Source organism: Pan troglodytes, chromosome 12 (assembly GCF_028858775.2).
Source record: "Pan troglodytes isolate AG18354 chromosome 12, NHGRI_mPanTro3-v2.0_pri, whole genome shotgun sequence".
In the NCBI taxonomy this organism is placed as follows: Eukaryota; Metazoa; Chordata; class Mammalia; order Primates; family Hominidae; genus Pan; species Pan troglodytes.
Window position 1 is genome coordinate 100,892,160 of NC_072410.2, and position 288,358 is coordinate 101,180,517.

Genomic DNA, 288,358 nt, shown 5'->3' on the forward strand with positions numbered 1-288,358 from the left:
AAATGAGTTAAAGTTAACTCAATTCTGGAAATAGCCTGCCTGCTACATTTTAATCCTAGTGCCACTGCTTTCCTAAATGAAAGCCCCAAATTGCCCATCATTTCTATATAATTTCATATTGAAAGTTGGGAAATAGCTAGGCTGAGTTAGCTTGATCTGATAACTCACTCGGTTTTCTCTCCAAGGCGCTAAAGCCTTTTTTGAGATCTCATTCCTCTTGATAAAGACATTCTGAAGTGATGCTTTTTCTGTCCTCTATTATGCAACAGACCGTTTGTTCACAAAGAGTGAGAATTGGAAAGAAAGAGTTTAGAAATCTCGCCGTTGTGGAAACTAAGACCTACTGTTACTCTTCATTTTCCTCTACTTGACATGCCCACAAAGTGCTATTAGTGCTGTTTCTCAGAGAAGTAAGAAATCCTGCTTGGTTGGTGTATCAGCAAAGGCTTCATGAAATGATTGGAATTTGAAAAGAAGTCTCAAAGCAGATTAATATTTTGATGGCGGTGACAGTGGAGACAGGACATTCCACTTGAAGTGGAGAATATGAGTGCAGGTACAAATATAAAACAGTGTGGGACACGACAATGGCAGTGCATAGTTATAATCTGTGAGAACTTATCACACATTGATGTAAAAGTACTAGGTAAATTCTGGAATGTAGGTGTCAATGACATTTTGGAAAGTGTTAAATGCTAAGATGTATGTTTCCAGTACACAGTGAGAGAGTCATGGAATGTTTGATTGGAATGTGGTTGAAATTAATCTCAGCAAAATGTATATGGCTGTCCATCTGTGAAATTATTTGGAATAAGGCAAGCAAATAATGGGCTATGAAAATAGTCAAGGCAAAATATCTGAGTCTGAATTAGTTAAATGGCAATTGCCGTGGAGAAGCATGAGCACATAAGACCAATATTGTGAAGGGAAAATTCTGATTGACTCACATATATGAGTTGGAATATAGTGAGTGGCTCTGATGATTGTGAGGAGAAATGGGAAGGTGAATGAAGATGACTCCAAGGGTAGGTGTCTGGTTGATCAGGAACATGAGGGTAACATTGCTGGCAACTGGATGATCAGAACGAGAAGTGGGTTGTTCCAGATGAGGGATGCATAGCCACTGGAGGTTTAGATGTTTCAGATGCAGGTGTGTATACATTTGCAAAGCTATATTTTAGAATGATGAATCTGCTGGGAGTAAGAGGGTATCTTGAAGGGGATAAATCCTTTGAACATCAGGTTGGTCATTGTTAAAAGCTTCACAAGGGCTAGGCACGGTGGCTCATCCCTGTAATCCCAGCACTTTGGGAGGGTGAGGCAGGTGGATCACCTGAGGTCAGGCATTCGAGACCAGCCTGGCCAACATGGTGAAACCTTGTCTCTACTAAAGGTGGATCACCCGAGGTCAGGAGTTCGAGACCAGCCTGGCCAACATGGTGAAACCCTGTCTCTACTAAAAATACAAAAATTAGCCAGGTGGGGTGGCATGTGCCTGTAATTCCAGCTATTTGGGAGGCTGAGGCAGGAGAATCGCTTGAATTTGGGAGGTGGGTGTTGCAGTGAGCTGAGATCGCACCATTGAACTCTAGGCTGGATAACAAAGCAACACTTCATCTCAAAAAAAAAAAAAAAAAAAAAGCTTCAAAACGCTCATTCCCAAATGGCAGGATACATAGTTAGGAAATAGTGAGGCATCATGGTGAATAATGCTGACTTGTGATTGTATAACTACAAGGGCTTGTGTCTAGCAAATGGTCATGCATATAGATTTTTAAGAACAATTTTTGGGAGCATGGAACCTAAAGAATTTAAATACAGAAGTCAGTTTTAGAATTTAAATACAGAAGTCAGTTTTTACCAAAAAAAAGAAAAAAAAAACGGTCCTTACTACTTCTTCAGGAAGGCATGCACCCATCCACAGGCAAGGAGGGGAGAACTCCATGTATTTCCATTGAGGGCCCCCCATAGTCAAAGGATTAAGACAAGAAAGACACATATTGATAAAGAAATTTTAATAACTGGAAGGAAAGGATAACACTTTTCAGCTTACAGAACTTGAGTACAATTACCTGACATCTATTTTTAAGAAAGAGAAGGAAATTTAATTGAATGCACAGTTAGACATCTATCAAAATGAATTTTCTTTAAAAACGTCATATAACAATATCCCATTTCTCTCTCAGCATAATGATTTCTTACCAACAAAGCCTGTCAGTGTTTCCTAGAAGCAATATTGAAGTGACTTCTTGCTGGAAATTCAGCAAATGAACTTTTTTTGCTCCCAGAATCTCTCTCCTCATTAGGCTAGTTAGAAATTCGCCCGGGGCTCCCAGCCTGTCTTCTCTCTGATGGATGCTAAGTGTAGAGAAGCTAATGGACACTTTAACCATTAGGGGGCTTTCGATTCAATCCCTTGTAGCCTGGCAGCTCACTCCCAAGTCCCTTCAGCAGAGCTGCAATCATATGCACAAATATGATGGTTAAATATGGGCTAGAAGGAAAATCACATTTTTTTTTCTCATGATAAGGGAGATACTTGTTAAAAATGGGAAATAATCTGTGAAGGTATTCAACAGGCTGGGACTTTCACCCCTTCAAGAGGCCCCTCCCACTGGACTGTCCCTACAGCAATTTGCTCCTTGCAAGGAACAAATGGGAAAGGAATCCCTTTTACCATTTCCAGGTGTGCTGATAACAGCCTCCTCCTATGGACCATCATATAATTGTTCTTTAAGTTACCATCTAATAGCAATTACTAATAGAATATAACAGGCTTACAATAGTTTGAATTTCAAATGAAAAAAACCTGGTGAGTAGCCTCTAAATGTGAAACATGTTTTATGTAAATATGTGTTATCTGTGAATAGGTTTAATTAGCCCTATTCCAATTACATTAACTTTCTTAGACTTTCCCTTTCCCTCCTTTGTACTCTTCCTGCCCTAATATCAGCATCAATAAATTGGTCAGTGATTGTTCTCTGATTGTCTATGGCCCGTTTTTTTTTTTTTTTCTCCATCATGTCAGAAGGTTTTTAAGTGATCATTTATTTTGTTTCTACTTCTCAGTTCTCCTCCGACAAGCCTGGCCCCGAAGCTCTGACTTTACAATTCATAATTGTGTTCTTAATCTACAAGTTAAATTTGGTTGGGGAAAACATGGGCCTGGTGTTTTAGACGGTTTAGATTCAATAATCCACAAATGTCTAGACATTCAAATAAGGTCAGAAAAAAAATCTATTCTTTGAAATTTATTTAGCAATTCCAGACATTGATTTGGAGAAATGTGTCTTCCACAGACAACTGAAAGACAAATCCGTTCTGATTCTAAATATGAATCAAAGTGGCGAGACCCAGACCATCTTATCTATTTAAATGGAAGATCGTTTTGAAAGGTATAAAGATGCTCCTTCAAATCTGTCTGGTGCCACAGCATCAAGGCACAATTTATCCCAAATGACTGCCATTGCTGTGAGGCAAGAGCTGAATGTAAAGAGGCACTGGAGCTCAGAATTCAACACTGATGGGGTTGTTTTCCCCAGGATACTAGCCTCATGATTTCTTCAAGTCTATTGACTTTTTTTTTTTTTTTTTGGAAAAAATAAGATGCACATTTTGTTCGGTGGCGCAGGACTTTCTGCTACAAGATCCAGCTCATGTGTCTCTGGTGACTATATAAGAACCAGGGCTTTCTGAATCTATGGCAACAATGTGTTGCTGTTCTAGTAATAGCATGTCTTATTGTTATCTCTGATGGCATGACCTAACATAATATGACACATACTAGAAGAAGTAGTATGACAAAGTGGATCAGGCAGGCAATGCTGCACATGACAAATATGACATCTCACCTGAAACCAGTCCTGCTTTTAGCAGATACTAACTCAAAGGGCGTATCACTCTTGTCCATATCCTTCAAGCTTTTTGGTGATAAGAAGGCCACGTAAAGTCTACATCTGTTATAGGCATAGAAGTAAGCAGTATCAGGGTCGTAACAAAAGCAATGTTTGAGAGGTTATGTGCCCAAGAAATCAGTTGAAGGAGGTGTAATTAGGTGGTGAGAGTGAAGATAAGCTATCTATCCCCTCTACCACTTGGTCTCTAGGACTGACAGCTACAACAAAGCAGTTAAGTTGTGCTTCAAGAAGATCAAGTGGAATGGACTCTGCTGAGAAAGCTTTGATCTGTACCTTTAATATTTCACTGCAGAGACCTTCACAATTTGGTTCAAGTTCATTTCCTTGTTCAACTAGTATAGTTCATGCCTTCATTATATCCATCAGCCAGGATCTGGTCAAAAACATAGAAACCACTTTAAGTATTTCAAACAGAAGAAAATTTGGTACAGAAATATATCTAAAAATTGTTAGAAAGGGTTACAGGAAACACTAGGAAATGGTACAATCCAGAGATCAGAAAGTGGGGCAAGTATCTGAAACCCTTCTTCTAGGACTAGAGAAGCAAAAGAGAGAAAATAGAACTAGTGCATCAACCCTACCTACAAATGCTTTTTGAGCCCCAATTTTTCCATCCTTTTTCTGCTGCTTCTGCTGATGGGGACTAATCAGAATCTGACTGGAAAAGGAGTCCAAAGAATGTCATTTTTATTTTTCCAACCTCCTCAATACAGAACAGAGAACAAGGGGTAGAAATGGAGTTTAGTACAGACAGACACTATTTGGCCTGTTATGCTTACTTTAATGAAAGGTGAACAAGGCAAGGATACATTTACATGTGTATAATGTATATATACATATACATGCATATACATGTACACAAGTAACTACAATATGTAGTGACAATGTGCTAAGCTTAAGTGTCAGGTAAGGGTGTGCTTATTCCTAGTTGTCTTTATATATCTGGGACCGAACAATAACACCTGCTATGTGCTTTCATTATTGGGAGGCAGAGGATGCAACATTTTCTATAGATATGGTATATTTAGCTACAGTACACATCAAATGCTTTAATATGGTTTACACTTTAATCTTATTTGGCAAAGGTTTTGCAAATAATATTAGCACTGTAGTTCTTCTCACTTTGGAATGGATGTAAAATACTGTATGAGAACTGATATTTTGCTACTTACTGTCTCTTCAATTGTGGCACAATAAATGCTTCATATTTAAATTAAAGGTTGACCCTCATACCCAGGGAAGAGAGTCACACACAGTTACTATGTTATTAGAAATGTTTTTTTTTTTTTAACCCACAGTTCAGTTCCTTTTTAAGAGTAGCATAGAGTAGGAGAAAAACAAATTGTAAAAAATTAAATAATTTACAATGTGAGTCTCAAAAGGAATTTTCTACAAGTTGTTGTTTTTTCATGGCACAGAAATGCCTCATTATATTGATCATCACTGAGAAGTGAGCTGTTCTACTTAGCTGTTTTTTTTTAACATGACTACCTTCTTAATTTATTTTTAATTATTGCTATATTTTAGGAGTAACATTTATTGTTTTCTTGCATATAAAACTAACATACAACAGAGGAGTTGGATCAAGACTGTAAACTGAGCCCTTTTTTTTTTTTTTTTAACTTTTCTCTGCACTAAAAGTTAACTGAAATTGCAGAAATAATACTTTTATATAAATAATAGAAAGTAAGAAAGGGTACAAAGCAGAAACTTTTAGGGAATTCTGGAAGAGAGAGAGTGGTTGGGATAAATTTTCAGAGGGATCAAAACATAGAAAATTGCCAAATACCAACAAGAACACTCTTTTTTATATAAAGTTGAGAAAATCCAAGCTTTATAACAACTTCAAACCCAGTAGAGGCCTATAGTACAGTCAAATTACTGAATTTGGATAAACTGGGCAATATGGATGCTTTCAGCTCTCCTACTTATATGATTTTGTTTATCGTGTATGTGCGTGCATGTATGTGTGTGTGCGTGTGTGTGTATATGTGTATGTAAGCGTATGTGTGTGTGCGTATGTGTGTTTACACAGGTACATGTTTTAGTTTTATTGAGAAACTAACATGATGCTAAGATTCCTTTGCTTCCTTGAGTAAAGATTTTTAAGGCCAGATTATCCTTTAGAATCTCAGTATAATTTTATGTTGTCAAATATTTTCTTAGGTACTTATTTTTAAATTTAGTCATTTAATTGAAAGAGGTAAATCTGTGGTTAATATTTGGCGGTACATGGTTAAGTAGGGGCATGGATTTGACTCAGTCTTTTTATCTTGTCCAGCTTCTAAGATCATTGTCTGGAGGGTCAGTGGATAGGTATAACAGTTTAGCAAATTTGCAGTGTCTTGTAATCCTGATGGAAACCGTTCTCACTATCTGGTTTTGTTTGTATGCTTAAAAAAAATTAGTGTACATAAGTAAACCTAAAGAATATGTATTTAGAAGTCCTTTTCTAGAAGTAACATGTCAAAATCTAAAACCAATAGAATTCATCACTTTTTACAAATCATTTAAGGGCCGCCACCTAGCCATTTTAGCCATTTGCCATGATTTTAACTTGGAATTTCAGTTCCAGACTAAATGTATAAGTTGACGTTCATGTTAGAGGGTAGGAGGAAGAGGTTTTCGGGAATGAAATGGCCCTGGAAACTTCGGAAATTACTCCCATGTAGTAAGGGATCTCTGGGGGTAAAAATAGAGAGTTTTATGACCTGCCAACTTGTTTACGAACGTATCAAGTCATGGTGAAAATGTCTACTTCTTTTCTGTCTAGATGAATTATTCTTTCCCAGGATCACAACTGTGCTGTGAATGTTTAAATTTCATCCTAAATTTTTAACAATAATTTCCTAAATTCCAAGATAGTTGAAACCCAGCATCCCTTGTGTATCTTCACATTTATTTCAATCAAGTAGTGCTATATAATCACCTTCTTAACTCAAGTTCAAGGTAGATATTGCCCTCATTTTGAATATAAGGAATTTGTTCCCCACAGAGCAATATCACAATTTTAAGCAATTTCTCAGTAATCACATGGCATGAAAAGTGGTAGATCTAAAATTTAATCCAAGTCTCAATGTTTCTAAAAACCATGCTCTTTATTTCCCTTTTAAAATTTATTTTTCACCATAGTATATAATCCTTAATAGTATGTGATTTAAAGTAGGGCCTAAAAGGTGGAAAGGTGGAAATTTTAATACCCAGAATGATAGTGGTAAGCACACTGAAGGAGGAGAATAGGTAAAGATAAAATCAGAAGCAAGAACTCACATAGCAATCAGGAAGACCTCTACTTTCTCTGGAATGTAGAACGTATGTATAGCAGTAGTGTAAATAAGACAAAGATGGTAAAGGTATTGCACCCCAAGCTATTGTACCCCACACTGAGGGATCTACAAGAGCTTCTGTAGGAGTGGAGTGTCATTACAGTTGACTCATCTTTGTAATCTAGCCATATATGCTGTACATCTTGCAGTGGAAGAGATTATAACAATGATAAAGCAAGTTAAGAGCACTTTGTGGTTGGTGTAAGTCACATGTGAAATAAAATTGTTTTACTTAAGTAGATTTTTGAAGAAATATTTAAAAACAACATGATTTGTACACTGCTTGCTTAAATAATGTTCATCGCCTTCACCTAAGAAGTTGATAGGCCCTTATTTTTAAAGTGAAAGGATAAATTTAATTGTAGAAGTGCTGAGAATGGGGATATGACAAGTCACCCAGGAGATGATGTTCAATAAACAATTGTGGATTAGATCCATCACAGAGCAGAGGACTGAATTTTAGAGCATTCCAAATAGAGGTGGTGACTGTATCCAGTACATAGCAATTGTTCAAATATTTATTAATTAAACTGGATTGAATTGCATTGAACTGAATGCAGTTGAACGGGAGCATCAAATACAACAGAGAAAAAGTAAACAATTAGAAAGGCACAAAGATAGCTAAATTGTAGTTTGTAGAAGTACAGGAGGAGCAAGAAGTAATCACACAGGACAAGGCAGAGCAATGCCTGAAAGGAAGACTCTGGAAATGGTCACACAATGGTCAGTATGAGATCCAGAGGTCAAGGAATTCTGAAATATGTGAGTGGTGAAAAAGTAGAACCAATTAATTATAGAAATATGAGAAAGACATGAAATAACAATCTTGCATTAATGTTTATTGAATATATACTCTAAGAAATACAAAAAATATATAATTAATAGTCAAATGTCTTTAATGGGTGCAGGTGTTTGCGGCTTGCAAGGCAGGGATCTGGGCCAGGAGCTAAGATAATAATGAAATGGATCCAATATAGCAGGGGTACCCAACCCCAGGGCCACAGATTGGTACTGGTTTGTGGCCTGTTAGGAACCGGGCCGTACTGCAGGAGGTGAGCAAGCATTACTGCCTGCCTGAGCTCTGCCTCCTGTCAGAGCAGCTGCAGCATTAGAATCTCACAGGAGCATGAACCCTATTGTGAACTGCGCATGTGAGGGATCTAGGTTGCATGCTCCTTAGGACAATCTAATGCCTGGGGATCTAAGGTGCGACAGTTTCATCCTGAAACCATCCACCCCCACCTCCCTGCCATGCTACCAGCCAGTCCATGGAAAACTTGTCTTCCATGAGATTGTTCCCTGGTGCCAAAAAGGTTGGGGACTTCTGCAATGCAGAACCTATTCTTGAGGAGCTCCCATTTTTTTCTATGAAAGATAAAACAAGTACACAAGTAGAAAAATGAAAGTGCCCTCAGAGAAGCCAACAATTTTGCCTTTTCCCCAAAGACATTCCCATTCTAGTGACATCTGGTGCTTCCTTATTAATTCCTGGGGAATGAGACGACCGGATACATTCTTTCTTTATTCGCTGGACACTATGAGCTCAGGGACTTTATCTGCCTTGTTCCTGCTGCTTGCTCAGTTCCTAAAACAAAGGTTGGTTAATAAAACACTTAAAAAAATGAAGTAATGGATGGATTAGTAAAAGAATGGATCCCTAACCATTGTTCAGATGAAATGCTGTTTTACTTGACCTTCTTTCTCCAGTTGCATTTACCAGTCTATGTATTTCTCCTACTATGTCAACCCTTGGGGGAAAAAAAAAAAAAAAGTAACACTGTACTCAGCTGTCCTGTTTGAAATCTGCCACATTGTATCTCTCAACCTTGTGTTCTTAATTTGTTCCTTTAACATCATAGCAGCACGGCCCAGATAACTTACAAATACAATAAATGATACTGTTAGATTCTTTTGAAAGATAGAAAAATGCGATTTTCTTCACTTTCTCAAAATGATACAGCTTTTGAAAATATTAGACTTTTTACCAACTTCTGAATTCAGAGCTAAAGAGTTACCTTTCAATTACTTTCCACATGAACATAATGTGATTTGATATTGTCACCAGGTTCAGATAAATGGAAAATTATTTGTAGTTAGTCTGAGAGGTACTGAAGAACTCTGTAAAGCTGATCAGGTTTTGCTAGACTTTGACATTCTTGGGGCCTCCGCAACCACCAGATACATCCAATTATTTGAAAGGGTGATGAAAAAAGTTGGTCTGATTAAACTGAGACCATTCTCTGACTTCCTAAGCTCTCAGACAACTTAGGAACAAATACACACTGCACATGTCTCTTTCTGAAATGTTCTCCGCCTTAGTTTTTATGAGAGAGTGAAAGCACAGTTCTGTAATATATGAAGAAATCTGTGGATTCTGTAGAGACAGGAACAGTGTGACATAAATCTCAGGAAGGCATCTTATTTTACAAATTTCCCATTTGATTCCTGCTATTGCGTGAGGCTGGGCTCTTCATCTCTATCAAAATCAGTCTGGAAGCCTTCTGAGATTGCCTCTAGAAAAGCCAATACTCCCGCGGATTGGACCACAGATGCTATAAGTCTGAATGTACATTTAAGTATTGGTGTGCTTTAAATTTAAATGCATGGCTAATTTTGTATCTATCATATCTTTGTAGAGTACTAAGAGGATTCCTGAGAGAAGCAGCATTAAATCCACTCTTGGGGACTTTTTTGGGGGAGTAGGGGAATCAGATAGTCATATCTCTAAGGAAAATATGTTGTAAAGACCAGGGGATGTGGCATAGAATTTAATGTCGGACTTGACTTAAAAAAAAATCTCATGAGCTGGAGAGGGGAGAGAAATATTTATACAAAAAGCATGACTTATGAGTGTTAAAGGCCAGGTGTAGAACAGATAAGGCAAGGAAGGACATAGGTAGTCTAGTGATAAGAACAGCTTTGGGCACAGATCCAAGAAAGACAAGGGAGTGGAGGATCCATGTCTAGCAGGACTGCCTGGGAGAGGTGCCACAGGAGAGCCAGAAGCATCTGAATGTGTCCATACACAAGGAATTTTCTGTTTACTCTTTACAATAGGGTGGGTTTTCTGCTTAGTGGAAGCATTTAGGTTCAATATCTATACGTTTAGAAGCCACTCTATGTCCTTGATATAGAAGAAGGTTATGATAAAAAATGTTTTAAATTAGATCTACAATATTTATTGATAACATCAAATATTGTAAGGACTTAGTGCATATGGGACACTGTTCCTCTATATCTATGAACTAGTTTATCCCTCAAAACAATTTAATGAGACTGCTACCATTATTTCTGTTTCAGATAACCAAACTGAGAATCAGAAACGCTAAGTAACTTGCCCAAGAATGCATAATAATAAAAGGTAGGATTGGGAAAAAAAACTTAGGCATTTGGGCTCCAGAGCCTGCTAAATCCTAAGCTAAAAGCTATGCTAAGCTTTTTGTTTGCTATATAGTTTTAGATAATAAAGTTTTTACAATAAAATAACTTTTAATAGTTTTATATTATTGGTTAGTAGGGATATATCAGAAGGTACTCAGTTCTCTTTTGGGTAAACAGTTTGTTTTCATTTTTTTAATGCTATGATAAGCAAAGCTTCATGAATTTTTATCTTTGCAAACACACCTCCAGGAAAAATCAGTTCTTAGCAGTGAAATGACTGGATCAAAGGATATGCATATTTTTAAGGATTTTGACATAGGCTGTCCTAAATCACTTTCCAGAAAAATTTTTCCCAATTTGCATTGCCCCATCAGATACTGAGATGGTAACTTTCTCTAAATTCTCACCAGAAATGATTATCTTTTTTTATTTTTGACAGTTTAACAATTTCCATGTTAATCATTATAGATTCAATTGGAATTTTTGATTATAAAAGTTAAACAATTTCATATGTTTAATTCTAATTTATATCTCTTCTGTGATTAAGTGATCTTAATAGTGTTTTGTAAGAGTACAGTTAACACTCCCATTGTTATAGCAAATATTTTCCTTAGATATTTAATTTTAGAGGTTTTAGTTGTAAAAATGCTTTTAAATTAATAGTCCAATATATCAATATTTTTCTCTAGCACATTGACATTCAGTTTGATGCTCAGAAATACTTTGTGTAGTCTCAAGATTATATAATTATTTGCTCTTATTTTGTAGTATGATTTTAATTTTTTAAAATTGATTTATTTGGATGAATTATCTAAAGTAGAGGGATTGCTTTTGTTTTTTCTCAAATAATTAGCTGCTTGTCCCAAATTAATCAAGTGACTTTTCAGCCACTAGTGTCAGTATGACCATCATTTTTTTCTTTAAGCCGTTAACATAAAGCATAACAGTAATTCATGGTATTGAGTAATGTTGAATTAATAATTACTTTATATCCTAATATGTTAGCTCTTTCCCCTGAGACCTTTATCTTAATCATCAGAATGTTTTTTTGTTTTCTTATTGGTAAATAACTTGAATTTAATTACAAAAATACTACAAACTTATTGCAGAAACAAATCAAACAGTAGGAAAAACAGAAGAAAGGTAATAATCAGTATTTGGTTTTAAAGTTCTATCCTTCCATCTCTGTTGGTTGCTGCTTGTAACACGCATTTTTCAAGATAGTGTACATATTGCTTTGTAATTGATAATTTATTTTATTTAATATATTTTTAGAGTTACTTTAGGTTTATAGCAAAATGTAAATTACAAGGAAGACAAATTTAAATTAGAAGGAACATTTGTTACAACTGATGAACCTACATTGATGCATCATAACACAATGCACACAATTTATATTAGGGTTCATTTCTGGTGTTGTACAGTCTATGAGTTTCAACAAATGTTTAATGATATGTATCAACAATTACAGTCTCATACAGAGTATTTTCCCTGCTAAAAAAATCCTCTGTGCTCTGCCCGTTCATTCCTTCACATTCCACTCCGGATCCCATGGCCACCACTGATCTTTGTACTATCTATCTCCGTAGTTTTGCCTTTTCCAGACCCTCATATGATTGGAATCATATAGTAAGTCACCTTTTAGGATTGGCTTCTTCCACTTAGCAATAAGCATTTAATTTTTCTCCATCTCTTTTAATGGCTTGATAATTTCTTTCTAGTGCTGAATAAGACTCCATTGCCTGGATGTACCGCAGTTTATCCATTCACCTACTGCCATACATCTTGGTTGCCTCCAAGTTTTGGCAATTATGACTAAAGCTGCTATAAATATCCACGTGCAGGATTTTGTGTGGGCATAAGTTTCTAATTGTTTTGGGTAAATACTAAACAACATGATTGCTGGATCATATGGTAGGAGTATGTTCGTAATAAATATTTAAACCAACAATATAGATTTTTTATAGCTAAATATACATCCATAGCATCAAGTGTAATAACTGTATAGTTTGGCACCAGGAAACGTGTCACAATTTATTCAACTAATCACATATTGTTTCATTTTCCGGCGTTTTTCAAATGTTGGGTCTATTAAAATAATATAACATTCTTATATACACATCTTTGGGGAAAGACGTTGTATTGCAAGATATTGAAGCATACGTTTTCTGGGGAGTGTTCATGCTCTTCCCCTTCATTCTGCAAAAAATACCCATACCAAAGTCCTCTTCCTACAAGTATTGTTTTACAGTAAGGAATAACTTGAGTGCAATGAGATGTATGAATCTTAAGTGTACAGCTTTTAAGATTTTATTTAACTATAACCCCGTGTCATAACTACCGCAAAGGAGGCACCTTCCTATCTACCCAGCAGGTTTGTCCCTCAGCTTCCATGATCTGTCCTAATGTTTTTTTTTAGCCAAAAGCCTGAAATGCCAGGTTGGGAATGTTTCTAGGTCTTTCTGCCCCATCTTTGGCCTGGAAGCCCAGAGGGCTCATGTTGAGTTCCTCTTAGCTTCCTTAATCTGTCCCTCACCCCCGTTACTGGGGAAGGAGAATCCCTCTCAGTACTCTTGTTTTAACTGCCTTCAAACTCTGGCCTGCTCTCCAGATGCCCTTTGAAGGGACCCGAGAATGAGTTGGAAAGGTGTTTCCAGAGTCTTGCCATGTCAGCTCACACGTGGTCAATTGACAGCCTGAGGGATGTTCCATTGGGTTACCTCTTCCTCTTCTGCATTTCTTCTGCATTGCCAAGGATGACAGCAGCAGTCTCTTCCTTTTTATGAAAGGCTCCTCAGTTTCTGTCATGTAGTTGATTTCAATTTCTTTGTGTCCTCAATCCTCTAATCGGTTTTCAAAAACTATATTATAGTTTCCCAGTTTCCTTTTGGTGTTTGGGATGAATGTTACAGTCTATTGAAACTTTCTACAACAGAAGCAAGTGCAGGACTCCTAGGGTTTTTGATTTTGTGCCCCCCATCTATTTATATCTCTTTATAGATATAGATAGAATCTATGTCATAGTTAAAGAGACAACTATCATCTATCTATCTTATTTATAATTCTAGAAACAGTATATTTTCCCTCTTATTTCACTGATGATGCTCTGTGTGGATCTTTTAAAAATTTTACTTATTGAGTAGTCACTTACACTACAATTACTTCCGCTAATTTTATTAATCATAATTCTACCTTTCTTAAGCTCATTTTTCCAGATTCATAAGATTTACCATGTTGTTCTTTTATGATCTTACTTAAGCTTCCATATTTTTATAATGAACTTTGGGGACTCATGGGGAAAGGTTGGGAGGGGGGTAACAGATAAAAGACTACATATTGGGTACAGTGTACACTGCTCAGGTGATAGGTGTGCTGCAATCTCAGAAATCAACACTAAAGAACTTATCTGGATAATCAAAAGCAGCTATACCCCAAAAACTATTGAAATAAAAAAAGAGCAAAAGAATCTTAATGGAAAATAAAAGCATGTAAGGCTACAAAATTTCCCCAGTTATACTTTTGTTCTCATGTAAAACATTTTAAAATAAAATTTTTCATAGTTCTTATCGATAGTATTGCAATAACTGTTTTAATTACTTTCCATGAAATTATTATTTAGCAAAACAATTTTTTGTCATTTCCTACTGACATATTCCTAGTACTGGAATATCCACTAGTACATACTAGTATTTCGTTGTGTATAAAATATTTACTGTGTATAGTTTAAGAGTTCTTTCTTGAGTAGAATATAGTATTATTCCTAAATCCTCTAGAAGCATTCAAAAAGCATGTTGATGCTTTGTTTGTTTATAGAACACAGAGTTCAATATCTACCAATTAAGTCTAGTAATTGATTCAAATTTTCCATATCTTTACTCTTTCTCCAATTTTGTTGAGGCATAGTTGGCAAGTAAAAATAGTATGTACTCTAAGTTGTACAACTTGATTCAATATATGTATCCCTTGTGAAATATTCACCACAATCAAGCCAATGAACATATCCATCACCTCACATGGTTACTTTGTAATTTTGTATTTTTGTATGTATGTAGTGAGAACAGTTAAGACCTATCTTCTTAGAAAACTAAATTTCTAAAAAATGGAAATTCTGATAAATATTAACCTGTGTGAATTACAGACTACTGATAATGCAGGTAGAGGTAGCACTTAGATCTCTGCCGCAAAATATGATAGAATTTATTTCTATAAGAGAGTAGTGGCAATGGAAACGTGGCTCAATCAATCATCACACTCAAAAATATAACATGAATCTTCTATTGATATGGTGCTTTACCTTTTCAAACGTATTTTGTATGCATTCTCTCCTTTATTTGAAACAACTAAATGTTTGGGTAATGTTCCTAATTCATAGATGTAGCGACTTACAGAAATTAAGTAGTTTCCCTAGTATCACACAACTTTTTTTTTTATACTTTAAGTTTTAGGGTACATGTGCACATTGTGCAGGTTAGTTACATATGTATACATGTGCCATGCTGGTGCGCTGCACCCACTAACTCGTCATCTAGCATTAGGTATCTCTCCCAATGCTATCCCTCCCCCCACCCCCCACCCCACAACAGTCCCCAGAGTGTGATATTCCCCTTCCTGTGTCCACGTGATCTCATTGTTCAATTCCCACCTATGAGTGAGAATATGCGGTGTTTGGTTTTTTGTTCTTGAGATAGTTTACTGAGAATGATGATTTCCAATTTCATCCATGTCCCTACAAAGGACATGAACTCATCATTTTTTTATGGCTGCATAGTATTCCATGGTGTATATGTGCCACATTTTCTTAATCCGGTCTATCATTGTTGGACATTTGGGTTGGTTCCAAGTCTTTGCTATCGTGAATAATGCCGCAAGAAACATACGTGTGCATGTGTCTTTATAGCAGCATGATTTATAGTCCTTTGGGTATATACCCAGTAATGGGATGGCTGGGTCAAATGGTATTTCCAGTTCTAGATCCCTGAGGAATCGCCACACTGACTTCCGCAATGGTTGAACTAGTTTACAGTCCCACCAACAGTGTAAAAGTGTTCCTATTTCTCTACATCCTCTCCAGCACCTGTTGTTTCCTGACTTTTTAATGATTGCCATTCTAACTGGTGTGAGATGGTATCTCATTGTGGTTTTGATTTGCATTTCTCTGATGGCCAGTGATGGTGAGCATTTTTTCATGTGTTTTTTGGCTGCATAAATCTCTTCTTTTGAGAAGTGTCTTTCTTTTCATGTCCTTCACCCACTTTTTGATGGGGTTGTTTGTTTTTTTCTTGTAAATTTGTTTGAGTTCATTGTAGATTCTGGATATTAGCCCTTTGTCAGATGAGTAGGTTGCGAAAATTTTCTCCCATTTTGTAGGTTGCCTGTTCACTCTGATGGTGGTTTCTTTTGCTGTGCAGAAGCTCTTTAGTTTAATTAGATCCCATTTGTCAATTTTGTCTTTTGTTGCCATTGCTTTTGGTGTTTTAGACATGAAGTCCGTGCCCATGCCTATGTCCTGAATGGTAATGCCTAGGTTTTCTTCTAGGGTTTTTATGGTGTTAGGTCTAACGTTTAAGTCTTTAATCCATCTTGAATTGATTTTTGTGTAAGGTGTAAGGAAGGGATCCAGTTTCAGCTTTCTACATATGGCTAGCCAGTTTTCCCAGCACCTTTTATTAAATAGGGAATCCTTTCCCCATTGCTTGCTTTTCTCAGGTTTGTCAAAGATCAGATAGTTGTAGATATGCGGCCTTATTTCTGAGGGCTCTGTTCTGTTCCATTGATCTATATCTCTGTTTTGGTACCAGTACCATGCTGTTTTGGTTACTGTAGCCTTGTAGTATAGTTTGAAGTCAGGTAGTGTGATGCCTCCAGCTTTGTTCTTTTGGCTTAGGATTGACTTGGCGATGCAGGCTCTTTTTTGGTTCCATATGAACTTTAAAGTAGTTTTTTCCAATTCTGTGAAGAAAGGCATTGGTAGCTTGATGGGGATGGCATTGAATCTGTAAATCACCTTGGGCAGTATGGCCATTTTCACAATATTGATTCTTCCTACCCATGAGCATGGAATGTTCTTCCATTTGTTTGTATCCTCTTTTATTTCCTTGAGCAGTGGTTTGTAGTTCTCCTTGAAGAGGTCCTTCACATCCCTTGTAAGTTGGATTCCTAGGTATTTTATTCTCTTTGAAGCAATTGTGAATGGGAGTTCACTCATGATTTGGCTCTCTGTTTGTCTGTTGTTGGTGTATAAGAATGCTTGTGATTTTTGTACATTGATTTCGTATCCTGAGACTTTGCTGAAGTTGCTTATCAGCTTAAGGAGATTTGGGGCTGAGACGATGGGGTTTTCTAGATATACAATCATGTCATCTGCAAACAGGGACAATTTGACTTCCTCTTTTCCTAATTGAATACCCTTTATTTCCTTCTCCTGCCTAATTGCCCTGGCCAGAACTTCCAACACTATGTTGAATAGGAGCGGTGAGAGAGGGGCATCCCTGTCTTGTGCCAGTTTTCAAAGGGAATGCTTCCAGTTTTTGCCCATTCAGTATGATATTGGCTGTGGGTTTGTCATAGATAGCTCTTATTATTTTGAAATACATCCCATCAATACCTAATTTATTGAGAGTTTTTAGCATGAAGGGTTGTTGAATTTTGTCAAAGGCTTTTTCTGCATCTATTGAGATAATCATGTGGTTTTTGACTTTGGCTCTGTTTATATGCTGGATTACATTTTTTGATTTGTGTATATTGAACCAGCCTTGCATCCCAGGGATGAAGCCCACTTCATCATGGTGGATAAGCTTTTTGATGTGCTGCTGGATTCGGTTTGCCAGTATTTTATTGAGGACTTTTGCATCAATGTTCATCAAGGATATTGGTCTAAAATTCTCTTTTTTGTTGTGTCTCTGCCTGGCTTTGGTATCAGAATGATGCTGGCCTCATAAAATGAGTTAGGGAGGATTCCCTCTTTTTCTATTGATTGGAATAGTTTCAGAAGGAATGGTACCAGTTCCTGCTTGTACCTCTGGTAGAATTCGGCTGTGAATCCATCTGGTCCTGGACTCTTGACTCTTTTTGGTTGGTAAGCTATTGATTATTGCCACAATTTCAGATCCTGTTATTGGTCTATTCAGAGATTCAACTTCATCCTGGTTTAGTCTTGGGAGAGTGTATGTGTCAAGGAATTTATCCATTTCTTCTAGATTTTCTAGTTTATTTGCATAGAGGTGTTTGTAGTACTCTCTGATGGTAGTTTGTATTTCTGTGGGATCAGTGATGATATCCCCTTTATCATTTTTTATTGCGTCTATTTGATTCTTCTCTCTTTTTTTCTTTATTAGTCTTGCTAGCAGTCTATCAATTTTGTTGATCCTTTCAAAAAACCAGCTCCTGGATTCATTAATTTTTTGAAGGGTTTTTGTGTCTCTATTTCCTTCAGTTCTGCTCTGATCTTAGTTATTTCTTGTCTTCTGCTAGCTTTTGAATGTGTTTGTTTGCTCTTGCTTCTCTAGATCTTTTAATTGTGATGTTAGGGTGTCAGTTTTGGATCTTTCCTGCTTTCTCTTGTGGGCATTTAGTGCTATAAATTTCCCTCTACACACTGCTTTGAATGCGTCCCAGAGATTCTGGTATGTTGTGTCTTTGTTCTCGTTGGTTTCAAAGAACATCTTTATTTCTGCCTTCATTTCGTTATGTACCCAGTAGTCATTCAGGAGCAGGTTGTTCAGTTTCCATGTAGTTGAGCAGTTTTGAGTGAGATTCTTAAACCTGAGTTCTAGTTTGATTGCACTGTGGTCTGAGAGATAGTTTGTTATAATTTCTGTTCTTTTACATTTGCTGAGGAGAGCTTTACTTCCAAGTATGTGGTCAATTTTGGAATAGGTGTGGTGTGGTGCTGAAAAAAATGTATATTCTGTTGACTTGGGGTGGAGAGTTCTATAGATGTCTATTAGGTCCACTTGGTGCAGAGCTGAGTTCAATTCCTTGGTATCCTTGTTGACTGTCTCGTTGATCTGTCTAATGTTGACAGTGGGGTGTTAAAGTCTCCCATTATTAATGTGTGGGAGTCTAAGTCTCTTTGTAGGTCACTCAGGACTTGCTTTATGAATCGTGGTGCTCCTGTATTGGGTGCATATATATTTAGGATAGTTAGCTTTTCTTGTTGAATTGATCCCTTTACCATTATGTAATGGCCTTCTTTGTCTCTTTTGATCTTTGTTGGTTTAAAGTCTGTTTTATCAGAGACTAGGATTGCAACCCCTGCCTTCTTTTGCTTTCCATTTGCTTGGTAGATCTTCCTCCATCCTTTTATTTTGAGCCTATATGTGTCTCTGCATGTGAGATGGGTTTCCTGAATACAGCACACTGATGGGTCTTGACTCTTTATCCAATTTGCCAGTCTGTGTCTTTTCATTGGAGCATTTAGTCCATTTACATTTAAAGTTAATATTGTTATGGTATCACACAACTTTTAAGTGGCCAAGCCAAGGCTTGAACTAAATTTTTATGACTAGTAATTGTCTTCCCACAGCATTGAAATTGTCTACATAGCAGTTAAAGGTCTTTCTACTCAATTAATTTAAAAACCCAGATCAAAAAGGTATAGAAGTCCATGGCTTAGGTTAATTCAGCAGCTGATCCAGAGCCCTGGTTATTTTTATTTTTCTCCTTATGATGCTCAGCAAGTTCACTCTTGTCTTCAGGCTTATCCTCTTATAGTCTCAAGATGGGTGTGGTGGCTACAAGCATCACATCCTTACACTAAAGTATGTGGGGTGTGATGGTGCCTATCATCCCAACTCCTTGGAAGAATGAAGCAAGAGGACTGCTAGATTCCAGGAATTCAAGACTGCAGTGAACTGTGATCATGCCATTGCACTCCAACCTGGACAACAAAGAGAGACCCCCGTTTCCAAAATACATACACACACACGTATATATATGTATGTGCATACACACCCACACACACAAAGAGACATTCCTTTTTTGGTGGAGGGGAAGTGCTATATATGTATGTTTGTGTGTGTGTGTGATACATATAAATATATATACACATATACCTATAAAGCATATGTATATAAATGTGTATATATATATACACACACACATATATAGTACATCCCCTTCACCCAAAAAAAAAAAAAGTCCCTTCCTTATGTCACTTTTTAAGAATGAAGAAAATTTTCCTAGAAGACTCCTCAGCAGAGATCCTTCAGAACTCAGTGGCCAAATTATACAGCATGTTCAACCCTAATCAATCATGGGCAAGAAAAGTAAAATTACTGTTACTATGTTATAATTATCAAGATTTAGACCTCGAGACTGACACACTGGCCTCCGATAATGAAAAAAATAAAACCACAAATTTTTATTGTCAAGAAGCAAATTTCTATTGTCAAGAATAAGGCAGGGAAGTGGCTCTGGGTAGGCAACAAACAGTGTCTGTGATACAGATACGGAGATTGAAGATAAGAGCAAGAGAAGATGAGTCAAAAACTATTACAGACCATGCATCCTGGGAAATGGGGAAATAGATTATTATAGAGAGAAATAGGAAAAGAACAAAGAGGTGTCAGTCATGATGGAAAGATGATAGCTTTGGTTTGGCACAAGTTGGTCTGGGAGATGATGGGATTTTCAAAAGGAATTGCAGGCACATAGTTACAAAGTTTGAAGCACGCAAGAGCAGCCAGAGTACAGATTGAGTCTTAAAAACTTCTTCATAGAAGAAGCAATGTCAGTGTCATGGAAGCAAGTAAGATTACTGAGAGAGACACTGGAAAAGAACAAAAACCGAGTATTAAGAATCATTCCTAATTAAGACTACAGAGTTAGCTAGAAATATGAATAAATGAAGAAGGCACAAATGGAAACAGAGTAGATATCATTAAAAAAAGGGATATGTCATTCCATTGCAAATGTAGACTATTAGACTCAACATTGAATAATTAACATCTCCATCTTTTTTCTTCTTTATAAGCAAACACTTAAAAATCTTTAAATATTTCACCAAGTGGTTGTACCACAATTTATTTAATCTTTCTTCAGTTTTCAGATATTTTCTTACTTCCAGTTATTTTAAAAATTCATCTCCTTAATCCAGTCTCAGCCTTCCACCTCAGAATCTGAGTCAAGCAGTATATAGACCCAGAAGAGGAGAATAAAGATGTTTTTAGCAAGAAAATTGGTTTAAAAACAATGTTTACTATAGAAAGAAACTGCTTGAAATTATTTTGGTGTAATATGTAATAAGCTTAGCCAGCAATATATTTTTTTCGTTTAGTTCAGAGATGATATTTACCCTCACAAAGGCTTAACCACAAGGCTGGATTCAGGAAGGGGAAGAAGAATGTGAAGTAGAGAAGATAAACTTACTTACACTTGTGTTGGATGACTGTGGAAAGAGAAGAAAGGAAGGCAATGGAAAGAGAAGTAGTCAGATGGGTGTCTGAACAGTTATTTTTTTAGACTTTAACCCAAATAGGTCAAAATGTGTCATGATTGAAAACAAACAAAAGAACATTTTGAGTTCAGGAGTCAGCTCTTCTTCATCTGGTTCTTTACAGACATTTAGGAGCCCTGCATAATTAATGGATGACATTGTGCAGTTAGAGAGAATTCTAGTTTGCTTTTCTTAGCTTTCCTGAATTCTTCTGTGGCCTGGATCCTGCATGGCAGGGGCAAGGTGATCCTACAACAAAGCTGGAAGACTGATTTGGTAGGTTGCCTGATGGAGATGACAGAGTCAGAAAGATCTAGAATTTGAACTAGAACTTAGCATCAGTTGAGTAAGTGGGGGAGAGATCATTAAGCTTCATTAGAAATCAGAGGAATTTATTTATATTTTATAAAACTGAAGATATCAATGCCAGCAGAATGACAATTAATAATGTGGTAGCTTGTTTCCAAAGTGGCCACCATCTTTATCTCTTTTTCCTTTAACACAAGGCATTCTTCTATCAAGAGATAGAGGCTGTGCCTCTACTCTGCTTGAATCTGGGCTTCCCTTTGGAATTCACTTTACCAGTGGAATTTGGTAAAAGTCATGTTCCGGGATTTCTCGAGGTTAAGTCATTAGAAGTCTTCAAGCTTCTACGCAGGTGTCTGAGAATACCAGTCACCACGTTATGAGAAACCCAAAACATGGAGAGGTCATGAGTGGGCTCTCCATTTGACAACTTAAAGCAAGTTTTTATCCATGGACAGCATCCGTTATCAGCCATGTGACTGAGAGATCTCGGACATTAAGCTTCGTCAAGTCAAGATGATTCTAGCACTATAGCTGCAATCCCGAAAGATGTGAGGCTGGAACCACTCAGCTGAGCCCAATGCACCCAGAGAACTGTGAAAGTTTCGACTTTGTTTTAATGTAGCAAAAGATGAGATTAGTCCAAACATATCCCAATAGATGACTCTGCATCCAAGCCCAAAGTGGATCTGAGGGCATCTTGGTCTGAGGACTCTTTCACCATATAGGCAAGAGGTCATGTAAACCACGTTCCCAAATGCATCTTAGAGCAGAGCAGGAGTAAGAAATAGGCATAATAAAGACTGAACATTTTTTGCCTAAATACTAATCATTACCTGAAATAATTTAAAAATTATTATACTAAGCTAAATGTTAAAACAATGAATATAGTAAGTGGAGGCTTATGAGGAAGACTATTATTTTCTACAGAAAGATAAATTTCATTTTTATATAGGTTACATTGTAATTAAACAGAGCACAGACCAGTTCATCACAGGCTGCTTTTGTAAATAAAATACTGTTGGTATTGGAACACGGCAACACCCATTTGTTTCTCATTATCTGTAGCTGTTTTTGTGCTACCACATTTGCCACAGACATTGTGTGGCCTAAACTGTTTTCTATCTGGCACCTTAAAGCAAAAGTTTGCTGATCTCTACATAAAGTAAAATTTGGAACCATGACTCATTAATCATAAAAAAATTGCAATTATATTTTCAGGGTAAATTTCTAGAAGTGGAATTGCCAGCTACAGAGTCTGTGCAACATTAAAGACTTTCATACACTTTGGTCCTAATTTATCTTCAAACTGTATCAGTTTACATACGATCATATCCAACATGAGATGGCTAAATTCCCTATATTCTAGGCAATCCAAGATTCAACTGGTTAGTCTATATTCTGTTGTTTATAAAAAAGGACATTTTGTACACAATTTTAAATCTTTATTTATGATCATTATCTAGAATACTTTTAAGAAGCAGAATTAGAGGATCAAAGGACAGTGTATTAAAATGATATCCCTTGCTATATATTGCCAAATTAATTGCCAGAAAAGTTGTACCAAAATACTTCCCCTTACATATGAAATTGATATATTTCACTTAATAAATGTCAAAGAAATTGACATACATATTTTATTTAGTAGTCTCAAGTTGTTGACATGTTAGACCAAAATTATATTCCATCCAAAATTATATTCCATTTTTGTTTTAATTCACTTTTTATTCCTCAGGAAATTCAAATATTACCTATAAACTTATTAACTATTTTTATCAATATAAAAGGCATCTCACAGCTTTTATTTTTGCCAATTATTTTTGTCTTCCTACTTGTGTTTATATTATGTGAATTCAATAATACATTTAAAAAAATGTGCTTATGAGTGAGTCTGCTATTGGACTGTCAGTCCCATTTCTGCATTGATCTACTGCTATACTAGTGCTTTTCAGAAATAATTATTTTAGATAATAATACCTTTTGGCATCTGATAGGGATCAGATATATTTATTGTTCTTTAACTTTTGTTTATTCGTATGCATTTTCTCCCTAAGTTTGTTTCAGAAACAGCCTGTCAAAAGCCACAAAAGTCCTTTTGAAATTTGCATTGAGATTGACTTGGTATGCTTGAAATGCCATTTAATTTTCTTCTAAGATGTTTGTCACTAAAAATTTTTCTGAGTTGATTATAAATTAAATGGTTTTAATGTCAGGACTGTAACTATCTGTTCATTTTAATAATAGTTTTGGCACATATTTTCGTTTTTATTGTTTCATTATATTGATCTTTCTCGTTGTGGTTTAATTCCTTCACTGACTATTTTAAATGACATTCTTTATTGTGTAAATAGTTAAGTAAAAATTTTGCCATGAGAGGAGAAAAAAATGGTAATTTTTTAATAATGTGAATACAAACTATAAATACAAACTATAATGTAGTTTAGAAGCTCTTGATATTTTTAAATAATAATAGTTTGGGTATAAATGGGGCCTTTAATTGGAGGATTCAAAGAGTGCACATAAATCATTTTAATGTTTAAGATATAGTTGTTTCAGGCTTAAACTTTATGGCACTCAGGGCTCATTGATACTTGGCACTGGGGATAGGATGGGTTCATGGTGTTTCTGACTTATTTACATATCAACCCAATAGTATTCTTAGAATGAAAATAGGTTCAGTTCCTTGGTCCTACTAAGTTTTTGATATCTATGCTATGGCTAAATATTCCAGTCTTTTCTATATATCAGCTGCCGTATTTTTATCTTTACTGTATATGATGTTTCTATGATGTCTTCAGCTGAAATGATTATATCAAAATTATTTTGATTTTAGCTCTGTCTTCTGTTGCTTCTTCCATAGTCTGATCAAAAATTTATTTCACTTCAGTAGCCTGGAGACATGGGCTAGTCTAGAGGTCTCTCTCGTGACCAGGAGAATAGGATGCTGCAAAACTCTGAGTAACATCTGATTCTCAGAGTAACAGCCAATCTGAGAACTGCTAATGGAAATATGACAGCAATAATGGGGCCCTCAGTAGGCATTCTAGGGACTGGGCCATCAACCAGAAGTGCTCATCATAATTCTTAATTCCTTTTAAGATGGGACAACCAATAAAGATGATATCAGGATCCTTAAAGAGGTTCTTTGGAGAGAACCCAAAAGTAAGCACGACTTAATACTAGATGTTATATTAACCAAAACACAACAGACTAGATTCATAGGATGTGCATCTTGGGATGCAGGGATCTATGCCCACCAACCCAGGGGCTGCTGCTTGACTGCTTTTTTCTTACTGGCATCCCCTCTCCTACCCCTACCATGGATGGAAGGCAGTCATCTTTGAGGACAGATTTGGTACCATATTATAGGTCCCAAGTATAAAACATGTTTTTACCCACGATGCCAGGATAATTTGCCTCTCCACCATAATTTTTATATCCCAATATACTTAGTCCCTGAGCATTGAAAAAGCCTATTGAAGAAAAGTAGAACATCACTAGTTCTTCCAATTTTAGATAAAAATTAGTGCCCTATCCTGACTCCAAAATAGGTGCCTTACAGTCTTTGTTTTTGAAGCGTCAGAGCGTGTGTAGACTGTCAGACAGGCCCTGGCCTACACTCAGGAGCATTCAAGCGGCCATGTCCTTCCCTCTGACATCTCTCTCCACAGCTTTCTTCTCTTGACTTCTTGCATTGTCTTTCTAACTTGTTTTTCAGTTTGGCTATAGTCTCATTCCCTCAGCTTTTTCTCAGCTTCTGATTCCCAGTTATTTGGCTCTAGTTTTGCTTCTCCCCAGGCATAGCACATCTACCATGACGACCATCTTCTTTAGTGAGCTCATCAGCTCAATAGTGGAGGTACAGGCATGAAACCGTCTTATTTTTCTCCAATAGCTGTTCCCAACTATGCTGTGGAAGTCTCTCCTTCCTAATGGGAAATACATATTCTAATAATACTTTCAGCAGATTCCATAACTATCTTGTCACTTAAGAGTCATTAAAAGTCAATACAATCCAGCTTAAAACTAAAATTGCATGTCTACATCAAAACTGTCCCTCGTCCATGGTTTGACAGATCTGAAGTGAGGAAGGAGTGGAGTGTGGTGTGACTCTGGTTTACATTCATTCAATAATATTTATTGAATACCTACTGGATGAAAGGTTCATATCTAGGCAATTAAAATCTAGGCAATTAAAATCCATCCGTTACTGTCAGAGTAGGACCTGCTATATAATTGGTGGGGCTCAGTGAAAAACAAAATTGCAGGACTTTGGCCAGAATCTTCCTCTTTCAGGAACCCACTGAGCTCATTTCCCACAGACAGCCAGACCATGGACTTTAAATGCCTGTGCAGGAACATTACTGCTCAGCACCTACATTGGGGATGGGTAAGAAATCCCCACTTAGCCACCTAAAGAACATATGTCAATTGCCAACCCAAGGCAAGAGACACTGCTGCATTACCACCTTGAGACTTCTCTGAACTTGCATCCACATTCTCCTGCTACCCAGGTCCCTGTAGGGATGGAGGGCATTGGTGAAATATAGACTCAGTGTCACCACAACTTCAAGGGGAAAGAAAGATGAAGCATTCCCAGCACAGCGGGAGACTGAAACAGGAATATTCCTAGAGGCCAGGAGTTTGAGACCAGCCTGGGCAGTGTAACAAGACCTTATCTTTACAGAAAATTTAAAAAAAATTATCTAGACATGATGATGCTTACTTGTAGTCTCAGCTACTCCGGAGGCTGAGGTGGAAGGATCAGGTCGCTTGAATCTAGGAGTTTGATGTTGCAGTGAGCTATGATCGCACCACTGCACTCCAGCGTGAAGTGCGAGTGACAAAGACAGACAGACCCTGTCTCTAAAAAACAAAAAAAAAAAAAAAAAAGAAAGGTCAGGCAGGACCCAGGAAGCCAGGAATTTTGAAGTATGCAGCCAAAAAATTATCCCAGAGAGGTAGCAAAAGTCAGGACAGAGTATGAAATAAGGCATAGAGGCCCCTCCCAGCTCATGTTACACTGTCCTGACAGACTTCACTGACAAAACACATAAATGTACTAAGGATTCCAAGACATAAACCACAGAGTGTTAAGCTTCAAATGTATGTAGGGCCCTTATAAGCTCAGGGCCCTATGCCAGTGCCCTAGCATATGTGGATGGAGCTGGCCCTGTTTCCTGGTCAAGGACATTTGTCCTATGGGCTTTTCACTTCTGCCATAGGGAACAGAAAATAACTGACAGACATAGTGAAAAAGGAAGAATATTGCATATTACAAGGTGAGAAGTTGTAAGAAAAAAGGCAGCAGCATAACTGGGTGACAGTGATAAGGAGTTTTGGGAAAGGAAGCATTAACTTGGATAGGTGAGCCAGGCCTCCTTGAAGTAAGAGCTGAACCCAGGCTTGTGGGACATGACACCAGTGTTTGATCAAGCTAAGGGAGAAACAGAGCTAAAGACCCTAAAGTGCCTAATGTGCTTGACGAATGGTAAGGAGGCCAGTGTGACTGCAGCAGGATAAGAGGGGGCCAGGATGGTGGCACATGAAGTCACTGAAATAACAGAACCTAAATCACGTAGCATCTTCTAAGTTACATAAGAACACTGATTTGCATCACTGCAAAATGTTGAACAGATGAGTGAAATGTTCTGATTGAGGTTTTATATGCATTGCTTCTAGCTATATATTGAAAGGGGACCTTGAAAACTCGACCCTCTATTCAGATCAGGGAGGTATCACTGGGGAGTCAGAAGTGGTAGGACTAAAGGTATATATTGATGGAAAAGCCAAGAATGTTTTCCTGTTAAATAGGATATGGGTTATGAGAGAAGGGGAAGTGTTAAAGACGATTCCCAAGTTAATTTTCTGAATAACTGGAAGAATGAACTTACCAGTAACTGAGATAGGGAGGCTTCAGATAGAACAGATTTGGGGTCACGGAAAAATCAGGACTTGGTTTTGTACATGTTGAGAAATCGTCCAAATGGAGAATGAAGTTGGCAGTTTGACTTAAATGTTTGGAACTCAGGTGAGGGCTCTGGGCTGCAATGAGATAATTGTTCATTCACCATTACTAAGGATCCCTTACCTCTTTCCCCCTCGTGCATGTCAATTTCTTCACAGCAATAAACGGTCTCTTACTCCATATGCCCAAATTTAACCCATCCATTTTTATTTACCTCATTGTCCACTTCCTCCTTCCTTCCTTCCATCCTTTCTTTCTCTCTTCATCACCTCCTTCCTGCAATAAATGTATAGTGATCATTTACTGAAGGCGTCAGTATAATCTAGAGGTTAAGAACATGAACTCCAAATGCAAACAACTTGGAGTTTGAATGTGAAACCTCATGTACCAGGTGAGTGGCTATGGGCAAGTCACACAGCCCCTCTTCGTGTTACATGAGGATGAAAATAATACTATGATCACATTAGGAGCATTAAGGAGCTGTTGTACAAATGAAGTGAGCTTACATAATAAGGGGTTAATACAGCACCTGGAGTAGAATAAGCACTATACAAATGTTATCACCCTATTATAATTACCTTTATTATTACTAGTCACCTGTTATATATTTCCTAATGTCGTAGTGATTTATCAAGGTTTGATTACCTTAAACTTCTTGAAGGAAAACATCATGTCTCACATTTGAATAATTACAACAATCCATTTATGCAATAAATGTTTACTTGGGAGTGTATTAGGCTCTGCAGAAGCAATGATGAGCAAGATAGACTTTATCTCTACTTCATGGAGCATACAGTCCCTGAGAAGGATGTTTAAATAAGTAATTACAACGAGTACTGAGAAATCTAATGGGAAACACAGCATACTATAAAGGCACATAGCAATGGTCATCCAGAGGAAGGGGAGGGGGGGTGGTAATTCAAGAATGCTTCTCATGGAAAGTAATATTTAAACTTAAATAAGTAAGAAGGTGGAAGTTCATTACAAGGCACTCATTTTTCTTCAGTTAATAATGTAAAAAAGACTGCAATTACAGGGTTAAATTGCCAGGACCCTCAGTTCCTTATTGATGGGCCAAATGGCTGGTATCATTGCTTCCAAAAGTGAATTGAACTTGATGGAGCTCATGATGAGAAATAAAGTTTGTGTTTTTATTTTTATCTTTTAATTCCCTTTATTCAGGAACGTTTTGAAGTCCTCTCATATGTAGGATGGATAAATCCAGAGATCTAATTAATACACAGTGTGAGGACTATAGTTAACAATATTGTACTGTGTGCTGGAAATTTGTTAAGAGAGTAGGTTTCAAGGGTTTTTACCACACAAAAAAGAAAGAAAAGAGAAAAAAGCAATTACATGAATAAATGGATTGTTAATTTTCTTGAATGTTGTAATCATTTCAATTTCACTATGCATATGTATACCGAAACATCACGTTGCATAACTCAAATATATACAATAAAAATAAATAAATAACACTGGTTTCTACGAAAGTACAAAGAGAGGAAACAAAGAGTTAGTTATACAGAAAGAGATAAAGAAAAGGAGGAGGCTGGGCACGGTGGCTCACACCTGTAATCCCAGCACTTTGGGAGGCTGAGGTGGGCGGATCACGAGGTCAAGAGATCGAGACCATCCTAGCCAACATGGTGATACCCCATCTCTATGAAAAATACAAAAATTTAGCTGGGCATGGTGGTGCGCGCCTGTAGTCCCAGCTACTCAGGAGACTGAGGCAGGAGAATCACTCGAATCCCGGAGGCAGAGGTTGCAGTGAGCCGAGATCACGCCTCTGCACTCCAGCCTGGAGACAGAGCAAGACTACGTCTCAAAAAAATAAAAAAGGAAGGGAAAAGAAAGAGAAGGAGACAGGAAAGACCCTTAATCCCTTATTTCCTGTCCAGGACTCTTGATCCTGCAACTCTTAATCTTTCAGTCCGTGCTACATAAGAGCTTGAAGAATGGATAAGTTTTAATTATTTATTTGTATAGAATTCAATGGACTAGTTTACCATATATATTGCACAAGGTTATTTGGAGCTATTGAAGGATGAAGTGAGCAGACCATAAAAAAAATTATAGAGGACCTGAAAATAAAACTTCTACATCATTGAAAAGGCACCTCCATCATTTAGTTTTAAGTACATTTTATTCTTTGAGAATGGGTGTCAGTGCAATAAGATCTAAAATTGCATTTTTATGCTGTAGATGGAATGCTGCTTTAAAAAGTGCTGATTGCAAATTAATCAACATTATTTACAAGTAATTCCTGGGGGTAGGCAAAGAGGTGCAGAAATAATATTTTCTGAATTATTGGCCTACTATCATCACAGAAATGACATCCCATATAAAGTTATCACAAAGAGCACATTTCCAAAATAAATTATAAAGAAGACTAAATGAAATGGCAGAAAGGAAAATAGGGGTGGGGTGTCTATGGCATAAGAGACAGAAAAATGAAAAATTATAAATGATTGCACATAACAATTGTAGGTTCGAACTGAGAAACTATTTGAATTTAGAGAAACAAGATTGGAAAATGGATGAGAAATAAATCCCAGGCAGAGACAGAAGAAAGCTGTAGTATTAAATGTGCAGTCTGACTTCCTTCTGAAAAAAGTTGGGTCCTCCATGACCCAACAGACGCATTTCACTGCAGAGGATATTTACAGTCCTTAGCCTACAATCTATCTGGATTAATCCAAGACCCAATGACTAGAATATAAATGTGTGACTTAGATGGAGAAGTAACAACCATTGGCTGAATTTTTATGATGAGCTTTGAAAATAGCTCCTTGATAATTTCTCCTACTTTTCAGAGAGCTAAGAAAGCCGCTCAGTCTTATAACTGGCAGCCGCTGCCTCTAGCTAATCACAGCAACCCCCAAAATTGGCATCATTGTCCTCTCTAAGGAAAGGCACAAGGTGCTCTACAAAACCTGAGAATGTTTCCCACAGAACCCATTCAGAGCCCTGGTAACAAGTCACTTTTTTTTTTTTTTTTTTTTTTTTTTAAGCTCTAGATATAGTGGAGGGACATCAAAGTCCAGGGAATAGATAACAAAAGATGTGTCTATTTGTGGCTGCAAAATTCTGACTCTAAGGAGCTCTTTGATTTCACATTGATAGAACACGCAATGACCTGTATATGCAGTGCAAATACAAAGAACATGAGTGCAGACTCCTCAATTCTCAACACTTTAGTGTGGTTCTCAAACTTCAGTGAGCATCAGAATCACATGGAGAATTTATTCGTTCAAACATTTTTCCGGGCCCCACCCCAGCATGCTTAATTGGTAGGTTTAGGGTTTTTTGTTTTGTTTTGTTTTTTTAAATTAGTATTTCTAACACAATTTCCGGTGATGCTAATGCTGCTGGTTCAGAACCACCCTTTGAGAGCCACTGCTCTGTACTGCACAGTGATGAATGACAGTGCCAGAACTAAAGCTGGGACAACCTCTCAGACAGCACAGAGGTCTCTCCACCACAGTGTTCCCCTTCCTCTACATGCTACATTGCCCAGTGAATGCCCAGTGAAATATCTACGTGTTTATTTGTTCCAGCATATCCTACTTTGGCTTAATTAAGCAATTATTCAACAAGACAGAGGAGGCCCTGTGACCTCTTGCCAATTCTATTTGTCTGATATTCAGCATCACAGTGTTCAAATAAACCACACACATCCACACACACACACACACACACACACACACACACCATTTAAGCTGATTAAAGTTTCACAAGTAGATTACTCTTAAATTGCCTGACCTGTGAGGTCAGAGAGGTTCAAAGGTGCAGACTAAGGTCTACCCTTTTACATACTCTTGATCTATCCCCCACCACCCATACCTAGGAACAAGGCAGCATCAAACTGTCATTGCATGCCGTCATTTCCACAATGCATCCAGGAAGTTTTCACTCCATCTGCCTTGTTACTCCTGGATCTCATCTTTTTATATTTTATTTGCCTTTACTCTGCATTTTGACCTCATGTATGCTCTTGTTTCTTGTACTTGCCCAGTTCAGAAAGTTTTTGAGTTGACTTTCTCTTCCAACAGGGTTTTAGGATTCTTGAGCCACCCACTGACACAGGGGTAACAAAAGTAACAACAGGCAGGGTGCAGTGCTGGTCATCCACTGCTGCACCTGTCCTCCAAGAGATGGGTGCAGGTTATGGGGAGGGGCAGAGAGAAACAGCAGTTCATTACCCCCAGAGCTAAAGACAAGATTCCCTTGAGAATCTAGCTCCTTACTGCTGTTACCATTTTTAAAACGTCAAAATATGCAGGTACATCTTGGTTCCTGACGCTGCTCTCTATTTGCCATTTGCAGGAATCTTCCCCAAAGCACCATAACTCAGAGATGTTTCATCTGAACTCCTAATAAAATTTGTAATAGCTGCCAATGGTTGACCACTTGCTAAGCCCTAGGTGAAGCACTTTACTTGTGTTATGCCATTTAATAATTGCAATGTCTCTGTCACAAAAGTGCTGTGTGCTCCACATGTCACGTGTGAGGAAATTAAAGCTTAGGGATTTTAAGTAACCTGTCCAAAGTTACTTCTAATCTGTGTCGGAGCTAGTATTTCAACCCTGTCAGTCGGTTGCCAGACTTGGCACTTGTGCTGGTGTGATTTCTGCTTTCCTATGGCACAGACAGCCTCAGCCAATCACACAGCACTTTCACAGTTTTTGTTTGACAGATTTGAGATGAATATCTTGTGAGCAAATGAACCTCAATTCAACACAGACATGTGGAGCACCAATTGGGTTTTCAGCCGGCTGTGTGCAAGGATCCACCACGATGGGGTGGGAGGTGGGAAAAGGAAAGCATTCAATTTGGTCCCTACCTAGGGAGAATTTAGATATGCATGTAAGCTGTGGAGAATTGGACAGGAGAACATATGGGGAAGTGGCCAAATGTGTGAGAGGCAAGCTATAAAATATGTGTTTTAGCTAAAACCGAGAACTAAAAGAAGAGGCTAAATAGGCTAAATAGTATAAAGGAACATCTTCCAAAATCAGTGGCAGAGCTACCCTCAGCTCAGATGGTGACAGACTGGCTGCCTAACGTCCTAAAAACTCAGGCATGTAACCGTTGCACTGGGGGTATTTACAGTGCCCTCTCATTTTAATATTTATTTAGAAGTTCATTACCGTCACTGTCAACTCTTTTATCTCAACAACATTTCAGAGAATGTATTCAGGCATTATGTGACTTGTAAGTAAGATTATCAAGGAAGTTCACAGAAGTGCCATAATCAAGGGATTTGGCTGTTAATAAAGAACTTACTGAAAAACAAATGAGTTAACACTACACAGAATTTGAATTTGGCTAAAGCAAATTCTAGAATTGCATATAGTATAACACTTTTCTTTCTTTCGAGATGGAGTTTCACTCTTGTTGCCTGGACTGGAGTGCAATGGCGTGATCTCGGCTCACGGCCCACGGAATTACTGGGTTCAAGTGATTCTCCTGCCTCAGCCTCCCGAGTAACTGGGATTACAGGAATGCACCACCACCCCCAGCTAATTTTGTATTTTTAGTAGAGATGGGATTTCTCCATGTTGGTCAGGCTGGTCTCAAACTCCTGACCTCAGGTGATCCACCTGCTTCGGCCTCCCAAAGTGCTGGGATTAAGCATATGTCATCATAAAGCTAGAATAAAAATTAAAGACCAATGACCACAGTTATGTGCAAAATGGGCAATGAGACTATCTAGCTTTGAGAGTTAGACTAGACTCAAAAGCCACACTTTTGCCCTGTATTATTTAAATCTTTAAATAAACACAAATATGCTTTCGGGTGGGCTTCATTGGATGTAATATCTGCATTATGCTGGTGCACTCACACAAAGACACACATAACTGATGAGCTGATAGAGTGTATTACCCCTGCTTTACAGATGGCTAAATGGATTAAGCAAATATCATTGCTGCAGCATGAAGCTGAGCCTTTGTATTCACTTATAAAGTTAGGAAAATCACTGAAGAAAAAGAGAAATCGTGCAACTGGAATGGAGAAGAAAAGCTCCAATTATAGTTCCAGAATTGGCTGCCACCTTTAGTGTTAACAGAGTGTGCACGTTTCTCAGAAGTGACACCTGCATTGTCTATTGGGAAACATTTAATCCCTGGCGCTGCATTAAGGAGGCTGGTGAACATACAACTGAATAGAAATGATGTCAGTTCCTTCTGAGATAGAAGAAGCTTCACTAATTGAAGTAGGAGCATATCAGAGGGTTCTGTGGACCTCTCTTAATTTGATTCCACTTGCAGTGTACCGTTCTGCCCCTGCAGAATACCTGGAAATTGAATAAACATATGACTATTTGAATGTAGATGTGGTTCTGATGTTCCCACTGCCCTCTGCATAAGCTTTATCTAGGATTTGATTAGCTGTGTCTCTCCTGCTAAAAGGAAAGGCATTTTGTTTCATTTAATGTAGGATTACCAGTGACTAAAGTGTGCTATGCATGTGGTTGGCTCCTAAGGAATGATCATGGCAGTGTATTTACAAAAACAACTCTTTTATCTTGGGGTCACTTCTCCAACAGCCTAACCTATCAGCACCAGAGCCAAGAATCAGAGAGAAAAGATAAAGCTCTTTGGAACAGTCGGAATGGTTGTTAACACTGAGGTCTGTGAATTAACATCTGTGCTTTATCCAAAGGAAATACTCTTGAGTGTTCACATAACATCTATTTTTTTTAATCTTTATTTTTGTCTTCAGTAGTTGTCATTGGAACACAGTTAGTGCTCAGTGAACAAGTGCTGCATCAAGAAAGCATTTTGTGCGTATTGAGGTTTTTGATCTGAAAAATGTGAATGTGCTTAATGCTCGGGTACTTAAAAGCATAAGTTTTAGTTATCTGACAAAGATGCTCATGGTGGGAATTGATTCTCTTGTGATTCCAGAATAATAAAGTGTTGTATTGACTATTTCCAGGTGACATCACTGACTTGTCCTGATCTGGAGAGGCTCTGGCTTGCTCAGCCTGCTGTTGAGTTTGCAATGAGAGTGTAAAGTCAAGACAGCTACAGATGCTAACAGGACATGGACACCTTTTCAGATAACTGACTTCATCTGTCTGCCTGTTTATGTGGAGAGCTGATTATCAGCCATGTGCAAATACTGGGGAACCGATCTGATCTCTGTGATGTTTTACACTACAGGCGGAGCAGAGCCATCTTTCTATCCAACATTCACTCAGCGAGGCAGGAAATATAATTAAGCTTTCATGCATATTCCCATGGTACCCTGCACAGTCAATCATTAAAAAAAAGTCAGTGCCACAAGAGCTTGTTTGTTTGAAGACATCACCTAAGAACTTAAGAGCTCTGAGAGGCAGGAGAAGGGATGTAAGCCATGTGAGGCATGGGTAGGAGTGGTGGGTTCCTTAGAGGCGTGAAAGCTGGGCTCAAGGTGATTGTGGGCAATTATTCTGCAATGCACATAAAGTATATTTAGTCCAATAAGCACAATCCAGAGAGTTTTTCATGGGAAAATTTCACTCCAACATTGCAGTGCCTAAAAGAATGAAAATTACTTGAAAATGGTCAGTATTGCTAGAGTATAATAATTGCTTGTTAGGCCAAATCTATTGTGCAGAGGACTTTACAGAAAATATTTATAGACACTTTTAATACAAAGAAATGTTATAGGACCAAGAATTATAATATCTAATTTGAATTCCAGCTTTGTCAATTATTGTGTAAACTTGAGCAAATTACTGAACCACTAAAACATCAATTTCTTCATCCATAAAATAGGTATGGTAAGATATAATCATACTATTGTTCTGTGGCTCAAACTAAACAATGTAATATATTTAAAGTAACTCATAGACTACCTAGACCTCAATAAGCTGTGATTGGTTTTATTAATCTTTTTGTTGTTATTCATGAAACACTAGTTCAAATACATATAGTGAATGCATTTAGAAAGCTATACATACTAGACTCTCTTTTTGATAGTTACAGTGCATGTACGAATTTTAAAGGCTCTGAAATGGTCTAAGTTAAAAACAATAACAAAATAGCAATAGGAAAAAAAAAAAAAAGGCACCTGTGTGGTTAACCCAGTATTTTGCAAATGTATTTGAAAATAAGCCCTGTTTTTTTTCTTTTCTTTTTTTTTGCAGAGTCTCACTCTGTTGCTCAGGCTGGAGTGCAGTGTCATGATCTTGGCTCGCTGCAACCTCCACCTTCCAGGATCAAGTGATTCTCATGCCTCAGCCTCCCAAGTAGCTGGGATTACAGGTGTGTGTCACCACGCCCAGCTAATTTTTGTATTTTTAGTAGGGACAGCATTCGACAATGTTGGCCAGGCTGGTCTCAAACTCCTGACCTCAAATGATTCTCCCAATGCGGCCTTCCAAAGTGCTGGGATTATAGGCATGAGCCATTGTGCCCAGCTAGGCCCTATTTTTTTCTATATTTAATTCTTACTACTATGTCATAGAACTAGGATTTCACATACTTTGGTAAAAGTCAACTTTGTCCAAATTCTTTAGTTTTCAGATCCCCAAACAAGTCTCTACCCAATATGAGGTTATAGCCCTTACCACAGGACACTCCATACCATGCGCTATGGTGAAAGACAGAGATCTATTACAATCTCAAAGTTGGTTCCATATTGGAATCACCTAGAGTACTTTAAAAATTACTGGTGTTTGGGTCCCACCGAGATTTCTATATAATTGGAATAGATTAAGGCCTGGTCTCAAAATCTGTTTGAAACAGCCTAGATAATTCCAAAAGGCAGCCAAGTTTAAGAACTAGTGGAAATGATAACCCTAGGGCTACTTTTTTTTTTAACACCATTGCCATATTTTTCATTCAGATTTGAGGGTAAGCCTGCAATGTTTTTTACAAAGCTCAAGAATTTGGTAAATACCCAATGATCATGATCAGGTATCTCTCTGTAATCATTCTTTTATTAACTCATTTAATAATCATATACTGATCACAAACGAAACAGCTATGTTCAATAGGTTCTGTTGAACCCTCCTAACTCCTTGCCCACCCACTTCCCAAAGCCCTCCCGTGTTTCTCAGTACTACTCACTTGGATTATTTTACCATGCAGAATACCACATGGGGTGTTCTGCCCAGCTAATAATTACCTTTTTCTTTGTGCCTAATTCATGAAGCATCCCTCCCCCTGCCCTCCAGCTGAACCATAAGGTCCTAAACTCGTATATCAGCAATGGAGATAGGAAGGCAGAGAGAGCCTCATACAGAATAAAGGACAAAAGCTTTAGAGTAAAATATACATGAGTGTAAACACTGATTCTACCTCTTATAATCTGCATGGTCTTAGAAATTTTAATTTCTCTGAGCTCAGTTTTCTTATTTATAAAATAGGGGTGATAATATTAACCTCACATAGTGTGAAGATTCAATGAGATAAACCACGTGAAATTTATAGATCCAGGCATAACATACTAGAGATGATCAAACAAGAAAGTGCTTATTTATCCATGTTGACCATTTTGAGACCTTAGCTTATTGCACCACACTTGTACTGAGCAGGATGTAGACTCCTCAAAGGGTAATCTTGGAAAATAGACATTTCAAGAGCCAGGAGAAAGAAAGACTTATGGTACTTTAAGCAAAGTTAGTTTTCTTGAACTCATTGTTTTTCTGCTATAAATAAAAAATTGAAGAAAAAATAATATGGTCATATTGATACATGAATGTAGAGAGGGAATATATTACTATTCTGGATAACTAATATCCTTAAATAGAAATAAATCTGATGAAATTCTATTATTTCGGTTGGACTTGAAGATATTTTCACTAAATACCTTTTGAGACCAAGTCAGAGAAAACATGAAACAGACTGCATAAAGGATATAAGAAACACATGAGTGAGTTATTATCCATGCTAATAAAAACTACAAAGAAACCAGGGATGCCCCAGAGCATGTGGGGAACGGTATGTGGTTTCAGGATGGCCTGCTAGGTTTGGGGCTCTGGCTGTGTGTCTGTACCAGACCAAAGAACATAGTCATTTGTTATGCTGTATCAATTAATACATTCTTTTCTGTTGGTGGCCACTCAACATCAACAAACATGATCCATTTCTGTTTTCTTTATGCCCTGTCGATTCACCCTGGGACTATCTGTATGGCACTTGCTCCCTGGAATGCAAATGAAGTTTCATGGAAACTGTTGCCATTATGGTCTTAGCTTCCCCTGTTCTTTGTGTAGTCACAGGAACTCAGAGCAAAGGTCATCAAACAGAGAAGCAGAATGGGGGAGGAAGACAGGCAGATACCACATAAGTCTGAGGCCATGGGTGTTTCACAGCATTCCTGTGTCCTTTATTGCCTGATAAGTTAGTCCCTATTTCTCCAAGGACTTTATTGGGGGTCTCTTCCATCTACCCAATGCCATCCTGCAAGGAGTAAGATCAGAGCCTCAGTATCAGCAGGCAGGGTTTGGGATCAGCGGTACCTGTGTTAGTCTAACTTGAAATCCGTTCGCTATGAAGAAATACCTGAGACTAAGTAATTTATAAAGAAAAGGAGGTTTCATAGACTCACAGTTCCACATGGCTGGCGAGGCCTCACAATCATGGCAGAAGGTGAAGGAGTCAAGGCATGTCTTACATGGCAACAGGCAAGAGGATGTGTGCAGGGGAACAACTGCCCTTTATAAAACCATCAGATCTCATGAGACTTTTATTCACTGTCATGAGAACAGCACAGGAAAGACCTGCCCCCATGATTCAATTACCTCTCACTGGTTTCCTCCCACCACACACTGGGGTTATGGGAGCTACAGTTCAAGATGACATCTGGGTGGGGACACAGACAAACCATCTCAGTACTCTTTAACAGGATCTCTGGGAAACTGAGGGGGTCCCCAGGTACACAAAGCCCCATATGGACTCTTCACTGAACTCCCACCATAGAATATACGTGCCCTAGCCTGTTGACCAAGAAATTTGACAAATTTGCATTTCTGAACAAAAAGAGGAGTGTTAATGCATATTTAGTAGCATACTTCCTGGTAAATGTTTAATAATAATATTAGCTATAATTCTATTATTATGATTATCATAAATCAAAAAGAGGAAGGCATAGTATCAAGTGGTACAAGAAGGTCCAGTAAGATAAGGAATGTTAAAAGTTTATTGGCTTTAGCAATATGAAGATCATCTGTAACCTTGCAAGGTACATTGAGCAGTGAGTGGAAGGAGGGGAAACTGGAAAGAGGGTAGAAGACCTTTCAAGAAATTAGCATGGGAAGAATTGGCAAGAGACTAGCTGCAGTTAGAGAGAGAACCTGGGTCAGTCACACTGTTTTTTATGATTCATTCTTCACCTAGAAAGGGGAGCATATGGTAGTGCTGAAGTGTGAGTGATTCCCAACCCTCCTGCATCTCCCACCTTCATGGTCCTTGCCTGCTCTAGATCCTTGCACCATTCATGGATTCCCTGGTGTCTTTTGCACCCTCCAGGAGTATGACCTTACAAGACAATTGAAAATTCTTAAATTGCTAAGCCTCAGGAAGGATGTAAGAAATCAATAGAATAATAGAATTCTGCCCCCCATACTTTACACATGGTTATGACTTCAAGCTGAAATATTGGCACTCATTTTAAAATTAAAATGACTCATTTAGTGATTCCTCTATGGATCCAGAGGGAGTGGAGGACTCTTTTAGCAGGAGCCAATGGCCACTGCATGAATAAAGTTCCAGAGCTGTTTATAGAGCCTCTGATGCAAGGGGTGACTCAACAGAGAATTGCCTGACTCTAGAGAGATCAAATTCTTTTTCCTGGAGAATGACTCAATTCTACAGTCTTCCATTTATAATTGGCCATTTCTGAGGCTGCCTGGTCTTCAGTCTTCTAAAAATAAAATTCCAAGAACTTTAAATCTCTGATACCGAAGGCACTGAGTCACCAAATGATTTCTACTCTGTGTTGTAGATTTGATTTTGTCTATTATTTAGAGTATTACAAATTGACAATAAGTCAGTAAAACCAATCCTTGAGAATCCCTAATTCCTAAAATTTTTTCAACACTTTCATGTTTGGCATTTCCTTCATTTCCTAAAAATTCTCTCCTTAATTGTGTTACTGATTATTTTCCCTCTCATTGGTCATATTTGCACTATTTTCTTATTGACAAAATAACTGTCGAGGGAAATTCAGCAGTTGGGCTCAAAGTCATATATGTGAATCCTTGCATTCTTCGATTATTCAGGCCCGGATGGTTGAGACGACTGACAGTGTTCATTGTGTTAAATTATCTGTCTCTGTTTCCAGAAGATGACATGACCTAGACTTGAGAAACTGCAGACATGTTGACAAAAGAATGAACTCTATGGAAAGCTTATTTGCTTTTAAGTAAAATGCGTGTTGTTTTAAGCCCTACTAGCTCCCTGTTGCCTATAGGATAACTACAAAACTCTCTTGCATAGCAAGAAAATATCTTACAACCAAATCCTAACATGCTTTTCTAGAATCACCTTTTGAGGTTTTTAAGTCTTTGCTCTAAGCTATGGCTATACGTATTTTCCATGCATTGGTATATGCTATTTCTTCTACCTAGAGGTTCCCAGTTCCACATCTACATCTAATTTGAAAATACTTCTGATAATTTTATATCTAATTCAAGCATTATCTCTTTTTCTAAAATTTCTGGCAAGTCCTTACAGAGAAATCTCAAAGCACTTTATGCATACCTGTACCACGGATCTTATTCATTACTTTCATTGTTGAATCTCACTCACTGTGGGTCTCTTACAGTAATATATGATTTTAAATGTCTTGCTCAAATTCTTATAATTAGTAACTCAGTATATAAATAAAATGTTTACATTGTGTATTGCCTCCCCAAAATAAATTGCTCATATGATTTCCAAATTTCCAGGGTAATTTAAAATATAACATTCACTAATTAATCCCTGATGAGCTGCAAGTACCTGACATCCTCCCCTAGAAATTGCATCTCCTGAATTTTAGTCTTTGATTCCTGTTACAACATACCCACTGCCTTCAGATAAATCAGAGTGTGAAAGGATTGATTTCAGTTTCTGGGTATGATATATGTTCCTAAATGCAAATTTGAAAGAAAAATCAAACGAGGTACTCGTCTACTTCAGACTATTCTTGTTCAAGATGGAAAGAATCATAGACTGGGTAAGTGATTAGTCCAAAGCCAGGGAGTGATCTAGAATCAGATCCAGAACTAGAATGTAAGTCTCCTAATCATCATTTCTGGGATTACTGAGAATAACATTAGATTAAGAATCGAAATATCTGAGTCTCATTTTTGGCTTTGTCATCAATAAGCTGAGTTATTTAAAGCATATCCCCTACACTTTGAGTTTTACTTGCTTTACCTGCAAAATAAGTAAAACTATACTTATAAGGTGCTGTAAGGATTAAGTATGATAAGAAAAGCAAGGAACACTTTGAAAATTACTACACAATGTGTTCATAATAATTTTTATTACAAAATTAATTCTAGTTTGTGGCAGATAAGGAACCCTGCAGGTCACAGCTCTGACTGAACTCATCCTGGTCTTTGTTGCCTCTGTAAAGAGAAATTTTTTCATAGAGTAACTTGGTAGCTTGTTAAGAATATGCCTTATTGTTCCTCTTGTTGCACAATGTACCACTCAAAGAAAGCTATTTTAATGATCGAATTTCAGGCATTTGGGGGAAAGAGAAGGAAAGAACCTGGGTGCAAGGGCGAAGGTCTTCTCAGGGACTTTATCATTCACTAGGATCTCACTTCATCTCAGAAAGCCGTCATCCTTTCTAATGTGTGTGTAGTCTAGGTTATGCCCCACATACCCAATTAAGCCTCCATTCTAACTACAAGGAAGGTTAAACTTTACCTTCAGCTAATCTGTGGCTGATAGATACTTGTGCAAAGATAGCACCAAGGGTAGGCCGCAGATGGCTTTACAACTTCCTGTGTTCTACAGGAATGGTGGCGGTGGGATGCTTGATAGGGGAGGACTAAAAAATATGTCCATCAGGGAGGGGAACATCACACACTGGGGACTGTCGGGGGTGAGGGGCTAGGGGACGGATAGCATTAAGAGAAATACCTAATGTAGATGACGGGTTGATGGGTGCAGCCAATAACCATGGCACGTGTATACCTATGTAACAAACCTGCATGTTCTACACATGTATCCCAGAACTTAAAGTATAATAATAATAATAATGTGTCCATGCACAAAACCTAGCATTTGAACCTACCTGCAAAACCCATGCCTCTTCTTCCTCTTCACAGTAAGTATCGCGTGTACTGTATATAGAGTGTGTCTGTGTGTATGGGGCATGTGTGTGTATTTGTGTATATGTGTATCAGGGTAGAGGAAAGTTGGTCTCCTACAAGGGCAACGTTGTATTTGCCTTAGCACTCTCTAGGCCAAGTTGGACAACACCTGTATACTCTGGAGACTGCAGCCTTTAATCACTCCTTCACCAGATTGCTAATATTCCAAATTATATGTTCTATGGGAGTGTGCATGTATTAGTAAAGCCTCCAGAGACATTGCCTTGCCTGATAAATAGATAAAGTTGCTTGGTGGATACCTTCTTATCTTCTTATTAATGATATGCCCAAAGCTCAGATTAACTCCCTACGACTTTGAAGATTGCCTCAATAGGCTTTTCTGAAAAATCAGAGCATTATAATCACTGCTTACCCTTTAGCCACCCATTTTGAAATTTGGATAGAAAAATGATCCCATTTTCTTGCCCTGCTTTTTCCCCCCCCCCCGTGGCTCTATTATCACCAAGGGACACCCAGATTTATCTGCCTTAATAGTATATTTCATTGTTTTCCATAGGACTAAAAATAATAGACTTTTAAAGAGAAATAGAATTGAATTTTTCTCCTTCTTTAGATAACTTAGTAGGAATTCCAAAATTATTACTTGGGAGATTTTCCTCACTGCAAATAGATTATTGTCTGTGCTACATTTTAATTTCTCTTGCCTATATCTTTTTTTTAAAAATATATATATATTACTATTTAAGGGTACATTGTTCACTCTCTTTAAATCTGAAGAAAAAAAAGGCAGACTAGCTTCTGGTAATTAAAAGTGTGTGCTGGAGGGCGTGAGATACCTGTGGGTCACTCTTTTGGTTGTTAATTTTGTGGTTAAGTAAGCTGTGCCCTGTAGCACTTTGTGTCTGATTCACTATCACTTTGGACATTTAAATGTTAATTATCTTGGTTTTCTAAATTATTGTATCTGACTTTTCCATGCCTAGTGCCCTGGATATTACAAGCCATCACTAAGCTGGTGTTTGTGAAGATATCACAGCTTCTATCTCTTGCCTGATGGTAGAATGCATACTTCATGCTGAATTATGAAGACCCAATTAAGAGTGCATTTCAATCTGCTGGCTTATTATAAAAAGAGGATATAGAACAAAGAGATGGGGGGATTTGGAGCCTTTATGTGACCAGGCAGGGGAATTGTGGTCAGAAATGGGCATGGAGAGGCCGTAATGGAGTCCAATAAAGGTTGGCATGTTAGATTCCATCTAAGATGGCTGGGCACACAAGGGCAAGAAATTAGCTGGAAAGCTAGCTGGCAAAGCAAATTGTTCACACAAAATTACCTTCTTAATAATGAATCTTAGCAGACTTTCCCTGTGTGGGGGTGTGTGTGTGTCTGCACGCGTGCATGTGCGTATGTGTTTCATGATTTATTAAATAGATTAACTACATTGATTTTTACTTTGAGATTTCCAGGCAATCACACAATACTTGAATTTTTCAATCTTGTTGCTACATTATATGTTAATAAAAGCCAATAGCAAACATTTAAAAAGTTTTCCTAGATTAGGGCCCTTTCAGGAATCGATAATCTCATTGTCACGGTTCAAAAAGCTATCAATTCTATGAGGACCACTAATGGCTGCAGAAAGAATGCATGTAAACACCACCAGAAAAAAATCAATGTCCTCTCTAAGTCATCGATAATTCTTGATGGCAATTGGAATTATGAAAAACATTACATGTACCTCGTGTCTTAAGCATTTGGAAGGGATCCACATCAGGTAGCTGGAATCCTGGTATCCAGGACAACGCAGCTATCATTTAGGCTTTGTTGATCTGTCAACTGGTGCTTGGATAATACCTTATGGTTCCTAAGATAGAGTGTCATACACTTGACTCATTTGGCAGCCACAGCAACCCTGTGAAATGAACACTGAAGTAAAACTAGCCTCCTTGTTGTAGATGAAGTGCCAGTGAAGAGGGGGCACATTGGCCAAGCCAATCACAGGAGAGTTGAGAATGACGTGTAGCTCTTTTGACTCCTGTTCTTCCCCCTTGGTGGTGATGGGTGCCTCCACCAATATAACTGTGGATGCAATGTTTACTTATTCAGCAATTCTCAATAGGCTATAATTAAGCAGTTTAGTGAGAAATCTGGATATTAGTAAATAATCCAGAGGTTCAACTGCATAGTACATCTCATCTAGGTTTACAGAGTTACTACAAATGAGTATTCACTCAAGGATAAGGGCTATCCTTTTTTCATGCTCTTCAATTTTCTCAGGGGTTGCTGGAGTATCTCTACTCTCTCAAGTATGGTATTTGACATTTATTCCCATACTTCCCCATTTTAAAGGGACATGATAACAAATAGAGCTGTGCCTACTGAGGTCACTCAGCTCTTAGCCTTAGCACTGCATAGCAATGAACACATTTTTTATCCTCTAACATCGTAATTTTTTTAGGTAGCTGTCTCTGCCTTTGGTTAAGGCTTATTTTAAAATACAAATTTATGTTAAAATTTAAAAAATGTTTACAGATTTTGTTTTTAGTTTGAGGCTTAACCTCAAAGAAACAGAATTAATAGAAGAAGGAAATGATCCTGGGAGATCCTCAATGCAGTAATGAATTCAACATTCTTCAATCAAATTTAAAATTTAATTATAGGTAATTTTTCCTTTTTTAATGAAGTACTTTTAACATAATGCTCCATTATTCACATTCCAACTTATTTTTCTCCATGTTTTCTCTAAATATTTATATACTGTGACCACTTTTACAGCCACTATGCTCACTGTAATCAGAAGTGTAAGTCAGGGTAGACAGAAGATCTTGGTGAAGAAAATTCAGTGTTGTTTCTCCACGTGTGCCTCCCATGCTCCTTGATTTAGCAGAAAATTGTTTTCAATGTATCTTTCACATTTTCAAATCTATAAAAGGCATTCAACATTTTATCTGCCATTTTCTGACCGCTTAATATGCCCCACTCAGACACTTTGCTAGGCCTGGATTCGGTGGAAAGGGAAGGCGAAAGATGACTAGGCATATTCTTTGATCTAAAGGAGCTCATAATTTAATGATGAAAAATGTATGAAGGATGCTCATGGCTCCTTCTCTTAAAGAGCTCATAGTGCAAAATAAGAAGTCAAGTGCAAGACCTGTCACAGATATGAGACACTACTAGATTTAGTGCACCAGTGATGGTGGAGGGGCGTGGGGTAGGTGAGTCTGGCTGCATTCAGTCTTTTTCTGGTGACCTTGACTTGGTCATATTTTACATGTTGAATTAAATTTGCACCACACATGAGTCCTTGCAAGTCTGTATTAAATAGCTCATGTCCTAGCTCATATTCTTAATTCTCACTTGATATAGCAGGAAATGATATTCTTTTCCATGTTTGCACATAACCAAATAATTATTTTCAAACTGTATTTATTTAGCCCAGGGACAGATATCTAACCTAGCTCTGTAGTCTTACATGTATTCCACTGTGTATTCTTGGGCAAGTACTCAACCTTGCCGTGTCTGTTTCCTTACTTATAAAATGGAATATATATTACATACAAAATTTTTAAAGTTAGTAAATATAAATCACTCAGAATCATTCTTAGCACCCAGTAAAAATACAAAGTGATAGATAGTACTTCTATAATTCTATTTTACTTTGATTTTTCTGTTTTTATTAGCTAGAGATGCAGTGAAAACTGACTCTACCAATGCCCTCTTTCTTGTCCAAAACTTCTATGTGAATATCCATGAATGATTTCCATGAGAGTGGTTGAAGTTTGTGTATATTATAAACTTTTTTATTTTTAGAAAGAAAAGGAAACCCATTTTCAATGACTGTTGTCTTACAGTACCTTCTCTATTATTTTGATGTTCTAATGGTTACTTTCAATGGGTATTGCACTAATGGACATTATCAAGGCTAAAGCAGCAGTCTTAAAAGACTTTAATAAGCAGAAAAGAAAAATGAAAAGGAAGAGCTAGAAAACAGGAAAGTAATCTTCCTTTATCACTGATTTTACTGATTCCTTCACATTATTATGCGTTTCAGCCTACTTACCTGTGGTGACCCTGGATTCTGTACAACTGATTTGTTGATACAGAAGAGAGTCATGCAAACTACAGAAATCCACCCAAAACCGAGAGAAGGAGAGTATCTGTTTTCAGAGAAGCTGTCTGCTTTGGGAGGAAGTTCCAGAAGTGAGCCTCAGGAATTACAACATTAATTGAGAAACTGAATGATTAAAATTGTAGTAACAAATAGCTTTCCTTGGAACTGTCCCAGAATCTATTATTTTTTTTCCCTTTTCTGTCATTAACAAAAACACCAACAAAAAACATCATGTGTGAAAGAGGTACTATAATAAAAACCCTAGCAGTGTCTACTGCGTGCTTCGTTGCAAGGTATCCATGATGGTCTTAACTCACCACAGAAGAACTTGGGGGAGTGTGGTCAATGCCAGGGGTTCACGGGGAAAAATGAAGTTGTCCACAGGTTGACCTCCTTTTTGCACCACTGGGAATTACTCTTTGCATAAGAAAATACAGCCTATTGGAAATGGGAGGTGAAATTACATATTGGACAAATGGGGCAGAAATTGACCCAAAGGTTTTTATTTTTCTGTGTTGCTCCTTGTCCCTAAATACACTGAAAATTCTTGACATTCATACAGTATTTTCTCTTTCCTCCAAGCACCCAGTTCACTGGTGATGCACAGGAAAGAATTGTTGATGTTCATTGGGCTTGTGTGGGAACTAAGGTGATAGATACTTGTATTTAATGAATGATGAGTCTGTGGCAAACGCCTTGGAAAGTGCTACATATACATCACCTATTTAATCCTCAGAACCATTCTCTGGGGCCAAAATTATTGGTCCCAATTTACAGCTGGGAATGCCGAGGCTCTGGTGTGCTAAATAAATTTGCCATAATCAAAATTATGTAAGCCAGTTTGTTACTTCTTCCCTAGTTAATCACTACTATTAGAACATGAACCCTTGGTTAAATTATCTATCTGAAAATTAACTTCAGGAATATAGGTTATTTTCAATATCTTTCCTTTGTGTTTGTCACCTGTTAGTAGGAATTCTCTTTACTTGATTTTGGAACTGATGGGTCTTAAGCAGAATATCTTTTGCATACAATTATTCACGAAGGTAGCAGGATTTTTTGAGAGGTTTTAATAAAAGATGAAGGGCTAAAATTTGACTTGAGAGTCAAAAGCCTAAGAAAATATCCAGAGACAAAAACATACACACAGTAATCTGGATATATTCTTCCAGCAGAGAGCTTAACCAAAAATGAATTCACCATGAAGTCTAGGTGTGGGAAATGCTCAATGATGTTAAATTAACTCCACTGGTAACAACAGGTATTCAAGTACATCCACTGATGCTTTTTTCTTTTTTTTTTTTTTTGTTATAGTTCAAGTTATAGGGTACATGTGCACAACTTGCAGGCTTGTTACATAGGTATACATGTGCCATGTTGGTTTGCTGCACCCATCAACTCATCATTTACATTAGGTATTTCTCCTAATGCTATCCTAGCCCCCCACCCCTCGACAGGCCCTGGTGTGTGATGTTCCCTGCCCTATGTCCAAGTGTTCTAATTGTTCAATTCCCAACTATGAGTGAGAACATGCAGTGTTTGGTTTTCTGGGGCCAATATTCAACATTCTTAAAGAAAAGAATTTTCAACCCAGAATTTCATATCCAGCCAAACTAAGCTTCATAAGTGAAGAAGAAATAACATCCTTTACAGACAAGCAAATTCTGAGAGATTTTTGCCACCACCAGGCCTGCCTTACAAGAGCTCATGACGGAAGCACTAAACATGGAAAGGAACAACTGGTAACAGACACTGCAAAAACATGCCAAATGGTAAAGACCATCGACACTATGAAGAAATTGCATCAACTAACGCATAAAACAACCAGCTAGCATCATAACGACGGGATCAAATTCACACATAACAATATTAACCTTAAATGTAAATGGGCTAAATGCTCCAATTAAAAGAGACACATACACTGATGCTCTTCAAATGGCATGATGACCCAAGGGACTTCTTGGTAGATGGGGAAAAATGTGAGTGGTCATTAAAAATATTTATAACTCAGGCAGGTGATTGAATGCAGTCCTTGAATTGACTGAATAAGATAAACAGAAGCTACAGAAAATAGATACCTCCGCTTTATAGGCAATTATAATCTAACCAAACACTCCTAAGACTCAACTCCTAAGACTCAGAAGCAAAACTAATCTCTCTGAACCTCAGTTTCAAAACCTGTAAAATAGGAAAGCAAACACTCCTCTCCCTCTTATCAAAAGAAGAAAGTGTGTGTGGCAGTCCCAGGTTCTAGCTTCTCTAGCTTTCATCTTCACTTTTGCAGCCTCAGAGCATCCAGTCCTCTTCTTTCCCCCTCTGGATTTCATTCCCTGTCCCCTGGTTGAGTTGCTATATGCAAGGCAATGCTGATTGTTTAAGATGTTCGCTCTGTCAAACAACCTATTTCCTCTTTGTACTCTATGAAAGAGCAAAGCAAGGCTTTTTAAATCCAAAGCACCGATGATGTTTAAAAAGCAGCATTCACAAATGGCCCACCCAGGGGGTCTCTTAGCAAGGTGCTTGAGCCTCAGATGCAGGGGAGGCTCAGTGGACCAGGACTGTTTAGGCAAACCCTTCAGGAGTCTGGGGATTTGTGAAGCTCTACCTGGTATTTAATAAGGAAGTCTAAATGTCTTTCGGGTAGTCCTGTCCTGGCTGTGTTGGTGCATACCAGGGGGGACAGTTCTATCATACCAGTCAGTTGATGAGAAGGAGAAAGTTAGTGATGGCAAAGGCCATTCTCCCTGCATGAGATGGATTCAAGTGCACAGAAAATACCAGGTCAAAAGTTCAAAGTGGTGCTTGTTCATTCTTGTGGCAGAAGTAGGATCACAAGGGAGAAGTTATACTTTGCAAGAACTGAAGAGAGGGAGGATTTTGAAGACATATGAACCAGCTTCAGTCAAAAGGCAGCTGCACTACACTAGACTCCTAAGACTACAAAAAGTTTCAGGCTGACAGTGTGTCTTCATTCTGATGGGGAAAAATAAAAGTGTTTCCTCTAGTTCTGGCAGCTCTGCAAGGAAAAAGAGGTATTAGCAGAAGTCTGAGCCTTCAGGGGTCTGGCCCACATCCCAGCCATATCCTGAGATAATGGCAGGACTTCCAAAAATTCTTGTGGCAGGGATCCGCATTTCCTGTCCTAAATGGTTAGGCCATCTGGAATGTCTATTATGGAAGCATTAAACTTATGGAACTGTCCTCGCAGGCTCTCAAAACTACTTCAAGTATTCTACAGAATAAAAATAAGTTGAATAGAAACAAACTGTGCAGATTACCAACTCTTCTAGTGGAAGAGGCACAAATGTACCAGAGTCATATGGGAAATACCAAAATATAAAAACTAAGAATTTAAAAAGTACATTTCACAGACTGATTGCAAGAAGAAATTTAGGATATAAATTTGAATCTAAAGTCAGGGCATTTTGGCCATGGACTTCTGGAATTTTTATAGCTACCTCCATTATGTACATTAATTACAGTTTCCATAGAAGCAAGACAAAGAGAGGCAGGTGGATTGTGCAGTAACTCCCACCTCCCAAAATGCAGTCAATGTGCTTTGATGGGGAGGCAGGAGTATCATCTATCCATACACAAGACAGAACTGCTCTTCTTTAGACATAGTTGTAATTTTGGAATACACATGTAAAGAAACTGACAAGCAAAAATATATAATAAGAAAGCTAGTCATAGTGAAAACATGCTCACGCCTAAAATATTAGTTTTCTATTGCTGCATAATGTGTTACCACAAACTCAGTAACTTTAAACAATAACCATTTATTATCTCCCAGTTATGTAAGTATGTATTGGGTTTTCTACTTTGGCTATCACATGGCCAAAAACAAGGTGTCTGCCAGGCTGTGCTCTAACCTAAGACTCTGGTGAAGAATCCACTTCCAAGCTTGCTCTGGTTGTAATCCTTTATAATTAACGAGTAAGTGTAAGTAAGTGTTTCCCTGAGTTTTGTGAGCCATTCTTGCAAATGATCAAACCCAAAGAGGAGGTAATGAAAACTCCTGATTTATAGCTGGTAGATCAAAAGCACAGGTGACAATTTGAGACTTGCAATTGGCATCTGAGGTGAGGGGGTTCATGTGGGACTGAGTCCGTAACATGTGGGGTCTGCACTAACTACAGCTTGTGTCAAAATTTAACTGAAGGTTAGAACACCCGGTTGCTGTCTGCTGGAGAATTGATGTGTGGGAAACAAAACAAAGCAAAATGCACATCTGGTGTCAGAAGTGCTCTGGGTTGTGTTGAGTGAGAGAATATTAGGAAAAGAAACAGTTTGTTTTTACTACTGTATACACTGGAGCAGCCAACTGAGAGAGGGAGTGGGGTAAAACTGTTAGGACATTGAATCCTAAATGATCTGTCAATGAAAGATCTCTGTGATAGGCTACCTAGCCCCTAAGTAGACTGCACCTTTGCACTTCCAATAGATTAAGTATTGGACAGATGTTCCAAGGAATCAAAGACAAGGACCAGATCTGGATTCTCAGAAAATATTATCCCCCCTCTCAATGGCCTTACTGACACCTCAGGTAGGTCATTGATGGCAATGTTAGTATTTTAACACTCTCATGGAATATACCCTGTCTATACACTGGTTAAGCACCTGAGTACACTAGGATAGAATGTAAAGAAAATAAATGAGCTATATATAAACTGGGGCTCTAAGGAAAAATTAGAATATGTACATGACTATAAAGATGATGTCTTTGTTTACCATATATTGTAAGTTACATTATATTATAAGATAATTTTTAAACAATAATCTCCCCTGTCCTTATGCTTAAAAGTTACAAACTAAATCACTGGTCTTCTTGATACTTCAGCATAAGGCCCTCTACATACAGTTAAAAAACTGTTCAGAATATATTGCAAGTATGCTTTTCAATGAATAAATAGATCAGTGAAGTTGTTCTAAACATACTAAGATTTATTTAACAGACTAAGATATTTTGGTTGAGATTTTTTTTTTCAGGGGAGCCCTCTTGTGGGTGATAGGCATATTACCAAAACGTAGATTTCCATTGACTTGGTTGGGGATAGGCTGAGAAGAAGACTTCATATTTTAATAATAATAAAGTTGAATATGTATGCACTTTGTGCCTCCACATAGTTTCTTCCTTTTTAACTTCTCTAATTCAAGTATAGAACTCTAGACTCCAAAGCTTTCAGAGGACATAAAAGGTCATCTAGTCCAGCAGTTCCCAAACTGGCTAGTCACCAACGTCATCCAGGGAGCATTTTAAAAGTGCATATTCTTGGGCAATACTCTGAGATATCTGAGGTTGGTAAGTGTATTAGTCATATGGCTATAAAGATACTACCTGAGACTGGGTAATTTATAAAGGAAGGAGGTTTAATTGACTCACAGTTCTGCATGGCTGGGAAGGCCTCAGGAAACTTACAATCATGGTGGAAAGGGAAGTAGGCACATCTTACATGGTGGCAGGAGAGAGAGGAGAAAGCAAAGGGGAAAGCATCCCTTATAAAACCAACAGATCTTGTGATAACTCCCTCACAGTAATGAGAACAGTATGGGGGAACCACTCCCATGATTCAATCACCTCCCTCCCTTGACAGGTGGTGATTACAATTCGTGATGAGATTTGGGTGGCGACACAAAGCCAAACCATATCAGTAAGTCTAAAGCAGAGTCAGCAATCTCTATTGTGTTAAACCTCCCCAAGTGATTCTGAATATGAATTGGACTCACCACTGTGGTTTTCTGAATTCCCTTTAGGTTATATTTGCTGCAACCCAAGGGATATTAATATTTTAAGGTTATTCATTCAATCTCTAACTCAACTGTGAACTTGACAGGGACAGGGCCCTGTTGCCTTTCTATGCCTCTAGCACCTACTGCAGTGACGAGTAAAGAGTGGGTACTCAATAAATGCATATCAGATTGATTTAGGTATTTCTAATATACTAACCTATATTGTTAATAATATGTAAATTATAGGCTCAATGGATTTACATTCTGGAAAACTTTAAACTAGGAGATTACAGTGTAAAACTTCACAATAGTCAATCAATACAAATGACCTTAAACAATCCAGGAGCATTCAAACAAGTACCGTATATATCTGTAAGGCTTACATTGAATAGTGGAATAAAGTTGATATTTATCTTCCCCCACTTGCATTTAGAGAGAATGTGCTGTTATATTTAAGTTACAGTTAATAAAGTTTTTCAGCCTTTCTCACCATTCAATGTAATGTACTTGGTATGAGAGCAGTAATGGAAAAAAACAATCTGCAAGAAATTGTGTAAGAGGGATACTCTCATTTATATGCACAATTTTGAATTCCAAGAAAATAAGAAGCACGTTACCATGCATTTACCTTTACAAATGCTGGGCCAAGGCAAGATTGGATGGATATAAGCAATCGGATCTGACGATAATATATTCCATTTGCAATTGTTAGAGATTTATGCAAGATAGCAGGTAACACCTTTCTTTTGAATTTCAAATGCTGTGTAACCTTTTGAAGATAACAAGGGATATTCATCTGAAATAATGGTGGGAAATTTATAACGGAGACCACATAATTAGTTGTTATATTTTGCAAGTACCACACACTCTGATAGGAACATGGCTAGAAAAAAAAAAATTCCTCAGTAAGAAGTCAGTTTCTTTTTTTTTTCCTTTTCTTTCTTGCAGTTGAACAGCTTTGTACATACGATACTTAGAAGAATATAAATAAAATGTAAGACAGCATCCTGAAAGGCTTATGTGCTCTATTGGATTTTCAAGTTTATTTCTAATGTGTATCCTTATCAAAACAGCAAATTATGTGAGTCTGGGTTAAATTATTTACCACAACAGGGATCCTTCAGTCCAGAACCTAGCAATTCAATGTAGGAAGGAAAAAAAAAAACAACATAGATTAAATGTTCTTAGGGTGGTCCTTTTTACACGTTATTTTCCAGCAGAATTCAATACTCCAACTTCAGTTCTGAGTAAAAATACATCTAAATTTCCTGGCATGATGCCTTACAGCATATTTGGATGTACATTAACAATAGTCATAAGAAGCTCAACATAACTGAGCATCAAATTTAGTACTACCTATTTGCTTTCTCCTAAGGGGTTGGGGGAACACATGTAGATATTATTCACATTTGTTTTCAAACCCTTTCAATTGTGGGGATGATGGCCAGATTCCTGGTTTGACTTGCCAAAGTCAGCGTCTACTGAAGCCCTTATTCTTAAAATACTGTGGTTGTGCATTTTGACCTGTCTGGTCATTCCCTGAGGGACTGACACAGAGGCTGACTTTTGTTTTGCACTCCCCTACATCAACTTGCACCCTGGGCTAAAGCGGCATTCTGGGTGGCAAAAAGACTTAAAGACATACATACTTTGTGCTCACCTGGGGCAAGAGATATGAATGGGATGAGAGGCAGACAGAACCCAGGATCCCAGGAAGAAATAATTCAAGGAAGAAGATTACTGGGGGGAAATAATGACTTAGAAGGGCCATGCCATATACTGGAAAGGCAAAGTGCAATGTGTACAACTAAGACCAGATTCATGCCCAGAAAAACACTTGAAAGTACTAGAGGCTTCTACCTTTGATAGGTCTACGGGCTTCACATATTAGGGCAAGGTCACACATGGTCTGGATTAGCAATGGAGTCCCTAGCCCAGAGCCAAGTCCCTAGCTCAGAGCAAAGAGGCAAAAACTAGCCTATTTTTATTTTTTTACTTGACTCCACACATTTAAGGAAATCTCTGTCAGGTCACTGACTGACCACTGAAATAACAGAACAGAGACATTACTGACCACACACAACAAGGAATATAGTCCTTGATAAAATAGCTTGAACACATCACTAAACAAATGGACCATTGCATCCATCAAACATCAAAAACAAACCCTGGAGAAAAGAGAACCTGATTTCTAAAGTTACAATGCTAAAATATTCAAAATGCTCAGTTTTCAACAAACTACAAAGCACATGTTTACCTCTGTAACAAACCTGCACATCCTGTACATGTACTCCAGAACTAAAAAATAAAAAAAGTACAGGGCAGACAAAGAATCAGAAAAGTGTGGCCTATTTATGGGGTGGGGGATGGGGGTGGGGAATCAATAGAACCTATCCTTGAGAAAGCCCAGACATTGGTCTTACTAGACGAACACTTTAAATTAGCTGTCTTCAGTAAATCAAAAGAGCTAAGAGAAGCCATGGACAAAGTATTTAAAGAAAACCAGGAAAATGGTGTAGGAGCAAAATGAGGTATCAATAAATAGAAATTATGAAAACTAAAAATAAAACAATTAAAATTCTGGAGCTGAAAAGCACAACTGAAGAGAAAAATATCCAGTCTCAGGATCAAAAAGTTTTATCTCTTTTCTTTTGTATAAAGAAAAGGGAAGTGAGCCTAAGAGACCTGTGGGACAGCATCAAGTACATAAACATATGCATTATGGGAGTCCCAGAGAAGAAGGGAAAGAGAGTAAGGGACAGAAACAATATTTAAAGAAATAATGGTCCCAAATCTGACATACTTGAGGAAATACATGAATCTACACATACAAGAAGCTTCACAAACTTCAGAAAAGATAACTTTAAGAGAACTACACTGAGACACACTATAATCAAACTGAAACTACAAAGAGAAGATCTTGAAAACAGCAAGAAAGAAATGACTCATCATGCACAAACGATTCTCAAGATTAGCAGCTGGTTTCTCTTTGGGAACCAACTACTGTAGGAAAAAGTGAATGGAATGATATAAAGTTCTGAAAGAAAATTTTTAAAAGGATGTCAACCAAGAATTCTATATTCAGTAGTATTATTTTTCAGTGCGTATCTGATAAGAAACTTGCATCTGGAATATGTAAAGAACACTTACAACCCAACGACAAAAAGCAACCAAACTGATTAAAAATCAGAAAAGAACTTGAATAGACATTTCTCCAGAAAAGTTATGCAAATAGCACATAATCAATGTTCCAAATCATTAGTCATTAGAAAAGTGTAAATCAGAACCACAATCAGGTACCACTTCATACTCACAGGAGTAGCTATAATATTTTTAAATGGAAAATAAGTAGTGTTAATGAGAATGTGGAGAAATTAGAACCTTCCTATATTGTTGGTAGAAATGCAAAATTATTTACCCAGTATAAAAAAAATTTGGCAATTCCTCAAAAGTTAAAATATGGAATTACTCTATTGCCCCACAATTCTACATCTAAGTATATATCCATGTAATTGAAAACTGTTACTCAAATGAATATGTGTACACTCATATTCATAGCCACACCATTCATAGCAACCAAAAGGAGAAACAACCTAAATGTCCATCAACAGATGCATAAATATAAAAATATAGTATACACAGTGAACTATTATCCAGCAATGAACAGGAATGAAATATTGAAAAATACTACAATATGGATGAACCACAAAACCCCTGTGCTAAGTAAAAGAAACCAGGTATCTTGTATGACTCCATTAGATAGACTATCCAGAACAGATAAATCTACAGAGATAAAGCACAGATTGGAGGATTCTATGGGCTGGGGGCAAGGAGAAATGGGGAACAACTATTTAATTGGCATAGAGTTTCCTTTCGGGATGATGAAAACGTTTTCAAAAAGTGGATAAATATAGTGGGAACACAATTTTTTGAGCTTACTAATTGCCATTAAACAGCTCACTTTAAAATGGTTAATTTGATGTTGTGTGAACATTGTCTCATTAAAAAAAATCTCACAGGGAAAACATTGCAAGGTAAAACATATGTCATTACATGTCTACCACCTTCTCCAGAAACTTTAAAGGTTGGAGTTCAAAGGAGAGGAGTATCATTCTAGCCTATTAGCTTGGGACAGCTTTTACAGACCACAGACACTAAAGCTAGTGGTTGGGATAACTCAATAGGTGTTCTCCTAGAAGCCTGCTCTGATAATTCCATTCATCTAGGCTGATAATTTAAAGCCTGCATTTCCAGGTATGACCATTAATTCCCTGAGAGGTTGAAACGGCCTACTGTAGAATCAGTTATTAAATTACTCTTCACAAATATAAAGAAAATTCTCCAATGTGTAACAGCAGCTGCTACTAAGTGATACACAATTAAGTACTGTGTTCATCTTTGCCCTTTTAACTCTGGTCTGGTAGTCCAAAGAGAGAACCATTCTATTAATACTTCTTAAAAAAAAATGTTTTACAGGATATCACTATGTTGCCCCAGTCTCGAGTGCAGTGGCTATTCCCAGACACCATCCCACTACTGATCAGCATGGGAGTTCAGACCTGCTTCACTGCTGACCTGGGCCAGTTCACGCTTCCTTATGCAATCCAGCAGTCCCCTGCTTCCAGGAGGTCACATATTGATGCTGAACTTAGTGAGGACACATGATGAGCATAGCACACTACAATCCTGGACCCCTGGACCCAAGGGATCCACCCTGCCTCAGCCTCCTGAGTAGCTGGAACTGCAAGCACGTACCACCATGTCCGGCTCTACCTCTTCCTACAGAACTCTTGATCTCTCCCTTGTGCTCCTTAGGTGACTCATTCAGTTCCATGTGCTGAACTGAGACAGTAGTTTTTATAGGCACTTTTTGTTTGCACTAGACTCACCACACAATTTCAGAGGCCAACTCTGACTCCTCATCTATTCGTCTATCACCTGTCTCCCACTTATATTCAGCCAGAGAAAACACTTTGCTACACATCATGCCATTTTCTTCTCTTTCCGTTCATCCAGTGACTTCTTATCCATCCCTTATTTTAAGCTTTCTTCTCTGCTAAACATTAAATAAGGCATGCCCTCCTCCATCCAAAATAAAACAAATAACTTGCCTTCTCTGAGAAGACCAGTAATAATAGTAAGAAGAAGAAGAATGTGTTAATAAAATAACCAAAAAGTAATGTAACTAATAGTACTTATGGCAATTCTGTACATAAAATGATAACATGGTTCACAATAGCTTAGGAAGGCTTCAGGGAGAAAATGGGATGTGTGTCAGAACTTGGATAAGTAGATTTTGATAACAGGAAGGAGGAGGGCTTGGAGGGGGAGCATTTGTATACTCTGTGTCCGTGGAAAATGTTGCCTTTTCAAGCAAGAGAGGGCCCAATCTACATGACTCTTTTTAAAGGTACTGATTTCTGGGCTGCTCAATATTGGAATATACATTGTAATTACAGTTTTCTGTTGGGCACGCTTGGTCTTATGTCTCTCCTTAAATTAGAACCTAAATACCAATATTAAGATGGCAAAGTTTTAGTTGAAAATGGGTAAGCACACACTACTGAATGTGATGTAAATCATACACGGTTTGCCAAATACATAACTTGAGAGTATACAGGCATTTTCAAAGTCAAGTGACATCCAGAAATAATTGCATTGTGAATCTTGTATTAACTATATGAAGTAGTTTATACTTGGATTTTTACTCCTGTTTCCCAGTCCTGATTCTGTAATTCTCCTTTTATCACTACTCCACTCAGAAGATCACTTATTTTTATAAAAGATCTTTTTTGTTTTGTTACAGAGTATTTTGTTACCAAACCCAGGATTTAAAGTACAGAGAATTTTAGTTTTCATAAGAGAACTCATTGGTACTATTTCCATTGTTTGGGCCACTTCTGGCATCATCACTTCTGTTTGGAAGAAAAAAATCAGTGAGGGCCTCACTTGTCCAGTGCGAGCATTCTGCTAATGCCCTCTGCAAATTGCATGTGCATAGGTTTATACAAAATGTTTTATGTTGCAATAGTACGAAAGGTATTGAAAGGTGGCACAAAATAATACGTCTAGACTGAGTACCCAAGGGAAAATTTATTTTTCTCTTTGTAATAATTAGGCTCTTGAAATTTGCAAGGACAAAATACTCCTGAGTTACACTAGTAAAGAGATTATTTTATAGATACAATGGAATAGTTTATGTCAGGAGAATGTATATCCTCAGTAAAAAAAATAAAATAGAGGTATCAACTAAGAAATAGTATGATATTGAGTGTTCTGTCATGAGTCACCTAATATTCAGACCTTCAAAGAAAGGATCTTTTGGGATCCATTTGTCACTTTTCAGTATTGATCACCCTATTGATAAGAATTTTTCACACGAAGTGGTTTTTTTTTCTGTAATAATTCAACAACCTATCATGTGTGAAACACTGTCCTCAATTCTGAGTTTACTTTGTTTTTTGAACTACACTGTACCTTCTTTTAGCTTACATTATAGTAATCTTTCATTTAAAAGAAATTTAGCCTTTTTGTAGCCAGCCCAAACACAACTGGCTTTGGTTCAGGAAATAATAGCTAGGATAGGGCAATTGCTTTCACTTGACCCAAGTAGCAGTAGCTACTGCAATGTTATACAGACAAGGCCTCCTAGAGATTCTTTATTGGAAGGGGTTTTAACTTTATGAGCTCTATGAAAGTAGCCGCAGGACACATTGCACCTTGGAACGATTTCCTCTGTGGTCTATCTTGCCCTCAGCCTTAAATGACAATCTAAGTGGAGTTGGGAGTGCATACAGCCCTTTTCTTAAAAATAATTGTGTCATTTCTTTTATGCCTTGTTCTGACTTTTGTATTGATCACAAACATCAGGTAACCTAAAAATACACAGTAAAAGTATAAAATAAGCAGATTTAGTAATGGCAATCATGATTCATATTATTTTGCTGAAAAGAAAGGAAGACACACATTTTTTTAAAAATTAGAAAGTAAACTTGTATGCATTTAATTTCACCTTAACAGTTCTGTGTGATGGTTTCTGGAGGCATTACTGCTCCCATTTTACAGATGAATAAACAAGGTCACATATTTTGAAAGTGAGAGAGTAGAATTTAAACTCCAATTGTCTGGCTAGAAGCCCAGCTTTATTTCCATGTTACCTTCCGTCTCTCCTGAAACTGCCAATTTGATTCAGCAAATATTTATTAAATGCATGACTGAGTTTTATTTTCCCCATGCTACTTGATTGACTAGTGGTTGGAATTGATTGACATTAGTGGCAAATTCTACCAGGCAGCTTTCACAATAGAGAGGGCATAATTGTAAGTGATGCTGTTTAAGCAACAACAGGCTTGCCAACCTTGCTCAAAACCCAGGGATAAGCACCCCTTTATAAAATCACACTCTAAATTATTTGAATAAATGACTTAATTATTACAGACATAATTTCTCTTCTCTTTTTAAATTTTATGGATACATAATAGTTTTATGGGCTATATATTTTGATACAAGCATACAATGTGTCATGACCAAGTCTGAGTAATTGAGATATCCATCACCTCAAACATTTATCATTACTTTGTTTTGGAAAAATTTCAATGCTTGAAACAACCGGAGGTAGCATAGATTAAAATATCCAGGAGGCTGGAGATAGCACTAATACAGTATGTCTCTGAAACCTCTAATCTTCACTTCTTCACTTTCCACTAAGATCCTGAATTCTGTTGTATTCACTATTTGCCCCAGTGAAATTTCTTATTATCTATATCGTACATTTTAATTCACTCATTATTCTTTTAAATCACACTGCATTTAAATGATTTTTGAATATGCAATATATCTTACACACAGCATGACTTATGATGGAGTGCTTTTCTACACCTCAAAGGCAACCCCCTTAGTTTTTCGCACAGTACTAGGACTCACTACATTTTAATAATAAAATTAAAACATCTCCAAGCAACAGAAATGCCCATTTTTGAAGTAATATAAAAAGGCCAAAATCTTAGTTCTCAATTCCCTTCTTTGCCACCGGAGTCTATTAATTTGGCTGATTAGATTCTAAACATGCGCACCCATGTTTCTAAGGAAAAAAAACATGGAAAGAATTTGTAACCCTTTTAAAGAAAACATTCTACTTATTGATTCACTAAAATACTCCTTTTCCCAGAACACTTTCCCATGTTTGTTCTAAAGGAGAAACGCGGTACAAAGTCTTCAGGCAGAAATTAGAGAAAAATATGCTTCCACTGGGATCCATTGACTATACATTTGAATAATTCTGAAATGGGAAGAAAAGTGTTCATTATTATCCTAATGCTCAAGCGTTATGTTTCTTTCCTTCAGGGTTATAATAAGAGCTGTATCTTATGGGTCATGAAACAGTAGCCTGGGTCTCAGAAATAGGCTTTCACAGGCTCGAGGCTGCATGTCCTTGAGGTAGAATTAGAGAAATTTTACACTTGACATAAAGAGAAAAATCTGGGAAAGCCAGTGGGTGTGGGTATTAAATGGGCACTATCCATCCAGCATTTTCTATGTCAGGCACAATCCCAATTGCTGAATATCCACTATATTATACAACCTACAAAAACCCTTGTGAGTTAGTTATTGTGCTCCTATTTTACGACTGAAGAAAATGTATCTTGATAGTTTCAGTTATTGGGACATGAATATGGTCGCTCATTATAAGCTGTGTTCTACAAACTGTCTTAACACAAACTTTCCTCTCTGCCTGACCCACTGACCAAAGTTTATTCATCCCTTAGTTCACTTTCCTATTTGCATCTCTTCTCAGAAGTGCTGTAACTCATCCACATATTTGAAGTATTTAATCTCTTACTGTAATGGAACTGACTCAGAAACACAATGTACCTAATTTTTCTAATTTTTAATTTTGATATAATTTCAAACTTACAGAAAAGTTGCAAGTTGTTACCATCAGGGAAAACTGGGTGAAGAATATGCAAGATCTGGCTGTATTATTTCTTAAAATTGCATACGCATCTACAACGCTTTCAAAATTAAAAGATTTTTAAAGTCATACATATATCCTCTGTATGTACATCTAACCCACAATCTACATTCAAATATTATCAATTTCACATATATTCTATGTATGGCTTTAAAATGTGTATATTTAATATGTATATATTATACATATATATGTATGACATTTAAAACTTTTAATATATACATATATTTTAATATATGTAATAACTTTTAACAATACATATATAATATATACATGATATATACATATAAACTTAATATGTACATATATACGTATTCTGATAAAAAATTGTATAAGGAGCTCATGTATAGATTTTGATCAGATTGACCAGTCATTTATATTCTGACCCACTGGTTTTATTCCCTATCCTTGTCTCACATATGTATATTATTTCTAATCTGTTTGACAGTAAGTTCAAAACATAATGTCTATTTACTTCTAAATACTTCAGTATCTGCAAACAATAAAAAGATACTCTTAAATAATCATGGTACAGTTATCAAACTCAGAAAACTAAGAATTGATGCAATACTCTTATCTAACCCACAGTCTACATTTAAATATCATCAATTTCACTATGGATCTTTATTGATCTTCTTAATTATGTTTCTCTGGTCACAGCCTAATCCAGGATTATACATGACTTTTACTTGGTTTTCTTTAATCTGGGACAGTTACGTAGCTTTTTTTTTTTTTTTTCTGACCTGGGCTATTTTGACAAACACATGTCAATTATTTAGTAGAATTGCCCTTGGTTTTGGTCTGATATTTACTTGTAATGAGATTTGGATTATACATTTTGACAGAAGTATGACATAAGTGAATTTGTGTCTAACTCAATGTGACATAGTAGTAGGTACATGATGTTCATTTATCCCTATATTGGTATATTGGTGATATTAGTTTTAATCACTTGGTTAATTGGTGTCCTTCACTATAAGACCACTATTTTCCCTTTGTAATTAATGTAATGTATGAAGAGATATTAATTTGTGGTTGAGATGATGTAAATACATCTGTCTCTCCTCAAACTCATACGCTAATTTTAGCATCAATGACTAATTTTCTAATTCCATCCTTTCTTCTATAACTATTAGATTGATAGCACTCCACTGTAAGAGAACATTTTTCCTTCTTCATTTATTTATTATTCAGTTATTTATTTATATTTTTATGGACTCAGGAATTGTTGTTTTATTCATTAGATTATAATCCTTTACTAGCATTATTTTGAGGGCCCAATTGTCTCAGATTTAATCAATGCAAGTGCCTACAAGCTGGCTCCTGTTTCCTCTCAACATGCCCAGGATTCTTCAAGTGTCTGTCACTTTCTGGTTCAAGAAGCTAAAGTGCACTGTCTTTTAATGGGCTCTGTCAGACTTCCTCTAGTTACCCTGGAAATACCATCTCTCTATTGCCCTCTTGTCTCATTTTGCTACTTAATGGACACTTTGGAAAAGCACCCACCCCCTGGACTCGTCTCTCTCTCAGTATTTGAATTTAAATATACTCCCAGGTGACTAAATCATGTGAAATGGCAGACTAGTTACCGAATCAAATCTTCTCTGTTCTGTGTGCACTCTAAAAATGGGAATGTCAGCATTTGGACAGTTCCTCAAATGTCTAATGTGCGTGCTTGCTTCCATAGCCTCCCCTGGTGACAGATGTGGTGCTGTTTGGCTGAGAAATGAGTTATAAAACGAGAAATGAGTGGAGTAGAGCCTGCACACCTCCAGCAACATACAGGTAGAAGGAAACTTGAGCAGCTTCAGACGACAACATCGTAAAGCCAAAGTGTTAAGAAGGTCCTAAGGACTCCCACACAACCAGTCACTGATTTAAGGGCAGTAAGAAAAGTGTATCCTTATATCTGACATTTGTCTCTTAATCACTATGACTTTAGGAAAGTCATTCAACATCTCTGATTTTCAGGTTTTTTAATTTTATTATTATTATTATCATTATTATTTGTTGAGATAGAGTCTCACTCAGTATCCCAAGCTGGAGTTCAGTGGCGTGATCTTGGTTCACTGCAACCTCTGCCTCCTGGGCTCAATTGATTCTCATGCCTCAGCCTACCGAGTAGCTGGGACTACAGGCACACACCACCACGCCCAGCTAATTTTTTGTATTTTAGTGGACACGGGGTTTCACCATGTTGCCCACGTTGGTCTCAAACTCCTGAGATCAGGTGATCCACCCACCTCGGCCTCCCAAAGTGCTGAGATTACAGGCGTGAGCCAACACGCCCGGCTGATTTTCAGTTTTTTCATCTGCAAAAAAATGGCGAATGTGACACTGCCCTGTCCAATTTAAAGAGGTTTTAATGGGAATGTGATTCTAAAGATAAATAGTATCTTGCTAAAACACATGTTCAATTATTTGAGTTTCTGTTAATATTCACTTTGCTGAGTTAAATGTACAACATACACATTGTGTAGGCTTGTCTAGAAAAATGTGCAACAAAATGGCATAGCTATCAACTGTACGTAACTTGCAAAAATGTATCAATTTCTTTATATGACAGAGGAGATCACCACAATGATATGCAGAATAAAACTATGTCAGCATCTCTTCCAGCACCCAGAACCCAGTGTTTTAAGACTGCAGCCAGAAGAGGAACTCAGTACTGCTATGCTTCATGATTATTGTTCTGCCTCCTGGCTGTTTATCTACAACTGTTTTCATCAAGAGAAGAGTTGACTGGAATTGGATTCTCACAGGCCAATATAAAGGAAGCTTATTGAGTAGAATTCAGTCCCTGATGCCTCAGACATTCATGCTGTCTACCTTGTCCAGGATACATCATACACATGGTGACCAGGATGGAAGCGGTGGTTTTACTCAGTCATTGTAGCAGGGGCCATATAACCTATGCAGTAACAACTTTTTGGATTCACTTTTCTCATAGGGAAACAGAGCACAAATGGAGCATTATGGTGTGTGAAAAACATCAGGGTGTCATTCTATGTTGGTTCATCAGCATAGAAAAATGTTTCCCAGAAGACAACAGATAGAATCCACTATCCTGCCAAGCTCCTTGGCTCTGATTTGTGCCTTATTTTAATTATCTCCTCTCTCACAACTCTCTTCTTGAAACTGAAATAACTTTACTGCTGGATATTGCACCATCAGGTTAGTTGATTATGAATTGTTAATAACACAGCAACGGGAGGACCAATAACAAGTGCATTTACCGTGCCTACTAAATATTTACTGTTGGATGTAACCAGCTATCTCAACTCATGCCATATAGCAGGTGCTCAATAGATACAGGATTATTTTATCTCTTTAATACATCTAGTTTTACATATGTGCCTTAACTAAGATGATGTTTTCTAGAATCTGAAAAAAGTCAAGTCAGCAGAAATAATTTGATTCTGATACAGTATGGGTTTCCTGAATTGATCTTGTGATGTGAATTAAGAAAGCCAGAATTCTGAAAATTATTTTCTACAGCCAACTACTTACTGCAAAATGTTGTTGACAATCTCATTAAATGATACAAAGATTCCCTAAAGGTGCACTGAAGGATTCCTGCTATCTGACCTCAATTGTGAGCAGCAGAAGTAAAACATAGCTGTAATTCATTTGCTACGTATTCCAAGCTAATGAGAATAATGACCAAAAGGAAGTATTTAAGTCAAGCAGCATGCCAATGGCCAAGTTCCAGGGCAACATGCATCCCCATCACTAGATTAGTCTCGAATCATGAAGAGCCATACATAAACTCTGGAAGCTAATAAGCTACCCACCTTTCACCTCAAACATCATTAATCCCTCGGTTTTATCCACTTTTAAGAACAGCATTTGAAATAGAATGCCTGCAGTAAGAAAGCACATGTTTGTCTACGTAAGGTAGAAAATAATATGTTGATACAAATTTTTATTAAATTATTAAGATTAATTATAACATGTGAATGATATAAAGTAATAACATTCATATTTTTGAAATGTCAAGCGAAGTTTTGTCCATAAATGAACCTGCTACTCAAGGATATAATCTTCACATTTATGATCTTCTTTCATTAGTAAAAATAAATATATGTATAAAGTGTTAACATTCTTATACATAGTTACATATGAGGGAATGTGACATATCATATAATGAATGATTTGTCAACATTAGATTTAAATCTCCCTACTAATGGTGATATGGTAAGCTAAATCTTTTTCATGGTACATAGGTCAAAGCCCATAATGTCTAAAGTCAAAGCAATGTATCAAAGTAAAATTGAAGAAACTAAGTTTAGTCGTTTATTACCAATACATTGAAGACTTATAGAAAATAACATCTTTGTGAAAGCAGAATAATATCACTTTTGCTTTATTACATTTCTGTTTAAGATTTCTAAGCTTACAGCTAATTCATTGCAACTGATTTTTACGCAAATGATATCTATTTTTAGATATTTCCATCAAGCTGCAATGAGACTTTATATTGGGGAAGTGATGATTAAAACAGTATATATATACACACATACATATATATACATTATATATATGTGTACGCATATGTATACGTACATATATGTATATATGTGTACGTATAAGTACATATACGTATATATGTGTACGTATAAGTACATATATATAATTTTCAAATATAACCTAAATTTGCTAATTTTTATGCAAGTGCTAACAGTAACTAATGTGTTTTGTCTGTTTTTACCATTCTGCCATTTAAATGAAGAAGGCATATGCTTGCTCTCCATAAGAAAATGGGCATGAATGTAGTTTTTATGTCCTTACCCAAGGCTTTTTAGTTGGAAAGGGTAAATGTCTTCAGGCATTCTCTTAATTAAAACAAAAAATCGGCTTTCCACAAATGCCAAAAAGCTGTATCAGTGGCAAGGTTGTCTTGATGATCCTTGGAAAAGCTGAGATTTAACTCTTGGCAACGGGAGGAAGGTCATGCTAGAGTTACCCTTTTCATGTAGAAATACAAACAACAAGTGTAGAGCAACCAATGCAGTTTCCAGTAAGCACTGCAAGATTCAATCATTGAAGGCTCAACACTATCAAATTGAAGTGTTCGTGTTCCCAAAACAAAATATTGTCATTGAGCTTTAAGGCTTAACATTGAGATAACATACATGGAACATATGCATTCCTGAGAATGGATTATAGTGCATAGATAAGAAAAATGCATTCTACTTAAGTGCCAAGATGCTAATGAACATTCGGGACTTAGAATAGCTTTGAATCAGAGAGCTAAAGATGCATTGTCTCCTAATGGTGCCTTTGCTTCTGTCTTGCTTTTCCGCACTAGTGCATTATTCACACAGAAGCCAGATAAACCATTTTAAGACAAGAATCAGTGCATGTCATTACATTTGCTTTGGAATTTTTTTATGAGTGATTTCTTCTGCATGGGACCCTCTTCCCAAGTCACTCATGGAGTTTACCCTCTCATGCCATTCTAGTCTCTGCTCTGATGTCACCTCCTTTAAAAGGCTGTCCCAGAACACCTTAAGAGCAAATATACCTGTTTACTCTATTCTTCTTAGCACTTTTCAGTCCCAGATACTTTAGTATTTGTTTGCTTATTTGCATGAAAATAAGCACTTTGTCCATCTTGGTCACTGCATTCCCGAACACAGAACAGGAGCTAGCACATCCTGGATAATTAATAAAAAATTGTTGAATAAATGAATAAATAGATGGTCACAATAGACTGATCTGAAAACATAAAACTCGCTAATGGCTTAAGTCAGTCTAAAGTTGAAACAGTTCATGAATGCTTGGATTTGACAGATAATTGGAAAATACTTCCAATTTGTTAGACCAGTTCATGCTACTAAGGAAACAAAAATCTCTGCAAACTTTTCTTTTCCCTAGTCATCCTTTTCAGTGTATTTTTTAAAAGAAAACAAAGAACATAAATATGTGAAGACCAGAACTATCTCATGAAAAATAACTAACTTTTCAAGGGTTTTTTTCCCCTGTTGTTGCTGTTTATTGTTTGTTTTTCTGTTTTCATGGTTTCCTTCTCATTCCTGAGCCAGAATGCCTTTATAACAGAAGTAAATTTATGAACATTGAGTTTCCTTTCCTAAGGATTGCTTGCATTTTGAACATGATCTCTTACTGCAGAAAAGAAAGGTTTTCTCCCTTGTCAAAGAATTCCTTGTCATAATTAGACAGCAATCTTCTTGTATATTTCATTCCTCCCTGTATATCCCCTTGTTGGAGCACACTGCCTCATACAGAATCCTTGCTCAAGAAATACGAGCTTTTGATGTTGTTGAATGAATTATTCAAGACTTAGGTGCAAGGCATATATGCTAGCAGTTTCTGGGATGAGAAGAGGAGAAGGAGGGAGAACCTGGAAAAACACCTTGCCACCAACACAATGTAGGGCCATGAAAACTCATTAGGTCAAAAAATTTTGACACCAGAAGTGTAACGGGAGGGGAGTTTCAGGGTTCAAGGGAATTCTTAAAGTAAGGTACTTTCTAGGCATCAACATAAATGCTTGCAAAATTGGAGGTTTCAGTATTGAGATTCAGCCTCATTGGAAAAGATATTCTTTGAAGGAAGCCAGAAGAAACAGCTTCATATTAAGAATATAAACTGTACAGAATGAGGGAAGACAAAGTTAGAACAAGAAACTTTATTCATGAGTATCAGGTCCAAAGATAAGGCAATTCCATGTTTGGAAGAAATGAGAGTTTCAGATTAGGCTTGGCCATGGCAGTGAGATAATGGATGGTGGAAAGATGATGGGTTTCCTAGAAAGTGGCACTAGAGATCTGAAGAAGGGAGAGGCCAGAATGTTTTAAAGGCCTGTGCATGGCAGACTTAGCCACAGTTCGGTAATTAGTACCTGTTTGACCCACAAGTTGGGAAGAACATATGTAAAATATGGACCGTGTGAGTCTCAGAACCCTAGGCACTCCATCAGTGGCCATGGAAAGTATTCCATTAACAAGCAGAAGACTGGGGATATCTGGAGAAGAGTCTAGATCTGAAAAAGAAGGCCTAGACAAGCAGATCTGGAAACATAGGTTGGGAGTTAAGAAAGTTTATATTAAATACAAATACGTGGGCATCGTGGCTCACACCTGTAATCCCAGAACTTTGGGAGGCCGAGGTGGGTGGATAACTTGAGGTCAGGAGTTCGAGACCAGCCTGACCAACATGGTGAAACATCAGCTCTACTACAAATACAAAAATCAGCCAGGTGTGGTAGCGCATGCCTATAATCCCAGCTTCTTGGGAGGCTGAGGCATGAGAATCACTTGAACCCGGGAGGCAGAGGTTGCAATGAGCCAAGATCGCACCACAGCACTCCAGCCCATGCAACAGAGCAAGATCCTGTCTCAGTAATAAGGATCCCAATAAAACTATGGAGCAGAGATGCCCAATATACCTTTTCCAATGAAGCAAATATTCTATATCTGTATTCACCACATGTGACTGGTGTAACAGCCACACGTGGTTAGTGGCTACCACATGGAACATCACGGCTATGGTGACTTTAGGTCCATGAGCTGATTAGACAGACCACATCTGGGGTATGAATGGGGCAAAGCATTGTAGGATTGGTTAGGAGAATGCTTTAATTTTCAGCAATACATATGTGTTTACTCATATTAGTATTATTTTATGTCTAGGTTAATCTGGGAACTTGAAAGGAGCTAAGCCTTTAGGGACACCACTGCATAAGTGTTTTGGAGATCTGGGGTGGAGTCAGAAGGGGGAAATGGTAACCAACAACACACTAGACTATGAGCTCTCTGAAATCAGAAACTTTGTTTTGATTTTGTTTTTGTTTTTCACTGCTATATTTGCAGCATCTACAAGCTAGGCACTTAATCGATCTTTATTTAAATAATGAACGAAAAGGCATCGTGTCTGATATCCAGCATCAATGACCTGGTGGAGATGGAGTGTTGGAATCTGTGATGACTTTCTGTTGGCCCTACAAAAACTTGGACCACCAATGGGGGCATCCGTTTCCTCTTTGCATAAACTTGATTCTGGTTACTCTGGTATTTTATTATTACTAAGGAAAAATAACAATAATTGCTATTGCATGGGGAAGATTTGACAGTCTTGACAAGATTGATAAAGGAGGGCTTGCTTTCAAAGGAATAATATGCTTCCTTACCTACTTTACAGAGGTGTGGTGGGAATTTATAAATATTTGGTCCTTAAAGGCTCACAAAATTCCTTGTTAAATGCCACTAGACTCTGTCACAGAAGATGATTCTTTGACTGTTTAGTGGATGTAGTTCTGTCAGCAAAGAGGCAGATACTCACTGTGGAAAGGTCATTTGTACTTTTTGTGTCTTTTTAATGCTCGTTTCCTTTTTTCTGACTACAAAAAACGTGGATGTTAATTAAAAGAAATCTTTTAAAGCAGAAAAGTTTCATGGGAAAATAAACAGAAACTTCAAATCAATTCCATATAATTATATATATGGATATGTATCTATAATCTGTATCTTCCTATCTCCAGGTCTCCACAGACTCATACACACATTCACATGAATTTTTAACATTTTTTTCTATTTTCTATGAGTATTTTTGAGCGTTTTGTGTGCATTCAACAAAATAAAAATGTTTTAACAGTTTTGTATCCCACTTTTTTGCCTGTTATCATAATGGTGGATAATCTTCTAAAACATGAGAATTAGTTGGTGCACATCAATTCCTTATAGGAATATTCTATATTTTGGGTTGTCTTTATTTTTCACACTATGATAAATTTTGATGCAATAATCATCATTTTACACCAGTATTTGTCCGTCTCTCTTCTTTTTCAAATTTAAGATAAATTTCTAAAAAGTGAAACTGTTGGAGCAAAGGGTAAATTTCTATCAAGGTTTTTGGTAAATTTTGCAAACCATTATATAGTAAGCTTACCCCATTCACACTCTCATTAAAAATGTATAAAACTGTTATAAAAGTCATTCCTTCTAGTATTGAATTATATTTTTAAAATCTATTGCAATGTGATAAGTGAAAACTCGATATTGCTTTAATTTGCATTACTGATTACTTGTAATGCTGATCTTTTCAACACATTTTCTGGCCTCTGTAAATTGTTCATATTGAATGCTCACTTCTATATTGAGGCATTTTTGCAAAATTCTTAAGAACTTTTTACAAGGTGAAAATATATACTACAAAAATGTCTTAGTTTACTCTTTGCTTCATATATTTATTTTTGTTTTAGTCAATACATTTTGTATCATATATCTAATACAGTGATCTTTGTATGCTTACCATTGGTTTATTTTAATTTTTGTCCTTAAATTTTTCTTGTACAAAAAAATTATTTCTATCACTGTAAAATACTGAAAAACAAAAAAAAGCAGAAATCCACCTTGACCTTCACTTAATTCTTCTTACCATAGCCACCTTCAAAAAATATATTTTTGTTAGCTCTTAAGGTATCATTGCAGATATGATCTACCTATTTAAAAATTTATGGGGGAGGAGCCAAGATGGCCGAATAGGAACAGCTCCGGTCTACAGCTCCCAGCATGAGCGACGCAGAAGACGGGTGATTTCTGCATTTCCATCTGAGGTACCGGGTTCATCTCACTAGGGAGTGCCAGACAGTGGGCGCAGGTCAGTGGGTGCGCGCACCGTGCGCAAGCCGAAGCAGGGCGAGGCATTGCCTCACTCGGGAAGCGCAAGGGGTCAGGGAGTTCCCTTTCCTAGTCAAAGAAAGGGGTGATGGACGCACCTGGGAAATTGGGACACCACCACCTGAATACTGCGCTATTCCGACGGGCTTAAAAAACGGTGCACCACGAGATTATATCCCGCACCTGGCTCAGAGGGTACTACGCCCACGGAGTCTTGCTGATTGCTAGCACAGCAGTCTGAGATCAAACTGCAAGGCGGCAGCGAGGCTGGGGGAGGGGCGCCCACCATTGCCCAGGCTTGCTTAGGTAAACAAAGCAGCTTGGAAGCTCAAACTGGGTGGAGCCCACCACAGCTCAAGGAGGCCTACCTGCCTCTGTAGGCTCCACCTCTGGGGGCAGGGCACAAACAAACAAAAAGACAGCAGTAACCTCTGCAGACTTAAATGTCCCTGTCTGACAGCGTTGAAGAGAGCAGTGGTTCTCCTAGCGCGCAGCTGGAGATCTGAGAACGGGCAGACTGCCTCCTCAAGTGGGTCCCAGACCCCTGACCCCCGAGCAGCCTAACTGGGAGGCACCCCCCAGCAGGGGCACACTGACACCTCACACGGCAGGGTATTCCCACAGACCTGCAGCTGAGGGTCCTGTCTGTTAGAAGGAAAACTAACAAACAGAAAGGACATCCACACCAAAAACCCATCTGTACATCACCATCATCAAAGACCAAAATTAGATAAAACCACAAAGATGGGAAAAAAACAGAACAGAAAAACTGGAAACTCTAAAAAGCAGAGCGCCTCTCCTCCTCCAAAGGAACGCAGTTCCTCACCAGCAACGGAACAAAGCTGGATGGAGAATGACTTTGACGAGCTGAGAGAAGAAGGCTTCAGACGATCAAATTACTCTGAGCTACGGGAGGACATTCAAACCAAAGGCAAAGAAGTTGAAAACTTTGAAAAAAATTTAGAAGAATGTATAACTAGAATAACCAATACAGAGAAGTGCTTAAAGGAGCTGATGGAGCTGAAAACCAAGGCTCGAGAACTACGTGAAGAATACAGAAGCCTCAGGAGCCGATGCGATCAACTGGAAGAAAGGGTATCAGCAATGGAAGATGAAATGAATGAAATGAAGCGAGAAGGGAAGTTTAGAGAAAAAAGAATAAAAAGAAATGAGCAAAGCCTCCAAGAAATATGGGACTATGTGAAAAGACCAAATCTACGTCTGATTGGTGTACCTGAAAGTGATGGGGAGAATGGAACCAAGTTGGAAGACACTCTTCAGGATATTATCCAGGAGAACTTCCCCAATCTAGCAAGGCACGCCAACGTTCAGATTCAGGAAATACAGAGAACACCGCAAAGATACTCCTCGAGAAGAGCAACTCCAAGACACATAATTGTCAGATTCACCAAAGTTGAAATGAGGAAAAAATGTTAAGGGCAGCCAGAGAGAAAGGTCGGGTTACCCACAAAGGGAAGCCCATCAGACTAACAGCGGATCCCTCGGCAGAAACCCTACAAGCCAGAAGAGAGTGGGGGCCAATATTCAGCATTCTTAAAGAAAAGAATTTTCAACCCAGAATTTCATATCCAGCCAAACTAAGCTTCATAAGCGAAGGAGAAATAAAATACTTTACAGACAAGCAAATGCTGAGAGATTTTATCACCACCAGGCCTGCCCTAAAAGAGCTCCTGAAGGAAGTGCTAAACATGGAAAGGAACAACTGGTACCAGCCACTGCAAAATCATGCCAAAATGTAAACACCATTGAGACTAGGAAGAAACTGCATCAACTAACGAGCAAAATAACCAGCTAACATCGTAATGACAGGATCAAATTCACACATAACAATATTAACTTTAAATGGAAATGGACTAAATGCTCCAATTAAAAGACACAGACTGGCAAATTGGATAAAGAGTCAAGACCCATCAGTGTGCTGTATTCAGGAAACCCATCCCACATGCAGAGACACACATAGGCTCAAAATAAAGGGATGGAGGAAGATCTACCAAGCAAATGGAAAACAAAAAAAGGCAGGGGTTGCAATCCTAGTCTCTGATAAAACAGACTTTAAACCAACAAAGATCAAAAGAGACAAAGAAGGCCATTACATAATGGTAAAGGGATCAATTCAACAAGAAGAGCGAACTATCCTAAATATATATGCACCCAATACAGGAGCACCACGATTCATAAAGCAAGTCCTGAGTGACCTACAAAGAGACTTAGACTCCCACACATTAATAATGGGAGACTTTAACACCCCACTGTCAACATTAGACAGATCAACGAGACAGAAAGTCAACAAGGGTACCCAGGAATTGAACTCAGCTGTGCACCAAGCAGACCTAATAGACATCTACAGAACTCTCCACCCCAAATCAACAGAATATACATTTTTTTTGGCACCACACCACACCTATTCCAAAACTGACCACATACTTGGAAGTAAAGCTCTCCTCAGCAAATGTAAAAGAACAGAAATTATAACAAACTATCTCTCAGACCACAGTGCAATCAAACTAGAACTCAGGATTAAGAATCTCACTCAAAACCACTCAACTACATGAAAACTGAACAACCTGCTCCTGAATGACTACTGAGTACATAACAAAATGAAGGCAGAAATAAAGATGTTCTTTGAAACCAACGAGAACAAAGACACAACATACCAGAATCTCTGGGACACATTCAAAGCAGTGTGTAGAGGGAAATTTATAGCACTAAATGCCCACAAGAGAAAGCAGGAAAGATCTAAAATTGACACCCTAACATCACAATTAAAAGAACTAGAAAAGCAAGAGCAAACACATTCAAAAGCTAGCAGAAGGCAAGAAATAACTAAAATCAGAGCAGAACTGAAGGAAATAGAGACACAAAAAACCCTTCAAAAAGTTAATGAATCCAGGAGCTGGTTTTTTGAAAGGATCAACAAAATTGATAGACCACTAGCAAGACTAATAAAGAAAAAAAGAGAGAAGAATCAAATAGACGCAATAAAAAATGATGAAGGGGATATCACCACCGATCCCACAGAAATACAAACTACCATCAGAGAATACTACAAACACCTCTATGCAAATAAACTAGAAAAACTAGAAGAAATGGATAAATTCCTTGACACATACACTCTCCCAAGACTAAACCAGGAAGAAGTTGAATCTCTGAATAGACCAATAACAGGATCTGAAATTGGGGCAATAATCAATAGCTTACCAACCAAAAAGAGTCCAGGACAAGATGGATTCACAGCCGAATTCTACCAGAGGTACAAGCAGGAACTGGTACCATTCCTTCTGAAACTATTCCAATCAACAGAAAAAGAGGGAATCCTCCCTAACTCATTTTATGAGGCCAGCATCATTCTGATACCAAAGCCGCGCAGAGACGCACAAAAAAAGAGAATTTTAGACCAATATCCTTGATGAACATTGATGCAAAAATCCTCAATAAAATACTGGCAAAACGAATCCAGCAGCACATCGAAAAGCTTATCCACCATGATCAAGTGGGCTTCATCCCTGGGATGCAAGGCTGGTTCAATATACGCAAATCAATAAATGTAATCCAGCATATAAACAGAGCCAAAAACAAAAACCACATGATTATCTCAATAGACGCAGAAAAAGCCTTTGACAAAATTCAACAACCCTTCATGCTAAAAACTCTCAATAAATTAAATATTGATGGGATGTATTTCAAAATAATAAGAGTTATCTATGACAAACCCACAGCCAATATCATACTGAATGGGCAAAAACTGGAAGCATTCCCTTTGAAAACTGGCACAAGATAGGGATGCCCTCTCTCACCACTCCTATTCAACATAGTGTTGGAAGTTCGGGCCAGGGCAATTAGGCAGGAGAAGGAAATAAAGGGTATTCAATTAGGAAAAGACGAAGTCAAATTGTCCCTGTTTGCAGATAACATGATTGTATATCTAGAAAACCCCATTGTCTCAGCCCAAAATCTCCTTAAGCTGATAAGCAACTTCAGCAAAGTCTCAGGATACAAAGTCAATGTACAAAAATCACAAGCATTCTTGTACACCAAAAACAGACAAATAGAGAGCCAAACCATGAGTGAACTCCCATTCACAATTGCTTCAAAAAGAATAAAATACCTAGCAATCCAACTTACAAGGGATGTGAAGGACCGCTTCAAGGAGAACTACAAACCACTGCTCAAGGAAATAAAAGAGGATACAAACAAATGGAAGAATATTCCATGCTCATGGGTAGGAAGAATCAATATCGTGAAAATGGCCATACTGCCCAAGGTAATTTATAGATTCAATGCCATCCCCATCAAGCTACCAATGCCTTTCTTCACAGAATTGGAAAAAACTTTAAAGTTCATATGGAACCAAAAAAGAGCCCGCATCGCCAAGTCAATCCTAAGCCAAAAGAACAAAGCTGGAGGCATCACACTACCTGACTTCAAATTATACTACAAGGCTACAGTAACCAAAACAGCATGGTACTGGTACCAAAACAGAGATATAGATCAATGGAACAGAACAGAGCCCTCAGAAATAATGTCGCATATCTACAACTATCTGATCTTTGACAAACCTGAGAAAAACAAGCAATGGGGAAAGGATTCCCTATTTAATAAATGGTGCTGGGAAAACTGGCTAGCCATATGTAGAAAGCTGAAACTGGATCCCTTCCTTACACATTATACAAAAATTAATTCAAGATGGATTAAAGACTTAAACGTTAGACCTAAAACCATAAAAACCCTACAAGAAAACCTAGGCATTACCATTCAGGACATAGGCATGGGCAAGGACTTCATGTCTAAAACACCAAAAGCAATGGCAACAAAAGCCAAAATTGACAAATGGGATCTAATTAAACTAAAGAGCTTCTGCACAGCAAAAGAAACCACCATCAGAGTGAACAGGCAATCTACAAAATGGGAGAAAATTTTCACAACCTACTCATCTGAAAAAGGACTAATATCCAGAATCTACAGTGAACTCAAACAAATTTACAAGAAAAAAACAACCCCATCAAAAAGTGGGTGAAGGACATGAACAGACACTTCTCAAAAGAAGACATTTATGCAGCCAAAAAACACATGAAAAAATGCTCATCATCACTGGTCATCAGAGAAATGCAAATCAAAACCACAATGAGATATCATCTCACACCAGTTAGAATGGCAATCATTAAAAAGTCAGGAAACAACAGGTGCTGGAGAGGATGTGGAGAAATAGGAACACTTTTACACTGTTGGTGGGACTGTAAACTAGTTCAACCATTGTGGAAGTCAGTGTGGCGATTCCTCAGGGATCTAGAACTGGAAATACCATTTGACCCAGCCATCCCATTACTGGGTATATACCCAAAGGACTATAAATCATGCTGCTATAAAGACACATGCACACGTATGTTTATTGCGGCATTATTCACAATAGCAAAGACTTGGAACCAACCCAAATGTCCAACAATCATAGACTGGATTAAGAAAATGTGGCACATATACACCATGGAATACTATGCAGCCATAAAAAAGGATGAGTTCATGTCCTTTGTAGGGACATGGATGAAATTGGAAATCATCATTCTCAGTAAACTATCGCAAGAAGAAAAAACCAAACACCGCATATTCTCACTCATAGGTGGGAATTGAACAATGAGATCACATGGACACAGGAAGGGGAATATCACACTCTGGGGATTGTTGTGGGGTGGGGGGAGGGGGGAGGGATAGCATTGGGAGATATACCTAATGCTAGATGATGAGTTAGTGGGTGCAGTGCACCAGCATGGCACATGTATACATATGTAACTAACCTGCACAATGTGCACATGTACCCTAAAACTTAAAGTATAATAATAAAAAAATAAATAAATAAAAATAAAAATTTATATATACAATGCGTATTTCCTTTTTTTACATTTTAAAATAATTTTAATCATATATCTACTTTGCAACTTATATTTTACCAAACTCATGTCTTGGATATCTTTTGGCTGACTTATATTTTGAAAACCTATGGTCTATACACATACACACACACACACGAGTATTTTTGGTAGATTTTTTGGAGGCTATCTTTAATTAATTGCACGGGAAAAAAATCTAATGTTATTACTAGCTTATATACATAACAATTTTTTTTCAACATTTTATCCTGAATAATTAACTGATTCCCCACTGGTGTGTGCTGCTTTCTTTTCATACTTAGATTCGAATAAACTCTGTATTGTAGTTTAAGGCTAACTAACATATTCAGTTAACATGTGTTTTAATTGTTGAACCAATTCAACTATCTTTTAGTTGCAGTTTTGTAATTACATATCCATAAAAACTTCGGTAACTTTTTTTATCACTCATTGTTGCTTTCTGTTTTAAAATTATCCGTGTTTTCTTCCAACTACACTTTCAAACCACTTTTTAAAGCCTCCCTTGTCCCTGTCAGAACAAATGAAACAATCTAATTTAAATCTTGATTGAGATTATCTTAAATCTCTGTATTGACTTAGGAAGACATTCATTCTATAATGTTTGATATTCCCATCTGTAAACATGGTATATATCTCATCATGTTTTACATGCCTAGTAATTTTTTCTTTGTTTAATTTCCATAAGTTATCCACATTTCTTATCAAGTTGTTTCGTGTATTCTATGTGTTGTTGCATTATGAATAGCATATTTTTCATTCCAGTGTCCAATTTTTTATTGCTGGTATATTGGAAAGGTTTCGATTAACTTCATAATAATTTGAATCATATTTCAGGTAATTATCTTGTGTTTCCACAGAAACAAGTCATATATATTGATACTTGTCTTCTCATTACCAATAGCTGAAGATTTTATTTGTGTTTAAGTCTCTTTATCTTGATCAGTGTTTAAAACAACATGAGATAGTAATAGGGATATTAGGCAATTTTCTCATAAGCAACATTGAAGTTAAAATGCCTTCAGTATTTTCCAGTAACCATGATATTATCCTTAATAACTGAGAATTAACATCATGTAAGTTTAAAATAGATGTCATGTCGAAAATTACATCTATCCATGCTCTTTTTAAAAATAATTTATTTCCTAATATCAGTAATGAAATAATCCTACTTGGCTGTCATAAATTATTCTACTAATGTACTGTTTATAAATAATTTATTTAGAATTTTTGCAACTGCATTCATAAGTTTTATTGGTCTATAAGGTATATTAATTATAGTTTGCTTTTTCAGTGATTTTAGCTTCCTAATTTGTTAATCTTTCTATATTTTGCCAAGTAGTCAAATATTTTACATGATATTAGGGTTACTTTATAAAATAATAATCTAAAAGGAATCCTTAGTAAAACTGTCTGACCCTAATAAGTCTTTAATTATTTTTCATTCTTTCTAATAGATATTAGACATTTTTGTTTTCTAACATTTCCTGAATCACTTTTTTATCATTTAAGAAATTCCTGTAAAAGTAACATTTTCATTCAAGGTTCTTGTATTCATTAGCCTAGATTTTTACATAATAGTTTTTACTACTTTTTAATGATCACTGTATCTGTTGAAATATAGCTTTTCATTCTAATGCTATATATCCATGGGTTTGCTACATTGTTCTTAATGAAAACAGCAAGCTATGTGTCTATTTAATTCATTATACTCTTTATTATTCCACAGAATCATCTCTTCAACTTATTTTTCAAATGTCCTTTCCGCATATATCAAATCAACTAATTTTGGTATTTTTTCTTTCTCTGATGCTCTTAGGCTTGTGTTATTTCATAGAAGTGAAAATCTTAGATTAGTGACATTTATTTTTGTTAATGAATAATAAAAGCATTTAGGGCTGTACATTTGCCTCTGAGCATAGCTTTGGAAATATTGTACAAATTTTGATAAAAAGAATTTTTATGGTAGCTGCACAGTAACTGAATAGTTTCTCCCTCATTTATCCAAGAGTTATTCATAATAAATATTGCATTTTTTTCTGCATTTGTTTTGTTCTTTAAACTTTTATGTATACTTTACAGTAATAGGCCTCAGTGGCATTGAGGCCAGAGAGACTTTTATGTTCATTTTCATATTTTTGTAACATTGTAGTGTTTTATCCCTGGTCTAAAAAGTGATTGTTAAAGTGACTATTTCATCAGTCCTTAAAAAGATATACTCTGTGTTTATAGGGCATATATTTCTGTATAAAGACTTTAACTGTACTTTAATAACAATTGTGTTCTGTTTATAAAACTCCAATTTTTAAATATTTTATTCTTTCCTAGTATATGAATTTATTTCTTTTAATACTACTTATTCATTCAAAAACTGAGTGTTTCTATCAACTTAGCCTTGTATTCATAATAGGCTTTGTTTTATTTATTTGAGAAAAAATATTTCATGCATAATGATTTTTCACCATGGGGTTATTATAATTTTTCAGTGAAAAACTTCTTTATTTATCCAGTGTAGTCTGAAGGTTAAAAAATATTGATGAATTTGGTCTTATTTCTGTCACATTGTTTTTTGATTCTTTGTTTAAAATTTTGTGCATTTGTTCTGTTCCTTTTTTTCTCTTGCTACATATACTAAGTTGTTAATTTTATAAAAACATACTAATGATTTTGAAAGAAAAAAGTGTCTTAAGTAGAACTAATAGTGACAGTTTGATTTGCAAAAACTAATTCCCAATATTTCTAAGATTATAAAAGTTAGGAATAAAATATTGATCTGTTGTCTTCATTATTTCAGGTAAGTCACTTTTTTCTTTGCTATTTCATTTTGAAGTTTTAGATGTAGATCTCCATTCATAAGAGATGTGGTTATCATTTGAATTTCAAGAATAAGTTTAATATTTAAATTTTAATTTGTTACCAAAATTTAAATAATTATAAAGGTATCTTTATCTCTCTTTAGTTCTCAAGACTAGGCTTTTCATATCATGACTTTCTAAATTAAGTTAGTATTTCTCAATTTTTTTCTTTGCTGGCTGAGATTATTAATATTTTTTTAGTTGAAACCATGGGATTATATTACCTCTCTTTGGGCTTCTAGAAATAGCTATTTTATTGGGTACATATTTATTTTGTTGAAGCCTTTCTCCTTAAATTTATATTCACATTGCCCTAGGAATCTTTGTTTGTTTGTCTGTGTGGTATGTTTTGACATTTTACCTTGGGCAGGAGAAATCTGAAACCACCTTGCTTTTTGTTCATTTGAAATCTATCCCTTTTTTTATAGCTGAATTTTTAAGGACTTTTTGTTGCAAACAGGAACATCCTTTTTTTTTTTTTTTTTTTTCACCCATAGACCCCATTGGTCTTTCTGTTCAAGTAATTTTTTATCCATTATATGCCTCATTATTTCTTTCTTTATTTTCTTCTCTGTGTATACCTATTTTTCATAGGTTGGATCTCATTTCTTCTATTTTATATGTAATGTCTGCTTTCTAGCTATTTTGATATTTTTGTTTTTCCTTTGAATGAACGGAGAGCCTTTTATTCTCCTCCTCTGCATGATTCAATTTCCTGAAGGGTCAATTCTAAAGATTAATACCTCTGATTTTTACTATTAACCTGTCTTCAGAGCAGAGTTTCTCAGCCCCAGCATTATTGACATTGGGGCCAGATAATTATTTTTGTGAAGGGCCATCCTGTGCATTGTGTAAAATTTAGGCGCATCCCTAGCCTATACCTCCTGGAGGCCAGTAGTATCCTTGCAGTTGTGACTGTCAAAAATATCCCCAGACATTGTCCGACATTTGGGGGGAAGGAGAGGGAATTGTAAAATATCCTCAGTTGGGGACCATTTATTAAGACTTTGACAGTATTTTTATATCTTACCTTCTCTTTATATGAATCTTCATCTGAGACTTTGCTTTCTCTGACTCCCTGTTCTTGTTTCATTGATGCTTTAATTACATGCTTGTTTGGACATTTGCCTCTAAGCATAGCTTTGGAAATATTGTACAAATTTTGATAAAAAGAATTTTATGGTAGCTGCATAGTAACTGAAGAATTTCTCCGTCATTTATCCGAGAGTTATTCATAATAAATATTGCATTTTGTTTGTCTGTTGCCCACCAATATTTCTATAGTGGGCTTTTCTTAGGATTTCTCATCCATTCATATCCATTTCTTTCCATGGAAACGGGTAAGGAGACACGTTCAATCTGTAATCCATTTATACTATACAAAAGAGAGCAACCACAGCATTCAATACTTCCAGCTTTTCTAAGAACAGCTCTCGCTTTGCATTGCTGTTAAGGAGAAGAGGATAAGAACATGCCCAGCAGCATAGTGCCCCGCTTTTCAGATCACAGGCTACTTTCCCATCCCTTCGGTTTAATGGCAGAGCAGATCATCTCTACCTCCTCTCTTTCCCTTTCTTCTCTCCCTTCCTCTCCTTCTGCCTTTCCCTGTCTTTTTTCTTGTCTTTCATCTTTCCTCTCTCTCTATGCATGTGTGAGATGGTAGCACAAAACTTTATAGTAATATTTGATAGCTGATGAGTAAGCAGAGCTGTGGAATGCTTCGGCTAATTCTGCCACATGTACTGCCTCATTTAAACATCACAACTCTTTGACATGAGCTCTGTTATTTTGTCCATTTTACAGATAGAAGATGTATACTAAGAAAGATTAAGTTAAGGGATTTAGCTGATATTATAAATGGTGGAGCTAGTATTTAACTCAGGTTCCTCTGACCTCCAGATACCAGGCCACTGGCCACCATATTACTCCGCACAATGATTTCCTTAGCCCAGGAAATAGTCACCATCAGATGCAAGTCAGGTAAGGATGAGGAGTTGTAATAGTCACCATCAGATGCAAGTCAGGTAAGGATGAGGAGTTGTGGCTACTTAGCTTTCTACTTAAATGGCCTTCTCTGTCCTCCAGCAAGGGGCTAAACCACGCAATGAATCAAAGGCTTTCACTAACTTTTTCCTCAATAAATGCATGTTTTTGTTCGGGCAGCAGCCCATACACAAAGCATGATTTTTTTTCAAGCCTAACATAGTCCTATTATTAGTGAATATCCTTCTAATATTTTGACCTGAGTTCTCATTTGCTCCTAAATTCTAGGGGTTTATAAGGTTTTCATAAATTATGTAATTTTGTTGGTACTTTTATGGGAACATGGAAGAGGTTCTATCAGTCACTGATAACATATATTTAAAATTTTAATAAAAATATTGTATTTAAATTTCTTGACAATTAATCTTTTTGAATACTAATAAATATATTATTACTCCATGAAAACAGTACCTGTTTTTCATGTATGTATTGCATTAAATTAAATTTTTATTAAATTAAGCATGCCGTATTTTAATAAAATAATGAATGGTTTTTAAAAGGGGCCTAAAACCATGTACAAGTGCTTTTTGTGAATCCAGTTGAAGAATTCTGGTGTCTAAGGCTAACACATTGTCACAGGACAGCCCTTATATCCTACTTTGGCTCAAAAGTTATAAATATACATGGGAAACTGAATAAAGATTTTCAACTTCTCATCCTCTGACTGAGTGACATTTTTATTTAAAAATGTCTCTTTTCTTATTTTTAACAAGATATTCAACTTGTAAAAATAATTCTTCAACTTTGTATCCATGCAATAGACTTACATTTTTCCAGAGAACAAAATCTTTCACAGAATTGCATAAAGAAAGCTCCCTGAGCTCTAGTGGGATGAAGGATCAGTAAGATCCCAATCCTGGAATACTAGCTTTTTATTCTCTGGTATGGGGTTAACGCTAGGGCATATCTCTGCACCTGAGCTACTAATAGGAAACCACATCAGAAAGTCCATAGGGTACTAGTCTGTCTATGCCCAGAAATTGTGTTAAATCCCATTTAGTCTCCTGAGTAGCCAGTGCCCACTCCCTCTTCTTCATGGCTAATGAAACCTTGTTTTTTTTCTGGGATAGCAACATGCCCAGCCCAGCCTATGGATTATAATTAATCTGAATCAGTCTTCAATGGCCATATCATATATTTTTGTCTGAGATCTATGGAGAAGTCACTGGAATGACTAATTTCTCATTTCTGAGAAAAATGTTTCTTCCTTGATTCTGAGAGGACAGGATAGACTTTAGAGATATAATGCCTTACCCTTACTCCCTCTCCTACCTTCTCACAGTCAGGCACTGGTGCAGCTGTCTCCTGTATATGAGACAAATACACGATGGTGCAAACCATCCACTGAGGATGACAGAGGAGAAAATAGTAGGAGCCTTGGTTTCTACCCCCAGCACCCAAGCAAATACTAAAACCTCACAACTCAAACCTCTAAGTATGTGAGAATAACAAATACCTGTGTTCAAGCCCTATCACTCAGATTTGTAATACTTGCAGCAAAACAAGTTCTTAATTGGTATGGTTCCAAAGATTTCTTCTCTATCTCTGTCTTACTTTTGAACTTTAGAAATGACTTCTACATACAATAATGGATTATTAATAAAGAAAGAAATTTGAAGAGAGTTGTGGCCATTTTGTAGGATAAAATATCCATGGAAACTTCAGCTGTTCTATGAGGAAAGCTTCCCCTCCCCTCCTCTCACAGTCAACGATCTCAAGAATAGACACTTAATTCTCATCATTCATGGTAGCTATTTTCTATGCAGTGCCCCATGAAAAAATGAACTAGTGAATACTGAAACAGTGCTTCTGGGAGTTTTAAAAATATTTTTATATTATACATTTATAGTTTTATATATTTAATATATTTATATAATATCCTCCCAGATTTAACTCCAAACGTAATACATCCTGGGAGATTCTATTTTCTGTATCTTACAAAAGAGAAACAAAGTTCAGGATGTTGAGGTGACTTTCCTGAAGCTGTACCACTAACAGGTGCCAGAATTGGATTCAAATCCCCTTTAACTGGCTCTGAGCTGGAGCTTCTTGCACTGCATTGCACTGCCCCCAACCTTCCCCCTCCCCAGGTCATCTCTCCGTCAAGGCTGAAACAAGAAGGCAGAGTGTTGTCTTGATTCACCTCAGCTGGGAACATAGTGGGTGAGTGAAAATTAAATTTTTCACTGCTTTGAGCATGTCTGTGAATGACTGCAATCTGCAAGTATTGATTCTGGAGTTATAAATAAATGTTAATTGAGTAGGCAAATTGCAAATAGAGAATTCCCAAATAATGAGAATCCACTGTAATTGTATTTTTGTTCTTTTCTCAGTGAAATGCATCTGGTGGTACCCATCTTGAATATCCCTTCCTACAGCTTTGCTATCAAAGGGTAAGCTGACTTCCAACCTCTGCTTCTCTGCATGGATGATTTCTTGCATTTTCTTTCAACCTATGTGCCTCGATGCATGCACACAAATGCTCATACACATACACACAGAAGTAGCCATATAATACCCATACTATATTATGTTCTCCAACGCATAACTGTGCCATTTAATTCCTCATTGACTCAGTACACAAAGCAGTGAGTGTATGGAAGAGTCAATATCATCTCTACTCAAATGTAGTAAAAATGAAGCCTTCTGGTGCTTGCCCAGAGCTGAGGGGTTCTGCAAATAGGGAGTCACTGTAAATTGGCCAAGGTTATTTTGGGGGATGACAAAAATGTTCTGAGTTAGATTGTAATGATGGTTGCACCACTCTGTAAATGTACTAAAAATTATTGAATGGTGCATATTAAATGGGTGGATTTTATGCTATGTAAATTATACCTCAATAAATGTGTTAATAAAAAAAAAACCATGATGCATCCGCTACGCATGCACAGGCCTGCAGAACAATGGGAGGACATATCTTCACTGGTCAGGAATTTACACTCGCTGAGGGTTTTCCATGTACAGTTGCCACATTCTTGTGCAGCTTTATTATTCACCTGTCACAAGAAAGCTACAAAACTCTATGTGCTGGCATGAGTTGGAAATGTCTATTAACTTGTCAGCAAATGAAAAGGGTGAAGGATTTTCATCTCTGCAGATGAATTGGAACAGGTGCAGCATGTCTCCAACATCGCTAATTAAAACTACTCAGGACTTCTATTTATTTTACATGAAAAAGAGTTTTACATGTGTTTGAAAACTGTATGGAAATACAGCTTTTAAAAGTTTGACTATCCAGTCAAGATTTATTTCTGCTTTATATCAGTTCATGAATGAAACCCTTGCTAGGGCATGTTTCACATTCACTTTCATACACTGGCTTATTTTATATTTCACATACCCATATAGCAAATGTAAGCTATATTTATTACCAAGAGGATTTGAGTTAGTTTGGATATGTGCATATACTTTCAATTTGTGCCACTTCCATTTGACTCCATGGAATGATACTGATATTGTTTTTTATATAATCTTTGGAGAATTTGAGGTTCTTGCCCTCCCAAATTTTGTGCATTTGTTTGTAGTTCAGGGAAAGGGAAATAAGGTGCATGGAAAGAAAAGGAACAATTAGATGGGTCTACGCTATACATTCTTGAAAAGTGTCTGAATCTAAGCATAAGAAAACCTGTATTTAAAGAACTTATGAAATTTTAAACAAGCCAGTAAGCCTATCCGTTCCTTAGATACTTAGTCTGTTAAGGCCTAGCTCAAATGTCACTTCTTTCACAAAGCTTCTAGAGATCTCTTTAGCTGAAATCAACATTTCCTTCTTCTATCCTCCCATAAAACTCTGCACCCCTAATACATTTTATAGCACATTGGAGGAGGCATGCAGGGGTTGGCAAGTTGAGAGACAGTGTAGTATTATGCTGAAGATTTGGATCCTGAAGTCAAAGAGTATCTGGGATGAAATCCCAGTCTTACCACTTACTAGCTGTATAACCTTGGACAAGACTCTAAATTTCTCGTCTACAAAATTAGAATAATAATGGTGTTTGCCTCACTTAGTTCTGTGATGAAGGTTAAGTGGAAGAAGCCAAGTAAAAGACTTCAAATACTGACTAGGACAGGTTAATTGCTCCAGAAAGGATGGTTGTTGGTATTATTTACCAGGAAGGCAGTGCAACATAGTAAAAGGAATTTGAAAAAGAAAAACTGGGTTGAGTTCTAATTCTACCGGTTGCTGGCCCTGTGATCTGGGAAAATCAGTTAATGATTTGACCATTAAGTCTTTCATCTATAATGTTGCCTAGGTCAAACAGAGGTGCTAAGAGCCAAATGCTATTGAGGGTATGAACACGTTTTATAAGGGAAAAGGCATTGTGTAAGTCTTAGATATTATTTGGGGAAAACTGCATATATAAAGAAAATATATAATTTGTAGACCATTAGACCCATACTTAAGTTCTGGAATTATCATTTGCTAACTTTGTGGCCTTAATAAATTACTTGTCTCTGTGTGTCAGTTTTGTCACATTAATGAAAAGATAAAACTGCTATTGTAAACCTAAAATAAAACAATATCTAAGTACAGAATTCACCATCAAGTACATAGCAGGTCTCAAACTGCTGGGCTCAAGCGATCTGCCGACCTCAGCCTCCCAAAGTGCTCGGACAACCTGGGCAATACCATTCTGGATGTAGCAATGAGCAAAGATTTCACAGTGAAAACGCCAAAGCAATCACGATAGAAACAAAATTTGACAAATGGGATCTAATGAAACTAAAGAGCTTCTGCACAGCAAAAGAAACTATCAACAGAGTAAACAGACAACCCACAGAATGGGAGATTTTTGCAAACTATGCATCTATAACCAGCTACCTATAACGAACTTAAATTTACAAAAAAAATTAAAAAGTGTACAAAGGACACGAACAGACACTTTTCAAAAGAAGACATACCTGCGGCAAACAAGCATATAAAGAAAGCTCAACATCACTGATCATTAGAGGGATGCAAATCAAAACCACAATGAGATACCATCTCACACCAGTCAGAATAGCTATTATTAAAACGTCAAAAAATAACAGATGTTGGTGAGATTGCAGAGAAAAAGGAATGCTTAAACACTGTTGGAGGGAGTGTAAATTAGTTCAACTATTGTAGAGAACAGAGTGGTGATCCACAGTGTGGGATTCATCCCAGAAATCCCATTTCTGGGTATATACCCAAAGCAATATAAGTCATCCTATCATAAATACACATGCATGTGTATGTTCATTGCAGCACTATTCACAACCACAAAGACATGGAATCAACCCAAATGCTCATCAATGGTAGAGTGGATAAAGGAAATGTACACATACACCATGGAATACTATGCGGCAATAATAATAATACCAAAAAAAACTGAGAGTATGTCCTTTTCGGGAACATGGATGAAGCTGGAAGCCATTACCCTTAGCAAACTAACACAGGAACAGAAAACCAAATACTGCATGTTCTCACCTGTAAGTGGGAGCCAAAAGGTGAGAACACATGATCACATGGAGGGAAACAACAGACACTGGGGCCTGCCTCAGGGTAGAAAGTGAGAGGAGGGAGTAGATCAGGAAAAATAACTAATGAGTACTAGGCTTAGCAGCTGGGTCACAAAATAATCTGTATAACAAACCCCTGTGATACGAGTTTACCTATGTAACAAAACTGCACATTAACCCTGAACTTAAAGTTAAAATAGAAAGAAAAAATAAAAGGTAAAATGTTTAACCAAAAAAAGTACATGGCAGAAATCAAATCATGTTTTTTCACTCCTTATCACAGTTTATTTTGTTATATATGCATATGTCTGTCACTGATTTCCTGGAGTCAAAAGTAGACAGTGCTCTGCTTTGCACATTCCAAAACCCCGGGAATGAATTCACACAATACAGAAAGATTTCAGCCCCAGTTGTGAGTTGCTAGATAAGTACGGGGGCTGCAGCTCAACTTCCAGGCTTTAGACAGAAAACCGATAGGTTCTGGGATAGGTTTCCTTTGTCATATCTGAGGTTTTATTCAGGACTGAAATGAATTGCCAAATACAAAAGTACTCTGACAATTTCCAAGCCCTTTAATATAAAGATATGTGATTGCACAATGGCTGTCGCTATGTCAGGACAGAGAGCCCTCCGCCTGTTATCAGGCTTGCCCTGCACTTTTCTTTAGACTGGCCACCAGTTGGAGTGACACGTGGCATCATAAACAGAATTCCCTGGCACCGTGTGGGTTGTGGCAGGAACCAGCAGTCGGCCTCCTCTGATGGTACCCTATCTTGAAGAAAAAAGGGCATATGCATCCCAGCTAGCTTGCTCCAATGTAACCACTTGCCCACAAGCTTCTAGGGAGTTGGGAGCTTATGGTTATCAGCACTACTCTTTCCTTTCACTCCTCAGCCCCAATGGTTGAGAATTCATGAGGGTAGAGGACAAGCCTTGCCTGAAATGGTTTCTATCTGGCTAGATAGATTCTTTCCTGGTGCCTGTCTGCTCTTAGCAGGCTTAGGAAGCAGGGCACAATGTGGAAAGAAAGATCACAAGACTTGAAACTTGATTTTGGATGGAGTAATAAGAAAAATATGTGAATCATATCAATCAAAAAAACAGTTTCTCTAAATAATTGTCATGACAACAGGCAGCAGCTGTGAGGTCTCAACTGACAGCGGCACAGTTCTGGACCCAACACCAAGTAACCACTGGTGGCCTCCAAAACGTAGCTCAGCAAAACCAAAGATCAGTTCTGCCTGCCTTTCTGACATCTGTCACGGGTTAACTTGTTCTTGTAAAACCTTTTCCATGCCAGATCAGCCAGTTACCCGCAGTCACAGCTCCCAACAGTCAGCAAAAATAGAAAGCAAATGGAAGAATCATTAACATGGCAGAAACTATCTAATGCCAGTGGCTTCTTATGACAGTACCTTGATCCCAGCCAAGTGGACCACTGGCTGATATTAGCAGAACTAAACAGTGAAATGTGAGGATCAAATGGACAGAAGCTGAGGAAAGGGAAGTGAAAGTGAGCCCGGGAGGGAGGGAGAGGGGCTCCTCCCGCACAGCAAGTTCTCCAGGGAGAACAGGGCCTTGACTCTCGACCCACTGTTTGTCAAGTCAAAAAGTAAGAAAAGAAAAAAAAAAAAAAGAAAGAAGGAAAATAAGAAAAACTGCTATACTTAGTAACATGCAAGAATCATGCAGTCAATTCAAACTCAACTAGTAAACCCACTTCTTTCCGGAGAAAGAGACTTGGGCCATTTTCAAAGTCTTGCTTACGTGTGGCCACAGGAAGCAATATTATAAATATCCCCTTATGTACCTTTTTTTGAGCAGCTGGCCAGGCCCAGGGAGTATCAAGCATTAAACATTAATTTCTCCACCTTCTGGCTCTTTCCTACTCTGTGTCTTCTCCTTTCTTTCACTCTCAAGGCAGAAAGAAACTGGAGTCTGAGTTCCACTGTGAAAAGACAAGAGTTTCTGCAGCTTGCAGCTTATTCCATCCAGGCAAGCAGCATCGACTTCAGGTGCTTGGGGAAGCCATCTGTAGCTCTTGAGGCGATGAAACAGCACTGAGATTGCGGTGCTTTCTGGACGCTCTGCTTCCAGCTGGAAAGACCACTGAGGAAGCCGCTCTTAAAGGCACTTTCTGCAAAATTGCCTCCATCCATTCCATCTGGTGTTCTCCAGTGATGGAGAGCTGCCTGGATTGTCCCAGAAACTGAGGCAAGGGCTGCCAGGGTTCCCTCCAGAGAGGCACAGAAATGAGGAAGAAGTGGGGACTTGTGTTTTCCAGGTGAATCACAGAATGCTGGCCTCATACCTGTCACGCACAGGCGGCCTGAGCCTGGGGTGGGAGCTCAGTGTACCAGGGGAAGAGAAGCTGAAACACAGAGCTTCTGAAATACACAAACCATAGACTAAATTCTGCTTGATGAAATAAAACACACACATGCACACAGAAACTTTTAGCTAAAAACCTGGATGTATCAGGGCCGAGATGAAATAGAAATATCAAAGGTGTATGAAAAAGGAAGAAAGTATAATACTTTGGAGAATGTGAAAAACAAATGCGGAGAGCTGAGGAGAGAGAAAGGAAAGTGAGCCAGGGAGGGAGAGGTGCTCCTCCTGCACAGCAAGTTATCCAGGGAACAGGGCCTTCATCTCTCTGCCCACTGTTTATCAAGACACGTGGGGAATGAAGGCACAGTGTGCTCTTTATGCGTTTTTTCATCATTTTTCCAGTGTGTGCCGACTGAACCAAAGCTGCTGTGTGGCACGCTGACAATGCCCTTTACCCTCCTTTTATCTGGCCTGTTCTCTAGACTTGTCATTATTTTTCAGGCCCCACATGTTGGATTCCTTTCATCTTTTCTCAGACATGATTACCTTCAGACCTGTTAAGTGAAAAGCTATGACATGGCACATAACATCTGAGCCATTTCAAATGGACCTCCTTGAAAGATTCATTTTAATACTAGAAAGGGACCTTCTTAACTAATCTTTGTTGTATATTATTATCACAAGATGAATAGGGAGGTACACCTCGTACCTCTAGGGATACCTACCTGTGAGGCCCCAGGGAAAAGAAGAAGAGGGAAAGGGGTTCAGTGAATGTGAAATTACCATATACTCTGGTTTATGCATTTTTAGAGAGTAAAATAATCTATGTTTCTAGTCAATTATTTATATATAATCTAGTTTTAATAATTTGAGGTTTCTTACCAAAAAAAAGACCTTATTCAGTAATAGGCACAGCTAATTAGACTAACATTGGTGGAGAAGGGGATATATATATATATATCTCCTTCATTCTGTTTCACTGAAGTATGAAATATTCTAGTATGGACAACATTGCCCTGACCTCAATAATTTTTTTTCTGAAATATGCATCTCTAGTTTGACTCAAAATGTTCATATTCTAAAGAATCAGAGTGTTTCTTCTTTCTTGAAGTGGTTCTTCAAGGTAAGTCCTCTTCCTTCTCATAACTGAAGTGTAGGATTGGGTGATGCTCCATCTTGTCACTACAAGTCAGTACAAGGCTTTTAGCAAAGCTCTGAAAACCTAATCCTGGAATGTGGAACCCCTCAGCGAAGATGCAGCAACAGCCATTCAAGCCAAAATGTAATAATGACTATCATTTGTTGATGTTTAGTAAGGGCCAAGAATATGTAATCTCACGAACAATCTCTAAGAGACCAGTATCATTTTACTTGTTTTAGAGATGAGTAAATGAGTTAAGGAGAGGAGAAGCAATTTTATCATGTATCATGCATGTACAAATTGGCTGACAGTACACTTTGGTCACAGGCTCGTCACCAAATCTGTTCTTAGAACCCTTGCACTACCCAGATTTCAGGCTTTCAGGGATATTCTTGAGTTAGCCATAGATCTGTCCAGCAGTTATTATGCTAAACTTGGGTTGCTCCGTGAATCACTATTGAAAGTCATGGTCCATTCTATCACCTTCAGGATTTCACACAAGGTAGAATCTATTTTGGAAAGAACTTTAAAGCAAGGTCAAGGGCATTAACAAATTTGAGACCATATTCTAAGAATGTCTACACTGATCATCAAGGAAAACAGGGCCCTACTCATGGAGTTCATTTATCAACTTGAGCCTATCTATAAGTAGATTGTAGTTTTCTTCTGAAGAAGCATGAACCCTGGAGTCAGAATGTCTGTGTCCAAACCCGGCTCTGCCACTTATCAACTGTGTGACCTTATCCAAGTTACTTAATAATAGCTCCATGCCTGAGTTTCCTTTTCTATGAAAAGACAATGACAATAGTGCCCATCTTGGATATTTCTGGTGAGGACTGAATGTGCTCTTGTAGAAAGGTGTTTAGGAAGTATGCAACCCAGAGTAAGCACTTAATAAGCTGAAGTTATCACTGTTTTTAGTTGAAATTAATCCATTTGTCACCTTCTTTGGACATCACATTCATCACGTTCTTTTTCTTGTAAACATGTATTTTAGGGAAGGCTAGTGTGTCCAGTGATACTTGAGGTGACTTCAAAGGGGACCCCTTCCAGGGGTCATAAAATGCAAACTTCTACCACCCTACAAAGAAAAACTCCACCTTTGTTCTTCTCCTTCAAGCATTGTTGCGCCTTCTGGCTCATAACTCAAGAGCATCTGAATGAGGGAAACTTTCTCTCTGGCTCAATCTCTCTTTTTCTTTCACTCTCTCAAACAAACACACATAATTTCTTAAGAGATTTTTTTCCACATCACAGTCTTTTTTATGTATCCCAATTTTAAATTTAAAAGACTACCTATGCTGAGAATTGTTCAGTGATGTTGATTTATGAGACTTATGCAAAAAAGGACAGTCTTACCGATGCACATATCTATTTGGCAAGGCAGCAGTGATTTATAAAATGACAAGCTGGTGACACTCATATAAAGGCAGCTTTCACGTAGCAAGTGTAAAGGCAAAAAGAAAATCTGCTACCAGTTGAATGACAAACTCCTTTGCTATTTTAAGAAGAGTATAAATGCCACCCTAGCTTCCATTTCATGTCCACCTAGTGGAGGGTGTGCCATCTTAGAAGGGGTGCGCAAGGTGACCTTTTTTTCCTGTTCTGGATCTCTGAAGCTCAAAGTTGGTCTGTCTTTCTCTAGTCACTGTTTATTGGTGTGTCATCCATGAACTTTTCTAAGCTTCATTAAAGCTTGATACATTTTGTACATTTTTCCATCCAGATGACCTGCTGGAAAAATATGGCATATGATATCAAGCCTCTTTTACTTATCCTAGCAGAATGTATTTGACATTTGAACATGTGTTATAGGAAAACTAAACTGGAGAAATTAGACTATGCTTATTAGATTTTTAAGACTACTATCCAGTCCCTTAGGCTCAATCATTATTGGTTTGGTTGGATATTGAAACTCTTAATTTCTTCCCTCAATTCAGCTATCATTCCACAGTAGTCTTTCTTTCTTGAGACTTAGTGTAGCACGCCACAGACAAGAGTCCCACTAGGCCTCTAGGCCCTCCCCTGATAATGCCCGAACCATCAGACAAGATGGCTACAGCAGAAAATTGATCAAACACTGTCTGTAGTGAATTATCATGGCCTTTCCCTGACTACAGAAAAATATACACATATTGAATGGAAATGCACTGCACAATTGTTTCCATTTGTCACATCAGCTAAAAGTGCATTCTTGCATTCTTCCTACCTGTATTTGTCAGGATAGGCTTGGTTATAGCCACAATACCAGTGGCTTACGTTAGCACAGGTTATTTTTTGCTCACGCTGCATGCTTGTAATGGGTTAGTTGGGGTTTTGTTCCATGTCATCTTCACTTCTAGGAGCATGTTAATGGACCAATCTCTGTCTTGACTCTTGCTAGTCTTATGTCAGAAGAAAAAGGGATCATGGCAAACTAGGAAAATACCTACTCAGAAGAGACACACATCACTCTTCTCACATATTTTTAGCCAAAGCAAGACACATGGAAAATATAATTTTCCTCTAAGGAGGGGCACCAATAGGAGGAAAAATAACATCTTTTCTATGACAGAGGACTTTTGAAAAATAATCCCGCATACTATATTGAAAACTCAAAGAAGCAGAAGACGGTCACTGTAACATCATAAAACTGTCCCACAGGGTAAGATGTGTCTGTGTGAGGGGTTGATTGGGAAAAAACTGTTTTGCAATGAACAGAAACATTGGAAATTTCTAGAAAGAAGGAAAAAAGCAGTAGTACCTATTTACCACATCTTCATTAGGTCTCCAGGTCATGAATTTTGGCAGAACATGAAAGAGATAAGGACGAGGTCATATCGTTAGATCCTCTGAGAATCTTCCTAGAATAGTTTTATGAAGGTGACAGATAACAGTAAAATCAGAGAAACTGGGGTCTGATTGAAATCAACTCTTCCCCACCCTGAGGATCAGCAAATAACAGGACAATGTCCCTCTTGAGAAGGAAACTGTCCTACCTGGTGAGTGGAAGATATGTCTGTGGCGGGACTAATAGGAAAGTATGTATTGCAGTCATCAGAAGCACTGGACATTTCTACATAGAATGCAAATTTTCTTTTTTCTCAAAAAAGAAAGTAGCAACTGAGAGTAAGTGAACATAAATTATAGAAGGAGAAGAACAAAGAGCACTAAAAAATGAGAAAATGAAGAAAGCTGAGGAGCTGAAGGTGAGGAAAGAAAATGGGATTCCAATCAGGATAAGACAGGCAGGCAGACAAAAGCCTGGAGAAGAACTGGCAGATCGTAAGGAACCAAGAGTGACAATATATTTTTACTGATAAAGCTTAGCAGTGTTAAAAAGGGTTTATGAGAAGTGGTGAGATAAGTAACATTAATTTCTCAAATCAACAAACATTTTGAAATTTGTCTATGGCAGGCACTGTGCCAGGTTGTGGAAATCGAAATTTGAATGATACACAGGCCTTGATCTCCAGTGGCTTATATTCTGGTAGGAGTGATAGTTAATATACAGGACATTCCACAATATGGGATTAAGCACAAAGAGAACTAAATTCAGGGTGCTAATAGGAGGAGCATGACACCTAAGACAAACAGAGGGAGAGAAGTCCTGGAGGAGGATCAAGGAAGGTTTTCTGAAATGATAATTCTTGAGTTTCATGTTAAAGGATAACTGAGACCTAAGTATCTAAGGGAAAGTTGGGAACATTGCACCTGACAGGGCAAAGAGCAGATGCTAGTGTATACAAACAACAGAGCCATAAAATAAAAGGTCATAATTAGGGTGCTCATCCCAGACTTGTGTGGCCAAAGATGAGGGAAATGGGAAAGGAGATGCAGTGACAGGAAGGAATTCGAGTGTGAATCATAGACCAGGCTCCTGGTGTCAACTGCACCACTGTTCCACCAGATATTGAGCCAAGACTTAACTTCTCTGGGCCTCTGTTTTCTTTCTATTAAAAATGCTGGTGTTGAATTAATGATGTCTAAGACTTATTTCACACCGGAAATTATAAGTGGTATAAATAAAGAGTTATTAGTGAAGAGCTAGAGCTCTGGCAGCACTTTTAAAATTAGCTGTTACAGCAAAGGGATTAAGAAGAGAGATGCTATGTCCTGAAGAAGAAAGATGCTCAAAGATATCTCAGGTCATGTTTTACCAACTTCCCAGACTCAGCATCCCTTTTAGTCCCTTCCTGAAGGGACTACGATTGGGAGCTCATTACCACTTAAGAAAGCCGTTTTCAATGACAGGTCATTTTAATGTTTGGAAAATGCTCCCCTGGACTATGGTTAAAGCTCATGGATGATGAGTCAAAGTCACTGCAGCATCCTGAAACTGCTCCACAGGGGAGTGAGGGATTTGACTGCATGAGAGACTATTGGAGAAAACAGAAGCAAAGGACATTTCCGTGCCAGAAGAAGAAAGATGAAGTTGAGAGTGAATGACCATGAATCACAGAGCGAGGAGAGGAGAACACATTAAAAAATTGAAAGAGAAGCTAAGTTGAGAATTTGAGGTTGAGGAAAGAAGAGGGAATGCCATCGGGGTAAGGGTAGCAGACAGAATGCAACCTAGAGAAGAACTGGCAGTTGGTAAGGGACCAAGGTGAAGGAGAATGTATTTTTCACCCATAAAGTTCAGTAGTGCTTTTAGAATTGCAAATATGCATTTAAATTTAATAATACAATTATGGTATATTAAATGTCAAATGGCTGTTACAGAAAAGCACTTAAAATTAATACATATGCATGAGATAAATCCTGTCTGGTTGTCAAGGTCTGAATTCAAAGTTATATAAGCCAGGCTTTGCACTGAATTTTGTTACATCTTAAAGTTGCAAAGATCTTTGAATTTCATTGGTATTTAGCAAAGAAGCATGAGCAAAGCTTAGTTAGAACTGAGAGAAAGGTGAGATTTTCGGGCAGTCAGCAGCAAAACCCAAATGCTATTCAAATCCAAAGTAAAACTGAAAGCAATAGTCGTCTTCATTGCTGCTGTCATCATTGTCATCATTGCCATCATCATCATCATCATCACTATGGATGAAATGGCTGTTCAGTTACTTGAGTGTAGCTCTGTATTAACGAGGAGTCCTTGTTTCTTTCTGTCATTTCTACTTTACTTTCTCCTACCTTTTAGTGGGAAAAATATTGTTAAATTTATCTTTTTAATTATTTTAACCATATATATGCAGTTTTAATCATAAAGATATGCAATAAACATAAACATATACACAAGAAAGAGCAAAAGTTTCCTGTCACCACTAATATCCTTCCACCAATTACATTCTCAAAGGTAACCACGTGCTGTTCCAAACTTTTTCCTTCAAGGCAGTATTTTCTGAAATTTATTAGGCTACTTCTAGAGGGACAATCATTTTGGTAAGTGGCAAACAATGGACATACACAACAAGTATGCTTCACGTAAGTGTGTTATGTGCAGGAATTAGCTCTGAGAGACGGCTGCCATTTCTCTATGCTTGGAGACAAATATCTTGAGTCTCTGCACCCTAAATGTTGAGGTCAAACTTGTGGTTAAACTTGGTAGGTTGAACAAATGCATTTACCTTACCTCTGTCCTGAAATGCCAATACAGTGACAGTAAATGGATGTTCAACAACCCACAAAGATAATGACAAAGAAGCAGCAACACGGTTTTATAAATTGGAAAGCAGATACATAGGAATAACTGACACCCAGATGGGAGATACCTCAAATGTGAACCAGAGGCAGGCTGATTTATATGAAAGAACCCCAGAAAAACTAATAGTTAAGGTGCCAAATCGTTATAAAAGTCATGAAGCATTAATGACATTAAGTAGCCAAACTGTTTGAAAGTGGTGAGGGGTTTATTTTTGTCGTAGCAGGTTGAGCTAAAATAGTAATACAAGACTTAGAATTTCCCCTAAATTTGACCTGCCATATCACTCTGGTGTGGTTTGTAGTATCCAAACTTCACCCTTATACTGTGAGGTTCAATCAACATCTTAGTGATTTACACATAAATAAGAATGGAAAGCAAAATCATGAAGTATTTGAAAAAACTTTTGGCCGAGTGGCGGCTCATGCCTCTAATCCCAACAATTTGGGAGGCCGAGGCGAGTGGATCACTTGAGGTCAGGAGTTCCAGACCAGCCTGGCCAACATTGTGAAACCCCATCTCTACTAAAATACAAAAATTAGCCGGGTTTGGTATTGCGCACCTGTAATCCCAGCTACTAGGGAGGCTGAGGCAGGCGAATCGCTTGAACCTGGGAGGTGGAGGTTGCAGTGAGCTGAGATCACGCCACTGACTGACTGCACTCCAGCCTGGGTGACAGAGTGAGAAACCATCTCAAAAAAAAAAAAAAAAAAAAAAAAAAAAAAAATATATATATATATATATATATGGAAGGAATTATCTAGGGACTTCCTATCATCTGGCCTAATATTTTCCTGTAGTAAGGTATCCAAAACGCAAGAAATGTAGCTCCTCATATCTTTTTTTTTTTTTAACACTTCATGATAATCGGAGTAATTGCAGAGTGATATCCATTGATCCTCATTTACAGTTTGAGAGTATGTAATATATAAGTAATCATCAGTTACTGATAAATTCCTCTTTTCCACCATCAATCTGTACTTGGACAAAACAGCAATCCTGGGGAAGCACAGCCACTTGTAGACCCAAAACTGTGGACTGTAGAGGGAGCAGACAATATTAGTGAATCTTCTTGGCTGGAGATAAAAATAGTTTCTGGTTGGTTTTATCACCATTATAACTATCACTTTGATATTCATTTATCTGCCCCATGTATCTTATTTCTCAATTATTTCTAAATTTCTAGAAAATGAAAAAAAGATCTATATTGTCTTTCTAAATCCCCAAAATTTCTAAAGTAAAAGACAAAAAAAAAAGGAACTCAGAGAAAATTGAAAATAGTAAGAGATCAAAAAAATACAATATAAAATGACGACAGCAACCAGCAAACAACTATGTATAATAACCTGGGGGAGTAAGAGGAAAAGATGGCATGCATATGAGGAGGTTTAGCATTCATGAAAAGTTAAATATTGTTGGAAATCAAAAATATATAAACAGAAATTTAAACAATAGTAATTTTAAAGGATAATGCTAAAAATATAATAAAAAGACAAAGTGTCAAGTAATTAAGAAGATAGACAAAAAGTAGAGAGTCGATAGAGAAAGAACAAACAGAAAAAATGGAGGGGAAATTATTAAGGAAATAAATCAAGAAAAATTTTCAGATCTAGGGAACTTTAAGTTCTAGATCAAAAGTGCTTTTCAATATGTACTGCAGTGGATTAAAAAAAAAAAAAAAAGTAAAAGGGTAAAAGCACTCTAGTATGCTCCAGCACTGGCAGGCCATATGTAATCCTGGTCACCTCACTGCTACACAACTGGATCCTGGATTCTGCAGAATCCCCTGCTCATTTTGGCTTCTGTTTTCAGATTGACCTGCCACACTATCCAATGTGCAGCTGTTGAAGAGGGCCATTGCAAGCCCAGTTGCCATCTTTCTCCTTCCTTGTTCCCAGATGCTGAAAGCTATGATTTTGTTCTTGCAAAACGTATATTTCTGGTTCACAGGGAGTTATCTTGTTACCTAGTTTGTCGTAAATTGTGTTCATGAGGTTTTGGTTTTACTGCCCTACTTCTTCATCTTTATGGGGGAATTTAAAGAGATTCAAAAATTAAGTTATGGTCTCTATTGTCCCAGAATCTTATTTTCGTAAATTGTTTAAATGTTTAAAAACTATACATGTGTAACACTCATTTATTAGCTCACAGTTCAGTAAATCAGAAGCCTAGCATGAATGACCGAGTTCTCTGCTTAAAGTATCACAAAGTTGAAATCAAGGTATGAGATTGTCTGAGTTCTTACATGGAAGATTTTGGGGAAAATCATCTTCTGAGCCCAATATTTATTTGGCATACCTCAGCTTCTTATGGTTGTGGAACTGAGGTCCCAGTTTTCTTGTTGGTTGCCCACTGATGGCTGCTATCAATTCCTAGATGCCATCTATATTGCTTGACACATGATCGCCTTCATCTTTAAGCCAGTGAGGGAACATTTAATCCTTCTGCTTTAAATCTCGGATTACCTGTTCTACTACCAGTTAGAAAAAAATACTTTATGCTTTCAAATGGTTCGTGTGATTAAATCATGCCCACATGGATAATCTTCCTATCTAAAGTAAACTGAATATTATAACATAATCTAATCATGGAAGGTAAAGCCCATCATATTCAAAGTCCCAGGCATGAATACCAGGGGAGTAAATAGGAATTCTTAGAGGTCATCTTAAAATTCTTCCCACAATGCTTGCACTTCTGAATTGGGAATCAATGAAAAATAAAACATAGCAAATGGCTATTAAAATACCAGCTCCATTTCTCATGAAGCTGACCAGAGAATGTAGTTTTTGCCCAGTGGCTAAATGGGCTCACAGATCTCTCACTGAATCAGACCACTTTACTTTCCCCATGCTTAACATGGTATACGTCAGGCATCCCTGGTAAAGGAAGAACTTTACTTGATAAACTACCTCATGAAAGAAAAGAGTAAACTAGAATTCACTTTCTCTCCAGCCAAACAGATCTGAAAGCAAGAGACCGGAAACAAATCAAAATAAAACAAAATGGGAGAGTTGACAGTGAACCAGACTCATTTCTCTTTTTTTTTTTTTTTTCAAAACTTATCAACTAGATAATATACTTCTCCTGCCACAAGAAGAAATGTGTAAGAGGCAAAGAGAGATTGTTTAATCCATGACAAGTACCCTCAAGTGAAAATACAATAGTAAGAAAATGCAATTCGCTACCTTTCTTCCAATGACTATCATTTATTTTCTGATTGGTGCTGTTATATTCTCACCTCAAATCTTCTCCTTTGGGGCATCAACATAATAAATTCCTGAATAATTTAAGTGAATTCAGAATACAATCATTGATATGCAACATTTTTTACACATTTTTATAGATATTTCTGGGTATACATAGTTAAATAAAACAGTGGTTTTGTCCTTTAATATGACAATAAATAAACACAAAAAACCCTTGATAACCCACTAGTGGGATTGATAAGCACATAAATAACAAGAATACAAGAAAAATAATGTGCATGCAATGATGAAGGTGTTAACAAAGAGCTTTCAGAATTCAGAGGAGAGAGTGGAAACTTTCAATTCAGGAGGGGAATTTGTGGGAATGTAGGAAATATGGGAAGTGGACTTAGTCAGAAGTGGGCATGAGAGTCATGAGAAATCAGAACAAAGGGATTGGGAGGCAAAGGTCCCTCATCTAGTCTTAGAGGACTGGAGGTGTGGGTGGAAAGGCAGCCAGAATGATCCGTATCATGCTTCTTCTAACCCCTGGTCTGCTTATCTCTACCCTTCAAAGGGACAATGTTCTACAGCTCAACTATAGAGTTTAGAATTTCTCTTTTATAACTATGTATTTTAAAAATTGAGGAGGCTTTTCAAACAGAAGTGGAGGGAATGTATTATGACTCATGATTATAATAGTCCTTCTCTTTTGTTTACAAAGGACCACACAGACTTCACAATGTGAAGATCACGAAAGCTACAATACATTATTCTGCAGGTGCTTCAAGCTCAGCATGTCACAAACTGAGAACATTATTCTACTTTTCCACTCAAACCCATTCATCCTCCTATGTTCCTCTATGTCAATAAGATCAAATGAAGTCAGTCCTAAAAACTAGAAATCTCAGAGCCTTTCTTCATTCTACATTACCAATCAGTGAAAGAGTCCTTATTTAATAAAACTCTGGAAACTTTGTTGAAACTAACTCCACACTTTTATCCCCACACTCTTTTAATTAAGACTCTAATATATTTAATTAGTATTACTAAAATTTATTTCCCAAGTGACATTATTTACTTTTAGTCTTGCCAACTTTCTTATCAATTCTTCCTTCAACCTGATGGCAGAAGGAACTGTCTAAAATATCAAATAACACTGTCAATAATATCATGCTCAATGATAAATAATTCAGGTTACACACATCTACTGAAAGTTTTCTATGTGCCAAACAACACTGCACTATTAGTTGGAAGGGCCCTGGCTGTTGGTAATTTAGTGGAAAAATGAGATATATAAAAAGTATTTGTAGTATAGGATACTAAGTACTTAGAAAAATTAAAAAGAGTTATAGAAACATGTCAAATCATGTCTAAATTAGTCATGCAAAGATATTTAGATTGTATTATTCAGGTAAGAGTTTGTTAAAAAAGACTGTAACGTGTGTAATAAATTTAAGTTTATTGCAGTATATAGTAGAGATGGACTACATGCATAGTAATCTATTTCTTTTTCGTGGGCACAAGAATAAGCATTTCCCAGTCCATGGTTTGGATATTTCACCTCTCCAAGTTTCATATTAAAATTTGATCCCCAGTGTTGGAGGTGGGGCCTAATGAGGGGTGTTTGTTTCATGGGGGCTGATCCATCATAAATGGCTTGGTGGCTTTCTTGCTATAATGAGTGAGTGATCCCTTTATTAGTTCCTGTGAGAGCAGGTTGTTTCAAAGAACCTAGAACCTGCCCCCCTCAACTCTTTTTGTCTCTCTCTTCATGTGATCTGTGAACATGCTGCCTCCCCTTTCCCTACCATCATGAGTACAAGCAGCCTGAAGCCTTCACCAGAAGGAGTTGATGGCATCATGCTTGTACAGCCTGCAGAACCTTAAGCCAAATGAACATAATTTCTTTATAAATTACCTAGTCTGAGATATTTCTTTATAACAACACAAATGAACTCAGACAACCAGCCTCTCTTGCAGTTAGTTTAAGATGATGTTATTGTGTTTTGGACAATGGGAAATATGTCAAAGAATATATGCCAGTACTACTCAAAGTGTGGTCTGTGTAATACTATCTTTCCATCTTTCTTGCTGGTCCAAAATGAAGTAAGTGTGGAAATTCAGAGTAGGTGTCACTAGGCAGGACCCTCCAGCTTGCGCCCACAATGCAGTGATCCCACACTCGGCTGATTGCTCCAATTGTTATCAGCTATGCTTTTCTCTGGGGAGGAGCCACAGGAGACACAAAGGGTCCTCTGCTATTGCCACTGCCAAGGTCACTGCCCCTCCTGCCTCCAAGCTGAGGAGGAAAGATAAAGCCTCAGCTCACCTCACCACTGCAGTATGCAGGCCGGGAATGTCAAGCCAAGATCCGGAGCCAGAATTCAAGTGGAAGAGAATCCCATGCCCTCAGGGCACTGGGAGAGAAAGCATGGCTACAAACATGAGAAAATATAGAGAAGCCACATGGCTGAGCAGGAGCCCACCTACTGGCCCTTACACCTAAATGTCATCCAGTAGATTGCAGCCCAAACTTCAATACCAAAAACCTTTGCTAATATACCCACCCCAGGAAACCAAAAACCTTTGCTAATATACCCATTCCATGAAACCAAGGACAAGAATTCAGCTCCAAATAAAGGCCTAGCGCAAAGCCTCTGCTCTCTGAAAAGATCCAGAAATGAAGTTCAACTGACTATGCTCAAATTAAACCACAGTTAAAGGACCATCAGCTCACAGAGATAAGAAAGAACCAGCACAAGAACTCTGGCAATTCAAAAATCCACAATGTTTTCATTCTTCCACATAACTACACTAGTTCCCCAGCAATGGTTCTTAACCAGGCTGAAATGGTTGGAATGACAGACATAGAATTTAGAATATGGATAGGGATAAATATGATTGAGATTCAGAAACAGGTCAAAACCCAATCCAAGTAATCTAAGGAGTACAATACAATGATAAAGGAGCTAAAGAATGAAATGGCCATTCTAAGGAAGAACCAAACTGATCTAATAAAGCTGAAAAACACACTATAAGTATTTCATAATATACTTGCAAGTATTAACAGCAGAACTGACCAAGCTGAGGAAAGAATCTCAGAGCTCAAAGACTGGTTCTCCAAACTAAATAAAGTTAGATGAAAATAATTTTTTACAATGAACAAATTCTCAAAGAAATATGAGACCATGTAAAGAGACTGAATCTAAGACTCATTGGCATCCCTAAAAGAAAGGGAGAGAAAACAACCAACTTGGAAAACATAGTTGAGGATATCATCCATGAAAATGTCTCCAACCTTGATAGAGAGGTTGACTTTCAAAATCCAGGAAATGTAGAGAGCTCCTACAAGATACTATACAAGATAACCATCCCCAAGATACACAGTCATCAGATTCTCCAAGGTTGGCATGAAATAAAAAAAATCTTAAAGGCAGCTAGAAAGAAGGGTCAGATCATCTAAAAAGAGAACTTCATCAGGGTAACAGCTGATGTTTCAGCAGAAACCCTACAAGCCAGAAAAGATTTGAAGGCCTATATACAACATTCTTAGAGAAAAGAAATTCTAAACAAGAATTTCGTATCCAGCCAAACTAAGCTTTATAAGGAAAGAATTTTTTTTCAGACAAGCAAATGCTAAGAAAATTTGTTACCACCAGACTTGCCTTAGGAAATGTCCTTAAGGCAGTGCTAAATACGGAAACAAAAGGCCATTACTAGCCACCACAAAAACAGAATTCAGTACATAGGCAATCGACACCATAAAGCAACTACACAATCAAATCTGCATAATAATGAGCTAACAACATGACACGATCAAATCTGCATATAACAATATTAACATTTAATGTAAATGGGTGAAATGCCTCAGTAAAAAGGCATAGAGTGGCAAGCTGTATAAAGAAGCAAGACCCAGTGGTATGCTGTCTTCAAGAGATCCATCTCACATGCAGTGACACCCACAGGCTCAAAGTAAAGTGATGGAGAAAATCTACCTATCAAATGGAAAACAAAAATAGTGCAGGGATTGCTATTCTAATTTCAGACAAAACAGAATTTAAACCAACAATGATAAAAAAGGACAAAAATGGTCATTATATAGTGGTAAAGGGTTTAATTCAACAAGAAGACTTAACTATTCTAAAAATATACACACTCAACACAGGATCAATCAGGTTCATAAAACAAGTTCTTAGACATCTGAAAAGAGACTTAGATACGCATGTAATAATAGTGGGGGATTTTAACACCACACTGACACTTGTAGACAGATTATTGAGGAAGAAAACTAACAGGGACCAGAACTCAATATTTAACCAAATAGACCTAATATATATCTACAGAACTTTCCATCCAACAGCAACAGAATACACATTTTTCTAATCTTCACATGGCACGTACTTTAAAATCAACCAATCAGCCATAAAACAATTCTTAGTACATTAGAAAAAGGAATGAAATCACGCTAACCCCATGCTTAGACCACAACACAATAAAAACAGAAATAGTAAGAAGATTGTTCAAAACCATACAATTACATAAAAATTAAACAACCTGCTCCTCAATGATTTCTGGGTAAACAATGAAATTAAGCTAGAATATCAGGAAATTCTTTGAAACTAATAAAAATAAAAATAAAACATACAGAATGTTTGGGACATGGCTAACGCAGTGTTAAGAGAAAATTTCATAGGCTAAACACCCATATCAAATTCTAGCACTTTGGGAGGCCGAGGCAGGTAGATCACCTGAGGTCAGGAGTTCAAGACCAGCCTCAGCAACATTGTGAAACTTCATCTCAACTACAAATACAAAAATTACCTCGGCATGGTGGCATGTGCCTGTAAACCCAGCTCCTTGGAAGGCTAAGTCACAAGAATCACTTGAACCTGAGAGACAGAGGTTGTAGTAAGCTGAGATTATGCCATTGCACTCCAGCCTGGGTGACAGAGTGAGAGTCTGTCTCAGAAAATAAAAAGAAGGAAGATCTCAAATTAACAACCTAACATCAAATCTTGAGTAGCTAGAAACAAAAAATAGCAAACCAACCTCAAAGCTAGCAGAAAACATAACCCAAATCAGAGCTGAACTGAATGAAATTCAGATGTGAAAAAAATACAAAAGATCAATGAAATCAGAGGTTTGTTCTTTGAAGGAATTAATAAGATAGATGGACCACTAGCTAGACTAAAAAAAAAAAAAAAAAAAAAAGAGAGAGAGATCCAAATAAACATAATCAGAAATCACAAAGGAGACATCACCACAGATACCACAGAAATACAAAAAAAAAAGAGAGAGAGAGAGACATTATGAGTACCTCTCTGCACAAAAACTAGAAAACTTAGAAGAAATGGATACATTCTCATAAACAAACAGCCTCCCAAGACTGAACCAGAAAGAAATCGAATCCCTAAACAGACCAATAACAAGTTCTGAAACTGAATCAGTACCAAAACCCTACTGACCAGAAATGGCCCAGATCTGGATGAATTTACAGCTGAATTCTGCAAAACATATAAAGAACAACTGGTAACATTTCTACTGAAACTATAGCAAAATATTGAAGCGGAGAGATTCCTCCCTAAGTCATTTTATGAGCCCAGCATCATCCTGATGCCCACAGCTGGCAATGACGCAACAAAAAAAGAAAATGTCAGGCCAACACCTTTGATGAACATAGATGCAAAAATTCTCAACAAAATAATAGCAAACCATATTCAGCAGCATATCAACCACTGTGGAAGAAAGTGTGGTGATTCCTCAAGGATCTAGAACCAGAAATACCATTTGACCCAGCAATCCCATTACTGGGTATATACTCAAAGGATTATAAATCATTCTACTATAAAGACACATGCACATGTATGTTTATTGCAGCACTATTAACAATAGCAAAGACTTGGAACCAACCCAAATGCCCATCAATGATAGACTGGATAAAGAAAACGTGGCACATATACACCACAGAATACTGTGCATCCATAAAAAAAAGACGAGTTCGTGTCCTTTGCAGGGACATGGATGAAGCTGGAAACCATCATTCTCAGTAAACTAATACAGGAACAGAAAACCAAACACCACATGGTCTCACTCATAAGTGGGAGTTGAACAGTGAGAACATGTGGGCACAGGGAGGGGAACATCACACACTGGGGCCCGTCAGGGGGAGGGGGCTAAGGGAGGAATAACATTAGAGAAATATCTAATGTAGATGACGGGTTGATGGGTGCAGCAAACCACCATGGCATGTATATACCTATGTCACAAACCTGCACATTCTGCACATGTATCCCAGAACTTAAAGTATTAAAAAAACCAAAAAAAAGCTCATCCACCACAAATAAGTAGGTGTCACCCCTGGCCTGCAAGACTGGTTCAATATATGTAAATTAAGAAATGTGATTAATCACATAAACGACTAAAACCAAAAACCACACGAACATCTCAATTGATGCAGAAAAGGCTTTCAATAAAATTCAATATTCCTTCATGTTAAAAACCTCAACAAACTAGGTATTTAAGGAACATACTTCAAAATAATAAGAGCCATTTATGATAAACCCACAACCAACATCATATTGCATGTGCAAAAGCTGGAAGCATTCCCCTTTGAGACCTGAAATAAGACAAGCATGCCTACTCTCACCACTCCTATTCAACATAGTGTTGGAAGTCTTAGCCAGAGCCATCAGGCAAGAGAAAGAAATAAAAGACATCCAGAAAGAAAAAAAGGAATTCAAATTATCTTTTTTTGTATGAAACTCCAGAAAAGTTTCAGGATACAAAATCAATGTACAAAAATCAATAGCACTTATGTACACAAATAATGCCCAAGCTGATTGACAAATAAAGAATGCAGTCATTTTGAAAATAGCCACAAAAAGATAAAATACCTGTGAATACAGCTCATTAGGAAAGTAAAAGACCTCTACAATGAGAATTATAAAACACTGCTGAAAGAAATCAGAGATGACACAAACAAATGGAAAAACTTTCCATGCTCATGCATAGGCAGAATAAATATTGTTTAAAAGGCCACATTGCCCAAAGCAATTTATAGATTTGATACTATTCCTGTCAAACTACCAATGACATTTTTCACAGAATTAGAAAAACTATTTTGAAAACTATATGGCACCAAAAAAGAGCACAGATAGTTAATGCAATTCTAAACAAAATAACAAAGCTGGAGGCATCATATTATCCAATTTCAAACTATACTACAAGTCTACAGTAACCAAAACAGCATGGCACTGGTACAAAAACAGAGACTAGTGGAACAGAATAGACAGCACACCTACAGCCATCTATTCTTTGACAAAGCTGACCAAAACAAGCAATGGAGAAAGGACTTTATATTCAGTAAATTGCACTGAGATAACTGGATAGCCACGTGCAGAAGATTGAAGCTGGATCCTCCTTATTCTAACATATACAAAAATCAAGTCAAGATGGATTAAAGACTTAAATGTGAAACATAGAATTATAAAAAACCCTTCAAGAAAACCTAGGAAATACCATTCAAGACCTAGGCCCTGGCAAAGATTTTATAATGAAGATGCCAAAAGCAATGGAAACAAAAACAAAAATAGACAAATGAAACCAAATTAAACTAAGGAGCTTCTGTACAGCAAAAGAAGCTATCAACAATATAAACAGACAACCCACAAAATGGGAAAAAAATTTTTGCAAACCATGAATTTAATAAAGGTCACCTATCCAGAATCTGTAAGAAACTTAAATGAATTAACAAGCAAAAACCAAACAAGTCCATTAAAAAGTGAACAAAGGACATGAACAGACACTTTTCAAAAGAAGACATATATGTGGCCAATAAGCATATGAAAAAATGTTCAACATCATTAATCATTAGAGAAATGCAAGTCAAAACCACAAGGTGATAACATTTCACACCAGTCAGAATGGCTATTATTAAAATGTCAATAAATAACAAGTACTGGCAAGGCTGCCCATAAAAGAGAACACTTACACACTGCTGATAGAAATGTAAATTAATTCAGCCACTGTGGAAAGGAGTTTGGCAATTTCTCAAAAAACATAAAACAGAACTACCATTTGACCCAGCAATCCCATTATTAAGTATATACTCAAAGGAATACAAATTGTTCTCCTAGGAAGACACATGTGTACATATGTTCATCGCAGCACTATTCACAATAGCAAAGAAATGGAATAAACCTAAATGCCCATCAGTGGTGGACTGAGTAAAGAAAAATGTTTACATATACACCATGGAATACTATGCGGTAATAATAATGAAGAAAATCATGTCTTTTGCAGCCACATAGATGGAGGTGGAGGCCATCATTCTAAGCAAACTAATGCAGAAACAGAAAACCAAACCCCACATGTTCTTACTTATAAGTTGGAACAAAACACTCAGTACACACAGACACAAAGAATGAATCAATAGACACCCAGGCCTATTTCAAGGTGGAGGGTTGGAGAAGGGTGAGGACTGAAAAGCTCCTTGTTGAGTATCATGGTTGTTAACTGGGTGATGAAATAATATGTACACTAAACCCCCATATTTTGCAAATTATCTATAGAATCAACCTGCACATGTACCCCTGAAACTGAAAGTTAAAAAACAATTGAGAGTAGCAATTTAAAAACTTTTATCACAATTTAATAAAGTAATTTTGTATCTATTAAATATAAAATATAAAAAATATAAAAGTGGATTTATATTGTATGTATCTTTAATTTCCTTCTATTATTTTTAGTAAATCATTAAGAATCAGAGGTTTATGCTTCATCAACACTTGCTCCTAAAATACCTCATCAACTCCCCCATGTTCTTGTTCCTTCACCATATCTGAGCAGTTGAAGGATGCTGAGAGTGAAATCAGATAATGGAAAGAATTTGGATTGTTAAATTCACTAATTATAGAGAACCCCAGGAAAGGCCATAGGAACCACAGTGAACTTTTCCTGAATAAGGATTCAACTTTTATTGTGTTAGGATGCTACAATTTGGGGTAATTTGCCAGTGTAACCAAGAGTGAGTTTACTGACAGAGAGCCAAATATGTTACTCACTCCTAATCTCAGCATACCTTTTTAATCTTATCTCTGGTAATAAAGTCCATGCATTTTTACACCGTATTTCTTTACTAATGTTTCCTTAATCGACACCTAAAAAAATAATTAGCCAACTACACTTGGAATATTGTGTCTCTTCATTCTTCTTGTTATCTTTTTATGAATATATCATTCTGAATCTAAATGTAATAATGCATTAATCTGTTCTCACACTGCTATACAGAGCTGTGTGAGACTGGGTAATTTATGAAGGAAAGGGGTTTAATTGACTTATAGTTCCTCATGTGTGGGGAGGCCTCAGGAAACTTACAATCATGGTGGAAGGTGAAAGGGAAGCAGGCACTTTCTTCACAAGGCAACAGGAGAGAGGGGGAGAGAGTGCAGGGGAAACTGACACTTTTAAGCCATCAAATCTCATGAGAACTCCCTTACTGTCATGAGAACAGCATGGGGGAAACCACCTCTACGGTCCCATCACTCTCACCAGGTTTCTCACTTGACACATGGGGATTACAATTTGAGATTAGATTTGTTTGGGAACGCAGAGCCAAACCATAAAAAATACCATCCAAAAGTACTAATTTATTTTAATAACTAGGCCAAAAAGAGAAAATTAATATTTCTGGATACTAAAATATATCACAAATTGATAATTAAAATATATATTTTAAGATCCTGAAAAAAAAGAGAAATAAAAACAATAGGTTCCTTAATAACATGTGAGTACACATCTGAATTTAATACATGGTAAAAATAAAGGTATTTTAAATCAGTGAGTAAAAACATTCTTAAGACATTATGTTGGGATAATTAGCCATTTGAGTGAGGAGAGAAATCTGGATTATTATTATGATTTTGTATATAAACATGAGATTTAAACATAAAAGTTCCAGGAGTAAATACAGGTGCCTTACTTTTTAAATCTTAGCATTGAGAAGAACTTTCTAAGCGTAATCCCAATCAAAGTGGAGAAATAATAATTCATAAGACCTCACATGCATCATGAATCACAAAAAGTAAATGAACTAAAATTCCAGAATGGAGAGAACTATCTTGAAATAAAGTGATTATGACTAACATTTATTTTTTTTCTTCAGAGCATTTGACAGTTTGGGGCGTCTGCTAAGTATTGAGCCAAAGAGAGAGACTCTACTATGAAAAAGAGTAACTAGAAAAGTTTTTAGTAGCTCTACACAGGGATAGGAACCATGCTGAAAACTCAAGAGGCTTTAAATCCATGGCTAGTTTTCTCCACAAAATGTTTACTGAATGCCAGGGCTACATCAAGGCTGGGGAGAGAAGACTGATAGATTTTTAAAAACAGAATAGAAGTATCCACATCTTCTTATTTAGAAAAAAAAAATCTTCCAAAAGAAGCAGTCTACCCCCAAAACACTGCTATTCTGCTCAAGATATTTACCAAATTTTGAAGACATTTTGGGGTAGGAGGCCAAAGATGTGAGCTGTAAACCCCTGAAGATGAGGAATGAATCTCTTCAGTTTTCATGGCCAAGGAGATATTCACAAGACTTTCAATAAACAATTTGTGGAGAATAATTTCATAGAAACAGAAATCAACCAGAAATACTCTGAATCTTTTAAACTAAAATCAAACCAATACAGTGCAAACCTTGGCTGAACTGAGCACTCAGATCAACCCTCACTCTCTCTTCATAACAACAGAAAAATGAAGCAATCTCTGATTAAACATATCATCATGAAGGGCCTCTACAGTTATTTCACATGTAATGTGTGGCATATTATAAAAAATTACTTAATTACTAGACATGTGAAGAGACAGCCTTTCTAGGAACAGTATTATTGGTTGACAGTTTTTTGAGGGTTTTTTTGTTGTTTTGTTTTGGCATTTTGAGTATCTTCCCACTGTCCCATCATGCAAGATTTCTTCTGAGAATTCTGCTGATAGTGTTAAGGAGGGAGGGTGTGTTTCATGTAAGTGACAAGCTGCTTTTCTCGAGGATTTCAAAATTATCTTTTTGCATTTGAATTTCTGTAATTTGTTTCTAATGTTTCTCAATGGAAATCTATTTATATTTAATCATTGTGGGATTCTTCAGCCTTTATGGATCTGTATGGTCATTTTTCTTTCCCAGTTTGGGAGGTTGTCATGTATTACATTTTAAAATAAACTGCCTTCCCTTTGTCTTTCTCTACTCTTTCTGATATTCCCATAATGTATATGTTGGTAGGCTTGGCAGTGTCTCATAGGTTCATAATCATTCTTTTCTCTTTTTTATTCTTTTTTGTTTGTTTTTAAAGTTTTTCTTCCCCTGGCAAGATAATTTCAAATACCTTGCTTTGAGATGACTGACTCTTTTGCTTAAGTCGGCTATTGAAACTCTCTATTGAATTTCTCACTTCAGTCATTGTGTTCTTCGTTTAAGAATTTTCCATTTGTTATGGGTTTTATCTTTTTATTGAACTTCTAATTCTGTTAATGTTCTTTTAAATGTATTTAATGTATTCATTTATATTGGTATATAAGCTTTGTACATCTTTATGGGGTACATGTGGTATTTTGTTACATTCATAGACTGTAATATTCAAGTTAGAGTATTTAGGATATCTGTCACTTCAAATATTTATAATTTCTATGTGTTGAGAACATTTCAAGTCCTCTACCTGTTTGGAAATGTACTAAATACATTGTTAACTATAGTCACCCTACTCTGCTACTGAATGTTATAATTTATTCCTTCTATCTAACCATATGTTTGTACTAATTAACCAATTTGTCTTTTTCTTCTCACCCAGACACCCTTTCCATTCTCTGGTATCCATCCATTAACTTTCTACCTCCATGAGATCAACGTTTTTAGCTCTCATATGTAAGTGAGAACATGCTATATTTGTCTTTCTGTGACTGGATTATTTCACTTAACATAATGCCTTCCAGTTTTATCCATGTTGTTGCAAATTACATTATTTTATTCTCTTTTTGTGGCCACATAGTATTATATTGTGTGTATATTTTTGTGTATATTGTATGCATTTTTTAATCTCTTTATGCACTGATGGAAACTTAGGTTGATTTTATATCTTTACTATTGTTAATAGTGTTTCAGTAAACATGGGGGTGCAGGTGTCCCTTCGATTTACTGATCTCTTTTTCTTTGGATAAATACCCAGTAGTGGGATTGCTGAATCATATGGTAGTTCTGTTTTCAGTTATTCGAGAGATATTCATACTGATTTCCATAGTGGCTGGAGTAATTCAAAATCACACCACAGTGTATGACAGCTCCCTTTTCTCTGTATCTTTATTAGTATCTATTATTTTTTGTCTTTTTAGTTATAGCTATTCTAACGGAGGTGAGATGATGTCTCATTGAGATTTTGATCTGCCTTCCCCTGATGATTACTGATGTTGAAAATATTTACATATACCTGTTGGCCAACTATATGTCTTTTTTTGAGAAATGTCTGTTCATGTCCTTTGCTCACATTTAAACGTAATTTTCTTCCAGTTAAGTTTATTGTATATTCTGAATATTAGCCCCTTGCTGAATACTTTGTTAACGTTTTCTCCAATCCAACATGTGGTCTGATCAATCTGTCAACTGTTTCATTTGCTCTACAGAGACATTTTAGTTTAATATAGTCCCATTTGTCTATCTTCATTTTTGTTGCATGTGCTTTCGAGGTCTTAACCATAAAATCTTTGCCTAGACTGATGTCCTAAAGTGTCTTTCATGTTTTCTTCTAGTATTTTTATAGTTTGGGGTCTAATGTTTAAGTCTTTAATCCATCTTGAATATTTGTACATGGTGAGAGATAGGGGCCCACTTGTATTCTTCCGCACATGAGTATCTAATTTTTCCAGCATCATTTACTAGAGAAGGTGTCCTTTTCCCAATGCACATTCTTGGTGCCTTCATGAAAAATTAGTTGTCTGTAAATATGTGGATTCATTTCTTGTTTCTCTGTTTTCGCCCATTGGCCTACGTGTCTGTTTTTATAACAATGTTACGCTGTTTTTGTTACTATAGTATTTTAATATATTTTGAAACCAGGTAGTGTGATGCTTCCAGCTTTGTTCTTTTTTATCAGAATGGTACGGCTATTCAGGGTTTTTTTGGTTAATTTCTCATTTATATATGGAACTGTTTTTTCTGATTTCTTTGTTACTTTTCTGTATTCTCTTATTTTTTCTATATTCTTTTGCATCTCACTGAGCTTCTTCAGTATAATAATTTAAATTATTTTCCAGGGTTTTGTAAATTTATTTTTCATTGGGATCTATTGCTGGATAATTATTTTGTTCTTTTAGAAGTATTATATTTCCTTGAATTTTCATCTTTCTTGTGTCTTTACATTGATATCTGTGCATCTGGTGTAACAGGCACTTATTCCAATTATTTTGAATTTGCTTTTGTAAAACAGGACTTTTTTTCTGAAGATGTATCTATGGTGTTTTTTTGAGTAAGGTACTTTGGCTTTGATTCTGGATGCATGCAGTAGTATAGACTTTTATGATTTTTTTCGGCTGTAAACAGCATCAGTGGTATCTGTAATTTCCTCAGTAACTTAGGGTGAAGTTGTTAGTGGAGACTTTGTTACAGCTTTCCTGGGAATAAGGATGCTAGGTGGGCCTGTCTGTGGGCCTCAGTGGTGCCAGAGTGTGCTCAGCATACCTGTTCTTGAGCCCCAGGGTGGCATAGACTGGCACTGGTGTCAGTGGGTTCATGCAGAGCAATTTTGGGGCTTCCAAGCAGCTTGCTCAGGTGCCAGTAGTGGCAACTGTGGGTCAGGTGGGTGGGCAGAATCTCAGGCCCCTGGGTAGCAGACATGTCATGTATCATGGCAATAACAGTGGCAGGACAACTCTATGACTCCCAAGTGATCCACACTGTTGTTGGTGGTTGTAATGGGCTGGGTGAGCCAGTCCCCAGTCCCACAGGTGGGCCAATGGTAGCAGACTAAGCTGGGTTGTCCCCAGGCCTCCAGCCAACTTGTTCAGGGACTCGGGGGATGACACTGGGCTGGGCAAACCAGTCCTTAGCTCCAACCACCAGCCCCCGATGCCCCCACCCTGCCCCGCAGTGTCGCAAGCAAGAGCTGGCTATTGTAAGCAGGATGGGGTAATACTTAACACCTTGGTAGAATGCTAGAGTTGGGGCAGCACGGGGTGGGATTGCTTTCAGTGGCCTTAGGCATATGCAGATGTCTGGAGAGCATGCATTTCATTTGTGCTTTGGCCCCAGCAGTGGAAGCCTGTAGCAACTGTTGCTGTAGGGAGCAGGGTTTGTTCTCAGTGCACATGAAAATACATGACAGCTTTGCTGTTGGGGGTAGCAGGATTGGTAATTCAGCCTTGACAGCAGCAGTCAACTGCATCAGTGGCTGAGGGCAGAAATGTCAATGGGGCTCCAGAAATATGGGGATATGGGGGCCACTGGGCACTGAGGCAGGATTTAGTCTGCTGGGGGCTGGGCTTTTAATATTATGCCTTGCTGTAGCTGCTTAAGACTCAGAGGCTATTTGACCCAGTGTGAGCTTCCCTCTCTGGAGTCATGCCTTTGTGTGGTCTCTTGGCAGCTCCCTATGTTAGTCTCAGAGCCTATGAAGGTCTATGCGCTCTCTCATGGCTAGGATTGGTGGAGTCTGCTGTGGGAAGGTAGATCACCAGGGTTCTCTCATTTACCCTTTACCTGCATGGGACCCAGGATCCCACCTGATCTCAACTAAGCAGGCTGCCTCACGTCTCTCTTCTTTTTTACTTAAGGTGTTTCCTGTCTTTTCTCCGTTAAATTACAGTGTTCTCTCTTACATGGTCTATTTGAAGTGTAATTATCTACTTGCTATTTTGGTCTTTCTGGAGGAGGCAAGTAACACATGCTTCTAGTCAGCCATCTTAATGCCCCCTCCAGATTTTCAGTCATTTTTTAAAAAAACTTTACTTAGTTGTCTATTTTTGTTCTCTTATAGCTCATTGAGCTTTCTGAACATTATTTTGAATTACTTCTCAAGCAATTTGTAGATCTCCATTTCTTCAAGATTAGTTACTGGTGCTTTATTTTGTTCCTTTGATGGTGTTATTTTCCCTGATTATTCACAGTCCTTGTGGCTTTGTGCTGGGATCTGCACATTTAGAGAAGAAGGCACTTCTTCCAGTCTTTATAGTCTGGCTATAGCAGGAAAAGCCCTATACCAGTCAGTCTACCCAGAGATCCTGAGCAAGTCATTTGGCAAGATATGAAGGCAGGCTTGCTATGTGAGTCACTGAGTGGGCAACATCAGTGCCTGAGCCAGTGGGTGTATGGGTCTGGTGCCCACAGAAATAAAAGATACCATTAGTGACTACTATAAAAAATTATATACCAACAAACTGTGTAACCTAGAAGTAATGGATAAATTTCTAAAATCATACAACCTACCAAGATCGAACTATGAAGACACAGAAAATTTGAACAGAATAATCAGAATTAAAGATATTGAATCAGTTTCAGAAACCTCCCAACAAAGGAATTTCCAGGACCTGATTACTTTCCTGCTAAATCCTACCAAATATGTAAAGAATTAATGCCAATCCCTCTCAAAATCTTACATGTTTTTTTAAAGGAACACTTTCAAACTCATTTAATGAAGGCAGCCTTAATCTCATACCAAAGCCAAACAAGGACACTACAAGCGAAAAAAAAAAAATATATTGACCAATATGCCTGATAAACATAGATGCAAAAATCCTCAACAAGATACTAGTAAACCAAACTCAACAACACATCAAAAAATATATCATTCACCATGATTATGTGTTCCTAGGATTGCAAGGACGGTTTAACATACACACATTAATATATGTGATATGCCACATTAACGTAATGAAAGACAAAAACAATATAATTGTTTCAATAAATGTATGAAGTGAAAAAGAAACAAAAAAATGGAAAGATGCCCTGTGTTCATGGATTAAAAGGATTAATACTGTTATAACACACATACTATCCCAAGTGATCTACAGATTGAATGAAATCCCTGCCAAAATTTCCATGACTTTTTATACAGAAATAGAAAAATAGCCTAAAATTTATTTGGAACCACAATAGACCCTGAATAGTCAAATCATGAGCAAACTAAACAAGGTTGGAAGCATCATACTACCTGATTTTAAATATACTACAAAGCAATAATAATCAAATTAGCATGTTACTGGACTAAGAACAGCCATATCGACCAAGGAAAAGAATAAAGAACCCAGAAATAAATTTACATATGTATGGTCATATTTGTTCTTGACAAAGCTGTCAAGAACACATAATGGGGAAAGGGCAGTCTCTTTAATAAATGGTGTTGGGAAATCTGGATATCCACAGGCAGAAGAAGGCATTAGGCCTTCTTCTCACACTGTATACATAAATGAACTCAAAATGAATTAAAAACTTAAACATAACATCTGAAACTGTAAAACTAGAGAAAAAACGAAAAACATTGTTGATATTGTTTTTGGCAGTACTTTTTAAAAAATAGGTCTTCAAAAGCACAAGCAACAAACACAATGTTAGTAAATAGGATTACATCAAGCTACAAAGCTTCTGCACAGCCATGGAAAGCAATCAACAGAGGGAAGAGACAAAAAAAATAGGTCTTCAAAAGCACGAGCGACAAACACAAAGTTAGTAAATAGGATTACATCAAGCTACAAAGTTTCTGCACAGCCATGGAAAACAATCAACAGAGGGAAGAGACAACCTGTAAAATGTGAGAAAATAGTTGTGAACTATATATCTGAAAGGATTTAATATTCAATACATATAATAACTCAAACTCAATAGCAAAAACAATCAAATAATTCAATTTAAAAATAAGCTAAGTATCTGTGTAAACATTTCTCAGAATGATACATACAAATGGCCAACAGGTATATGAAAAAAATGTTCAACATTACTAATAATCACGTAAATGCAAACCATAATGAGATTATCACCTTATATCTGATAGAATGGCTATTATCTATAAGACAAAGGTAAGTGTTGCAGAGGAGGTGGAGGAAAGGGAACACTTGTACCTTGTTGGTGGTAATGCAAATTACTATAGCCACTGTGGAAAACAGTATGGAGGTTCCTCAAAAAATTTAAAATAGAATGACCATATGATCCAGTAGTTCCAGTCCTGGGCATATGTCCAAAGAGAATAAAATTAATTTTAAGTGAATATTGGATGCCCTCCCCATAAGAACAAAACTTTATAAAAAATTTGAGCTATAGTGGACAGGAGAGTGGAATAGAAGAGTTGCTAGATAAAGCTACCCTGAGAAAGTTCATAGGGTAGCATGAGACATGGTGCAAGCACTTAAGAGAACAGGGATAAAAATAATAATATGGAATTAAAATTGTGAAAAAAGAAACAGAAAAAGGTCTCATCTCCCAAAATATGGCAAATACATTGTGAGCAATAAGGATTCCTCACTTTGAAAGAATGCAAGCCAATCAGAAGGTGCAGGACAGAGTTACATTTGTGTTATAGTAGGAGGCAGAAAAGACATTTAGTAATACATTTAGGAATACAGAAAATGTCTTTTACCTTAAAAAAAATGCCAGAGAGCATGCTATATCTGAAAGATTTGATAAGGGGAGGAGTAAAAGGAAGTAGCATTAGAGGAGAAAAGTTAAGAACATAGGAAGAGTGAACATACAGAGTGACTAAAACCTCAGATACAGATTGAACATCCCAATCCAAAAGTCCAAAATCTAAAATCCTCAAAATCTGAAACTTTTTGAGTGCTGATTTGATGCCACAAGTTACCTTGAACACATTATTTTTCACTTACACGTGAATAACTGTAAGAATATGATTGTTTATCAGTAGCATAAATTTAGAGTCAGGCATGATGGCAGTGCCAAACATAGATTGTCCATATGGGTGGCTGAGAAAGTGACAACTTTGCTTTCTAATGGTTTAATGTACATGAATTTAATGTACAAAGCTATTAAAAATATTGTATAAAATAACCTACAGCCTATGTGTATAAGGTATATGTGAAACATACATACGTTTTATGTTTAGACTTAGGTCATACACCCAAGACAACTCATTATGTACATGCAAATATTCCAAAATCCAAAAAGCATCCAAAATCCAAAACATTTCTAGTTCCAAGCATTTCAGATGAGGGATACTCAACCTGTATAACCAAGGATAACTGAGCTTCTGAGGCTATCTCAGTCCATGTGAATATACATGATTATTATCTTTGGGGGCCACATTTTTCAAGGTACTTGAAAATAGTGGCACCATACTGACAGTGGTATACATGTGAAATGAGAGAGAAATAGGGAGAACCATGGCCATCCTTTCATAATATAACTCCAATCTTACATCAACCTTAAAATACCTCAGTTACTTTGATCTGGAAGATGCATTGGAGATCACCTACTCCCAGCATGTATATAATGTAAGAACTCTTCTAAAACATGCTTGAAAGAAAATGGTTAAGTTTCTTCTTTAATGCCCCAAGCACTGGAGAACTGACTACTTCATGCAATTACCCTCTTCAATTTCAAACAATTCTGTTATTTTTTCTAAACTTGAGTCCACATCTGCCTCCATATAATTCACATATATTAGTCCTGGTTCTGCCTGCTGAAGCCAAACAGAACAAGCCTGCTTCCTGTTCCACATGACAGCACATCAAATATTTATTGACAGTTCACATGTCTTCAGTGTTTTCTCCAAGCCAAACTCCCTTAGGTCCCCACCGTCTCAAAATCGATGGAGTATGGCAACATGGATGATGTATCCTTCATTTACAAAGCCACTAATACCTGTTTCACATACTAAATGGTAGTAAAATACATAAAATCCTGGTCAGAATTTACTCCTGGGGTTTCCTGGCATATAATAAGACAGATCTGCATATGGAGAAGCAGATGATTCATCTTTAAAGTCTTACCATTGTGCTGATGAACTCATACTCCACTTCTGCTGTTAAAACAGCAAACATACTTTATACTCTATGTATATAATGGTTTTGTCTGTTTGTATGTTTGTTATTTTTTATTTTATTTTATTTTTTTAGATGAGGTCTCACTAGGTTGCCCAGACTGGTTTCGAACTCCTGAGCTCAAGCAATCCTCCCACCTCTACCTCCCAAAGTATTGGGATTACAGACACGAGCCACTCAACCCATCCCTCATTTTAAATAATTATAATTACAGTTTCATAATTGGTAACTACCAGTTTAAAATTGATTTTATAAGCATTGTAGGCCAAGTGAACTGAACCGAGAAATAGCAAATGTGTCTAAAGATTATTCTGTCACAAAATTAAGTTACTTTTGTACTCCTAAATTCTATATTAGAAAACTTGGGAAGAAAGAATTGCTTTAGGGACCCACACAGTACCAAATTTCTCCAATTAAGTTCTGTTTGTTGTAGAAGTGGCCTCTGGACTCACTTGAAGCAGAAAAGGGAAACAATTCTTCTCAATAACATCCATGTGAGTTCAGCAATGTGGCTCTTACTGGTTGCTGCTGCTCCTCTTGCTTGCACTGTCAGCATTATTTATCACCACGTAATGCAACTCTTGGGCAACCAACTAGCTAACTCCGAGTACCTTCTCTGAGTAGTGTGAGCTATGTTCAATGCTAAGGTAGATTCACCGGGAACGTAGGCCACTGTCTCTTCTTTAAAGAGTTTCCAACATAATTGAGATGACACTAAAACTTCAGCATTATTAACCTAGAGAGATCAATCATAAAATGAATGGAGGAAGGAATACTGAATTAATCTAAGTATATACATTTAACAATAGAGCTTCATGTGAGTCCTGGATTTACTATGTATTAGTACCGTGGCTATTGATCAGTCACTAAACTTCTATTATCCTATAGCAGGGGAACAATAGTGAATTTTGTGTTGTAGTATTAAATGGCCACTTCTTCAATCTTTTTACTTAGAGTGTCATGGAATATCACTGATTTCTCCCTACTTCTTGAAACAGGTTTTTTTCTAAGTTTCCACCCCATGCTCTTCTGGTTCTTCTAGTCTATTGGCTGCCCCCTCACAGTGTATTTTGCTATTTTTTCCATGTATTCCAGATTTCTCAGAGTTGGACTTGGTGCTAGGACATCTTCCCTTCTCTAGTTACATTTCTTCTATAAGTAATCTTATCTGGTACCACAGATTTAAATATTATGTACATATCAGCAACTCCCAAAATTATATCTCCAGATCCCATCTCCTATGTTCCCGTCCCCTTAACTAATTTCCTTCTTTACATATTTTACTCAATGTCTAATAAGCGTCTCAAGCTAAATATGTCCAACTCAGAAAAAAATACTTTCCCTCTTTAAGATCAGTTTTCTCCTGACTTTCTCACTTTAAGGAAATACATTGGTCTCTACAGGATTTCTAAAGCCAAAGACATGGCATAATCCTCGACTCTAAAACATATGCTACATCAGTTGTCTCCCTCCCACTCCCACCACTACCTTCCAGTCTAAGTACTGATTCCTCTTCTTCTGCCTGGACTTGATCTTCTATCCAATCTCCTTTCTTCTGCTCTTGTTCCAGACAACCCATTTCTAACACTTCAGACAGACTAATCTTTTAAAAAATTTAATTAGAATCAGGCTACTCTCCTACCAAAAAAAAATAATAATAATAACCAAAAACAAAACACTCTAGTTTGTATTTCATACTAAAAAAAAAAACTAAAACAAACAGTTCCTAGGACCTGTAAGGGCCTACAATGTCTGGTCTCTGGCTACCTTCCTGACATCACCTCCTGCAGTTTTCCCCTCATTTGCTGTGTTGCAGCCACACTGACCTCCTTGAACATGGCTCATTTGTCCTTGGAACTTTTACAGCAGTGATTTCCTCTGCCTTCCACTGTGCCCTGCATCTCTTTATGGCAGGTTTCCTATCAGCTAGATCCATTCTTCTGAGAAAGCTTCCTTGAGTGTAAAATATATATGGCAGCCATGAGAATGCTCTTTTCAGACTTCCAACAATAAGGAGCAGAAGTGACCCAGTTGCTGCACTTTGGTACCCATCGTTGTGTTTGCACCAAAGCCATGCTGATCCTAGTTGATGCCCAAGTTTAGTGAAGATACTAAGGTAGAACTCATTTTTAAGATACACAGGAGTTCCTGAGAACCATCTTTGGTTTAAAGACTCCTGGTTAATTCTGCCAAATCATAGAGTGCACAGCAGTCTATGGTCCATTTCCTCAACTTTCCTCCCTCTCCCCTTCACTCAGGGTCCTGCTTGCATCAAGGTCTGTCAGCTCTCCCAGCCTCTTACAGATCCTCCTTATTTTCTCCTACACATCAATTTTCCACAGTAAAGCCTTTACACTGTTAAAATCTTATTCTTTTTCACTTCTTGAAGTGAAGGAGCCAGACTAAATAGTATAGAGATTTGATTCTGTAACATTCATAATTTTCAAAAATGTATAGACTGATCATAACTTTTAAATTTAAGAATGACATGCAATACTATAGAAATTATGGGATACAATGTGACATTTCCATACATATATACATTGATCAAATAAGGGTAGTTAGTATATTTAAATTGATTAAACATTAATCATTTCTTTGTGATAAGAACATTCAAAAATTCTAACTTTATGAAATATGCAATATATTATTATTAATTCTAGTCATCTTTCTATGCAATAGAATGCCAGAAGCCACTAACCAATCTCTCATCATTCCCTCTCCCTCTCCCTCTTCCCCTCATCATCCTCTGGTAACTATTATTTCACTTCTACTTTTTGTGAGAACAGCTTTTAAGATTCCACTTATGAGTAAGAACATGCAGTATTTGTGTTTCTGTGCCTGGCTTATTTTACATAAAATGTCTTCCAGGTTCATCCATATTGCCGCCAATTATAGAATTTTATTTTTTATGGATGAATAGTATTTCATTGTCTATATTCATATCACTTTTTCTTTATCCATTCTTCTATTGATGAACAGTTAAGTTGATTCCATATCTTTGCTATTGTGAATAATGTTGCACTCAACATTGGAGTACAGATGGCTCTTCAATGTACTAATATCATTTTCTTTGTATAAATACCCAGTTGTGGGGTTGCTGGATTATATGCTAGTTTTATGCAATCTCTATCAAAATATCAATGCCATTCTTTACAAAAATAGAAAAAAAATTCTAAACTCTATATGGAACCGCAAAGACCCCGAACAGCCTAAGCAATTTTGGGCAAAAAGAACAAAGCTGGTAGCATCACACTACCTGACTTATTAAATGCTATAAGCATACTACAAAGTTGTAGTAAACAAAACAGCATGGTAGTGGAATAAAAGAAGACATAGATCAGTGGAACAGAATGCAAAGCCCAGAAAGAAACCCAAGCATCTACAATCAAGTGTCTTTCAACAAACACGTCAAGTATACGCAAAGGGGAAAGGACAGCCTCTCCAACAAATGGTCATGGGAGAACTGGATCTCAACATGAAGAAGAATGAAACTAGACCCTATCTCTCACCATATACAAAAATTAACTCAAAATGGATTAACAACTTGAATGTAAGACCTAAACCTATGAAAGTACTGGAAGAAAACATAGGTGAAAATTTCTGTAACATTAGTCTAACCAATAATTTTCTTAATAAAACTGCAAAAGCATAGGCAACAAAAGCAAATATAGATAAATGGGATTACATCAGACTAAAAAAGCTTCTTCACAACAACAAAAATCAACAAAGCAAAGAAACAACCTACAGATTGTGAAAATGAATATACTTGCAAACTGTACATCTATTAAAGGGTTAATATTCAAAATATACAAGGAACTCTTACAACTCAACAATAAAAAAAACCTGATTAAAAATGGGCAAAATTACAATAATCTACGTTTCTAGAATAAAGAATAGAAAACTATTTAGGGTGATGGATATTCTGATCACACTGATATGATCCTTATAAACTATATGAATGTAGTAAATGATCACATGTACCCCTAAAATATGACGTACCAGTTAAAAATAAAATTAATTTTAAAATGAGCAAAAGATCTGAATAGACATTTCTCCAAAGAAGACATACAAATGGCCAACAGGTATATGAAAAAAAATGTTCAATATCACTAATTATCAGGGAAATGCAAATCAAGACTGCAAGAAGATAACATCTCACTCCAATCAGAATGGCTACAATTAAAAAATCATAAAACACACAGTGTTGGTGAGGATATAGAGAGAAAAGAACCTTGACAAACTGCTGGTAGTAATATAAATTAGCACAACCATTATGGAAAACCCTATGGAGTTTCCTGCAAAAAAAACTATAGGACTGATCATAATTTTTAAAGTTGTTTATACTGTTGCATCATTCAGCCACTGTAACAACTCTATCCCCATTTTATGTGTTCAGAGCTGAGGCTCAGAAAGAATAAATGACTTACGTTAAGGATTACAACAAACAAGTTCCAAAGCAGAATCTGCCTTTTAACTCCAAACTCCTCCACCAAATTTATCATCTTCCTTCTTCTGTACCAAGGAAGGCTGCAGAGATGCCTAAGAAGACTAAAAACTACCAGATCTACATCCAATTTATGCTCTGAGGTTGTGTGCTTTGGTTATGACTGACCCTGGGGTTATGCATTTAGTTAGGAAGGACAGAATGCTTAGCATTTTTATTATACATGGCATTCATCTCCAACAGTAACACACTCTTTACATTATGTGATGCATTTCCTTCTGGCTTCTCATTTTAGTGAATCACTTGATTTACGAAAGGTCAATGTCCTTGTCAGCAATAGGGTGCATTCTAGCATTGTGACGTGACAAAAGCTGCACCCTGTTAGCAGTCACTGTCAGCAATGAGGCTGTGATCCTACCTTTCTAGCCCTGGCAGGGCCATTTCACTCTCATTTCAGACCAGCCTAGAAGAAAGAATTTCTCCTTCTTTAATGTTTGAAAGATGAATCCACCTGCTTCTCCAAATGCCCAGCAGAATTGCTGCTGGCTGTTTGCAAGGATCATTTTATCAAAACTTCACTGCAAAGACTTTCTATCTCTTCACTCAGCTATCATTCGTGTACCAACACTACTGCTTTCCAATTCTCAAGGGGACTTAACAAACCCCAAAGGGACTGGAGAGTGCAGCCACCACCTCTCAGACCTTGAAATATTCAAACTTACAAAGTTCTCAGGAGTACCCTGCAGTGTGTACACATTCTTTTCTATGACCTTTGGATGGGCATGCCTTTGGATTTCCTTTGGAAAAACCTAGATCTACCAACAAAACACCCATATAAAATTTGCACCATTTTCACCAATACAAGTTTTCTCATACATTTTATCTTTAGGTGTCTTTTCATTTGATACTCAGTGTACAGGCATAGCAGGAAACTATTTGTTGAAAAAAGAATGAGAGAAAAAAAGATGCTTGCTGTCAAAATAATAGGAAAAGTGCCATATATTTAAAGGATGAATACATGGTATGGTTCTAAAATATTGACACTGATTTTAAAGTATACTTTACAAATATATCCTTATGGTGGAATTCTTTTTTAAAAAATATGCATCACCTAATAACTTTATTACATTTACCAAGTTTGGAGCACACACTATGATTTTTATACAAGACCACGTTAAAAAATTTTTTTAAATTTTATTTGAAACAAAAATCACAACAATTTATCTGAAATAATGAATTCAGTTTTCTGATGGAAGCTATATTTGAGAGTTTATTCATGTAGCATTCTCTTTTGCAGAAAAATAAAATTGAAACACAAAAGGAGAATTAAGTTCCCAAGGTCATATATCAGGCTAGTGACTGAGAGATTAGAATCCAGATTTACTGATACTTCATTTCTTGCTGTGTTCTCATCTTGCAAAGGTCTGACTACAATGACACAGTCTAATTGGTTCTTAACAACACAGTTCATATCCCAAATGCTATGGGAAGCTGGCTATACCTTGGAAGGGCTACGTTTTTGTCTTTCTAGAGATGTCCAAACAGTAGTCAGACACCTCCTGTCAGGAAGTTTAGGGAGATTCCTATGTTGGTTTAAAGGAAGTAGAACTTAAATTAAGCTTTGAAGAATGGATAAGATTTAGCAAAACTAAGAATAGAAAAGCATTTCAAAAGTGTTCCCAGAGGAGAAAGAAATGGGCACCTTCGAGGGGCAATAACCATACCACTATATACTGAATAGAGGTTGGCACCAAAGGCTGGAGAAATCAGAAGGAATAAATGCGGGGGGTGAGGTGCTCTTGGAAGTTTACTGGAAAGGAGATGCTAATTAAATGTAATGGACTAATGAGAGCAGGCCTGGATGAATGGTCAAGGCACAGGGACCACTGAAAATGAAAGATACTGTGACATTTTTTAAGAATCTGAATTTCAGTCCAGATTTATATCTGACACATAATACCAATCAGGATTCTTGCACCCTTGCTATATTCAGAGGTGGAAGAACATTCCCTGTGTCTTCTAAATGAAGCCGGTAGTCACACGTGGGAAGGTGGTTTTTCTGAGAGGCAAGATGCTCTGATTGAGCAGTAACACATGGTGCAGACTCAGGAACCATAGGTGTGAAATCCAGAGAGTTTCTAAAATACGGTCCCAAGTGAACACAGAAGTAGTATAACATGGAACAATGCAAGAAGGAAGCTGAGAGCCATGCAAATGAGCAGAGGCAACTCAGGGAGGAAAAGAAACAGTGATATGTTCAGACAAAGGGAACCTGAGGAGCCTAATACCAAATAGGAAGTACAAGGTGAGGTAAAAATACATGCTAATCTCATCTTTCTTCTCCCCCTGCTTCGCCTTCCCCCTTTTGTGTAAAAGGCACCAGCAAGTGTACAGGTAACATCATTAATTTAAAGCAGATGTGGACCCAACCGAAGCATGAGGTTCAGAAGCAGATGCAGATTCACAGAGATTCAAGAGCCCACAAATGATGTTAGACTGTCCATTGCAGCATAAAACATGTGGACAATCATCAAAACTCAGGGAAGAAACCTAAATCTTCATATCCAGCAGAAAGTAGGCCAGTAACTTAGGGATTTAAATTGATGTATGAGCCCCACAGGGCAGAAGGAAATCCAATGTACTCCAGAACCAAATTACAAGGTAGAAAAGTTCAATTTACATAAATACATGGATTAACTGATCTGAGAATTGGGTTCAATTGTCACCTTTGAGAAAATCAAACCTGTCATATTAATAACAAGAGTATTAAGATGATCCTGCTATTCAAATGCTAATCACAATAAGGGCTTTTCTACGTGTTATCAAGCAAAATAAAACATTTTTCAAATATAAGGATTCTGCAAACTTTGTAATACCTCCAGAGCCTTATTAAAAGTGTTCACACATTTAAATAAAATTAAATTCCAGCCTAATCACCTCAGGCAGATATCTCTCCATGTGAGGTGGATTTCCCCCAGAGTTGCATCTGAATAACCATACACGGGAGATCTCACAGTCATTTATCTCTCATGGCATTACAGATATTGAATTCAAATTATTCATTTTGCATGAATGTAGTGGTTTAATAATCTAGAGACCTTGTCCACACTCTTAGCACCTAATCACTTTGGCCGTGTAACTGTGTCAAAGAGTGTTGATATTAAAAAACAAATAAAAATCTCCTAGAATTGGAATTTATTTCTGAAGGCAAAGCTGTCATGCACTTTTACCTAGGCAGAATTATCAATGCATATTCAGAATACTACACCCCAGATCCTTCAGGTACTTTGGAAATAAATGACAACTTCATTATGCCTATAGCTCTGTACCCTTGGCACTGAGCAAAAAAGCCAGAGACATGGGCCCAGATTCTGAGCTTTCTAAAGATTTGCTTCAAACTTCTACCTTAGGGATGATTATCTTGAGGTGTTCAGCAAAGTCCTGTGGATTTATTCTCATCACTGTATAAAGTGTATCGGTCAGGATCGTGAACAACAACTCTGAAACTGCCACTCTAATCTCTGTGGCTTAACACATTAGAGGCATATTCCTGAGTCCTGATTCTTCCCATCTTGTGTAGTCACCATATTTAAGGGCCTTCCTTTGGGCCTTCAGTGAATTGTTTACATTCACTCAGTCAACTAGGAAAGAGAAGAAATTCCAGTATTATGGAACAAGAGAAAATGGAATTGAAGAGCCCATCTCTGCTACACAAAGTGACTGATTTGTGTTTAACTTTAAAAGGGTGGGATTTCCTAGGAGAAATATACCATCAATATACCATCAAAATCATGGTAGAATATGACAAAACCTCCAAGGGAAATTACATTGTTTCAAAAAGGAAACTTCTAAGGAAAAATGTTCCCCATCTATAAATTCCCCCAGTCATTCACTTACTTATAAATTAAGTACCTGATCTTTATCATGCCTGGGAGCTGAAGAAGAGCTTCTGCAATCCCATCTTCCACACCTAAGAACATCTAGGGTATTGGAAAGGTGTATGTGTGTGAGGGGAGAAAATAATGAGAGAAATATATGGGAGGAGTGCCAACATAGATGAATTACAAAGGTTCTGCTTCTTTTGATTTCTTCTTTGCTTCTGCTTTAGTCCCAGAAATTCTTTATCATAATATGTTAGCCCGTGAACTCTCAACTCCTGGCATCCAAAAAAGGAGTAAGATACATGGAGTGTCTTTCCAAGAGGAAGCAAAAAATTAAAACACTTGACATCAGTTGAATAAAAAATTAAATATTTAATTGATCTGGTCTTCAGCAAAAACTTCAAAGGTTAATGCCATGTAATCTAACCAACGTTTCCATGAGTATCTAACCTAAGGAATTCATTCAACAGAGGCAGGAGGTTATATAAATGGACATGTTCATCACAGCATTAGCTACAATAGTAAAAAAGAAAATAGCCAAAATGACTAATAATAAACTTACATTTACTTGATGGGGTATAATAAAGTCATGGAAAAGATACTAACATGCTACAGGGGAATGTTTATGTTAATATTTTAATACAAGTAAACAATGAAATGTTTCTTTTACATTAACTATACATATATAATATACAAAGATGAAACCAATTGCTTTATTGACATGGTAAAATGACAATTTCTTTATTCAAACATTTTTTTAAATCGCTACATCAACTTCTCAGTAATTAAAACATTTATACCATCTGTATGTGGGAGGCAAAACATATAATTTATTATTCATTCTGAAAAAAATGTCATTGCACAAATCCACCGGTATTTATTACCTAGAATTTTCTATTTCAGTTACATGTTGCTCCCTCCCACTGTATTGCTTTCCTTTTAACAGGATCCTTCCCAAAGGCTATCTTCCATTTGCTTCCTTCTAGCACCTTCCATCCAGAGTGATCAGGTTCCCTTTGACCCTCAAAGAGCTGATTCCTGGGCAGTGGAAAAAGCCCAAAGCTATGATGCACTGGTGTTCACTACTAGCAGTCATCATTCACTGTCTCTTCCCTAAAATCTAGAGGATCCATAACCTCTGGGTTCCAAGAAACTGTTTCCTGCTGAGGCATACTTGAGGCAGGAATAGTTTGGGGAAACAACAATAGATATCTTCCAGAACTAATCTGAGAATTTAATGAGATAATGTATGGAAAACTTCAGGAGCCCTATCCTGGAGTACATCGCTTGAGGTCAAATTCTGACTCTTCTCCTTACTAACTGTGGCATTGGGTCATTTATTTAAAATTTAAATAAATGTAATAATTTATTCAAAATTATTTAAAATTGGGTGCCTCATTTACTTCATCATGTAAAAGAGAAAAAGAAGAGAAGGAGCTGCTGCCTCCTAAAGTTGGTATAAGGATTAAGTGAGATAATGCATGCACTTTCATACAGCATTACTTGCCATATTGTATCTACTCAAATATGTTAGCTATTTTCTCAATAATTATTACGATACTGACCAGTTTATGACATCATTTAAATATAGCCGAAGCATCTAGTGCTGGTCAAGTGTAAAATTCCTCAACTTCCTTTTTTTTTTTTTTTTTGAGACAGGGTCTCACTCTGAAGCCCAGGCTGGAGTGTAGTGGCACCATCTCGGCTCACTGCAACCTCTGCCTCCTGGGTTCAAGTGATTCTCCTGCCTCAGCCTCCTGAGTGGCTGGGACTACTGGCGTGCACTACCACACCAGGCTAATTTTTGTATTTTTAGTAGAGATGGGGTTTTACCATCTTGGCCAGACTGGTCTCACTCTCCTGACCTTGTGATCCACCCACCTCAGCCTCCCAAAGTGCTGGGACTACAGGCATGAGCCACCATATCCAGCACCTTCCTCAATTTTCCACTCTCTTTTCTACAAATGTGATCTCCGTTTTAGATGACAGGGTATCCTACTTATCCACTCCAGCTACATTCTTATCCTCATTCCTTCTCATCTTGAATAATATTTCATATTTTCCCTTCTCCTTTCTTTACCACCAGCCTATTTTTATTATCTTTCCAGCAGAGGTTGTAAATATATTCAAATTTCTAATATTTTTTGAAAAAGAAAATCTTCCCCAGATCATTTTAAAATCTCAAGCTGCTGGTTTTTCTCCTTCCATTTTCAACTAAATTTCTAGTTGTTGTATCCATCTGTTCTGTTGTATCCTCAGTTCTCAATATAACCCGATAGTTTCTGATTCCACCATCCCATTGAATCTTGCTTTAACTAAAATTATCGATGGGCTTCATATTGACAAAATATTTTTATAACATATTTTTGGACTTCTCTGCGAAATTTTATACATTATAATGACTTATTTTACATTGTTCATATTTATTTTCTTCATTCTTTCATTTGTAAAGCCTATACTTCCCAGGCTTCTATTACTATAATTCCACTCTCATCTTTCTGTCTGCACTTACTACCCTAGTAGGCTTTCCTTCTCAGATTCTTGCTCCATAGAACGATGAAAACTTCAGCATTCCCACGATTCTGTCACTTAAATGCTGCTTTTCTCTCTCAAGAAATGCTCATTAGAGTTCATGTCCTTTGCAGGGACATGGATGAAGCTGGAAACCATCATTCTCAGCAAACTAACACAGGAACATAAAACCAAACACCACATGTTCTCACTCATAAGTGGGAGTTGAACAATGAGAACACGTGGACACAGGAAGGTGAACATCCCATGCTGGGGCCTGTTGGGGGCTGGGGGACAAGGGGAGCGAGAGCATTAGGACAAATACCTAATGCATGTGGGGCTTAAAGCCTAGATGACGGGCTGATAGGTGCAGCAAACCACCATGGCACACGTATACCTATGTAACAAACCTTCACGTTCTGAACATGTATCCCAGAATTTAAAGTAAAATTAAAAAAAGAAAAAGAAATGCTCATTAGTCAACCTCATAATACTCTTGGTTTTACCTACAATGTTTCTAGTTATAATTTCCAAATCTGTATCTACATCCCTGACCAATATCCTGAGCATCAGACTAACAGCACAGAGCCTGGCATATACGGACATAAATATTTGTAGAAAAATAAATAAGCAAGGCCTGCTAGTTACAGCATTGCAATGCCCCAGATCTGCCTCAAAGGTTTAAACTAATCTAAGAAGTTTCAGATGAGGGGCAGAAACCTCTATCTTCCTACTCTCACTCTGTGAATGGCCATATTATACAGCCATTTCCCCAAACCAAGAATTTGAGAGTTATTGAGACTCTGCCTGTCTTTTTTTCTGGATCATCTTCCAGTGCATCAGCAAATATTGTTTATTTTACCTCTTCGTATTTCCCAAATTCATTCCCCTTTCCCCCATTACTATTTTACCTCTACTGCCCTAGTTTAGGCTTCATCACTTCTTGCCTGACATAGCACAGTAAACAGCCACATACTTAATCGTATCTGTGTCTTTACCCTGTCTTAAATCTACTGTCTATATTACTGTCTATATTTTAACCCACAAAATTTACCTAAAATACAAATAATGACCTTGCCATTTATTTCCTCTCTTTAGAACTCTTAAAAGGCTGTCGATTACTTACAGAATAATGTGCCATATTTTCAGCAGGCCATGACCCTTTACACCACTCTTTGCTATGAGCTTTATCATTTTCAAGAATTCTATTTTTTGTAGTACAACATAATAGATAATAAAAAGTACAAATTTGGAATAATATCCCAGGCACTCACAGAAGCAAACACAAACCATCTGAACTCAGAAACCTCATTCAATTAACAAAACACACACAAGAAAACAAGGCATTGGAATGAGGACAGGCAGAAACAACAGATCATAGAATCAGGTGTACAAATATTTTAACTTTAGGAATTATGAGATACTGAACAAAATAAGTATATTTAATATACTCAAAAATTAAATTTTAAGTGTAAGAAAATATAAAATGCCAGGCATATTTTAGAATAGACAAGGAATCTAAAGGAACTATGTTTTAAGACAGAGTGGCTGAGATTTCTCTAGAACTGTTAACGGTAAAAGTCAATAATTTCAGGAAAATCGCATATGTATTTTGTACTACAGTGAAGTGCTAAATAACAAAGACAAGGAAATAACTCTAGAAATAGCCATAGTCAAAGGGCAGATTACTTACAGAGGAACAATTATTGAAATGATAGCTGATGTCTCAACTGCGAAAATAAAAACTGGGGTATAGTATAATAAAATATTCTGTATCTGATGGGCAGTAACTGTCAACGTGGAGTTGTACACAAACTGAATATATCTTTCAATAATGAGAAATAACAAACAAAAAGTGTAAGTTTGTTACCAATAAACCCTCTCTAAACTAATGATGGGGTTGTAAACTGATATGACCAGTTTAGAAAATATTTTGGCATTACCCGGTCCAGTGCAGTTGGACATGCACACAAACTTGAGCCCAAATTCTACTCATACACATGTTCCATAGGAGAAACTCTTACATATGTGCATGAAGAAATATGTCTTAGAATATTCATAGCAGCATTGGATGTGATAGTTCCATGGTAGAAATAATGTAAATAGGCATCCTATTAAAATGAATATATTGTAATATATTAATGGAATGCAAAAATATGGAGAAATCACAAAGTGAAGCAAACAAAAATACATAGTATGATTCCACTTATATAAATTTCCAACTGAATGGAAAATTGAACTATATATAAATATATTTTTGAGACGGAGTTTTGCTCTTGTTGCCCAGGCTGGAGTGCAATGGTGCAATCTCGGCTCACTACAACCTCTGTCTTCTGGGTTCAAGCAATTCTCCTGTCTCAGCCTCCTGAGTAGCTGGGATTACAGGTGCCAGTCACTATGCCCAGCTAATTTTTGGTATTTTTAGTAGAGACAGGTTTTCACCATGCTGGCCAGGCTGGTCTTGAACTCTGGACCTCAGGTGATCCACCCACCTCAGCCTCCCAAAGTGCTGGAATTACGGGCTGAACAATATATTTTTAAAAGATAGGAACATGTGTGGTAATTGTTTTTAACTTTTATTTTAGGTTTAGGGGTACATGTGAAGGTTTGTTATATAGGTAAATTCGCATCACGGGAATTTGTTGTACAGATTATTTTATCACCCAAGTATTAGGCCTAGTACCCAATGATTATTTTTTCTGCTCCTGTTCCTTTCACCCTCCACCCTCAAGTAGGCCCCAATGTCTGTTGTTGCCCCCTATATTCAGTTGATGAATTCTCATCATTTAGCTTCTACTTCTAAGTGAGAACATGCAGTATTTGGTTTCCTGTTCCTGAGTTAGTTTGCTAAGGATAATGGCCTCCAGCTCCATCTATGTTCCTGCAAAAGATATGATCTCATTCTTTTTTATGGCTGCATAGTATTACACGGTCTATTTGTACCACATTTTCTTTATCCAATCTGTCATTGATGGACATTTAGGTCGATTCCATGTCTTTGCTATTGTAAATAGTGCTGCAATGAATATTCACATGTATGTGTCTTTATGCTAGAATGAATTCTATTCCTCTGGGTATATAAATGGTATTGCTTTCTCAAATGGTAGTTCTGCTTTTAGGTCTTTGAGGAATCGCCATACTGTTTTCCACATGGTTGACTAACTTACACTCCTACCAACAGTGTATAAGTGTTCTTTTTTCTCCACAACCTCACTAGCATCTGTTAATTTTGACCGTTTAATAATAGCCTTTCTAATGGGTATGAGATGGTATCTGATTGTGGTTTTGATTTGCATTTCTCTAGTGATCAGTGCTATTGAGCATTTTTTTCATATGCTTGTTGGCTGCATGTATGTCTTCTTTTGAAAAATGTCTGTTCATGTCCTCTGTCCAGTTTTTAATGGAGTTGTTTGGTTTTTCTTTTGTAAATTTGTTTAAGTTCCTTAGAGATGCAGGATATTGGACCTTTGTCAGAAGCATAGTTTGCAAATATTTTCTCCTATTCTGTAGAATGTCTGCTTACTCTTTGATAGTTTCTTTTTCTGTGCAGAAACTCTTAAGTTTAATTAGATCTCATTCTCAATTTTTGTCTTTGTTGTAATTGCTTTTGGTGTCTTCATCAACGGATAAAGAAAATCAAGAAAATACTAAACGCAAAGATTAGAACAGTGTTCCCTGAATGGAGTGAGAAGGAGATGGAAAAGGGAAAAAGACACCATGGGGTTCAAAAGTAATGGCCACTTTTAAAATGTGCAAGGGATACAGAGTCATCATTCTATTGTTGTCCTTTATATCTTATCAATATTTTTATAAATATTCATGGACATCTAACCAATATGTAATACAGAAAGTTAAACAGAAAGAGGAAGATCCACTCCTCACTCTCAGTTTCTTCCTAATTGCATGTGCATAAGCTTCTGTTGCCTAGAATACTATTCTCTCTTATTTTTGCCTGGTTAACACCTGTGGTAACATTTTCTCATGACAGTTTTTCATCAAATTCATGATGGATCTAAGAAAAACTGTCCCTCTCTAACCCTTCCATAAACACATACATACATGCACATCTTTCTTTGCTCTCTTTCAGTACACATCAGGCTTTACCATGTTTTAGCTAATATGCCAAAGACATCTTGCTTGCATCACTCCCAATAGACTCTGAACTTCATAAAGTGAGCATTTTCTCTTATATTTTATGTGCAATGCCTGGCTCATGGTAGATGCTCAATGAAAATTAAAATGACTATCACCTGAAAATAGAGATGTATCTCTGAATCCATGGCAATCTCTCTAGGAGGGGTTGGAAACTGAGTGAGGTCTGACAGAGGACGAACAGAATGAGGAATTTAAAAGCTGATTGACGATAAGTTTTATTAAGATTAAAAACTATGACAGGGGCCGGGTGCAGTGGCTCACGCCTGTAATCCCAGCATTTTGGGAGTCCAAGGCGGGTGGATCACATGAGTTTGGGAGTTTGAGATCAGCCTGGCCAATGTGGCAAAACCCTGTCTCTACTGAAAAATACAAAAATTAGGTGGGTGTGGTGGCGTGCGCCTGTAAACCCACCTACTAGGGAGCTAAGGCAGGAGAATCACTTATCGCTTGAACCCAAGAGGCAGAGGTTGCAGTGAGCCGAGATTGTGCCACTTCACTCCAGCCTGGGCAACAAAGCAAGACTCCATCTCAAAAAACAAACAAACAAAAAAAACAAACAAAAAACACTAGAGTATGATTCAGGTGTTTGCCTCTACAACAAACACCTGAAACATGGCTAGATATTGTCATTGCCCTATTCATATGCATGTTCACCTCTGCTTCCAAGTCTTTTCTTCAATCCTCCTTTCTCCTGGTACGTGGAGCACCCTTCTTTTGCACCTCTCCCATTTACTCCCAATGCATGTGTTAAAGCACAACTTAATCCCAGCAAGACAACTTGCTTCACTCACCTTCAGTGCTTACAGATCTTCCAATTAAATTAATCAATCATTAATTGAGCTGGTGAGTAGCTAGTCACTAAACGTTGCCATGATTTTCATTGCCCTCTGTAAAATAAATAGCCCTCTGAAATGGGTAAGTCACTTAGGGCGTGGCTTCAGTAAAAATTTGTTGCTTTTTTTTTTTGTATTCAAAGGATAAAGTATGTTACATAATGTAGAACAAAACACATCAAGAATAACTTTGGCTGTGAATTAGTGATAAACAAATGTCCAAGACTCCTAGAACCTAGTTCTCATGTAAGCTAAGCTGACACACCCTAGTTTGTACCTTCAGATGAGTCAGAAGCAGCAATAGACATTTCCATAGCTCTTCTCTTGAGGAGATATAGTCCCTCAGAGCCAAACAAAAAGTTTTTATTGAGCATGTAATATGCAATCAACTCTAAGGCACTAGGAATACAGAATGAACATTATGATTTTTCTTTGCCTTCTATGATGTAATAATTATTTGGGAGGAAAACACTACTCCATCTATTATGACAATAAATAACATAAGAGGTTATTACATTCTGTTGCAAATATTACTGAGTATCTACAATGTATAGAACATCTGCTAAGCATTAAGAATAAATTATACAGTGCAACCTACGGTTACAGATATTTTGAATAGCTGTCATGATTTACCTATTTTCACTGTCTCTCTTAGAACCTAGAATGGTGCTTTGGCCTATTCAGTGCTCAATCGAAGTGTATTTCAGAAGACAATGGCAGCTGGGTATACATAAGAGAAGCTGGTAAAGAGTTTCTGATATTTGAATACTTCAGTGGTTTTGGAATTGCATAGGCCAAAGCATATTTTATGTATATTGTAAGTTATTTATTTTAAGCAAATTGTGACTAGTGCCTCCATGATATTGCTATCTACCAATTCCTGAATTCAGACCCCTTCCATCAGCCTGAACTCAAATGTTGTTTGACACACTGTTGGACTGAGTTAGCATGAAGTAGGCTATCAGTCAGATTGCCCTGTGAGCACCCATTCACTGCTCATCCTTAATCTTGTCTGAATCAACTATCTAAAGAATTGCCTCAGAGCTAGGGGGACCAAGCAAGGGAAGATAGAAGGGGAGAAAGTAGAACTACTTTCCCCTGGCTTCCTCAGAATGCACGAGACTTAAAGGAAAATCACAACAGTGCCCCTGAACTTCCTGTCATCTTTACCATAGGGAATACAGAGCCTCGTTTTCTTCCTTTCCTGGGGTCTTGAGTGGCTTATGCATCCTCTAGTTATTAGCCATTTAAGTTTCCCAGTGCCACGGTCATGGCTTTTTCATAACTTTCTTTACCCTTCAATGACTTCTACTACTCCCAAGGGATAAAAGCTGGTTTATTACATCTTGAGAGCTCTTGGTTTCCAGAGATGGAATATTCTTCATTTTAAGCCTCGGTGTTTCAGCTTCACACTCTTGTTCATCAGAGATGAAAAAAGAAACAAAGGGCCAGGCATATTTGGGCATCTATCACAAGGGCCAGGCAAGGGTTAGCAGCTTATAGACATCATCTAATATAATCCTCACAACATTGAATCAGTTATTATTCTCCATTTTCAGATAGGAAATCTGAGTTGCAGAGAGATAGAAGTGAATTGCCCAAGCAATTCTATATTAAAAAACCAATAAAACTTTTAATCAAATTGTAAAAAACTCACCCCCATGGTGTTTACACTAAACTTACCAGAACCCCTTGTCCCTTGTTCCTTACTGAAAGAAGAAACAGTGACAGGCTCAGAAGACGTAGATTCAACTCTCTTAAAGCTTATAAGATTTGATTCTAAGAGCTTCACTAGGGACTCAATAAGCATTTCATAGGGAAAAAGTTTTGGTGTGTGTGTGTGTGCACTAAATCTGAGTTCACTATAAGTTATAACCCCTTTAGTATAAATAATTGAAATATATTTGTATTTTTTTTACAGATTTTAAGATTTTTTTATTGTTCTTATATTCTAGGAATTAAGAGAAAGAGGGCGGTCTCTACAGTGTTCATTTCTTTAGCAATCCCACACAAAAAAAAAACAACACAAAATGTGACCAATATTTTCTTAGCCAAAACTAAATATAAAATCTGCCATCCTGAGCTGAGTAGCCTTATGCTAACTCTGGGAAATGAATGAAACTTTTCTTCACAACTCCATCTGGATCTTTCTATTCAGCTGAAATTAGTGTATTCAGCTGAGTCACCCTATCAATATCTAGCTAGTTATTTAGCAGTGGAGTTAAAACCTTCCACTTTTCCTTACAATAATCCAATTTCTTTCTAGCTGAAGAAAATTTTCAAGAGGAAGATATAAAATTACCAAAAGTAGATAAAGATTTTGCCTCTTTTGGGTTAACAGTAGGGATATTCTATGAGGTGTGATTCCAAAATGGCCCCATTTGGATGGGTTCAGATACAACAGGGTGTCTACAAATCAGGTTTGGTATTTACTACTGAATGAGATATTGTAACTTTTCTGTTTGCATACTTGTATGTTCAATGCATTATATATGTGATTAATGTGTGTGTATTTAATGTGTATTTAATAACTCCACCTATTACCTTTTGTGGGACATGATGGATGATGTAGTAAAACTATTGCTTATGGGCTACAAGAAATTAGATCCCCTAAAATATAGATATCTTAACCTCATGCCCTGTTTTTTTTTTCCTCTGTAATTGAGTCCTTGAATAATTAGTCTCAAAATGAAAGCAAAATAAGGACCAGGACACTTCTATGTGGCTACAATCCATGGGTTCTTGAATGTTGGTTGTAACAACACCATTTCAGGCCAGAGAGAAAGGAATAAAAGGCAAGAGAAGAAGAACCACAAACAAAATTTTAGGGTAGGATAATGGTGAGTCAAGGTGATGGGCTAGAAATAAGGATTTGAGAGGAAAAGATCCCAGTGAAGTCTTAAGACAAACTGGAGACTAAAAAATCGCCGCCAATTAAAAAAGGGTATATAATTCAAAGCATCAGTGTATCAGTCTGTTTTCACACTGCTATAAAGAATACCTGAGACTGGGTTAATTTATAAAGGAAAGAAGTTTAATTGACTTATAGTTCTGCATGGCTAGGGAGGCCTCAGGAAACTTACAATCATGGCAGAATGCAAAGGGAAAACAGGGCACATCTTTTCACGGCAGCAGGAGAGAGAGACTGCACAGGGAAAACTGCCACTTTCAAACCATCTGATCTCATGAGAACTCACTATCATGAGAACAGCATGGGGAAAACCACCCCCATGATGCAATCACCTTCTACCAGGTCCCTCCCTCAATACATGGGGGTTACAATTCAAGATGAGATTCGGGTGGGAAAACAGAGCCAAACCATATCGTTTCACCCCTTGCCCCTCTGAAATCTCATGTCCTTTTTACATATCAAAACCAATCATGCCTTCCCAACAGTTCCCCAAAGTCTTAACTCATTCCAGAATTAACTCAAAAGTCCAAGTCCGAAGTCTCATCTGAGATAAGGCAAGTCCCTTCCACTTATGAGCCCATAAGATCAAAAACAAGTTAGTTACTTCCAAGATACAATGGGGGTACAAGCATTAGGTAAATGTTCCAATTCCAAATGGGAGATATTGGCCAAAACAAAGGGGACACAGGCTCCATGCAAGCCCAAAATCCAACAAGGCAGTCATTAAATCTTAAAGTTCCAAAATAATCTTTTACCCCATATCTCACATCCAGGGCATGCTGATGCAAGAGGTGGGTTCCTATGGCCTTGAGCAGTTCCGCCCCTGTGGCTCTGCAGGGTACAGCCCCTGAGACTGCTTTCACAGGCTGGTGTTGAATGCCTGCAGCCTTTCCAGATGCAGATACAAGCTGTCAGTGGATCTACCATTCCGGGGTCTGGTTTCTGGGGTCTGGAGGATAGTGGCCCTCTTTTCACAGCTCCACTAGGCAGTGGCCCAGAGGGGACTCTGTGTGGGGGCTCCAACCCCACATTTCCCCTTTGCATTGCCCTAGTAGAGGTTCTCTATCAGGGATTCACCCCTGAAGCAAACTCCTGCCTGGACATCCAGGAATTTCCATAAATCTTCCAAAATCTAGGTGGAGGCTCCTAAAGCTGAACTCTTGCCTTCTGTATACCTGCAAGCGCAACACCACATGAAAGCCACCAATGCTTGGGGCTTGCACCCTCGGAAGTAACAGGCTGAGCTGTACATTGGCCCTTTTTAGTCATGGCTGGAGCTGGAGTGGCTGGGACACAGGACGTCTTATCCAAAGCCTGTATCAAGCAGTGGGGTCTTGTGCCCAGCCCATGAAACCATTTTTCTTCCTAGGCCAGGCCTGTGACGGGAAGGGCTGCCTTGAAGGTCTCTGAAATGCCCTGGAGATATTTTCCCCATTGTCTTGGGGATTAGCATTTGGTTCCTTGTTACCTATGCAAATTTCTGCAGCCAGCTTGAGTTTCTCCCCAGAAAAGGGTTTTTCTTTTCTGCTGCATAGTCAGGCTGCAAATTTTCCAAACTTTTATGCTGTGCTTCCCTTTAAAAGTTCCAGTTTCAGATTATCTCTTTGTGAACGCATAAGACTGAACACTTTCAGAATCATCCAGGTGATATCTTGAATGCTTTGCTGCTTATAAATTTCTTCTGCCAGATACCCTAAATTATCTTTCAAGTTCAAACTTCCACAGATCTCTAGGGCAGGGGTGTAATGCCACCAGTCTCTTTGCTAAAGCATAGCAAAAGTGAGTTTTACTCTAGTTCCCAATAAGTTCCTCATCTCCATCTGAGACCACCTCAGCCTGGACTTCAATGTCCGTATCACTATCAGCATTTTTATCAAAACCATTTAACCAGTTTCCAGAAAGTTCCAAACTTTTTCAGATCTTTTTATCTTCTTCTGAGCCCTCCAAACTGTTCCCATCTCTGCTTGTTACCCAGTTCCAAAGTCACTTCCACATTTTCAGGTTATCTTTATGGCAGTGCCCCACTCCCAGTACCAATTTTCTGTATTAGTTCATTTTCACATTGCTATAAAGAATACTTGAGACTGGGTAATTTACAAAGGCAATAGGTTTAATTTATGCACAGTTTTGCATTGCTGGGGAGGCCTCAGGAAAGTTATAGTCATGGCAGATAGTAAAGGGGAAGCAAGGCACATCTTCTCATCGTGGCAGGAGAGAGAGACTGCGGGGTAACTGCTACTCTTAAACCATCAGATCTTGTGAGAGAACTCACTCACTATCTGGAGAGAAACACATGGTGGCAACCGCTCCCATGATCCAATCACCTCCCACCAGTTACCTCCCTCAACATATGGGGTTTACAATTTGAGATGAGATTTGGGTGGGAACACAGAGCCAAACCATATCAATTAGATATCTAGAAACAATATCCCAATGTATGCTCATAAGAATGCATGGTGTAAAAAGATGGAAATATAGCCATTTATTCTGTAGAAGTTTCAGTGACATTCTAGACTAAAATTTCAGCAGTTTTAATAAAAGCCACACTTGTTAGGGTAAGAGGTTCAAGTCAGATTTTGAAAATGTTGAATGGTTAAAAATTAGTTACTTGCATCTCCCTTGAAAGGACCATAGAGTGTGAGCCTGGGATGCTGATACCAGAAGAATGGCTGAACTGAAATATCTTTAGAAGTGGCCCTAGACATATGCGCACGTATGTTTACTGCAGCACTGTTCACAATAGCAAAGACTTGGAACCAACCAAAATGCCCATCAGTGATAGACTGGATAAGGAAAATGTGGCATATATACACCATGGAATACTATGCAGCTGTAAAAAAAAGGATGAGTTAATGTCCTTTGCAGGGACATGGATGAAGCTGGAAACCATCATCCTCAGCAAACTAACACAGGAACAGAAAACCAAACACGGCATGTTCTCACTCCTAAATGGGAGTTGAACAATGAGAACACATGGACACAGGAAGGTGAACATCACACACCAGGGCCTGTCGGGGGGTGGGGAGATAGGGGAGGGATAGCATTCAGAGAAATAACCTAATATAGATGATGGGTTGATGGGTGCAGCAAACTACTATGGCACATGTATACCTATGTAACAAACCTGTATGTTCTACACATGTATCCCAGAAGTTAAAGTATAATAATAAAAAACAGAAGTGGCCCTAGAAAGACTATTTCCAATAAAAGGTACATATTATTTTTACTAAGAACTGAGTTAGCTCCAGAAAAGCAAGGTTGATGCTAATATGGAAAGAAAGAGACCCTGATGATTGTATTCCACAGCTTTGGAGGTTCTTCCTCCTTGACTTTTGAAAGATACTTTCAGTTTATAAAAATTTACATTGATAGTTTTATTTTAAAAAGTGTTGCTCTACCACCATCTTCCTTAAATTACTTCTGACCAGAAATCTGCTTTCTTACATTTATTCTTCTTTCTCTAATGTGTCTTTCCTTTTCTGTGCTTTTAGAATTTTATATTGTTCATTGGTTTTGAGAATTTTGATTATGATACCTTCTGATGTGATTTTATGTTTATTTTATTTTGGTTCTTCTGCACTTCTTGGATCTCTTGGTTTATACTTGTAATTTAATTTGTAACTTTTTCTATCATTATTTCTTCAAATATTTTTGTTCTGTCTCCCGCTTCTTTATTGACTCCAATTGCATATATATTAGGCCCCTTTAAATTGTAACAAAGATTACTAATTCTTATTTTATTTTTATGTGTTTTTCTGTTTTATTTTAGATAGTTCCTATTGCTATGATTTCAACTTTACTAACCTAATATTCTGAATGCCTAACCTACCATTACCCTATTCAGGTTATTTTCATCTCAGACATTATAATATTCATCTCTAGAATTTTGATTTGTGGTATTTTTATATCTCAGGCATCACTGTGCTTTATTTTCTGATGCCCAGTGCCTTGAATAAAATGGTTTCATATAGTTTATTTTTCTTCTAAATGTTTGATGAGTACATCTAGTTACTGTTACTCTAGCTTGACAAGATGTAGAAGTATTATAATGAATTTTAATCACATGTTTATACTTCTATCTTGTCCTCTAGGTCATCAATGCATTAAGAGCAGAAACTCTCCTATTCCTTTCTTGCATATTTGCTATTACCAGGACCTCGCAACTAGAATCTAAAGTAGTTGACTATATTCGTGCAGCAAATAATGAAGTGAATATAATAACTCATTCATTTTACACCCAGGAGTATCCGTTGCAAATGAGTACTTTGCCCCAAAGTTAATTTCTCATATCAAGACTACAAGCATCATGGGGGTTTGAAATTGTGCTTCCTTCCTATGGTCTCTGACTCTAATTTTCACTTTAAAACATGAGGAAAACCTTGAAATTGATTGGATGTTGTATTGGAACAGATATTTTATCTAACCTACCATAAGTATTCCAATGAGAGTTCTAGTGCTTTGGGTATGTTTCAATGGGATGTAAAAGATAAAATAAGTATCAATTACTTGCCTGATTACTTCTCCTTCCCTTATAGAATAAGATGTTTACTTAAAGCTACATAAATACTATTGATTAAATACTGGAGACAGACAAAGACGAGTATTTGACCAGATAGTTACTGCATTGGATTGAAACATATTGGGCTTAGTCCCTTCCAAATCGTAAATGTGGAAAAGGCCAAAACCAGATGAGTTACTTGATCCAACTCAATTTAGTTGAGGTTTTAAAATAGTAACACTAATTTTGAAACCACCTTCAAACAATTGAAAAGCAATTGGTTCAAATAAAGTTAAAAAATATTATCACTTTATAAATTTGTGCATTAAATTGTCCTGGCTCAATTTTATCTTTGAAAACATGCTATTTTTAAATTCACATTTTTTGTGCTCATTGTATTATAACAAAAGTATAAGATGTTTGACTTCATTTATTAGGTGTCAAGTCTGTAGGTTTGAACTAGTTCTAACTGAAAACTTTAAGGAGAGGAAAAACGTAGGCACATTTCACATTTTGAAGAAGTTACAGAAAAGGTATCTTTAAAGAAGTCTGTTTCCAAATGAAAAAAAAATGTGACTGTCTCCACTTTAAAAAGTTTGAGAATTTGAGTGAAAGATGAAAAATCATTCTTTCTTCATACACAGAAACCACAGGCAACGCAGAATAGTTTTACCATTTTAGGAGCTGTAGAATGGAAAATGTGAACCTGGAAGTCGATAATTCTGTTTTTTTAAAGCAACTTAAACAGGGTGTGTGGGGAGAAGTGATTATATATGTATATACCCACATATATATGAAGTTTTTTTTTAATTGACAAACATATAGTTAAGCTGGTATAATTGAAAGTATATAAAAGGGAAAGTTAAAATTGGACTTCTTTTATTGCAAATGACTTTAAAGTAAGATTGCATTCTGTAGAATATGAATCATCTGCATGTTTATATATTCTGTCACATCAACTTGGTGAGCAACCGCCACTGCTGCTCTAGCATGTAATTTATTAATAGTAATATTAAGCAATATTCCCTTGATTTACGTAACTGTAGTTTCTCAGGACAGTATGATACCACGAATAAGCTAGGATAATGGTTGTTGTCATTTGTATTCATCACTTTGGAAGCTGCTCCAAAAACAGAACTGCTGGGAACACTTATCATGTGTGATTCCTGTTCAAGAAGGGGTTGTCACTTTAAGAAATTCTTGCTTTGTGGTAAACCACAAGCTGTTGGTCTTTTACCAGCAAAATTTGAAGTTTAACCAGTATTTTGAGTAACTGTTCCCAATAGCTTGAAATTACCCACAGGTATACTTAATAATTTCCCTGGAGTGAAGTTACACTGCAAGGCACATTCTCCCAACTAGCTATGTAGGCTGGCAATATAGTTTATATGCACAAGAACTCCCAGTACCAAAGTTTCCCCCCCAAGGGATTTTTTTTAGATTTTCCTTTAAGCATATCATACTGTAATCTCCAATTTAAAGGCCTTGGCCTCCCACCATGGCATAATAATGAGTCACTGAGTAGAGAAGTGACATTCAGAAAGCAGCTCTTGAATGAGGAAGACCTGTGGGACTGTTCCACGGAAGGTAGTTTACAAATGTCAAAGATGATTATTCCCCAGGACATACAATAAAGGTAAACAGGGAGGATAAATCTTTTCTTTCTACACTGAAGGTTTTATTGTGTCCCCCCTCCTAGTTATTGCAAATCCAATTTTTCACTGGTGTCCCATATGGAGTATGGCTCCCACCAATTTTTGAACTCTTGAATTATCAGGGAACAAAATCATTGTATTATTTTTGAACTCAAATACAAATCTAGTATAGATATGGACTAGGCATTTCTATACATTGAGAAAACATGCTTCTTTTCAACTTAAAAAAAAACTACAAGAAGACATATTTCTCTGCAAACATTAAGAAACAACTCAGCTAAGTTGCAAAATACCTTCTCTTCCTAGGTTGCCAGAACAAGAAAAATTGCATAGCTTCCAGGCCATGAGCCAACCTTATTCAGGACTCAAGGGGAAAAAAAAAAGAAAAACAGTCTGGGTAAATTCTCAGTGTAAACTGCTATGGGATGATGTTCCCGTGTAAGACTAAAGAGAAGATGCATCTGCACCTCGGCTTCCACTTACTCTTATTCCATCCTTGGCAAAATGCTCATCAAGTTGAAAATGCCACCTCGGTTACATTTACTCAGCCACTCACAGAATATTTGCAGATTGAGTCCACACTGTCTCTATACATTGTGTAAATATTGCAAGTCAGTTGGTCAGTTTTAGCAATTGAAAGAAAATATTAAATGAGATATCAGATCCACTGTATGACTTAACTGACAAAGTCTGAAATCAATAGATGATTCCACCACAGCACTGGCTTTTTATTGCTATCTCGTCTCAGATACATTTCTTCAGTTGAAATAATACCCCAAAGCAAACATATTAAACTGAATAAACTGAAAGGGCTCTGGATGAAAGGCCAATGGGAATCCCTGAGCCAGTGCCACCTCTCCCACCCTCTGCCACCCTTCCCCTACCCTGAACAATTCCTAACATGGCTTAGTGTCTCCATAGCTTCACCTAGCTCTGTGTATAAACCCCAAGGATAAGATCATCTAATTCAGGCACAGGCCACTTATGCCCAGTATTCATCACTAAAATAAGGTATCCTTCGAAGTGGGAAGTCACAGAGAATGATAGTGGGTCTTGAGAATAAGTATTAGAGTCTAAAAGAAGTCTAATAAAAACCCTGATTTTTCTCAGCATTTGTGTAACAATGATTAAAATAAATAATATACCTCGCTTATATTCATAATGGTCTGATTCTAATCAGTTCTCAAGGCTACCTGTACATGGCTCTCCTCCTGAACTTCCAAGGAGAAGAAACTGCACATGTTGGCAGTGCCAGGGATCACTAACTCTAAAGACCATTGTTTCTTCTCAGACTTATATTCTCTGCCCTGTGCTTGAACCTTGGATGATGCCATGAGGCCTTCAGACCTTCTATAATCACTTCCTAACAATCTCCTCACAATTTCCTATCTCAGGTTAAGATCAAAGATGCCCCTGCTAAAATTGAAGCATAGCGTTCTTTAATTTTTAATTTTTTGAAGGTATGTAGTAGGCATATATATTTACGGAATACATGAGATGTTTTGATAGAGGTATGCACTGCATAATACATCAGGGTAAATGGGGTATCCATCCCTTCATTAGTGTTACAAAAAATCGAATTATACTCTTATCCTTAGTGTTATCCTTAGTGTTACAAAAAATCAAATTATACTCTTATCCTTAGTGTTATCCTTAGTGTTACAAAAAATCGAATTATACTCTTAGTTATATTAAAGTGTATAATTACATTATTATTGACTGTAGTCATTTTGTTGTGCTATCAAATAGGTCTTATTCATTCTTATTATTTTTTTGTACCCATTAACCATCCCCACCTCCCTTCCACCCCGCCCCCTAACTACGCTTCCTAGCCTCTGGTAACCATCCTTCTACTCTGTTTCTGTACATCCTTGTTTGATCTAGGTCATGGACACATTCTAGCCTGTTCTTAAAGACTATGAAACTCGAATTTCTTTAGCTAAAACACTTGCCATCCACACTGTTTAGCTACTCATCCCACTTGATACCCCTCCATGAATCATTAGGTTTCTTTATGGCAGAAAGCTTTGTCTTGTTTTCTACTTTCTTCCCCTCCACAGGGTGCCAATGACATCATCTCCCTAGGCAAGTAGCAACCCCTTTTATAATGTCAAACTTAGAATGGCCCTGGGTGGGTGAGCTCAAGAAATGCTGGTTGCTATATGTCATTTCATGACAGTGTTTTCCAAAATAACCCATTCAACTTATGTACTAGAATATGCAGGGGGCAAAAATAAACATTTTCCCAGTAGTGTATATACTTTGCTATAAAAAGAATTAGTTTGAGTTTTCAAAGGTGAAAAAGAAATGACCATATTTTGTTAGCACAAAAGGGCTTTGGCATTCCTTCAAAAATCAAAGTGGAATAGATATGGCTTACAGATTCTATGAAGTTATTATGTGACTATTGTAAATGTAATGGAGCTTTATACAATGTCTATATTCTGATAATGGATGATATTCTGCCCACATTATTCACCTTCCTTCTTTCTAAACTCCCTTCTTGTTTTTATTTCTGTACCTCACTTAGGATGCCTGCCCTCACCCCCATACATTATTCAAATATCTCAAGTTCTATCTCGTCCAGAAAACCTGACCCAGCTATAGTTATCTGCTCAGAGTGTTCTTGACTTCTTTATTTTGCAAGCATTCACTGTTGGCCGCATGTGGCAAGTTATTGTCTAGGTAATGGGGGAATGAAATCTATGACTTCAACTTCCTTTTGCATGCATACACACATTGAGAAACACATTCAATGCATATATAGTTTCTAACAGCCTCATGTGCCTTAGTCTTTGGCTCTCCTCTACAATGTCTTGAATAGGACTGAGCAGTTAGAGCTGAATACATACTTATTGACGCTTAAGGGTATATTTTCTCAGTATACATAGATATCCCACCTCTCCAGTAAACAGACAGTTCACCCTAGTGTCAACAGTGTATATAAAAGCTAGTGGGTTAACTTATGTAATGGTAACAGAATTGTTTAGCTCTGAGGAACCATATTCATTACCTAACTTAGCGCAAACTTAGGCATCAAATAGCAATAAGCAACTAGAAAATGTTAGAAAATGTATTATGAATTATGAATGACTCACAGCAGGATGTACATATGTAGAAATGCTTTGGATAGAGCTTGAACTTCAGGAAAGGACACTCAATCCTGATGTCCTTTGTGATGGCTACTTCCACCGTTACTGCCCAGCACCAAGCATAGCCCGCTCAAGGTAAACAAATTAGCACTAGCACTCTTCTTTGCAGAAAAGGCAGGGAACAGCATGAACCTAAGCTTCAGCTATGATGGAATGGAATCAAATGATGAACATCCAAAATTCCACTTACATTTATCCACACGTAAAGTTTCTAGAGAAGGCCCAGCAAGGTTCCTGACTATTTCTCCCTGGTTTCTCTGAAAAGAGTAGAGCAGGAGAGATATGCACTGCACTAGAAATTTAAACATCTTGGTTGACTTTGCATGTCTGCCACACTCAAGCTGCCTGAATTTCTTTCTTTTTATCCTCCAGACTGATAATTTGTTTCCCCTTAAAAATAGTTTGGATAAAGTTTTTCTCATCTTTTGTAAAAAACTCTATAATATCAAATGTGATAATGTATGTAAAGCTCCTTTGTAACCTGTGAAGGACTACATATACACAGGGGAATTTGGGTTCACATGTTTAAAGACTTAAAGATTGGAATTAGTGGGTATAAGATACTACAGATTCTAAATATATATATATATATATATATTTTTTTTTTTTTTTAATTACACCAAGATCTTATCTCATATCCTTGGTTGAACAGTCTCTTTCAAAAATTCCATATTGCCAAGATGGCTAGAATCTTAGAGCTTGACAGGAAGCACATGGGACTCCTGGAGATTTGAAATGTTGGTGTATCTTTATAGTAATGGGTGCACAGATTCAGATAAGGCTCTGTAGATAGGTGTAAATGGTATGCAAAATAAATGACATTTACTTAACATGTACAAGTGCTGGGCACTATAACCACACTTATAGCTAATGTTTATTAGGCCCTAATTTGTGTCAGGTACTGTTCTAATTGGTTTATATAATTACCTCTCTTAAGTATCACAGTAATCCTAACAATTAGCAACTATAACTATCCCATTTAATATACAAGAATAGAGAGTCATGGAGAAGTTGAGAAAATTGTCTAAGTTCCTCAGCTAGTATGTCTCAGAGCCTGAATTCCAAGCTAGGCTTTTGTATTTCAAAATTATGCTAAGTAGAGACCCTTTGAAAAAAGCAGACTGCTCCTGCAGGACCCGGGAGACACCCCAAATACTCAACTGCAGCAAGACCACTCAAGGACAGTTTGAGCTCAGACATGCCTAACCTTGCCCCCACCTGATAGTCCTTCCCTACACACCCTGTTAGCAGAAGACAGTGCATATAATTTTGGGAGTTCTAGGCTCCCGCCCACTGCTGGTTCCTCTTTATACTACCACAGCTGATACTCTCTAGAAAGCCCACCTCCTGGCAGGAGGCCAACCAGCACAAAACTAAACTACCAAAGCTAAGAACCCCCATAGAGTCCGTTGCACAGCCCCTTGCCCCCTGCCACCTCTACCGGAACAGGTGCTAGTGTCCATGGCTGAGAGACCCTTAAACAGTTCACATCACAGGACTCTGTGCAGACAACCCCCAGTACCAGCCCAGAGCCGGGTAGACTTGCTGGGTTGCTAGACCCAGAAGAGGGACAACCATCACTGCAGTTTGGCTAACAGGAAGCCACATCCATAGGAAAAAGGGGAGAGTACTACATCAAGAGAACACCCTGTGGGACAAAAGAATCTGAACAACAGCTTGCAGCCCAAGATCTTCCCTCTGACAGAGCCTACCCAAATGAGGAGGAACCAGAAAACCAACCCTGGTAATATGACAAAACAACGCTCTTTAACACCTCCCCAAAAAATCACACTAGTTCACCAGCAATGGATCCAAACCAAGAAGAAATCCCTGATTTGCCTGTAAAATAATTCAGGAGGTTAGTCATTAAGCTAGTCAGGGAGGCACCAGAGAAAGGTGAAGCCCAATACGAGGAAAATGATACAAGAAGTGAAGGGAGAAATATTTAAGGAAATAGATAGCATAAAGAAAAAAATAATCAAAAATTCAGGAAACACTGGACACACTTATAAAAATGCAAAATGCTCTAGAAAGTCTCAGTAACAGACTTGAACAAGTAGAAGAAAGAAATTCAGAGCTCAAAAACAAGGTCCTTGAATTAACCCAATCCAACAAAGACAAAGAATAAAGAATAAGAAAATATGAACCAAGCCTCCAAGAAGTCTGGGATTAAATTGAAAGACCAAACCTAAAAATAAACAGTGTTCTGGAGGAGAAGAGAATTCTAAAAGCTTGGAAAACATATTTGGCAGAATAATCAAAAAAACTTCCCCAGCCTTGCTAGAGACTTAGACATCCAAATACAAGAAGCACAAAAACACTTGGGAAATTCATCGCAAAAGATCATTGCCTAGGCACACTGTCACCAGGTTATCCAAAGTTAAGACAAAGAATCTTAAGAGCTATAAGACACAAGCACCAGGTAACCTATAAAGGAAAACCTATGAAATTAACAGCAGATTTCTCAGCAGAAACACTACAAGCTAGAAGGGATTGGGGACCTATCTTCAGCCTCCTCAAACAAAACAATTATCAGCCAAGAATTTTGTATCCAGTGAAACTAAGCACTATATATGAAGGAAAAATAGAGTCTTTTTCAGGCAAACAAGTGCTGAGAGAATTCGCCACTATCAAGCCACCACTACAAGAACTACTCAAAGGAACTCTAAATCTTGAAACAAATCCTGGAAACATTCAAAACAGAACTTCTTTAAAGCATAAATCACAAAGGACTTATAAAACAAAAATACAAGTTAAAAAGCAAAACAAACATCAAAAAAACAAAGTACACAGACAAAAAACAGCATGATGAATGCAATGGTACCTCACATCTCAATACTAACATTGAATATAAATGGCCTAAATGCTCCACTTAAAAGATATAGAATCACAGAATGGATCAGAACACACCAACCAACTATCTACTGCCTTCAGGAGACTCATCTAACACATAAGGACTCAGGTAAACTTAAGTAAAGAGATGAAAAAAGACATTTCATGCAAATGGACACCAAAAGAGAGCAGGGGTAGCTATTCTTATATCAGTCACAACTAATTTTAAAGCAACAGCTGTTAAAAGAGACAACGAGGGACATTATAAAATAGTAGAAGGCCTTGTCCAACAGGAAAATATCACAATCCTAAACATATATGCACCTCACACTGGAGCTCCCAAATTTATAAAACAATTACTAATAGACCTAAGAAATGAGATAGAGAGCAACACAATAATAGTGGGAGACTTCAATACTCCACTCACAGCATTAGACAGGCCATCAAGACAGAACGTTAACAAAGAAACAATGGATTTAAACTATACCTTGGAACAAATAGACCTAACAGATATATACAAAACATTTCATCCAACAACCACAGAATACAAATTTTATTCAATAGCACATGGAACTTTCTCGAAGATAGACCACATGATAGGCCATAAAATGAACCTCAATTTTATTTATCTTTTCAAAGAACCTGCTTTTTGTTTCATTTATCTTTTTTATTTTTTTGTTTGTTTGTTTCAATTTGATTTGGTTCTTCTCCAATCTTGGTTATTTCCTTTCTTCTGCTCGGTTTGTGTTTGGTTTGTTCTTATTTTCTAGTTCCTTGAGGTGTGACCTTAAAATGTCAGCTTGTGCTCTTCCAGTCTTTTTGATGTAGGTGTTTAGGGCTATGCACTTTCCTCTTAGCACTGCCTTTGCTCTATCCCAGAGGTTTTGATAGGTTGTGTCATTATTGTCATTCAGTTTGAAGAATTATTAAATTTGCATCTTGATTTCATTTTTGACCCAATGCTCATTCAGGAGCAGGTTATTTAATTTCCATATATTTGCATGGTTTTGAAGCTTTCTTTTGGAGTTGATTTCCAGTTTTATTCCACTGTGTCCTGAGAGAGTGCTTGATATAATTTCAGTTTTGTCTTCTGCTAACAGGGCGTGTAGGGAAGGAATTGATAGACCATCAACGAGACTAACCAAGAAAAGAGAGACAATCCAGATAACCTCACTAAGAAGCAAAACAGGAGATATTACAACTGACACCACTGAAATACAAAAGATCATTCAAGGCTACTATGAACACCTTTACACGCATAAACCAGAAAACCTAGAAAAGATGGATAAATTCCTGGAAAAATATAACCCTTCTAGCTTAAATCAGGAAGAATTAAATACCCTAAACAGACCCATAACAAGCAGCAAGACTGAAATGGCAATTTGAAAATTACCAACAAAGAAGTTCCAGGACCAAATGGATTCACAGCAGAATTCTACCAGACATTCAAAGAAAAATTGGTACCAATCTTTTGACACTATTCCGCAAGATAAAAAGGAACCCTCCCTAATTAATTCTATGAAGCCGGCATCACCCTAATACCAAAACCAGGAAAGGGCATAACCAAAAAAGAAAACTACAGACTGATATCCTTGATGAACATAGATGCTAAAATCCTTAACAAAGTACTAGCTAACCGAATCCAACAACATATTAAAAAGATAATCCACAATGATCAACTGGGTTTCATGTCAGGGATGCAGGGATGGTTTAACATATGCAAGTCAATAAATGTGATACACCACATAAACATAATTAAAAACAAAAATCACATGATCATCTCAGTAGATGCAGAAAAAGCACTCAACAAAATCCAACATCCCTTTATGATTAAAACTCTCAGCAAAATATTGACATACAAAGGACATTCCTCAATGTAATAAAAGCCATCTATGACAAACCCACAGCCAACATAATACTGAATGGGGAAAAGTTGAAAGCATTCCCTCTGAGAACTGGAACAAGACAAGGATGACTACTCTCACCCCTCCTGTTCAACATAGTACTGGAAGTCCTAGCCAGAACAATCAGACAAGAGAAAGAAATAAAGGGCATCCAAACTGGTAAAGAAGAAGTCAAACTGTCACTGTTTGCTGATGACACGATCATTTACCTTGAAAACCTTAAAGACTCCTCCAGAAAGCTCCTAGGAGTGATAAAAGAATTCAGCAAAGTGTCTGGATACAAGATTAATGTACACAAATCAGTAACTCTTCTATACACCAACAATGACTAAGCAGAGAATCAAATCAAGAACTCAACCCCTTTTACAATAGCTGCAAAAAAAAAAAAAAAAAAAAAAAAAAGAAAACCACCTTAGGAATATACCTAGCCCAGGAGTCAAAAGACCTCTACAAGGAAAACTACAAAACGCTGCTGAAATAAATCACAGATGACACAAACAAATGGAAACCCATCCCATGCTCATGGATGGATAGACTAACTATTGTGGAAATTATCATACTGCCAAAAGGAATCTACACATTCAATACAATCCACATCAAAATATCAAAATCATTCTTCACAAAATTATAAAAAACAATTCTAAACTCATATGGAACCAAAAAAGTGCCTGCATAGCCAAAGCAAGACTAAGCAAAAAGAACAAATCTGGAGGCATCACACCACCTGATTTCAAACTATACTATAAGGCCATAGTCACCAAAACAGTGTGGTACTGGTATAAAAATAGGCACCTAGACCAATGGAACACAATAGAGAACCCAGAAATAAACCCAAATACTTACAGCCAACTGACCTTCGACAAAGTGAGCAAAAACATAAAGTGAGGAAAGAACACCCTTTTCAACAAATGGTGCTGGGATAATTGCCTAGCCACCTGTGTACATGTACCCTGTAACTTAAAGTATAATAAAAAAAATAAATTAATTTAGAAAAGAAGTCATTATCCAAAAAAGAAACTTGCACACACATGTTTCTAGCAGCACAATTCAAAATTGCAAAATCGTGGAACCAACCTAAATGCCCATCAATCAACAAGTGGATAAAGAAACTGTGATATATATGGTGGAATACTACTCAGCCATAAAAAGGAATTAAGAACATTTGCAGTGACCTGGATGAGATTGGAGACTATTATTCTAAGTGAAGTATTTCAGGAATGGAAAACCAAACACTGTATGTTCTAATTTGTGGGAGCTAAGCTATGAGGACACAAAGGCATAAGAATTATACAATGGACTTGGGGGACTTGGGGGGAAGAGAAGGAGGGTGGCAAGGGATAAAAGACTATAAATAGAGTGCAGTGTATACTGCTCGGGTTATGGGTGCACCAAAATCTCACAAATCACCCCTAAAGAACTTACTTATGTAACCAAATACCACCTATACCCCAATAACTTATGAAAAAAAAAGAAATTATGCTAAGTATTTTTCTGTTCACAAGATACCAACAACACAGTGCAGAAGACCTGCTGAGTTAGGAGTGGATAAAATGCTCTGAGATATGGCAGCTGCTGAGCATAATCATCTTCTCTTCTAAACCTTAAAGGTAGGTAGTTACAGCCAAGAGAAAGTAATTCTTGGAGAAGTACCCGAGCTTTCCTAAGAAGAAGGAAAGACTGTTGGTAACACAGTAAATGGATATGTCAGCACCATCCAACAACATTAAAGTCAATAAAATAGAACAGAGGTCCTTCTCCCCTGGGAACTACGAATGGCTAAGGTAAATGATCTTAAAGAGAAAAATAAATCATCTCAGCACAGTCTTTACAATGGAATGGCAACATACATAACAGTGTATACTCCATGGTTCTGAATAAATGTTATACAGAGATTACCATTTTAAAGCAAACATGATAAATATCTTAAAAGAGATAAGGTAGGATATACTGATGATATTAATCAATAATAAGCAATAATCAAAAAGAAACAAGTAGATTTATTGAATATATAATACACAAAATATATTACAGGATGAATAATTATCAGAATTGATTAATAGAAAGGTGGTATTCAATAACTTATTTTGAAAGCATCAGAAAAGTATGACATAATGGCAAATGTAACAAACAAGTTTTTAAATATGGAATATAGAGACACAACTGTCACCAACCAATCGTAACAGTACCAGAAAGAAGTAAAACAAATAAATTAAGAGGTAGAAATAGATAAAACTAGAATCAGAAGAAAGTTCTCAGAATTTAAAATATGAACACCTAAGTTGAAGATACCTTAAAAAGTACAAAACTGTATAAAGAAAAATGCACACATATGTGTATTATAGGAAAATTTGAGACAATATCCTAACTGCTTTCAGAGAATGCAGTTATTTTCAAGTGAAAAACATTCAGATTGATACAAAACTTTTCAATACCAACAGAAAAAACAAGGCGACAGAATATTAACATTTTCAAAGTGTTGAAGGAAAATAACTTCAATCCTACAGCAAGTAATTTTCTTTTAAATTTTAGGATGCAGATGATGGCAACAATAATAAAACCCTTCTTTAAAAACCCTAAAAGAAATCCTAGAGGATGCTCCATGAAATCTGAAAAATAAGGGTAACCAAATACCCCAGTAAAGTGTGTTGTTGTCTAAAACATGAATAACATAATGAAGACTTTGAGAATTTATACCTGAGTGGTGGTGATGATGAAAACAGATGGGAGTTTGCTATCCATCTGAGGACATCTACCCTAACTCCCCATTATCTCAACCCTTTATGGCTAGTGGATTACGGTCTGAAACAACTTCCTTCTCCTAATGGTGCTTTTCTCTAATGATTTAAAGGCACTACCTATTCAGAAGAGTTGACTGGTTGTATAGGAGCCAAGAAGAGTACTCAACAGAGGGTGGGTGCTGTACTGGTTTTCTATTGCTGTATAACAAATTGCTGCAAACTTAGAGGTGTAAAACAGCACATATTCATTATTTCACAGTATCTGCATGTCATGAAGTGCAGGCACACTTTAAATAGGTCCTCTGCCCTAGAGTTTCATCAGGTAGCAATCCAGGTTTGACTGGGCCTGCAGTCTCATCAGAGGTTTGACTGGGAAAAGGTACACTTCCAATCTCCATCAGGTTGTTGGAAGAAGTCATCTTGAAGCTATAGGACTGAGGTCCTGATTTTCTTGCTGGCTTTCATCCAGGGCTCATCTCCATTTCTGCAGGCCACTTGCAGTTTCCTATCATGTGGCCTTCTCCGTAGGCAATTCACAACATGACTACTTGTTCCATCAAGACAAGCAGGAGAATCTATCTCTCTAGTCTGCTAAGACAGAGTAATATATAACAAAATGCAATCATGAGGTAAGGGGTATCATTCCATCAATGTTTTCTATGGTCTATTGGTTAAAAGCAAGTCATAGGTTCTGCTTGCACTGGAAGGGAGGATATTTATAAGGACATGACTTATTGGGGGTCATCTAAGGTATGTCCACGACAAATGCTAGAGTTTTCCAATTTGAAGCTTATTGCCTCCCTTTAGATGTCCAACATGGCCTCGAATTTGGGCCTGGCTATTGCCATAAAAGGTAACTATTAGGAAAATGAAGTAGTATGCCAAATTTTTACACATCTGAAGAATATTATTATACATACATACTACAAACTAAACAGCATATGGTATATAAAACAGACTTATTGGAACAGATGGCCTAAGAATAGAAAATAAGCACAATAAATATTCTCAAAGATAGGAGAGAGGGTATTAATATAAAGCAAAAGCAATAAATCATAAAAAGTTGGAAATATTAAGAATGCAGAATATGGTAGCTGAAATATTTTAAATGGCCTAAATAGATGAGTATAACGAAAGAGTGAATGAGCAAGCTCAAAGATCAGATTGAGGAACTCTCAGAATACAAAACAGGATAAAGAAGATGCAAGAGAAAAGTTAAGCAATACATACAGAAGATAGATGTAGAAGTTCCAACCTCTGTAAGAGTTTCTGAAGAGCAAAAAGTAATAAACACAGGAAAGGAAATATTTGCAAAAGCTAATGAGGATAAAATTCCTAAAATTAAAACAAGATGTGAGACTTCAGACTGAAAGGGCCTGGAAAGTTCTAATTAGGATGAGTAACAAAATATCCCTACCTAAACACATTAGAAATAGCAAACACAGAGACATCTCCAGAAAAAAATTCTGGTTCTCTATAATGAAATTGAATGAGATCAATCTCAGGTTTCAGAATTATTATTTCGTTAGCTAAATGGCAATAGGGAGGTGAGTAAAAATATTCTCAAGCATGTCAGCCTCAGAAGATTAGGGATACAAAAATCCACTTGGAAAAATACTCTAGGGAGAAGCATTCAAATAAGAAAACTACAACCAGGTAGATACGGCAACCTGTATAAGAAGTAAGGATAATTTAGTATTTTAGCAAAGACCATAGTTGTGCCTTGAAACTAGGATGAGAGAAGAACAGTAGTCTATATTGTGATATAAACCTAGAACTAATATTCAGTAGAGATGAAGTAGGTGGAAAGGCCAAAAGGATTTGAGAGTCTGATACCTTTTCTGACTGGTTATGGAAGAGATATAGATAATAAATTTAAGAGATCAACGTAGACATAAATATGAGAAGTATTCTTTGCATAAAGATAGTGTAAAAACAAAAGTAGAATATATAATTTTAAAACCATCAGAAGAAAACCTTTCATGGCCAATGCAAAAAGGGAAAGAGAAAAAAATTTAAAAAAAGAAAGACATTAAAGGAAAAATGTAAAATAAAGGAAGAGAAACAAATTCTAATATAATAATATTAATCTATAGTATTATTGGATTAAATTCACAAATGAAAAGACCATAACTCAGACTGAAATTAAAAAGAAACATGCAAAAATATATTATCTGTAGTGATTTGAAAATAAGAACTGAAAATAAAAGATGGAAAAAATATGTCATGTAAACATAACCAAAGACATCTGAAGGCGTGTTATTAATATCTAGCAAAATATAATTTGAGACAAAAATATTACAAAATATCAAAGAGGTTCATCATAATGGTAAGAAGTACAATTGGTCAAGAAAATAAATTATAAATAGTTATGACTATAATAATACAGTTTCAAAATACATAAAGCCAAACCAAAGAAAAATATAGAGACTCTGTGAATTCTTGCTAGAGATTTTATCATACTATTCTCAGAAATTGATAGACCCAGGAGGCGTAATGAACAGATATATAAAAAACATAGATAATATCATATAGAGATCAAATTAATCTATGAGACAAGTCTAGAGCTTTGCACCCAAGAAACAATACAATACATATTCTTTTTGAGTACACGTGACATTTAGAAAATTGACCATGCAATACTGAAAGAAAGCCACAAAAATTATTAAAATAAATAAGTAGAAAGGAAGAGAGAAATGGAGAAAAAGATAAAACAAAATTTTAAAAAAGAAAGCAACCCCATGCATACTATTTCCTATGACCCCCTCAAAAACAGAAATTAATAACAACAGATAGCACTAAAAATTCCATGTGTCTGCAAACAAAATATCATGCTGGTAAACTAGTAAATAACCCTATGTTCATAAAGCATATCATGAAAAATTAGAATTGAATGGTAATAAATAAATTTGAAAATTTGTAAGACCCAACTTATGCACTAAATTTAACTGTAGTTGTCAGTAAATACATGTTTTAAATGAGCTAAGATGACAACATAATTAGTTAGAAAACAATCAACAGAGTAAAATCAAATCAGAAAAAAAAAAGGAATCTAAGGGCACATTTCAATGAAACAGTGCATTAAGAAAAATAATAAAGTTAATACCCGATACTGATATTTGGAAAACACTAATATTGTACACTTCTGATATGATAATTCAAGAAAAAAAGGATGCATATTTTAAAAATATATAGGAAAAGGACAAAATTGCTAATGACAAAAACAGATTAAAATACATTTAATAGATTAATAAATTAGTAAAAAAAAGTAGATGAAATACATTTCCAAAATAAATGACATTAGAAAAAATGGAAACATTAACCTGATAATAGACATTTAAAAATATAAAATAGTAGGTAAAATCCATCCTCCTCAAAGCTGCAGGTCCAAGTGTTTTTATAGGCAAACTCCACTGAATTTCTATGAAGGAGTTAATTCCTATTCTATGCAAATTGTTACAAAAATAGAAAGTCTTAATTAAGCTACAAATAAAAATGGTTTCTATTAAAATTTCTGGGTTGAATTTTGGAGAAACTTGTCAAACTCATTTTTAAAATGTTTGTGCCAGAATTTAGGCCCATGAACAGCTATTACAATTTTATCGAATAAAAATAAAAAGAGAATGCTAACTCCATCAGTTATGAAGACTTATTATAAGGCCGTAGTAATTTAAAAGGCTGTTATTGGCACAGCAACAAAGGAACCAATGTATGAAAATAGCTCAGAAATAGCATGCTTAATTGACAAATAATGAAACTGAAAGCAGCATATTGTTTAGAATGGTATAATGGAAACAAACTTACAATAAGGAGAAAAATCATGTACCCTAATTAACATCATATATAATGGTGGGTCCAGATTAAATATACAATGTGATGAAAAAGCATCTAAGATGTAACAGAAAAAAATAATTTTAATACTCAGGAGTGGAGAGATAGGTATTTGACAATATGCCAAAAGCATATACAATATAGAGATATTAATAGATATGGTTACATAGAAATTAAGAACTCTGTTCATTAAAAGACATTGTTGGCACAATTAAGACAGTGAAACATGATAGCAGGGAGAAGATAAGTATCACGTTTAAAAGTTTTAAGACAATATCTAGTATATAAGGTCAGAAGCCCCAACAGAAATGTGAGCAAAGATATTCACAGGTAATAGATGAAGAGGACAAAATGACTAATAAGTATAAGAAGAAACTGTCAAACTCACCAGTATACAAAGAAATGGACATGAAAATAATAAAACACAATTTTATATCTATAAGGCAAAAAAAATCAATATCACATATTGGGAAAGATGTACCCACTTGTTTACTGCAAGTGGGAATGCAATATCCAAAAGCCATTCAGGTCTCTTGGCAGTAGCACTAGTATCTAACGAGGGCACAATCCCAGATGAAAGACACATACCCACCAGCAGAAACACAGTAAGTACACAGTTCTCAAAATAGGTGGTGGATGATCTGGGCTGGCATTCAGTGTGTGCTTTAATTTAAATTTAGCAAATGAGAGAGAGAGAGAAAGAGAAAAGACACTAGTCCCACTTCCTGCAGAAGAGGGGTTAGGACAGGCCCCATCTAGTCCCCCAGTGGTTCTCCAAGAGGCCCAGGCCTGGGCAGGCCTTCAGAGGCCCAGAACATCTTGAGGACCACAGAACCTGTCCACCTGAGAGTCCCCATGCTCTAATGCTGCCCAGTGATGTCCAGTGATTAAGTGACTTATTCCCTTTATGTTTATTTCCTAAGGGGAGAGTAAACCCTGCATGTGGTAGGTTCTCCCTTCCTAAGCTACAAACAATTGGTTCAAGGTAATCCACATACATCTTGTAACTGAGTATAATAAATCAACATTAGTAATCTCTTGCTACAAATTTATTTTGGATTAAACACAATATCATAATTATGATCTCTTAGCAATTATCAATTCTTTATCTGGCTAAGTGCTAACATATCATAGTCATTAGTTAAACCTGATTCTTACAAGCATCTCAGCAAGTACCTTAGTATTTAGTGCTTCAACTCAGTAATAATCAGCTGGCAGTTTCTCCATGTGTATCAGCCTGGCCTGCTGACCTTCACACTGATATTCAGCCGTTTTGCCACATATCCATGATACTTTGTGATTAGTGTTACCAAATTAAATACCAGGGCACAGAGTTTAATTTGAATTTCAGATAAATAACAATATCTTAAACTATGACTGTGTGCCAAATATTGCATGGGATATACTTCTAAGAAACCTAGCAGGCCTACTTGTAATTCTGTATTAAATTGACCTTAAATACCATGGCCATTAATACTTGGTACTTTTTTCTTTGTACTCACTTTTGCCAGAATTGAGTTTCCTCCTTCTGGTAATTGTTAAATCTGCTGCCAAGACAAAGGAAAGAAATGTGCATTTTTTTCCTTGATTCTAATGAAATAGGTATTTTCTCGAATTTACAGAGGATAAAACTGAAGATAACATTAATTCAAAACAGTACTTGACATCCTAGGCTAACAAGTGGACTCAATCCTACAATCCAATGTAGTCTGAGTCCAAAGCCATTTTCTCTGCACTGAATCACCCTGGGATATGTGAGCAGGGCAAAATTTTTGCACAGATGGAGGAGTCTTGACTGAGGCAAGGCATGTGGTCAAAGAATTTAAGATAATTATCTTGGTAATGGTGGTGGCTGTACTTCTGTAAGCTGCATAGTTGAGCTTACCCTTCTGCTTCTGATAGGTGGTCTCTTGGGAATCCAACAGTAAATAATAGCGAGTTTCGACGGAGAAGAGCAGAGAGAAGAGAAATCCAAAGCAATACCTTGAAACCCCATTAACTTTTCCCACATCCGGAGACCCAGAATATGTCATTTTACATCACCATGTATAGAACAAACAAAGCTTAAATTCTATGTCAGAAGATGCATTAACAAAACCCAGTGCCCTTTCCCCCCACCCTCCTTTAAGAAGATACATGGCTTCTATCCTTAGGAAAATCACCTCAATTATATGAGCTAATTATTTGTGTTGTTTCTTTTTCTCCCCCCTCCCCCTTAATTATGGCCACCTTTAAGAGAATCCCATTGCTTTTTTAAAAAACAGATGATTGAGCCACCTATTAGAATGTAAAAGAATGTGCTAATTGGAGTTCAAATCAAATAATAGAGCACAGTTTAAATTTATACATGTAAAACACATTATCTTCACCCTTACATTCCTAACATCACAGGCTCAAAACAGCAAAATGACCCACAGTCACCTTGAATGGGTCGACCGTTAAAACATGACAATGAGTGCTTTTTTTGTTGTTTTGTTTTTAGTCTCTTTCAACCAGAAGAAACTGCTCTTAACTGTGAGATTATGCAGCTCTGTTTGGAAAGCTTTTGTGAGTCCCTACAGTGTAATGATTTTCCTTTAGAGAGCATGTAATTTTAGATTCTTGCATAACAGCACAGATTTTTATGGTATTACTAAACTTTGTAATTTTATTTCCCTCTGACAATTAAGTGCACATTGATGTTACAGAATTTTTTCTTCCTTCCATCACAGTTGGATGAAATTGGAAAGGCAGACTACGGTGTGTTGGGAGTGCTCATGTCTAGAAGTGTAAACGTTTTGTGATTCCCTTGTTGAAGATCCATTTCACACATAGGCAAATCCATCACATTGCTACAGTTTACTTTCAGTTGCAAACAAGCTGTAACCTAAAATACACAATGTACCAACGAAAAACAATCAATATGTCGTTTATGCACTCCCTTTGTTTAGGAAATAGTTTAACAGTTTACAGTACATTAGCTCAGATGTTTAAACTAACCTTTTTGCAGAAAGTGAGCATCTTCCAAATAAATACATTTTTCTCCTAGAATTTGTCATTTCTTATCACCAGCCACATCTCTTTCATGTCTATTGCACTCAGACCTGGGCAATAGCACCTATATTTTATCAAGACCCTTCACTGTTTCCCTTTGCTATGTAAATGAGACACATCATTTTTTCTAGTCCAGGCAGCTGGCAGACAAATTTATTTGCCTGTAACCTAAGCAATACAATTTGAACATGCATGATTCACCCTGTCCCTTGGAGGCAAGGTGAAGGCTTCTCTACCACAAGAATAAGTGTTCAGTGACCAATAGGTGTATGACAATCAGCCCTTGAGTCCCTCTAAATTGAATTTTGTAATTTATCCAAGAATCTCTAAGAATGGTAATGCTGTCTTTTAATCTTCATCTGTTGGCTTTAATCCATTCCCTGATGATTAGAGTTCGGCAGACTTGCTAGGGCTTAGTGTTTCTTCTCCTAGGAAGGCTTATTTGATCAATAGTATGATCCCAAGACAGGGTGGATAGAAACTCTGAAATCCAGTCTAGCTCAGCCTCTACTCTGAGGTCAGATGCAACCATTTCCCACTGGAAATCACTTCCCATAGTCAGCAGATTTCATGTTCTTATACTCTATCGCTTAGATTTGAGAAACTGAAACCCTAGATAAACATTTATGATCTTCATTCCATGAAGTAACCCTACCCTAAAGTCTACCCACTATATATGGTATGGTATTAGGACAAGCTCTTGCTCCTTCCATGATATATGAATATATCCCGTTAAAGACTAAATGTTTGTTTCCTCCCAAAATCCTTACGTTGAAGTCTTAACCCCTAATGTGACTATATTTGGAGATTGGGACTCAAAAGAACTAATTAAGGTTAAATGAGATCATAAAGATGGGGCCCTGATTGCATAGAATTGATGCTTTTATAAGAATGTGCATCAGAGAGCTCATACTCTTTCTCTCTCTGTATGCAGGCACCAGTGAAAGGTCACGAGAGGACATAGCTAGAAGGCAGCCAGCCATCTGCAGGCCAGGAAGAGACCAACCAGAAAACAACCAGACCGGCACCTTGATTTCAGAGTTCAGATTCCAGAACTGTGAGGAAATAAATTTCTGTTGTTTAGGCCATCTAGTGTGTGGTATTTTGTTATGGTAGCCCAAACAGGCTAATGCAGACTAATAAGAATAAGATGTTGTAGTAACATCTCAATCTTTTTGTAGTTTTTCCAAAAAAGTCACAGATGAGTCTGGACTCCTTTTCCACACAGAAAACACCATCTCCAAAATTATGCAATTGAGAAATGAAGATGTGTAGACGTGTGGTCTTGGATTTAGCTTCAGGGAAATGCTCATGGTTGTATTTGCTTTAAAATTGGAAGACTGTTTCTATGAACTCTTCTGAATAAACACAAAATGGCCAAAAAGGAAATAAAAAGAAACTTTCCCCAATCAGTGGTCTTTCTACTTTGTCCGGTGGCAATATCACATACCTCAGAGATTTTGCCAGGGTAAGATTATGATGCCAGCCCATCTGTCCTTGATTCTCTAAATACTCACTTTTAACGTGGGTTAAAACCACCAATTCTCCATTGATTTTTTTTCTAAATTCATGGATTTTTTTTTCCAAATTTATGGAGCTCAATTTTTAGGCTGATTAGACTGCAGAATTTAGTGGCTATGCTTGCCTAAGAAGAGTGAACACATAGAATAGAGCATAAAATGGAACAGGACCGCAGCCACTGTCACATGATGCTAGCCTTTCTGTGGTCACTTTGCCCACAGCTTCTCAAGAAATTCTCCAGCAAAACTGACCCAAGTCATTTGCAATGGTTGCTTAATAAAAAATTCCATTCAGTCCAAGGAAGTAACAGAATACTTTGCCTAACATACTAATAATGACTCACAATACATAGGTCATGTCTTTTTTAAGTGTGTGTGTGTGTTTCAATGAAACGAGAAGACTTTCACTGAAATTGTGATTTTTTTTTTTTTTTTTTGAGACAGAGTCTCGCTTTGTCACCCAGGCTGGAGTATAGTGGGGTGATCTTGGCTCACTGCAACCTCTGCCTCCCGTGTTCAAGCAATTCTCTTGCCTCAGCCTCCTGAGTAGTGGGATTACAGGCACACGCCACCACGCCTGACTAATTTTCGTATTTTTAGTAGAGACGAGGTTTCACAGTGTTTCTCAGCTTGTCTCGAACTCCTGACCTCATGATCTGCCTGCCTAGGCCTCCCAAAGTGCTGGGATTACAGGTGTGAGCCACCACACCCGGCCTGAAAGAAACATCCTGTATGCTGAAAACTGTGGAGATTCAAAGATCAAAAATGGACAAAGATCAGAAGTCCACACTTCAGGAGCTCAGCTGGCATTAGATTTCTTCTTTCTCATGGCATGACTCTTTCCAAGTGGCTCACCTTAACCTTCACTCCTTTTGTCTTCCCAAATTCAGAACTTTCATCTAAACCTCTGGGATATACCCTAAACCATATATGTTTTATTAGGAGTTAAATAAATTTGGAGGAGAGAACAAGCTTAACATCCTCTTGGCCTGTGACACGTGATTAGCAGATTTATCCAATAATACCTCAGTGATCCTGATTCTCAGGCCACAGCTGTTTGCACTATGACTTGCATTTCCTCCACTTTGTGACTGAATATTGTGATGAATGCCTCTCTCCCCACGTACCTGGCCCAAATCACTTCGGTCTCTACATCCTTCCCTGGGACTAGGTAGTCAGACTAGGCATGTACTTCTCTGTCTCAAACTCCATCTTCCATTCTTGGTGTGACTGCAACTTCCAATTGGAAAGAGCTGAGAGGGCAGCTTGTGTACAAGCTGGCCGAATTTAAAGCAGGATTTATGAATCTTGAGTGAGATTTTCATGCTGTCTATATCACCGTGAAATGATCTGCTGATTCCATTTAGTAAACAAGGCAGCAGGTTGAAGCCGGCTGTTCCCAGCCCAGCAGAGAGACTGTGTGGTAGCAATGCTGATGTGTCAGTGCAGAGACAATGGGACTGCTGTTGGGGAGGTGGGCTTGTCCACCCCAGCATCGCTCTTCTAGTGCCCGAGTAGGAGGCAGTTGAAGAAAAGCAAAGGCGTGTTTGCACACTGTCTCTCCACTCATTACTTATGCACAGCATATATTATTCAAAATAAGCAATTATCTCAAAGAAAACAAAGCTATTTGCATTTCCCAGGAGAGAATTTGCCCTCTGAGGGAGTTGGTGTCAGGCAGAGAGCAAGAAACCACTGACTGGAGCAGAAATAGTATCATTTTCTCTCTGCAGGACAAAATCCAAACACTTCAGCCTGGCATGCCCAGCCTGTCGCATGGTGGTCCTTCCCAGCCTGATTTTGTTTACTTTCCACAAATGCACAACACGTTCCTTGCTCTTGAGCTGAACTTACTTCTTATTCAAAATAAAGACCAATGTTGTAAGCATCAGTATTTAAGAAAATCCGAGTGAAACAACCTTAAATTTGTTTTAAAAAATCCTATTGTTAATTCAATCTGTTTTTCTGTAAATTATAAAAGACCTCTGTTTTTCAGTTGTTTTGGTGAAATATCTTAGTGAGACATTATGATATGGAAATGACTCTTCTGCATCCTTCCCTAAGTACCCTACCTACAATGAGTTTTCCTGAATTTCTAAAGCAGTGGTTTTCAAATTTTCAAAGCAGTCAAAATCTCCTGTATGGCTGGTAAAAACAGATTGGGCCCAGTGGCTCACGCCTGTAATCCTAGCACTGTGAGAGTCCAAAGCAGACAGATCATGAGGTTAGGAGATCGAGACCATCCTGGCCAACATGGTAAAATCCCATCTCTACTAAAATAAAATATTAAAAAAAAATTAGCCAGGAGTGGTGGTGTGCACCTGTAGTCTCAGCTACTTGGGAGGCTGAGGCATGGGAATTGCTTGAACCCGGGAGGCAGAGATAACAGTGAGCTCAGATCACGCCACTGCACTCCAGCCTGGCAACAGAGCGAGACTCCGTCTCAAACAAACAAACAAAGAACAGATTGCTGGGTTCCAGTCCTAGAATCCTAGAATCTGTTAGATGGAGACTGAGAATTTGTATTTCTGAAACACTCTCAGTAATCCAGGCATCATCTTTTAAAACCATTGTTCTAAAGTTATGCTGTCCAACAAGGTAGCCACCAGCCACACATTGCTGCTGAATACCAGAAATGTGGCTGGTCTGAATTAAGATGTGCCATAAGTATCAAATATATACTGCATTTCTAAGACTTTGCACAAAACTAAATGCAATATACCATTTTAATAATTTTGATATGGTTACTTGTTGAAATAACATTTCTGATATTTTGAGTTTAGAATATATTGTTAAAATTAATCTCAGCTGTTTCTTTTTACTTTTTAATATGGCTATTAGAAACTTTAGAATTACATATATGGCTCATATTTCTACCACATAAGCACTGATACAGAGGATCACACACAGGCTAAGGGTGGAATATCAGCAATATAAAATTGAGGAGCAGAAATAGATTTGAAGTGTGAAATTAAATCTGATTACCTAAGTATTTATTGACTATTCCAAAATTCTAGGGAAACATATCTCAGAATCATGGCAGTGGGTAAGAACTGGGAAGAAGCTGATATAAAACAATTCAGAGGAAAGTGGGACTCAAGGAGACAAAAACCTGATAAACTTAATTCAGGCCAACAACATTTGGTAGAATCCAGTGTCTTGTAGAGAGTCAAAACCTAGTTTTGTTTGTCCAGTCTTACAGATGCTACCAGCATATGAGATAGAGCTCTAATTATACACTGAACTCTACTTTTATGTATACAATTTGTTTCATCAGGGAGATTGCCAACTTTGCAAGGGCAAGAACTAAATCTGTATTTTACATGATTTGGGGCACCTTGCATTGCATTAATCTATATTATATGAATAAGTATAATAAATGAATAAATTTATTTTAAATATTTTATACTCCCTTAAACCAAGGACAAAATCATGCCTAGATTTTGTGGGAATAACATCATAAGCAGTGCAACATTTTTTAAAGTGTTGTTGAACAAATTTTATGAGTAATCTTTAGCTCTAATAGTTTAGAGAGATGTGTATGCAATCTATCGTTGGATATTCACCTCAACAAAAAACTAATGCTTTAGAGACACTAAGGCCAGGCTTGGTGGCCCACACTTGAAGCCTAGCACTTTGGGAGGTGGGTGGATTGCTTGAGCCTAGGAGTTCAAGACCAGCCTGGGTAATATGGCAAAACCCAGCGAAACTCTTTCTCCACGGAAAAAAAAAAAAAATTGCCAGGTGTAGAGGCTGAGGTGGGAGGATCACCTGAGCCTGGGGAGGTCAAGGCTTCAGTGAACCATGATTGTGCCACTGCACTCCAGCCTGGGTGACAGAGTAAGACTCCATCTCAAAAAAAAAAAAAAGCAGACACTGAGAAATCTGTGAAACATTATCTTATTGAACACTTTATAGGGATATGGGCCTAATTTTCCTTATAATTCTGCCACTAGACATTCTCACTTGAGTTCCCACCTCTTCATACTATTGCACTGGGGATTAAGTTTCAATATGAATTTTGCAGGGGACACAAACATTTAAACTACAGCAACCGGTAACTGACAGACCCAAGAGGCAGTTTGGCCGGTACAGCAAGAAGATTGACGGAAGAAGGAGTGGAAGGGAGCAAAGCTCTGTGCAAGGACTGTGTTTCCAGCAACTACCTTGTAACTGTCCTTAAAGGTGCTTGAAAATGACTCGAATAACATGATTTTTTTGTTGTTGTTGTAAAGCCTATACAGTTACCTTTGTAGAAAAATAATTCAGCTCCTTTTATTACAGAACAGTCTAAAGTTATTCTGAAGGCAAATATTTAAAGTAAAAATATGATGTTTGCTGTAGCCCTAAATCATAAATAACAATTGTTCCCTCTTCTAAATTGATTTAGGAATCTCTATGATAAGGCTTTTGCTCTAGCTGAACTTTATCCCCCAAACTCCCGTTTGCCCTATAGACAGAGGAGGACTGAATTATTATTTTTGTTTGTTTGTTTTGAGCACTCTGTAGGGTTTTATGGCTTGGCTATGTGTAGGCATACAATGCAGCTGCACTCCTTTGGGAAGAACTCTGTAAGTAAAAGGCACTATTGGTTTTTTGTTTTGTTTTGTTTTATTATTCTGCATTGTTATTCCCCGAGCCTAAGCACGGAGTTTTCTCTGCTGATGCAGAACCAGAATGTACTGTTCCCACAAAGTCATTTAACAAAGATGTGCTTCAGTAGGAGGGTCAAGATACAACCCCTACCATATTCTTGAGTTGGAGAATCCAGCTCAGGATAAATCACTCTCTTTTAATTTCATAAATATTAATTCCATCAGGAGGAATTTATCCAAGTCAAAGTATGTTACTCCTGTAAGTGACAGGGCAGGGTTAGCTGCCTCAAATCCCGAGGGTCCTACCCCATCAAGGGATAGTGTTACATCTCATTGATGTAATTTTTTTTCTTTCTTGGATGTACAGTGAGTAGCTATGAGGAACCTATTCACTTAACATAATATTAGCATTCATTAAGATTTTTTTTTTGCTGTGTGTGATTAAAGCACCATTGAAACAAATGTAGTTCCTTAAATGAGGTGTGACTATGCCAGCCCCAAGAAAAATCCTAGGCATGGAAATGGAGGGGGGAAATTGTCAAGTCGACATGGAAAATCTCTCTCATTACTTTACTATAAGAATCTTAATTAGTCCCAAAGGTTTTACTCACTCATTGTAAAGCAAAATCAGGTAGATCAGACATGGAAATGTATGTCAATCAATCTCTGCTAGAGTCAGTCAGCTGTGGCCACCCTACTCACACATGGCTTGACCCCCTATATTTGCAGTTGTAAGTTGGTTAGGATTTTGCTCAATTCTAAGTTGTAAATATATAAGTGGAATTGTGCCGATAAATGAGCTTTTCTAATTGAGTTCATCCTTGTAAATTAATAAAAATTCCTGCCAATCAAACAAGTGCATGTTTGCAGGAATATTATCAGTAGGTAATGGAGATAATTAATACTTCATGACATCAAGGTCTGAAATTAAAATCAAATCTGAGACTTAACTGCAATTATTAAATCTGAGGAAAATTATCTTTCAGATGACAAGTGTCACAACCTTCAGCACCTGAATTAATAACAGGGAACAAGCCTCCAAAAACATAGTGCACACTTCTTTTTTCCTATGTTGCAATAATTACTATTTCATGACATCAAGGACGTATATCTGGCTCAAGATAATATTGCAGGTCAGTAAAGTATCATTGCAGCAAAACCCACAAATTTCAGGCAACTTACCTAGTAAGAAAATACAATTGAAAGAGTATGGAAGTGGGAGATAGGACCCAGGTTATAGTCCTGACTCTTAGAAGACCTGGGTTCTAACCCAGAATCCTGCAGGTATTTTTCTGCTTTTACCTTAGCCAAGCAAATCATTTCACCTAACTGAACCTTAGTTCTTTCATGATCTGAAACTAATTTTCGCTCTGATTACAAGCTTCATGTGAAGAATAGGAATTTTTTGGAGTAATTTGTTTTCATTTATTCATTCATTTTTCCAATATGTATTGAGTGTCAACCCTTATGTGGAGTCTTAGGAAAGCTGAGACTAGAAAAGAAAAGGTACAGTCACTGGTTTCAAAGGACCGCACAACTTGTTAAGTTGTGAAGTGTTCTGAGACAGGGCTAAGCTTGGGGGTGATGGGGGGCCTGTCTGATATGGCAGAGCTGTGGGTGTAGGTTGTTGTTAGGGAGACTTCCTGAAGACGGCAATGCTGGGAGAAAATCTCGGGGGGCAGGCGTCTTTTTACAGATGAATGAACATTCAAGGGAAAAAGTTAGCAGTTCATAAACCATTTGTTTCTACTGTAACTAGATTGGAGTGGTTGATTCCCAGGGAATAGTTACTAATATGTGACTATCATAGGTACATGATAAAAACAAAACGCTATTTCCCAAACCACAGCTCATTGTGAAAGTGGAGTAGTGTGGCATATAAGAAAGAAAAAAAAATGTAACTTGCCTGAAGATACCTAACTAGAAAGTGGTAGAGCCAAGACTTGAGCCATTTAGCTTAATCGGTATAGGTACAACCTCAATTTAATTTAGTTATTTATGTATTTATTTATTTATAATTTTTTTTTATTATCCAGGGATTGCTGAGATTAGGCCAGCAAGGGCCATTTCTCATAGGGTCAGGACCCCACTAGACTTGAATGAGGACAGATTACAGACCCAGAGAGGAAGTCCAACACTCAGCAGGCAATGGACTCATGGAGACAAGGCCAGTTTGCAGGGGTGAGGGGAGAAAGGTCATGTCAGGAGCCTGCTGGATCCCAGACTGAAGCCTGAAGGATAATCGCATACCCTACCTTGAAGTCTCTATGTTCGCTTGGACTGTGGCATCCCTCATCAGGAAGGATGCAGGGAACTTTTAGGACCCTTCTTCAGCACCAAGGACAGTATCTGTCCTATGGAATGTGCTATACACACTCAAATATATTAAACATCACCCCTAAGAACAATGATATTTCCCATTTTCTTAGTTTGTTCCTGCTGCTGTAACAAAATATCTTAGACTGGGCAATTTATGAATAATGGAAATATATTTCTCACAGTTCTGGGGGCTTGGAAGTCTAAGAACAAGGTGCCAACAGAGGGGAAATGGAAGGGCAAATAGGGACTAGCTAGTTCCCTGGAGCTCTTTTATAAGGACACTAATTCCATTCATGAAGGCTCCTCCCCCATGATTTAATCACCTGGTGAAGTCCCCACCTCTTAATAACACTGCATTGGAAATTAAACTTCAACATAGATTTTGATCATAGCATTCAGGCCCTGCGGGACAGTTTCCCCTGCCCCAGGTTCCACTTGGTGCTCATATGTATGTACATTCTCCTCTCATTTCAGATATGACTTATGGGGAACAGCTGGAAAAGACAAGATTCAAGCTCCATGCAGACACAGCCTGTGCCCTTTCTCCCAGCACACACTACTATCTCACTCTCTTGCCTGATTAGATCCTCTATATGTAACTCTCTAGCCGAGAGACACATGAGATGTTCAAATCATGTTAGGGTAAAAAGTGTTCAGGTAAACAATTTCTTTTAACCTTACCTATCAGAGCTTGCCATTGGCTATATCATTTCTTCTGATCCTGTCAGATGCCAGAAGTCTAACTTGGGACAGACAGTGCTCTGGAAGGGATAGTTTCTACAAAGGTAGTACAATCATTTGACTAAACACAAGGGTTTGTCAGAAAGACCCAGGATTGAGTCCCATCTCAGCTTCTTCATAAATTAATGACCTCATGTAAGATAATTTTATCTCTTCAAGACTCAGTTGCTTCAACTTTATAATGTAACATTATAAGCATCTAACACATAAGGTTGCTATGTGGGTTAAATGTGATTGTGCACATTAAATGCTTAGAAATACCTTGGTAAAAATAATTGCTTCATAAATCTGTCATCATTAATTATTGCCTTTGTAGTATATTGTACCCAACTCTCAGAAAACAAGTGTGCTAAGTCCTAGCATGTAACCTTGAAAACCAGAGGCAAAGCTGTGGAATATCATGATTTGTTGGTCCATTTGGCCTGCTGTTACAAAATGCCATAAACTGGGTAGCTTATACACAAAAAATATTACTTCTCACAGTTCTGGAATATGGAAAATCCAAGATCAGGGTGCCAGCAGATTTTGTTTCTAGGGAGGGCCGTTTTTCTGGTTCATAGACACCATCTTCTGTGTGTCCTCACAAGATGGAAGAGACAAGGATACTCTTTGGAGACTCTTTCATAAAAGCAGCAATCTCATTCATCAAGGCTCTGTTCTCATGACTTAATCATACAAAGGCCCCACCTCCTAATGCCATCATCTTAGGGTTTAGGATTCTAACGTACAATTTTTTTGGGGGGAAGGGTATAAACATTCAGATCATTTTCCATGAGAATGTCAGAAATAGTGTGAGGTTGGCATGAGAGAGACTTGAGTTGGAGGTGTATGTTAGGCCATTCTTGCATTGCTATAAAGAAATACCTGGTTGAGGGCAGCAGCTCATGGTTGTAGTCCCAGCACTTTGGGAGGCTGTGGCAGGTGGATCACTTGAGCTCAGGAGTTCAAGACCAGTCTGGGCAACAAAGTGAGACCCTGTCTCTAGAAAAAATACAAAACTTAGCTGGCCATGGTGGTGTGCTCCTGTAGTCCCCAGCTACTCAGGAGTCTGAGGTAGGAGGACGACTTGAGCCTGGGAGGCAGATGATTCAGTGAGCCAAGACTGTGCCACTATACTCCAGCCTGGGTGACAGAGCCAAACCCTGTCTCAAAAAAAAAAAAAAAAAAAAAAAAAAAAAGAAAAGAAAAAAAAAAAAACGAAAATACCTGAGACTGGGTAATTTATAAAGAAAATAGGTTTACTCGGCTCACAGCAGAAGGGGAAGCAGAAGCAGGCACATCACTTGGTGAAAGCAGGAACAAGGCAGGGGAGAAGGGGGCGTGTCATACACTTTTAAATAACCAAATCTCGTGAGACCTCACTATCACAAACACAGAAACAAGTTATGAGGGATCCACCCCATGACAAAAACACCTCCCACCATGCTCCACCTCCAGCATTGGGGATTATAATTCAATATGAGATGTGGGCAGGGACAAATATCCAAACTACATCAGCTGCTTACCCCACAGTTAGCCACTTCTGCTTACTGAAAAGTGGCTGTTTCCACAGACACTATAAAAGCATTAGGACCAATGCTAAAACCCGAGTCTCATGAAATCCCTGCAGGAGAGAAGATTTGGAATTTACTTGTAAAGAGGCAAATATATGCTGCAGTTGAAAGTAGCTAAATTTCCAGACCATATCTAGTCTCCTGAGAATTTGGCATGTATTATGATATCTAGAGAAACTATTTTTTGAGTAACCCTCCAATCACCAAAATTTCATTGGACCCTGTGTAAACTTTGGAAGGCCTAGTAGGTCGTATATCCAATTTGTCCGCTCCAGAGAGAGGGCTCTGAAGACGGCTGCCTCTCCTTGGAACAATGTTTATCTCCCGTCTTATCCTCCAAGAGAAGGCATATGTTTCTGCGATGTGTTGATTGCAGCAAGGTGCAGCTTAGAGGGGAATGTGGATGTACTTGTGTTTGCCAGGAAATTAAATAAGAGCAATGATACATAGCCAATGTGCACCCATAAATTAAAAAAAAAAAATTCCACTGTGGCACAGGGACAGAAGTAGCTGATATATTGGAAGGGAAAGGCACTGATTCTTGTGCAAAATGAGAGAAATAAAATTTTCCTGCATTATCTTGTCCCTTTCTTAATTGCCTACCAGGATACCTTCATCAACTAGCTTCCCTAGGCCCACACTTTCTACTTGCTTGCATTTGGATACAAAACTGGCTGTGTTTTAAGCATAAAACACAGTGCTTGTGCTATCACACCGGACACAGGAAATGGATAAAAGTCTTTACTTGTCAGTTTCTAGATACAATGCACTTCACTTTTCAAAGCTGGAAAATAGGCTACAAACACCAACCAAGGTACAATAAATGTGGGGATCAGCAGCATCCACAGGAGATATATGTGCTGCTTAGCAGCCTCATGCTACTCCCTAGGGGATTTGCGCAGCTTTGGGGTGGGTGATAGGAAGGAAGGTTGGCTGGCCACCCAGATATTACCATCTTAGCAGCAGGCTCAGTCCCCAGATGCCAGACTTAGAATCAGTTGCTAAGAGAAGAGCTGACTCCAGCTCCTTTAAACCTTAAAGGTCTGAGAGGAAGGCAGTTCGGGAGAATGTGAAATAATCAGTGAGTGAGACACTTGATGGAGAAAAGAAGATGAAGGCCACACAAAGAAGGCACACATGAAGACCATAACATCTCCTCCAGACACAAAATATAGAAGTTGATAATGGTCCCAAACCAGTGTGCCAAGAGGAAGAAGAATGATAATTGACTTTAAATCCAATGATTCCCAAAGTGGCAGAAGGAGCACTTCCTTCTGCATGTGCTTTAAAAGGCCCTATTCCTTCTCCTGCCAGCCTGCTTCACCATGAAAATGGTGTGCAGTAAGAACTTGGCATGTAGGACCAGAAACATATGGACTTGATTCCTAGTTCTGATACGTACTGTGTAATTTTTGGCAAATTATTAAACTTCACTTAGCCTCAGTTTTTTAATCTGTAATTTGGGAATAATAATAACAACATCAACCTCCCATAGTTATTGCAATGATTGAATTTGATATTGAATGTTAACAACTTAGTATAGTGCCTGCCATATATTAAGCATCCAATAAGTGTTAAGCACCATTATCAGCTTTTACTGACATTGCACAGAAGCAGCTGTGTATCCATAGCATTGCAGGAGACTTTGTTTAATAGTTTAGCTTTCAAGGTCAAGGAAAAGTCAGTAACTTTACTCAAAACCATATAACTAGTCAAAATTTTTAAAGCTTTTACAAAGAATTTTTTTTAAAAGATCATCTTTCATCATTATTTCATAGTTTTTAGTATATAGATTCTTCACATATTTTGTTAGATTTATACCTACTTTATTTTTTGGTGCAACTATAAGTGGTATTTTTAAATGAATTCCATTTGCTTGTTGCTCATATATAAAAATAAAATGGATTGTTTTATGTTATGATGTAATCTTGCCAGACTCATATATTAGTTCAAGTAGATACTTTTGTGGACTATTTGGATTTTTATCTGAAGACAGTTATATCTTCTGTGGATATTTGTATGTCTTTTACTTATTTTTCTTTATTGATTGCACTGGCTAGGTCTTCCAGTAAAATGTTGAATAGGATTAGTGACAGAGAAAATCTTTTCTTTGATTCTGGCATTAGGGGATGAAGCACTTATTCTTTCATATTATGCAGAATGTTAGCTATGGATTTTGGGTACTTTATCTAAATCAGTTCATAGAATTCCCTTTCTTTTTTAAAAATTTCAACTTTTATTTTAGATGCCTTGGGTACATGTGCAGATTTGTTACTTGAAAACATTGCATTACTGGGTGCGTTCTCAAAAGAATTTCCCTTCTGTTTACAGTATTCTTAATTTTTTGTCCTGAATGAATGTTTAACTTTTTAAAATTTTTTTGTATCTATTGAGATGATTATATGATTTTTATTTTTGTTAATATAAATTATATTGATGGATTCTCAGAAGATAATTTTTATATAAAAATGATGGAGACATAATTTTGGTGGGATGATTTTTTTCAAGGATAGACATTCTGATTTAGAGAACTTTAGTAGAGAAATTAGGGAATGGTTGTTTCATCAATGGTGAATTTAATCAATGGACATCTCTTGTAGTTCCATGCCTGTTTCTGAGCTCAGAGAGAACTTTTAGATTTGTTTAGAGTATTCCATGAGAAACTGCCCCCTTCCATTACTTTTTAAAATAAACTTATTTCAATGTAGGTTATTTTTATTTTCTAATTTGGAAATCAAGCATGATGTAATCCCCCTCAAAGGTGTAACAGTGCTCTAATCAGCCATAGGGAGAAGAGCCTTACAGAGACCAGCCTGTTCCATCATAGATGGTGACTGGGTAAGCTGCAGGGATGGAGGGGCCAGCATGATCAAGGCACAGAAATCATCACATAATTTGCTTGAAAGATCCCGAAACAGAGAAAGTGGAGGGGAGAAAAGATGGATAAAATGAGTTCATACCCAGATATTGCTTTCAGAACGTTCCAGCCTTCGGTGAAAATGTAATGTGTAGGAGCTTCCACGTGTGCATTAGTAAAAGACTGATTTGTGTGGTCTTCATTTTTACAAAGGAATGTACTTTTTGTTCCATAAAACAGTAATTGTTTCTGCCTAAGTGACTTCTACATTTAAGTTATACATTTATTTCAAGTTTCACTTATGTTCGGTGTTAATATGTCCTTCTAGTGCTATTAATCTTGGTTCTTTTGCTACTGTTCATTTCATCTCACATTCCTGTAGCCATAGCTTCCCCATGAAATGAGGTTTTTTTTAAAAAAATAAATTGTTTTAGAAAACAAAAATAAGCTCAACTTCTTTCCCCATTTAATTTTCTCCCCTGCAGTCTGGTGGCAAAAGAAACACTCCCAGCCCGGTCTCTAGCAGACAGCCTGCTTCTCATGTTCCATATGAAGGAAGCCATGTATTAAATTGGGATGAGCCCTTGCATTTCATCACAGAAAGTGAGTGTTGGCTTGAAATGGAGGATCGGCTCATGTGGGTATGAGATGGTGGTTGGGATCATAAACTGCTGCTCCTGGGCAAAGGACCGAATTATTAAAACTGTTGTTTATGGTCCTTATCATTTACAAACAGGTGAACACAGAGAAAGGACTTTCAATTTCCCTAAATTAATTTTCAGCGGAGGGTTCTCTTGTGTTAAAAAGATAAGAAACTTGTTTGGAATTATAGTACAAGAAGTTTACAGCTGTCGAAAGGACCTGCAAGTCTAAGGTTATCTAGCAAATATGGATAAAATGGCATTTGCCAGAATAACTGTTCCTCTTTATAACACATTTGAGAAATTGAAATGACTTAGAGGAAAATAATGCCTTAATTCCTGATCCCATCCTGTGAACAATTAACTGGGTAAATTCAGTGAGGGCTGTTCTCAGGTGTTAATTGTTGGGAAAAGAGGTAGTCAGGATATTGATGCACTGGTAAGCCCAAACTGAGTGCCATTATTGTTGCTTAACATTAAGAAGCCCTTCCCCAAAGCCGGTATTACTAAGGGCTTCTGAGCATTTCAATGTGAAGAGGTACCAGCTTGTGCCCTCTGTCCTGACTGATACTACCACCTACTTCACCCCTAAGCCTCTCTATCCATGCATACTCACTTCCATATGACCCCATTTATACACCTCTTCCAACAACCCTTTATATACATTCACCAACATACATGCATACTTACCTCTTGTAAGTATATAATAACAATACATACTTACCTCTTGTAAGTATATAATAATAACAATAGTAAATAGCATAATATTAGTAACTTGTATTTATTGGGTGCTTACAATGTGCAAGCAACTTCCCAAGCATTTTATATTACATTAGCCCACTTGTACCTCAAAAAATCTTATTTAATAGGTATAATTACAATAACTCCATCTATTCTACCAGTGAGAAAGTTGAATTTTCCAGGTTGGATAACTCTCAAATTCCCAGCAATAGCAGAGCAAGGACTCCAAAGTATAATATCTCTGATCCCAAAGTCCATGCATTTAACCATTCCATATTACCTGATACATCAACCAATTCAACAGCTATTTATTGATTAACAGTGTGCCAAGCACCATGCTATTTGACTTCTCAACTATCTGTACTTATAATCATACACACATTCCTCAAACCCCTTCAGACACAGCCATGTATATTTGTAAATAGAAATTTAGTTCCACTTGTATACTATGAGTAACATTGGAGCAGGCTCCCTCTGAGAGTTAGCTCTTGGTTCTTGTCTTTCAATATTTAAGGTAGTGTGCATTTGTTCATTCTTCCATTTATTCATCAATTGTGCCATGAAAAATTATTCCAAGACAAACTCAAGTCTCACCTCAGCATTGGGCTTCTCCTTAGTATCCAAACCTACAGAAATTTCTCCCACATTTGGCACTTTGCTGTTTCACTTAGCAATCACCAGTTTGAGCCATATGTCTTTTTGCTCACGCTAAGTTGTAACATTTTATAGAATATATTTTAATATCCTGCTTGAGTATAAAACTAGATACTCAGTTTAAGCTTGGCAATTTTTTCTTAAACAATCAGACGATTAAATAAGTAACCTAAAGATTAACTTAAAACCACAATGATGACAACTGCAAATAAAAAACAGCAATAATTTTTTTAAAAATATCTGAAAACTTTTGGACTCATATATCAAAACCAAAAGAATAATTCCAACAAAAGCATAAGAAATCATAAAGGGTTCAGGGGAGAGTAAAGTCAATAATTCTACTTTTATATTAGAAAAAAATCTCCTCTAACTGGAGGCTGCAGCTGGGGCTGAGAAGAAAAGCCACTTAGTCCTTGTTACATGAAGTGAAGTGAAACAGCTATGCTTCATATCAGCCACCTTCTCTGGGCTCCTGGAAGGCCAGAATTGGGCCCAGAGATGACAATTAATTCTTTAAAGAGCAGGAGCCCTCACAACACTCTGGGGATAGGTCTGTCTGGATGATATGTCCAGGATCCTTTTGTGCAGGACATAGGATTAACATTCATTAAATAACTTTCGACTATTTTACTCTCATTATGTATAGCAAGGGCTTAGGTTAGCAGGGATTAAAGAAAGAATTATTCTAAAGCAAGAAGCTTTAGCCTCGGAGCATAAAAATAGAGAGAAACTGGTTAAAAAAACAATGTAGGATTAGATTATGAACTTGTTCACTGAACAGTTACATGGCAATTTGCTAAGGTAATTATTACCATTAATTCGAGAGCCAATAATTATCATAGCAGTTCTACCATTTCATCTCTCATTTATTCTGAAGTCCTGGAAGTGTGTTTTAGGGTTTGTTTTTGTTTTTTTTTTCCAGATACCCGGTTTGCTTGGCTGATCTAAGAGCTTCTGTCCTAATAAGTTTTACAATCTTAGGCATTTTTTTGGTGGGAACTGAATACATCTCAGAGAGCCTTCTTACGTTAGTGAAATAATGCAATAAGAATCAAGAGGTAATTTATCTTGGTCACCCTTCCTTCTACAGAGCACTCCAGCCTGGAGGTTAATAGAAAAGGAGGCTGTGGCTGCCATCTTGAATCTCATTCTGTTTCAATTTTCTGTCACAAACACCATGCTTTTTCTAGCCAAGAGGGGTGAACGGTAGCATATAACTCTCCCCTTGATGCCTTTCCCTGAGGCCCTTCAGTCTTTGGAGTGCAGGACTTAGTGCTAGTTTGATTGAACTGCTGTGCTTGGCTTCTTCTCTGAAAAGAAAAGATATATAGTCCCTCTGGTGACTTGTGGCAACAGATTTCAAACTCAGCTGGATTTAACTCTGTGAATTAAAAATAGTGCTTGAGATTGGGAGCCCAGTGTAAAGAGCAACTTTAGTTACTGGCACATAAGTCAGCACTATCTAAAGTGTGCACAAAAGTTCTGGTTTCTCTTCTGCTTGGCCACTACAAATGTGCATTGCTCAATTATTTCTTTTAGACTATAATAATGGCTGGTTTGGGCATGGATACCACATTGTATCTTGGTGGAGTATCTAACAAATCTATACTCATGACCCTAAGATGCCAGTATCTGTAGTTCAGAGAAGATATTAGTTTCATAGTCTTGAAAAAAATAGTTACTGGCACTAAGACATGTGTCCTAGGATAGGTCAGGATGGGCTGATTTAAATCCAAATAACCTAATTGCATTGATAATGGAAGAAGAGCTAAAATCTAAGGCTTATAAAATGTGGAACTACAGAATACCATAAAAATCATCTAATGCAACTACTTGCATATAAAGATGAAGAAACTCAGACTGAGAGGGTTAAGTGACTCTTCAATTGCTCAGCTAATTGGGGGAAAGATGAAGCCAATATTCAAAAGTTTTCAGATCTTCCATGTTCAAAGTATTTTTCCCTCTGCTACACAACACTGTCTCAAAGCACTTGGTAAGCCCTGAAGCCTATTCCCTATTTATACTGCACAGGAGAAGAATGAGGTAGATAGGGCTTCGTAAAGCCCTTTGAAAACAGGATGCTAGACTGGACCAAAAATGACAAATAGCAGACAAACAGCACATATTTCTTCCTGTATTTAGTCTGGAAATCCAGATTTTCCCGAGCTTATGCTTGGGCTAGGCTAGGGATAGAACCAGCTAGCTATTGATAGGCATCAGGACCCAAAGTTTCTATAGGTCTGAATATGAGGCAGGTAAACAGAGAAAATCTCCCAATAAACAAAGACAAAAGAAGGCTATCCAGGAAACAGGGAGAACAAATGTCAGAGAATAGACTTATTGATCTGCATAGGGATTTCTGTTAGCTGATCTCTGATAGGAGGTGTTGGGCTTTTAATTCATTATTGCCCTTTTCTGCCCAGGACTGAAAGACCAGCAAGGAGGACACTGCAAGGCAGAGCCTTAACCCGACATATATTATTTTTTTCTCTAGCTAGTTCACGGCAATGGAATCTAACCACTTATTAAATCTCCTAATGTCTGCCACACACTGTGCTTGGTGACAGGTATACAGAAATGAATGGACCACATTCCCTGCCTGTAAAGCAGAGACAGACATGTAAGCAGAAAACTTCAGAGCAATGTAGAACCATGATAGAAGTAGGATGCCATTCTGAAGAATCAGCTCACAGGGACTCAGTGTGGGAGACCAGATATCTCATTCCTGACTGCAACTGAAGCTACCAGGTAAGGGAATGGAGTGTTCCCAGAGTTTTAAGTAGGAAGAACCTGTGTTCAGTGATAAGTGAATATAACTGAGGAGATAGGGCTATTGTTACAGAAGGTCAAGCGGTCTTTCCTTCATAGACACAAGCAGTAGAATGAGAGTTCATTGGTCATGGCCATCTCCTACTCTGAGTTTAGTTTATGCTCCAGTAACTAGATCTGGAGCTAGCAGGCTTCTGTCACTGAAACAAATCAACAGCTATTGTAAAAGCTAAGGAGACAAGGCATAGAATGCTGAGGTCCTCCTCCTCCACAGGGGAACAAAAATAAGAAAGGGACCCTGGTATGCTGGAAGCAGTATATCTGTCAGTCATAAATGGACATCAAACAGATTTGCTTCATTGTTTGTGTTTTTAATCTATGTTTAAAAATAGGCTTGGTGCCTGCAAAGGAAGACAGCTCAGTTTTATGGACACTTGCTTCTATTATGAGCTGTTACTCTGCTTTCATCTGGGCCCTCTCTCAGCCAGTTCTTCTCCATGTCTTGCAGGTGGTATCCCCTAGGCTCTGTATGATGAGTTATTATGAGTTATGATCCTTCATGGGTGGAGCTTTTAAAGATGATCAGTAGAACCTAATTCTGCTTTTTGAACCTGGGCAAATGAATTTCGTTGGACCTTAGTTCCTTCCTATGAGATCACCTGAGGACATGGCAGATGGAGAGATCCCTTCCAAGGAAGCTGAAAAGAAACACTGATTCAAAGACAGCATCTAATTTTATGATGACAAGGAATCAGCCTAACATCAGTGCAGCATGAGAGGGGGAAGGAAGAGAAAAGAAGTAGCAAACATGCCATGCATCCTGAAGCTTCTCGTATATTCAGGCACAGTCAAGCAGGAAAAATGAAGAAGCTGAATGCCTCCTCACGGGCCTTGGGCGCCATAGAGAGCATGAAAGCATCATCATTATCCTGCTCTTCCTTGATAAAGATATGTCTCCAAAACAGAAGAGATAACTGAGCCTGGAAGCACAGCCTCTCCCCTGCTCAGGGAGTTCTATGTCTCAGAATGCACCTTGTTGATAAATGTCTGCTTTCTTGATATTCTGAGTCTACACAATTACTGGCCTGGCATTGCAGGGAGTCTGGCTGCCCGGCTAGACCCAAAATGACTAAGAAACAGAGATCATTTAAAGCTGTTTTTCTCGAACAAAACCCCTCTGGTGATATCCACATTCTGGAGTCACAGTGCAGGCTCAAGGATACTGACATGGCTCTTGTACCTATTTCCTGGTACCTTGCACAGATACAAAAGACCTTTAACCTAATGCAAGCCCAGAGACATGGAATGCACCGATAGGCAAGTGCTGATGGAATAATCTTTGGAAAGCTTAGTGCCTTTGCCACTGGTTTACTTAGTGTCCTTCCCAAGAAATGTGACCTGTGTGGCTGCTAGTTTTTATGTGATGATAGCCCTGCATGCCTTAATACAATAGAAGATCCATATGTCAAAAACCAACTCAGCATTTTTCTCCTTGTTGGTGTGCTGCTTCCTTCCATCCTTATTACACTCATTCTCCCAACATATGCTTTTTCAGCTGTCCTCCATTATAGCCCTCTGCTCCCTTCTACCCACCTTCTGTTCCCGCCGTTCTCTGATGCACACCACCATCTTCTATCTCCTTTCATATAGAATCTTTAGCTAATCTTAGCCTTCCCAGAACTATTCCTCTTTGACATCTTCATTGCTACTACCAGCTGAATGTGATTTCTTTTACTCTCTATACTGGAATTCTAGTGCTGGAGATTGTACCCTTTCCAGTTCCAGGTTCAGTGAAATCACTCTGGTAGCTTGAGATCAGCCATGGTGGTGAAAGTGTAGTATTTACACCATGGACATTGCAAAGACTACAAATCAGAGCTGCTCCTGACCTCCACCCCCGGCCAGTTTTATGAAGAACAATGTTACAGGAAATTATATACAGGTGGCACTCGATACATTTTTACTGAATGAAACTTCACATGCTGAAGGTATTTCTTTTGTGGTCTCCACTAGACAAGATTTGATTTGTTGTTTGTTTGATTTTGAAGAAGAAAATATTTAGCAATTGTAGGCAAAATAATTTAATAGAATAAAAAGATCAAGAGTGAACCCTAGGGCTAGGAGCTGTGGCTCATGCCTCCAGCACTTTGGGAGGCCAAGGCAGAAGGATCTCTTGAGCCCATGAGTTCAAAACAAGCCTGAGCAACATAGTGAGACCCTATCTGCACACACACACACACAAAATGCTGAGCATGGTGGCAAGCACCTATGGCCCCAGCCACATGGGAGGCTAAGGTGGGAGGATCACTTGAGCCCAGGAAGTCAAGGCTGCAGTGAGCTGTGATCATGCCACTGCACTCCAGCCTGGATGACACAGTGAGATTCTGTTTCAACAACTACAACAACAAAAGAGTGAGCCTTAATGTAAACTATGGTCCCTGAGTCATAATGATGTGCCAATGCAAGTTCTGCAGTTGTAACAAATGGTGTACACCCTGGTGGAGAATGTCAAAAAACATTTTTTCAGTTATTTCCATTTCAGAAAAAAAGTAATGATGAAGAGCATATTTTATACGAATGTTGCTTTGTATACAAACAAAACACACAAATTTCAACAGGAACCAAAACACCATTGCCTTCTGCAAAGCCAGCAGGCCTCCTGTTTCCCTCCAGCAGATAGGCTTGCCTGTCTTGCCAAGAACAGATTTCTGAACACAATTGCTAAAGTCACAAAATAACTGGGGCTTTTAATCTTTTCATTTTTTCCAGAATGAGAATAGCCTTAAAAGAAATTTTTGATCCAAGATAACTATTTTCTTGGACCGTAATCTTATCCCTCATGCCACACAGCTATGAACTTCTTTTTGATGAAAAAAAGGCTCCAGAGTCAGGGAATGGTTTGGAGCAAATCTGGGAGACCGAGAATGTGTGGCTAAAAAATAGTCATGATTCTTGAGATCCTTAGAGTGTGAAAGGAGTAGTCATGTGATCATTAACTTTTGGTTCTAAATACCCGCCAGCCTCTTATTTATGAAGAGAGGCATATTAGAAAGTATTCATGCATGCAAACACACAAACAAAATCTGGCTCATTTAAGTAGCAAAAGGTATGAGACAACACATAAGCAAAAGTCTGGAGAACCAGACTCAGAAAACAAGCAAGAATCAAGCAAAACAAGGTGACAGTGAACAGCTTAGGTCATGCCCCTGATAACTCATTTGTTAGAATCTCAACACTCCTACTGTCCTGTGGCTAATTCCTTAACTGCATTTGGATATTTCCATTGCTTCTTCCAGTCCTGGGCAGGAGCATTAACTTACCTGATGCCAGACCAGACCACACGTTTTCCTGTGTTGGCTGACTGATGGGCCTTTTTAGCCTTCTTTAATAAGAAGGAGTCACTGCCTCCCACAAGAATTCCACTTTATGGAATGTATTAGTCTGCTCAGGCTATCATAAGAAAATACTATTAACTAGGTACTTAAAGAACAAAAATTTATTTTCTCACCGTTTTGGAGAGTAGAAGTTCATGATCCAGGTGGTAGCAAATTCAGTTTCTGGTGAAGGTCTCCTCCCAGCTTGTAAATGACAGCTTTCTCCCTGTGTCAGCACAAGACCTTTCCTTGGTGCCTATGTGTGGAGGATATAGAGAGTGAATTCTCTGAGGTCTGTTCTTATAATGGCATTAATCTCATGAGATCAGGGTCCTGACCTTATGGCTTTATTTAACCTTGATTACTTTCTTAGAGGCCCCATCTCCAAATATTAATCACATGGGAGGTTAGGGCTTTAGCATATACATTTAGGGAAATGAAAATATTCTGTCCATAATAGGGAATGACTTCAAATAAGGAGGGTGTTCAAATCCCATGGAGCGAAAACAAAAATGAGAAATACACATGTAAATGCAAAAAGAAAGCAGATAGGGAGAAATAAAACAAGACAACTCTTGCTCTGCCATGCATTTGTCTTTCCAGGTAAAAAGAAACCCCGAAAATCATCCAAAGTTCAAAATTGCCATTGAGGTAGATTTTAAAGATAGCTAAACATCAAAAAACTACTGACTTTACTTTATAATTTTTTTTCCACTCACCCATATCTATTAGGTCAGGTAAAGTGGCCCAAGATCTGTTTTCAAAGTGGAAAAATATCTATATTTGCAACAAAATATTCCTGATTTTATCCTAACAAAACCAAACCAAAACTAAACCAACCCATGATTTGCTTATGCATGAAAACGACGTGGAATTCCACATTGATTTTCCCATTATATCATCAAAAGATGATGACTCTCATTTCAGAGTCGTAAAAAGTCATTTTGATATTCAAAAATCCACTACAGCCATTCTGTTAGTTGCTTGCCCCATATTCTTTCATATCTTTTGTCCTTTGTAACAGAAAACTTTTGCTTCTGATATCTATCTGTGTTTCACATGCCATGTACCTCAGGTGCACAGGCCTGAGTGGTCTATGTTAATCATGGTCATCTCATTCCCCTCACCAGGGATGTGCTTGGAATGAGCATATGGCATGACTCTCGTCAATGAAATTTGAAGTTAAGACTCCAAAGGCCTTCTTGGAAGATACAGAAAGAGTTCCATCCTCCCACTGGATATTATTACAATCAGATGAGACGCTTTTGTACCTATGTCCCCAATGTTATTCAAACCAGATATGATACTTGAAATTACAGCAGTCACAATACTACCCAAAACTGAGGTCAGAACTTGGGAAAATTACCAGGTAACACAGAGATTCAGAGCCAAGTCCATGACCCGCTATGTACAGAGTCTACTACTATGTCTGGATTTCTTGTTATTTGAGGCCACACTTTTCCCTGTTATGAAAGCCAATTTTCACTGGGATTTTATATTATTTTCTGTGAATGGATCCTGATAAAGCCACTTGAGAAAAAGTATATATTGGAGAAACTGAAAGGCCACTCTATTCACAGCTTACATTACAGGTAAAAGCATGAGAGGAGCAGAGAGACAAGTGAATCACTTTGCTTTTAGGAAGGAGGTAAGAGCCTATCCTTACAAAAAGATCATCATAATTCTTTAGAAGTAGCACAACCCGATGAGCCAGCTGGCATATTCCTCCTTCCTTTTACAAAAAAAAAAAAAAAAATACAAATACAAATAAAATAAAAGTTCACATCAGAGTCTAATTATCACATGCTCTAAAATGTGACATTCAAAGCAAAATGAGGCTTTAGTATTATTCTGAAGCTTACTTCATTTATCATGTGTATTCTAATACAAATATGTATGATCTTGATTTCTTAGCAATGGGAGCTGGGAAAGGTCCTTCCATCAGGGAAGTGTGCTTTAGAGAAAGAATAAATGAAATCAGTTTGTGGGTTTGATAGAAAGCAGGTCCATTGAGAAAGGGTTAAGGCAATACAGTTACCATCATTGCCTGAAAACCATCTATCCTGCATGCTTCATAAGGCACCAGAATCTTATAATCTTTAAATAACCCCGCAACTTGGTATTCCTTGAACCCATTTTTCTAGGAAGAAATCTATTTTTCAACAAGGTTAAGCACAATTTTCCAAGATCACACAGCTAGTAATAAACAGCATTGGAATATGAATTCAGGATACATGACTTAAAACACGTATATTTTTATGTGTCTTGTTTCTAGGGCAAATAAGCCCAGTGAAAAGAATATTTAGAAAGACTTCCTTTGGCCATCTTTTCTTTCATCTTCTCCTTTTCCTTCTTTTTTCATTTTTCTTCATTCTTTTTAACATATTTTGAGCAACTATGAAGGACATAAAGCTGACTCAGAACATATCCTGTTATTGCTGTCTACAAAAAGAAGCTAAGCCATGAACACAAATAACTATAACTGAAAGTGGAAAGTGATAAACATTTTAGGAAAGACAAATGGAGGATGATGGAAGTTTAGAAATGACTAACTTCATAACAAAAAGTTTGCAGGTCAGGAATGCAGTAGAGTGGTTCTCTCTGAAGACAAGTGATCAAAAACGAATATTGCAATTAGCTGGGCATAGGTAAGATTTTAAATTTTGGAGATGACAAAATCTTTGGACAATAACCCAAGGAGCTGGACATATCTCAGATTCTGGAAATAGTCTATTGTCTTGGTGTTCATGAGAGGGTCCTAAATATAACTTCAATTGCCCCAGGATGTATAAGGCTGAATTTATATGAGCTGACTGACTAGAGGAGTCACCACTTTCTTCATTACACTGGGTGTAACTTCAATAACTGAGACACATATTCCTTAATTAAACTTCCACACATGCTCCCTAGGCTAAAGGTAGACAATGGCCTGCCATGGAGAATAAATATGGTTTTCCAAGACTCCTTCCATCTTCTATAGGAGGACATACTTCACATGAACATTTTCCCCCATGGTAATATAGTGTGTGAGAGAGTGAAACACTTGTTTAGCTTTTTTGTGTATTAGGAAGCTACAGGGGGTAAGAGTATGTCTATGTTAATAATTCTCGTGGGGACAGAAAGGTAATTTATTATGCTCCATAACTGAGATTGGAAGAGGACAAAGAAGATTTAAACACTTCAATCAAGATGACCTTCTCCTACCCCTGAAAAGTAAGTCTTCATTTGTCTTCTTTCTACTCAGATAACTGTGACTAAGTACTATTATATGAATAAAAGTATAGATTTTAAATAGGAGGGGATATTATAGTTAATATAGCTATATATCATCTGTGCTTTCTTGAAGCTCTTGCAACAACTATCTGTTCATTCAAAACAGTGTTTAAAAACACCCTCAGGCTGCTTGTCCTATCTCATGTCATATGGCACCAACAGACACAGGTGATTCACGAGCTTTATAAATATAAGGATCTCTAAAGTGTTAGTTTCCATATTTTCTCAAGACTGTCATAAATTTATGGACATAGACCAATTGAGATAATTTTACAGTCTGTACTTTAAGCAGAAAAATGAGTTATACATATTCAAATCCAGATATCTAATAAGCAAATAATGTAAGCAATAAGGAAATTGCCAAAGATTCTCTATGTTGATTCCACTAAAAAAAATCTAATTGATCCAACTTAGTCATAGACATTCTAGGGAAATGGAGGTAAAGATGAATAGAACATAGTTTCTCAGGGAACTTACAGTTTACTGTAGAATATAAGACCATAGCTGAATTGGTGATGCAAGGCAAAATACAGTTAGTGCCATACGAGAGGCTTAGGTCACCTGTGCCTATGTGACAGAAATACATCACAAGTGCTATGTGTTTAGAAAAGAGAGAGTTCATGTTGATTTGGAGAATCAGGAAAGGCTTCATAAACAGTTGATATTTTAGCTGCACCTGACGAAATGGACAGAAAGAACTTCAACACATGAAGATGGGGAGAAAGAATTTAGAATGTGTAAAACGAAGGCTGTGAATGAGCTCAGTCAGTCTTCAGGGAGACAGCAGAACAGTGAACAGAGCAAGAGCTGGTGTCAGACATAAATGCATTAATATCTTGGCTCTATTGCTGTCTAACAATGGAATGGAACAAAGTTTACTTAATTTTTTTAAGCCTTAATTTTCCCATGTAAAAGGAGAATAATAAAACTAACCTTAATTGGTATATTTTGAAGATTAAATGAAATGATGTATGCAAGTATTTAGCACAGAATCTGGCCATTGAAGTGGCTTTTCTCATTTCTTCTCCTGTAGTCCCCTTCACTTTTCTCTGCTTAGCAAATACCATTCTCCCACCTCTAATAAGACCTTCAGCTCATATCTATTCATTCTTTTGTTCTACAAATATTTATTGAGCAATTTTTATATTATTTGCTTTCTTCTCCCTAACCTCTACTGCACTTATTTTCAACATAATCATTACCTAAAGAACAGAAAAGTGTTGTGTGGTCTGCCTTTCCTAGTTCTGAGAGTCACTGCAATCATGGGTTAGTGCTTACTAGTGACCTACCAAAGAGGCAGATGATAGTGATGGTCATGCATAAGCAAAAGAACTAGGGAAGGAAGCACACCCTGAAATGAGTGGCCACCCTCTATCCATTTCAGTGCTACCAGGCTAGAAGTTTCCTGACTTAACCAGCTCTGAGCTAATGTAGACAAGAGATCCTGGCTGTGGGATTTACTTTCTCATTTTTATTTGAGACTTGAAAATACTGGCATAATCCAGCTTTGATTCCAGGAAAATCACACCGTGGCACAGTGTAAGGGTGTCATCAGGTGCTCACAGCCCAGTAACGCTATTTGGAACAGAAGAAGGAATATAAATAAAAGAAACCAAGTGCATTAGCAACTCACTTTCCTCCATATGTTATCATAATCGCAGCTTTCCTTCTTTTCCACATGGCCTCAGACTCTCTAAAATGCAACATCTCATCATTTGTTTTTGTTTTTGTTTGTTTTCTAGTATATGTTACAGAGAAAGAAGAAAATGGGGTTCTTTTTACTACACAGAAGAAAGACACACGGTTGAAGGAGCAGGGAGTCAGTGAAAGTGTCTGATAAATAAAGCCACTGTCGAGCGGTCTCTGGGAGAATGCGTTATCCTGTGTGCAAAGTGAGCAGTGCCTGAGCCTATTTCACTGGGTCAATTTCCTTGGAACCAAGCCTTGAAAGCCATACATTGCAGATTATCATAAATACAGTTTTACTTCTGCTGTTTGTTTTGCTTCTTTTTTTAATCCCCTTTTTTCCCTACCAAAAACAGAAAAACAAAATCATACTTATATCTCATAGTTTCTCTGAGGCAAGGAGGAAGACAGTCATGTATTCCCACTTTTACAGGATCAAAGATGAGAAGACAGTCATTATTTGCCATTGGGCTGGAAACTACTTATTGGGAAGACCAATGACACCTTTACTACCTAGTCATTGTGTTTTCCTAACAGCCTTTAGAGAGGACCCCCCAAAAGCTAATAAATGTCCACATCCTTGTACAAATAAACAATTGATACATATAAAATGGAGATTGATGTATTAAGCAGAGCTATCTTCTCCTCTCCCTGTTGATTCGCCTTCCCTATGTTACCTGATTAAATCACTTGGATGACGTATTTAAGAAAAGAATCATTCCAAATATTTTTCTTTGTCTTGCCTTTTATGTCTCCTAAATTCAGCCATTACAGATTCATAGGTATTATAAAATATTTTCTTTAAAAGTCTAGATATTGTTGAAGAAGAAAGAAAAGCAAGAGTGTGAATTTAAATCATCAGCTTGCTTTCATCCTAACTCTTTCAAAAGCACCATGTAGACAGAGTTTTGAATGGCTGGAGGAAAGAATATTACGGTTTGTGGGTTATTTTAGAGATTTTGGACTTGGATATGCAACTGGAGTCTAGGACTTCAGCCAAGAAAAAGAAGTGAGAGCATGCTCTCCCCTTGATAAACAAGGGTCAGACAGTAGAGAGAGAGAACATAAACGAATACAGGGGATGCCAAAATTCAACTTCTGCCTATCCAATGCAAGATATCCAACAGAATAAAAACACTTTCAGAGAGTGGTAGCATTCTAATTATCATGTTTCTTTAGGATAATACTTTTTATTATTAACAAAGAAAGTATCTGGAAACACTTCTTAGCTAAGTTGATTCTTGACTAGAGCAGCCTTTTCCAGATTTATAGTGCATTTTTTTTGGTGGTTGTTGCATTTTGCTTTATTATTATTACAATGCGCTTGGTTTGAAAGCATTTTTGTTTTCACATAGATGGTATTTTCAAATATCTCTCTGTTGAACTCCTTCCTCGAAATTTTACTCACCAGCATTGTATGATATAAGAAATGCTATCATCCTCCCAAAGCAGACACAGCTCTGAGCTAAAATGTGTTTTTCTCAGCCTTAGGTCATCGGGCTCAGTTGCATATTTTGTGTTCTCTGTCTTGTTCTTTTCTTTGCCCCCACTGACCTGAAGTTCATGTCTCCTTTTGTTTCTGGCATGTTGCTACTTAGCATGTCTTCAGTAAATAAAGATTTGGAATATTACAGTTTTTTTTTCTTTTCATACTGCTGCACTCAATGAGAACTTTCTGTTGCTTCTTTCTCCAATCAGAATGTCTTAAAGGCTACAGGTTAATCCTTCCTTCTTGTTAGATGCTTTTATTCAAGAGCATCCTGATTCTGGAAGATTCAGTTTTCAGTGGTTATTTTTAGTACTCAGTTGATTCAAGCATCTTCCAAATTCTGAGAAAAAAAAATCACTTCAACCAAGAGATCCTATCAATCACAGCATGGTTTGCATGCTTATTTAGCTGGTTAGTAATTAAAGGCAGCTAAAAATACCAGACATGCATGAATGGTGTGATTTTTATATCTTAGCTTCTTCCCAGAGAAGATGCAAGACCCATCAATCAAACAGTTGGTAGCTGAAGTCATTATCACTGAAATTAAGGCAATTATACACAAATGAATATTAATGAAGTATCTAGTCAAAATTAGGGTCAGTTTTTAACAGTTAGAAATTGTAGAGAATCTAGGTTCAGTGTTAGTCCATTATAAAATAACTTAAGAACACATTTTTCATATTAAACTGCCACTATAATTATGGGGACTCCATCACATCTACGTTATTTCTTATTTTAAAGAGAAATAGTTTTATTCATGCCTTATAGGTTTTATTTCAATATTTCAAAATGGTCTAGAAATCTACATTTCATGTAGTGACATAACACCCCACTGAAAAATAACTACTTTGGTCTTAGGCATTGTGATTTTATAACTTAAAAAATAATACTCACTGCAATTTACAGCAATGCCTTTATTTATAAAGTAAGGAGCATATACCAGGGGATCTCCTTTACTTTTTCAGTCCTTACATTCTGTTGTTACAGGATTTAAATGTGGAATAAGGATATGTCACCTTGGAAAGGCAAATACTAGTAAGGTAGTTTATCATTGGATCCTTTGCACGTTATGAAAATGTGAGAATGTAAAAGGTCTGAATTTTCTAGACATGCTTTCACATAATTAAAAGGTAGTAGAAGCTTCTCCAACGCCTCCAAACATGTCCACAACTCTAGGGACACTTCACATCAGGATCTATGTGAATTGCTCTTCTGGTGCTGTGCAGTGCACAGCTGTGCAGACATAGATGCTGGACCTCCATAGGGAAGAGGCATTTTATTAACTGTTCCACTTCATGCCACCCATTTAGTAAGCACATAGGAAAAAAAAGAGAGAAAGATGAAGAAAGAAAAAGAAAGCAAGAAAGCAAAAACGAAAACGAGAGAGGGGAGGAGGGAGAGAGGAAAGGAGGGACGGAGGGAATAAGAAAGGAAGGAGGAAGGAAAGAAGGAAGCAAGCAAGCAAGCACTGTTCTGTGACTAAGCATTGGAAGTAGAAAAGATTTGAACCCAGTTAATCTTTGGGACAGCCATGCCTCCAGCAGCAAATCAACAAACGAGGCCATTAGATAGTCTCTGCAAGGAGCCAAACTCCAGGATCCACCTGTTACAAACACACAGGCCTTTGATGGCTGGCAAACAGGAATGAGACTAAGAGAAGGCAGACTGATTACACAAGGATTCCAAAAGCATAGGTCTGGAGGACAACAGGGCAAAGTGAAAATGATGAGGTGGGGTGGAGAAAAGACAGGAACAAAAGGGAGGGCATCATAGTTATCCACAGTTGTGTGGGAAGATGCAGTCATTCTGGCTTAATCCCACCAGCTCATTTCTTCAAATCATTGCTATTCTCCCAGAAATCCCAGCTGCGTGAGAAAGACAAGATCATCATAGAACTGTAAGCACTGAAATAAAAGAAAAGTGGCTGGCCTAGGGAATTTGAAAAATTGTCAAACATGGAAGAGAGAATATGGAGTAGATGCTCTCATGTTCCTCAGAGCCCTGTGCAATATTACAGAATGATTCACTGTCTTTGTGACAGTGTCACAGAGACATACTTCACCAAATAGGGTAAACTCTTTTATATCAGCTTGAAAAAATCACAAATATGGGTATATTTAGGGGACATATGGGTATAATATGGGGATAACTGAAATTATCCTTTAATGGACACTATTCACTTCGATGCAGATTAACAACCCCTGCCAATTCTTCCATATTTCCTCTTGCAGACTGCCATGGTTACCACTTGAGACCGTCACTACGACAGTTACTACTGTTACTACTTGAGACCCCCATTAGACTGAACGAAGGAGGACAAATGCAGAAATGAAAACTTAAGACAAAAGAAACTGTTTTAAAGGAAGGGTCCAGGGGAAGAAGTAGACAGCTCCCTGCTTCCAGTGAGCAAAGGCAGTCCTGAGCTTCTATAGCCCTTCTTATTTATTGGGTAGAAAGAGCAGGGAGGAGGAGGTACAGACTGGGCAGCTGCTTAATTGATCACAGGTTCACGTTATTGCTAACAGGCTTCAGATGTGCCTAATTACAAGAAACACTTGTGCCTGGGTCGTGACTGCCCTCAGCATTCCTTCTGGGTGGCAGACGCAGTTTGTCAGTTTGCCAACATCCTGCTTTCATGAGAACAGTTTGCTGTTTACTCATGTAGCCTCCAGTGGTATACCGAGTTGATCGTTACCCTCACTCTTTCGGCCTGCAACAATTTCCCATTTTAATTCATTCATTTTCTCAATCCTGGGTGCTGTTTAGAATACTCCAAGGAGGTGAAACATTTGTGTAAGGCGTATATATACATATGTGTGTATATATATATATAGTAAAAATAGTGTGTGTATGACTAAACATATATATACACACACACACCTTAGTATATTATATCTCACTATATTACACTTTGTAAATATTTCATTTTTTATAAATTTTTACAAATGGAAGATTTCTGGCAACACTGCATAGAGCAAATCTATTGGTGTCATTTTTCCAAGTGCATATCTGTGTCACATTTTGGTAAGTCTAGCAATATTTCAAATTTTCATTAGTATTATATCAGTTATGGTGATTTGTGATCAGTGATCTTTGATGTTACTAATCATTTTGGGGTGCCACAAACTGCTCCCATATGAGACAGGGAACTTAATAAATGTCAAGTGTGTTCTGACTAATCTGCCCACCAGTTGTCATCTTGTCTCTCTCCCTCTCTTCAGATCTTCCTATTCCTTAAGACACAAAAATATTGAAATTAGGCCATTAATAACCTTGCAATGACCTCTAAGTGTTCAAGTGAAAGACAGAGCCACCCCTCTCTCACTTTAAATTGAAAGCAAGAAATGATTACGCTTAGTGAGAAAGGATATTGAAAATCCAGATAGGACAAAAGCAAGGTCTCTTGCACCAAACAGCCAAATTATGAATGCAACGGGAAAGTTCTTAAAGGAAATTAAAAGTGCCACTCCAGTGAACACAAAAATGATCAGAAAGCAAAATAGCCTTAGTGCTGATATGGAGAAAGTTTGAATGGTCTGGATAGATAAAACCAGCCACAACATTCCCTTAAGCCCAAGCCAAATTCAACAAAAAGCCCTAACTCTCTTTAATTCTATAAAAGCCGAGAGGTAGGAAGCTATAGAAGAAAAGTTCGAAGCCAGCAGAGGTTGGTTTACGAGGTTTAAGGAAAGAAGCCATCTCCATAACATAAAAGTGCAAGGTGAAGCAGCAAGTACTGATGTAGAAGCTACAACAAGTTATCCAGAGGATCTAGCTAAGATCATTTATAAAAGTAGCTGCATTAAACCACCAATTTTCAATATATGAAACAACCTTCTATCAGAATAAGATGTCCTTTAGGTCTTTCATAGTTAGAGAAGAGAAGTCAAAGTCTGGCTTCAACCCTGCAAAGGTCAGGCTGATTCTCTTGTTAGGGGCTAATGTACTTGGTGACTTTAAGTTGAAGCCAATGCTCATTTACCATTTTGAAAATTTTAGGGCCCTCAAAAATTATGGTAAATTTACTCTGCCTATGCTCTACGTATGGGGCAAAAAAGGCATAGGTGACGGCACATGTGTATACAGCATGGTGTACTGACGACTATTTAAAGCACTATATGGAGATATACTGTTCAGAAAAAAAAAATCCATTCAATATATTACTTCTCATTGACAGTGGACCTAGTAAACCAAAAGCTCTGATGGAGATTAACAAAGAGATTAATGATATGTTCATGCCTGCTAACACAACATTCATTCTGCAGCTATGGATCAAGAAGTAATTTTGAATTTGAAGTCTTATTATTTAAAAAACACATTTTATGAGGCTTAACTGCCATAGATAGAGATTTCTCTGATGGATCTGGGCAAAGCAAACTGAAAACCTTCTGGGAAGGATTTCAGATGCCATCAAGAACATTCATAATTCATGGGAGGAGGTCAAAAGATCAAAATTAACAGGAGGTGAGACGTTGATTCCAACCCTCATGGATGAATTTGAGGGTTCAAGACTCCAGTGGAGGAAGTAACTGCAGATATGGGGGAAATAATAAGAGAACTAGAATTAGATCTTGAAGATGTGACTAAATTGCTGCAACTTCATGATAAAACTTTAAGGCATGATGATTTGCTTCTTATGGATGAGGAAAAAAAGTGGTGTCTTCAGAGCACCCATGCTGGTGAAGATGCTGTGAACATTGTTGAAATGGCATCTAGGTACTTAGGATATTATGTGAACTAGTTAAGAAAGCAGCAGAATTTGAGGAGATTGACCCCTATTAAGTTCTACTGTGCGTAAAATGCTATCAAACATCATTCCATGCTACAGAGAGAAATATTAAAGAGTCAACTGATGTGGCAAGCTTCATCGTTGTCTTATTTTAAGAAATTGCCACAACCACCCCAACCCTTCAGCAACCACCACCCTGATCAGTCAGCATCCATCAACATTGAGGCAAGATCCTCCACCAGCAAAGAGATTATGACTCAGTGAAGGCTTAGATGATCATCACCGCATTTTTTTAGCAAGAATGTATTCTTTAATACATGTACATTTTTTAGACATGATGCTATTGCAAACTTAATAAACTGCCATATAGTTTAAACTAACTTTAATATGCACTGTGAAAGCAAAAATTCATGTAACTCACTTTATTGGGAAACTCACTTTATTGGGACACTCACTTTATTACAGTAATCTAGAACTGAATCTGCAATAGTTCTGAGGTATGTAAGTGCATATATATATGCATACCTGTCCTCCACAATTTTCAGTTCGCAGGTAGTATTCAGAATGATTGTTCTAAACAGTAGATTGTCAGTGGGTAAATATTGTATCTTATTTATCCACAGCCGACACACTGTGGATTCTAGGTAAATGTTTGTTTTAAATTAAAAAGTTTACTTTTAAAAAAATGAATTATACAATCAATGGAATATTTAGATAAATGAAGCACATTTACAGTATTTGTGGTCAGTGCTATAATAGACCTTCTTTCAGGGGGCTGTGAACCTCAAAGAAAGGACACCACTGCCTCACTAGGCATTACAGTTGTCCTAATATGGAGCCCAGGCACATGTCCTACTTCTACATTAAGAACCTATTCAGGACAGGGAGATGCCAGGATAATTAACAAATATAAGAGTTGTGGCTATGGGGCTTGCTCTCTTCCAAAAAGTCACATTGGGAAGAATTTGGCTGATTCAACAGTGCACTCTCATTCAAAATATTTTAAAATATACTATTTGGGAACTAAGTCACCGATAAACACATAAATGATATTAACAGAGATTCACCTTCAAGTGTGTCTTAATATAGCACTTAAGAAAGAATCCCAGATCACATTCAGAAAATCCTGTTGGTCTCCAAATTCTAAATTCCAGGAATAATTTGCTGTTTTCCTGATAGCATCTACCCTAAGTTATTTTTATAGAGATAGTCCTTCTGATATACAGCAACATGGCAAAGGAAGAATCATTAGACAGTTTTAATTTTAATTACATTATTGTGAAATCATGTAATAAATAGGCTTAATATAAAATTTACGTGATTTGAATGATGCCAGTTCCACCCATATGCCTACCTTTTCATGCAGTTATGTATTTTTAAACATTTTAAATAATGAGTTATTTCAAAGATACAGAAAATCACAGGAAATTATATCATAGCTATCTATACATTCAATACCAAAATGAAAAAGATATATATATTTTGTCAAATGGCTTCAGCTCTTCTTTTTGGTTTAAAAGAAAGATAATTTTACAGATTTAGCAAAATACCTGCCTCTGGATCTCTTCCCTTCCTCTCTCCCTAGAGATAACTAGTCTTCTATGGGTCAGATAGGTATTATTCATTGTTTTATACTCTTACTATAGTTTATGTATAAATATTAGACATACAACATATAATACATTATAATATAATGTGTTTATGAACATATACTTTGTGTTCCAGACTCTAAAACACTATCAAAGTTTGCACTATAACCAAATCCCAAATTATGTTTCTGTTGGTTCATAAAGCTGTAGGTCATGCATTTTAATGGCAATAGAGTACTCCAAGGCATGAACTAATTAGTTTATTAATTTATTTTACTGTGTACCAGTGAGATGGATTTTATTTTTTTACTCTTACCAAGATTTTTTCAGCAATCATGTGGCAGCATATATTTTGTGCATGTTTGAGAATTGAAGAACACACTTTTGATTTAGTTGGGATTGCTGAGGTATCTGGTATGTACATTTTTATCTTTACTAGATACTACCAAATTACCCTCCAAAATGATTGTAATTGTGTCAATTTATTCTCTCGGCATAAAGTTTCCAATTTCCCCATAATTTTTCTAAGATTTATTTTTATCATATTGTAATTTCAGTAAATTTAATGGATGAAACATTATCTTACATTGGTTTTGACACTCTTTGCTCTTGTTCAAAATTCTAGTTTGTCTTTTCTTTGTTATAGTTGATTTAAAATAAAAATGTATGAATATCCATAATATTATGAATAAATTAATTTACATGCACACCCACATGTGTATGTTTGGAATCTATTCCCTTCTATTTTGTGCTCCTCATTTACCATGATTTCTCTTTGCTTCAGTGTTACCTTAATTTCCTCTTTCCATTGTATCACCTATATACATATATGTGTGTGTGTATATATACACACACACACACATACATATATATATATATTTGCTCTTCCTGTTCTGTATTGTGCATGCTTACCAAAATCTAAAGTTGATCACATCATTACCCACCTCCTGAATGAAGCACATACCCCTGGGTGCTTTAACTCTGATCAGCCTCCTTCCAGCTTTCTTGTAATGATTTCTAGTGATATAATTTCACTTTATTTTTATAAGATAATTTTACTCTTCTTTATAAAAATTTATATATATATTAACCGTTTGCTTACAAATTTACTTGCTCATCATGTTTTTGCATTCTACTTCATCCGTTGATTTTTTTCAAAGTTATTCTTTGTGAAGTGCATCCATTTAGTAATTCATTCCATAAGAGTCTGTGAATGGTAAAGTCTCTCCAACTTTATTTTTCCGAAAATATATCTTTTCTTTCACTCTATTTGAATCCTATGTTCCTTTTTGTTGCAATTTATTCCCATTTCAAGGCTGCAATATCCTCTTTGATCTCTTTGAGGGCATTCATAATGGTTTCATTTTCTTTTGTTCCCCCCCGTTCTATATAGTCCCTGTTTCCTCCAAGTTACCTGATTCTTTTTACTTTGGTACCTTTGTTTCTGGTTGGAGGATCTTCTCAATGTCTGGTAAATCTTCATTGTCTTCTCACAATTAAGAGTAAAAGGGTGGAGAACTGTAAAGCTGATGAGAAGCACCGATGGGCAAGGACATGGTGTTGGCTCCACCATCACACAGGATGATCTGGGAAGCAGCCCTGTCATCACCACACACTCTCTTCCGGCCTTCCCTCTTGGGCTACCTAGGTGGTATAGGAGAGCCTCCCAATCTTCTGCCTGGGTGAGGACACGGCCTCCAAGTTTCCAGAAGCCAGATTGGGAGAGGTGGGTCAGGGGACTTAGATGGAACATTCTTTATGTACATTTTCCTGTTCATCCCATGATTGTGCCTGGATCCCCCCATTTCAGGGACCATTCCTTTCACCATCTCTAGAGAATAAACTTCCAGACTTCTTCTGGGATGGGGATGGCTTAGTGGCCTAAAGTCATGGAGTAAAAGAAAGCATCTACATTCTCAAGCAGATTTTACCAAATCTTAATTTCTTTAAGAATTCATCTATATATTTAAAATGTTTAACAGCATTTTTGTTAAATAGTATCTGACTTTGTAAATGGTTGTTTTAGGTGAATTTCACAGTGAACTGGTTATATGAATGCTAACTCTGGGCCACGGGCTCTTCCTCACACTATTCCCATTTATTAGGCATTACTGTCCACATTTCCCAGATGAGAAAACTGAGACACAGAGGAGACAAATTACTCTCTGAATAAGATTTAACTAACAGAGCTCAACAGAGCTGGGATTTAAAACCAATGTTTGCCCATCTCCAAAGCCCATTTACAGTTGCCAATCATCCATGAACATCAATAAGATCTACAGAAAGGGCCAGCTCCCTAAAGGGTTGCAAAGCTATGTGGCACATATGCACTTGTGGGTGCCTGCTTATGTGTAGATGCATATGTGTGGGTGGAAAGTGTTTAAGACATGGTATTATTATGATACTTGATTCAAACAGTGCCACTTTTCACTGATTTCTTCCTCCCTGCTCATTCAATGGTGTCTAATAAACACCTTATTTCCCTTCTCACTGACTTTCTATTTATTCAGTATTTTCTGCCCAAGATACCTATTGTGTTCAGGCGATCAATGTCACAGCATGCAACTGCTTTGTAACACTAGGGACTCTGAACAATAATTTTACTTTGAAGCAAAAAAGGAGTGGGGATGAGAAGGGTGGGAAAGCTATGCAGAGACATCACAGAAAATGAATGTGTGTGAATCTATAAGTTTCCAAGTGAAGCCACAATATGTGTAATGTTGCACTTTTGTTGAACCAATGGCCATTAATGAAGTGCATCTGTAAGTCTTTCAAAGATAGAAGCATCATCGTAAATATGCTCTTATTTCATGTGCCTATCATAATAGGTACAGAGTAGTCAGTCAGCCAATACATGTTACCCTTTGATTCATGCTAATATTGTTTATTTTTTAACACTTCCAAGTGAGTGGTGTGTTCTTAGGAAAGTACTTTGTTTTATTCATCAGCTATAACAAATCATGAATTTTTACTTCTCAGAGATATCCTTGTTCCCTTTCCTCCTGCTATGGAATAATCAAGGTCAGGTCTTGAGCTCAGGATCTGCATTTTATACCCATTCTACATTTATCAATGTGCTAGCTCAGTGAGTTGCACACAGTAGGCCCACAGCATGTACATCATTAACAACAAAGATTTTTATCTCTTTGGAAAAATATAATTTACATTTAGTTACAGCTTTCTGGCTGTAAATTGCTGGCCTAGCCGATGGGGCAGAAGGCAGAGTACACAGCCAGTCCTAGAGAAATCTGTATTATATGGCCCCCTCTCCAGGCTCAGGAAAAGGAAAGTGAGGAATGCCTGTACTAGTGATCTTCATTGGACTACTTATTTGTCATATCTCCACTAAATTTCACATTTTTCTAGAAGCTAGCCATGGTAATTCTAACTAAAGCAGAATCCACTCTTTTCTCCTTGCCACCTTATTCTCACTACACCTACTTAGATTGCATTAGAATATTTAATTATTTTTAGTTGATTTATAACTGTCTTTTCTTCTAGACCATAAGCATCATAAGGTTAAGCAACAAGTCTTTTTCATATATCCCCAAATAATTAGAGATTCAATGTTTATTGAATGAATGCACAATTCAGTGAAGTCATTCTTTCTCCTTCCTCGTTTAACCCAGAATTGTTAACTCTTATTCAAAGTATAGAACAACCACTCGACTTGCCACAACTTAATTTCCATGCTTAGCACAAGCTTCCAAGGCAACACACCCAGGGAATCGTGTTTCAGAGAGTTGCGGGGGCTCTCTGCAGTTGAAATGCTCTTTCCACATGAAATCCCCCGTGCTCTCTCTACTGCACAGTAGCAGTTGAGAAGCAAGTCACTTGTGCAAAGTCTGAAAGACTATTGATAAAAGAAAAAGGATGACATTTGCTTCTGGCAGTTTTACTCAAAGATATGTGCCTGAAAGTCACAGAAAGATATCACGAGCCATAGGAAATATGAGCAATCTCTGAAGAGGATGTAGGAGAAAGATATTCACAGGGTAGGAGCATTATTTCTCATTCTTGGCAAGAGAAAGCAACACAAAGACTGGAAGAAGAGTGAATGGGACTTGGGAGGTGAGACCAGGAGACAGACTGCAGCAAACTGACGCTCACCTCTCATGGGCTGTGACCTTGAGCCTTACAGGAGCCTCTGTGTGAGTTACAGTCCAGTAGTAAATGGAGCTAAGGCCCACACCTCATTGCAAACACTTGCAGTGATGGTTTAGAAAGGGAGTTAAACAGAATGTGGATGGATAAATCTGATCAGGCAGATGTCTAGTTTGACAAGAGATAGAGAAAAATAGATAAATACAAAGGTTCTATGTAGGATATTCGTTGGTGGAAACGAAGAAAATTGCCCTAAATTTTGTTATATCTCAGCTGAGATTTCACGGAAAAATTCACCAGAGAAATTAGCTGAGTCCCAATTAGTGTTCTCATGCAGCCATTTATAGTGCTTCATGCTGCTTCATTGCCCAGGTAATTACTTTTTATCAACCTAAAATTCTCCAGTACTTTCAGCTGGAAAGCTAGTCTTTATTTCCCCACGTTGGAAGTCAGTAGCAAAATGTTATTGACCCGGTTCTGTTGTCATCTTCCACTTGAGTGCAGGTGTGTGTGTAAGAGAGTCCTGTACATTATTTACAGTTGCTTTCATGGATGCTTTTAAAATGATACTCTAATTCCTCTTCCACATGACAGCCTTTCAAGTTTTTCAAGAAAGCTTTATTTCAGCTTCTGAATCTGTCTCCAAGAGAAGTCATATTCTCCATCCCAGTCTTTTCCATGTTCTTCACTTGGCATGAGTCTACACACTCTACCACTTTCAGCACTCAATCTCCCAGAAGGTATAAACACTTTTTAAATTAGAGACACCCAGAATTGAACACAAAATCTTGGCAATGAAAAATGCAGTGGGCCATGAGCTTCCCTTGATCCTGATCCCTCACTTCTACCATTATACCCAAAGATTCCTTTACCTTTTTAGCAACCACATCATACCGCTAAACCTACTATAATAATGACCTACCTAGTGCTTACTACATGCCAGGCACTGCTCTAAGTACTTTACGTGTCTTAACTCATTTAATTAGTCTTATGGATAGATAGAAAAGAGGACGTATTATTATATTAATAAAAGGGAGAGTGAATGAGTGAAGACTGTGTCCTAAGAATAACTTCATTTATCACATTCATTCATTTATTCATTCAACAAACATTGAAAGTAAAGTTTTAAAAATAATTTCATATGATCAAGTTATCAGTCAGGGTTCAATGAGAGAATCAGAACTTCTTGGAGTAATACGGATTAAAGGGTTGATTACAGGGAGCTGACTATAAGATTGCAATCTGGTTAACCAGTCTATGTATGACTTTTGCTTTTGTACATGGTGCTGAGGCCTGAAGTCCACAAGGCAGGGATTCAGGATGGAAAGATGGATTTGAAACTCTGTAGAGAAAGAACAAATGGGAATCATAGAATATTCCAGAACTCATGATGGTAAACAGGCACCTTTATTAATTTCTTACTGCTTCCAAGCCTTCAACTTGGATAATGCGTCACCATACAGAAGAAGCTGGTGCCCTTCCTCATGGAGCTAAACATGTACCTAACACAGCAGTTGGAGATGCTCATGAAAGAGATCCAGTGGTTGCCAGAGGAGGAGCTGCAGGCCTGGTTACTGCCCAGGCCAATATGGTGAGCTAGCAGACCTGTGTCCACCTGTGTTAACTTCAACAGCACCTGAGCCTACACCCACCTTCTGATTATAAAAATGGCCTGCAGAAGTTTCTTTGGCAGCTAGTTCTAACCCAGAACCATACATTGAGAATTCTGAGGATGAAATAATGACACTATGTGAGAAGCCTAGGTAAGAAAGGGGTGGCAAAGGGTTTGAGAAATAACTCCTGGTGAGTATTGAGCCCTGACTCCTATTCATTTCAGCCATGAACATTTACTCTTTTATATGATGTGAGCCAAGAAATCTCTTTGTGTGGTTAAACTCGATGAACTTGGAATGTCTTAACCTTGACATTTGAAGAGATCTAATCAATGCATATATTGCATGGAAAACTGGAGTATTTACTGTGGGATGTAAACTGGGAGAAGGTAATTCATTTAGTAAAAGCAGTGTCTAATACACGTACATCCTCAAAGCAATAAATGAATGAATGACAGTTTCAAAAATGAGAAACATTATCATATATACATGTTGAAAGTATAAGGTGATTAGGATTGACTTTTCTCTATGAATTCCATTCTCATTAAAAGTGCCTCCAAATGAGTTAGGCATCATTGTAGTTCCCAAATAGACTTTATGGAACAATTTTCCTGCCATTTCTTGTCATCAAAGTGACGTTAGAACTTTCCAACACTATAAAGACCAAGACATCTGTGTCCAGTTTATGTATTTATTTTCCTTTAAATGCTCAGCAAAGTGTCTAACGTCATTGTGGGCCAATAATTACAATTAATTAAGGTAAAATTAATCTAATTAAATAATTTGTACTTAAAGCAGATTCCTCTAGTGCTATCAGCTCTGAGATTTCAGGATTATATAGTGCTGGGGGAAAAATGAAGTCCCAGAGATTGCTGTATTTTTATATTCATTTATTTTCCTGAATTTAATTTCTCCATTCTTCCACAGTAGTGTTTAGTCAGGATTTTGGGGGGCTCTATAATTAAAAGTGTCTGAAAGCACACTCTCTAGCAGTTCTGACCATCTATGTTTCACTCCGGTGATTTATTAGGGAAAAGAAGAATCTCACAATGAACTCTTTTCAATGATTCAAAGGGAAAACATTTTTCTCAGCACCCCTAGAATGTGCTTCCCAGCTGCTGATTCTGGTTTTGCTGCTTAGGTAACTGCAAGCAGTAGGAAATGCAGGCAGGGCTTTTCCCAGGGAGATGCGTAAAGACTGGCCTGCATGTGAGGAAGCTGAGGAAAATCACAACCATTTTCACCCATATCACACATTCTGCTCTTCACCACAATGTGCCCTGTGTAGTTATTTAAATTGATTTTCTCCAATGTATCAGTTAGCTACATATGCTGAAGGCTTGATTAACAGTGGCTTCAACAAGTAGAGGCTTGTTTCTCTTAGATCTCAAGAAGTCTATAGCCAAGGGGCCCACTGACAATTGTTTAGAAGCATAGTTCTAGAAATCAGATCCTCTTCCTTATGATTCTGTTAACATTTGTCTTACTAAAGATACATTAAGGTTTCAAGATGGCTATTATAACTTCGGAGTTCATGTTCACGACAGGGCAGGGGCTGAGAGGTGGGGAAAACAAGGCCACAATGTCAATTGCATTTATTGGCATTGGTTCTAAGAAGCAAACATCTTCCTAGGACATTCCGCAGACTTCACTTATATCTCAATGGAAAGACTGTCATGTGGCCACCCCTATGGCACTGGAGGCTGGGGTTCTCTCCGTCAGTTAAAAAGGGAAAATGGACCCTGGGAAGGTAACTAATGACTGGCTATTTTTTCCTAAATAGTTATGAGTTCCTTGAAAGCAGAAACTAAGTTCCATACTTCCTTCACATTATCTTTTTACTTATTTTTTTTCATATCTTCATTTGCCTTTACTGACCATAAGTGGGAGGGAATTGGCCCATGACACCTGATGACTTATTTGAATCAAAAATGAATCAGGTCAGGCTCAGTGCCTCATGCCTATTATCCCAACACTTTGGAAGTCCAAGGGGGAAAGTTCGCTTTTGAAACCAAAAGTCCAAGATCAGCCTGTGCAACATAGCAAGACCCCATCTCTAAAATAAATAAATAAATACATACATACATATTCAGGCACTGTAGCTCACAGCTGCAGTCCCAGCTACTCAGGAGGCTAATGCAGGAGGATTGCTTGAGCCCAGGAGTTCAAGGTGGTGGTGAGCTATAGTCATACCACTACACTCCAGCCTGGGCAACAGAATGGGACCCTTTTTTTTAAAAAAAAATCAGCTTAGACATAAAGACACCCACACTTATGATGATTTAATGTTTCAAACTGACAATCAGGTACACGTAGATATTGCCCACTACAAGTTTAGTCAAGTAAGCTGGGAAACCTGAAAGAAGCAAATAAAGACAAACAGCAAAAGGCTCAGATCCTACGAAAAATTTGTGAAATTTTAATAAGCATCCAGGCATAGAAAACAAATCTTACCTGAAAGAGGAAAAGAAATATACTGGTAGACACGATTTTAAAGGCAATGGCAGAATGCCGAGGGATTTTTGAGGGATTAAGAAGGGTAGAGCTCCATAAATATTATTTTTTGTGACACTGACAGATATAGAAATATAAGCTTAAATATGTTGCTTAAAATACGAAAGAAGCTACCACAACAACTAAAATATGACATGTAATTTTAAAGCTAGGAAAAAAATAAGGAAAAACAAAATTTAAACAAAAGTAAAATGATAGAAAAGGAAACATCTAGAATAGCATAGAAACAAAAGGCAAAGCACACGTCAGACTTAGACTTCCAATTCAAGTTATTTGTTTCCATCAAGAACAATTAGTAAAGTTGGATAAAATAGGGAAAAAATCATCTATATAAAGACACGTGTGCTGATGAGGCTATCAGCACTTGAACGTCCAAGAGAAGAGAAAAAGTAGAGAGAATGAGTCAACATTCTGCAAGCCACTTTCCTCCTCAGGGATGTTCCTAACTTTAGAGAGCAAGAGGATAGCAGACTAATCATAAATCCACAGTAAATGACTGATATTTAGCAATCTTACATGATAGAAGAGAGTTGAGGCCCACAAAGGATGGCAGGATATGAAAAGCCAAGATTTCAGAGGAAAGAGAGGTGCAGAGACCCTAGCCCAGCACTGGTGGTTCTGAGGCATTTGCTGAATTTCAAGCTGTGCAGGGTAGAAGAGGCTAATCAGAAAAACCACTGAAATCTACAGCTGAGGTTTTGGAAGTATCATCGTACTGAGGAGGCAAAATTGGAGTCCAGGGCCTCCCAAGAATAGAGGTCCTAGTAAACATCGCAGTCTTTCAGTTGGGGACACTAGAGAGCTTACCCTGGGAGCCTGTATGAACCAAAGGTTGACTGAGTCTTTCAACACTTCTATAATCAGTGTCTGGTTGGAACAAGAGAATAAGCTGATATATTTCCATCTATCCCTAGAGCAGAAGATGAGTCTTCTAATAAAGTCTTCCTAAATAAAGTGTCAAGACTCCAAGAAAGAATTATCAAACCTGCTAGGGTTCTATCTATCTATCTGTTATATGGTCCACCTATGTTCCTTATATCTCTTCTCCAAAGGAATGTGCATTGAAAGATATGTATATTAGCATTTATATCAGTGGTATTTATAACAACCCCAAATTGAAAAAAAAAAAAAAAGAACTCGAATGTCCATCAATAGTAGAATGGATCAAAATGCTTTGTGAGAGTTATACAATCAAACACTATCCAACGATGAAACTACAAACTTGCTCTAGCAATACCATGGATAAATGGCACAAAAAAAATAAATAAAAGAAGCCTGATACAATTATATACTGTATGATTTCTTTTATATAAACTTCAAAAACAAGGAAAGTAATCTATGGTAATAGTAGTCTGAATGACGACCTTCAGGTGATGTAATGACTGGGATTTGGCCTGAGGGTAGTTGCATTAAGTAATATATCTTAATCCAGATGACAGTTACATGAGTATAATTCACTTTGAAATATATCATGAGTTTTGTAGTAATGACTCTACAATTTTCTGTGTGTTTTTTTAGTAGTTAAGAAAAGGTTGAACAAATAAAACAACCACATATATTATTAAAATAAATGAAAACAGGTTGAATCCTCCTAATTAAGACCAACACTGGGACTAAAAAAAAGTTTAACTTATAACTTTTGCAAGAAATACAAATTACACAGAAGGATAATAATAGACAGGCAGATAATGAGAAGTGCATAAGTATATATCGCAGATATAGCAGAGATGGTAATATTAAAAACAAAAGTAAAATCATGCAGCAAACATTAACTCTGAAAAAGGAAATGATTTACTAAATGGGATAATTTACAATAAAGACACATCTGTCATAGATCTTGGTTCTGAATTCACTAACTCCAAAGTGTATAAGAAAAGACATAGGAATACAACCAGTTAAAATGAAAAAGAACCATGGTCTTGGGGTAGATTGATATATATTGTTACATTTTTGCAGTTCAATTAGATCAAAATGATAGATATAGTATTAGAATAACACAATTAACATATTAAATCAAGTAGATGATATAAGATGTCTTTTATATAGAACTTTCCTAACAGTGTTCCAATACCCTTGCAAACAAAATATCGTAGCCATAATCATAAATTCTCTATTCACAATGTAATAAAACCAAAAATTTATAGCAAAATGATAAAAAAAACTAATCTAATCACTTGGAAATAAAAACAAAATCCTCTGCTAAATAATCTGTAGATCAGAAAATAAATCAAAGCTCTGTTACGAGTTATTAAAATTAACTACAATAAGATTGTTATGTATCGCAGTAATCTCATTGTAGCTATTTAGTCACTTACAGGTGTAGTAGAAGCTTTACAAAGAGCAAACTTCATTTACTTAATTATATTTTTCATTAAATAAGAAAGAATACAACTAAATGAAATAAATATTCAACTCCAGAAACTAGAAACTTCCCATCAAAATAAACTTAATAAATTAGTAAATATTAAATTAGAAAATAGTGAAAGTTTCAAAGGCATCTGAAAGCTTTTTAAACAAAATATTAATAATATGTATCCAAACATATCAAGTATATTAATGAAAGGCAAGAAAAAGCAAAATGTAAATTTACAACATAATGAATACTAAAGGGTTTAAAAATCATAGTCATCCGAGACTGCCTGATAATACTGCCTTTTCACAGAATTGTAAAGAGCTCTTTTTTCTTTCCTTCAACCTGATCAAAGTATGCTATACATAGTGGAATCTTTTTTAAGTTACCAGGAGATCACCCCTCCAAATGTACAGTGCTGCTGCAGATTTTTCCCCATTGTTATGTTTTTTATTAATAATTTCATCAGACAGGTTTTCTTGTTTATTGTTGTTTTTACCATTGCAAGACCTTTTACCCTTTCTCTTTGTTAGTTTCCAAAGAAAGTTAAAAGCCTAAGGGACAACAGCAGTGTGAACAACTTGTTCCTTTACTATAAGTTGAGCATGCACCTTATACAACACAATACTGCCTAAGACAGGTCTGCAGCATTGGCTTAATCTCAAGGCTTGGCTCAGTTCTTCACCTGAAGGCCCCTACCTTACCACCTCAGGCCATCTCCTGGGAAGCAGGGATCCCAACACCTCATGAAGAAAGGATAAAAGAAAACAAAAGAGCTATTTATTCAAATCTTGAGCCTTGAGCTAAACATGTAAAGAGGATGAGGCACCTGCACATGTACCCTTTCAATGCACATTGATCTTGCCTATTAGTAAATGAAGATGTTCTAGCATCCTGGAAACTGAACCATCAGATAAGCCAGGAGTCTCCAACCCCAGGCCAAGAACTGGTACTGTGGCCTGTTAAGAACTGGGCCACATAGCAGGAGGTGAGCAGCAGGTAAGCAAGCATTACTGCCTGAGCTTTGCCCCCTGTCAGATCAGAGTCAGCATAAGGAGCATGAACCCTATTGTGAGCTGCACATCTAATGCCCTGATGATCTGAGGCGGAACAGTTCCATTCCAAAACCATACCTGTCCCAACCCCCAACCCATGTACCCGTCCCTGGTGCCAAAATGGTTGGGAACCATTGAAATAAACAACCCCAGCTGGAGAGGACAGAATGGCAAGGGAAGGAGAAAGCTGCTTTCAGCTACACAATTGTTTTCCTCAGATGAGAGTGGTCTCAGGCAGGAAAGGTTTCACACAGACTGAGTAATAAACACACAGCACCTGACCTCAGTGTCAAGGGACTCAAGAGCAGAATGAAACACTGCTCGTGGCAGGGTTAAAGATGTGGATGTAAATTTTCATTTCCTCCTCCTGATAATAGGGTGTGAATAATCAACCTGAGTTTGCTACCATATATAAATGGTTCCTAATGATTGTTTAAATAAGGGCAGCTCTGCTGTTAGTGCACATTATAAAAGCAAAGTTCCTCGGAATAGACCGTGCCTTGAGAACAATATTTTTCTAATTCTTGACACAGAATGGTGAGTTGAGCACACTGTATTTTTATACATCACTGTGAAAACAATTAGTTATTTTCAGTAAATAAAAAGGCATCTCCAAAGGAAATTCTTTAGAAAATAGTTCATCAACTAAAGCCTAAGGGAATTGAAAGGAAAATAACTGTTGCAGAGGATTTAGAAACTTTTTTTTCTCACCTTCGATTAGAAAAACAATATATTTAACCCCTAGTCTTTACCACTTTGTGGGGTGAGATCATTGCTTTTCTTCTCGATTCTACTCCCCAGCGATTTACTGGGACACCAAGTGCTGAAATTACGAAGATGAATGAAAACCCTGAAGTTTGTCAGAGATAGATCTATAAGCATGTGTAATTCATCTTGCAGTTTCTTCTACTGAGACTTTATTGCAGGGATTTAAAAATATCAGTGAGAATTCTGGCATGTGGAGTCATCAACCAGTAATAACTTTGCATCAAATTCCCCAATGGTCTTTCTGATTGGCAGGTATGCCCAGGCTAAGAAGTAACATTTCCTCCTTCTTAGACTGGTTCTGCCCTCTACATAAAGGAGGCAGCAACTCTAATGAAAACTCTTAAAGGTAATAGATCTTAATGTGCATTCAGTGCTATGTCAATGGCAGATCTCTGCGCTATAGATAACAAGTTATAAAGGACTCCCTGGCTGTCTAAAGTTGCTAAACGCAGAGTATAAAATTTCAAGACTAAGTGGAACTTCATAACTATCCTATTTAGTGTTACTTCATTATGTGAAAAGAAACTAAAATTAAAGAAATGTAGATAGTTTGACGAATGCCACCAAAAATAAATGGAACTTTCAGAATTCTTGATGCACAACAGTTATTCATTTATTGTGTCAATATCTTTATGATGCTCAACATGATTATTTTATTAATTAGATATATCATGATCCTTTACTTAATTATTGCTTAAAAAATCTTTGACAGTCCCTGAAGCACAGGAGATGCGTGAGAGAACATGAGAAAGATATTGTCTGGATTTTCAAAAGCAGGTAGAAGATATACTGTGGAAATATCTAACTGACAAGTTTTGGCTGATGGCTTCAACATTATGAAGAGTAAGGTGGCAGTGATTGTTGGTGAATAATGTGAGGAAAAACATCACATCACATCACACTAACTTTGTTTTCTCATTACCCAGATGAAGGCAGTTGAAGTAAGTTTATCCTGGCTTTAGAAAAGCCTTGAAAATGATTTTTCACTGATGCTATGAAAAGAATGTTAGCCAGAGCACACCCATGTTAGTGAACTGTTTATGTAACCACTTGAACAGTATGTCTAAAGTGAGATAACTCACTGGCTTCTTGTCAGCCTGGACAAAACTTCCAGGGGTGCCACTCTGGATTCCTCCCTTGGCTTTATTTAGGTCAATATTTTTAGCTCATTAACTGACCAAGAAAGAGTAGAATATGTATTTGTCAAATGGAACTCTTGGTAAAGTTGGAAAGGAGAACTAAGTATCATAAATGGCAAAATCAAGGTTCAAAATTATCATGAATATTTGTAATGCGAATATAATGAAATCTGACAGTTACAAATGCATGAAGTTCCATATTTAGGGTCAAAAAATTTGTTTCCATCAATAAAGAATGAGGGAGAACATTGATTTTTGAAAGTTTTATTTTTAAAACAGGCTCAATATGAGCCTGTGATCTCATACACCTATTGCATTCTAAGACTGAATTTGCATGAATTTAGAGATAAGTTTACTGAGTCACAGTCTTAAGTTTAACCCTGCACCGGGAATTTTGGACTTTCAATTTCATAATTTTACAAGAATATTGGTCAGTTAAGAAGCATGGAGCAGAGAAGGAAGGGGGCAGGGAGATCTGGAAAGGTCAATGATGTCAATGAGTCTGGAGAATCATATAAACAAATTGTGGTTGAAGGAAACCCAGTCACTCATCAAAAATTCCTTCACATTCTAAGTACTTTTTACTTATGATTTTATGAAATCATAAAAATCTAGAGGAATGAGCCTCAGTTTTTTCCCTGAAGAGCAGTTGCATAGGAAGAAATACAAATACTTCTAATATTGTGTATCAGGATGGAACAGTCTATGGAGCACCGTGGGGGCAGAGACAGCAATGATTTTTCATAGGGAGAGGAGCAGGTAAGGGAACTGGGATGGTTTAAAATTTGGAATATTTAGCTTGGAAAATAAAGCAAAGGAAAAGAGCTATCTAAATAAGCTTGATAATGCCTTTGCCAACTTACAAATATGCCACATTCATTTCACTTCTATGTATCTTTCCTGTTACCCCTGCTGTGATTTTGCTGGTCCTAAATTCTACCCACCCTTCAAGACTTTGTTGCAAATCAAGCAGTCTCATTTTGCCAACCACAGGGTTACGTCTGTCTAAACTGTCCCCAAGAGCAGTTATTTCCATCACACCTGTGTCATTTGTAACATTATCAAATGCTTCTATCATGACTGATGCACTGGAGCAGCTATTTTCTTCCCTTTACAGCAGGGGCAAAACACCTTTTTTTTCTGGTTTTTGACCATGCTTTTTACCATGCTGAGCACATACAGGCTCAATAAATACTTTGGAGACAGTCAATTAGCCCTTTTTCTTTAATAAAGAACAGGTTCTAGTCCCCTGACTATGTGAGCTGACAGAAGTCCCTTTTTTTTTTTTGTCTCTTGTTTTCTCTATCTATGAAGGTAGAATTCTTCAACCTGAACTTCCAGCCCTTTGTGGATAGAGTGAGAAGGCACTGCACATCTCCGGTGAGGCTGTCAGGTTAAAGTTCGCAGGCCCCAGAGGTGGTCCTCGATCCAGTACAGCCTCTGTTCCAGTTGTAATGATTTTGTTCATAAAGATTTGAGTCACAGGAAAAACTAGTATCTTTATGTCTTCATATGCTGAAACGTGTCAAGGTATCTTGCTTTATCTTTCTGATTTCTGATTTTTTATTTTATCTATTGCAAAGCTGCTAAAAGCCTCAGGCAGGGGCAGTGGTTCTTTGGGCTCAGTGGTGCACATCCCAGTGACTTCTTTCTTTCTGAAAACCAATTTTTCCTGTCAAATATGCCTTCATCTTGTTATAAATAAAGCTCATGGATCAGCCCTGCCCAGGGAACCGTCAGCATGCTGGTGATTGCTTTGAAAGCAGTATTATACTAATACAGTATCTCATTAGAACACCTTTGCTGGGAGCTGGGGGTTTCTTCCCAATCCAAACGGAGATTGTGGTGTTCATTATGTGTTCAGAAGCACTGCTTCTCTGTACCATAAAATAGCCTGAGAGAGAATCTTTTGACCTTTGTAATTTCTTCAATATTGTGTAGGGTTCTTTTCTCCATTTGAACAGAGCAATAACTATTGCAGACCTGTACATTATTTTATCCTAACATGCAATTAAAATACAGAAAAAAAAAAGTCTTCTGAAGACATTTCAGTGGTGCCACGCCATCCAACTCTGGGAGGGGCATACATGAGGGAATTGTGCTGCTGGTGGGAAGATTCAGAATCCATTTGGGATAATTTCCAGCAACTGGCTCAGGGCCTCAGGTTGCAGAATTAGCTCATCCAGGGCTTCAGCTCCTGGCTTCAGACTCATTAAGACTGTCTTGTCAGGGTAGGTATGTGATCAGTTTCTAGACTGCAAACTAAGCCCAATAAATTGCTGAACTCGGCTTAAAAAGTTAATTACCAAATCTGGTACATGTGGTGCAGAAAAAGGACAGAAACTACAAATTAATGTGCAGACAAGCAGTTTTTTAAGAAAATTACCTTCAAAAATGTAAATATTCCACTGCTACTGCTTGGGCCTGAGCAAGCAGCCCTGATTCACCTCTGAGTTCCTGTTTTCTTTTCTATCTGCCAACTTATTTCCTTGTTCTGTTTTCATAGAGGTGCCTGCAGGGATGTGTTTCAAAACCGTATCAAACACAATGCACAAAGTGTGAGTGAATTTTCCAGGCACCTTAAAAATGCCCACATTTAAGCTAAATATGATGGGCTTGTTGGTAGGAATATTCATTGGGTCCCACTTTATATGTTTTCTTAAAGGGTTATTCTTTTTATGGAGAATATTCCTTGATGTATTTTGGATTTTTTTTTCCAACTAGTGGTATAAAAAGTAATTGCCGTAGTGTCCATAGTGGGTCACACCATGAATCTGTGTATGGTATATTAGGAGCTGTGACAGGAAGCAATGAGGCCAAGAGCACAGCTATTCTGCACTGGGAACAATTTAGGAGGCTGGCTGGGCAATCCCCACCGGCTGCCTCTCTCCCACTCTGTTCCCTTTGGCCATGGTTCAGGTTTGGTATAGTAGAATGAAGAAGGGGACCCTCATCTATTTGTTTCCATCTTCTTTGTCTTCATGGCTTGAACATAAATATGATTTCCTTAACCAGATATGTTTGAACAATCCCAGGCTTCCAGGGCCAGGTTCAAACATACCTACGAAAAAGGGGCTGAGCAAGGTGCTGTAGAGAATAAACTCTGTAAAAGTAGATACCTGCCTTTCTAGTCTTCACCCCTATGGTGCCTAGCATAGTGCCTGGAATAAAAAATTACAGCTGTCACTTAATTCTTACTGAATTAAGAGGGAATCGTGAAGAAGAGAATGCGTGATCTACTTAGAATTTCACAGTCTAAAGAGACCCTGTGCTCAAAGGCTGGTATGTAAAAGTGTAATATCTTAAGAGAAGTATGTGCAGGTGCTTTGGGATCACCAAGAATGGAATGCCTGCTGGATGTGGTAGTGTTTCGAAAAATGTTGAAGAAACAGTCTGAGGAGTTTTACACTCCCAATATTTCATGCAGAATACTTTCTGGAAAGATACTCTGTTCTTTATTTCTCCAGCCAAAAAGAACTAGCATTTCCAGAGTGCTTGCTGGGAGACAGGTGCATGCTAGGTGCTCCAACTTAGTGTATCCAATCCTCCAAGCAGTTTTGTTATATAAATATATTATACATAAATATAGTTGTACCAATATAACAGATGTAGAAATGGAGGCTCAAGAAATATAGGTCATTTTTCAAATGTTTAATAGTAAGAAGAAGAACACTAAGGCTTTGAATCTAATTACATCTTAAACATAAAACCCATGACCCATCCATACCACCATGCTATAAAACTAGAGAAGAGGAGAAATAAATTTCTGACTTTTTTGCTGGGAAGAAAAACTGTATATGATTAATTGCTCCGGCTCCTGATTCTTCAAGTGGTTAGTTTATTACTTTGATGCCTTTCTATCAATACCTCATAACTTTTATTTATTAAAAATCAGAGAAAAAAGAAAATTCACATAACCAGTCACCACCACCTCCTCCTGTCCTCTTCAATTTATCTTGGAAAACTTTTGCAGTTGGCTAATGGTTACAACATCAACAGAATAACTTCTCTCTCTTTCCTCATTGAACTAAAGAGAAAAAAAATAAATGGATACAGCATTATCTTTGTTGACTGGTAGCTCATTACAGAGGCTAATAAGATAAAATACATTCTCATATACTGATCATTGGAGCTCAGAGAATTTGAAGAGAGCCACCTGCTGAGTAAAGTATCCATTTTCGCTTCTAACTTTGTATGTATTAGTCCGGTCAATTTCCCCAAGCTGGCCAGATTAGGAAAGTTTTATTAAAATAAATGGAGATGAGATTTAAAGTCAGCAGAGAAAAACAGAAGCTGAGCCTGAGCCCCCACCACCCCGCCTCCCCCAAACACACACACACACTCTTTGCCTTTGACCAGGTGTTGTGACCACTTGGTGGAGGTGTGTGGCAGAGACTTCAGTGTATTCTCTAAAACCAGGCTTTCTTTCTTGGACACAGCTAGGCTACGTTTCCCAGCCTTCCCTGCAAACAGCTTCCGTCTTCCATTTTTCATCTCTCTGAGAAAAATATATGCTATTTTTTAGATGTAAGCAATAAAACATGTATAATTTATATCTGACATGAATTTCTCTCCCTCTCTCTTTCCCTCCTTCCCTGTCTCTCCCCCTCTCTCTATCTGCTTCATAATCTATACTAAATTATTTAGCTCATGGTGACATAAAAACCACATATTAAATATGTAGACTTTTTTAGACTGGGTTTCTGAATGACTTCCTAAGCATCACTGCATCGCATGGCCAAATAAATTCACCGATTGAATTTTAAATGAGAAGAAGTAAATGTGTATGCATTAAGTGCCTGAGATTTCAAGAACTGTCTATTACCATAGATAATGCTAATTTAACTAAGATATACCACTTAATAGATTTTTAGCTATAGAACGGATACATGTAGTTTTTTTCTTTTTAGAAAAAGACTTAGAAAAATCCTATTATCACATTTGAGAGTACTTGCATCAAAATCTTGATATAAATATATCTATTTAGATATCTATCAAAAGATGTACAGATAGATAGAAATATAGATGTGTTCCCTAACAAAGAGAAATTGGCATCTGTACTCAAATTTGGCACAGATTTATTATGTGATAACATAATAGGTTCCCATAGAGCTTTTATGAACTTACTTGAACTGAAAACTTAACCAAATTCAATACAGATGGTTGGAAGTTATAACTGAAAATCATTTAATATCACATCAATAAAAACTTCCAGATGTAATCTAATTGATAAACAGAGAAATACAAAAGACGGACTAAGTAAGAAAAATAAGAGAAGACAAAGAAGGTCACTTTATAGTTGTTTTTGTGAAATTCTCCATGCAAGTTTTATCTGGAAGATCTACGTACAAATCTCTTAGATTCAAGTAGTTAGGATGAAGTCAAGAAGAAAAAACTCAGAATTTGATAAGAAGTTCCATTGTAGATTCTAAGCTCCTTGTAGAAAATAAATCTCTCAAGAACTAGAGTATGTTCGGTTCAATAAAAAGTTTGAAGAGATGACAATGAATAAGCCATTTTGCCAAATTAAAATATAAGTAACAAATAAGGTGTAATAGGAGAGCTTCATAATCCAAAGGCAAGACAATTTCGATACTGTGTGGTAAATCCCAATAGAGGCATACACAGTGTACAACAGAAATTTGGATAGATCACAGGAATATTATTAGAGGAGATGATAACGTAGCTGGATCTTGAAAGGAAATAACTTCTGTTTTCTGAAAACAATGGTAGAAAGACACAGACCGGGTCTCTTTTTCTATCCCACTCTGCTCCAAACCCCTTTTATGTCAGAAGAGCTGCATACACAAATTTTGTATAATTGTTATTAAGAATAAATCTATAAAAAAGACTGAAAACATTAAAAAGTGCTCCCAATCAGATGAAGGATGGGGAGTTCCTGAATGATAAAAATCAAATCATATCAGATCTATAGAGAAACATCATAGGCAATGACAGTTCAAAACACATTCCCAACAATAAGAGCTGTTGATGTAGTGACAGTGAATGGAATGGAGTGTGTTGAGCTACAAATAAGGGCATTGAAAAAAGTTTTATCATCAACTCACTTACAATAGTGTCTGGATATGGGCCATTCTAAGGTTTGTTCTGTGGGTTCACTACAGCATCAAGGACCTTCAAGCTCTTGCTGCATTACTTCTCTGCTAACATCTTAATCTTATCAAGGTCATTGAAAGTTTTTTATAACTCCAAACACCATCTCCTCACATAAAACCCCCGAGGCAAGAGAAAAAGGAAGCAGGGAGGAAAGATCTTCTTCTTACGTAGCTCTTTCTTTTATAAGGGAGGAAGGAGAAAAATCTTCCCATAAAACCTCAGCATACTTCTGAGTACTTATGTCCTTTACAGCCAGATTCACACGACATGTTCACTTCTTGACCAAGCACAGACAAAGACAATAGGGCCTGTCACGAAGAAGTAAACAAATAATCATTCACACTCTGGGGCTAGATACAGCACCTCCTCAAAAATGAAGTTTCTCATAGTAAGAAATAAAGGGCTGATGGTGGATAACTAATTGCGCCAGACACATGGGACTCAAACTTAGATTCAAGTAACAGAAGGAGCTGGACATGATCTAGCAATAATTGTCAGGAAGGTTGTTATTAGAACTTCATTGAAATAATGAGGTTCATGTATCCTTTCCATTTCTCCAGCTTGTGCTTAACAGTGGTCATTGCTTGTGCTTGAAACCAGATAAGCCAGATAAGTAATTGGACTGGTAGAGTATGCCCCAGATGGTTTCCTAATCCAAGAAGAAGTACAGAGAATATCAAGCCCATATTAGAAATTGTCAGCAAATTCCACACATCAGCATGTCCTTTCCCATTGAACATAACCAAAGGAAAACTCCTAGAATCAGAACTTCCATTTACAAGGAGGTAATCAGAGATCCTCAACAAAAAAATATGGTTAGAGAATCATGGAAGAGAAACACCAAGCTAAACCCAATGAACTGAAAACTAGGTTGAAGAGTACAAGCATCAGGTAAGCACAAAATAAGTAAAAGTTATTGTCAAAGAACCTCAAATAACTATTATATTTATAAAATGATTACAGGCTTCTAGAAAAACCAAAATGAAAAACACAATCAGTTAGAAATATTGAAAATGAAAGTCAAGACAACTGTAAGGGCAAATACAAATTAATACAAAGAGGCTTAATTCTCCCTGTTGAAAATAAAGGAATAGACTCCCCTTTTCCATTTATTAGAGCATTTACTTTAGAAAACTTTACTTGCAAGTAATTACTCTGTCTTTTTGAAATGTGTGTAAATCTTTCTACAATGCAAATAAGTTTATTTCCAGCCTTACAACCTAGGAATATTTTTATCAAGTATCTAGGAGCCATTTTTTTTTAAATGGAATCATCCAGAGAAATAGTGCCCCTTCTCCTGTTTTCTGTGGAAGGGTAGGAGCATAACTTAGGTAGGCCGAGTTCCATCAAGTTGCATGATGACCTTCTGTCATACAGACATGAAAAGTGTATTTTTTTCTTTGCATAACATACCTAGTCAACCAAACTACCAAGTGAATTTAACCTGAAATACGTGTGACAAATGGTGCTATCAAATCCTCTTACTTGAGGACTAGTTATTGTTTATCTTAAGAACTCATACGTAATGTATTGTATCTTCTGGGCTGTATAAAATGGTAAGATTTCTTTTTGTCTTTGTTTTTGGAGACCTTAGAATATTGTCTGTAACACAAATCACATTCTGATTTAATGCTTATTCAATAATTAAACTAATATCTTTCTCTTCTATTTTTGTGGAGAAGTTTTCTGGGGTGACAGGAGTTTTTAATTACATTTCTCCAACACAACTAAGGAACAAATTATGGAGTTAGAAGAAGGAGCAGAGAAATTCCCCCAGAAGGCAGCCTGTTAAACAAACTATATGACAAAAACTTAATTGACATAGAAGATATATATAAAATTTCTATGATATATTTAATATGATTTCTAGAAAATAACAACTGTAAGTGATATATAATGAAGATAAAAGAAAAAACTTTTCAAAATTGAAAGAAAATATAAACTTTTGAATTGAAAAAAATACTTAGTTCCAAGAAGAAAAAATTGGGGAAAAAAAGGCAAGACCATACTTAAACATACTGAATTTTTTTTTTTTTTAATATGGAGTCTTGCTCTGTCACCCATGCTGGAGTGCAATAGCATGATCTTGGCTCACTGCAACCTCCGCCTCCCAAGTTCAAGTGATTCTCCTCCCTCAGACTCCCGAGTAGCTGGGACTACAGGCACACACCACCATGCCCCGCTAATTTTTGTATTTTTAGTAGAAATGAGGTTTCACCATCTTGGCCAGGCTGGTCTTGAACTCCTGACCTCAGGTGATCCACTCGCCTTGGCCTCCTAAAGTGCTGGGATTACAGGCCTGAGCCACCGTGCCTGGAAGTTAAATTTTAGAACGTTAATCGAAGGATAAGGCCTAAAACATGTTTGTAGAGAAAAGAATTAGCATTCAAGTAGAAAACATAAAGCAAATAATTATTAGCATTACAGTTATTGGAAGTTTTTTGAGTCATCTCTATAAAAATGTAAGAGAAAATGATCTCAAACCTAAAATTTTAGACCTAGGCCAAAAGAACTTGAGAAAGAATCAAACCCAGACATTTTGTGTGTGTGTGTGTGTGGTCATAAAAGGTTTTTACCTACACATACTCTCTAAAAACATTGCTTGGGCAGACAGATGTACCTCATTTTGTTATACTTCATTTGATTTTGCTTGCGGATTTTGCATTTTTTTTAAATAAATTGAAGGTTTATGGCAACTTGTGTCCAGTAAGTCCATAGGTCCCACTCTTCCAAGACCATGTACTCACCTCATGTCTCTGTGTCACATTTTGGTAATTCTAGCAATATTTCAAACTTTTTCATTATCACTTGCCATCAGTAATCTTTGATGTTACTATTGTAATTGTTTTGGGTCACCGTGAACCACATCCATATAAGACAGTGAACTTAACAGATAGATGTATGTGTTCTAACTGTTCCACCAATGGCCATTTCTCTGTCTCTTTCCCTCTCCTCAGGTGGCCCTATTCCCTGAGACAACAATATTAAAATTAGGCCAATTAATAACCCTACAATGGCCTCTACGTGTACAAGTGAAAGAGTTACACATTTCTTGCTTCAAATCAAAAGCAAAAAATGATTAAGCTTAATGAGGAAGACATGTTGAAAGGTGATACAGGCTGAAAGCTAGGATTCTTGTACCAAATATTTAGGTGAACTGTGAATGCAAAGAACACAATCTTGAGAAAATTTAAAAGAGCTACTCCAGTGAACGCACATATAATAAGAAAACAAAATAGCCTTGTTGCTGATATGGAAAGTTTTAATGATCTGGATAGAAGATGAAACCAGCCCCAAGATTTCCTTAAGCCCAAGCCTAATCTAGATGAAAGCCCTAACTATCTTCAATTATATGAAGATAAGGAGAAGGAGGAAGCTGCAGAAGAAACGCCTGAAGCTAGCAGTGGCTGGTTCACAAGGTTTAAGAAAAGAAGCCATCTCCATAACAAGAAACTGCAAGGTGAATCAGCAAGTGCTGATAGAGAAGCAGCATCAAGTTACCCAGAATATCTAGCTAAGACTAATGATGAAAGTGGCTGCACTAAACAGTAGATTTTCCATGCAGATGAAGCAGCCTTCTGTTGGAAAAGATGCCATCTAGGACTTTCCTAGCTAAAAAGGAGAAGTCAGTGCCTGGCTTCACAAAACAAGCTGACTCTCTTTTTAGAGGCCAGCGTAGCTGGTGAGCTGGTGACTTTAAATTGAAGCCAGTGTTCATTTGTCATTCTGAACATCTTAGGGTCCTTAAGAAGTATGCTAAATCTACTCTGCCTGTGCTCTAAAAATGGAACGACAAAGCCTGAGCAACAGCACATTTTTTTACAGCATGTTTTACTGATCATTTTAAGTCCAATGTTGAGACCTACCACTCAGAAAATAATATTCCCTTTAGTTTATTACTTCTCATTGACAATGGACCTAATAAACCAAGAGCTCTGATTGAAAAGTACAAGTAGATTGATGTTATTTTCATGCCTGCTAACAAAACATTTATTCTGTAGCTATGTATCAATAAGTAATTTTGACTTTCCAGTCTTCTTATTTAAGAAACACATTTTGTAAGGCCATAACTGCCATTGATAGTGATTCCTTTCATGGATCTAGGCAAAGCAAATTGAAAACCTTCTGTAAAGAATTTACCATTCAAGATGCCATTAGAAACATTTATAACTCATAAGAAGAAGTCAAAATGTCAACATTAACAGGAGTTTGTGATACAGACAGGAGGCAGTGAAATACTGGATAGAAGAGGGTGGTTCCCTGGCAAAGGCCCTACCCTCAAGCCTGGAAACCTTTGGCCCCCAGAACAGGCATTCCTGTTTTAGCACCCAAATGTTGCCTTTTCTTAGACCACTCTGGCCTGCCACACCCCTATGCTGTGCCCATATAAACCCCAAGCTCCATGAGCAGAGGTACAGAAGAGCAGAGGAGCTACAGAGTGGCATGTCAGAGAAGGAGAGAAGAGAAGGAGCACCTGAACATAGAGAGGAGTTCGGCTGGGGATGGTCTGAGAGGGGACTGGATGCGGGACAGCCGAACTCCAAGGGGAGATCATCGTTCCACTCCAACCCTGTTCCAGCTCCCCATCCATCCCACTGAGAACCACCTTCATCACTCAGTGAAATCTCAGCATTCACCATCCTTTAAGTCCAGGTGACCTAATTCTTCCTGGATGACAGACAAGGACCTGAATATCAAGAGGGCGGGGTGTAAAAGGCTGTCACCCTGACTCTCCACTGAGCTGGTTTAACATTTAGCCATCTGCAAATGGCAACTGCTGAAAGAAAATTAATTGCAACACACCGCTAGACTCTATTATGGGGCCAGAGCTCAAAAGCACCTGCCCTGGCTCCTGCACCTGGCGGTCTTCATGTTCCCCCTCCCATAAGGGGTTTGAGGAAGCAGAGCAAATGAGCCTCACTCCTGTTAGAAGTCCCATGAGGAGGTCAGGGAACTCTTCAGTTTCATTTGGAAGAAGCTAATTCCAACTTCATAGATGATTTTGAGAGGTTCAAGATTTCCGTGGAAAAAACTAATTGCAGATGTGGGAGAAATAGCAAGAGAACTAGAATTAGAAGTGGAGCATGGAGAACTGACTGGGTTGCTGCAACCTCATAATAAAATTGAATGAATGAAAAGTTGCTTCTAAGAAATGAGCAAAGAAAGTTTCTTGAGGTGGAATCTACTTTTGGTGAACATGCTGTGAACATTGTTGAAATGACAACAAAAGTATTAGAACATTCCACAAACTTAGTCAATAAAGCAGCAGCAGGGTTTGAGAAGACTGATTCCAATTTTGAAAGAAGTTCTCCTGTGGGTAAAATGCTATCAAATAACAGTACATGGTACAGAGAAATCTTTTGTGATAGGAAGAGTCAATTGATGTGGCAAACCTCATTGCTCTCATCTTTTCAAAAGTTGCCACAGCCACTCCAGCCTTCAGCAACCATTACCCTGATCAGTCAGCAGACATCAGTATGGAGGCAAGACTTTCCACCAGCCAAAAGATTGTGACTCACTGAAGGCTCAGATGACTGTTAGCATTTTTTAGCAATAAAGTATTTAAGTTAAGATATGTACATTGGTTTTTAGCCATAGTGCTATTTCACACTTAATTAACTTTTGTATGCACTGGGAAACCAAAAAATTCACATGACACTTTATGATACTGTTCGCTTTATTGTGGTGGTCTGAACCTTAACCCACAACATCTCTGAGGCATGCCTGTACATTGTATATTCTATTAAAATTAAAAATAAATTGAAGAATAAGAAAATATGAGATATAAGAGTAAAGACACTAATAACACAGTAAAGCTTTGTGATATATAAAAAGATTGAAATAACATGCCAAATAATCTTAACATAGGAAGTTATCAGGGAAGGAAATAAGAGGTTATTATAAGCACTTGAAGCCTTTATCTAGGAGTATCTGTGTAAAAATTGACCTTTGATCAATGTTTAAGAAATATAAGATGAAAAATGTATGTTAAATATTTATGATAACCACTATAGAGATAATTAGTATGTTAAGTTGCCAGAAAAATTATGTTGATCTGAAAAAAAGGAGAAAAGAAGAGCGGAAAGAAGAAATTAACAACAAAAAAGAGTAAATTGAAATTAAAAAATGGTAAACATAAACTATATTCACAGGTTTAAATCGATTTTTTTTTTTCTTAAACAGAGAACCACAGTCAAGGTAAGAAAAAAAATGTATTCCAATTACAGGGGTAATGCCTAAAACAATGTGTCAGTATGTGAAAATAAATGCAAAAAAAAAAGCTACATCAGGAAAAGACAAGCAGGAAGAAAAAAAAAGGCATATAGATACAGATTTTACTACAAAAAATAAAATTTAAAGTGAAAAGCAACAAACAAAAATGATTTAAATGTATTCAAGAAGGATAAAACTAAATAGAAAAATACATAAAATATTCTAAAGATGTCAACTATATGTCTAAAATGTTACTAAGTGTATATCTGCTGCTGGGTTCTTCCAAATTTTTAGGCAACAGTGTATTACTATGTAATACAAGTTAGGTTCTAAATCCTCATCCAATTATCCAGTTAATTCCTGGGTAATACAGTGATGGAAAGCCTCCCAATTTAGTTTATAAGACTGGCAAAACTATGATGTTGAAACAGTAAGGGTAGTACCAAAAGTTAAAACTCTAATCTACTATCGCTTAAAAATGTAGATGAAAAAAATGTTACATACAATAGTACTGGACAGAATTTGGCAGTAAAATAAATGTATAAAGGAATAAAGCATAAAGAATAACACATTGAGACCAAGTGCGTTCAACTCAAGAATATAAGTACTGGTCAATATTAGGATTGAAAAAACAACCACCACCTAAATGTGGCTAATCATTAGAGGAAGTAACCATTGCAGTGATACAGGCCAAAAAATAAGAGAAAGATCGTACACAATGTAGATGCAAGCTGAGGGAGTTCACAGGAAAAAAAAAAAAAAAAAACACCAGAGCACATATAGAGGATGTACCCTTGGGTTGGAAGAGAAGCAGCTCATTCTCTAAGACTGTAGGGAAGCAGTAACTGTGATGGGAATATGGGTAAGTTTAAATACACTGTAGAAGGGCTGAAAGTTGAGGGTAATCATGCAAAAGCTATTCAACCACCTTCCCCAAATTAAAAATAGATTTTGCACTACAAGTTCTGGGCTTGTGGTTTGAGTGGGTTATTGAGTGGGTTTGAGTGAGTTGAGTGTGGTTTATCATTCCCCTCAAGTAGTAAACATTTAAAGATTGCTTTTAGAGAAATGGAAAAGGAAGCCAACAGCTGCAAAGTAAAAGGCCAGTCAGAATTACTGAAGTTTCTGCTGGAATTGGCGGATTAATTAATATGGTCATTATTAGTATTAATCAGAAGAGTTGCAAAACTTGCTTGTTTTTAAAGCCATGTGACCGATGTTATTGTTCTAGAGGTGAAAGCGTAATTATTCTTTAGCTTTATTCTCTGATTAGGAAAAATGTTTTCACGGGCCTTTTCTATGTGAAAGAATGGCTCTAAAACAACACAGCTGAAAAAAATAAAAAAGGGAAAGAGAAAATGCTGTAAATATCATACTTGCTTCAAGGTGTGGAGCTATGGATTTGGGATAGTCTGCAAGAGAGGACCCTGGAATTTGGCCATGAGTGACCAAGAAAGGAGCTGTAATCTGAGGGAGGAGCATCGTTAAGCGCAACTCTATGTTCTATGTCATAAAAATGACAGTCGAGGTTTCTGTGAAGAGGACTGGATGGCAAATTTTAGGAGCTGTCATATCTAATGATGTCTATTTTTAATATCTTTTCCACATTCCGATTCCCTTTTTTATCTTCAATAAAAATCAACAATAACAACTTTTATTCATGATGCTTTGGAAGGAAGTTGTCATACGCCTCTTCAAGTATTGGGAGCAAAGTACATTAGAACAAGTTCAGAGACCACCAGGTAATCAGGAGAAAGAAAGAACATCAGGCAAGAGCAAAAGGTGGCAGGTAGCACCCCAGACATGTTAGTTTCCCCTCAAAGATGCCTAGAAATGCTAATGGAGACATAATAATTTTAATAATTTAATAATTTTAATAATACAATAATTTTCTGGACATATAGGATGGAGACTCAATACTTAGAATTTTGGAAGAAAAGGGATGCCAGAAACTCTGAAAACCTAAAAGTTTTCTAATTATCTTAATTAGTAGTGACACCAAAACAAAGCATGATTTCTGAGTTCAAAGACCATACAAATATTTTGTGGCCAGCCATCCATGGGATCATGCAAATGTGATGTAAAAGAAAAGGAGAGCAGTTACTAGAGTCTCAATTTAAAGCATGTTTAGGAACACGGAGTTGTTTGTGTCACCCATGACCCAGAAAGTAGTTGCTCCATCACCAGCTGCACAAATGCTTCCTTAGATTCATGACAGGTTTTACCTTATCTGAGAAAAAAATAAAATAAGTTTTCCCAAACGATGACTTATTTGAATGCTATGAAGATGTAATTGCAAAATATCAATTATAATATGGACACATTGGTGCCACTTTCCTTAGAATAAGATTCAGGGATATGCAAAATTCCAGGGTCAGCTATAGAAGAGATTCCATTCTCTGACCCCAAAAAACATCTATCTAAGGAGGAGGATGGATTCCAGATAATATTTTTCCAGACTACTTTAACTCCTGCAAGTCAGCTGGGGTTTACTTGGGTCAACAATTCAAGCAGCAGGGCCCCCTAGAGCATTATCTTTTCTTTGATCCTAGCAACGCCATGTGGATTGATTTTAAGGTATGCCTGTTCTTCAAAAGGCTTGATCTCCAGCTTAAGAATGTGAGCTAAGTAGGGATTTTATAGGAATTTTTTTGGCTTTAGGAAATAAAACATAAGAGACCCCCTGCCTCTTACAGTCTTCTGTAAATCTCCGTCTCTAATTGTTTCTCCCCTTCAAAGCAAATTCCCATACACTTCATAATGCAAAGTCTCCAACAGGCATGTGTCTAATTACTCTCCGCCATCCAGGCGCAGTTCAGAATGAAATGATTAGCAGTATTTGTTGTGAGGTTGTCTCCGGGAGATGACAATTTATATCAAATCACTATGTGTCAAAAATAGGAGGCTGTGCCAAGGTGGAAATGCAATTCCACAGTTCCCAAAAGTGGATAAAATTCTCAGCTCGACGTGTGACGTTAATGTGTTTGCTGCTTAGAGAGAGGGATCTGGCCTTTTCAGGCAGCCAGACTCTCTCTTGCACCACCACCCACCAGCTGATAAAGCAAGTTGCATTTGCCCAAAGCTATTTGCTGTGATTATTCAGAGCCCTCCTCACTCGCTCCCCACCTGCTCTGTCTCCAATCCCATCTCTGCCAACTCAGAGCTCCTGGCTGCACTCTTCAAACTTAATACTCCCTTTTGCCTTCTGGGCTTTTCTTCTTTTTAGCATCTAACTAGCAACCAGCCCTTTCAAACTCCAGCTTGAACTTGGTCCCAGACTCTTCTATACTACCTTTACTATGATATTCTCAGAAACCAAGCCCTGGGACCAACAGTTTGTATGTATAAAGCCAAGGCTATGTCCTCCCTGACTCCCTTGTGATGGAATTCAGGATTATCTTTATTTTCTGAATAATGTTACATTTGCTTTAAAGGTTATCCATTAAAAGACATATTTCTCATAATAAAAACCCCAGGTTCAATGGACACACAGGTGAATTCTCAAAACTATTATGGAAGAAGTAAAACAAATATTTTATAAATTCTTTTACAAAATAGAAAAGGAATTCTTTCTTACTTTTTATCAGGCCAGCATAACCTTGTGCTATAGCCTGAATGTTTTTGTTCCTCCAAAATTAAAATGTTGAAATCTTAATTCCAACCTGATGTAGTAGGAGGTGGAGCCTACCTACGGGAGGTGATTAGGTTTCACCCTAATGAACAGGATTAGTGCCCTTATAAAAGAAACCTGAGGTCTCCCTCGCTCCTTCAGTCATGTGAGGACACAGAGAGAAGACGATTGTCTGTGAACCAGGAAGCTGGCCATCACCATTTATAGAGGCCCTCAGCCTCCAGAACTGTGAGAAATAAATTTGTTGTTTATAAGCCACCCAAGCATATGGTCTTTTTGTTATAGTAGCCAGAATGAACTAAAATATCTTGATTCTTTTTTTTAATAGAACATTTGACATTGATTGAAAATGTTCACGTATAAAGAAAAGAGGAGAGCAGCTACAAGCCAGAACCAAATGTCAATTTAGTTCTTTTTGTAACAGCTTTATTGTCTATTACCTTGATCACGGTGATGGTATTGTAAGTGTTTGCATATGCTCAAACTCAACAAATTGTACACATCAAATATGTGCCATTCTTTGTATATCAGTTATCCAACAGCATCACTCTTAATGAATGCAAAAACAAGACAAGGCAAAACAACTTAACCATAATAGGAATTGGGGGTCATTCTCTTCTACCATTCAATCATACTCCCAAGGACCTTGTTACTATATTGCTGTGACTCACCATTTCCAGGTAACACAAAAGAATTATACCACCTTCTCTTTCAAGTTTTTTTGTCATTTTCTGTCCTCTAATGTGGCAGTCCCCAACCTTTTTCGTATGAGGGACTAGTTTCGTGGAAGATAATTTTTTCACAGTGAGCGGGGAGGAGGATGGTTTTGGGATAAAACTGTTCCACCTCAGATCATCAGGCATTAGATTCTCATAAGAAAACACAACTTAGATCCCTTGCATGCACAGCTCACAGTAGAGTTTGTGCCCCTGCAAGATTCTAATGCTGCTGCTGATCTGACAGGAGGCGGGGCTCAGGTGGTAATGCTGGCTCACCTCTGATCTGACAGGAGGTGATGCTCAGGCAGTGATGCTGGAAGCCACTCGCCTTCTGCTGTGCAGCCCAGCCCCTAACAGGCCACAACTGGTACAGGCCCACAGCCTGGGAGTTGGGAACCCCTGTTGATATTAATTCTATTAATAGTTATGTAAAGAAAATAAGTCACTCTGCCGACTGAATTTCCCTTCCAACTTTGATTATACTTTTCCTCTATCATTTAACAACCTCTTAATGCTACTTTTCAGTACGTATCACCAAAACAGAGAGGACTTTATTAAGAACAGAGAGATCTACCAAGATAAGATGAAGAGCCAGAAATGATACCATTTGCTTCTGAACCCTTTTGACCTTTTGGAAAAGGAGAGAGGGGATAGGAAATGCACAATGTCTTTCAACATTTGCTCCCCTGAGCGCTTCCTCACTTGTGTTCAGAACTCACAAGAGTTTGTTTTCTTCCTTTGTTGTAATCACAAATATCCCAAAGATGGCAAATTTTAAGAAAGAAAAGTATCTTCAAATGATATCGATTGTGACTAAGCAGCTACTCTCAATCTATCTGAGACAACATTATGATTTCTGGGTTGCATTTTGGAGAATAGCATCAGCAATTATAAGGTATACAATTTGATCATAGAATAAGTGGTTGAAATTCAGGAAATTGCAGGAAAGGTATCCTTGAAATCAAATATTTCATTTGATCCTCTACTATTTCTTAAATCATCATTCATACCAAGATGATGCACTTGTTTTTGTTTGTTTTTTGTGTTTTTTTTTTTTGTTTTTTTGTTTTTTGTTTTTTGTTTTTTTTTTTGAGACAGGACCTCTCTTGTCTCCCAGGCTGGAATGCAGTAGTACAATCATGGCTCACTGCAGCCTCTGCTTCCTGGGCTCAAGCAATCCTCCCGCCTGAGCCTGCTGAGTAGCTGGTACAATAGGCACCCACCACTACACCTATTTTTTTTTTTTTTTCTGTACTTTTTGTAGAAACAGGGTTTCATCGTGTTGCCCAGGCTGGTCTTGAACTCCTGGGCTCAAGCAATCTGCCCGCCTCAGCCTCCCAATGTGCGAGGATGACAGGCGTGAGCCACCTTGCCAGGCCCCAAGATGCACACTTTATAGAAGCGCAGTAGATACCATAACTTGGAATAATTACACCTCTTGGCTTCCAATGTTTAGTATCTTCCTTTTTTCTAGAATTACTTTCCCAGCAACTTTTCCTTCTAACTTACCACTTCACAAGTCAATTTTCCCACAACTTACCAATGAGTCTCTGGAAAATAATGCCATGATCCACTGTGAAGTTAGTAGTTATGAGTTAACATTCCATTTACCCCAAACCTACCTTCCCAGAGAGCACCACCTGGTCAATAGAAATCAAGGTTTGAGGCTGTTTTAGTCTCCCATTACTCAGAGGCTGTACCTCTCCTGACACGTGACATAAGAAGAGGACTGTTTCCTTCTGGCCTGAAGTTATGAACAATACTCATGCCTAAAAACACGTTTAAAAAATATCACAGGTATTTTTTTTAAATTTATATTGCGCTTGATTTTTCTAAAATGTACTGGGCAACCCAGATCTGTGGCTTATGTGTGTTCAGCATTCTGAATTCATTGCTATGGAAAATTAAGCTGAAATGACGCAAGGCAAAACACAATTTGAAATATCAAGCTTTTGCCATGTGCCTTTGAGCTATCCTCAGTGCCAGCTGAAGCATTTATAGAACCTCTTATTGTCTGCTTCCAAAATCCAGTCTTATAAAGTAACAGGGTAGGCCTTTTGCCCTTTGTGTTGCGAGGTTATCTAAATTCCATTCCCAGATGCACGTGACGCCTGCTCTATTTTTGTCTTTAAAATAAATCTGTTGCCTAAAGCTAAATATACAGTACCTTGAACATGACAATGAAGTTATTTTTAATTTGTCCTTTCCTTTTAATTATGCTGTTGGTATTATTTTGTAGGTACAATTTGCAACATTTTTGCTGCCACCTACAGGCACCCCCTGAGTACCACCTGCGATGTCTGGGGGTAGGTGTAGAATTACCTGTTTACCTTGAAATGGAAATTTTGCTGAATATCTAACCACTATTTGTCAGCATGGATATTTGTGTGTTGAAAATGTTTCTTTAAACAATACCTACATCCTTATTTATTTCATGAAAATAAAAATATCTGCAAGATCCTCATAAAATCAGTAAATAGGACAATCTCTGCAAACATAAAGAATTCACTTGGGGACAGTACAAGAGAAATCCTACACAAATGTGTTCTTAATCGTTTCCATAAGTAATAAAATCAGCATGTTTATGAAAAACCTAAATACATAATTGATCAAAGCAATTTTCACAGTTTAAAATTTATTAGCTATGAAAATAGCTGATGTGAAAAGGAAGGTTAAGAGAAAAAAAAATCTAAGTCTTTTAAGGAGTAATTCTCTCTCATCTTGACAACTATTACTGACTGCACTGAGCTAACTCTGAAATAACCACACACAAAAAGAAAACCAGAGAGAGGGCAGCTCTGGAGAGACCATTTTACACATACGCAAAAGGAAAGAATGAAAAAAGATTTTACTAGTGTCCCAGAACCCTCTCATGAATCTGAGTCCTCTGTGAGGCAGGGAGAGAGTCCAGCACTTTGGGACCTAAACAATGTTTCTCTCTGCGAGAAGTTGGCCTCCAAGTAGAGAGATGAGTTGTTTTGGAATATGCTAGTGATTTTTAAATAACTCTGTGTAGACAACCCATTACTTTCTTTAAAACTTTTTACCATTTCTTGTCTCAATATGCACCACCTCTTAGACTGAAAGTCTCACAAAGTGATGGGGAAGCTGTGTTTCACCTTCTTAGTCTTTATGACTTGCGTCTCTTGGGCCTAAAACCCCAGAATTTTGTATCTTTTTTACAGAATACATAGCAATCTTTGACAGTTTAAGAGGAACCCTATATTTCTGTGTACAAATCATTTTATCTCTCTGTGTAGTCTTTGTTTATTCAAGAAACTAGCATTCATTTATTTACTCAAGGAAACTAGCTACTTTGTTCCAAGCTCTATCTTTGGTGCTAAGGCTCTATAGATGAATATGACATAGCCTTTACTACAAGGTGCATACTATATTATAGAGGTGACAGAATCAAGTAAGTGCAACGCAATGTGCCGAGGATTGTGATAGAGGTAAGTACTGGCACAACAGCAGTGCAAAAGAGGAGGATCACCTCTCTGCTGGAATGAAAAGCACCAAAAGGTAAAGGGATAGGGGAAATGACAAATACACTGGGAAGAATCCAACAGCATTGCTTTGGCCATTTCTTTCAGGTCTTCTTTCCCTCTCCTTTTGTTTCTTGCCAAAGGAAGAATTTTTTACATAAAATAAAAACTTTGATATTGTCAAGCATAGCCTTGACAATATCAACTGAAACTCAGTGCTTAGCACTTGAATTGCCACATAGAAAACTCCCATGAATAATTCATTGCCAATGCATTCTCCAGCCTTATCATTTCAGTTGCAAATAATCCAGAACTGTGCAACACACCAAACCTTCCCCATCACACTTTCTACCATGAAGGTCAGCAGAAAAGAGACTTGATCAGCACCAGAGTCATTAACTGAATGTTACGTGAGTGGACATTGACACTGTGATCCCTCAGGTTCTTACCCAAATACTAAATCTTGCTGTTTTTTCTTTTTCAATTTGTATTTTGCCCTCTATTTTTAAAATTTTAGCAATTTTAAGATTAATTATGTAAACTACTATTTATAATATTTTCATTTAGGAAAACTAAATTTTTTTCCATTATAAAATAAAATATAAATAACATTTTATTTCAACAGTCATATTCTCAGAAATTTCTGTATGTCTAAGATTCTATGAGATATTGTAAATGAGTATGATCTTTGGATACATTTCTTCTCTATAAGGAGTGTTCAGGTTCGTAGGGAGAAAAAATAAAAAATATTATAGGACTATACATAAAAGCAGACAGGTTTGCTACTGGGAAATTTTGAAATTGATAAAGACTGTCATTAATGTCTCTAAATTCCTTTTTGTACTGTTTTCTGATTTTCTCAAAGTATTTTTTTCTTTCTTCACTATGCATGACAATCATGGCAATCTCTAGATCATCAAATAATAATACTGCTCAAAACCCCCAGTCACCCTCACTGTGAGGGAGGGAGGAAAGGAACCAATAAGAGAATAACTTTAATATGTTCTACTCTTAGCAGGATATGAGTTTCATTTGAACCAAACGGAGAAAACATTCTGATTCAATGGTATAATTGTTTCTGGTGGGCCTTCAGACACCATAAGCAATCATCTGCAAAGAAGAAGAGCTTTAGCAATTCTAAAATCACGTCATTGTCTCACTGCCTACATGTATGTATCATGCCTGTTCTGATAGGCATACAATGTCAGGATTTTATACTGCAGATTATGAAGCATAGAAGACAATGGCATAAGATAAAATGGCAGAATGTAGGGTACAGATTAAAAGCATAGAAGATCAGCAAATAAACATATTAGTAGATCCTCAATACTTTGGAAAAGCTTTCTGCAAAAAGGGAGACTTGAACAACTCTTTAAGAAGGGATATGATTTAGATAATCAGAGAGAGAGGAGCTGGTGGGAAGAGAAAGGACTCTGATAGAGGAACAGCAGACACAAAGAATAAACATGAAAATACAGAAGACAATTTGCTTCTCAAGAGTAATTTAAATTAAAACATATCAAGTTTACCAATAACTTTTTAGATCTAGATGACTTTCAGACTACCCAATGTGGACTGACTATATTTTTGATACAAAGGGGAAAAAACCATTTATTTTAACTAAATGTTTTCCCACATTAAAAATCTACCTAATAAAGCAAAGCATACGTTAACACTAATATTTGGCCATTTTCACAATTGTCTTCAAATACAGTATTTGATTTACTGTAATAAAGTTTACGAACTTGACTTGAATTATTAAAGTCTAATCCCAAAGCAGGATTTCAATTAAGAATGAGAATTGGGGAGTTTTTGAAATGAATTCTGGCTAGTTTCTCCACAGATAAGAGAAAACAGACATACAATATTTTGACCTTCCAAAAAGCTCCCCAGACTCACTGATTTTTGATTTTTGACTTACATCAGTCTACTCTGACTAGATTTTGAGAATTCCTAACCAGGCATATTTTATTAAAAATGACATATATAGTTGTACAAATATAAAATATTAAATATGCATAAGTTTTCCTTTTTAAACAAATATAGTTGGAGAATGTTATTAAATTTTTATTATTTCTTTTGTGTAAATATAAGTATTTAGGGCTATGAATTTTCCTCTGAGCTCCATTTTAACTCTGTCCCATAGGTTGGTGTATTGTTGTTATCCAGAAATTCTGTGATTTGTGTATACTTTTTAAAAATATTTAACCTAAGTATATTTGAGGAGAATTTTAATTCTAGGTATTTTTTACTATCTTGCTATAATGTCTAAATTTATTACATCAGAATCAGAAAATATATTATCTATACTATTCCCCAATTTTTGATTTATAGAGGCTTTATAGTCCAAAAAATTTTTTAATTGTCACATACGCATGTTCTCATTGTTACAGTAGTAACTTTTATATATATATATATATGCATCTTCTTGCTTACTTTGTTAAGAAATATTATATCTTTAAGTGTGCTTTTATCTATTTGTTCCATCTTGGTCTGAAGGGAGTGAATAGAAGTCTCTGAATATTTCCAGGTCGATTCTTGGTATCTGTCATGATTTCCGATTTATGAAAATTACTGCTATGATTTCAGGTGCATAGGTGTTTGTAACTGTTATATCTTCATTGTCAGCTATACCCCTTAACATTCTAAACTATTCTTCTATATGTCAGATAATGCTTTTTGACTTGAAGTCTATCTTATCTGAAATTAAGATCAGACTCCTGCTTTTTCGTGTTTGCACTGAGCTGATATAACTTAACTGTCCTTATTTTCTTTGTCTTTTGGTCCTTCTGAGTTGCTTTGTTTTAAGCGTGTCTCATGCAAATTAGAGTTGCGTTTTGTTTTGCAATTCTACGTACAAATCCTTTTTCTTTAAATAAGTGAGTTAAGCTCTTTTATATTTATTAATATAACAGGTACATTTCCTTTTACTGTCATATTATTTGGGGTTTCTTTTGGTTTATGTTTACTACAGAGTATGTTTTCTTTGTATTGAATGCAGCTCTTCAGATATTTTAAAGATTAGTGTTTCAGATTACAGTGGTTATCTTTAACGTCTCTTTGTAATACTTTTGCCCCTTCCTTTTAGACAATGTCTACTAACTCCTTACTATGAGCAGCAGTTTATTATGCCTGTACTCCCTTTTGTTATCGGAAAGGGGTCCCAATCCAGACCCCAAGAGAGGGTTCTTGGATCTCACGCAAGAAAGAATTCAGGGCAACTCCATAGAGTAAAGTGGAAGGAAGTTTAATAAGAAAGTAAAGGAATAAAAGAATGGCTACTCCATAGGCAGAGCAGCGGCATGGACTACTTGACTAAAGATACTTATAGTTTTTGAACATATGCTAAACAAATGGTGGATTATTTATAAAATTTCTGGGAAAGGGGTGGGCAATTCCAGGAACTGAGGGTTCCTCCCACTTTTCGACTATAGAGGGTAACTTGCTGACGTTGCCATGACATTTGTAAACTGTCATGGTGGTGGTGGGAGTGTCTTTTAGCATGCTGATGCATTACTATTAGTGTATAATAAGTAGTGAAGATGACCAGAGGCCACTTGCATCACCATCTTGGTTTTGGTGGGAATGGCTGGCTTCTTTACCGCATCTTTACCTATTTTGTCAGCAAAGTCTTTATCACCTGTATCTTGTGCTGGCTTCCTATCTCATCCTGTGACTTAGAATGCCTAACCTCCTGGGAATGCAACTCAGGAAGTCTCAGCCTTATTTTACGCAGCTGCTATTCAAGATGAAGTTGCTCTGGTTCGGACACCTCTGACACTTCTACCCATCTTCCCTTGCTTTCCTCCACCATCTAAATTTAATCCACACAAGTATTTTGCTTAATTCTTTTCCTGTGTTGATAAATTTGCTTAATTTTTTTAACTATTTGATTTGTCCACGTGAAAGTAGTTTCTTTGATTTTTTAGATGAGGCACAGATGAGTCATTCAGCAAATTTATCCCTCTTAAAACATTTTGTTCTTCTCTATATTTGTATTACAATTTCTGCTTTTTTAAAAACATGTAAAACATTCAATATTGATACTTTTTGGTTCGACTGAATCACAGTTAAGGATATTTAATGGTCAGGACAAGTCCTTTTACTGAAGTTTCCTCTGAAATCTTTATTTTGGCTACAGTTGACCTTTCATGAGTTTCCCCAAGAAGATATAGCCTCCTCATTAAAATATTAAGTGAGACATCATTTCTTCATTAAAAATTCCCTGGGTTTGGGGGAGCAAAGATCACCTGATGGCCATCAAGCAGACCATCCAGAGGCAAAATTCCTTATCTGAGGAATTCATAAGTAATTAGACTTCCCTATTATCTAAAGACAGCATCTGGTACCAGGCTTCTTTTCCACAAATTTATAAGTAGCTAGAACGTCTATAGATTTCTGGAATGCATGTTTGTTGAAACTCATTGTGCAACCCTTGCTGACATCAAGGCACCAAAATGTTTACAAACACAATCGTTTCTCATGACCTATGTGACTAATATGGTCCAAATTACCCCTAAGCTCCGGCTTTAAAGTCTATAAATACCCCTAAGAAAAAATCTACCATGGACAGCTCAGTCCTTACTTGCTGACATGACTTGCTGTCTCTTCCACAGTGTTCTTTCTATTTCATAAAACTTTCTTTTTCAAACCTATACTATTGGCAGTAAATTCTTCTTACTACTCATGAGCCACCACTTTCCGTTGCCAGGGCTCTGACACGTCACCCGGCATGGGCCACATCTATTTGTAGATTTAAATTTGAAGAAAAGTTTTGTTGTAGGTAAGTGCCCTTTTCCAGAATATGTCGCAGTTGGTGCTTCATTGTCCCCTGATAGTGAATATTACGGTCAAAAAGTCTGTCGGAAGTCTTACTGTTTTTCCCTTAGAACAACATTGACTATAAATTGTCATCTAAACCACACTTTGAGAGTGAAGGGGGCCACTATTTATGTTTAGAACAACAGGCATAAACCGGAACTGTTTCAGGATAACTAGGCCATATGGCCTCCCCAAGTACGCATGGCTTGATCTTTTGTTGTGGTTGCCTGAAACAGCCTTTTCAAAATCATCTTGTTATTTTCTTCTTCTTACTCACTTTATATTCATCTTGTTTCTAAATAAAAATATTCACCTTTCATTTTTATATAAATTATGTCTTAGTGTTTATGATTAATTTTCTCTTAGTAATTTTGCAATATGATTCATTTTCCTTTTATTTCAGAAAAGGTGTCTTGTATTTTTAAATATCCGTAATATCCGTTTTGTTTATTTTCCTTTCCCAATATTCTAAAGCCATCTTTTTTTCTCTAATTTCTCTATTTCTTATTTATTTTTTCACTTTTATCTTGATTGCTTATGTGTTATATTGTTAATTAATGTTTCCCAATTAATCATTCTTCCTGATGTCTACACTCTTTTACAGTCTCCTCCCATACTGACTCTTGGCTTAGTTATGTGACTCATTTTTGCCAACAGGACATCAGCGAACTTGACAAGCATAGAGGCTTAATAAGCACTTTCACACTGGGGTTTGCCCTCTGGTAATGCTACCATCACCTTGTGAAGAATCCCAGTTTAAATTTCTAGAGAATGAAAGACCACATGTAGAGAGACGTTCAGTCAGCCACTCAAATGAGCCCAGATGAAACCAGTAGGAGAACTGCCCATCCAACCCTCAGAATCATGAGCAACAGTAAATTATTGCTTCAAGTCACTAAATTTTAGGGTTGTTATTCACTTTTAGGTGACTGATAGAAAAATTATTACCTAGAAGTGTGGCATGACTGTAATAAAACCCAAAACATGTGGCATTGGCTTTGGAAATAGGCAACAGATGGAGGCTTGAGAAGTGTGAGGGGCCTGTTGGCAATGGCCGAAGGAATGGCAAAAACAGAACATAGCAAAAACATCAAACCAAAACAGCAGCAGCAGCAACAACAAAAACTATTGGCAAAGGTTAGAAATAGGTTTGGGAAATTATTAGTGGCAGAAAAAAATAACAGCCCATATTTTGTAATAGCAAAACATTTGGCAAACCTGTCACATGCAATTACATGGAAGCTAAAATTATACCTGATGAAATGCTAGCTCTGGCTAAGGAGACTTATTGCCATGTTACAAGTGTCAATTGGCTTCTTTTCCATGCATATATCAATGCATAGTAAGACAGACGTGCTAAAGAGATGACTGGTTAGTTTATAACAGGAAATTAGGCATGAAGAAGTGGTGGACATTTAAGGGTTGGAAAATAAAATGATTTCACATTTCCAGATTTTCCAGTTGGAAAACTATTCTCAGTATGGTAAATAGCCTCAGGGAAAAAAAAATCAAATCAAGATTATGCATATAAGACGTCTCTTAAAAAGTTTATTTTATTCAATGTATTTATTTTTTTTTGCAGATGGGGTCTCATATGTTGCTGAGAGAGGAGAAAGGAAGGAACCAGTCAGGCAGGCAGGTAGGGTGGGTCCTCGGTTGAATACTTTCAAACTGAAGAACAGCCTGCAGGTACAGATATGGGAACTTGCTTGGAGGGCTTGCCTAAGACATGCCCACACCCACACGGATAAGAAAGTCTAGACAGGTGACTTGCCCAGACATACCCCACAATGGAACATTCCCTGACACATGCACAGAAAGGGGAACAAAGCAACAACATGGAGTAACTCAAGCTAAGGGCTAATGCTCATTAGGAGGAGGGGGTGGAGCTATCAGAAATTCACACATTATGCAAATGAGACACCCAGCCCTCTTCAGTTTTCTATAAAAGCCTTTGCATTCAACTGTAAAATGGCAACCCTCTTCTGGGTCCCCTTTCTGCAATGGTGGTGAGCTTTCTTCTTTTGCTTATTAAACTTTCACTCCAACCTCACCCTTGGTGTCCATGCTCCTTAACTTTCTTGGTCTTGACACAAAAGACTCTGGGTACTAACTCAGGCAATGAGACTGCTACGCTGTGGTGCACTGGTGAGACTGTAACACCGCCTGGGATGGAATATAGTGGCAAAACCATAGCTCACTGCAAACTCTACCTCTTGTGCTCAAGCAATCCTTCCACCTCAGCCTCCTGAGTAGCTAGGACTAAGGCACAGGCCACCACACCCAGTTATTTATATTTTGTAAAGACAAGGTCTTGCTATGTTACCCAAGCTGGTCTCAAACTCCTGACCTCAAGGGATCCTCTTACATTGGCCTCCCAAAGTACCAGGAGGCCTGTGAATGAACCACTGCACACAGTCCTCTTTTTAAGACCTCAGAAAAATCAAAAGTGATTTTTAGCAGACTCTCTCAGCTGGACAAATGGGCTTCTAGAAATTTTAAAAACATTATCTCATAGCATACTGACATGCCCATATTAGACTGAAGTTTATCTTAAAAAGAGTTATGGATGTGAATCCCAGTCACACTCACAAGAAATCATTAGAATTTTTCAGGTAGTTGCATAAGTTTGGACTAAAAAGAAGAGAGGTTAAAATAAAAAGAGGTCTCTGGGACTTCATCTTTCTATATACAGAAAACTGGCTGATAAAATTACTCAGCTATTATATTTCTTAAAGAAAAATAAGCTCTAAGAGAACTGAACCAAGAGCCCACTGGGAAGAATCAAGGCCCATGGGCAACAATAGATTAGAAAACAACTTCAGAAGAGCAGAATCAGCCTTAATTAAGGAGCATTCCCTGCCCCCAAGTAAGGATTCCTAAAAACATATGCTTAGTTAGATGTCAGAATCATTATGGACCAGTGATTGCCGTAAATTTCCAACTTATTTTCTTTCTACATGAGAATGTCTATTGTGGCTATACTGTTCCTGTTCCATTATTCTACGCTTTATCTGTGGGGTAAGGAGGAGCAGATAACTTGTCTTTTTGTTCGTGGGTCTCTGTATCAACAGAAGCTGATTGTATTAGAAGTCCTCACCCCATGGCTTCATATCTTTGGCATTAAGATTCCATTCAAGATGGCAAACACTCATTGATATTTACTGTGATTCAGAGCAAGTGCTAAACTTTGCATCAGACACCAGTATCAAAAAACTACATCTGAGGAGCATTTTCTGTATTCAGATGTAATGTACAAAATCACAGCCTTTGAGCCTGAATGGACTCCAACATAAAATCATTAGAGCCAGCCAGGGGTAGCTCATGCCTGCAATCCCAGAACTTTGGGAAGCCAGGCTGGGAGGATCACTTGAACCCAGGAGTTTGAGACCAGCCTGGGCAACACAGTCAGACCCCCATCTCTACAAATTTTTAAAAACTGGCTGGGCGTTGTGGCGTGCATCTATGGTCCCAGCTACTCGGTAAGCTTAGGTGGGAGGATTGCTGGAGTCCAGGTGGCTGAGACTGCGATGAGCTGTGATTGCACCACTGCATTCCAGCCTGGGTGACAGAATGAGACCCTGTCTCAAAAAAAAACAAAAAACAAAAAACAACAACAACAACAAAAAATCATTAGGACCAAATAGACTGCTCTGGACTTGGCTCTGTGATTTTTTGGCTTTTATTTTCTTTCCATTTAAATTTCTTTCTTTCCTTTTTTAAATTTTGGGGGTCTTTTAATTTGTTTTTGTTTTTGTTTTTTTGCTGGTGGGATACAAAAAAATATGACATAAGCAGGGGAATAATAAGTACTTGTATATTTGAACTCCTTTTTGAATGTTGTCATGACCATTATGTGAAGTCTGGTCTAGACTCATTAAAGGTGAAAGAACACGCTGAGACAATGTCCCAGCTGTACCAGCCACCCCAGCAGGTCTCGGCGCACAGAAAACCCACAGCTGAATGCCGCTTCGTGAGAAACTCAGGCAAGCCCATTAGAACAACTGCCCAACCAGACCATAAAACTGTGAGGAAAAAAAAATCACAACTCATTATTTAAGATGACTAAGATTTGAGATGGTTTGTTACATAACAGACAAAAAAGTTCCTTATTCTACTTACCATCTCTCTTTGGCTCCTTGGAATTTAATCTTCATTTCTTATTTTCTTTTTCTTTTTTTTCCCCTATATTTTTCCAATATTGATTTCATCTCCTTCTGTTATTTAGCTTTAATGGCAGGCCTTCACTTCCCTGAGTTCTTCACTTCTGCTGAGTATTTTCCTTCATAGCTGCCATTGATAGTTTAAGATTCTTCATTTGATATTTTAAGACTTTTATTGGAATATCAAGAAATACATTTCTTTCTGCTTTCTGGCCACATTTTGCCTTAAGTGTGTTGTTTTATTTCTTTATTTTTCTTTTGGTAGAGAAGCTTTTATTGCTATTTTACACATTTTTTCTTATAAACATATTTGTATAGCTGTTAAACTGGTTCCTTTAATTTAGAATACCAATAAGTTAGATTTTCACTGGAATAGTTACTTTCAAGAGATAAGGGATATTGCAGGGAAGGGAAGGGTCACCCCTACTGGCTGCTATAAAACCAATCTCTTTTGTATATCTCTCTTATATTTAAATAAGTTCATTCTATGAAGCCAGCATAATCCTGATACCAAAATCTGGCATAGATGCAATGAAGAAAGAAAACTTCAGGCCAATATCCCTAATGAACATAGATGCAAAAATTACTAACAAAATACTAGCAAACTGAATCCAGTAGCACATCAAAAACTCAATTCACCACAATCAAGTAGGTTGAGAACCAAATCAAGAACACAATCTCATTTACAATAGCCACAAGTAAAATGAAATATCTAGGAATCCATCTAACTAAGGAGGTGAACCATCTCCACAAGCAGAACTGTAACATACTGCTGAAAGCAATCAGAGAGGACACAAATGGAAAAATAATCCATGCTCATGGACTGGAAGAATCAATATTGTTAAAATGGACATATGGCCCAAAGCACTTTGCAGATTCAATGTTATCACTATCAAAATTTTCAGAGAATTAGAAATATTTTAAAATTCATTTAGAACAAAAACAGTGCCCAAATAGCCACAAATTCTAATCAAAAAGAATAAAGCTGGAGGCATCACATTACTTTACTTCAAACTATACTATAAGGCTATAGTAACCAAAACATCATGGTACTGGTATGAAAACAGACACATGGGCCAATGAAATAGAATAGAGAACCCAGAAATAAACCCACACATGTACAACCATCTGATCTCTGGTAAATTTGACAAAAAGTAAGCAATGGGAAAAGGACTTCCTATTCAATAAATGGTGCTGAGATAACTGGTTAGCCATATGCAGAAGAATGAATTTGGACCACCACCTCTCACATTACACAAAAATTAACTACAGATGGATTAAACACTTAAACGTAAGTCCTCGAACTATAAAAATCCTAGAAGAAAACCTAGGTAATACCCTTTTTGACATAGGATTTGGTGAAGAATTTTTGGCTACGTCCCCAAAAGCAATCGGAACACAAATGAAAAAAGACAAGTGGGACCTAATTTAATTAAAGAGCTCCTGCACAGCAAAAGCTAGTATCAAAGAGTAGACAAACAGCCTACGGAATGGGAGAAAATATTTGCAAACCATGCACCTGATAGAGGCCTAATATCCAGAATCTACAAGTAACTTAAATCAATAAGCAAAAACCAAAAAATCAAATTAAAAACTAGGCAAAGGACATGAACAGACACATTTCAAAAGAAGATATACAAATGGCTAACAAACATTTGAAAAAATGCTCATCACTAATCAGATAATTGCAAATCAAAACCACAATGAGATATTTCGCACCAGTCAGAATGGTGATTATTAAAATGTGCCAGCATTTTAAAATATTACTTTCTTAGGTCTCTACCATTAATCCTATGATTCACTTATTGTTGAACTCAACACCAGTTGTAGTCACTAAAATACACTGCCCCTGGATTTTAAATGACCCTTAATTTATAATGTTTACATATTATTTTAATGATGTTGTGTGAGATCTGCTACTTCTTTTTCCACTTTGTGTAGCACAAAAATCTCATTTGATCAGCCTGGGCATGGTGGCTTGTGCCTGTAATCCCAGTACTTTGGGAGGCTGAGACGGTTGGATCACTTGAAGCCAGGAGTTCGAGACCAGCCTGGTCAACATGGCAAAACCCCGTCTCTACTAAAATACAAAAACATTGCCAGGTATGGTGGTGCACACCTGTAATCCCAGCTACTTGGGAGGCTGAGGCATAAGAATCACTTGAACCCGGGAGACAGAGGTTGCAGTGAGCTGAGATTGCACCACTGCACTCCAGCCTGGGTGACAGAGCAGGACTCTGTCTCAAAAAACAAAACAAAACAAAACAAAACAAAACAATTCATTTCATCTAAGCCCCTCATATGGTAGTTTCAACTTAGGTGGGGTCCTCTTTCTATAAGTAAAAAATTTCCGGAGACTTTTGAAATCTGTACTCCAAATACCTCCTCCATACACTATTCTTCCATTGCCCCATCATCTCTCCTTCTCACTAAAGGCACAAGTATGGCCTGTCTCTGCTGATCCCATTGCTTTTAAAAGTACTTAACAACAATGGAGTTTACAAGGTTTATATACATCTTAATTTCACCGAAAATGAGACTCTTTCCATTTATTTTCATTTTCTATGCATTTTGCATTTTAGTTTTCTAGAGAAATGAGAAAATGAAAAACTAAGCTGCCATCATGAGCATTTTAGAAGCCTCCCTCTATCTTTTTTTTGTTTTTCACTAAGATTCAATTCAACATACCAAACACTCGTTGATACTTACTGTGATTCAGAGCTTGTGCTTTGCATCAGATACCAGAATAAAGCCTAATTAAAGTCATTTAGGACATCAGAGTCCACAACTAAAATGTGACAGAGTTATGTATATTTGCAAATAGGTGCAATATCAGTTGAAAGATTCTCAACCAGCAGGTATAAGAAAAGACTCTTGGTCCATATAAAATTATACAATTGGTGAATATTTGATAATAAACAAATGAAAACATAAGATTATACTCTGCATGATTGGAGAACATAGAATCATTAACATTGCATTATTTTGATGCCTGGTGTGTCTTCTCATTGTTAGGAATCAATAAAAACATACCCTGTCTTTACAACTACGGTTATTAGCTTTGTTGATAACAAGTACATCTTAAGTTAGAAATATTGTGCATTTCTCATTTTTAATCAGAATCTTGGTGTATTAGGACATAAAAATGATGGTAGTTTTCACAAGGCAAGTTTTCAGCAGAGGAAGCACAGAGTGTATAAATCTAAAATATTGCTGTACTTTCTTCCATCTAAAAGAGGAAGCAGACCATTTACATCTTTTCCATGAGCTCCAACCTGGATTGTAAGAAGCTGAAATGTACTGATACTCAAATTTCTGCAACACAAATTTTTATCTTGAAACAGTCTGTAAGATCTCTTACCACATTGCCAAGCCAAACAAATGAATATTGAAGTTTATTAAAACCATATGCTCTAGAAATTTTGGAGCTGTCTCTTTGGTCAGAATGAAGAAAGCTGAGTCAGCTCTTCCATGGCTGTTCAGAATCAGTGACATCCTTTCAAAACCATGTAGCAGGTACTGAAAGATTGCCAGCCACACTGTCCATGATTACTACACAACTGATAAAAACTATGGATGATTCTAAGGGCAGCAAGTCCCTGGTTTTAATATATCAAGAGGTCTTTTTGAAAACTGGATAGGCTGTTGAGATCTTTGAATTACGGAAAATATTCCTTGCCAACTAAACTCCAACTGGCAGAAAAATTTCATTTATTGGAGCACATATGGAGCAACTTTAGTTATTGACAGCAATGCAGTGTTATTTTGTTGGAAGAAGAATGGAGATACATAATTCACCTGGACTCATTGCTTCATATATCAGTATTCAGGGTCCACAAAATCTCTCCCATAGTCCTAGTAGAATTAATGAGTAAGCACATGCAGATTGATGAGATTTATCAAAGCCAGGGTCTTAAACTACTGACTATTTACAGGCTTTTTTTTTTTTTTTTTAAGTCAAAATCCAATACTAAGTTACTCTCCACTACACAGAATTTTACTGGCTTCCTAGGGGAAAAAAAATACTTAGAGTACTTCACTGAACTTCAGGAAATTTTTTTTTTTGCTTTTTTATGAGTGAAGGGAAAGCCCATTTTCAGAACACTTATGAGAGAGAGATTTATTCATAGAATCCTTGGAAGATATTTTTGGCCATATGAATGAGGCAGATCTTCTGAATCAAGGGCTTGAATTAACTATTTTGAATGATACTAAAACTCTGTGAACAATTCTGGATAAACTGCCATTTTAGAAGTGGGGTTTGGATGCAAACAACTTTGCAAAGTTTGAAATGTGGGAGGAAGAACTTCTGAGGACTGGTGTCCGGAATAACTGAGCATGCAGATTTTTCTGCAGTCAAAAATCTGCATAAACATTTTGCAAGTTTTAAAGGCAGTTCTGTTCAGACACCTTTTAAATTTCCTTTCTATCAAATATTCCAATATTTTGTATTTTATTTTTTTAATATTTAAGCCTTTAGATCCTTTGGAAATTATTTTGCTGTATTATGTGAGGAAGGAATCTAATTAATTTTCTTCCACATAGTAAATAGTCTGTATTTTATTTGTTGAGTGCATGCCTTTTTGTTTTCAGAGGCTTCTTTAAAAAATTATATATCAAGTTATTATATGGTACAAGGCATTTTACCACATAATGGTAAATTTCTGATAGGAAAGAACAGGAGGAAAGAAAGAAGGATAAAAGGAAAAACAGGAGAAGGGAAAGAAAGGGTGGATCAAGAAGGAAAAGAAAGAACATTGGGCACTGTGCTAAGGGATTTTGCATAAACTGTATATAACTTATTTTTAAATGAATCCAGTATTATATACTTTTATGAACATCTTTTGCAAATTAAGTTCAGAAAATTTATTAGCCAATTTGGGCAGAGATATGTAGGGAGATGTGCTCAAATAAATTATTTATTATGGAAAACTAAACCATTGTGATAGGATATTGGATGTAATATATTATATAGGCCTATGTATTTACTCTGATGTTTTTTAAAAAATTGAAATTTCATAGAAACAATGATTTAATAGGAGTTTTTATTAACTCAAGTAAGTAACATAGAGCTAGAGCATCATTAAAAATACATTAAACAATTTCAGCTTTGCCCTTACTCATCTTGTCTTTGTTGCTACCGGTGTGTTATTGGATGCCTCTCTCTCAAAGACAATGGCCAAAGATATGGCCTTCACCACCATAGTTCCCATAGCCTAGACTTGTAACATTCTGGAGATTGAAGAACTGTCATTTCTTGGTGCTCTGATACCTCAATCTTTCAAATAAATATAGTCATGCTGATGGCATATTTTTAAAGAATCAAAGTTATCTTTCAGAATTTGTATTATTTCATTTGAAATAAAGTAAAATTTGTTGTTGAAAATGTATAAATAGATTAAACCTTAAATAGTTGTCCAATGAATCTTCATCAAATGTCAACCATAATCTTTTCCCAAACTACTACTTAGACAAAGCTTCTTCAAGCATATTTTCTTCTCTCAGCCATATGGAAAACAGTCATTTGGGAAAAAAGTCAGGAGTTTATCACTTCACTCAATATATATATTTTAATGGATATCATATATGTAGAGCTCCTATATGAAAATATTGGGTTATTCTACATAGTTTGTTTGACATATTTTTAAACAACACTATATTAATATCATAAAAATATTTTATATAATTATTCAACAAAATTATCTTTATTTCTCGTTATGAAAATTGAAAATCCATACACAATAAAGGCATAATAAATCCTCATCTACCTATCACCTAATTTCAATAACTATCAACATTTGGCCAATTGTGTTTTATCTACATCCCCATCAACCTTCCCACTCCCCACACTGGGCTCTTGGAAAGCAGATTCTAGGCATTATATTACTTCACTAGTAAATACTTCAGTATGTGTTTCTAAAAGACGACATTTTTTAAAGGTGCATGTTACAATGCTATTATCACCCCAGAATATTTAAAATAATTCCTTAACATAATAAAATGTCCAGTCAGTGTATATATTTTCCTAATTGCCTCATAGTGATTGTTTTAGAGGTAGTGTGTTAAATCAGTATCCAAAGTCTTAATATGGAACATGGTTGATTTTTTTCTTAAATCTCTTATAATCTGCCCATCTTGTTTTATTTCTCCCCCCATCATTATTGTATAGCAGCATTTCAGAGAGTTCACCATTTTTCACTCTGTAGATATAACACAATTTATTCAAACATTTATTATTGAGCATTTAGATTATTTCCAATTTTTCTTCTATTAAACAATGTTTCAATGAATATGCATATAGATAAATATTTGAGCACACCTAGAATTATCCTATTAGGATAAATTCTTAGAAGTGGAATGCCTCATGGGTTTTTTTTTAAGCTTTTGATACAGCTTGTCAAATTACTCTTCAAAATGATTGAGCTAATTTACACTCCTACCAGCAGTATGAGCGTATCTATGCCCCTACACCCTCATCAACACTGCATAATATCTTCATTTTAAATATTTGCCAATTTGATAGACCAAAAAGATAGCTTGCTGTTTTAATTTGCATTTTTTGGATTAATAGTAAGAAAGAGTGCCCTGAATCTTTGAATCCTTGTTCAGTGCTTACTGAGGCCACAAAACCACTTTCTGATAAGTCCACAAAGGAGATATATGTTTAAAGGGTAAGGCCAGGAAAATGTAGACTTTCATTACTAGCCTTAAGCAGAAATTCCGGCACTGGTGAGACTATAAACTGAAGAGATTTTTTTATATCTTTATTTTCTTTGTTATAAGGTAAGTTTAAATAGTCTTTCCTTTACTTAGTCTGCCTAGAATGATGACACTTTCCAATTGGGTTGCAGCTGTACACTCTGCATATTGCATCAGACACACCATTCCAAAAATGGATGGCTCCTAACTATCCTTTAATGTTTTTGTCTCACACACACACATACATGCACACACACACCCCACCCTCAGTATTATGGCCAAATTGTTATTTCGAATGTTCCTGCTCAGAAACAGTGTTTCTCCTTCCCTAAGGTAGAAGTCATCAGGAGTGTAAGATAGAGTGGTACAGATTGCGGCAGGAAAGAACTGACTTCTACTAGAATATAGGACATGCAGCCAACAGTAAGGTTAAACTTTTCATCTGTATGTTCTCTGGTCATTAGGGTATGTCTTTTGTGAATCACCTGTTCATTTTCCTTGCCTATCAATGAATGATGAACTAATGAAAAAATGAATAATCACATTTTGGGTACAGTCTTTCAACCAGTTACAAATCAACCAAATTGCACTGTCTTTTAGCCCATATTTCATTCTCTTGTCAGCTTTTATTGCCAGATATATCCAGTCAGTAGCCATCTATTTTAAAATAGCCTTTTATGTCTAACTTCTTTCTCAAAATTCTTTAAAGCAACTTAGATAGTCAGAGTCTTATCTCTGTGTACCATCTAAATGAGGCCAGGTGAGATCCTACTGGTATAAACAGCAACAGACCAAAGATCACAGAATTACTCACCACGGTTTTGCTTTCTTCAATGTTGTGTATATATATAAAAGGGTCCCTCCTTTGGAGAATAACCTAACCATATAGACCATCCATTTTTATCCAATTCACTTCCCCTCATCCAAGCTCTCCCTCCACTAGTAATTTCCTTTCTCTCGGGTAATCAATCTCACTCCAAGAAGAATTGCAATAACAAAGCCCTTTATCCCATCTTTTCACAATTGACTTAAATATGAAACACTTTTTGTTGTTTCCTATAGTGCTTAATTTGTTCAAGGAGATAGTGTTCTGTAGACAATGTAGACTTGAAATATTACAACAGGCTGGCAAGTAATCTTTTTACATAAATCATATTGTATACTATCAACAAAATTTATATGATAGGTAGATATGATATATATGATTTTTATGACCTATAGAACAGCATTTCCTAAACTGAGCTCCATAGAGCCCTCGAACTCAGATTATTAATCTACATGCTCAAAAATGCTTTTGTATGGTGATATGTATTTTGGAAATGTTTCTTGCATTTATTTCACTTAACATTTATAATGTATATAATATTAGTATATCAAACTCTCTGAGAAATTTTGCATAGAAGAAACCTTACCTAATTTAACCAGATTTTCCCACTTTTATTTAACTACAGAATTAAGTATTTTATTTTTTTACCTTCATTTGATTTTATTTGATTACCCATTAATAATTTCTGCAGAATTATTTGGGACACACTGGTATAACATAAGTGAACATATTTGGAATGATGTATGAGAAAACGTTCTAGACTCAGCATAGTTTTTTGGTCATTTTTCTTACCTCTTTATTACTCTCCAGGGAGAGTTCGGGAGACAGCAATAAGGAGGTAAGAAAGCACAAGTGGGTGCCATATCTTCATTCATATCAAAACCTTATGCCTCCTTGAACACAATTTGTTTTATAATACTCTGAAGTATTTTTACATGCTGTCTACTGTCTCTAAAACATCCTCCCTCAATTTCATCTGTAAATTCCCACCACGTTCTTTAACACCCTAAATCATATGACAGTTATTCCACACAACCTGCCGTGATACCAAGATATACTCTTTTCATCTTGGATACCATAGAATTAAATATATCCCCTTATAATATTCTATTAACACTACATTCTCTATATATTGGTCTGTTTCCTACCTTAGGCTATTTTTTTTCCTTAAATTCAGAGATCACATCTTATTTTATACCAACTGACCAATGACATGTCTGACCATAGAAGGTAATCCATGTCTGTTTTATAAGTTTACTTTTTTGCTCATTCAATGAAGATTTTTTTTCATGGAGTTATACCATGTATTCTGTTCTCCATGTTCATCTCCTTGCACTATCTCAAGATTGCATCGTGCTTTCTTAATAGAAGGCAAAAATAGTTTCTTTTCTATGAAAATGATGAAAAGCCTGTTTGCGTAAATGTCTGGGTATTCTTTAAAGTTGCGGGGTACATGTGCAGGATGTGCAAGTTTGTTACACAGGAAAACGTGTGCTATGGTGGCTTGCTGCGCCTATCAACCCATCACCTAGGTATTAATCCCAACACGCATCAGTTATGTTTCCTAATGCTCTCCCTCCCTGCACTCCACCCCCAAACAGGGCCCAGTGTGTGTTGTTCCCCACCCTGTGTCCATGTGTTCTCATTGTTCAACTCCGCTTATAAGTGAGAACATGTGGTGTTTGGTTTTCTGTGCTTGCATTAGTTTGCTGAGGATAATGGCTTCCAGATCCATCCATGTCCCTGCAGTTCCCAAAGGACATGAACTCATTCCTTTTTATGGCTGCATAGTATTCCATGGTGTATATTCACCACCAATCAATTTGGATTGATTCCATGTCTTTGCTATTGTAAATAGTGCTGCAATTAACATACGTGTGAATGTCTTCTGCACAACAAATTAAACTGTCATCAGAGTGAACAGGCAACCCACAGAGTGGGAGAAAAAAATTGCAATCTATCCAAATGTCTGGGTATTCTGTTAGGTTGGCTGTTATTGGAGCCAGGGAACTATGAACTCTCAGAATTAGAAGAGCCATTCACGCCATCTGGTTCTTCTACTCTTGTCTCTTCATTTATTGCAGTGCTTATTTGGATTTTTGTTGTCTTTTAAAGAAAATATTTTTAAATGTAAATTTTATTGTGGATTTTTGCTTCCATAGAAATACATACAAACATCTATGAAACAAACTGACAGTCATAAATTCATGAACCTCAAGGTCTCTTCAAGATTACCGATGCCAATTAGAAATTGTTCTCTATCTTTAATTTTCGTAGAGGACTGAGGTCAGCAGTAAACCCAAGTGTGTTGGTGGGGATACTGTCAAATGTGGCTCTAACAGTAGTTTAATCATCTTCTGTTTTTAAGTTACTCCTTAATAAGGGATACTGCAAGCTTGAGAATGAGGAAGAAAATTATTCAATGTATGGTCTTTTAGTCACCCTGTTATTAAGGGCTAATATATCTGACAAGCCACAAGGAAATCAGTAGTTTTAGTTTAAGTATTTGAAAAAAAAATCCCTCTGCTATCATTATCAACTCAGATATTCAGAAATCTGAATCCCACCCAGAAAACCTCATTTTTAATGTTTCTATGTTTAATTTTAGGCACTCTACTTAAAGAAATAAAATATCGCATACCGTGTGAATTATTTGCATTATGTCAGCCTGGAATCAGCAACCAGATGCAAGAATCTCATGAAGTTAGAGTGAATGACAGTCACTCTTTAAGGGTATTAGGCATAATCTATGTTATATAATTTTAATTTCTTAATCTAGTACAATACTAATAGGTAATGCCCACTGTTTGCTCCCATTCATTAATTGATTCATCACTGCATTCAATTAATTATACAGTAAAATAGGCACTGAATGCTTATTATGGGCATGTTGGTGTGTAAGGTACATGTTACTTATTCCTCATCCTTAACATTAAGGTTTCTGAGGTTCTGCACAGGTCAAGGGCACACAGACTAGTAATTTACTTTGAGAAACTAATTGCCTTAAGGAATCTTTTTAGAGACAAAAAAGTCATCAAGCTTAGATGAACTTAGTGGAAAATTGGTCCCGAGTTTATACGTAATACACTGATATGTTCTATGTGTCCCCACCCAAATCACATCTTGAATTGTAATCCAAATTATAATCCCCACATATTGCAGGAGGAACTTCTTGGGAAGTGACTGAATTATGGCGGGCAGGTCCCCCGTGCTGTTCTCCTGATAGTGAGTTCTCAAGAGATCTGATGGTTTTATGAGGGGCTTTAACCCGCTTCGCTCTACATGTCTCTCATTCTTCTCCATCCTGCTGCCATGTGAAGGAGGACATGTTTGCTTGCCCTTACGCCATGATTGTAGTTTTCTGGGGACTCCCCAGCCCTGTGGAACTGTCAGTCAATTAAACCTCTGTCCTGTATAAATTACCCAGTCTTGGGTATTTCTTCATAGCAGCATGAGAAGGAACTAATACATGTACAAACACTGGATTATTGTATATCTGTATTGTCCAATAGGGTAGTGACCAGCCACAACTCATTGTTGAATGCTTGAAATGTGGCTACTTTTAATTGAGGTGTGTTGCACATGTACAACATACATGTAATTCTGAAGACAGCGTAAAAATAGTGTAAAGTATGCCATTTATAATTTTAAATGTTAAAATAATGTTTGCGATATACTGAATTAAGTAAAACATTATTACAATTGATTTCACTTGTCTTTCTTTACTTTTCTCACGTGGCTATCAGACCATTTTTTAAACTGTTATTTTAGGTTTGGGGTTACATGCGAAGGTTTGTTAGTTACATAAGTAAATATGTATCATGGGGGTGTGTTGTACAGATTATTTCCTCGCCCGGGTTTAAGTCCAATATCTGATAATGATCTTTTCTGCTCCTCTTCCTCTTCCCCCCCTCCCTTCAAGTAGACCACAGTGTCTATTGTTTCCTCACATATACGGTTTGCATTATATCTCTATTGGCCAGCAATTGTAGAGATTTGTATCCATAGCAGATATCGTGGGTTTGCTCACACATCTATTCCTATGATATATTCCTATAATGTAAAAGCTAAAACTAAATTTACTGTCTCTAAAATTTCTTGCAGCTGTGGTTTCAGAGATGATGTACTCCCATGAATCAGAAGCACAAGCAAGAGGCTGAAATTAGGACTACAGAGGAGAAATACAGACTACGGACACCCACTTTTTTTGTCTAAATCATAAAAGTAGTGACAGGGTTCTGAGCTAGCAGCTGCATCAATGGATTGCCAATCCCACAGGCAAATGTCTGGATTATGGCAGAATAATCAACCCCCCTCATGGCTCATTTCTATCGTATAACTCCAACAATTACTTTTAGAATGTCCTTTTAGCCTTGTCAACAATTGTATAAGTCATTTAAGAAGCTTTAAAAACCCTATGTCTTCTTAAATTAGCTAAAGTTGATTCTGTTCTCTGCAAATTGAGCACTTCCCAAAGCAGCATTGGTGGAATAGGCATTATCCAATTAACACTAAATATGCAATTTAAAGCACACATACATAAAAATCACTTGTTAATATCTGTTTCTCTGTTGTCTCTTACAGCTACAGACAGGTATAGAAGAGCATTTAATAAGCATTGAATGCATTTATATAAAATAAAGAAATATAATCAAACAAATGACCTGAAGTCACGTTATAATTTTAATGTGACTTTTTACTAAAGTTTAAGTCATGATCGAATAAACTCTAAAAAGTTGCAAAAATCACATTATTTTCTGTGTGTATACCGATACTTTTTTTTCTTAAGAAGTAAGTCATCAGCTGGGCTTTGAGTATTCTTCTTTATATCTGAAGTGTAGTTTGTTATCTCTTTCCATTTTAATGACTACACACATTGCTTTTGATATGACAGAACTAATTCAAACCTTTTAGAAATGGCAGCAGAGTTTCAGATAAGGACATGATCCTGATTTATCTACCTAAGGGCTTGGAACCTTGGTTTATCATTTAGTTCATGGCTTGGCACATTATCAAGAAAATCAGAAAATATTCTGTGAAAGTCTCATAAAGCTAAATCTGGCCATGATCAAGCATCTGTAGGTGGAACAGAGGGCAAATGTGTTAAGCATTGAGCTGGACTGCTCTCCTGCTGGCCAAAGTCTAAGCCACAACTTCCTTGGACCCTAAGTGCTGCAGGTCAGAAAAAGCACCAGACAATGCCATAAAATCAAAAACAACAACGCCAGCTCTGAAGGGTTGTCTAGTTTAATGTTCCCAGATAATTAGCTCTAAAAGAGGACTTTGAATTTTCTGTGCTTTTTCAGCATGCAAATTTTTAGCTTTCCAAATCAGTGGTAATCATACTAATAACTACTTTGTGAAAATAGAAGAGATGTACTCCTATAACCATTCGCAGTCTCAGTCTGGCCACTCTTCTGCAAAACTCTTTTCCATTTTTAGCTACTATTCCAACTGTGATGTCATTGCCCCACTCCTCACACATTTACTGCCTAGCCTCCATGAAGCAGAAAGGGTGAGCTGAAGAATTTCAAAAATGTCAGTGTGCAGATTTTCTTGCTTTTAAGAGGTCTGACTTTATAAAGGGGAAGAGAAATAGAGTGGCTAGAAGATGCAGTATTAAGTGAAAGATTTTTGGTGCATCCCTGAGTGTGAGTTCACATGCATGTACATGTTAAGATCAGAGATAAAAGAGTACGTAAGATTGATAAAAAATGACCCCAAAGAGAGATAGTATGAAGATGCAGAAGAGAGGAAATGAAGTTTTGGGGAATTGAGTTTGACCACACTTAAGTCATTGTCCTCACCATAGGCAATGCTGCTATAAGGCTCTGTTTAATTCAGAGAAATAAAACTTTATGAAATAGAATTTTAAAAGCCATTTGTATCTACAGAGACCTAATTCAGCCCTTAGGTATGATTAATACTCCAGTGGACCTGACCCAAAGTGAAATCATTAAAGCCTATATGGTTCATATGTTGGAATGATTCATTTCTATAGGAGATAGAGGAATAAAGAGAATTATATAAATACAATGATCAATCCAAAAGAGGAACTGGAAAGTTTAAAACTCATCTTTATCTGCCAGTGGAGGCTATCCATTGATCTTAGCATATATAGCACTGATATCAATTAATCTCTTAATGCAGAGCAATACTTCTCTCTCATCTCATAGATCTAGTCCCTACCTGGATTCAATGATGCCATTGTACTGAAAGTACTTCAGATTTAGTAGCAACCCACAGAGGCATAACAGCTATGCCAGTAAAGTCCTTGGAGACCTTTCACCTTATTGCCATTAATCACCGTGAGTAGCTGGGCCGTGTGAAGCATCTCTTCTTTCATGGCAGATTTTAAAAACAATATTTTTATTTTGTTTTTGGGGGTTGTTTTTGCTCCTCAATCCACACCTCATGTCCATCTTTCGGGTCCTCTGGAATCTTCACCAATCTCCAAAAAGTCAGTGTGCTGGGAAAACCTCCAGATCACTTTAAAATATCTATCCAATAAGGATTGCCCCACACACCTCCTAACAACTGATATTTTATCCCTTTACAAACCAAACTCCCATTCGTTATTGCAGTGGCTTGAAACTGATGTTTGGAAGAAAGCAGTGTTCTGAAATCTTTTTGGAGTATGGCTGATTTTTAAGGAAATTTGGTCTGCCACTGGACATTCTTAGAGACTTGAACATTTTTGATCATAAATGCTGTAAAAGGGATTCCTATTCTTGGTGGGAGGTTGGACTAGACCCCTGAGGTCTTTTCAATCTCTAAAATGGGAAGTTATGAGTAACCTGTGGACCACTCAACTTTCTCGGCGTAATACATGTTTTTAAAGAGAAGGTTGAGATGATGAATATAGAGTTAGGTTTCAGGGGCCCATTCCCAGCTCAGAAACTGTTGGAGGGAAGACAGATCATATTTCTATTGCTATTTCCACACCTGACTTAACACCAGCCCCAGGAAGACAATAATATGTCATCTTTTTACTCAGTCAGGGTCAGATAAAGTCTACAAAGTTCAACAAAATGCCAGAGCTATCGTAATTTTTCTCTTCTCAATGTACTATCCAAGTCTCTGGGATTTTGACTCAATTACAATATAATTTAGGGTGAGGAGAAGAAGAGAACAGGACTGTTGTTAGTCCTGAAATTGGAATAGAGTTGTTCTATGAGATATTAGCAATTGTGGACAGTTAAACCATTTTGAGTTAACATCTCTACCTTCCGGGAGTTTAGCTATTGGTAGAACGTGTTCTATTGTGGTAGCAACAGTTGCAGCAGCTGTGAGGAAATCACAGCCACCAACCAACCAACTGGATAAATCAAGGACTGAAGCTGGGATGAAAAAGTAAGTGCTTAACAATTCTGGACTCAACAGGTGTTCTTAAGACGGACTAGAAGGAAGAAGGAGCAATGTTATAGAGGAAGTCACAAGAAAATGAATAAGCCTTTACATAATAGAGCTAATAAGATTTCCTTCTTCAGAAAACATGTAATTTGCTTTCCTTTTCCAGCCAAGGTACTTGAGATATCTTATCCATTATTATCCAAAGCCATTTCTTTAGCAGATGAGAAATGACATATCTCAGTTTGATTCAAGATCACTCAACCCAGTATTATGAAAAATTCCTTATGTTTTCTGAGCATAATTATCTCCTGTGGAGATGCAATAAGAAGCAGCTTTCAGAACTAACTCAGTTCTAACTCAGGCCTGGATGGGGTGGGTGATACTGGCGTTCTCCAATGTAATTTGAAATTTAAAATAATCTTACTTGGGCCTGGATTTCTGTAACTATTATAAGAATGTATTTTGGTTCATGGGGCTTAGAATTTGAAAGCTTGGTCAAGAGACTAGAAAACCTCACAGATAATGTTCACACTTGGACCCTCCCATTCTGTCTTATCAGTGAATTTCCTTATAGAAAGATATGAGCAAGAATACAGAGCACTTAAGGTTGTGTAGGGTTCCCCTAGAAACTGAGCAGGGGAGCCAGAGAGAAAGGTACAGTAGGTCAATAAGCGTAATATAGTAATTTGAATAAACGTGAAGACCTGTGAATGTTTTGGGTAGCATTTTTCTAAAGAGTGCTAGTGGAAATCCCACCTGAGAAAAATCAGTCATATAAAATGCATGAATAAGAGCAGCGTTTATAAATATCCTCTATATTATTAGTAAAAATAACTCTATTGAGCAAGCTTAAAGGAGAAACAAAAGCAATCTATTTCTTCAGTGAACAGAGAGCCACTTAAGTGCCCAGTAGGCCAGTGTACCTGGAATGCTGACTTACTCCTTGGCTGATGCCTCTAGAATGGCCTCCCTGTGGTCTGAATTCCTACCTTATTTTGCCTTTTCTCCTTCTACAACAAGATCAGTGTGCTTTACTTTCATAAGCATGCATCAAGTAACAGGGCAAGGGCATGTGCAGAGGGGACCATCTCTGGCAGGTAGGATTGGCAGGAGGCAGTGTACTTATGCATGGACCAAAAAAATGATAAGTTTTTAGTGAAAATAGCACACTCTATAGAACAATTTCTTTCTAATATGGATTGAGAATCTTGAAATATAAGAGAATTTTCAGAACCACAGATAGTATATTAGGTTGCTTAAATTTTGGCTAAGATTCTCAAAGAGAATGGATATCTTCTGGCAGATTCACAGGCAGTAAAGAAAATGATTCATTTCACCCCTTCTAATGACCTGTTAGTTCCATTCCCTATCTTTACAGTGTGTACCTTCCTGAGATCTAAGACATTGTCTCTAACAGCCTAACAAATGTATTTTAGCAAACATTAGGAGAAAACAAGATCATGTATTTATGCTTTAAAGAAAATAAGTTTAAGGACTTTGCTCTTTTGTCATATTTCATCCAAAGTAGAGGTTGGAGTTAAGCTTCTCTTTGGTACTCAGAGACATTTAGAATTAAACTCAGAATCTCTTTCAGGAACACAGATTTGATTTCAAAAATACTGCACATCCTCTATTTTATTAAATGTGATCTTGCAAACACCTGCAAACTTCTGAAAAGTTACTATACCTCAAATCTCCTGAATCCAGTGTGCCTTTAAAAAAAAAAGAGAGAGATTAAGGACACTCCAAGTACTACATTCCCAGCAAACCACATAAGAGTGAAAGAGCATCACCTAAAGCCAGTCTGGTCATGGTTGAATTGCCACCCCAAATTAGTATTCATGAGGGTCTCCCTGACAAATGGAGTTATTATCCACAGATGCTGTAAACATAAATCAGGAGGATATCATCAATAATGTTGTATTCTCTTTGTCCTCATTGTGTTTACAGATCTTGCTTTGAACAGCACATAAATACTTGGAGCATATTGCGGGAAACATGCCACTCATCTTATTAGCTTTCTCTGGCTCCAAGCTCTGACGCTGATCATCCCGACAGTGTTTGCCAACAACAAAAGAAGCCTATTGATCACATTACTTCTCTCTTTGGCAGCCTTTCTGCCCACGATTACCTTGCATCACTTGCCTTAAGTCAAATGTCACAGAACAAACTTACCAGGGATGTATCTATCTAATACAGCAAAATAAATTACTATGAGTATAATTGGAGGAAAATCTTTATTGTGAATTGTTTCCAATTTATAATTTTATTTCTTGGCGTTAATGAACAGTCAAAATCAAAACTTACTTTGGAAGCTCCAAATCCATAAAATTGTACTCATTTACAATTTATTTTCTGAACAGTTTGCCGAGTCCCAAATATCTTGGAAACTGATCCATCAATCATTCTCAGAATCACTCTATGTATGAACAGTTTTCTCTGCTGGCATTTTTGTTCTATAACAGAATATCTCTATTGAAGTTTCCTGGTAATTTTTCATCTGTGTCATAGCCTTCATTTGTCTTTAACTTATTTTGGATAGATACTATGAAAGGATACATTACTTTTTGTTTAAGTTGAAAATAATACTTTGCAGACCGAGAATTTAGGAATGTAACTAGGATATACATACTCAATGTGAAAAATAGAAAGGCTGTTGTGAGATTATTTGGCAGGAAAAATAATATTTGTATGGCAGTATTATAGAGAACAGGTGCTCACATGTAAAGACAGTCATTCCATAACTGATCTTCCTGACACATTATATTCTGTATCCTGTTACCTATAATTTCTAGGGTGTTTGTTAGACTCTCCAGAGGAACTGGCTGTCTCTATCTGTCCCAATATGGAGCAATTCTCCTTCAATGAAGCATATGCCATACTTGGCAGTCAGTGTGCATTTTCAGGTCTATATCCACCAACATAAATCATGAAGAATGCAGGAACTCGGTCCTGTTTGTGGCTCATCCTTGCCTGATCCTTGTGGCTGTCCTTGGGCAAATCTTGAAGCTTCAACTACTATATCTGTTCTGTTTTGCTGACTTGACTCTGCTACCTAGCTTAGTATTCAATCTGAGTATCTGTCCTCACCTACCCATATACCCCCATGTGATGTCGTCTCTGAAAGAAAAATAAAAGGGGCAGGCTTAATAGTATAAAACCAAGAGAAGTCTTCTTGACAGCAAGGGCTTTGATTGAAATCAGAAAATGAAGAGCTGTATTCCTATGTGCCATGTATAACTAAAGACTAAGTCACCTCAAAGTCATAAATATGGCAGAAATGAAAATCATGAAAGAAATTACTGCATAACCTGCTGAGTGCAAGCTGGAGGAAACACTTCAGGAAACATGGATCCCTTTGAACTCTCCTGGAAGCTACTGAGACTCCATGCTCTAAAGACAAGATAATTGCATTGGTGTCATTTTACAAAAGACATAGCTAAGACATGTCTAAGCCTCTATGTTATTTACTAAGTGCCTACTATGTGCTTGAAAATTTTCCTTCATTATCTCATACTCACTGCTCCCATTTTTTCTTTATGGCTTTAAACAAGTAAAGCAATTTCCCACTTGTTTTTCCTGATACAGAATTTGAGCTCCTTCTCTTCTAAGGAGACTTTTCTAAACTATCATGTCAGCCAGTTTGAACATTAACCATTTTGTGATTGATTCATATCTGACATATGTGGTCTGGACTTCTAGACCACTACTTTTTTATGGGCTTTTTCTGTCAAAATCTGGGTCCATATGATTCATTGATTTATTAAATTGTTTATTAATTTATTCATTTAGAAAATAATTGAGAGATAAGCATGAGCAAGACCATGACCTGGAATCTTTTAGTCAGCAACAATAATCAATTGTAGCATAATCTCTAGTATTATCATCATTTTCTTTTTCTTTGTAACCAGGGCTTTAGACCCTGAGGATGGAATAGTATCAAGACTGTAGCTCCAACCATGAAAATAATGTATGCTGCACTGTCCTCTGCAAAACTCAGCTTTCTCATCTACCTCTTTTTTTTCCTAAGGATATTTGGTGAATAATTGAAATAATTGCAGAGATAGATATTGAAAGGCTTTTTGTAAATCCAGGGTATTACTGTCTCTATAATTAGGCCATGCACGGTATATAGAAATCTTGATTAGAGCACTGCTTTTTCAAAAGCTAATTAGCTTGCACAACAATATGTTTCCTGGATATGTTTTAGAGGATTGTTTTATATTTTCTTTTCACTCCTGTCTCCAGAGCAAATGAATTGAAGTGTCCTCAGAGGAAGACTCAGAACCCTGAAGGATAAAACCTGCTGAGTGAGGCTGATGGGGGGACATTTCCCTGAGGTGGCTTAGAATAAAGTATATAGCTCCTGAGCTGAGGTATACAGATGACTAGGCTGTAGGGGGCTGTTGGCTGTCCAGCGATCATGACAGAGGCAGGGAACCACCATGCTGCATGGTTTCACCTGCAGAATACCTTTGGGAATTTTCTCCTGTCCAGAAAAAATCCTTCCCATTCTGTTCAAATGTCCTAAATCCTTCTCTGATTTTCCAGGGACTCTGTGCCCCCATAGCATTTATTTTACTTATGTTGTGATTATTTGTTTGATATGTCTTTCTCCCCTTCTAGACAAGGATCTCATTAAAGGAAGGGAATATTTCATTTTCCAATCTCTATGCTAGTTGAAAGAAAATAGGAAAATATTTTGCTTGATTTTTAAGTCAGTAATCCTTGAACCATCTGGATCTCAGACTCAGGTGAGTCTATCGATTCCCTCCTAAATGAAGTCATGTATTAAAAATTCATAAAATTGTAGGAAATACATAGACTATTCTTGCTCCTCAAAACAGATACACTTACTCCAGAAGAATCCTTTTACTTTTTCTCCTCTGCTCTCATTGCCCAAAACAGTCATCAGATTCTCATACAAGCCAACCAATTAAAGGCAATCTCGGTCTTGCATTTGAGTTCCACTGGAGTAGGGCAAAATCTCATTGTGTTTTGTATCTCTTAGGAAAATGATCACTATTGTCTTCAGGTTGCAAATATTTACTTCTGAAATTCACAGGAAAAGAACACATGGGCTACTCCAGCACGTAGAGCCACTGTGTGAACCCCACATACGTACGTAGATAAATGTTGGATGGGAGAGTTTAAGACCATTGCTTAAATTCAAATCACTTCTGCAGGAAATTCTCCTTGGTGGTTTGAATCTATGTATTGCTACCGCTCCAGCAACGCACTCATCACAGACCTCTCCACTGTTAACATGGAATGATTCTTAACTGATATTAAAGGTGGAGAATAACAACAAAATCACTCAGTAGTCTTTTATCACAGTACACATACCCCATTTTCTTCCATGAGAAAGGGACATTCAAGGAATGAGTATTGCTTTATTGAAAGAAGTGACTTTCTAGGGTTAGAGGATACTGTGCTATTTTCTCCAGATGGGTGGGCATTTATAACTAAAATAATTTCACAAACTTAAGTTACAGAAATTTATTGAGAACTTCATACATGCAAGGCATTATTCTTAGTCCTTTATTTTTATTATCATACTTACTACAATAATTTTATGATATAAATATAATTGTCTTCCATATTTGGCAAATAAGGAAACAGAACCTAAAAGCTCACATGGTAAAGTGGCAAACCCAGATGTCTCATCATGGAGCATGTACTTGGAATACTCATGCTACCTGTTTCTGTGCATAATGATGATTTCCCCACTCCCATCTTCAGCCAGGTGAGAATCACTATGATAGGATTCTAGCTTTGGAAGGTAGCAAAGCATCCATCCATCCCCAAGAAACAGCCCCATCTTCTGAATCTCCAAATTATCTGCCACCCTCCCTGCCCCCTCTGCCACTTCCTCGAACATTGCCCATGATTAGAAAACACAGATCCTCATTAAAGTCCATCCCTCCATCCTATTGGTACAAATTAAAACTAGCAGTGGCCCATGCAGTGAACTCAGTAGGATCCTAGCTAATCATTTCTGCAAATGGAAAAATAGGCTTTTTCTTCATAAGCACCATCTGTACCCTCTGGACATTCTTATTAACACTTTCTCTCCTGGGCTATCCTTCTACTGAAAACTACTCAAAGGTTGCAGAGTTTCCCATTGATCTGGCCCCTGAGACTTTTCTAAAGGGCTTTAGAGAACCAGCGGCTTATCTGGCCATTACAGCAACGTTGTGAATGAACTCTGTAAGCCGTGTGGTACTATTTCCAAATTACAGATGAGCCTGCAGAGGCCCAGAGACTTGAAAATGATATGCCCATTCATCGAGTAAAGGTTTTGAGTATTCACTACATATCAGGCATTATTCAAAGTTCTTCAGGTACAGCACTGAGCAAAACAGAAAACTCTCTGGCTTCATGGAAAATAATTCTAGTGGAAAAAAAATTATGTCATAAATGGGGCTCCTTTCTCATGTAACACAGCTACACAGAAGCAAAGGTTGCCTCCTTCAAGCCCAGTCTCATGCCAGAGTCTCTGCTCCTAACCACCATTTTATCCTATGCATTGTCATGCAGCTGGCTGGTAGAAAGGGATTCAGGACACATCTCCTGAATTTTGGTCCAGGTTTTCAGCACAAGACTAACTTTCTGAGAGAAAAGACACGTATACGAATCAATTTCTTTCACTGTATCCAAAGAGGTTTTGTGTATTCTCCATTTTCCCATTTGAGTAGTGGTCAAGTGTATTGGGCTTCTGGTCATATTAAGATATGGCTCAAATGCACTCTTGCCCTACTAAGTGACTGAGTGGCCCGGATAAGCCCAAACCCTCCAAGCCATTCTTAAATGGAGTCCCCACCTCGCAAGTCTGTTTTAACTATTAAATTGTGTATTTAAAGTACCGGCACAATTTTTAGTAGAGAATAAGCACTCAAAATATTGTAATTATTATCTTTCATATTATGTGATAGATCTTTAGCCTTCTCCAATGACTTCCTGTTCTCCAACTGTCTCCCATTTTGTTTAAGAGAGGCTAGGACCACAAGGAAGCTGTGTCAACACCAGAACAAAGGGCTTCAGCCTCTATATCAGGGTGTCCAATCTTTTGGCTTCCCTGGGCCTCACAGAAGAATTGCCTTGGGCCACACATAAAATGCACTAACGCTGATTATAGCTAATGAGTCAAAAAATATTGCAAAAAATCTCAAAGCATTTTAATAAAGTTTACAAATTTGTTTGGGGTGGCATTCAAAGCTGTCCCGGGCTGCATGAAGCCCATGAGCCACAGGTTGGACAAGCTTGCTCTCTATACAACAGCTAACTTCACTGATGATTCTGAGGGAACACAAGGATCACCTGGAGGTCTGAAATTTCTACCCAGCAGCTCTGCTACTGCTTAGGATTTCAATTACTCCATCAACTTTCACCATGTCTTCAAACCATGAGCAAAACCAATTGATTTGAATTTGATTAAATAAATTGATTCAGCAAAACTGTTTTCTGAGATCTATTCTGTGAAGGACATAGTGCTAAAGAATGATGATGATGATGATGAAGAAAGGTATGGTTTTTGGAGCATCTACTGTATATCAAACACAATCACATTGCTTCACATTCACTATTTCTTTGGATGCCAACAATATTCCTGCAATATAATTCTAATTTTGCAGATGAAGAAAACAGGGTTTAAGAGTGACAAGTCCTGGGTTCAAGATCACACAGTAATAAGTAGCACCACCTGGACTGAATTCTTAGACTATCCAACTACAAAGTCTCCTTAGGTTTTTCCTGCTTGTTTGAGATCTGGTAACTGATCTCTAATAGCCCATTTCATATAGAGATACTTCTCTCCACCCAAGCCAGTGCAGATATCACCAGTGTCCAGTGTATAGGACAGAGGGTGCAAAACAGACAAAGGTACTGAAGAAGCTCAGAAAATGAAAAAGGTAAACTTGCCTTCGACATGTTGGGAAGAGACCTGCAAATGTGCAAAAAGCAAGTCTGGGAATATGTATTTTGAGAATTACATGGAGCTTAGAACATTCTTCACTGTTTCTTACACCTCGGATTGCTGGGAATATTGACTCTTTCTCCACCCCTTTTGTAAAGGGATGGTGAGTGGCAAATGCCATTGCTATCCCACTCCATAGGCCCTCAGCTTACCTGTCAGTCCACCTACACTCTGGGAGACTTTTCAAACATGCAAAGAGCTGCCTACTCCAAACACACACAGATCTCAGGTCCTCTGCTTGAGGGCTTCTCTGAAGCCAGGATCTTGCAGTCCAGAGTGCTAGGAGATTCACCTCTCCAAAGGTAAGCCTTAATCAACAAGAGATGGAAATCCATACATGTGCATTTCAGTGCCTTGTTCCTTAGTGAGACAATACTGACAATACTGAGTTTCAGTCTATGCAATTTTTCAGAGGATCCCCGGAGAGATGGAATCCTCAATGGTAACCTGCTTATTAAGGCACCCTTGATTGGCTTTGTACCCTTCCCTGTCACCTTCACCCCTCCCTCATCTAGGGATTACCACATAAAGAAAGTACCTGCTCTCAAGTTCATGTCTCAGCATCTGATTTTGAGGCCACCCTGCCTAAGATAAGGTGAGAGAGATCCCAGATTAAGGACATCTGCCATTTCTTTTGGTGAAGTTATTAGAGAAGTTCTATACCTAACACATCTAACTTTTCAAAACCTGCAGCTTTATTTATGTATTAACTCTGCCTGATTAAGCCGCCAACATCAACCCAGTTGCTGGTGGCACTGAGCTTAGTGCTGCCAGCAGGCAGTGAAACAAATGTCACACCCTGGGCCTGTCCAGGAGAGGTTTATAGTCTGCAGGGAGAAAAGGGTGACTCTCATGCTCCAATTAAAAAATAAAAAGACAGCATATAATCAGGTGCGAGTCTAAGAGCCAGCTGCTCTGCATGCTTGAAGATTTTAGAGACGGTGGGGAAGAATAGAGGCTCTAAATAATGCAAGTCTCTCCAGATGTGCCATAAGGGGGGTGTCCAGTGTTCTATGGTTTACAAGATGTAAATTGCCTCTGCTCTTCGGTTTCCATCAACACCAGTCACAGCAATTTAAGCACAGCATACAGAGGCATGGGAAGTCAGGAAAAGATTAATGAAGCACACCCAGTAAGAGTTTCAGATACCCTCAGGGGAGCTCAAATCCCCCTTCTACAGAAGGGAGCTGGTATCCTGGGACACACAGGAAGGTCCCCGCTCAGGGTGCCCTTGAGGGGCAGGACCACACGTCACATAGCACACATCATGCACGCAGGGCTCTTGTGCAGGGCTGAAACCAAGTAAATCCAAAACTTTGCTCGGCCCAGATTTCCCAGTCGAGTTACATGGGATGAGACTTTGGTCTCTGACAAATTAATGGAAATGGGATTTATATTGAAAACACAACAATGAGCAAATGAAGGAATTCATATTCGATTTAAGTCACATAGGCTGTGAATTGGTTGTGAATCTGGCTCCGTGGGCAAAAGGACTGAATAGGGTCAGCTGTCTGAGCTGATGTGTGAAGTTTTTAGGTTAGTTTTGATCCAGGGCTCATCAAATAATCTACAGTAGGAGCCAGGTACAAAATAAAGTGCTTCACATTGCTACTCTAATTCTTCCAACAAACTCAAATAATTCTACATGCATTTCTTGAGTAAAAAAAACATGCTCAGAATGGTCACGATGGTTCAGAAGAGGCAGAGCCAAGACTTTAGATAATCATCCCAGACTCTGGCTCCTAACCACTCTTCTAATTATATTTAGCAAATAAGTAACATTGGACATTTGTGCACATACATGTTAATGTGGGTGTAAGCTTTGATACTTGTAAAATGCATTCTACATGCATATATTAATGTACATATCATAATACAGTTAGCTGATAGAAAAGTTAACTTTCTAATTTGTGACCTAGCACACTTTTGCTTAAAAATTCCATATTTGTTGCAGGAGATACGGTTGTCCTCTTTCATGTTTGAAAAGTGAATGAATGAGAGATTCAAAGTTGTTTCCCTTCCAATTCCAAGGCTTTTTCATTTCATTTGCACTAACCCAAATGCCGTGCTCTTGTTCAAAGCACTATTGTCCACGAGCAAATATTTGGCTTCTCCTGCTGTGCTTTTTCACACCTGCAACAGTGTAACTCGGGCAACACTTCCAAGTAGCTATTGAATAAGTAAAAGGGATAACACTTCATAAAATTAATTTTGTTTGTGGGTTCCCTAAGTTTTCTTTTCTGCTACAAACATCTCTTATAAGAATGCTTATTTATCCTTATTTATACTCATTTTACCTTTTTTAAAAGCAGTTTCACATAGATTTTTGCACAACAGTGATGTAAAGTTGGTAGGGGATTATAATGCCCATTTACAGCTAAGAAAATTGAGACTCAAAGGATTCACAAATCGTCTGAATACTACTCAGCCAGTACTGGAGTCGAGTCTTTACTTCAAAATATATGTATGTGTATGTATTTGTGGTTATGCATGTTTTAATGTTGGTCAATACAGATTTTCGGAACACTCACAATATACCAGGAAACATGTAGAGAAGCAATGCATGAATTGTGGATTTTGCATTCAAAAATTAAGCAGAAAACCAGGTAAGAAATCATTAAAGTCACCTGTATTGTAAGAGAGATGTAAATAAAGTGTGATAAGAGTGTGGACAAGGGAGAGACTAACAGTGCCTATGACTGAAAAATCAGGTAAATCTTTTTAGAGGTATTTTAGTTAGCCCTTGGAGAAGAAGGTAATTTGTACAGGTAGAAAAATTAGGGAGAAATAATTCTATGCAAAGAACACCAGATAAGGACAATAAGGATATTTGGAAGATGGAAAGTGTTGTAGGATGGCTGGAGTCCAGAATGTAAGAAGGAAACTGTGAGGAGTAGAGATGGAAAGCAAAAGTACGGCAATGTAACTAGTGCCTCTTAAAGGCATGCCAGAGAGGATGGACTTTATTTTACAGAAATTGTAGAGGTTTTACAATTTCCAAGTGAAATGGAAAAAAAATAATTCCCATGAGAGGAGTAGAGAAGAAATTGGAACGGATTGGTGGGGATGTCATGAGTGATGGAGAAAATATCCCTTCCTCTGTGAATCATCCTTTTGACTCCCCCAGGTGAGGATAGCTGCTTTGTCCCTGGAATCAACAGTACCTTGCCCTTGTGCCTATAACAGCACTTAGTATATGTGTTTCAGTTTTCTTGTACCTAGATCTGCCACAATTTTGTCTTCCCACTTCCTCTGCTCCACTCAAATCAAATGGAGAACAACTGGACACAGTTTCTGCCATTTTGTACACAATCAATCTTTATATCCAAGGATGCTGCACATTGACTGGCTCACAGTATGTGCTCAAATAAAGGTTTACTGGATTTCATTGAATGGAATCCATAGGCAAGGAGACAAAGACTGATGAAAATATCAATGAATTTTAGGTAGAATGAAAGTAAAAAAAAATTCATGGCTGAGGGTCATTATTTTCTCAGTGTGATAGGAAGCAAGTCATCTATTGTAGGGGAGAGAAACATAAATTATTTTGATTTCTTAAGGAAGTCAGTTAAGGTTTGGCTTCAGAGGATACAAAAGGAAATCTAAAATCAAAAAGGGGGAAAGGGCATTTAAAATTGCTCTGTACATACAGATGGGAAGAGAAAGCATTGCTGTAGAATAGAGCATTTACATCTGATTTTATGACTTGTTTCCAAAGAAGAAAGATGGTCTGATGGTCCCAGCTTGGGGATCTGTCACATGCTTGGGTTCAAGTAGTCGAAAAAACTGAGGATTTTGGAGAAGGACTGGTTACAATATCATAAATGGATGGAGAAGAAGGGTAAGAGAATATGAAGTGGAGCGTTCCACTAAGAAATTTTAAGAGATTGACTCCAGGAAAAAATGAAGAGTGTGAAAACTAAGTTAAGTAAGTAAAGTAGAAAGATGGACTTTTAAGACAAGTGAAAAAGCAGTTACTTGGGAGCCAAATAGACAGTGATTTTAACCCCTGATCTACTACCACGTATTAGCTGTGACCTGGCCTGAATTTACTAATCATTCAGAAGCGTTATTTTCACAAAAGCAAATAGGTACTGTCACATGATTTGGAAACTGAGAAGTCTTCTGTGCTTCCAAGTCAGAGCTGAGAAAAAAAGGATCCCAGGGAATCACCAAAAGTTGGAATCAGTGTATCCAGGTAAGAAGTGCTACTAATAGAAATGACAGGCACCAGCAAACCCATCGTTCACTGAAGTCAAAATAAAGAATATCCAAGTATTGATGAAGAGAGATCATTATCCCCTGCCATGCTGAGGTGGGTATCCTCTGCTTGTACATCAGACCCTCCCTCCACAGTTCTTCACTCTGCTCAAGGCTCTGAGATGGTGGCATCTGTGAATTGCAACACCGGGATCCCATGCCCTCTGGATTCTGGTTGTTTTCTGCTATTGTGAGACACCAGCAGGAAATTGAAGGGCAAAGAAGAGAGAGGTCAAAGTAGTTATCCCCCTGGCTGACTGCCTGCCTGCCAGGTCAGTAGTTGCTAGTGACAGTGTTTCTATGACTAGACTTCCTACTGGGCAAAGTCTTCCATAGGTACAACTCTTTTTATTCACACCCCTGCTGAGTAAGGAGACTATGGTGAACAATTTCTAATATTTCTTTTTTGATCAGTTGGCTATCTTTGCATATTCTTAAGGGCATCATTTTGAGGATCATTTTTTACTGCTCAAGGCACAAAAATCATAGAATATTTCATTGAAATGTACCTGCCAGGCTACATCAGTTGTTGCAATGTGTATGTGCATGTATATCGTGTGGTGTTGTGTTATGTTGAACCAAATCATGCATTTTTGCCAAGACTTTCTCTTCATCCCGAAATGGATATATAGCTAAAGGCAAAAGCAAAGCCACTGAACTGACAGTTCTCTTTTAATTCTGGTTAATTGAGGTTGTCAAAAATATGCATATTAGGAAAGCAAAATAAAACATCTTCCATGAAGTTCTGCCTAACAAATACAATAGGAGTTACAAATAATGCCTGGACAAAAGCAGCCAGCAGGACCTGGAGAATATCAAGCAGTAAGTTTTCCTTGCCTCTGAGACATATTTTAGAGAAGAAAAATCCCTGGGCTTTGAGCGACTATTGATGCCATTATGAGGCCCTTCTGCACCGTCAGCACAGAGAATGCAGCCAGCACTTCCCGATGCTGCCTTTGTTCTAAGTGCAACCGGGGAAAGTGGGCCCAGCAAGCCCTTTGCAGCTCACCTCGCAGTGGCTATAGTCTGTAGTGCTAAGCAGCACACAGAAAGCCTAAAAATAAAATCTGTCACCTCCAAGTCTTCTTTCCTATTCACATTTCACTCAGGTTAGTTTCCCACTGCTCTCTACTTGCCTAGGATGACAATGGCAGAGCAGTCATTAATTAGTTAGTAATAAAAAGCATTTTATAATCTCTATCACAAATATCAAATATTCATCAGCTCTACACAGACAGCTAGATTCCTCTCTGGGAGCAGGCAGTGGCTGAGTTAGGTTTTACTTAACTTTTGGAAGGGGAGAATAGTAATTACGATTTTTTAAAGAAATTATAATCATCTTTCAAAAAAGCAATTTTTCAAATTATAAATCATATTTATGTGGAAGAGATTGGCTTAGATGATCTCTAAGCATTTATGTCAACCCTGACCCAACTACACACAAATCACATGAAAGGGCAGAAAATGTGCTTCTAAAATAAATTACTATCCCAGTGCTATTAACAAACCAGAAAGTTCCAGGACTTCGTAAGAGATAGATGACAAGCAGAATTGGATCTATGTAAAAGCAAACCCAGAGAAAATATAGCCAAACTCATAGAGGAATACTGTTGCAGAGTCAAGGGCAGTTCTGAGGAACTTTAAATCCAGGCTTAATAGAATCCTGGGCAATAAGGGAAGGATAGAACTTGAATAGGGGATGATTTGGAGAACTCGACAGCCAAGCCAACTGAATTTTTCTGGATTGCGTGCAGCAGTGGGATGCAGAGAGATTTCCATCTTTACCAAGGCAAGAAGAATGGTGCTTCAGGGACAGAGCATTGTCCCTGAAAGGTCCTAATTTCCAGAGAGGTGTCAGCATACCAGGTAGTTGGGTGATCACTATCCACTATCTCTGGCAAGCTCCTCCTTCCCTTGGAGTCACTGAAGACAGACCAGGCATTTCAAAATTATCCCTCAATGGCAGAGCAAGAATCATAAAAGCTAAGGTGAGAAGACAACCAGAGATGTCTTTTCCCATATTTGGGGAGTAATCGACTTTATTTTTAAAATCTTCAGGAAATTTTTTGTTTCAATAGTGAAAAAAGTATGTATTCCTGAGCACCCAATTTGACATACTTTTATACTAAAATAGCACCAAATTATATTAAAGTGGAGATAATTGCTTTGATAATTTGTATTAGCTATTGATACATAAAATAACAATGCATTTTTCTTGTATTTTTAGTCTATAATCTAGCTGGTTACTTACTGTCAATAAACACTTGTGTAGATACGAGATACTGTACACTTAAGAAATACTAACAAAACATTTGACCCATGGAGCACAATGGCAGCTACTCAGGAGGCTGAGGCAGGAGGATCACTTGAGGTAAGGAATTTGAGGTTGCAGTGAGCTATGATTATGCCACTGCACTCCATCCTGGGTGACAGAGGGAGGGCTCTGTCTCTAAAACAAACAATCAAAAAACATTTTACCCAATGTTTGTGAAGTCACCCTTTCATTAAAAATCTGAATCAATTTCTAAAGTACAAAATGAATCAATAGAAATAATATAAATTATATCACACTTTCAAAGAGTTTTTTATTATAATGATCATTCTGCATGAAATTACCATTGCAGTAAATTGTGAAAATTTGAGTATTCTTAGTCAAGCACTAAATATAACACACAACAACTATAAAGCTGAGATCCTTTTATGGTAATCAGATACTCATGAAGTCTACACAATTCAAATGCAAAGCAATATTCTTTGGCTGAGTTTTGAGAATTCTTGACAGTCAAATTGGTGTACATTGGGGTATCACTATACATGACTTCCATAATCAGAGTCACGACACTCAGGCTAAGAAGCAGAATGTACATAGATACAAAGAAAATTAGTTACTGGGAAGATATAGCCAAGGGATTCGCCTCAATTCTCCAATTATGTATACAAGGAAAAGTAGATGGAAAGTCTGAGAGTGAAATTTAAGAGACATGAAGGAGAGATTCAGAAAATCCAGCTAAAGAGAACAGAAAGTAGAATAAGAAAGCATCAAAAAATAACTGAAGATACAAATCTTCTGATTTAAAGGTCAAGCAAGATTTTTTTTAAAGATCATATGTAGATACTTCAATGACTTGAAAATGAAGGTTTAGAGAAAGATATGCCAAGCAAAAGATAAGGGAAGAAAAGATGATATGATAGAGTTAAAATAAGATTAAATAGAATGCAAAGGAATACAGGGTTGTAAACTAGACAAAATAAAACATACAAATGGATTCACCCAAAGAGCTATAATATTTTAAGATATTTTAAAATTGCTATTATAGCTTTGAAATATTTAAAACAATCTCATTAAAAAACACGAGAATGAGAAATCCATAATCATTACTGAAGAATTTAGTGTCATCTCCCTGTATTGGACAAAACAAATAGATAAATAAAAGCAAATAAGGGTATCAAGAATTAAATAAAACAACCACATTGCAAATAGAAAGTCTTACCCTGAAAAATAAAGCACCATACCCTGCAAATGGAAAATAAACATTCCTTCAAATACACATGAAACATATTCTCATATATGATGGCTTAAAAAAGAGCTCAGTAAATTATAACCATATTCTTCAAGTGCAGGCAGCCAAAAAAATACAAATTAAATATAAATTAGACTACCATAGAATCTATTAACTTGGGAAGTTTTACACTGTCTTTTAAATAACTATTGAGTTGAAAAGGCAATATAAAAAGCAATCTGGTTAGAAAGGGAGCTTCAAAACTCTATTTGTAAAGCACTTTATTTAAGAAGGAGAAAAATCTCTGCCTATGTCAAATAGAAGGTTTGAAGACCCTGAAGGAGTTTACGGGAATCTAGATTTCTGCTCTCTCTTACACTTTCCATCACATATGCTCTAAAACCAAACAAATAAAACCCCCAAAGCTAACCTATGATAATCAACTACTGATCAGCTTTGAAGAAAGGAACACTTTTATGCACTAATGATAAGACTTTACATTGGTAATTCTTTAAGAAGGGCAACTTTGTATCGGTAATAATTGAAATTGTGCATACCTTTTGATCTAACACTCTTTGGAAACTAAAAAAGCAGTACTCACACATGTATAAATATTGTATAGTTAAGAATAGTCTTTGCAGCACTGCTTTTACTTTTATTAGTAAATAGGAAACAAAGAACTATAAATCAATGGAGAAATGTTTACATAAATGATGTTTAACCCATTCTATGAAATATGAGGCAGACTTTATTCTACTTTGCTTTATTTTTTATTTATTTAATAATTAAGGATAACTATATGTTTCAATGCGGAAGTAAATTCCAGACATACTATCAAATGAAAAATGCAAGTTTTAAAATGGTACATATCATGTGAGCTCATTGAAAAGATATATATTTGTGTAGATACAGATATTTAGAAAAACTTAAGAAGACATGATCGACATATTTGAAGGCATGGGGGAAATCCCCAGAACAATATACAGTGAAATGTGAACATCTGAATTTCCTGACATGGGTATCTTAAGGAGAGTCTTAGGAAGCACTTTCATATCTTGATTCTGAATATTTAAGTAGTACCTGGATCTTAAAAAGTGAAAAATGTATTGACATATTATAGCTGAATAAGCACACAAAATTATTACACTGTAATAGTCAATCGGTATCCATGGGTTCCACATCTATTTGGAGTCAACCGATTTGTGAACTGAAAATATTCAGAAGAAATATGGATGGTTGTAACTGTCTGAACATGTGCAGACATTTTTTCTTGTCATTACTCCTGAAACAATACAGTATAACAACTATTTACCCAGCATTTAAATTGTATTAGGTATTTTAAGTAATCTTGAGATGACTTAGAATATATGAGATGATGACATAGTTTATGCAAATACCACACCATTCTACACAAGGGACTTGAGCACCCATAGATTTTGCTATCATTGGGAGTCCTGGAAAATGCAAAGTAGCAAAAAAGCAGAATAAAAATCACTAAAATTACACAATTTACTGGTAGCAAGCACAGTGCACCGTATACATACTGTTTTCTTTGAAAATTTTGAAATCAAGCACTGTGGTTCTTCTATTCGTCTAGAATCTCCTTCATCTTGCATATCTCATGTCAGAGGCCTGAATAGTGACAACTGATATTCAGAATAACGATAATGACTCGCAAGAGCATCAGGCAGAAAATAAATACTCAATTTCTTCATTAGACTCCACTTAATAAAGTGTAAAGTGGATTAAGACATTTTAAGACTTTCTACAAAAGTTGATCTGTACAAAATATTAGTATCTCTCTATTATCAAAAAAAGTCCAAGAATACCATTGAATTATTTCCACTTGTGCAGCAGACTTCTTCCCCAAGTCTCACACTTCAAACAAGTAGCTCCACCAATTTAGTATCACCTTTCTTTCATTCAATAAGGAGTCCTCTTTCCCTCACATTCCACGTCCAGTTCAAATTCCATGGCTCTTCTCTGCAAATATATTCTGAGCTGATCCTTTTCTTACCATATCTTGCAGCAGTAGTGCTGCAAAGAATATTCTTAACTATCTAATATTTACACATGTGTGAGTATTGCTTTTCTAGTTTCCAAAGAGTGTTAGATCAAAAGTGTTAGATCAAAATTTTCAAAGAAAACAATATGTATACGATGCATTGTGCTTGCTACCAGTAAATTTTGTGTAATTTTAGTGATTTTTTTTCTGCTTTTTTGCTACTTTGCATTTTCCAGGACTCCCAATGATAGCCCCATTCAAGCCAACCATATTCTTCCAAGACTTCGGCTATGGTCTCTGTACTCTACTTTCTCCAAGATCTTTTCTTCACGAAGGACCCAGCCTTTATCCTGTTTGGTTTTCCCCAAAGCAAGTAGCGTACCTGGTGAAAGGTAATACAAGCAGACACTAGTTGTCAATCTAACTAAAACGTAGGCTCTTTCAGACCAGGGATCTTGTCTTGTTCAGTACTTTGGTCTCTATGGTGCCAAAAAGAGTGACATGCACGTGTAATGTAATTCTGGCACTCCAGGAAAACCTTTATAAATGAAAGAGCAAGAAATAGATTGTGGGGGAATTGCTTAAGAAGTTTAGGAGTGAAAGTAGCTTGGACTATGGTGATGGTGATAGAAAGAAAAGCAATCAAATGTAAAAGAGTTTGGAGGTAAAATACTCAGAACTGCTGACAGATTGGATAGCAGGCATGAGGAAAGGGACAGTGATATGATTTGGTTGGTTCGTCACCTAGATCTCATCTTGAATTGTAGCTCCCATAATCCCCACGTGTTGTGGGAGGGACCTGATGGGAAGTAATGGAATCATGACGTTCCTGTGCTGTTCTCATGACAGTGAATAAGTCTCACGAGATCTGATGGTTTTATAAAGGGTAGTTCCCCTGCACTCCTGTTAAGAAGGACATGTTTGCTTCCAACATATTGTTGTTTCCTGAGGTCTCCACAGCCATGCTAAACTGTGAGTCAATTAAACCTCTTTCCTTTATTAATTACCCAGTGTTAGGTATGTCTTTATTAGCAGCATGATAACAGACTAATACAGAAGTGTTAGGAGCCAGGTATAAAAACGGGATAGATCACTGTGCCCTTGACTGAGATAGAGTACATTGAAACGTGTCCAGGATGTGGAGATGGGAGACAGCCAGGTAGTGGAAGGTAGAAGGTGACTTTCACAATCAGTTTCTTTCCAGAGAGAGGACTGTTCTCTGGTCAAGTTTGTGCTTCTGGGAACATCTCATCAAACGTCCTGCCAGCGGGCTTAGTACCGGAATTTGAATATGGGCTTCTCTTTTCATCAACCAGCTGTGTTGCTGTCAGCTTTTATCTCGGGCTGGACACTTTGGAATGTTTAACTGAAAGCGATGAAAGGTAAGTCAGGCATGACCAGGCTGCTGCCATAATATCCAAGAAGTTGTATATTGTTAACCCAATTTGAGAGTTTTTTTTTTTTTAATGAATGTGTTTAAAGTACATTTATTTTCAAAACTCTGCCTATATTAAATTCTGTAATCCTGTTTCACGCTTTCTGGGTGTGATTTTTCTGTTTTGTTTTTGCCACTTTGCTCTTTCATCTGGCTCAGCATTTGACCACATGGGCTATTTTTTTAAATAATTTTCTATGGGATTTTGGCATGTTGACAAACATGTAATTCTCCTAGTGACGAGTTTCAGATTTTTTTAAATGGCAGTCAAACCTATATTTAAGTAATTATCAAAATTAAGAATAAAACAATAACTTTGCATCTCCTCTTAGGGAGGATTACAAATTTAATATGCAACATTTTATTTCTCTGTTCATCATGTTCCAGCCTCATAACACAGTCATCAAGCTAGAAATACAGAAGGCATCACTGAGCCCTTCTTACCTGTTTTACCCTTAAGCCTATCCATGAGTTACTTAATTCTATTTTCACAGCTGAACATTTCTCACATCCATCCTGTTTTCTGCTGTAACTACTCCCTTCTATCCTGAGTCTTTGTTATTTCTTACCCAGACTTTGGCAATAGCCTTTCAACTAGTCTCCTTTTCTCTAGTACACCCTCTGAGAAGTAAACAGTGCTTCATGTCACATGAAAATTTTCCTTACCCTACAAAAAACTCTTCAGTGATGTTCTATCACCTCAGAATAAAGTGTCTACTTCACAACATGGCACACACAGTCTTTGAAACTCACTTTTGCCCACTTTTCTGGCCCTGAGCTTCTTAACTCCCACCGTGGATTTCTTTGATCCAGAAACAAGAAACTGTGTATTTTCCCATAGAATATTATCTGGTTATTATTATATATTCCTCCACATTGTCCTGCTGTCTTGAATAGCTATGCTTTCCATCTCCCTTCATCTAGTGCTTGGACATAATTCATGACTTACATCTCATATTGTCTTGGATGCCTGCTCCCATAGACACATTAAGCCCTTAACCAATACTTTGCCTTGCTTTGGTGCTACAACAAACCTACATTATGTCCATCACTGACTTTGCCATATATTAAACAATTATATTTTTATGTGCTTTTTCCAATAGATTTTTAGCCCCTTGAGGGAAAGGACTATATTTTGCTATCTCTTTCTTATCAAAGTACTAAACAATATATATAATAACTTTCTAGCAATATATTAAGTGCTCAATGTTATTAAATGTATTTTTGCTTCAAAACATGGCAAGACTATCTGAAAACTGCAATTTATTTTTACAGGATAGGAAAATATTCTGCTGCGATTTTGTTGTTTCAGCTTCATTTGTTCTGCTTTCCTCTCTGGGGACCCCTATTATTCATATACTAGCTCTCTGGTCTTTGCTCTCCTATCTATTCTTTTCTTTCTTCATATTCATTCCTGTGACCTTTTTCTTCATTCCGATGTTTACCTATACAACACTGATTTGCTGTTTTTGCAGTGGAAGTTCTGTACTTTATTCTTTGAGGATTTAATTTTACTCCTTTCTTTCCCCCGGGATCTGTTTAGTGGGGTTTTTTGTTTTTGTTTTTTAATTTTATCTCGAAAGAGACCACTTTGGTGGTAGAGACCAGCTGTTTTGTGTGACCTCTTGGAAAAAATTTGCCCTGGCCGAGCTTCGGTTATCTCATTTGTAAAATGGACACAGTAAATGTGCCTACCTCATGGGTTTGTTGTCAGGATTAAATTGAACAAAATGTAAAAAACACTTGAAACTAAGCATGTTATAATGTTGGAAGAAAGGACATACCACCCCACTGCTGATGTTTTCTTCCATTTAACCACGCACCCAATAGAGAAATACTTCCATCCCTCTCCTCTCCATCTTTTTTCCTCCCTTCCAGTTGCCTGAAGGATAGGTGAGGGATAAATTCTCATCCCCTTTTCTCGCTTCCTTTAGGAATTTCCTTGCCTACTTGAAGAGAGCAGACATGTTTTCTTGATTGCTCTTGGTCAAAGTTTAACTTTTTAATAAATATGTTACTCTGGTTTACTTACTGTTTCTTCCACTACCTCTTCTTTGGTTCAAACTCAGGTGGAAAAAAAAAAAGAAAAAAAAGCAGTGTGTCTGTTGGGTCACCTTAAATTCCCAGTATCTGGTTTATTAGGCTGGGCATCTTAAAGAAAAGAATTTGGAATGCATTCTGAGAGATACAAATTATGTCTGGAGTTTGATGCTTATGGCACAGCTGATGTGCATGGCTGTCAGCTGGGAAGATGCTATGCTAGGCAATGGCCACGTGGGAATTTTCCTTTATTTTTCACGATAGCTGCATATATTTAATACTTCAAGAGTAAATTCTGTAAACGCTTCTTAACTCTGAGTTTAATGCTTCAAAGGGTAAACTAGGCATTCCAAAATGAGAAGAAATGGTTTGTTTCATGGGAACATAACCCTACTTTCTATTCCATGTTCAAGTATTTGTCGTCTTTATTGTGTTGTTTATGGTTCTTGCTGACATTTGAATAACAATGAGTAACGATGATATCTCATATAGCATACCTTGCTATCTTGTTCTTTGGATATGCCTAACTTATAGCAGAGAATTTCTCTGAGCTTGAGGTAATCATTGATGCTTTATGCCTTGCTGACATGCTGGGGAATGACTTAACCCATGGAGAATGCCAGATGCTTGATAGAAAAGCTTCTGTAAACTTGCACACTTGTTTTTCATGTGACTCATCAATTTAGGAGGTTTTTTAGCAGTGTTATATAGTTTTAAGCCTTTCTTCTTTCTATTGATGCAATTCTCATATCATAAAATTTTTTCAATTCAATGCTTTTTATGTATTCACAAAGTTGTGCAGTCCTTACCACTAATTCTAAAACATCTCCATCAGCCCAGAAAGACGTCCTTGTACCTATTGGCAGTCATTCCTAATTCACCCTGTCCCCAGCTGTGACAACCACTAATCTACTTGCTGTCCCTGTGTAGTTTCCTATTTTGGATGCTTAATACAAATCGAATCATACAATATGTGGTCTTGTGTCTTCTTTCACTTAGCATAATATTTTTAGGTTCATCTATGTTCTAGAATAAATCATGTCTTCATTCTTTTTATGGCTGAATCATATTCAAGTGTGTAAATATACAATATTTTGTTTATCCATTCATCAGACGTTTGAGGGAATTTTTGACTTTGGTTTGTCACTGCAACTTTTTTTACCTAAGGACAAATGGTTGTTTCTGTAGCAGTGGAACTATATACACCAGCTTCTAAGCCAAGCTTGTCCAATCCATGGCCCTCTGGCCACATGTGGCCCAGGATGGCTTTCATTCAGCCCAAAACAAATATGTAAACTTTCTTAAAAGATTATGAGTTTTTTGTGATTTTTATTTTTAGCTCATTAGCTATTATTAGTGTCAGTGTATTTTATGTGTGGCCCAAGACAATTCTTCCTCCAGTGTGGCTCAGGGAAGCCAAAAGATTGAGTGCTCCTGCCTAAGCAAAACAACATATTACTTAGCAAACTTGAATAGGATGTACAGGTTCAGGAAAGGCACAGCGAACTAGGTAGATAATGGGAACCAGACAAGTGCTAACAAAGTTGGTGGCCTGCGAGGATACTAACAAGCAAACTTTGGGCTCCAGTGGGTCCAGGCAACCTCATGTAGCCTAACGGTCCTGGTGAAGCTTGACCTCAAACTATATAGGTGCAGTGGGTCTGGTATTACAGGCTAATTTGCACACATTTGCTTGAATTTATGTAACAAAGATTGCTTCTTTTAACAAAATAACTGAGCTTTTCATATGCTTCTGAAACTAGCGAGGTTCTAGCTATATATTGTTAGGATCAGAACTAGCTTGATAGTCCTAGACCAGTTGCCAAATTCCATTCTGCATCCAGGACCAAGGAAAGATTGTTAGTGGACTTTTTGTGTCTTTTCCAGAGACTGAAAAGTCACACCCAATAGCTAGTATCAAGTCAGCTCTGGTCTGGTTTAATATAGTATATGTGAGAAGATTCCCCAGGAGATAACTCAAGTGTCTTCAGGTCAAGGAAATTTATAGCAAGAGGCAGTGGAAGAGTGTGGCATAGGATTACAGATGCTGTGTCACTAGATGTAACCCACCCTCAATTCTGCACTCCGAAATGAAAATAAAATTGAAGAAGTTTAGAATATATTAACTGAAAAACAAATGCACCTCACACAAGCCCTGGTGACTGAAAATGCTATTATTGCAAATTTCTGACTTTACTATAAGGTCTCAATACCTTAAATGCTACTTTCACAGAAAGGAGATGTTAGGAGAATATGGTAAATACGTAATGCCAAAATCAGCTTCTATTGAGAATTTTTTTCCAATTGAGCTTACCACAGGACATAGATGAGCTAAAATTTGACACATATATAAGGATCTCAGGAATTAAGGCATTTAAAATATATGAGAAATTAATAGTGAGCAGCTGGTGATATTGAAGTTCTCTGGAAATCTGTTCAAGTAGCAGATCTAGTTACTCATGCAAGCATTGGTAGAGCAATTGGTAACAAGTGACCAGCATTAGCCAAAAGTAACATCTTGTTAAAAAGAGTCTCCTTAGTTTTCCTATGAATTACAGGCAACTGAAATCAACTTTTTGACATCCTAGATGGTAGGAAATAGTGGGACACCAAGGGTGGAAGGGAGGTAGGATATATTTGATTCAAAACACAAATGGTTTACTGAAAGGGGTCCTAGAAAAATGTTTTACATTGAGATAATTGCTCTAGGAGGCAGGAATTGGCTTGTTTTCATAATTCTATTATTTGAGATCAATGTTATGTTTTTATCTCCCACAATTTAAAAAAAGTGAAACACATAGGAGAATGGAATTGAACTAATACAAATCTGAAAGCATCTAGGCTTTATCTAGTACACGAGAATTATTCTAGCTTAAATTGAGCAGCATGATACATTTAGGAGAATACTGCAATATTAGTCACCATTACATAGTATGAATGTCAGGCACTGCACTAACAATCTGATTTATATTCATTCATTTAATCCTCATACTAAAATCAAGAATAACATTTTCCTCATTTTATTGAGAAAAGCAGAGAAGCATTTAATGTTTACCAATTAAGCAAATTTTATATCAATTAAGTGATAGAACAGATATTAAAACCCAGGTATCCTGACCCTGAAGTCCATGTTCTTCTTCACTCTACCATATTCCTTTCTCTGGGAGAAATTTCAAATTTAAATTTATTTGGATTTGTTTCTCAATAGGAAAATTAAAAAAAAAAATTCCATCTTTATTTCGAGTTGTAAAATGCAAGGGGGTTTAATATTTGAAATTTAATTCCTTGCTCAGAATTTGATATTGAAAAGTATGTTCAAATTTTAAAAATCTGTATATAATTTCTGTGTTTATTATTCTGAAGAACCTCTGATAGACTATGTTGGGAAACCTAGTTATGTCTAGTTTGGATAGAAAGATTATAGAAATTAAGCTTTGTGTACAGAATAGACTTTGACTTCATCAATTGGTGTATTTTTTGGAAGCATTTTAGTTCCTCGTAGGAACAAAATTTCATATTTCCCACTGATAAACTCAGGAAAATACCCAAAGAACCACGTTTATTATTGGATGAGTGGTGTCATGAAGTATGAATATGACTTTCCCAATTGTTGACCTCTTCCTGTAAGTGGAATGGTTACACCTCTGATCGCCTGTGGGCATGATGGGGGTAACTGGGGAAAAGTGTATTACTAAGGTTTACTCTCCTATGGAGAATCACCAATACTTATAACACTGGCCTCCTTCCAGGCCTTCAGTCACTCCTATCTTTTGCGAAAAGGAGGCATGCACCTTACTTATGAGTTAGATATAAGGAGTTTGGCATGCTCATCCTACTTCTCTTCCTTTTGCAAGTTGTCTGTTTAGAACTACCTCCCCCTTAACCCATTTATGCCTGAGGTTGCAATTTTTTGAATTTTTACATGAGTGAAAAATCAAACCTTGGTGATGACCCTGAGCAGTAGGATATAAATAACTCCCACATGCTTAGCATTCCAATAATGAAACACTGGGCGTAAGTGGGTTAATTGCTCCATGTTTCCAGGTCTTCCTGGGCCTGCACCATTGACTAGGGAAGCCTAATTTTGAGATTCAGCATTAGTATTAGTACATCCTTGCCTGTAAAGGAAAGCTACACCATCAGTTATCAGTTTTACCTGTAAGAAGCACAATATTTTGACCTATTTGTATTAATATTAATACATGCATTTACATATTTTAACAATGAACTCAAACTTGAATGGAGAAGGAGGATGTTATTTATTGGATCATCTCGAACTCTTTATAGTAATCAAACTAAATAGTGAGCATGATTCTTAGTATCTGCCTTAGTTCAGCTGCTGTAACAAGGTATCATAGACTGTGTGGCTTATAAAGAACAGAAACTTATGTATCACAGTTCTGGAGGCTGGAAGTTCAAGATCAGGGTATCAGCATGATCAGGTTCTGGTAAGGGACCTTTTCCAGGTTGCAAACTGCTATCCTCTCCCTGTGTCCTTACATACTGGAAGGTGCTGGAGAGCTCTTAGGTCACTTTCATAAAGGCACTCATCCCATTCATGAGGGAGGTAATTCATAACCTAATCACTTCCAAAAGGCTCCACCTCCTAAATGCCATTACATTGGAGATTAGGATTTAAACCCAAAGGATACATTCTGAGAAGAAACAAACATTCAGTCTATTGCAGCATCATTTGTGTTGGTATCATTGGTATAGTTGTTTATCATCATCATCTCAGCTGGAACCTTTCATCCCAATCTGTTTCCTTTTCATTTTAGCCCATTCATTCCTCATAAATCATCTTTTGATTTCATGAACTTCTCATATATTTCTCGTATTTTCACAGAATTAGCTTCATGAATAATGGTTTACAGAATGTTCTTATCTTTTATTTACAGTAATCTATACCAATGGTACCCTTTTACTTCTGAAACCTCATGTTTCATTTATTTTTCCATTATTTTTATATTTATAATAAAGCCTGAACTTTGTTTTTGTTATAATCTTTGAGCAGTGTCAGTTTTATCTATCACCGGTGTTTGTCTTAGAATATGCAGACTGTGTTTAGCTCTGACCTAAAAGTAGAAGATGAGTTGATGTGAGAATTTCCGGTGTAATTTCTAAGGAATTATTGGGAAGGAAAATTTGATGTGGCTCAGTTGGATTTGTATGGTGTTGTCACCACTCCAGAGAAACAGGATGGAACCCCATCCCAAATTTGCTTTGTGTCTAGACTGTTGATGCCACACTTGCAACAAGAGGATACAAAAAGACTTAACATTCACATAAAAAGGCTTTATAGTGCAAGCAGGAAGCCCTCAAACAGATCTGAAAATGACTTGAGAGCTAGAAAATGCCCCATCCTTAGGCTCAAAATTTTTATTGTGGTTAGGGGGTTGGTCTTGGGTAAAGGTTCCCACACAAGGAAAAGGGATTATGTGATTTGAACCTCCCTCTGGAGACAAGGGAGGGAGTGCCAGGGTTTTTTTTTTTTTTTTTTTTTTTTAAATCAGCTTGCCCAGATACGGGGCAGAAGGGAAAAAGAAAGGATAAGGCTTTAAAACTGTCAGTAGTTGGGCATCAAAAAAATGCAGCCGGACTTTTTAACCAATGGGATTGTCCACTGTTTCCATGTCCTAACTTTTGCATGGTAGATGTTCATCTTGCATACTCTAAAAGAGAAAGTCATTTTACTGTTTATTTAAGCATAATCTATGCAAGGTTATATTGTTGAGATTCAAAAGCTGTCATCATCAAAACAACAGTCGAAAAAAAGCACTGGGTGAGGTGGAATTTTTGGACAGAAGTTATGCTTAAAACTCTTATTTTGTGGGAAGGAAGAGAGATATGGAATAGCCTAGGACTCATGTTCGAGATACATAAAATAAATTTGTTAAAATGTAAGAATAATCACTAAACAATAGAAATAGCATGCATAACTTTCAAATCAACCTGGAGAAGAAAAATGAATTAAAAAAGTCAGTCAGGGAAACTGGAGGAAAAGGAGGAGGGAAAAAAGATTAATGGAGAATATAAATAAGATGACAGAAAAATAACAGGTGTATGCAAAAAAAAAATCCCACACTTTTATTGTAATTTTATCTGTAAATAAGCAAAATCTACTCAAAGGAGAAATTTGTACTTATGTTGACAGGGAGACATGTCCAATGTTACTGACTGCATCGTTGTTTGTAATAGCTGAACACTCTAACAAAGTTAAATGCCCATTAAGTGTGGAAATGGATCAATAAATTACAGTATATGCATACCATGAAATACTGTGCAACAATTAAAATTAACAAGATCTACATGTATAAATTAGATAGATTCCAGAAATAATGAAGAGTAAGAAAATAAACAGCTAGTAGAATGATGCATACATTATTGCCACTCTTAATTAGTTTTAATTAAGAGTTAATTTAAAAACCATAAATACTATATAGCTTTTAATGGATAGACTATGTGTCCTAGAATTATAAAAAATACAAGCAGGAATAATGCACACAAACTTCAGGATAACAGTTATCTCTGGGAAGAAGGAAATTAGAAAATTCTTTGACAGGATTCCTAATATTTGGGGTTTTATTTTGCATTTTTAATAACCAGAAGCAAATATGGCAGCAGGTTAAAATAATTTGAACATGGATGTTTTCATATGATACTGTCTATTTTTTTACCCACAAGAAAACATTACATACTTAACCTTGTATAAATCTAAGATATTTCCTATAACACAAAAGTATTTTTTAAAATGTCAACAGGATGATAAAATTAAGGCAAGAAAAGTGGTGGTAAAGAGCTACTGGGGAAGGATATACAGGAAGTGAAGTTAAAAGGGGGCAGCATGTGGTGCCCTGGCCTTTATTACATGTGAAGGAATGGATCCAAGGAACTGGAAGAATTGGACTTCCATTGTAATGAGTGGAACTGAAAAGAAAAAGGGAATAGGAAGAGGCAGACATATAGACTTGGGTCATTTGTAGAATGAGAAGTTTCCCATCCAATGTGTTCTATTTTCTAGATAAATCTGAAGCTCAGGTTGACTACTTGAAGATTGAGAAAGGTAACAGAACATGGAGGTCAAGGTGGTTAGAAATTTGAAGACAAGAGAGGGAGTTTGAAATGGTTGCTGGGGGCAATGAGAGTGAGAACTGAATGGGTAAATAAGCAGTTACGTTTGTATGGTGCACATGAGTCTAACCCTCTATTTTTAGCATTCCCAGTTGACCTGGGTGTAATTTGCTGAGCTGTTATCAGCAGCCCAGAGTTGGACATAGAACTGTACAAATTTCTACAGTTAGAGTCAATCACAGTTGAGATTTTGCCAGCCACATATGATAATCACAAGTTAGTTTAGCATATTGACAAGAAAATAGCTAAAGTAATAGATCAAGGAACTTAATCTGGATAGAGAGGAAACTAAAAATGTAAGAGGGAGGACAGAAAGACAATAGTAAAACAGAAAAATATAAATTAAAAAGAATTTTCACAATCTCTCTACTGAACAACCACTATTACACTTTGGTGTATTTCCTCTGAGTCCTTGAAAGTTATATATATGTACATATATATAACACATGTGTATATACACACATATATGTACACATATATACATATATGTACATATATGTGTGTGTATACACATGTGTTATACACATGTATATATACACATGTGTTATACACATGTATATATACACATGTGTTATACACATGTATATATACACATGTGTTATACACATGTATATATACACATGTGTTATACACATGTATATATATGTGTATATATACATATATACACATGTATATATACACATGTACATATATACATATATATGTACATATATGTGTATGTATATATGTGTGTGTGTATATATGAAGGTTATTTATATATGTGTATATATATGAAGAGAAAGACACAGATACATGTATGTGTACATATATACAAATACGTATACACATACATACTCACATATGTAACAAATACATGTTTATTTTGTAAGCAAAAAAGAATATTATACTATAGCTAATACTTTATACCTTCTAAAATTGTATGTGACTATTCTTCCAAATTGATAAATATTCAACTAGCATTGATTTAATAAACATATAATATTGCATTTGAGGGAAGCAATCGATGGCATTGTTAAATTATCAATAATAAAAATAAATTATCTAATCATTTATGTTATCAGTTGTTTGCTATCATTAAATACTGTTTTAATAATCAATTTGAGGTTCAATCTTTCACATATCAGAATTACTTTCTTAGAATACATTTCTAAATGCAGAATTATATCAAAGAGTTAGCACATCTTAACTACAAATTGTGCTCTAGGAAGTTTTTACGAAAGTATAAACACACACACATATATATATTTGATATTTTCAAATATATATATATATATATTTGATAAGTTGCCTTTGAAAATTCTTCTTTAGGACTCTCTAGGAGAGAAGGGTTTATAGTACCTCAGAGTACAAGTGCTGGGACCAATAAGTGACTTTTTCTCTATTCCTTCAGAAACACTCAGATATCACAAGGAAAAATGAACACTGAACTTACACTTAATTCAGTTCCAAAATTCCAGTCCATTAAACATCCTGAGACTCAACACAACAAGGAACAATCAGTTCACATTTCCTCCCTTGGTTCAATTCTTTATTTTTGAGAATGATACAATATTCTTTCTGCTACCCAAGTCAATCACTATATAGTTATTTTCCCTCCTGCCTGTCAACATCTAGCCAGTTTTCCTGAGCACACAAGCCATTCATCTAGCAAAAATATATTGGGCTGACCATGCAACAAGCATTTTTGCAAGGTTTGGGAAATAACGAGATGTTCAATTATACAAAATGTATACTCTCTCTTCTTCAATATTTCTACAGAATGTATTATGTGTACTGCTCTTTGAACCTTAAAACACACAAGCTGTGGCAGGTAGATCAGGTTTCCCAGAAAACAGATTCCAAGCTGCAGGTTTGTGTGCAGGTGGTTTATTGGGGAGTGCTCTCAGGAAAAACAAGTATCACCAAGGGAGGAAAGTAAGATTGGGCACAGGGCTATGTTGAATGGTGATGCATTGCAACAGGGACAGTAGCCAGTCCCACAGAGAGAGCTCTATAGCTAGAATAGACCTTCAGAGCTGTACTCAATGGAGGCAAGGGGGCTGGGACTCTGCATCTCCCCATAGAGCAGTCATTGAATTTATATTGCCCCTAGAGAGACAGAGTAATTTTGAACAAGGCAACTACCTTAGGCCAAGGACAATTCTTGTGGAATATTCATCTGTGAGTATTCAGAGGGCAACACTCTTGAGAAATGGATACCTAGGCCCTAAAGAGGCAGAATCTGAGAAGCCATGCTAACTTGGATTAGTGAGCTGAGCTCTGGTTCTTGGAGAGAATCAGGAAGAACAGCTATTAGGTGTGGGCTTAATACCTGGGCGATGGGTTGATCTGTGAAGCGAACTACCATGGCACACATTTACTTATGCAACAAACCTGTGCATCCTGCACATGTACCAGGAACTTAAAATAAAAATTGATTTTAAATAATGCTTTGGGCTCAAACTATAAAAAGAGACCACCATATATACATATATAAAGAACTGGCTTATATGTGAGGCTTATATCATCAATAGAATTGTAAACTCTTGACAACTACAGAAGGTATGTTAAACTTCTCCTGTTTATTCATAAGTCCAGCATAATGTTTCATAAGTATTAGGTGCTCAATAATACCTGCTGTTTGACAAAATCCTGCCTCTTAGTTTTATGAAGCACCACCTGTCCCCACATTCACTTTCTCACCTATAGCTGCCATATTAGTCTAAGCATTCATAATTTCTTGCCTTGACTATTGCTTAAATCGTATAAATAATTCTTACATTTTACCTCTTTGATAAAATCTCTCTGGTATAACAGCAATATGGTGGACCGTATCTTTGTGGTTAATCAGTGTGGTTACTGAACTTTAAACATAATATCTTATAGTGAAGCCGTGTATTAAATATGAACTTTCTCCTCTTGTATGACCTATATATTTACATGGTTTGGTTTTATGCATCTGATGCAAGACCTGTGTTCGCTAACCTTCTTTGTTTAGCACTGATGTACAAACATGTTTTCTTCTAGATGAATAGTTTACAATGTGCTTCTGTAAAGTCTCAGGGTAAAAGCTGAGAGAGACCAGATAAAGCTGAAGCAACAGATATTAGAGGCAACAACCATACAAGTATTCTGGCCCAAGTCTGATCACAGGCATGGCCCTTAGGGACCAATCCTACTGCTTTCCTATAATTTTCTTCTTAAAATCCTAGTTCTTCAGCTTTTCTCCCCAAAGATCAGAAGTCACAGCTGTGTCAGGTCTCTGTTAATAGGGAAGATGATACTTAGAAAACCCAAAGAGGGGTGCATGAGCTACCATCCAGGAGGCAGATGAGTCAGGGTACATGTGGAATCCAATGTACACTCTGACTTGACTCTGCAAAAATTCAAAGTTTTATCCATTTCTCTATGCTCCAAGCATTTATATGTTTGGAGACACAGCATTTACATTTTCCATCATCTGATCAAATAAAATTGCTAAATTCATTGTATTTGTTTCTGTCTTTCTCTCATTTTATCTTCCTCCATTCATTCTTTTAAGATACTCCTTGCCTGTTATGAACCAGACACCATATCAATTGCAATACAATCAACATCTCAATGTTGATATCTATCCTTATTCATGATTATTCCAATTATACAGTAATTGAGGCTCAAAATGATTTTGGGTTTTACCAAATGTCACATTTCTAGTAAGTTAAAGAAGTGAAAAAGTATAGAATAGTTCATACTTTTGCCAGTTCCCCATCCTGTCTGTCCACAGACCTCTGGAAGGGAAATTATCTTTGTGGTCCAAAAATATAAATGAAGTATGTGCCCAGTTGTTTGGCACTGCTTTAGATCTGCCCACTGTAGAATCTGCCTGCTCCATCAGGGCAGAGGCCTGCTAAGTGTGTGTCCTTGGGTTGGCGGGTGAGAAAGAGGAAGCCCTATCTGGAACAAAGCAATGTAATAACAATGTCAGACATGAATTGCACCTTACACATGTTCCATTATAGATATCTGCCACAGACAACGCAGACTTCTTTAAAAATATCACAAGTGGGTGACCGCTATTATACAAAGCTCTGTGAAATGGAATGACTAATCTATAAACATAAGCATGAGATTGAATAAAATATATATAAAGAAATATATGTGATATTAATTTAGCATAGACAGTACCATATCCCATAGAACTTCTTGCACAATGCAGTGACACACCACTGTGTTATTAATGCTTTGGAAAAATTTATTTATTCTATTCCATTAGTGTATTTTAACAAACATTGCTCTGGGACAGTATGCCTGCCAATTTATGTTTATGAGACTGTCAACATAATTTACATGCAGACAAAAATATGATACAATATTGCCAATGCAGAATCGCCTTGTCAAATGATATTGTCACAAAAAAATGAAACAGTACCCCAGCTGAGGAACCAAGCATATTCATCACTGTTGGCTGCACAGAATTTGAGGTGACACACTGAAATACATTTAATGCCTTTTTTTCATGCATCAAATGAATAAAAAGTGAATGAATGAGGTACTTCTGACTGCCATATACTGTGCAAAAGCAAATAGATTTCTTGTTTCCCTCAGAAAAAAAAAATAATACATGGGTTCCCGAAATAGTTGACAGAATTATATTTATTATTCATTTGGAAAACTGAGTATGCTACAAAAATCACGAATGGTTCTAAAGTGTTTGGCTGCAGTGATTGAGACTGTCATGAAAGGAGATGATGGCAAACTTAGAGTTCCTAATCCACCCAGGATGAAGAGCAGGTGCAGTGTGGAACAATGGTAGTTATTTGGCCTAGGACCTTGGGCTAAATAATACAAGAGATTTTTAATAAGATGCTTTTTCTAGAAGGTGAATAATTAGATATATGGACTTGTCTTTTCTCCACTTTGACTACTCCAACTCTAAGGGCATGGTTTCTGGACACTGGTAGGTTCAAGTCCTGGTTCGAGCTGTACATAACTGAGCTTCAGTAGTATGTGAATGCCTCAGTGAAAAGGTTTTCCAATTTTCCCTGTGCTGGTGGCTTGTAAGCTCCAGAGATTTCACTGGCCAGGAGAACACCCAGCTTGGTTCCAGGGAGGCCATCTGGGAAGAACACAGAGCTTTACCAGTCTTGAAGGATTTGTTCTCCAGGTACTACCTTTGCTCACTGATGAAAGGCCCTCTGTGCTGGAGGTGTCTTCCTTGCTATGGCCTGTCTGCCACAAGCATGCTTGGTACAAAGGGACCAAGCACCCTTGTTCTCGCCATAGTCCCTGTCTCATAGGAATTCCTAAAGTAAGAGCATAATGGCTCTAGTAAACTTCCTGTTGTTAGAACATACGTGCCTAGAAATTATGTTTTTAAGAGGAGAAAAAAGAAATATCCTGGGTTCAGAAACAATGAAAGGAGTTCACATTCAATGTTCACAATCTGCACGGTGCTGGATTAGCAGCAAATTAAGGATCCTGAGTTCTTTCCTGAAACTTTAGTTTAACAAACAGAAATGTTATGAGTAACAAAAGAAGACTGGAGGAACGCTTTGTGTAGGGGTAAGGAAAACATGCACAACTGGAGTCTGAAGCCCTACTCTGCTACATACTCCACAAAAGACACTCTGATCCTTAGTTTCTTCATACATAGAATAGGACTAATAATTACCTCGCAGCTTTGTTGTGACAATTAAATAGGAAATTGTCGACTCACATGAAATGCCTAATGTTCAGCCATTTTCTATGTACAAAAAATAAAAAACTGGCAATAGTATGTAATTCACCTAGCATGATCCCAAGCATATAATAAATGCTTACTGGATACAGGTTTACTAAACATAACATGTTAAAAGTTGAAGAAGCTATGCAAAAGAAAAAAGTTAATGCATTAATATATTACTACTACTGCTGCTACCACTATTACTACTACTAGCCTGCTGGTCTTCATCAATGATATTTGAAATGGAATCTTAAATGTAACATTCCAAATGTCTCAGTACCATGTAAGGCATGTGATGAAACATGAGATAGTCTACCTCAATATGGATTTAAATTTCTGTAGCATATATATAGAACCTTGCCTATTTATCTTTAGATTCCATGAACATATGGATTCCTATGAGAAAACATTTTTCCTGAAATTGACCTCTACTTCAAGACATTGAAAACCCTGTTTAAGCTGACGCCTCCCATTAGGTAGAACGGAACTTGTCATTTTGCATTTTACACTCTCATTGACAGTATTGTCCAAACAGCAGCTGGCTTCTGCAATTGACACTAGAATTTTACTGTGAATTAATAGCTGGACAGAATAAATGATGGCAGGATGATGTGGGTGCCTAACACACCATTAGAGGTGAAGGGACAGACAGAGCTTCTGAGAGTGAGAGTTCTGAAGCCCAAATGCATATCCAATTCATTAGTTAAGGGGGAGAGGAAAAGGGCAGAGCATGAAGAAGGAAAGTAATGAAAGAAAGAGGCATTGAGACAGGGAGTAGATAAAGGAAGGAATGATAATATAATGGAGAAAAATTACTGTAGAAAAATAGGATAATGCATCATTAAGAGTAGCCCACACCTGCTGGGTCTGAGAGAGGAAAGTGTTTGCATTAGGCACCAATTGGAATGAATTATATGACACTTTTTCTTTGGCCAGACAAATTTCTTTCTGATCCCAGCTGGTGATCAGATGGTGCCCTGGAGAATGAAGATGACTATCTCTTGTCATTTTGATCTCTGCATTGAATATTACCATTTCTATCCTTACCAAAGATTTAAATCCATTTTAAAGAAACTGTATTAATCATCTTATCTGAATAATAACTTGTAGCCTAATGTATATGGGATATTTTGGGGTGACAAAGGCAGAATTTAAAACAAAGAAAAAATACTCTTTCATGCCCCACTGGCATGACAAATTAAATTATATTTTATCTTGTTTTAATTGCATGGAGTGATACACATATTGGTCAAAACCACTACTGAATTTGATAAATCATTGAGTCTGGAATTTTTCACTAAAAATGCAAATAGATTCAGATGATTTGCTCCAAGCATATTTGCACCTAAATCAGAAAATTTATAGTCTCCAGAAAGACCATTGAAATGTAGAGTCAGATATAAGCTCGGCTGAAATAATTTTAGCATCAGATGCTAAGAGCCAAATAAACTATGTAAAATAATATGAACTTTTTAAAGCCAATGCAAATATGTCAAGACTAAAAAATGTCTCTGAGTGAGAGAACTTTCACACAGCCTTCACTATATCAGTCAATGGCCTTAAATTGTGGCTTTCTATATTATCTGGAGCTCTGGCCTTAGAGCAGAAAGTGGAATCACAAATGAGATACACATTTCATCGTGGTCCTACCTACCATTATATTGACGACTACAATCAGTGTGTTCCTAAAAGGTACTATTGCACTATTGGTGGGTGGCTCAGATGAGAGTTTTGACACACAGACCAAAATGAGTTTATATAGAGATTTACATAAAATCTATGCTATAAAATTTCTTTTAAAATAAATTTATGTAAATATAAATTATTTAAAGAAAAATATTAAATTTATTGCATGTTAATATGTCAAAATATGTCAAAAATTGTGTGAAAATTGTGACTTTGGTCCCTGAATGATTAAAGTTTGCCAAACAGGAGTTTAGATGAAGGCAGAAGTGGCTGTTGGCCAAATCTCCAGATGGTTCAAATCTAAGAGGGATGGAGCCAAAGTCTGATAAGGGAGCCCTGATGGAGGGGGGCGCACTAGGCTGAAATTAACAAGAATAAATTAAAATAGTATAAATGCAATTTTTTATATTTTAGCTATGAAACAACATCAGAACAAGCATGAGGTCATGGGGCCTCTCTTTACTACAGTTTATATGAAAATAATGTATTAA

At 37.1% G+C, this 288,358-nt stretch overlaps 1 long non-coding RNA gene across 1 annotated transcript; it reads right to left on the reverse strand.

The window, feature by feature from the left end:
• Positions 1-26,109: 26,109 nt before the first annotated feature.
• On the reverse strand, positions 26,110-182,070 carry LOC129140392 (uncharacterized). The gene is made up of 4 exons (XR_008543590.2): positions 181,954-182,070; positions 27,548-27,609; positions 27,260-27,410; positions 26,110-26,231 (listed from the first exon to the last, which is right to left on the reverse strand). It is a non-coding gene; the product is annotated as an uncharacterized LOC129140392 (long non-coding RNA).
• Positions 182,071-288,358: the final 106,288 nt, after the last annotated feature.